This window comes from Hyperoodon ampullatus (genome assembly GCF_949752795.1).
Source record: "Hyperoodon ampullatus genome assembly, chromosome: 19".
In the NCBI taxonomy this organism is placed as follows: domain Eukaryota; kingdom Metazoa; phylum Chordata; class Mammalia; order Artiodactyla; family Ziphiidae; genus Hyperoodon; species Hyperoodon ampullatus.
In genome coordinates, this window is record NC_136932.1 from 8,500,043 (window position 1) to 8,785,183 (window position 285,141).

The window sequence follows — 285,141 nt, forward strand, 5'->3', positions numbered from 1 at the left end:
GGATTCTCTGGCTTTTCCCATTAGGGCTGTGAGTGCCTCTGGGTCTGCTGGCCACACCTCTACAGCTCAGCACCACATCCTTTCCTGTTTTCTGAAACTCTGCACAGTCTCCCTGAGGCCTCAAGAATCCAGCCCGAACTTTCCACCCTAGCCTTTGAGACCTTTGCCCCTTCTCATAGCGGTCCGAGGAGTTAGATTGGAGTTGGATGGGCAGCACAGAGACGTGGAGGAGAAATAGTTGCTGAATCTGAGAGCAATAGCTGCTCATTCAATCACTGGTTCAACCTGTGTTGTTGAGAACTGTTCTGTGCCAGGCACTGAGGATGCAGCAGTGAATAGAGCATTGGTCTCTGCTCTTGAGGAAAGTGGACATGTAAGCAGGTAATTGCAATGGAATGTGATACAAGAGGCAGACACTAGGGTTGTCAGGAAAAAGACAAGGGTACTCTATGCAGAGGGAACAACATGAGCAAAGCCATGGACGAACATGGCCTGATCAGGGAACAGGGAGGAAAGTGGGCCTGGGCCATAGGCTGAGTGTGGAGGAGAGTGGCAGGGCCGATCTAAATGAGGATTTGGGCTGATCCCCAGCAAAATTTAAATCTCATGGTGGCTTGGGCCTGTAGCACATGTCTGAGCCACCCCTGCTTGCTCTTAACACCAGATCTCATTTCTTTACTGACATAAGCCAATCAAAATCAGGAAACATTCTCTCTCTCTCTCTCTCTCTCTCTCTCACATACACACACACACACACACACAACATGTTTAACAAGACATGTTAAAGTGAAATGTTAGTGGGTTTGGGATCTATGGCCTCTCTCCAATCAAAGACTGGCTCCATCCCTGCCAATACCCCCTTTTCACACAAGTAGGAGCAAGAATGATCAGTGAATTAAGGAAAGAACTCTAGGGCAGGACTTTGGGTCTCATCTAGAGATGGGGGCAGGCTTGGCTACATGTATGTACCAGATCTGACTGTGTGACTGTGCCTGTATATGTGTGTGTGTGTGTGTGTGTGTGTATGCATGTATATGTGTGAGTGTACACATGCCACACCTCTGGGGAAGGGTAGGAGTTCATTCCCTTGAAATCTCAGGAGATATCATTCCAGTTCCTTGTCCGAGAAAGAGGGATAGACTGTTCCATTGATGCCCCTCTAAGATTTATATGGGAAATTTACTTGGGGCTTGAAAAGTGAGGTGACTTTAATACATAACTTCAAATTCTTTGATACTCCTCTTGAGAGGTGGAGTCTATGTTTCCTCATCTTGAATCTGGGCTCCTTTGACCAGTTGAGTGTGATGGAAGTGATGTTCTGTAACATCCAAGTCTGGGTCACAAAAGCCCAAGCAGTTTTAAGCATGTTCGTTGGAACCCTTGCCTCTTGAGTGGCCTGAGCTGCCATGTAAGAAGTCAAACTAACCTGAGGCCGCCATGATAGAGAGGCCAAATGTAGGTGCTCTGGTTAATAGTTCTAGCTGAGCCCAACTTTGCAGCCATCCCCCCTGAGACACCAGACATGTGGGTACAACCACCTTGAATCCTCCAGTCCAGCCTGTCCTCCAGCTGAATATCATCGTGTCCCCAACGATGCCATGTGGAACAGAAGAATTACCCAGCCAAGCCCTGCCCACATTCCTAACCCACAAAATGGTGAGATATAATAAAATGGTTGTGGTTGTAAGCTACTAAGTTTTGGGGTACTTTGTTATGCAATGGATAACTGAAACAAGTGGAAATAATAATAATTAAGTTTATTAAGTACTTACTTACTATGTGTCTGACACTAAGTATTTGACATGTATTAACTCTTTCATTCCTAAGAAGAGGATTCCTAACTCAAGGGAACAGCTTGTAAGTGAGATCACTTAGAATTGAACCCAGGCAGTCTAAAACCAGAGCCCATGCTCTGAACACTTACCTTAGACTGTAGAATAATAGAGATTAAAAGGATCTGAAAGATCACACGACTGAACTCCTTTATTTTACAGATAAAGAAGGGAATACCATTAAACTCACCCTTGTAATGTGTATAATTCAATGGTTTTAGTATCTTCATAGAGCTGTACAACAATCAGCACTATCTAGTTTTAGACCATGTTCATCACTCCCCCAAAAGAAACCCTGTATCTATTAGCAGTCACTCCCCAATACCACTCTCTCCTCCTCGAGCCCACTGACATACTTTCTGCCTCTAGAGCGAGCCTATTCTGGACATTTCGTATGAATGAAATCATACAACATGAGGCCTTTTGTGTCTGGCTTCTTTCACATAGTATCTTTCAAGATTCATCCGTGTTGTTTCATGTATCGGTACTTCATTTATTTTTATTGCTCAATAATATTCCATTGTATGGACATGCCACAGTTTATCTACTTAAAAGATGGAAAACCAGGAGAATTAAAAGAAGAACCTTAGGATCCCACAGTCTCTTTGTGCCAAGTCAGGACCAGATCCCAAGTTTGATGACTCAGTCTATGGAAAAAAACAGAATGGAACATTCTTCTATCTCAAAACCCCCTTCCTTCTGGACCATAGTAATTGCCTCCTATCCCAGGGTCACCTTACCAAAAATCTTGGTTTCAATCTCTGCCATTCACTGTAGATGTGCAAAAATGACTAGCTCCTTCTCAGGACTTCTGGGTGTGCACATGCATGCACACACACACACACACACACACACACACATTTTCACCAGAGCTAGGTAAAATTTCTGTTGATACCATCTCAGTGATCAGGATTTTTGCTTTCAAAGGTATTATCCTGGCTCAAGGTCCTGCACCAGGAATTTCTCTTGTCCTTCTCTTCTTTCTCGTTCGTTCTTTCCTCATGTCACTTAAAGTGGAAAAACTCTATGACTACACGTGGTTGTCAGCTTCTAAGTTGACCCCCACTGATCCCTGCTTCCTGGGGTTCATGTCCTTGTGTAATCTCTTTCCTGAGAGGGAATGAGGCATGTGAATGAGCTTGGAAGCAGATTCCCTTCCCCCAGCCCTGCCCTAATCAAGACTTTGAATGAGACCACAACCCCAGCCAGCAGCTTGACTGCAACCTCATGAGATACGCTGGGCCAAAGACACCCACCTAAGCTGTGCCCAACTTCGTGACCCACAGAAGCTGCAAGATAATAAATGTTTGTTGTTTAAAACTACTAAGTTTGGGGAATTCCCTGGCAGTACATTGGTTAGGACTCGGCACTTTCACTGCGGGGGCCAGGGTTCAATCCCTGGTTAGGGAACTAAAATCCCACCAGCCGCATGGTGAGGCCAAAAAAAGGAAAAAAACAACTAAGTTTGGGGATGATTATTTACATAGCAATTGCCAACTAATACACTGCATATTGAAGAAACTTGGGGGTACAAGTGATGTATACGCTAAGCAAGAAATAGATATAAGAGAATTCTTTCCTCAGTTCATCTATCCTTTCCTTCACTCATTCTTTCAACATGCTTTACTTGCTTTGCCTCTAGGGACACAAAGATGAATGATACCATTTCTGTCCCTGAGGAACTTCCAGTCTAGTGGAGGAGGCAAACTTGTAAATGAATTATTAAAATTTTAGTGAAAAATGCTAATAGAGGAAGGTTCAAGGTACCAGGGCAATACAAAAGAGGAAGAAAATAATTCTGCCTGGAGATATGAATAAAGCTTTGTAGGAACATTTGGTTGGTGTTTTGAAGAATGAGTAGGAGTTTGCCAGACAGGCAATGGGAGGAAGAGCATTCCAGAAGGCAAGAGCTATAAGCACATATACTGAGAGACCAAGAAAGTCCAGTATGTCTGGGGACTCACAGGTCATCCCATGTGGCTGGATCTTAGACCACTAGGTGACAGGGAAGTCTGGCAAGGGAGGTTGACCAGGCAGTCAAGGTGCTTGGTACCAGCCTCAGGTTTTTGGCTTTTATCCTGAAAAAGAAAACGAAGAACAGGTGGAAGTCTTTAAACCAATGCATGCTGTGGTCAGATTTGTGTCTTAGAAAGAGAACTCTGAAGGGTATGGAAGATGGCTGGAGAGAGGATGCTGAAGTCAGAGAGGTCAGGTAAGATGCTGATTCTAATCCAAGGGAAGGGTGATGTGGTGTAGATGAAGAACTGTCTGTGAAATCAAGAGGAAGGTGAAGGAGAAAGGAGGAAGGAGCTTAAGGTGGTTTCTAGCTGGGATGGCTGGGCTGGTGATAAACCACTTACCAAGAGAAGGAATAAAGATAACAATGGGGCAGTGGAGAATCTATTAGCCAGGATCATGTAGATTATGCCGCAGTAACAAATAACCTCAAAATCTCACTGGCTTAACAAAACAAAGGTCTCTTGTTTCCTGCCTCATATTACAGATCCCATGTGGTCAACAGGGGTCTCTACTCCATGTGATCATTCAGAGATCGAAGCTGACAGGGGCTCCCTCATCTTGTAGCTACATCACCTGGAACACGTGGCTTCTTCAGACACCTCTTCAATTACACGGCAAGAGAAGAGAGAGATACTAGAGAATTCTGTATGGGCTTTTTACTCCTCCAGTCTGACAGTGATGCACATCCACTTCCACTCACATTTCATTGGCCAGAACAAGTCTTGTGGCCTCTCCCAACCACAGAGGGTTGGGAAGTATAGGAGAGCACATGGGATACTTGGGGAGCATGATTATCTCTGCCACATGGAGGTAAGGAACTCAGTTTTGAACACATTTACTTTAAGGAGGAGATATCCAGTAGGCAGTTGGAAATGTGGTCCTGATGCTCAGACAAGAGTTGGGAACTTGAGCTGTAGGTCTGAGCACTAACATTGTCCCTGCCTTGTAGAGGGCTTACATTCTAGACAGGGATGAAAACATACAAAAATAGTTGTATCCATAAGAGGTCAAGTTACGTGCTATCTGGCTATGAGCAAATGACCATGAAAAGAAAGATGGAGGAGGAGTCAACCCCATGATGGTGAGTAGAAGTCTCCTAAGCAAAGAGCAATGATAGCTGACCTCTCAATGGACCGACAGACCTAGGCAGGTAAGGAGTTTATGGAAGCAGCATAGTATGGTGGATTTGGGGAGAAAGGGCACAAGGCAAAGGAGGTAAGCACAGAAGGGCAAGGGGTGGGCAGATAGTAGAATGTTTTAATGCCAGGTCAAGGAGCCCAGGCTCTATGCTGCAGTTACGGAACATCAGTGGAGGATTTGGGAAGGGACAGGTAGACGTGTGAAGAATGGATGGGCAAGGTTTTTGCATTACTTTTCTCCTTTCAGTATAAACCAGGTCCCTCTCTCACTTGCATGCACACAATTGTACACTCCCACTCCCCCCGCACACACACACATTTTCTGCCCAGATCCCAGTTCTATATCTTAGTCCTAGATTATAACTGCTTTGTCACTGTTACCAACTAGGCAGTTTACCTGAATTTCTGGCCAGATAATTCCTTTCTTCCTTCCTTCCTTCCTTCTTTCTTACTGACATATAACAGAGAAAAATGCATAAAGTGCATTTTAATTTTAAGTAGAGATTAATGAATTTTTACACGTCTACACTCATGTAAACACTACTTAAATCAAGATATAGGACATTTTCTTCCTGCCACCTTCCAGTGAGTCCTGTTCTAGAGGTAACCACTATTCTGGCTTCTATCGCTATCAGTTAATTTTGCCTGTTCTAGAACTTCTAGAAAGGGAGTCATATACTATGCCCTCTTTTGTATCTAATGTCTATGAGATCCATCCAGGTGCTGGGATCCTGGCCACATTCTGAGCTGTTCCAGCTTTTAAACCAATTTGCCTTTCTTCTCTTCCACTTTCCTTCTTTTCTTTCTACCTTCCTCCCTTTCTTTCTTCCACCGGTGTGTGGTTAGTATATACCTTGGCACAGGCGTTCAGGAAACAGCAGTGAGCAAGGCAGGCTTGGTTCTTGCCCTGTTGGAAGTGTGTGCCCTACTAGGAGGGACAAAGTGAAGCACCAGGTCATTACAATACAGCGTGATGAGCACAGTGCTTGTCAAGTCCAGGGTGCTATGGGAATTCATAGAAGAGGCATTAAACCCCAACTTTATGGACCACAGAAGACTTCCTGGAGGATACATCTAAGCTGAGGCTTGAAGGATGATTAGAGTATTGTGAGCAGTCACCTGTGTAAAAGCTACAAGGCAAGAGAAAGAATAGTGCTTTCAAGGAACTACAGGAAGTTCAAAGTACTAGTTCTGCTTGGCTGGAGCACAGAGTGCAAAGTGGCTGCAGGCCAGGCGGGGCAGATCATGAAGGGCTTTGTAAGCTCTGTTAAGGAGTCCAAACTTTATCTGGGAGCACTGGGCCATCACTGAGGTGCTTTCGTTAGAAGAGCAAATGAAGGCTTGGTTTATTTTATCTATTATTAAATTTGATTTTGATTGTGAATCATTTTTTTTTTTTGCGGTACACGGGCCTCTCACTGTTGTGGCCTCTCCTGTTGTGGAGCACAGGCTCTGGCCGCGCAGGCTCAGCGGCCATGGCTCACGGGCCCAGCCGCTCTGCGGCATGTGGGTTCTTCCCGGACCGGGGCATGAACCCACGTCCCCTGCATCAGCAGGCGGACTCTCAACCACTGCGCCACCAGGGAAGCCCCGTGAATCATTTTTTAAAAGGCATTTTAGTTTTGGGGTAGGTACACACATGGTACAAAAGGACATATAATGTATAGAAATGTATACCTATTATATTAATTTAGTTTTAGTTTTTGGGTTTTTTTTTGGGGGGGGCATGCCATGCAGCTTGCAGGATCTCAGTTCCCCAACCAGGGATTGAAGTCGAGCCATGGCAGTGAAAGCCTGGAATCCTAACCACTAAGCCACCAAGGAACTCACCTGTATATTAATTTTGTATCCTGCCACTTTACCCAATTCATTGATAAGCTCTAGTAGTTTTTTGGTGGCATCTTTAGGATTTTCTATGTATAGTACCATGCCATCTGCAAACAGTGACAGTTATACTTCTTCCTTTCCAATTTGGATTCCTTATTTCTTTTTCTTGTCAGATTGCTGTGGCTAGGACTTCCAATACTATGTTGAATAAAAGTGGCAAAAGTAGGCCCTTGTCTTGTTCCTGATCTTAGAGGAAATGCCAAAAGGGCATGTAATGAAGCATAGTTCTCCCTGGCTCTCCTGTTCCTGACTCCCCATAGGTGTGGCTTTTAGAGTGATTGCTTTGGCTGCAGTGTGCCAAGCAATACAGTAACGAAACAAGAGTGAAAACCAGAGAATTTTTAGGAAGGTATTGAGCATTCCAGGTAAGAGAGGATGGTAGAAACCACGGGAATGATCAGAGAGACACTGAGGAAGCAGAAACAATGGAACGTAAGCATTGATTAGACATGGCGTATGAGAGAGGAAGGGATTAAGGATGACACACCAGGAAGGAGGAAAGTTCCCTTCAGTGAACCAAGTGGGAACGAGACAGGGCACAGTTAGGGGAAATGTGGTGAATGGTCTGCAAAAATGGCCACCAGCAATGCCTTCCCCGTGCTTTCATCTATTTTTCTCTCTCCTTGAATCCAAGTGGCCTTGTGACTTTCTTTGACCAACAGGATGCAGCAAAATTGATGCCCTGACAGTTCAGGTCTAAGTCTTAAGGTGCTTGGCACAGCTTCCTCTTTTGCCCAGTCACCATGTCCAAATGGTGACTGGGCAAAAGAAGTCCAAATACCCTGCAGGAGAAAGAGAGGCTACATAGAAAGAGAGGGAGAGAGATACCCTCTGGAGGATGAGAGACGATGAAGAGAAAGAGAGAGGTCCAGCCAGCCCCCATCTCTTCCAGACACACCAGCCCAGGCTTCAGCCATGGAGCTGTGGTGAGCTGTACATACCAAATCCTGCCTGAACTGCAGAATTGTGGGCAAATAAAAGATTGCTCTTGTTTTAAGTCACTCAGTTTGGGGTGGATTGTTATTCAATAGACAGCTGAAAGAGGTAGGAAGGGGTGGGAGAGAGAGAATATGAGTTCAGTGTCTTGCCCGTCTCTACCTTAGAGTTCCATAACCACGGTCAGCTGTTTTCTTCTTTTCGTTTTTAAAATCCCCACTATCTCTGCTAAACACCTGCAGCTTTATAGTCTGGAGCCTTTGTCTAGGAGATTCAGGTGTCCTGGTCTGTTGTTTCTCTAGTGCTCACATCAACAGCTCTGACATCCATCGCAGGTTGATTACTGTTTCCTTAAGTCAGCCTAGGGTTGGTTCCAACTCCACCTTTGGTTTTGGGGAAGGAATTTTTTTTTCTGACATCATACCCTTGGAGAAAATATTATTTCTTTGTATTCCTCATTTTCTAATGCAGGACTGAATACAAAGTGGCTGTTCACTAAATGCTAGATGAATGACTAATGAGGCTCACTTGGAGACCGTCCTAAACGCGGTCCAATTCCTGAGTTTCTGTCCCCAACCCAAACTCTTCAGTTTCTCGGTTTATACGAGGAGAAGGTCTCACCTCTCCCTCTCTCTCCAACTCAGGAGCTGGTCCCATAGCTGGGGGTGGACAGTGGGGTAGGAGATGCACAGTAAGGATGAGTTAAAGAGCTCAGACACAATCAGAGAGCTGTCCCCTCTGTGCCTCTAAGGAGAAATAGCAGGGGCCACGAGGAAGCAGGTGATGTGACGTGGGCAGGTGATTGATGGGGACAAAGACCTGAGAGGTCTGTCTGCATTCCTCAGCAGGGGCCCGAGGAGGAGAGCATGTGTGTTTGCTGTGTGTACATGACTGACCCCAGGCTCTCTGTCTCAGTGACCCTCTTCTCCCCTAACACAGGACTGCCACCAAGAGCTCAGCCAGCTAGGAGACAGTCTGCCATTATCTGCCTCCCTGTCTAGTGGACTAGACACGTCTAGTGGTTCCCCAGGGCAGGAACCACCCCCCTTTCTCTGAATTGCCCCTCCAGGGGACCTTCCAGGCAGTCCCTGTTGACTGCTCTTTGTGGCCTGCCCAGATCCCACTTCTCCACAGCTCTGAAGGGATGGAGCATCTTCTTTGTGTCCCCAAATCCAGCTCTAGTCACAGTGGAATCTAAGCAGGGACTCAGGTGAGACTAGTGCAACCTTCTCCTATTCAAGATAAGGAAACCAAGGCCCAGGTCAGGGAAGTCACCTGTCCAAAGTCCCCAGCTGGCTCATGGCAGAGCTGAGGCCAGGACCCAATTGGTTCCCTTGGTGGCCTCCAGCCTCTAGTGGGGCTCTGCTCTCTCTGAGTTCCCTTTTCTCTTTACCATTCTTTCTTCTCTGCTTCTCTCTGGCCCATGGCCCAGGAGAGGGGCACTTCCCATGGGGGAGGGAAGGCCAGCAGGCAGCCTTTTCTAATCAGTGTGGAACTTACGAACCCCACTTCTGCACACTAAGAGGTGGATGTGTGCATGTGCGCACACACTCGTCCACCTGCAAACACCATCAAATAGTGCCATTTAACACAGCTGCTCGAGCTTGGGCACAGAGACACATGCACGCCCAGAGAATCATACACACGCCTCTACTGGAGTCACCTGTGCTCTCCACAGTCCCCCCCATGCCCATGGACCCTGGCACAAACACAAGTCACAGGACTCCTCGCCTGGCCTCGGCCCTTGATGTCCCTCCAACTGGCCCAACTGGTGGCCCCTGAGCAAGGACAGCTGAACGATGGGTCCTGGCCCCAGATCCAGAGGTGGGAATGAGAAGACAGGTGCAGAGAGGTCATCAATACAGGCACAGCTTTGTCCACCCAGGACTGCTGCCACTGGGTCCCTGAATGCCCCTCCCGGAGTGGATAATGAGAGGGTGACCCCACTTTCCTTCTTCTTCCTGCTCCCTGTGCCCCTCCTCCCCCTTCTTGATAAGAATCTGTTTGAATGAAGCTCCTGCCAGGACACAGCTGGATCTCTTAAAACACAAGGGGAGATGTTTCTCTTTCCTCTCAGCCTTGCCCTGTCACCTCCCCCTGGGCACTGCCAGCCAAGGGCACTGCCTGGTGAGATAAATTAGGTACGACGGAGCTGGGCCCCTGGAACCTAGGGCTCAGAGTGTGAGCCGTGTTGGCGGGGGAGGGAGGACAGGTAGGGCAGGAACTCCTGAGATGTCCCTTCAGAGTTTGTTCACCTCTTCCCATCTCCTCTCCTCCCCAGCCCAGCCCAGCCCCGGCCCCAGCCGTTCCAATGCCCCCCACCTCTGGAAAAGCCGAGTTGGGATTCGATCCCCAGCCAGTTGCCGGAGTTCCGGAGCAGCTGTCCCAGGCTTGTGGGGGAGGGGGCCAGGAATGCTGGGGCTGAGGCCTGGGCCACCCCAGACAGAGCCGGCTCTGAATTCTGGGAATGTTTGTGCAGCTGGAGCCCATTAGAGGAGGGAGCCGGGCCGCTTATTAATCCCAGCCTTGTTCCCCGGGAGGGGCCAGGGCCCTGCACACGAGTGGAGGGGGTCGGGACTCTGCTCCAGGCAGGGGTGGGGGGAGGAGGCCAGCCCCCAGCCCCCTGCTTGGTTGAGTCTCAGACAGGAGCTTGGAGATCTGGGGCCCTGCACCTCCCTGTGTGTGTGGATGGGGTGTGGGCACATGTAGGGGGCCCTGGGGCCATGGTGAGGTTTGACAGAAGTGCTCCTACCTGGGGAGCTGAGAAGCACACAGTGGTCCTGGGAGGGGGTGCTGTGTACTCCTCAGGGGTCCTCACCAGCGGGGGCAGGAACTCCTGCTGGCTGGTACCCTGACTAGTGAGAGAGGAGGAGGAGGAGGGGATGAATCCCTGATGCCCCAAGTGCTTGAATGTGTGCACAGAGGGGGCTGAGGCGTGAGCGTGGAGGCAGCCACGTGAGTCACATCCTGCCACAACTCCAGGGGGTGCCATTTACCAAGAAGCACCTCTGGAATCATGCAGCGTATGACCTGCTCAACCATGCATGGCGATCCTGTGTGTAGGGAGTCTGGGGGCCTGGTTTTGGTTCCAAGCTAGCACTGCTATGGGATACGGTACCCAAAAAGGCCTGGCGTGGTGTTCCATCTCCACTGACTAGCTGTGGGGCCTTGGATACAGTTTTTACGTCTCTTTATCCAAAAGCTGGGATAGGGTCTGTCATATGCACCTTGTAGGGTTATATATAGATTGTATTCCTTTGCCTGTCTGTGTATCCATCCACCCATCTACCCATCCATCCCACAGACTTGATGGCTACTATATGTCGTACACTCTGCTGGTTACCAAGGCCATGAAAGTGAATAAGGACCCTGACCATTAAGAACTCATCCTTAATAGTATGGGCTGGGGTGGGGTTAGTCATACACACACACACGCGCACGCGCATGCACATACGCACGCGTGCCCACACGCACAGTGTGAATGTGGACAGCGCTTTAACTCTGTGCCATAGAGAGTGGAGGAGGAAGCACTACTAGCCAGCCTGTCACCTATATGTTCTTAGGATGACATCTGTGAAGGTGCCCTGTATACTGCTGTAAGGCCCAGCACAGTGTGGGAAGAGGCTCTGGCAGGACCCTCTGGGACGGAACTGAGCTCCCCCGTATTGACTGCTCTCACTCAGACCCTGCCACATCCCTGGCCTGAGGCTGGGGCTGTTAGATGCGCAGGGTGATCATTCCAGAAAGGTTCCAGAATGAACTCTGTTAGAGCTTTGGTAGGTTGGGAGCTGTGACAAAAATCCTAGCACCCTCTTTAGGGAGCAGGGAGGAAGGCTCTATGACCGATTCCTTAGAGAGGGTTAGCTTTGATGTCTTTGCTGAACTATAGTTGCAACTCACCAGTCATGGGAGTTGGTGGGGAGGGTCTGGGGCAAACGAGAGAGGGAAGGTCACTGAGGGGCAGGGGCCTGGGGAGATTTGGGGAGGGGTCATCTGCCTCAGCCATCCCGACGCCTTGGCCAAGGGGAGAAAGGAAGACCTCTCCTCTCCCCATCGTTCCCCACTGGACTCCCCCAGTGTACAGGGTCTGCAGCTTAGGTAGGGTGAGCTCCCTTCAAAATGTAGAGAATTTCCCAGGAGGGCTGGTGGGACAGGAGCCACAGAACACCAGAGCTGGGAATTTGTGGGACAAAAATTTGGAATCTGGGGATGGGCAAGGAGTGAGGGCAGCTGTCTGAGAATTCCCGAGTCCCGAAGCGGTGGCCCCAGTGGCTCCAGATGCCACCAGCCATTTCAGGCAGAGATGGTCTGTGAACTGAGCGCTTCTTATCCAAGGGCCTCTCTGCTCTTCAGTCCCAGACCACATGGCTAAGGGACTAACAGCAGGCTGTGTGTGTTGAAGAGAATCATGGAGGTGAGAAGGAGGCCCACAGAATTCTGGAGGCTCAGTTCCTGCTTTGTGGAAACCCCATCCTAATAGGGGAGACGGCCCCTGCCCTCAGGGAACTCCCGATGGAAGGGAAACATCGTTTGTCCTCTAGGAATGCCTAGACTGATGGTAGAGACATAGGCTTTGTCCTTGGGAAACCCTCAGTCTGATGGTGGAGGCAGTACACACACACACACACACACACACACACACACACTCCTAAGCTACAAAAAGTTATAAACATGGAGCGAATACGAGATGACCTAACGAACTTAATATCAGTTGTGAGCAGGCAGGAGTAGTAGAATGAGTGACAGGGGAGAAGAAATACGCAGTTCACTCGAGGAAGACGCTGTATGATGAAGTGGACTAGGGTCGGTTGGGGGACGGCGCTCTCCGATGTACAGGTACCCTGACTCTCTCCCCCTTCTGGGGGAGGGGTGTAAAATGTCCACACTGAACTGGTTGATCCCTGAGATTCCTTCCAGCTCTAACAGCCTAGACTTCCTGACCTCAGCCCTCTCACCCCTGTTTCCTTTCCCTCAGAGCAACCCCACCCCTGCCCTTCCTCTCCGCCTTCCATTTGGTTTCTCCTGAGGCAGGTGGTCCAGCCAGCTGCCTGGCCTGTGTGGAGATGAGATCCCACCCACAGTGTGGGGTGGCGTTCAGTGGGGCTGGGCTGTGGCCTGAGGAGCTGACAGCTGGGGCTGGGGCTCAGGCTGGGGGCACTGGGGTGGGGACATGGCTTGTGACAGTTTTTCCCAATCCCTTCAAGAGGGGAGGTTTGCGGGGAAGGAGAGGAGGGTTTGGGAGATGTCATGGGTCCAGGCTGTGGTGGGTCTGGGAGGGTCATCAGGGAAGAACAGGTTGAACTCCACTTCCCCCGGAGCTGGGGGACATTGGGGTTAGAGTTGGGCCAGGCTGGGCGCTTCCTGCAGCTGCTGGGTGTGCTTGTTGTGAGGGAGCTGGGGATGGGGGGCGGGGGTGAGGTGTGGATTGGAAAGGACAGCTGGATCTGCCAGGAAGCCTCGCTGGCCACCCCTCCTGAGACACTTCCCCTCCCCCACCCCACACACATGGGCTAGGATGGGGGGTCCCAGAACAAGAGGCCAGACAGAGGCAGTGGAGAGGCTACGGTGGGGGGGCGGTGCTGGGCCTGAGGGAGCCACGTTATTTCCATCTCTGTGCCTTTCCCTCAGAAAGGCTTCCATGAACAGAGTATCCAGCAAGACGGGATGGCTGGATGGCTGACAGGCTGGACGAATGAGGATTCAACTCCTATTTCCACAGATTCAGCCTAGAGCACTTCGCACCCCTCTGTACTGCTGGTTTTTAGACTTCAGCAGTGCCTAAGTGACACCTGCTGGGGTTGTTAAAACATAATGCCACAGAGGCCACCTTGCTTCAAGATTTTGATTCAGTAGGTCAAGGGTGGGGCTGAGAATTTGAATTCCCAGCAGCTTTCCAGGCGAAGCTGATGCTCCTGGTCGCAGGCCCTGCTTTGAGCAGCGCTCTTACTCCTTTTTTCTCCCCTCCCTGCTCAGCTGTCTCATCCTTCTCCCAGCCCCGCCCCCAGCACAAGCCACTCCAGCTGTTAGGGGCTAAGCACATGGCTGGGGTGGCGGAGGGCCAGGGTCAGACGCTGCGGGAGGAGAGTGTGTGGAGCTCAGCTCAGCTTGGCTTTTTCTGTCTGACCCGGACGCTGGCAACACACTGAGGTGATTCTCTACCCCATCCTTTCCTCTCTTCCCCAGCACAGTGACCTACAACCTGTGGGTGCCCTGGGAATTCATAAGTGGACCCAACAGAATCTGTAGATTGCAGATTTCCCACTGTCTCCCAGATCTGTGTACTATTTTTTTTTAATAAATGTATTTATTTATGGCTGTGTTGGGTCTTCGTTGCTGCACGTGGGTTTCTCATTGCGGTGGCTTCTCTTGCTGCGGAGCACAGGCTCTAGGCGTGCGGGCTTCAGTAGCTGTGGCACTCGGGCTCAGTAGTTGTGGCTCGCGGGCTCTAGAGCGCAGGCTCGGTAGTTGTGGTGCACGGGCGTAGTTGCTCCGCGGCATGTGGGATCTTCCCGGGCCAGGGATCGAACCCGTGTCCCCTGCGTTGGCAGGCATATTCTTAACCACTGTGCCACCAGGAAAGTCCCCAGATCTGTGTACCATTCTTCTTCAAATATGTGTGGATGTTGTTGTGGTGAAAAAACATAAAATCATTTAAAAGTCTTAATGAATGTATGCTTTCTTTTTTTTTTTTTTTTTTTTTTTTTTTTTTTTTTTTTTTTTTTGCGTTATGTGGGCCTCTCACTGTCGTGGCCTCTCCCGTTGCGGAGCACAGGCTCCGGACGCACAGGCCCAGCGGCCATGGCTCACGGGCCCAGCCGCTCCGCGGCACGCGGGATCCTCCCAGACCGGGGCACGAACCCATGTCCCCTGCATCGGCAGGCGGACTCCCAACCACTGCGCCACCAGGGAAGCCCAATGTATGCTTTCTTAAAAAAATTATAAAAGATATCATACTTACAAAGCATATTGGCATTTTGTCTAGACAAATGATCCTTAACACAGCCTAGGAGAGCATGCACAGCTTGCTGCAGCCCCGTCTAAGTTCCCTCTCTCTCCTCACCACACAGCCTTTCTTCAGTTACACAAATGGACCTCACTCCCTCTGGCCTCAGGGCCTTTCCACATGCTGTTCCCTCTGCCTACAACAATCCAATAATCTGTCTCACTCCACACCCACTCCCCCCACTCCTTGGCCTGGTTAACTCTTACTTTTCCCTCCAACCTAGACTAATCACTTCCTTAGTGAATCTTGCTCATCCCCTGACCATGTTAATTCCCCCATTAGAGGCTCTCACAATACTTATATGTACTATGTATTCCTCTCTCTGAAGCCCTCAACATTTTTTTTTTTCAGCTGCGCCACACAGCTTATGGAATCTTAGTTCCCCTACCAAGGGTTGAACCCCAGGCCCTTGGCAGTGAAAACGCAGTGTCCTAACGACTGGACCACCAGGGAACTCCCTCAACATTGTTTTAATTTTATGTTATGGACGTGGCTTTGATTAATTTCCGACTCCCCTATCGGTCTGAAATTTCCACAAGGCAGAGCCCATTTATTGTAGTTCTAGAGCCAACCATAGTGCCTGGCACAAACCAGGTGTTTAATAAACATCGGATAAATGACGTAGTCAATTATCAAGAGAGAAAAATCCCCTCCATTGCTAGAGGCACCAGTCAGGGGCTTCTTAATAACAACTGGTACACCTGTACCTGCTTATCGGGATTTTCTGACCACCTGTTCTCATAGGTGGACCATGGCTTTGGCTTCTGCAGCGGAGGTGAGAGAGAAGCAGAGGTGATTGGCAGGCAGCCAGAGTAGTAGGAATGGGGAGGAAGAGAGGAAGTGGGAGGGAGAAGGGAGAGAAGAGTGATGGAAAGGAGAAAAAAGATCTGAAGAGAAGCAAGAGGACAAAGCCCTCTTAAGACAAAGTGAAAGGAAGAGAATTTCCAGAGATCAGGATGGGGTCATCGGGTGGGGTCAAAGGGGTGTCATTTGACTGCCTTGCTCCGTGACCTCCTCCACCATGCTCAGTCACCTTCTCTCTTTCCCCATGCCCCGCTCCCTCCCCCTTTGCCCCAGGAGCTGGGCTAGTTTATTTTCCTTGGGAAGGCTTCCTGAAAGGGGAGCCTGGTTTTCCTGACACATGAAAAGTGTCTCAGACTGCCATCTGACCCTTCCTGCAGAGCCCCAGCTCCAGGGAGTTTGTCTGACGTGCAGTCACACACGTGGACACATGCACATATCCTGGCACATGGCACCCACATACACCCAGGGACCCCAGGGTAAGTCTGGAAGTTGTGTGACCACAAATGTGTATGCACACAGGCACCCCCTCGCATATAAGCTGTAACGCACATAAACCCAAATCATATCCCCCGCATGGGTGCCTGGGACCTGTGTTTGTATGCTCAGCACATCATCTCGCTTGTTCACACCTAAAACGTTATTCCAGACACCCTGAGTGTGCCCATTTCCACTCTTTGCTGTACTACTGGGGCAGGAAGAGTCCGTGATGGACACGTGGTGTGGCTGGTGGTGTGAGTGGCTGGTGTGGCCTAAGGCCAGCTGCAGCTTCTCCCTGAATCAGAGGAGGAGCTGGTCCAGGAGACCACCCATGGTGTTGCAGTGGGTCCTCCCCCTGCCTGTGGGTGGGAAGTGAGATGTCTGTGTCCTCAGGGCTCCCTGACTTCAGGCTCTTTTAGAGTCCTCACGCCATCTGTACTTCCACAGAGGGTCCCTGGGAATTGGAAGGGAGTTCTCTCCGATACACACACACACACACACACACACACACACACACACACACACACACTGGCTTGCTGACTCCGCTTAGCCTCATTGTCCCCCCTAGCCCACTCCACTGGGCCAAGGGCTCCGGCCCACTTGAGAAGAGCTTTGTCGGGGAGTGGAAAGCTGAGGGGTTGCCCTGCCCCCTACCAGTTATGGGACTGTTCAAAAGTAATAATCTCAGCATCTACTACATACCTCTTCCCATGTAGTTCATGAACCATATCTTACTTAATACTTCCAACAAGCCTGTGAAGAGCCTTATACCCTTCCTTTAGGGATGGGGAAACTGAAGCTTTGGCGGATAAAAATCTTGCACCATTCATAGAGCTCATGAAGCCGAGAGCTGGGATTTGGTCCCAGGTCTGTCTGTTGCCTAAGTCCATCGTCTTGAACCCTGTGCCATACTACGTCCAACTTTGTTTGCCTCGCCTTGTCTTCGGCAGTAAAAATACCTATTTCAAAAACTTTCCAGGGGGACTTCCCTGGTGGCACAGTGGTTAAGAATCCGCCTGCCAATGCAGAGGACACAGGTTCGAGCCCTGGTCTGGGAAGATCCCACATGCTGTGGAGCAGCTAAGCCCATGTGCCACAACTACTGATGCCCACATGCCTAGAGCCCGTGCTCTGCAACAAAGAGAAGCCACTGCAATGAAAAGCCTGTGCACCGCAAGGAAGAGTGACCCCTGCTCGCCACAACTAGAGAAAGCCCGTGCGCAGCAACAAAGACCCAATGCAGCCAAAAATAAATAAATTAATTAATTTAAAAGAAAAACAAACAACTTTCCAGGAAGGAATTGAGATGACTTTTGTAAAATGGCCTAGCACCATGCCTGGCACATAGGGTGCATTTGAAAACTCAGTTTTCTTTCTCCTTTGGGTTCCTGTATGGAGAAAACACACCCCCAACCTGTGGGAGGGGGCTTTGGCAGCAAGGAGTGAGGTGGGAAGGGTAAGCAAAGAGGCAAATTAGAAGCAAAGCCCTCCCACCCACCCTCTGACCTCCAGAACCCGGGCCCTTGTGGGAAGCCAAAGAAACCAGTGGTCATCATTCCGTGCCCGACCACCCGCCATGGAAGGGACATGGCTGGAGAGGACAGGGAACCTCCCAACCCACAGCTTGTCCACCTTCTCTCTGACACCCCCAGGGAAAAGGAGGCATTCCCAGACTCCCAGACAGAAGGATGAAAGGGAGGGACTGCAGGGGAGGGGAGGAGGGGCCACCACACACTGGAGCCTTTGTGGGATTCCCAAGCATAGAGGTGGAAACACTTCATATATCAAGTGTGTTTGTCCCTCCCTGGGGAAGGTAGAGGTAAGAGGGAGGGAGGAGGGAGTGGAGGCCAGGCGATCGGACTAGGGCTTAGGGCCTGAAATAGGAATCACCAGCGTGTAACCCGAGTCGGGGGAGAGGGGTCCGCCCAGAACATTTCTTGAGGAAAGGACCTGTTCTTGGCTCCTGGGATCCCCATTCGAGGCTTTCACTCCCTTTCTCCAGGCCTCTAATCACTGTGCAGAAACACACACACCGGTCACTCCTTCCAGGTCCTGTGCTCTTCCTGCCAGCCCCCGTAGCTTCCTCCCCTGCGTCTTACTCTGGCTAACTCCCTGGGCTGCCCCTTGGTCCTCCCAGAACTAGCTCTTTCCTCCCCTCCCCATCCGCCACCCTAAGCCTGGGTCCCCTCCCTCTTCCTCCGTCTTCCAAACCCAGCTCTGGTTGAGCCTCTGAGACCCCTGGCCTCCATCTCACCTGTATCTCCTCCTGGGCCTCACACTCTCTTCAACCACAGCCTTGCCTCCTCCTGCCCCCCACCGGTCCAGGATCCTCTCTCAGTCTCTTCTCTAAGTCTAGACACATTCTCTGCCTCTGTCCTCTGACTCATGGCCTTGACCCAGGCGACAACAACGTGATGATAACAGGGGTGCTGGGGCTGCGCTGTGAGTCACTGTCCCAGGAACCTTGTAATGGATATGACTGTGATTGATTTTGGAAGTTAGTGCTATCCATTTGCTTATTCAAGAAATATTTATTGGGCTTCCCTGGTGGCGCAGTGGTTGAGAGTCCACCTGCCGATGCAGGGGACATGGGTTCGTGCCCCGGTCCGGAAGGATCCCACATGCCGCGGAGCGGCTGGGCCCCTGAGCCATGGCCACATGAGCCTGTGCGTCCGGAGCCTGTGCTCCGCAACGGGAGAGGCCACAACAGTGAGAGGCCGGCGTACGGCGAAAAAAAAAAAAAAAAGAAGTATTTATTGAGCGTCTACTACATGCCAGATCCTCTGCTAGATGCTGGATGCCTCATGGAGCTCAGTACGCATCACCCTTAGGCTCTAAAAAAGAGGGTCCTCTGTTCTGGGAGCCTCCCGTTGCTCTCTACCCCACAGAACAAAGAGTCCATGGGATGCGCCTACCCAGATGCGCCTACCCAGAGCCTACAGGGCCCCCTCTACGATCCCTTCTAGATCATGCTCTGGGTTCCTGGCCAAGCCCTGTGTGGAACTATATTAAAGTCTGAATCAAAAAAAAAAAATCAGTAATACCGATCCCATCTTTATTAAAAATTTTGATATTTTGTTTATTATGGGTCTTTTACATTAATTTTGATTTTTAAAATATCGCATTAGGGCTTCCCTGGTGGCGCAGTGGTTGAGAGTCCGCCTGCCGATGCAGGGGACACGGGTTCGTGCCCTGGTCCGGGAGGATCCCACATGCCGCGGAGCGGCTGGGCCCGTGAGCCGTGGCCGCTGAGCCTGCGCGTCCGGAGCTGGTGCTCCGCAACGGGAGAGGCCACAACAGTGAGAGGCCTGTGTACCGCAAAAAAAAAATAAATAAATAAAATATCGCATTAAAGTATTATTTATCGTTATTACTGAGTTTCTTGACAGCCTTAAATTTTGTACCTGAGCTGAGGGCCTCACTGATCCCCAGAATTTCCTATCTAAGTGACCCCCAGACTGTTTCCAAGGCCTGCAGAGCTCCTTCCCCATCCATCCTTCCCACCAAGGGCAGGCCAAATACAAGTGTGGATACCCTCAGGGTTGATGGTGGTCAAGGGCGGGTTGGTTACGGGGGTGGGTGGAGCTTGCACACGTGGGCTGGGGAGGTGTCCTCACCTGAGCAGAGCAGAAAGGAACTGCTGGTGGGAAGAGAAAGTAGGTAGGTGGGGCAGCGCCGCCACATTCCAGCACTAAACTCCAAAGTGATTTTGAAAGTAGATTTGTCAAGGTAAGAGATAGGTCTTATTTAACATTTGATTTATAACTTGTATTTTTTTTAATTTTTATTTTATATTGGATTATAGTGGATTAACAATGTTGTATTAGTTTCAGGTGTACAGCAAAGTGATTCAGTTATGCCTATACATGTATCTATTCTTTTTCAAATTCTTTTCCCATTTAGGTTATTACAGAATACTGAGCAGAGTTCCCTGTGCTATGCAGTAGGTCCTTGTTATAACTTTTATTTTGTTTTCTTTTTATTTATTTGTTTATTTTTTGGCTGCATTGGGTCTTCGTTGCTGCGTGCGGGCTTTCTCTCTAGTTGTGGCGAGCGGGGGCTACTCTTCGTTGCAGTGCGCAGGCTTCTCATTGCAGTGGCTTCTCTTGTTGCGGAGCATGGGCTCTAGGCGCGCAACTACTGAGCCCGCGTGCTGCACAATAGTTGCAGCACGCGGGCTCAGTAGTTGTGGCACACGGGCTTAGTTGCTCCGCGGCATGTGGGATCTTCCCAGACCAGGGATCGAACCCGTGTCCCCTGCATTGGCAGGAGAATTCTTAACCACTGCGCCACCAGGGAAGTCCCATAACTTTTAAATATTTAGAAATTTTGTTTGCAGCTTTTTATTGGTACTCTTGCCCCAAGATCCGCAGAAGTTAAGGGCAGGCCTGTTTACAGGGATGATGAGTGGGCGGACAGAAGTTATCAGGATGGAGTAGACCAGTCTGATCTCCTCACTGCCACTGAATCCCCACCTGTGTACCTTTGCTCCTGTCCTTCCCACCACAACTCTTACCCACCCATTAAATCCCTCTCCTCCCTCTGCAAAGTCTTCAGCCATCCCTGCTGTCCTTAGTGGCTTCTCTCTCCTCCAAACTGTGACATTTACTGCCAGTACCACACCCTGAGCTGTCCTTGCGTGTGGTGCCTGGCCTCAGCAGCCCTCCAAAAGCTATTTTGTGCTGTCACCTAACTTTTAGTGTGTGTGTGTGTGTGTGTGTGTGTGTGTGTGGTGTCCGGGGTTATCAGTGTTTTAATGGTGCTGACGCTATATTATTACTATTATTACTATTATTTTTTTTTTATTTTGACGCTATATTATTTTATTCTTTAAGTTCCCTACAGTGTCAGACTTTGGAAAGAATGGGTTTGAAATTAACCAGAGACCTAGGGTTGATGCTGGCCCTACCCCTTATTAGCTGTATGACCTTGAGCAAGTTAACCTCCCTGAGTCTCAGATTTCTCCATATAAAACAGGATAATAAGGCTTGCTTGGCAGGGTGTTATGATCACAAGAGGTAAAATCTATATAAAGGGCCTGACAAAGTAAGCAGTCAATAAAGTGTTAACCGTAATGATTATATTATTAATATATTACTATATAGTTTATATTTATTATGTGCCTGCTATTATACTGTTCATAGGACAATTATAATTGTGTATTATTAAAGGCATTACATAAACTAGATGATTGAATGGGACGATCAGCAGGCCCAAGAAACCTAAGGGAACGGAAATAGAGCCCTTTTGACTTGAGGCTTTCCTGACTGGGAGAGACTGAGGACATCTCCGGAACTGGGCTGCTTTGGTAAGGGGATCCTTGGAACCCATGGTTCCTCTCTGGGCATCAGGCATAAGAGTGAGCAATACAGGGCTCAGAATTAATCCTTCCACGTGGCTAAAGCCTCTTGACCCCGGGGCACTTCATTCAGCTACACCAGCCACACCCTTGGCACAATCCTGTCCCTGCCCTGTTAGCAGAGGCAGCTGTGTACCAGGCACCACCTCCATCTGCTGCAGAGTTGGCCAGTCTTACCAAGTGAGTCCCCTGCCCCAATACACCCCAGAGTGCCTGCCTAGGAGAAACCATGGGAAGCGAGGGCTGGGGGAGCAGGAGACATTGGATCCTAGCTCCCAGGACCACCCACCCTGACCTCTTCCCCTATGATTATTAAAAATATATTTCCAAAGGATTAGCCACTATGCCAGGGATGTTGATCGCTAACCCTCAGTCCAACCAACAGTTTTAATCACTAGCTGCAGCCACATTAACATTACTAACTAATGAGAGTCTGCAAGGCGGGGTGGGGAGGAGGCACCTGCTATACGATGGAGCCAAGGGGCCACCCTGGGACAGAGTGGCTCAAAACTGCATTCCCCGGGCTTCCCTGGTGGCGCAGTGGTTGAGAGTCTGCCTGCCGATTCAGGGGACACGGGTTCGTGCCCCGGTCCGGGAAGATCCCACATGCCGCGGAGCGGCTGGGCCCGTGAGCCACGGCCGCTGAGTCTGTGCGTCCGGAGCCTGTGCTCCGCAACGGGAGAGGCCACAACAGTGAGAGGCCCGCGTACCGCAAAAAAACAAAAAAACAAAAAACCCTGCATTCCCCCCAATCAGAAGACCAGCTCCTTAGAGCATTGAAGACACTGGTTTAGGGATGGGGAGCCTATGTCTAGGCTTTCTGAATTACCACATCTTGGGGGAACCACCAGTTAGGCTCCCTGTGGGAGAGTCCACAAAGCAAGGAGGTCACCTGTGCTCAGCCAAGTTCTTAGACTGGAGGCCCTGTAAAGACCTAGCTCTTGGCTCACGAGCATGTGCAAAATGCAGGAGATTCAGACTCAAAGACTTTGCCATTGTCCCATGGCAGGGATGATGGCTAAGTCCACTCCTAGTCTTACCTCCACTCGTCCCAGCTGGGATCCCATTTTTAGCATGTGATTGTGATGGTAAAGAATGTGTGCAGTGGGGGTGGGGGCACTAAAGATGGCCATTGGTGCACTCCAGTTAGTTCCCTTTGAGTGAGCAGATGGGAAGTTCAGAAGGCAGGGAGGGCATAGCCCGGGATGATGATAGGAGAAGGAAACAGAGGTAGATGAGGCGGTGGAGGGAGAGTAGGTAGGTTAAGCAGGGTCTGGAGACCCCTCTGGCTCTTAGGAACACCCTAGGAAGAAGGTACTTGACCCAGAGAGGACTTTGTCCTTGTAGCTCATGGTTGGAATTTTTTTTTTTAATAGTGATAGTTTCTTTTAATTACATTTTTGCCTATGAAAACATTTTACTTCTCTCTCTCTCTTTTTTTTCCACACTGCACGACTTGTGGGATGTGGGATATTAGTTCCCCGAACAGGGACTGAATCCGGGCCCATGGCAGTGAGAGCACTGAGCCCAAACCACTGGGCTGCCAGGGAATTCCCCTGGTTGGAAACTTTTCTGTTCCACAACTGGTTACCAAAGACCTGGCCCTGTTACTGTCCTCTTCTCTCTCTCTCTCCCTCTCCCTCTCTCTCTCTCACCTTTTGTTCATGCTCTGGCGAATGGCTAAGGCCTGGAGTTGGCTTCCTCTTCACTCAGTGCAGATTTTTTCCCAGGGCCAGTCCTAGGAGCTTACCTCCACCCAGGCCACCAGCCCTGCATCCTTTGCTATCAGCTTCCCTGAAAGCAGCGCCTCCGGGCTTCCCTGGTGGTGCAGTGGTTAAGAATCCGCCTGCCAGTGCAGGGGACGTGGGTTGGAGCCCTGGTCGGGGAAGATCCCACATGCCGCGGAGCAGCTATGCCTGTGCGCCACAGCTACCGAGCCTGTGCTCTAGAGCACACAAGCCACAACTGCTGAGCCCACGTGCCACAACTACTGAAGCCCACGTGCCTAGAGCCCATGCTGTGCAGCAAGAGAAGCCACTGCCATGAGAAGCCTGCGCACCGCAACTAGAGAAAGCCCACGCACAGCAACGAAGACACAACACAGCCAAAAATAAAAATGAACTAATTTAAAAAAAAGCAGCGCCTCCATCCGCTGTCTGGACAGAGCATCCCTCTTCTCTGTGTGCACACACCCTGCCAGGTGCTGGAGAATGGGCCATAGGAGGGAGGGGTCCTGCTCGAACCTGCAGGAACTCAGAAGTAAGAAAGGTGTGGATTCCAGAGCCTAACAGAGCCAAGCGTTTGTCAAATAGCTGAGTACACATTCAGCCAATCAGATTAAAAGAAAAGCAGTAAAGACTTAAAGAAGGGGAGGAGGTGTTGAAGAAGCTGGGGTCCAGGCCCAGGTGCGGAGGGGCTGAGATGGTGAGGTGTAGAGTGGAGCGCTGTTTGCTTGGAGGGAGCCTGTGGATTCTGAGGTGAGGGTTGGTATGGGGGTTGTGGGGAGGTGGTGTAGACTTGACCCCTGGAAGCCCAGACTGAAATGTCTGGCATAAATTTGAACGGAATGGAGGCTCCTCTGCGGGGCCCTGGGCAGGTGAGAAGGCAGCTACCCCTTGTGCTCTCCCCAGGCAGAGGCAGGCGTGGGGGACACAGTGTCCCGGGGACAGTTGCCCTAGACACTGTCTGGTAGCCCTCCACCCAGGCCAACCCGATGTCTCTGAAATCAAGGGCCCCAGCAGCCCCTCCTGTCCCATGCCGCACAGCCAGTGACAGCAGAACCATCTCTGAAATAAACACCATATAAGAACAACAACCCCCAGAAACTCCAAAGGGGCTTTGATGTTGGGGCCAAGGGTTTTGACTAAACAAACTGGAAGCGATTTAGGCCAGAGAATGCTGGCGGCGGCTCTGAAGCCACTGCACTAGAGAATTGAGTCAGGTCACCAGGAGCTAGTAGGGGCCTCTAGCCTCCCCACCCCCAATCAGCCACCCTGGGACCTCAGAGACCAGTCCCGAGGAGAGGCAAGGGTGTGTGCATTTCCCCTGCTTCCCTCCTTCCTCCTTCCAGAGGGGCTGGACCATCTAAGGACAACATATCCACCCAGCGAATGCTGGGCTGTGAAGCGGACCAGTTGGAAGTCTCCCCCTCCTCCCCCTCCAGCCCCAGCACACAGCCACTGCCCTCCACTTCCCCCACATCTTCTCTTCCCCAGCCAGTCCTTATCTCAAATGTCCTTATAAGGAACAACTAATTCTAGGAGCAAATCTTGCCCCAGTCCAAAAAATCCCTGACTCTGTAACAGCCACGTTGCTCTGGCGCTGAGTGGGATCAGTCCCAAATAGAGAGTGATGAGTTCAATCCTTGGAGCGTCACTGACTCCCTCCCTAGAGGGTGGCCTCCAGGAGGGCAGAAACTGCATCTGGTTCATCTGTGTCCCCTACCATGATACCTAGCGTCATGCCTAAGGAAGACAGGTGTTCGATACCTGTTTGTTGAATGAACAAATGGATTATCACTTGGGGGGAATCATGGAAGGTTAAAGAAGAAAAAAGTCCTGGTTCTATCATAAGCCTCAGTTTCCTCTGCCAAGAGGTATGACCCAGCTCATAAGTGGTTTTATGAAATCACACATGCATACACACACATACATATACATACATACATATATACATACTGTTGATACAGAAAGTATGTCCAGTGTGCAGCCCAGGGTCCAACATGCAGCAGGTACACAATGACTGGGTGTAAGTGTTATGATTTAGGCTACTTCCCAACTGGTCTGTATCTCATCTGTAGCCAAAAGAACTTACATTGGTGAATGTGCACAGAAGGGCTTAGAAGAAAGTGGCTGATAATCCTTCCAGGGCGGCGATTCGGGCAGGAAGGCACTAGCAGCTCCCTTCCCTGCCCAACCATGGAAGTGTGGAGAAAGCTGAACCTTTCTGGAAGTGCACGGTGCCTTTCTCTTTTAGAGAGGTTGGGGGAGGGGCTGGGGTTTTATCTGTAGCCCTTACAAGAGAACCTCTGCTCTCCCTTCTGACTCTACTCTGGCTGTTTCTATCCCTCATACCCTCTCCCTGAAGGCCATCTGCCTTCCTGCCTTTTATTTTTTTATCTTAATTATTGTTTTACATTTAATCACCAAGTCTTGAGTAATAGGATCCTGAAGAGCTAGTGAGATCTCCCCAGGCTGAACTGACTCTCACAAAGGAACAAAACAAAACAAGGGAGCCACTCACAGAGAGCCAGACACGTGCTTACACACTTTCTTACACACACACACACGCACAGACTCCTATACATGAACAAAGAAGTACAAGGAACATGGGCGTGCCACACAAACACTCAGACACATGCACTTAGATGCATACACATGCTGTCTCAAACACAGATGTCTACACACACACATACATTCACTACTAACAAAGAAACTCCAACAAAGCAGCGCACGCGCACGCACACGCGGACTTACAGGAGACCGGATGACTGTACTTCAAGCTTCACCTCCCCAACCCAAGCCCAAAAATCTGTCTCCAATTATCTGGCCCGTGCTGGGAGCAGCAGGAAATCCAGAGCTGCCTCTGTCTTCTGGGGCAGATGCCGGGATTTCAGCCATTTCTCCATCTTTGGAAAACAAAAGCCTTCTGGTCTTGCCTCCTTCTCCCTGCTTCCAAGGCAGCTGGGGCTAGGAGGGTGTGGGGTGGAGGGAAGTGTAAAACCGAGCCTAAGAACCTCTTGGGAAAGAACAGCCTGGGAAAGCGGCCAGGGGTCTCTGAGCCCTGAATATGAGCCATTCCAGCTTCCTCCCAAACACTGAACAGGGCAGTTGTTTGGGTCAAGGATAGGGGCCTATGGTGGGCACCTCAGAATCAGCAATGACCCTAGGCACCAGCCTTGTGGGGTGACAAGGCACAGTAGTGCCACAACCACCAGACTTCCAATCAGAAGGCCTCGGCTCGTGTCCCAGATCTGCAGTGAGTCAGCTGCCAGTGACTTCACTTCTCAGAGCCTCACTGGGAAAATGGGGGTAAGAACATGCCTTACGGGGTGGCTGTGAGCAGGCAGCGAGCTGGTCCAAGTGCCTGTGTGTAGCTCTTGCTATGAGACGGTGTCCCAAAACGTGTTAAGCGGCCGACCTCCTCCCCAGATAGGAAGCTCCTCTTTGTCTTCCCCAGATACACTTGGCTATTCCCATAGAAGAGAAAATACCATTTCAAGAACCCTGAATCGGCTTCTTCCTCCCTCTCCCCTTATTAGGTGGAGCAAGTCTTCCCATCTTGCGGCTTTCCTAGTTGACCGCACAGCCCATCTCCCCGCACAGCCCATCTCCCTCCACGTCCATTCCCAGGTTTCCGCACATGATCTGAAGGCAACGGAAGTGGCTTGGGGCAAGGAAAGACCACTGGATTCGGGGATCTTGTTCTTTATACATTTATTTATTGATTTATTTTTGGCTGCGTTGGGTCTTCGTTGCTGCGCACGGGCTTTCTCTAGTCGCGGCGAGTGGGGGCTGCTCTTCGTTGTGGTGTGCGGGCTTCTCATTGCGGTGACTCCTCTTGTGGAGCACAGGCTCTAGGTGCGCAGGCTCAGTAGTTTGGCTCACGGGCTCTAGAGCGCAGGCTCAGTAGTTGTAGCTCATGGGCTTAGTTGCTCCGCGACATGTAGGCTCATTCCTGGACCAGGCTCGAACCCATGTCCCCCGCGTTGGCAGGCGGATTCTTAACCACTGTGCCACCAGGGAAGTCCCCGGGGATCTTGTTCTTAAAGACACCTAACCCAGGGACAGCTTCCCCAGTGCAGCCCAGAGTTAATTTCCCTGGATAATGGACACTCTACCTGGCTTTGCTTAGGGAGGGTTAGAAATTGTGACCACATACATGTGATGGTTCCCACGAGGGCTTTAAGGAAGCCTTTTGAAGGACTCTTGCCACCATCCCAACCACTCTCTGGAGCTTCAGTGCTTTGTAGGCTTTGCAGCTGGGAACATACTGCTCTGGGAAATAGTATTTCACTGTTTTCATCTAAGTTCCTCCACCAGACAGGGACTTCTGGGTCACCCTTTCAACACTCCAGTCCACTCCTAGCCCAAGCACGCAGGGAGAGTGGACTTGTGGTGTGCTAGAATTGCAGAGGGAAATGATTCAGCAGCCCGTCCCCAGGCCCCTGAGGTGGGACCATCTTTTTGGAGATCCAGACGTCAATGGATGCTCAAAACAGAGGGAATCTTAAACCAAGAGTAATATAGACACGGAAGGCATTCCCCCCCTCCTTATTATTATTTTTTTGTCCATTAAATGCAACTGCAAACACATGCGAATTATGGTTTATTGTTTTCCACTTTTTTTATTGGGGTGTAGTTGTTTTCCCCCTCTCTTCTTTCTTTCTTTCTTTCTTTATTCCTGGCTGTGTTGGGTCCTCGCCTCCGTGCGAGGGCCCTCCCCAGCTGCGGCGAGTGGGGGTCACTCTTCATCGCAGTGCGCGGGCCTCCCACCGTCGTGGCCTCTCTTGTTGCAGAGCACAAGCTCCAGACGTGCAGGCTCAGCAGCCGTGGCTCACCGGCCCAGTTGCTCCGCGGCCCGTGGGATCCTCCCAGACCAGGGCTCGAACCCGTGCCCCCTTCATTGGCAGGCAGACTCTCAACCACTGCGCCACCAGGGAAACCCCACCCCCTCTCTTCTTTATATTGTGAAAGATCTGATGGGCTGATGTAGTGGGTGGGAAACAGTAGGATGATGGGGAAGAGGAGAGAGGAGAAGAAAGGCATGTGAATGCCACAGGGCGCGGGGAGGCGGTCTGCTTGATTCTCGCTAACTCCAGAGCTGGAGTTTGGGTCCTCACAGCCAGTCAGCAGAGCCCAAATCTTTTGGGGAGGAAGGCCAGGAGCTCAGACAGGTCCCCCTCCTCTGTTGAAAAGCACAAAGAGGACACCTTTCCTCGCGCCTTTCAGGCTCCCAGCACATGACCTTTGAACATGTGGGGTCAAGGGGCGTGAAATAGTCCAGCTCGGGAATAAAGAGATCCCAGCTCTGCCAGCCCAACCTGGCCCTCAAAGGCTGACTCAGGGGGTCCACCCACAGTCCGAGCGGCCCTCCTTTGAAGGCCAGGCTGAGAGGTTCCGCTTTCCAGACTGCGGTGCAGCGGCAGCAGCGGCGGGAGTGAGTCACGGTCTAACAATGTGATCTGTCAAGTGCTGCAGCTCTCTGGGCCACTCGTACCCACAGCCTCCCACCGCCTGGATCCTCACTGGGCGTTTCTCAGTCTCACGAAACTCCGAGATCATGCCCTGGCTTTTCTGTGCCCTCTGCACCACCCCCAGGTCCAGTTATTACTTTCGGGAGAGCCCATCTAACATGGACACCCAGCCAAAGAGACGGGTCAGAGGTGGAAAATCCTGGAAATACAGGGCCACTTTTCCGAATTTGAGTCCAGACTCTTATGACTGGCTCCTTCAGAAGTATTAGGGTGGGGGGAGAGCAAAGGAAAAGGAAGCGAGTTGGTCTGGGTGGCAAAGACGTTCTGATTAGTCTGTTGCTCATTACAAGAGGTTAAGAGGGTCTGTATACTAAAGCCCACTGAATGGTACACTTGAAAAGCGTGAACTTATGGTATGTACATTACTTACATATGTCAGTAGAGCTGGTTTGTTGCTGTTGTTGTTGTTGTTTTTGTGGTACGCAGGCCTCTCACTGTTGTGGCCTCTCCCGCTGCGGAGCATAGGCTCCAGACGCGCAGGCTCAGCGGCCATGGCTCACGGGCCCAGCCGCTCCGCGGCATGTGGGATCTTCCCGGACCCGGGCACGAACCCGTGCCCCCTGCATCGGCAAGTGGACTCTCAACCACTGCGCCACCAGGGAAGCCCTGTTGTTGTTGTTTTAAATGAGTGTCTAAGTGGGAGGCAGGTGGGTCTGTCCCCAGAGGGGGGTAATGCTAGTTGCGCAGGGTGGTGGGGGTGGATAGATGGTTAGAAGGACCTGGCTGCCTCCAGGTTCAGGTGGATCTGGGCTGGACTAAAGCAGTAGCATCTATGCAGAGGGTGAAGTTGGGACCAGTCCCTGTCCATGGAGATCCGGGGCCCATCCAGAATGTGTCAGCCCTGCTGTGAGCGTTCAGTCTCCATGCTGGACACCCTGAAACACCACCACCCAAGCAACCCCTTTCACAGATTCAGATAACACTTCCACAAGATTCAGCAACCTTGAGATCCACCTGTAGCAAACAAGGGATGCATTTAACCTCATTTTGGGTTCATTATGTTCTCACTCTTTTTTACCTCTGCTAATCACACTTTTAATTTATGCTAGTTTATGTCTTCTGTATCTTTCAAGCCTCTTGGAAATCCATTGCCCAAAATAAGGCAGGGCATAAATAACATTTTAAAAAATACAACTTGCAAAACACTCTTGGGCACATTTTCTCTTTTGGTGCTGAGAATAGCCTATGTGGAAGGTAGAGAAGGTGAAGCTTTTTCTATTTTTAGGCTAAGAGAGATGAAGGCACTTGGTCAAGGTTATCTGGCTATTGGATGTGGAGCAAGAATTAAAACTGGGGTCTTGGAACTCCAAGGTACCACTCTTTCCTCTGTGGAAGGCACCAGAAGAAAACCCTGGGGAAGGCCCAGGTTGTCTTCCTCCAGCCTGGCCAGGGCACACACCACCTCCCAAGGATGCATATGGGACTTTTTTTTTTTTTTTTTTTTTTTTTTTGAGGTATGTGGGCCTCTCACTGTTGTGGCCTCTCCCATTGCGGAGCACAGGCTCCGGACGCGCAGGCTCAACGGCCATGGCTCACGGGCCCAGCCGCTCCGCGGCATGTGGGATCTTCCCGGACCGGAGCACGAACCCGTGTCCCCTGCATCGGCAGGCGGACTCTCAACCACTGCGCCACCAGGGAAGCCCAGATGGGACTTTTTTAACAGACAAGTGCCCCAGCCCATCTGCTTAGTTGGGGAGACCAGGGACGCAGGGGAAGGGGAGATGACTTTCCATTTCCTTTTCTTGGCCTCGTCCCTTCCACAGACTGGAAGCGAAAAACGCTCCTCCTTCCAGTCAGTTAGACATGTAACCACGATAACTTCCCTCAGGAAAAGGGCAGACAGGACAGTTTTCTCCCAAGTCCCAGGCACAGGCGCCCACTGTTCTCTGTAGGGCTTGTGTCAGGAGATAATGGGGTGACATTATCTCCTGACACTAGTGGGGCAGCTCTGAGCCAAGAGGAAACCCCTCTTAGAGGAGGGTCTGAAGGGATGGTTGCGAAGGTCATGGTGACAGGTCCTAAACTCTTCCCATTTCTCATACTCAAAGTGGGAAAGAGGGAATTCCCTGGCGGTTCAGTGGTTAGGACTCTGTGGTTCCACTGTGGGGTGTGTGTGCGGGGGTTCGATCCCTGGTCAGGGAACTAAGATCCCACATGCCACACAGCTCTGCCAAAAAAAAAAAAAAGGAACAAATGTACACAGATGGGGCAAGATAGAGCCTCATGAGAGATGCATAGACAGCAGTCTGACTGCGGAGCTAAGGGCTGGGGGTAGATGATATCCTGCTGGTGGATCGATCTGAACAGGAGTCTTTGGGGGCAATTACATTTGAGAAAGACCTGGAGAACTCCCTGGAGGTCCAGTGGTTTGCACTCCATGAGTCCACTGCAGGGGGCAGGGGTTCGATCCCTGATTGGGGAAATAAGATCCTGCATGCCACACAGGGTGGCCAAAAAAAAAAAAAAGAAAAAGAGGACCTGGATGGTTATGTAAAATTTATTTTCTTTCATCTTTTTAAAAACTGATGACGCTTACTTTTTGTTTGTTTGTTCATTTACGTTTTAAAATATTCTTCCTTTTTCTTTGATTGAGGTAAAATTGATATACAACATTACATAAATTTCATATGTACCACATTATATTTTGACATCTATATACACTAGAAAGCAATCAACACTAACGGTCTCGTTACCCTCTATTGACATACAGTTGATCCCCTTCACCCATGTCACCCACCCCCAACTCCTTTACCCTCTGGAAACCACCAATCTATTTTCTGTATCTACGAGTTTGTTTTTTTGTTTTTTGTTCACTTGTGGGGTTTCTTTGGTTTTTGTTTTTTTTTGTTTTGACCGCACCGAAGCATGTGGGATCTTAGCTCCCCGACAAGTGGGATCTTAGTTCCCTGAACCTGTGCCCCCTGCAGTGGAATCTCGGAGTCCTAACCACTGGATCACCAGAGAACTCCCTGTTCATTTGTTCTGTTTTGTTTTTTCAGATTCCACATAGGAGTGAAATCATAGTGTTTGTCTTTCTTGGTCTGACTTACCTCACTTAACATAATACCCTCAAGGTCCATCCATGTTGTCACAAGTGGCAAGATTTCATTATTTTTTTATGGCTGAGTAGTATGAGTAGTATTCCATTGTGTGTATGTCACAACTTCTTTATCTATTCATCCATCCATGGACACTTAGGTTGTGTCCATACCTTGGCTGTTGCAAATAGTGCTGTAATGAACATAGGGGTGCACATGTCTTTTCAAATTGGTGTTTTTGTGTTCTTTGGATAAATACCCAGAAGTGGAATACTGGATCATTCAGTAGTTCTATTTTTTTATTTATTTATTTTGGCCGTGTTGGGTCTTTGTTGCTACGCACAGGCTTCCTCTAGTTGCAGCGAGCAGGGGCTACTCTTAGTTGTGGTGCGCAGGCTTCTCATTGCAGTGGCTTCTCTTGTTGTGGAGCATGGGCTCTAGGCGCACAGGGTTCAGTAGTTGTGGCTCATGGGCTCTAGAGCTCAGGCTCAGTAGTTGTGGCACACGGGCTTAGTTGCTCCATGGCATGTGGGATCTTCCCTGACCAGGGCTCGAACCTGTGTCCCCTGCATTGGCAGGTGGATTCGTAACCACTGCGCCACCAGGGAAGTCCCCACCTATGTTTTCTTCTAGCAGTTTTGTGGTTTCAGGTCTTACATTCAAGTCTTTAATCCATTTTGAGTTGATTTTTGTGTATGGTATAAGACAGTGGTCTAGTTTCATTCTTTTGCATATGTCTGTCCAGTTTTCCCAACAGCATTTATTGAAGAGGCTGTCCTTTCTCCATTGTATGTTCTTGGCTCCTTTGTTATAAATTCATTGATCACATATGCATAGGTTTCTTTTGGGGCTCTCTATTCTTTTCCATTGATCTGTGTGTCTGTTTTTAATGCCAGCACCATACCATTTTGATGACTGTGGCTTTGTAGTATAGTTTGAAATAAGGGAGTGTGATACCTCCAGTTTTGTTCTTCTTTCTCAAGATTGCTTTGGCTATTTTGGATCCTTCATGGTTCCATACAAATTTGAGAATTATTTGTCCTACTTCTGTGAAAAATGCCATTGGAATTTTGATAGTGATTACTCTTACTTTTTAAACAAAGGGTGGGATGGGGAGAGAGACAGAAGAGGGCATCAGTGATGGAAGGCAAACAAAGAGGAAAGCATTCCAGGCAGAGGAGGGCTGGCAAGGGCACAGGCAAGGGGGTGGAATGTGGGCACACTTAAGAAGCATTGAGTAATTCCTCTTGATTGGAGCATGAGGTAGTGGAAAAAAGTACTGGAAAGGTAGACTGGAGCCATATCACCACAGAGGCCCTTAAATTCCAGGCTAAGGAATATGTGTTTCATTTAGTAGGCCACAGGGAACCCCCACAAGTGACTGGCTTAGCATGTGTTTTGGGAAGAAAACTCTTAGGCAGCCAAACATGGGATGAATTGGAGGTCCCTCTAGTTAAGCTATTAACTAGAGAATGGTGCAGGCCTTCGCGAGGATGCTATCCTTCAGAACTGGAAGGCAGGAAGACATTCATTCAAAATTCCCATGTGTTGATTCTGCCTTTATTCTGAGGAGAGATACAAAGATGAACAAAGACACAGACACTAGTTGATTTCTAGCCTTGCGGAGAAGGCCGGCAAAGGAACAGTTACCCTACGATGAGGTCAAGTGTGCTGGGACCCCAACAAAAGGAGCATTTGAGAAACAGTTCAGAGGTTTCTCTCCAAGAAGAGAACAATGATCCTAACATCTTGTCTTCCTCGCTTTAATCTAAATAGTCCTGCTCTTAACCATATTTTACATTTAGGAGGTGCCTAATCTGAGGAATTTCAACCAGCCAGTCATGAAGCAAATAATATCCACTGAATACAGACAAGTGTCCAGGTACCTGCTCTTTGTTTTCCTTTCTAACACCCCAGAGTGTTAGGCACTGACTGGCCCATTGGACTGGGTGGGTCTGAGAAGCCCAAGGACTCAGGGCTAACTCTGACCTCAAGACACATGTCCCCCACCTCTCAGCTTTGCTTAATTGGGTTACAGGAATTAGTCTCGAGAAACAGAGAAACTACATTCTCCTCACTCCTAAGCCTCTAAAGAAGAGGTCAAGCGAGGTCGCCCCTGCTTGACCTGGTGAGGATAGCCAAGCAAGGAAAATAGCTTCTTGGAGGCTATGATAGGGCAGGCCAGTACAGGGCAGACAGGAAAAGACAACAGAAGTCAGATCTGGGACAGCTGGAGGAGGATGCCCCCAAACGGTGCCTAGCACATAGGAGGCACCTGCTAATTATTTACGGATTGCATGAATGAATCTCAGAGGTTGAGGGGGGGACCCATTTTCAGAGAAATGCAATTAAAACTGCAGTGATAAACCATCTTTCACCTACGGGATAGGCAAAGATCAGAAAGCTTGAGAAGATTTTATGTTAGTGAGGGTGTAGGAAATAGACCTTTGCATGCTCTGCTGAGGCAGCAATAAATGGGTAGCTTCTGTGCAAGGCGATCTAGCAATATCGATCAACATTATAAATGTGTGTAATTTGCAGGCAAGCAATTTCACTTCTGGGGATTTATCCTGCAGGTACACATGTGTGCAAAGTGGCCTGTGTACAGTTGCTTATGGTTGTAGAAGATAAAAAATAACAAGGAGCTGGCAAAATTGATGATGGTTTATCCCTCCAATTAAATATCATGAATTATAGTATGGACTGATCTGCAAGATAAATTACTTCAAAAGACTAGAGGAAGAATAGCTGGTGTAGTATGGTACCATTTGTGTGAACAATAAAAAACGGTGTGTGCATGTTTGTATGCTATCATTTGTGTGGGAAGAAAAATACATATTTGCTTACATAACAGAATATCTGGAGAAGGAAACAGGAGAAAACTTCCCCGGTTTGCCTCCAGGAGGGCGATCTGGGTAGTTGTGGAGCAGGTACATTGTATACATGCTCATTTGTACCTTTAAAATTTTACACTATGTACAAGTAGTACTTACGAAAACTTTTTTTTTTTTTTTTTTTTTGCGGTACGCGGGCCTCTCACTGTTGTGGCCTCTCCCGTTGCGGAGCGCAGGCTCAGCGGCCATGGCTCACGGGCCCAGCCGCTCCGCGGCATGTGGGATCTTCCCGGACCGGGGCACGAACCCGTCTGCCCCGCATCGGCAGGCGGACTCTCAACCACTGCGCCACCAGGGAAGCCCACGAAAACATTTTTAATATAAACAAATTAAAAAGAAGAGAGAGAGACTTATGGCTGTTTCCTCCAACAGGGTTCCCGGGGCAGCACGGTCCCTGCGAGCTGGTCTACAGCGCCCCCTGCTGCTGTTTGTGAGTAAGTACTGAAAAGTGGGCGTAGGGGGTGACCCGCAGGGGATTCGAGGGAACGTGAGGCCTCTTGGGGGAAAAACAAAGAAGAAAGAATAGTGTACGCTGTTGGAGCTGCGGGAGGTGAGAAAGGAAGCGCAGGGTGTGCCCTTTGGCATCTGAGGTATAGCAGGAGGGGCACCGGAAATGAGCAGTCCTGGGTTCAAGTCCTGATTCTGCCCTCGCTGGCTGTGTGCCCTCAGACACACGACCCTCTTAATAAGTCTCAGCTCTTGCCCCGTAAATAAGGCTAATAATTTCTACCCCTAGGGTTGTTGTGAAGATCAAATAGGGTACAGAATGTGAACAGTGGTTTAGAATTGGAAAAGTGCTATAAAAATGCTAAGGGGTTATTTTAAATTAGCCCCCCTCATTTTATGAGAAAATAAGAGGTAGTATAGGACAGTGGTTAAGACGAGGACTCTGGAGCCAGAACTGCCTGAGTTGTAAGCCCAGCTCCACCGTCCACTGGCTGGAACCATCTAGGGTAAATTACTTGCTTTGAAGACCTCCGTTTTTCCATCTGTGAAATCGGGTTAACAACATTTCCAAAGGATTGTTGTGAGGATTAAATGAATACGAATATGTTAAGTTAACACATTAAGTTCTAGGTAAGCATCTGCTATTACTGATTTCTTATAATGTATGCAGTGCTTATGTGCTTTCTGTAGGTGCTTGATAAATGTTAGCTAGTCTTACCATTTTATATGTGAAGAAATTGAGGCTTGGAGAGGGGATGTGACTTGCCCAAGCCACCCAACTAATGAACTATAATAATTCCAGAACCTTCTAGACATGAGTGCTCTAGTTTAGAGGGCATTTCCAGGTGGGGCTGTGCTTAATCCTGGCAACCTGAATTCGAGCTGGACTGGATGGGGGATGGAGAAAGGGGGGACCATGAGGAAGATGGTCTGGAAGGAAGATGTGGAGAGGAAGAGGGCTTGTGGGGAGACCCAGGGGCACGCTGTGGCAGGGTCTGTGAGAATTTAGCAAAGAGATGTAGCACTAATAGGAAGCTGAGTGGGAATTAGGAGTCCAGGACACTGGAAGGACTTTAGGGGAGAGGATCAAGGAAGGGGGATTTTCAGCCAATTTCCTGGTGGGGTGTGGTTAGGAACAGAGAACATGATGATAATTATCATCCTCACTACGAATAAATATTTCCTGAGAAAGGCAATACGGTGTAGTGGAAAAAACACAAACAAGTATTTTGTTCATCATCTACTCTGTGCCAGGCTGTCAACCAGAGAGTTAAGAGACTGCTATTTGCTAACTGGGTGCCCTCAGGCAGATTACTAAACCTTCTGAGCCTCTGTTTTCACAACAGGCATCGTGATACTTACCTGGCAGGATTCTCATGAAAAATGAAATTAGGCGGTAATGAACGTGAAAGCCACGCACAGTGCCTGGTAGCCTGTGGGGCTCACAGGTGTTAGCTGAATTTGAGTTGAGCATCTATATGTAGGGGACTGAGCCAGGTGCCATGAGGGATACAGGAAGGGCTTAGAGTCCAGTTGGAGAAACAGGACAGATGCATAAAATATTTAAACACAACACATTAAAAACGGTCACTGTCGTATATTTCAAGGACTGGAAATGAGCAGCATCTACCAAGGGCGGGGCCACTGAAGGGGGCTCCCCGAAGACGTGTAAGGGAAACCTTGAGGGACCTAGTCAGGTGGAGAAGGTGGTACAGCCCAGGTGGAGGAGAGCAGAGGGAAGGTGCGGGACGGTCGATCAGTGAGCAGGAACAAGTGTTTCCTGAGCATCTGCTCTGTGTCAGTCACCACACCAGGGGCTTTCCCAAATCTAATCTTGCTGGATCCTCACAGCAACATGTAAGGTACTCATCTCTCTCCTCATTTCATAAACGAGAAATGCTGAGAATCAACAGTAACATCACTTGCTAATGGTCACCTTTAGTAAATGGAAGAGCCAAAACTCAAAGCCAGAATTCTGAACACAAAATCCACATACAGGGATAAAAGTTAGAAATATCAGGCTAAGGGAATCTGTGTTGTACTCACACTCATTCGTTCATCAATTAATATTTACTGAGTGTTTACTATGCTCTAGGCATCGTGCTGCGTGCTGGCTGGGCTACCGTGAACAAAACAGATCCCCACCTTAATGGGGCTTTATGGCTTGGAAGATTGGGCAGATTTTAAATAAACCCACAGCCAAATAAATGCTAGTTTTCTGTGTCCTGGGCCTTGGAATGGTTTAAATGGAAATGGAATATCTTTCCTGAATGGCTCCTTTGAAATTTCGATGTAAGGGAATGATATGAAAGGTAGGCATTTACATTCTTTTAACAAGTGTATGTGGAATGTTCTCCTTATGTCCTACTAGTGCTGGGGCTATGGCCATGAATAACATAGATCAAGCCTTGACCTCATGAACTGTGAGTTGTAAAGGACACAGACAACAAACAAATGAATAAGTATATAAGATAATAACAGATTGTAATTTTTGTTATCTTCCATTCATGGCTAGTGACATAAGTTTTCCTCTTTGAAGAACTATGTTAACATTTAAAAAGTGAATTAATTTCAATAAAATATATTAAGTAAATAATTTTAAAAAAAGAGAGAGAGAGAGGGTGCTATGCAAGAGAATAACGCAGGACCTAAGGAAGAAACTAAAGGTCACGTGAGGGAGCCTTGGGACGGCAAGAGGGTGCCGAGGTGAGGCTGGAGAAGCGGCACAGCCCTGCCACGCACACCCTCGTACACCACACACGTTCAGAACTTTGCGCTTGATCCTAACTCAAGGAGAAACCAATGAAGGGTTTTAAGCAGGGGAGTGACGTGATCCAGCTGATGTCTGAGAAAGCTCATTCTGGGATGCTATAGGGAATAGGGTTGAAGTGGCTGAGGATGGAGGTGGCAGCAAATTGCAGTTGTCTTAGAAGGCTGGTGACTTGGACTGGGGTGGAAGAATAGCTTAGGAGTAGCAGTGTGAGGTAGGTCTTGATGACGAATTGGCTATGAGAAGGGTAAGGAGAGTGTGTTGTCAAGGTTGACAGGAAATGCCATTTCTGGGAAAGGAAAGACTGGAAGGAGAGCAGATTAGGGGCAACAAGGGGTAGATCAGGGGTTTACAGCAATGTGGACCAAGAGAACATTTACTTTGAGAATATTCAATCCTGTTACAAAAGATAAGTAAGTGTGTAGTTTGTAAAACATGAGTGAAATATTTTAAGATGTTTTAAGTAGAGATAAGTAGCTAGCAAGCAAAATGTTAGATGTTTGCAGAAGTCATTGTTAGCACATAGTTAAATAGCAAGTAGAGCGTGTGTATGTGTGTGTCATATGTAGATAGGAATCAGTTCATGTTCGTTTAATCTTTTTTTTATTTATTTATTTTTGTCTGCATTAGTTTTTTTTTTTTTTTTTTTTTTTGCGGTTCGCGGGCCTCTCACTGTTGTGGCCTCTCCCGTTGCGGAGCACAGGCTCCGGACGCACAGGCTCAGCGGCCATGGCTCACGGGCCCAGCCGCTCCGCGGCATGTGGGATCTTCCCGGACCGGGGCACGAACCCATGTCCCCTGCATCGGCAGGCGGACTCTCAACCACTGCACCACCAGGGAAGCCCTGCGTTGGGTCTTTGTTGTTGTGCACAGGCTTTCTGCAGTTGTGGTGAGTGGGGGCTCCTCTTCGTTGAAGTGCGCGGGCTTCTCATTGCAGTGGCTTCTCTCTTTTTTTTTAAAATTTATTTATTTTATTTATTTTTGGCTGCTTTTTGGCTCTTCATTGCTGTGCGTGGCTTTCTCTAGTTGCAGCGAGTGGGGACCACTCTTCGGTGCAGTGTGCGGGCTTCTCATTTCAGTGGCTTCTATAGTTGCGGAGCAGGGGCTCTAGGCACGTGGGCTTCAGTAGTTGTTGTACGTGGGCTCAGTAGTTGTGGCTCACAGGCTCAGTAGTTGTGGCACATGGGCTTAGCTGCTCCACGGCGTGTGGGATCTTCCCCGGCCACGGCTCAAACCTGTGTCCCCTGCATTGGCAGGCGTATTCTTAACCACTGCGCCACCAGAGAAGCCCTGCAGTGGCTTCTCTTGTTGCAGAGCACGGGCTCTAGGCGCATGGGCTTCAATAGTTGTAGCACGCAGGCTTAGCTGCTCCTTGGCATGTGGGATCTTCCTGGACCAGGGATCGAACCTGTGTCCCCTGCATTGGCAGGCGGATTCTTAACCACTGTGCCACCAAGGAAGTCCCCGTGTTCAGTTATTCTTTTACTGAATCACTAGACTATAAGAATGTGAGGGCAGAATCAATGTCCCTCTAGAGTAGCAGTTTTTAGACTTTTAAAAATCATAACCCATAGCAAGAAATACATTTTACATATGTCCCAGATCACATATACTTATAAAAATATATAAGTGAAACAAAAGTTTCTCAAGACAATACTTACGGGCTTCCCTGGTGGTGCAGCGGCTAAGAATCCGCCTGCCAATGCAGGGGACATGGGTTCGACCCTGGTCCAGGAAGATCCCACATGTTGTGGAGCAACTAAGCCCATGCGCCACAGCTACTGAGCCTGAGCTCTAGAGCCAGCGAGCCACAACTACTGAAACCTGCACGCCTACAGCCCATGCTCCACAACAAGAGAAGCCACCGCAATGAGAAGCCCGCACACTGCAACGAAGAGTAGCCCCCGCTGGCCACAACTAGAGAAAGCCCACACGCAGCAACGAAGACCCAATGCAGCCAAAAATAAATTAAAAAAAGAAGACAATATTTACTCTTCCTACCAGCCATGAACTCTGATCTTTCCTATTTGATTCTCTATTTTCTTTTTAAATGCCGGTTACATCTCACTAATTGATTTTACAACTCACTAATGTATTGTAACTTGCACTTTGAGGAACTGTTCACAAGCGTGTGAAAAGGTATAAGAACAAAAAGCTGGGTTTGAGCCCCACTTCAGCCATTAGCTGTGTGGCCTCAGGCAAATTACTTTGTCTCTCTGGGCTTCATTTTTCTTATCTGGAAAATGAGGAAATTAGACTTAATGATTCCTTAACTTCCTTCCAGCTTTAAGGTCTTTTAGCTCATCAGTATCCCCAGTGCTCCACACATGCCCTCACCCCCCAAATACACTCAAACATAGCCCCCAAGATTGGGCTCATGTTATCATCGATGGAATGAATATGTCACCTAGGAGGCCAGTCCGATAAAGTGTCATCTAATAAAAATAGTTATTGAAGTTAGTGCTCATCTAACATCCACTTGGAGGAAAAGTCTTATAGCCATTTCACAAATTGTCAGTGCATTTGCCCAAATTTGGTCCTTATCATTACTTATTACCTCTCCGAAGTCTTTATCATGCAGTTAAATGATGATAAGGGCTTGATAATTTACAGCAAACTGTAACCATGATGTTACAAAAAACTTACAAGCAGGTAAGAAAGATGCTATCATTATAGCCCTCCCCCCCATTTTTAACAGATGAGGAAACGTACTAGGACCAAGTGTCTTGTCTGGTCACAAAGGTCACATGAGATGCTAAGTGGTGTTGCTGCATTATGAACCCATGCCTTCTGCTTCCACATCTGAGGCCTCTGTCCCTGAGAACACAGATCCTGGACCACACCATCCCAGAGGTGGCCTGTCTTTCTGCACCTGTGAGGGAGAGGCGAGGCTGTGTGGTTAGGATTTGCTGATGTACCCCAACCCTGCCATGCCATACTCTGAAGCCCATCTGATCTGTGTCCCAGTTATTTTCCTTTCCACTTTAAAATGTGAGTCTCTTCTGAGGGAAAGCCAATCCACATGTTTCTGAATTGTTTACACTTAATTTCTTCAAATAGCATCCTCTGATGTCCCTGAGCTTCACACAGTTTCTAGAAGACAGGACATTGGGAGATGCTGTGTGAGCAGATCCAGAAGAGATGGCACTCCCAAACACCCCCTTAGGAGAATTATGTCTCCCTTTCTTACAGCTGAGACTGCACCTGTCTTCAACTCCAGATACCAGCTCCAGCTCTAGCCAAGGAGACAGTTAAAACAGCTGGGCCAGCCAGCATGGGACTCCATCCAGAATATAGATTATAATGGAGCAAGGAATGACGTTGGTCCTTGATAGCTTGGTCAGGACATGAAATAAGGTCCTGTGTGAGAGAAGAGGTGACTCTTTGGTGCTTTTTGGCTATCCTAATCATATACTTCAGCAGGAGGGCTTAGATGTTTCCTCTAAGCAAACCTGACTATAACAATAGAAGTGAACTGGGATAACATGACAGGTAGCCCTTGATGGAGGGAATATATGGAGACAACACAGCACTCTAGAAAGTGCTGTGTAGTCAGGCAAACTTGACTTCAAAGCTTGGATCTGACATTAAGCCCAGGCACTTTAGGTAAGTTGCTTTACCTCTGTGAATATATAGCATCAGTAAACCACCACTCCAGACTGTTGTAAGAATTAAATGGTATGACGAGACAGTTAATAGACACTTAATAAATGACAGCTAATGGTTTCATATTATCTGAAATTAAAAGACTGTGTGTTGAATTCCCTCTTAATTCTCATTTAAATCATGCTATAGGCAGTCTCTAAGACACCCTGCTGAGTCCAATACGGAAATTTTGATAACCATCCATCAGCAATAATTTAATGAGAACGTGACAGTGTAAATCCAGAGCCAGATGCTCTGAGGGTGGACTGGAGAAGAGAAAAAAAAGTAACAGGACTACAAGGCTGTTGAGGAGACATAGCACAAGTTGCAGATGCTTGAGAAAAATCACAAAGCAATTTAGCAGATTAACAGAATCCAAGTTGAGTTTGGGCTACTGGGGATACGGAAGCAAGCTTGGAGGATGCAGAGGCATGCTGGAGTAAGGCCTTAATCAGGAAAGTCTTCTCTGTGATTCTGAACTTGGGCTTGAATTTTAAGCTTCCTTAATACACGGTAGACATGAAACCTGAGGTTTTATAATAAAAGCTCAATTTTTTGTGTTAAAAATTTATGGATGGGGGAAGGAGAAAAAACTATTTAGTGGGATAGGGTTTCCTTTTAGGGTGATGAAAATGTTTGGGAACCAGATAGAAGTGGTGGTTACTCAACAACGTGAATATACTAAGTGCCACTGATTTTTCACTCTAAATTGGTTAACTTTAAGTTACATGAATTTCACTTCAATTTAAAAACTTGTGGAGTAATAACCTAAATGAGAAAATAATTTGAAATAGAACAGATATATGTATATGTATAACTGAATCACTCTGCTGTACACCTGAAACTAACACGAAATTGTTAATCAACTATACTCCAATATAAAATAAAAAATTTTTTTTAAACTTGTGAAAATAAAAACTAATATTTTTAAAGGAGTAGCCCTACCAGATATTAGAATTTTATTTATTTATTTATTGGCCACACCACGCGGCTTGCAGGATCTTAGTTCTCCTACCAGGGATCCAACCTAGGCCCCCGCAGTGGAAGCACAGAGTCCTAATCACTGGACCACCAGAGAGTTCCCTAGAAAATATTTTTAAGCTACAGAAGTTAAAACAATGTGTTATTGACACAGGAATAGACACTAGATAGATCAAGGGAACAGGGTAGAGTCCAAAAGTAGACTCAAATGTACTTGGGAAATTAGTATTCACTAAATTAAACAGTTAAAATTAGTGCAGAAGAGACTGTTCAACTGTTCAATAAATGCTGTTGAAACAAGTGCTAACTATTTGGGAAAAAATTAAAGCTAGACCCATACCTCACAGTTTATACCAAAATGAATTCCAGATGGATTAAAGGATTAAATGCAGGAGAATGGAAGCATGAGAGTTCTAGAAGGAAAATATGGTAGCACTTTGTATAATCCTGGGGTGAGGGTTTTTTTTTTTTTTTTTTTAATAGGCTTAACATGAAGCCCTGGAACCAAAAAAAAAAAAAAAATTGGTCAATTTGACCACACACACAAAACACAGAAATGAAAGCACATTCTGTATGGCAAAAATTAATATAAATAAGTTGGAAAGACAAATGACAAATTGGGAGAACATTTGCAACTCTTATGATAGATAACTAATTTCTCCAACATACAAAGACTTTTACAAGTTAATAAGAGAAAGCCAATCATTTCTATTGAAATGAGCAAAAGAATGGATAATTTTTAAAAGAAAACCTGAAAGGTCACTAGATATTGAGAATATGTTTAACCTTATTAGTAATCAAAGAATTATAAATAAAATCAAAAAGGAAAGTGTATTTATTCCTTACCAAATTGATGAAGAAAAAAAATTTATTCCCAGACAATAGATCCTTTCTGCACTTTTGGTAAAGGTATGTAATAGTACATAGAACTTTCCTGGAGGGCATTTTGGCTTGTGTATCAACATATTAAACGAACTTACTCTTCAACTCAGAAATTCCACTATTATGACTTTATCACTAAGAGTTAATAAGACAAGTGAACAAAAATAAAAGGTGAAAACTGGGGGGAAAAAACCTAAATGTTAAATCAGGGCTTCCCTGGTGGTGCAGTGGTTAAGAATCTGCCTGTCAATGCAGGGGACACTGGTTCGAGCCCTGGTCCGGGAAGATCCCACATGCTGCAGAGCAACTAAGCCCGTGCCCCACAACTACTGAGCCTGCGCTCTAGAGCCTGTGAGCCACAACTATTGAGCCCGTGTGCCACAGTTACGGAAGCCCACATGCCTAGAGCCCTGCTCCGCAGCAAGAGAAGCCACCGCAATGAGAAGCACTCGCACCACAAGGAAGAGTAACCCTGCTCATCACAACTAGAGAAAGCCCGCACCCAGCAATGAAGGCCCAACCCAGCCAAAAATAAATAAAACTTATTTTTAAAAATCAATCAGTCAGGGGCTTCCCTGGTGGCACAGTGGTTGAGAGTCCGCCTGCCGATGCTGGGGACATGGGTTCGTGCCCCGGTCTGGGAAGATCCCACATGCCGCGGAGCGGCTGAGCTCGTGAGCCATGACTGCTGAGCCTGCACGTCCGGAGCCTGTGCTCCACAGCGGGAGAGGCCACAGCAGTGAGAGGCCTGCGTACCGCAAAAAAAAAAAAAAAAAAAAAAAAAAAAAAAAAAAAAAAATCAATCAGTCAATCAGTCGAGGGCTGACCCGTATTACTGGGATACTATGCAGTCATTAAAAAAACTATATAATTTGATATAAGCACCATGATATTGGTTGAAAAAAGTAAGTTGCAGAATCATCTTACACCATGACCTTACACTGTGACCTCATTTTTGTAAAAATAAAATTAAAAACTGTATATTGGGGCTTCCCTGGTGGCGCAGTGGTTGAGAGTCCGCCTGCCGATGCAGGGGACACGGGTTCGTGTCCCGGTCTGGGAAGATCCCACATGCCGCAGAGCAGCTGGGCCTGTGAGCCATGGCCGCTGAGCCTGCGCGTCCGGAGTCTGTGCTCCGCAATGGGAGAGGCCACAACAGTGAGAGGCCCGCGTACCGCAAAAAAAAAAAACAAAAAAACCTGTATATTGCTTACTTCTGTTTGAATCAAAAGTAAAAATGTCTGGAAGGATACATACCAAATTATTAACAGTAAATTCTCTTAGAAGGGAGTGGGGAAGATGGGGGGAAGAAACTTATATTTTACCTTGTGTATTTCTGTAGTGTCTCAAAATGTTTTAAGGAAAGCATGTATTACTATTATAATCAAATAATACAACTGTGAGGATTAATTATAAATTATAGAACATTTGTATAAGGGAATACTTCAAAGGACTATAGATAGATAGATAGATAGATAGATAGACAGACAGATAGGTATCCTTCTAAGTCTATAGATAGAAAGATCTCCATAAAATATTGTCTGGTGAAAATGGGGTACACATCACAGTGTGTCCCCATCACTTTATAACATTTTCCAAAGAAACAATGTAGTAACTAAAAGCCCCAAAGGGAGAGGGAATTTTTTAAAATTCTAAATCTAATGAAACACACATGCACAAAGATGTACATGAGTGTGACAGCATATGAACTCACCTACATTAATTGTAAATTGTAATTTCACAATTGTCAGAACAGAAACTAAAAATAAAAGTAATCTTTGAGTACCATCTCATGGAGATATTTACCACTACCATGTTCAATTATGCCCAGTATTCCTGTTTGTGATATGTGGAGGAAAATTAGTATGACATGACATGTACTATTTATCTATTATGCGCGTGTGTGTGTATACACATATACATGGAAGAGAGGGATTGAAGGCTTTGACAGTATGGTGGGATTTCTGGGGATATTTTTCTTTTTTCTTTAACCTATTTGTCTAACCTCTCTACAACAAGCAGTGTTACCTTTGTAAACTGAAAATAAACATTTTTAAGAAAGAAGTGAAAAATTAAAGTAAAATGTATATATATCTTTCAGATTTTTAGTAACTGCTCCCAGCGTGGGCAATTCCTGAAAATGCTTTCTAATAGAGCACTGATCAAACAATATATCAAGGTCATGATCCATGCAACCCCCTCTTCCCCACCCAAGGTTTGACATTTTCCTAGAGCCAAAAAGAAAGCTCAAACAACAAAAATAAATAATCAAGATGGGGTGTGTGTGAGACTGGGAGTACTGGGTAAACAAAAGCAGTTGAACTCTCCAGGCGAGGTTTGATCTTAATACCCAGTGGGGTGACCTGCAAACAACATCACCACAATCCCCTTAACTCCCTTTGAAGATCATTTAGCAGCTCTCACTAGTACAGAAAATAGCTTCCCACCAGGGCTAATCACATGGAGTCCTTCTTTCTCCTAAATTAGAGCAAATAACCGTGTACTGCAAAAAAACCAAAAAAGCAAAACATTCTTAGCTCATGTGCCATACAAAAATAGACAACAGATTTGGCCCACAGGTTATAGTTGCAAACTCATCTAATGTGGTCCAATAGATGTGTGATGAGAGCCATGTATGTAACTTAAAATTTTCTAGTAACCCCATGCCAAAACTAGAAAGAAACAGGTGAAATTAATTTTAATAATATATTTTATTTAACCCAATATATCCAAAATGTTATCATTTCAATGTTATCAATATAAACATTACCAATGAGATATTTTACTTCCCCTTTTTTCATACTAAGTTTCCAAAATCTGGGGTGTATTCTACACTTATAGCACGTCTCTATTCATTCTAGCCATATTCTAAGAGCTCAATAGCTACATATGGCTGGAGGATACCATGTTGGACAGTGCATGCCTTGAACAGTGTTTTCAAACTTTAGCTTGCATCAGAATCACCTGGAGAGCTTTAAAATACAAATTTCTGGGCCCCATCCCCAGAGCTTCTCATTTAGTAGATTTGGGGAAGGCCCCAAAACTTGAATTTCTAACAAGTTGCTAGGTGGTGTTGATGTTGTTGGTCTGGGGACCACACTTTGAGAACAAATTGTCTAGAAGCTGAGCAGTAGGAGATAGTAGAGAAGCATTAGGAGCCAGGTATATGTAAAAGCAAGAGGTAAAAAATGAACACTAAACAACAATGAGGTACCACTACACACTAAAATGGCCAGAATTCAAAACACTGACATCACCAAATGCTGGCAAGGATGTGGAGCAACAGGAACTTACATTCATTGCTATTGGGAATGCAAAATGATACAGCCATTTTGGAAGACAGTTTGGCAGTTTCTTACAAAACTAAACATACTTTTACTATGCAATCCAGCAGTCATGCTCCTTGGTATTTAATTTTGTAGGTGTCCTAGGAAAGGGCAGGCTGGAGAACTCTGCCTAATTAGGGGTCAGATCAGAATCTGAGCAGGTTTTAAAGCTTTTGCAATGGAACAACTATTTCCAGGCTCTAACAGAAATTCGGCTGCTGAAAGATTGCAAAACGGAGGTGGGCTGTGTGTTTTCAGGAAGATTCTATAAATCCAGAATCTACTTCCCACCTTAAGGGTACAAAATCATTCAATTTGAAAACCACATCTTTTGAGGAATGTCCTTTAATTTTTTACCTTTTAGAAGGAAGCTTGCTTGCAGCAGTATATCAAAACACAAAGCTTTAATGGAACTTTAAACATGGACCTCTAGTAAGTTCTCAAACTCTGTGGTCCAAATTAAAACTCTGGATATTAATCAAAAAAAAAAAAAAAAAAGAAGAAGAAGCTGTTTTCCAATCCCTTGGTGTCAAAAGACACATTCGATAGCCAGGGGATCCCTCAAATTCAAGAGAATTTTAAAGACCTAAAGGAAATTTATAAAGACATCTTTTTAAAAATGTCTTTTTCTGGTGGCACTCATTTATGAATCTTTTCTAACCTCTGGTTCCAATCAAACACTGAGAAATAGCAACTCAGTTTTGGAGAGCCATGTAACAGAGGTATTCAGAACATTTCAATTTACAATGAAAACCCTAGTTCCATGCCTAATTCATAGCTTAAATATCAAATATACCCCCATTAGAATCCATCCAAGAAATAAATGCGATGCTTAGAAAAAGATCAGAATATTAAAAGATGAAAGAGAACGTTAATCCTGACCTTTGAAGGGATAAGAGAAGTATTTGCTATATGAAATGCACATTAATGTTATATTTCATAAATATCAACTCAAGTACCTCCCCCCACTCCTAGTAGAAACATTTACTCAGCAAAGGTAAATGCATGAATTTTTCAGGGTCTCATCTCAAACTAAGTAGAAACCTACAAGTTTCCTGGAGCACAGATTAAGAGAGAATGACCTAGAACCCCATCTAACCAGAAGGGGAAAAGCAGAAACAAGCTTACTACCTACCAAGGAAGAAGCTCTAAAACTAATGCTAGAGATCCAGAAAAACACTAATTTGAGTATACGAAAAAGGAAACGTAGTTTTAAATAGCTCTAATAAAGAGCATTTTGTAAGCCTCCCAACAAGCTATTAGAGGCTGAGAAACAGTATCTGGCAGCCCAGTTAATTTCAAAAGTTATAATTTAAGGAGTTTAGTCCTTCAAATCAGAGAAGCCTGTGAAGAATTGCATGGTTGAAATCACAGCAGGTTTGCAGCCCATTTGAATTGTTGGACAAATTGAGAAGCTGGAAAATTCATTTAATACAGATGTGAGCATATATAACAATTCTGCAGCGATTTAATTATATACTGACTTGAAATTATATGACGGCTTTCTATGGAGGATTAATTCAGAGTTCTCTCTTTGACACTGAGGTTGTGCCACTAATATTACACCTTGAATTTTCAAAAATAAGCACTTGGGGGCTTCCCTGGTGGTGCAGTGGTTGAGAGTCCGCCTGCCGATGCAGGGGACGCGGGTTCGTGCCCCGGTCCGGGAAGATCCCACATGCCGCGGAGCGGCTGGGCCCGTGAGCCATGGCCGCTGAGCCTGCGCGTCCGGAGCCTGTGCTCCGCAATGGGAGAGGCCACAACAGTGAGAGGCCCGCGTACCGCAAAAAAAAAAGAAAAGCACTTGGGGACTTCGCTGGTGGTCCAGTGGTTTAGAATCTGCCTTCCAATGCAGGGGATGAGGGTTTGAGCGGGGAACTAAGATCCCACATGCCGTAGGTTAACTAAGCCCACGCGTCCCAAGGAAAGATCCTGTACCAGCACAACTAAGACCTGGTGCAGCCAAAACTAACTAAATAAATAAATATTGTGAAAATAAGTGCTTGATTTGAACTGAAAGTTTTTCTCAGGAGAATAATGAAATACTATTTGTTACTCAAAACATTTCTACAGGGCAGGCTGATTTTTTTTTTAATGAAACCAACAATTTATTTTTGTTACAAAACAGAAGGTTTAAATATTTGTAAAAGTATAAAAAGGGCTTCACTAATGTAACTGAAGAGTACCACGTTGTACATTGTCTTCCAGTGTTGCAAGAAGAAGAAGAAGGAGAAGGAGAAGAAGAAATTAACCTTTAAATATATTTTGGAGGAGAAAGTCTGCATTCTGCAGTAAGTTTTCAGGATGGAATATGTTTAAATTGTTCTTAAAGAATGTTCTTAAATATCTTTTTTTAAAAAACCAATCATAAATTCAGATTCACTTACTTATCCCAAAAATAGCAAGAAAAAATGAATTTATTACTTGAGGGCACCATAATTCTGAGCTGGATCAAAGTTACTGAAATGTGGTCATCTTATGTAAAGATCTTCCCTGGTTGCTCCTATATAGGAACATTCAATAAATGGAGACAGGTCACCATTTCCCCCAAAACTTTAAATTCAGATGAAGGCAGAGAACACATAAAACAATTATTTGAGTATTTGTAACCCCTTCTCATTTTAGTCTAAGGTTTGTATATATCTTTAGGTAATATTGTGAAACCAATCCCATCTACCTCTCAACATACCCATTCAGAATGAGATCTTCCAAAAAACAAATACAAGAGCTGAAAGAAAGAACTAACTACACACTGAATACTTGTTCTGCTCCATAACCAAAATGTTCCCTTCACTAATGTATTCACTTGAGTTCAATGGAGTGTTACATTTTCCTGTAATATTCATTTCCAAAACAAACCATATCAATACTAAACAAGACAGTACAACCTCAAAAGTGAGCAAAGGACTTAAACAGATATTTTTCCAAAGAACGTACACAAATGGTCAAGAAGCACGTGAAAAGATGCTTAACATCATTAGTCATAAGGGAAATGCAAATCAAAACCACAATAAGATTCGTTACACCTTCTAGAATGGCTATTATTTAAAAAAAAAAAAGGAAAATAACAAGTGTTGGTGAGAATGTGGATAAATTGGGATCCTGGTGCATTGTTGTGGGAATGTAAAATGGTGCAGCTGGTGTGGGAAAGTTTCGTGTGGGAAAGTTTCCTGTGGAAAATGGTAAACAGAATTACCATAATGACCCAACAATTCCACTCTTAGGTATATGTATATCCAAAAGAATTGAAAAAGGGAATCAAATAGATATTTGTACACTAATGTTCATAACAATGAAAAGGTGAAAACAATCCAAGTGTCCATCAGCTGATGAATGGACAAAATGTGGTATACACATAAAATGGAATACTATTCAGCCATAAAATGGAGTGAAGTTCTGACACGTACAACAACATGGATGAACCTTTACATTATGTTAATAAGACAGTCACAAAGGGACAAATATTGTATGATTCCACTTATATGAGGTACCTAGAATAGGCAAGTTCATAATGATGGAAAGTAGAATAAAGGTTCCCAGAGAGTGGAGGGAAGGGGAAATAGGAGTTATTTTTTTAATTGGGTACAAAGTTTCTGTTTGGGATAATGAAAAATTTCTGGAAATGGATAGTGATGATGGTTGTACAACATTGTGAGTGTACTTAATGCCACTGAATTTTACACTCGAAGGTGGTTAAAATGCTAAATCTTATGTATATCTTACTACAATAAAAAAGATACATAAGAGGATTCACAGCTTTTCAAAATCATTCTGGGTGTTATGGGAGAGAGAGAAAAGACAGTACGCTCTGTGAATGGCAGGGTGGAATATGCTCCACGTCAGCAACTTTAAGGGTGAGGTAGGGAAAGAAATGTAATTGCTACAGCCATGTCATCTAAACAGCTTTCTTAACTCAAAGCTGAGTAGACAATCCGAAATAACTCTCAGAATAATATGGGCCAATAAAATGTGTCCCCCTATCCTATTTCCATTTATGCCGGAGTTAAAAAGAACACCTTCCGGGCTTCCCTGGTGGCGCAGTGGATGAGAGTCCGCCTGCCGATGCAGAGGACACAGGTTCGTGCCCCAGTCCGGGAAGATCCCACATGCCGCGGAGCGGCTGGGCCCGTGACCCATGGCCGCTGAGCCGGTGCGTCCGGAGCCTGTGCTCCGCAATGGGAGAGGCCACAACAGTGAGAGGCCCGCGTACAGGAAAAAAAAAAGAACATCTTCCACTTAATTGAGCACTTCTCAAATTTTTATTTTAAACATACGTGCCCCAAAAGTGGCTACTGTGTTTACTCTGATCGTCTTCAGTATTTCAACGCACACGAAATTGTTTAGCATTGTCTGGGGACAAAACCTTGAGATATCACATCCCCAAATGGGACCACCGATGTGAACGGCCTGTCTGGTACAAGTCAGAGTAAACTTTGTTCAGGAGTTCCATTAGCACCAAGATGCCTTCACCCCCACCGAAGTGTGGGGCCTAAGACAGAGAAAAGCTCTCTTCCCCCTCAAAAGGGGCTTTCCCAATAACACCCAACTCCATAACTGCTTCCTCACGCTCCGTTAAGCAGGCCCAAGTCTATCACTCTCCGGGTGGCTCCAAAGGATTCTGGGAGTTAGGGGCGGGACCAGGGGCAAAAAAGAAATGTTGGCCCAAGGTGAGCAGCCGATAGGTTTAGGATTATCGGCTGGTTGCTGAGCGATTTCTCAAATCTTCCGACCACCTCCATCACTTCTCCCACCGGGTAGGCCCGCGCTCCTTCTCCTCCTTCCACGCTCCGCCTCCTCGGCTGCCCTGTTAGCCAATCATCGGGCGGGTGCTTGACGGGCCGGGCCAATCCCGAACACGTTTACTTTGAGCGGGAAAGTCTCAGAAGCTCCGGGAGAGCGAGGTCGCCTAACTGCCGGTTCTTGGCCTTGTCTCTGGGTGGGAGAGTGGTAACAGGCCGGAGGCAGCCACCCATTGGCCGGGCAGCAGGCCAATGAGGGGTGCGAAGAGGGAGGCGGCCCTGCCATAGGGGGCAGGGCGAGGCGGGTCGCGTGCCGGTCGCGAGCCGGTGTAGACAATGTAACGACCTTTCCACCCCGCTCCTCCCTCCCTGCTCCGGTTCCCGCACCCACAGACCGGCTCCAGGCAGCGCTGGGGGCGGCGGCGGCGGTGGGGTGCGGGCTGAGGGAGCCGGGCCTCGACGCCCCCCCTCACCCCTGTACCCCAGGAGCTGTGCCTAGTCCAGGAGGGGCTGGGGGGCACCATGGAGGTGAGCGGCGGAGACGCCCGTCCGCCCTCTTACCCCCCAGGCCTGAGGAAGGGACCTGAGGTAACCGGCGGGGACGGTCCGGGTCCGGGTGTTGGCCGGGCTTGGAGGACGGCGACGGTGAGGAGAGACTGAGGAGCGGGCGCGTCCCTGGACGCGGGTCTCTGAGGCGGCCGGGCCGGGAGGGAGACACCCGGTCACCAGCTAGGAGCCCCGACGGGGCGCCCGGGCTGCGCCGCGGGGGTGAGCGGGGGGCGCGGCGGTCGGTCGGGCCGGGGCCTGGGGGCGCGGTGCGGGCTGACAGGACGGGCGGCCGGGCTGGGGCGGGAGGTGACGGCCCGCGACGCCTGGGCTGCCGCCACCTCCTCCACGTTGGGCCGCGGCGGCGCTGAGGCGGAGGCCGGAGGCGAGGGCCCGTCGGATGGGCGAGGGCCGCGCCTCGGGGTCGGGCCGGAAGGTGGAGAGGGAAGCCGGGGCCCCCAAATAAGTGTCCTGGGAACTGATTCCGGGTGGAGCTGGGCGCACAGCCGACGTGGAGCCGTCGTCCGGCTCTTTCGGTCCTGGCTCTAACCTGTGATGTCTCTCTCCCGTTTCCTATCCCCGTTTCGTGCAGCCGAAAGTCGCGTTACGTGGAGGTGCGAATCGCTGCAGCAACCTCAGTGCCGAGGCCAGCAGTCGCATGATGTTGACTGGCTCCCCTTCCTTCTATGATTGCTACAAGTCGGTCAGTTACTCGGCTTTGCCTGTATTAGAGGATTTTTTTCTCCATCAAATCCACCCCCACCCCCACCGGTTTGTAAATTGCTCCATATTTAGGACCAGACACCCGGTAACAATACTCTTTTTTAATGAATTTATTTATTTATTTATTTATTTATGGCTGCGTTGGGTCTTTGTTGTGGTGCGGGGGCTTCTCGTTGCGGTGGCTTCTCTCGTTGCCGAGCACGGGCTCTAGACCCGTGGGCTTCAGTAGTTGTGGCACACAGGCTCCGTAGTTGTGGTGCACGGGCTTAGTTGCCCCACGGCATGTGGGCTCTTCCCGGAAGGAGGGCTCGAACCGGTGTCCTCTGCATTGGCAGGTGGATTCTTAACCACTGCGCCACCAGGGAAGTCCCCGGTAACAGCATTTTAAATACAGAGTCTGCAGAATACACACTGGTTTCGAAAAAAAGTTAAGGAATAAGATTTTTCGTTGATTCTTATTTTTGACTTGTCCTGAGCATGACGTGATGCCAGAAATGTAAGAAAAATCTGTATTTACTAAGACCATAAAATATTTCTTCCTTCCGGCATTTATTGCAAGTCAGTGCAAACATACGTTTTATAATTTAAATTTTTCTTTACTCTTATATTCTCTGGCTCTAACAATGTCTTTGATGACGTGCTGCCTTTTACCTCACGTAAAACATTTAGTTTTGTTGTTAATCGTGTTAAATAAGGCTTAGGTTAATGTAAGTCAGTTTCATTTGAAATTATTTACCCAGGACATCACTGCTGATATTGTTATACTTTGAATTATAACAATATCCTGAAATAAATAATTTTATTTAATTCACACTACAACCTTGTATAGTATTATACCCACTGTACAGATAGAGAAACTGAGGCTCAGAGAGTTTGACTTGTGCCCTAAGTTACAAAGCCCAAGTGGAACTCTTTTTCACTGCCAAGACCAGCATTCCACTGCTCTCTGTAATGTTTACATGACTACTAAAATTTACTTGGATTTAATTTCAGTTGATTAATCATAGCAAGGGTAAAGTGATACATTTTGCAGTTATCTGGACTAATTAACATGCCAACCCTAAGCATTTGCATATTTAATTTCCAGAAATATTTTGACTGGGAAGGATCCAGATATTTAAAGTATAATTGTTTGAATCCACCACATTACTTTTTTTTTTCCTGCGGTACGCGGGCCTCTCACTGTTGTGGCCTCTCCTGTTGCGGAGCGCAGGCTCCGGACGCGCAGGCTCAGCGGCCATGGCTCACGGGCCCAGCCGCTCCGTGGCATGTGGGATCCTCCCGGACCGGGGCACGAACCCGCGTCCCCTGCATCAGCAAGCGGACTCTCAACCACTGCGCCACCAGGGAAGCCCCTCCACATTACTTTAGTTGTTTGTTTTATCCTAGCATATTACATTTAAATCAATCTTTTAAAAGACTTAATTTTTCTAATACTCAAATCTTACTTTAAAATATAAAATATACTTGAAATAATACTCCCAAAATACATTTAGTTTCAAATACTGTTTACTTCATTTGATATTATATAATCTGAAAATGCTTATTTTGTTTAAGTAACTCTTTCAAAAAATGAACAATTATTTATGTCACTTTGGATACTTCAAACCTAAAAGAGAGTTAAGGGGGTCTGTGATAAAAACTGCAGAACTAAAGGAATAAAATTATGAAAGGTTCTAACAATAAAATCCTTTAAAAAGTTACTGCTAACGAACAGAAATTTTGGAAAGGCAGTTTTTGGTGGCACTCTTAGCAAAATCCCTTCTGTGCCTCAGTTTCTCCAGCTTCAGAATAGTCAACAAAATATAAGCTATAAATGAGAAAATTATAATGTGTAGGTTTCAAATAGTAATCATAACTGGAATTTAAACAAATGGCTGTAAAATATTTGAGATTCTTGAAGGTGAGTGATTAGAAGGTATTAATTTTCATATATTATTGGTATAAACTCAGTGAATGTTTAAAGTGTTGTTTTTCAATTATCATGTCTATGAAGAACAAAAATTTAGGAATGTTTTGATCTAAACATGTTTTATCTCTTTTTACATAAATTTCAATTAAGAGAATGAAAGCAATTAGAAAATATTTTTAACCAGGATTATATACCTTCTGTATTTATAAGAAAATACTATTTCTACTGTTTATGCCTGGATATTTATAGTTATTACATCTCACGGTTTACTAGCTCCTTATTTGGAGAGTTAAAAATTGTGAATCTATACTTTCAGACTCTTTTAAGTATTTAAAATTTGAGGGGCAGTATTTTCACTGTACCTCAATCCCTTTGGGAAGGAGGCAGGACTTTAAATAATTCATTAAAATCTTAAAACTCAAACTTTTTATCTTATTTACTCAAAATTCCTTATAGAAGTGTTAAGAAAAAAGAAAATGAGCTTGTTTTCTCTTCTAATTATAATATCTTTAAAATTTCTTAAGATATAACATTTTATGTCTCGTCTCATTTTTACACTTTCTCTTGGAAATAGAAACTAGGCTGAAAGTTAAAGATACTGTTTTAAAAGGCCCTAGTGTAGGGCCATTTCCTCATTTTTAAAATATAGAGAATATACATGTCACAAGGTTGACTGAATACAATAATGTTTGTGGAATTTCTTTGAAAATTCTATGTAAATGTACATTCACTTTTTTTTTCACAGATTGGGGGCAGTAAGACTGAGTTTTGTAAATGATTTATTAAAAATAATACTGCTATAGTCCACATAATGCTCATCTGTTCAAAAAATTAAAACTGCAATAACTGTAGGTGTTTTATACCAGTGATAAGCAACAGGTACTGAACAGGGGCCAAAATTTTCTTGGAATAACCACGCCCACTTGTTTACATACTGTCTATAGTTGCTTTGGTGCTAGGACAGCAGAGTTGAGGAGTTTCAATAGAGACCTTAACATAGCAAACCCTAAAATATTAATTATCTGGCCCTTTACAGAAAAAAATCGCCAACCCCTACTGTAAAGTAAGCTTAAGTGGCTAAGTCTAGATTTGTCTCCCAACTCCTCAAATTTCCTATTCTTTGGCTAATATTCTGTAATAAATGCAGTTTTGATTGTGTCTGGTATACAAATATGTCTTTAAAATTTCAGAGTGAAGACAGTGTTGACCTAAGGCAGACCTATGCTCCACTTTCTTCATCAACAGAATATGCAAGTTCTGTAGATTCTTCACTTTTCTATGCACCATGGTCTGTGTATGGAGATGATATTAAACAGCCCTCTAATTCTCAGATCAATGTAAAGAACAGGTAAATTAATAAATTAGATTTCTCAGGCTAAATGAAGTGTTTTTAAGTTTGATTACATGGGAACCTAGTTGTATTAGCTCTTTGTTCCCTATATCAGCATTTTTATGTTATGGCATTATAATTTTGTTTATCAAACTTTTAGGAAATCTTAAACGGGATAGTTACGTGTGTATAATTTTTTCTTATTACTTTTTTTTCATTCATTAGAGGCAATCCTGAGTAAATCTTAAGTTCCTCTTTCTAAAGATAACTTATATAAATGAGTTACAGTTTTTCAATCTATTTTTTTAATACAATTCTAAATTTTCGGTAATTTTTCCTTCACAGGTGTACAACAAACAGGATTTTATCAAACATAAGATACTTTAATTATTTTTCTGTTCAATTCCAGTAATAATAAGGGCCTACTCTATGTCAGATTCTCTCCTACTGGGGATATTAGAATTAACATGGCAAAAATTATCCCTGCCTTTATTATAGATCTTACAGTAATGATGATGATGACGATGATAACTTGTCAGGCACTGCAAGTATAGTGAGGTTTAAAAGAAGTAGTATAGAATATTATGGGAGCTTACTGCCGAGAGAAACTTAAGGGAGTGACACTACCTTTATGTTAATTATAATAAGGGAGCAGTTAATAGAGGCCGATGCATCTTTAGTTTAACCAGGACATAATTATTTTTTAAATCTACTAATTAATTAAATAATTGTTAAAACATTTTTTTAATTTGGTAAGTTCTCTAAAATAGTGATTTTATTAGAAGGACTATATAACATAATTCCACAAAAAACAAAAATATTTTTTAAGTTGATACATGTTCATTGAAAAACTTCACACTTTACAGAAATATATAAAGGCAAGCATAATTTTACCATAACCTTGCCTCTCCACCTCCCGGTAACAACTATTAACAGTTTGGTATATATTACATAGAATATTTTTCTAGATATATACTAACACATTATTAAACAAAAAAACTTTATATTGAATCTTTTTGAAATAACAAGATGTAGTGGAAAAAGCATTAGACTTGTAGGCAGACCATTTATTCAGCAAGTGTATAGTAAAGCATGGCAAGTCACATGCCCTTGCAAAATTCAAGTTGCTTAATATCACACATGATCATTCAACAGCTTAACGATTACTAATATCTTCCCTTCCTATGTTATGAAGATCAATGAAATTTTGAATGTTATGCAAATATAAGGTATTTTTATTTATTTCTAAAATGTCCTAACACTATGAAATGATAGACATAAAATATAAAAAAACAAGAAGTTACCATTTAAAACAACATATTACTTCTAGGAACAAATTACCCAAAATCCATAAGCGGTAAAAAGGCACCAATTTTCCATCTCCTTGTGGTTTTTACATTTTGTATTATTTAGATAGTTTTAGTAACTAGGTAGGATTTCAGGTACATGGAGTACCAGTCACTTCTTCGGCAAAGATTTAGGGGTAGCCTCCAAATCTTTTACATTTAAGGGACAACTGCAATGTTGCTGTGATATCTAGGATGACCATATCACATTTCACTTTTTAATCCAACGTTTAGTATAAAGAGTCACAAAATAGAGCAACAGGTTCATATGGTTTTCAAATCACAAATGGAAAAACTGAGCAAGTGTTGTTGATGTAATGCTGTATACTAGGACTAGACATGATTTCAGGAGCAGCCATGGTACCAACCATGTCTGCAACATCATGGATCAGAGATTTGTATCTTGGTCACCTAAAACGAATAGCATGTGTTTTGGAGAAATAAGAGGTAAGCATACATTGTGAACTAGACATAGGATTTGGAATGAAGGAGAAATACTTATGTAACATAAACATTATGCTAAAGTGGAAAATATTCTGAGTTCCTGTTCCCTTTTTATTTGAAATGATGGTATAGAGTCAATCCAAATATTTTATCAAAAAATAATGGCAGAATAAGTCTGGAAATAGAAATCAATATATTGTATTTCAATATGAGCAAAAATATTTACATGTGATATTCATTTATCTTTAGGATTCAAACAGAAAGAAATGACTATGGCAGTGAAACAGACTTATATGGACTTGTGTCTAACATTTTGGAAGAGCAAGATAAATCACAGCCATGTTTCACTGAGGGGTTAGTATATTATATAAGCCATATAGTGTGTAGTAAACTTTTAAATTCCCAGGTACTAGATTACCCTATTTATTAACTTTTATTTTTAGTTAATAGAGGATCATCTGACAGTAGACATCTTAATTCAGATATTTGTTTTGAGAAGCCTTGATTTTACTTTGGTGCTTGCCATACAATTGAAAGTTTAATTTGCTATTAAAAACTTTCATTTGTTGGGGTGTGCTTAGAGCACGGGGTCTGACGAAATGGCTCATCTGTTTACAACAAACCCGACAGGAATCTGGGTTCATCGTGACAAGGGGCACAAAACTTGTGGCCTTCCTATGAACAAATACCCAACACGTATCCCCCTGCACCTCCATGTGGCTGCTGGGCAGGACCAGTGGGACAGAGCTCAGTACTGGAAGGAAAGCTACAGTATTTAGTGGGGGAGTTTGCCACCTGGAGCCTGTCCGGTCCACATGTGGGTGGGCCATGAGTGGTCTTATAGGCATAAAGTCTTTGAACCCCTCTCTTCAAGGAAAACAGAAAAATAGATTCCAACTATATGCCATTCTGGAAAAGGCAAAACAATGGAGATAATAAAACGATCAATGGTTGTCAGGAGTTTGGGGGGAGAGGGGAGATGAATACATAGAGTACAGAAGTTTTTATGAGGGTGAAAATACTTTGTATGACATTATAATGATTTTATGTCATCATACTTTTGTCCAAACCCATAGAACAAGAAACACTATTCACTTCGTAAAGTGAACCCTAAGATGAACTAGGGATGATGGTGATTATGATGTGTCAATGCAGTTCAGCCTTGGTTAAAAAAAAAAGTCTTAAAAAGAATTAACACTCGGGGTAGACGTTTTTGGCAAAACTTTTGTTTCACTTTTATATACGTATACACAATATATATGTGTGTGTTTGTTGGATTGTGATGTAAAATGTGCTTTTTAGATTAAAAAAGTTTGCAGGCTACTGTAGTTATACTGGCAAATAAAAGACAAATTAATCTTAAAAAAAAAGAACTTTCATTTGGAAACTTGCATAATTATTCTTGCGTAATTCAGAGCTATTTCCCTTGAGTTCATGAGCTAAACTTTGGCTTAAAGAATATAAATTCCAAGGACTTTTATACTTATACCTCCAAAAATAAAACTATCATTACTGCTGTGCGGAAATATGTATGGATTTTATTCATACGGTAAAAATTTTTAAAGTATGCTTGAATCGTTTTATTTGGGTGTGGAAGCCATGTTATGCGGCATGTGGGATCTTTAGTTGCAGCATGCGGGATCTTTGGTTGCAGCCTGTGAACTCTTAGTTGTGGCATGTGGGATCTAGTTCCCTGACCAGGGATCGAACCCGGGCCCTCTGCATTGGGAGCACAGAGTCTTAGCCGCTGGACCACCAGGGAAATCCCAGCACGTCTTTTTATTTAAAAAAAATTGAGGTCAACAACACTTTTGTATTATATAATAACTTAATTAAAAGAAAAACTTATTTTGGTTTTTACTTACTATATATAAACAATTCATGTGGGGACTTCCCTGGTGGTCCAGTGGTAAAGAATCTGCCTTCCAATGCAGGGGACACAGGTTCGATCCCTGGTTGGGAACTAAGATCCCACATGCTGCGGGCAGCTGAGCTTATGCACCTCAATGAGAGAGCCCGCGTGCTGCAAACTACAGAGCCCATGCGCTCTGGAGCCCGTGCACACCACAACTAGAGAGAGAAAACCCACACGCCACAACTAGAGAGAAGCCCGCGGGCCGCAACATAAAAGAGCCCGCATGCCTCCACAAAGATCCCATGTGCCGCAGCTAAGACCCGACACAGATAAAAAAGAAAGAAAGAAAACTAAATTAAAAAACAAAACAGGGCTTCCCTGGTGGCGCAGTGGTTGAGAGTCCGCCTGCCGATGCAGGGGACACGGGTTCACGCCCCGGTCTGGGAAGATCCCACATGCCGCAGAGCGGCTGGGCCCGTGAGCCATGGCCACTGAGCCTGCGCGTCCGGAGCCTGTGCTCCGCAACGGGAGAGGCCACAACAGTGAGAGGCCCGCGTAACGCAAAAAAAAAAAAAAAAAAAAAAAACAATTCATGTAAGACCATATTGTCACCAGCCTCAGGCCTTAGTATATGTCTCTTGGGAAAGTATAGTGAAGACATATTAAGATTAAAATCCATATTTCTGTAGCATATAGCACATTTCAAGTGATAGTTATTTGGATGTAATGGCAGCTTATAAGGCAAAGTTGGAAAGAATTAGAGAATGGTGAGGTGGGGCATTATAAATGTTTTTGAAAGCCTTTCCTACCTTCTCCACTAAGGAAATAAAGACTTTTAAAACCTAAATTGTAATTAAATATATTTACTTGTTCTAGGACCTGCTCCTCCAATTTAAAGTCAGTTTGGCCAGTGAACACAAGCAGATTTGCGGATCACCATGACCTCTTAACAGAAACCAAAAGGCCAATAGATACAGCCATCTCTCAGCAAGCTTTTTATACTAGTGAATCTGTGTCAACAGTGGAGAAGCAGTACCTGCATAATAGTAATCTGATACCACAACAAAAAATAGATGAACTTTCTCATGGATTTACTGGTTTAGACCTTGAAGAACAATGGATGTACCCCTCACGAAGTGATCATTCTAACTGTTACAGTATTCAGACAAATGATACAGCTAAGACGACATTTCAAGAACATCTGTCTATCAAAAACTGTTTTACACCACACATTGGTCTGTCTGACATGAAAGAATCAGGAGTTGATACCTACTCTTATGGAAGAGAAAAAATATGTGCTAAAGGTCTTGAAGCACCATTACAGCAAAAGAGGGCAGAGATGTTTCTTTCCCAATTTAATAGATACAATGAAAATGCAGATTATTGTAGATACCCAGAATATGCTTATCCTAATAAGGCTAAGCTGAATAAGTGTTCAAATTTTAGTGTCCAAGATAGTAAAAAATTAGCCAGTGGCACACCTGAAACACCAACTGTAGAAGCAGACACCTACACAAAGTTATTTCAGGTTAAACCAGCAAATCAGAAAAAAATGGAGGCGACAATACCTGACCAGCAGAATTTCTCATTTCCAAAAACTATACCATATCTGCCAGAAAAACAATTTGCAAAGGAAGCATTTACTGCTGATTTTGCCTTAAAATCAGAATATGGACTAAAACCTCACACAGCTTGTCCAGCTAATGATGATTTTGTTAATGTCACAGAAAAGCAACAGTTTACTAAACCTAACCCGCCAAATTCTGAGTATTTTAGGTCAGTGAATTTACTAGCAAACTCAGCAGCATCTTCAGGTGGTATCAACTTAAACAGACCAACTTGGATGAATATCCAAACAAAAAATAACACTCTTATTCCTTATCAAAATCAAGGTAACTTGATGAAATTAAATACTCATTTAAGTGCAGCTTCAAAAGGTTCTAACCATTCTTCAGATTTCCTACAACTATCATCTACAAATTTAACAGCAAATAGCAATTTATTTCAGAAGTATTGCCAAGAAAACCCTTCAGCATTTTCTAGTTGTGATTTTGGTTATAATGGTGCAGAAAGAATTCAATCTGTCAGTCACATGGAAGGACTGACAAAGACTGGAGAAGAAAATCTCTTTGAATCTGTTACTGATAAAAAAATAAAGCAGCCAAATGGATTTTGTGGTAACTATTCAGCTCAGCAGTATGGGACCATTGAAAATGTAAACAAACATAATTTTCAGGCTATGCCCCAGAGTGGCCGTTATGACCCTGAGGAAGGGCCAAAGCATTTAGATAGCTCATCTCAAAATACATATCAAGATCTGTTGGAGTCACAGGGTCATTTTAGTAGCCACAGACAGGGAAGTGGAGACAACAATAATAACAGGCGTGTGAATCGCACACAGGTGTCATGCTTTTCTAATAATTATATGATGGGAGATTTAAGGCATAATCAGAGTTTTCAACAACTTGGTTCAAATGGGTTTCCCCTAAGATCCACACACCCACTTGGCCATTCAGTTGTTCCACTGTTGGATTCCTATGATTTGTCTTATGATGACTTAAGCCATTTATACCTGTATTTTAATGATACGATGTATGGTGGTAATTCCTTTTCTGGTTTCGTGCCAACTTTTGGATTTCAAAGACCAGTTAAAACCCGTAGTGGACCAGCCAGTGAACTTCATATTCGTCTAGAAGAGTGCTATGAACAATGGAGAGCATTAGAAAAGGAGAGAAAAAAGGTAACACAAAACTATCCATATAGGTGTAACTTAGTATATCCCCTTTGCCTATCTTCATTTTATTTACCTTAGTGTAGTTTAAGGAGTACTTGCCTTATTTTTAAGTTGCATTTTTCTATAATGTGTAGTATTTGTTAAGTTCATGACTATAGAGAATTAATTAGGTAATTTAGAGACAAAATGCTTGGGGTTTAAAAAAATTTGTTATTTTAAAGTTTATTTTGCCTATTAGGTAGACTTTTTCCTTAATGGGTTAAAAGTTTATTTCTTTGAATTTTCTAAGTATTAAACTATTGGAGTGTTTAGGTGTTTTATGCATTAAGTGAGACAGAAAAGTACTGTGGTACTGTGGTTTGTATTTGTTGCCTTTTGATACCGAAACAATTTTTATCTAAAGGAGTAATTTTCAATATACTTCTTAGGCCTATGAGAAATATTATTCATGATTGAATCATATTTAGAAAATTCAGCATCTAAAAGTTATATAATTTTTTTACAGACTGAATTGGACCTTGCCAAAAATTATCCAGGGAAAAAGGTATCGAGTACTAATAATACTCCAATTCCAAGGCTGACCTCCAACCCATCTAGAGTTGATCGCTTAATTGTGGATGAACTTCGAGAACAAGCCAGAGTAAGCTGTGAAAATATCCAATAGCAGATTTTTTAAACTGATAAAATTTTAAAATGCTTCAGCAAGTTAGAATTCTGAAGGATTTAAAAATCACATTTATGTGTAACTCTCTGAAGTGTATTCTTTTCCATGTTTGGACCTAGAACTATTAGTTATTTAGGAAAGGGAAAATAGCCCCATTCAGTCATTGAAACAGTAGATTTAATAGTCTAAGTGGTTTCTCTTCAAGAAACCCAAATTAGCAATGGAACTAATCCTCAACAGAAAGAAAATTTTTTTAAGCAAAAATCATTTTGCATATTATTTACAGGGAAAGTCCCATTTCTTTAGTCACAAACATTTGTTTCCTAGCTTCATGAGCAAACTGTGCTTGCATTATACAAGATAGTAAATTCACAGGAAATTACCATATTTCATTTTCTTAACCCTGTACTCATATTTTATTTTTGGCTGCGTTGGGTCTTCATTGCTATGCATGGGCTTTCTCCAGTTGTGGCCAGTGGGGGGCTACTCTTTGTTGCAGTGCACGGGCTTCCCATTGCGGTGGCTTCTCTTGTTGTGGAGCACAGGCTCTAGAGCATGGGCTTCAGTAGTTGTGGCCTACAGACTCTAGAGTGCAGGCTCAGTAGCTGTGGCAGATGGGCTTAGTTGCGCCGCAGCATGTGGGATCTTCCCAGATCAGGGCTTGAACCCATGTCCCCTGAATTGGCAGGTGGATTCTTAACCACTGCACCACCAGGGAAGCCCACAGAGTCTTATTTTATTGAACATTAGTTTCTTACCTGTACCATGCTGTCTTTAAAATACAGATATGAACTACTTCAATGGAAAAAGATTGATTTTACCTAGCTTTCAGCCTCATTCAGTTGTAATTTTTAATCAAATTTGTAAATTTGTACAATGGAATTTATCAGTGGTATAGTCAGATACTGACATGGGTTATAGCCAAACGTTATAAAAACTTAGGTCTTCTGTTTTTTTCTTAAAACTGTTCCAAGTTAAAATTCCTTTTTCTCAGTAATACATTTCTAGGCAATAAATCAAAGGATTGCTAACTGTGGATATTAAGAAACATACTTTTTCCAGCCTTACTTAGGCTTCACCCTAATTTAGAAGGTTGTGTTTATAGCTGTTATAATAATTTTGTTTATTTATATTTAACAACATTAGATCAGTAATACACAAAGGGCAAAAATATTTTTATGTGTACTACTTTCTAGTTTGCTGGTTTTGTGGAATTCTGAAAAAAATCTTTTAAAAGTTTATTAAGGGCTTCCCTGGTGGGGCAGTGGTTGAGAGTCCGCCTGCCGATGCAGGGGACACGGGTTCATGCCCCGGTCCAGGAAGATCCCACATGCAGTGGAGCGGCTGGTCCCGTGAGCCATGGCCGCTGAGCCTGTGCGTCCGGAGTCTGTGCTCTGCAACGGGAGAGGCCACAGCAGTGAGAGGCCCGTGTACCGCAAAAAAAAAAAAAAAAAAGTTTATTAAAAACCACCTGTGTAAATTTCTTTCTTTACACTTATCATTTATTCAAAATGATTGTCTTATTTTAAAAATACATAACTTGTAGTTCACTGGAGTTTTTTCTATGGTATTTTCTTTTGTTGTCTTATTTTCCCCTCAAGAATCTGGCTGGTTGTACAGTTGGGAAGAAAATATTTTATACCTGTACACTTGTGTTTTCTCCATGGGCTTAAACTGGGATAGACTTATTCCAAAGAAACTTGATAGGAGTGTGAGGTTAAGGCAATTATTGTATTTATTTGATGTCCAAATCCTACTTACTCAAAAACTGCTCTTGGGCTTCCCTGGTGGCGCAGTGGTTGAGAGTCCGCCTGCCGATGCAGGGGACACGGGTTCGTGCCCCAGTCCGGGAGGATCCCACATGCCGCGGAGCGGCTGGGCCTGTGAGCCATGGCCGCTGAGCCTGTGCGTCCGGAGCCTGTGCTCTGCAACGGGAGAGGCCACAGCAGGGAGAGGCCCGCATACCGCAAAAAAAAAACCCAAAAAACTGCTCTTTCCGTACACCTTCCAAGTTTAAAATCTGAAACAAGTTAGGCATATACAACTATGAAACGTACTACGCTTACTGATATACAGTGCTCTTCTTTAAGCTTAATTAACCAGAAGATTGAGACTTCCTGATTATCCTTAGCAGTTTTGACAGTTATAGGATTTATTTTGTATTAGTTCAGCATACATTTAAATTGGTATTTTCTGGATTATGGATTCCTTAAAACTACTGCTAGACAGTATTATTTCTGATTTCCAAAAGGAGAACTTTGGAGGCCCAGAAAGGAATTGCTGAAGTCAAGATTAATCAATCTAAGGCTTCCCTGGTGGCGCAGTGGTTGAGAGTCCGCCTGCCGATGCAGGGGACGCGGGTTCGTGCCCCAGTCCGGGAGGATCCCATATGCCGCGGAGCGGCTGGGCCCGTGAGCCATGGACGCTGAGCCTGCGCATCCGGAGCCTGTGCTCCGCAACGGGAGAGGCCACAACAGTGAGAGGCCCACGTACCGCAAAAAAAAAAAAAAAAGATTACTCAATCTAGGATTTCTCCTTTTTAGCTCAATTTTTTTCCCTTTTAATTACAGTAACTCCTAATAATGCTCTATTTGCAGGCTATTCTCTTATTTGCCAAAAAGAATGTCATATCTTATATTTGCACTTACTGTTAATAAGATGGAAATATTTGAATGTTTGACTTTTTCATTGTTGCTTATTCCCAGTAACTGACTACCCTTAAACCTTTTAGAATTAACATACACAAATAGGTACAAAAGACTGACTTTCCATCTTTGTTTCCCCCAGCGTGGTGTCAGGACATAGTAAGCATTCACTTATTTATTGATTGAATATTACTGCTCTCATCTCTATTCTGCTTCATTGAAGATTTGTTTTAAGTTAATGGCAGGGCAATGTGGTTACATGCCTCATCAAAATTTAAAATGTTTCCCTCAGGTTGTGACTTTACTGGGCAAAATGGAAAGGCTTCGAAGCTCTCCCCTTCATGCCAGTATCTCTACAGCTCTTGATAGACACTTGGAGTCCGTTCACATTGTACAGTCACGTAGAAAGGACGAAATTGTTAATGCTTCAAATCGGCAAAAGCAAGGTGTTCCTAGATGCCAAGATGATAGAGGTACAAACATTAATGCATATTCTTTTGATAAGGCACTGAGATAATTTGAATGTTAATAAAATCAGACTCTGAAGTTAAAAGGTTGAATTTCTGGGCTTCCCTGGTGGCGCAGTGGTTGAGAGTCCGCCTGCCGATGCAGGGGAAACGGGTTCGTGCCCCGGTCTGGGAAGATCCCACATGCCGCGGAGCGGCTGGGCCCGTGAGCCATGGCCGCTGGGCCTGTGCGTCCGGAGCCTGTGCGTCCGGAGCCTGTGCTCCGCAACGGGAGAGGCCACAACAGTGAGAGGCCCACATACCACAAAAAAAAAAAAAAAAAAAAAAGGTTGAATTTCTAACATTTATACTTATGTAAAGAATAAATTGTTAAATGGTGCCCACATAATTTACTCCAGAAGTACTTTGATCTATTTTGCTAATATTACCCATTTAATTATAATAACTTTGTTAAAGTCTGTGTTCTACCTAAAGCATAGTCATGGTTACACAAGTCAGAAATAAATACAAGTATCAACACTTTTAAATATTAAGTCAAATACTTTGGTTAGCTCAGTCAATAGCCATCCTTCTTTTATAAAAATAATGTTTGATCATTTAGTAGCACAGCACGGGGTTTTATGAGTTAAGGGGTACTTAAATGGCATCTGATATGAACTGACCCCAAATATTTCTTTTACAGATGTTTTTGCCCTTGCTTCAGCAATTAAAGAGATGTGTGTGGCTACTCGGAAAGCACGCACTACCCTGTGGTGTGCACTGCAGATGACCTTGCCCAAAACAGCCAGTACAGCTGGCCAAAGAGATGTGGAAAAGGCTTTACAAGATATAGTAAACTGTGAAGATAAAGTCCATGAAAGCGTAAATAGTAGCAATCCAATGAACCAGAGAGGTGAAGCAAACAAACAGTAAGGAAATGCCAGCATAAAGAATAAAAAGCTGATAAGTAAATGTATCAAGACATGCTAAAAAATGTTAATGAACTTGTCAAACTTGAAAATTTCATTACATTAATTTTCTTTCAGATTTAAAGGTAATACCTTAATGAAGTCTAACGTCTATTTTAAAATCTTCTATTTGGAATGAATCAGATGTAGTTTAAAGTGAATTCAAAGGTAAAGTTGACTACTCTAGGGGTTCCTGGGTAGTCAAAGATAACAAGTTTAAGTAAATTAAATATTTCCTAACAGCTAAAATATTGCTGAAACCCATTCTGCAGTGCAGGTAAATGCAAATGTGAAATTCTTCTAAAAGATAAGTTTCATTTACGTCTGCCTTAGTAAGTATAATTCCAAATAATGAATCTAAGTGACTGTAATCCAATTATGGCTACAGTCTAGTAACCAAGACATAGTTTTGATTGTGATATAAAAGTGTTTTCCTTACAAAACTGGATAATACCTAGGGAACAAAGGAAAACAAGGATGAACCCAATGTTCATGTAAAAATTTAATATTTAAAATACTACCATATTTATAAATTTGAAATCTTAGTACCTAAGTATATGGAGGAAAATGCATCTGATTCTCCTAAAGTAGGGATAAAACATGCAAGTTACTGAATATAAAACCTGTCCTCATTTGTGTATATTCTTTAAAATTTAATTATACTATCAATTATTAAATATTTCCAGTTTTAAAGTATTTTAATTGAATCAAAAACAAGACATTTCCTTTATGTGGATCTTTTAGACTTGATGCACAGTAACTAAAATAATGATTATTGTTTTAATACCCTTAGTTTGCTGCCTTTTATGAGGGTATCATGAAGTTCTAAAATGTATTTTTTTAAGGTTAATCTTTAACTAGTTTAGTTTGCAATTGGTTAGTGTATATTTTGTGTAGCTCTGTTCATTAGTTTGCTTCTGTATTTTTTTAAAAGTGTTCTTGAAAGCCTGGCTTTTTCTGTTTCTCATCAATTAATATCTTTGTATGGAACCTGAGTAATTTATTCATTAATATGAAATGTTGGTATTATGTGATTCAGAAGATCTTGGGTTTTAACATTTCTAGCAGGAGTTAAACTATAATATAATGTACTGATGAAATTTAATTGAACTATCCTTGACTAGAAACACTAATGTTTCAAATATTGGTGTTTTTCCTAGTTTTAGAAATCCTGGTATTAAAAAAAAAAAAGAAGAGTATAATCACACCACATAAATTTTCTTTAGATGATATTCAGAAGAAACTGATTGAGAATGCAGGAGTAACTGTAGGGAGAAACACTTTGATCACTGAAATGCCTTAGAACTACCCAAATGAACTACATTGAGGGTAGTCAAATAAAATAGATCATCCCACCACAGTCACTGCATAGAAAGTGGTTAAGTTTGATGTAAGACATGTTGGGTGTTATGAAAACAAATATTGAACTGAATTTAGTTCCTCAGGAAAAATAAATAAATTACTTTGTTGAAAATATTTAGTTGCATTTTTTTTACGTTTGTATTAGTTTTTTTTAAAATATTTATTTATTTTCTTTTATTCTTTTTTGGCTGCATTGGGTCTTAGTTGCAGCATGCAGGATCTTTCCTTGTAGCTCACCGGCTCTTTGTTGCGGCATGTGGGCTTCTCTCTAGTTGTGGCTTGCGAGTTTTACTCTCTAGTTGTGGCACACAGGCTGTCCAGGGCACGTGGGCTCTGTAGTTTGCAGCACACGGGCTCTCTCGTTGAGGCGCGTGAGCTCAGTAGTTGTGGGAGCTGGCTTAGTTGCCCTGCAGCATGTGGGGTCTTAGTTCCCCGACCAGGGATCGAACCGGCATCCCCATCATTGCAAGTCGGATTCTTTACCACTTGACCACCAAGGAAGTCCCTGTATTAGTTTCTAACATTAAGAGTCACTCATGCCAGAAAACCAATTAAATTTCATTTAACTGATAAGAACTTGTGGTAAGTTTTTAATTTCATTATTAACACATAAAATAGAGTTGGTAGATAATAAACCAGTGCCATTCAGATATCCTTAGATCTAATCTGACCTCCTTCAAATAAATTTTTGTTCTGCCTTTGTGCTAATCCTGGCAAACCAGAATAAAAATTCTGGGGAAACTTTTACATGACAGTGGTCAGAAATTAAACACTAGTCCATTAACAAAAAACAAATACAAAAATTCTTTGAAATTCTGTTAATCAAGTCATGCTTTGGATAACTCAAGTTAGTAGGTTGTTCCTTTCTATTGTATACCCTCTGATGGTTCTTAAGCACTGTACTTCTGAATTACAACCTATGAATAATCTGGTACTATAACGTTTTATAGGGTTGGGAATTAATGTTATGACTGAAATTCCAAATTTGGCCTAAAATGTCAATCATACCACAGAAAATATGGTTGTTTCAAGTTTGCCTTTTGCGGTATTGAATATTTTAGACATAAAGGATTTATTGGCACCTGAGTTAAGTGGATAACCTTACTCAAAGCCTAATGAGCTGATCCTTTTTTTCTGTTTAAGCATTAGTTCAAGTGTACACTAATTATAACCTATGTAATAGAGTCCCAGAAGAAAGAATTGCCTACTGTTATAACAGATTGAAACTAGAACCCTTCAGGGGTCTATGGATATAAACTGACGCTGCTTCAGAGACCAAAATCAAGGTGAGAACCAACCAAAAATCCAAAATATGGGTTATTAAATTAAAATAGGCTCTCTCGGGCTTCCCTGGTGGCGCAGTGGTTGAGAGTCCGCCTGCCGATGCAGGGGACGCGGGTTGGTGCCCCGGTCTGGGAAGATCCCATAGGCCGCGGAGTGGCTGGGCCCGTGAGCCATGGCCGCTGAGCCTGCGCGTCCGGAGCCTGTGCTCCGCGACGGGAGAGGCCACAACAGTGAGAGGCCCGCATACAGCAAAAAATAAAATAAAATAAAAATAAAATAAAATAAAATAAAATAGGCTCTCTCATATGCTATCTGTAGCCACAGCCACATATGAAACTAAGACTCCAGCAGTACTTCAGAGACTTCAAAGCCAATCTACTGACTGTCCAAAAAAGAAGGTAATCTTTCTGATCTCCTAATATCCAACTCATAGAAAGGAAAACTGAGGCAGAGTTTATGGATTCCAGGAAGAGGTTCTACTAGCAGAAGAGATAACTGGGCTAATCAAAACATAAGTAAAATTCAAACCCATTCCTAAGTGACTATCCACACAGAACTCACTTCCAGGTGGAAGGAATCAGAATAAATCAGAAGACAGTGATTTAAATAGTTTATTTTTTTAAAAGGTGGTTATGTAAAAAAAATTTTGCAATGCCACAGTTATAGGAGTGTATAGAGGTGACACATCGTTTCCTTAACCATGCGTTTTACCTTCTGCAGAAAGGTAAAAAAATTTGTTAATCTCATAGTTAATGGTATAAAACAGAGGTCAGCAAACATTTTCTCCGAAGGGCCAGGTAGTAAATATTTTAGGCTTTAAAGGTCACATAAGGTCTCTGTCACATATTCTTTTACAACCCTTTAAAGATGTAAAATCCATTGTTAGCTTGCACCATACAAAAACAGACTGGGCAAAATTTGGTTGCTGGCAGTTGTTTGCCCACCCCTGGTATAAAATATCTACTTTCTGTCTTGACAGAGGAATTGCTGTCTTCAGGCTTGACAGTCTACTGCCTGAAGTAGGGAAAGGCCTATTTACAACCAAATGTGGCTTGTGACAAAAGTAGACATGGAGGAGAGTTCCTACCCACTTTTGACTCTCCCAAGCAGTTTTTCCATTCACTCATTCAATAAATTTGTTGCACCTACTATGTACACTCTTAAATATCTTTGTGTTAGCAGAGATTTCCAGTGTTTCTTCCTTAAAAGGGTTTCTTTAAACTTGTAATTATCAGGTCCTAATATGTTTTAGGACAGATCAGGATTAAAATCTCTACTAGCACTCAAGAGGATTCATGATTATAAAAAATGAATTTAGCTAACAATGATATCCTTGTACTCAATACTGACACATCCTTCTTAAAGTCAGAACTCAGGGCTTCCCTGGTGGCGCAGTGGTTTGAGAGTCCGCCTGCCGATGCAGGGGACATGGGTTCGTGCCCCGGTCTGGGAAGATCCCATGTGCTGCAGAGCAGCTGGGCCCGTGAGCCATGGTCGCTGAGCCTGCGCGTCTGGAGCCTGTGCTCCGCAACGGGACAGGCTACAACACTGAGAGGCCCGCATATCGCAAAAAAAAAAAAAAAAAAAGCACAGCCCAGATGAGGAAAAATATATAACTATCTCTTATTAAAAGACACTTTGTTTCCTACCATAGGCTGAAACTTTTTAAAAATCTCAAATGTAGAACATCCACCAAATAACTTCTCATTTTCCTAGTTTGTTGCCATGTAACATAAAGTCTGGATCCAGGTAGGGCTCTTCATCAGCTTCCTATTTCAGCCATAAAACAATACATTTAGGGGTGAATACTACTTCTGAAGCAATTGACACTCCTACATTTCATCTCAGGGAAGGAGTAATCATGATTCTGCTCCTTCAGGACAAAAACTGTCAGCTTTCTGAATATTCCTGCTCTTTATCCCAGGTGAGGGAAGACTTTTTAAAGTGGCCAAAAGGAGTACAGGACTTCAGTATTAAAATATAAAGGTTGCCCCCATTCCAGATCTTTGGTACAGACATCAACTACAATAATCTGCTTACCCACATCACAGAGACATGGCACATTTTGTAATTAGAAATGTTTGTGATTTTCCTTTTGACCATGTAAACAAAAGGGGAAATGCCTTGGGAAACCACTTTTGCAATGTTTTCTCATTTCTCTTAAATACACAAGTGCACAACCAGTTCTCCCTTTGACCAAGTTCATGAGGAGAAAGAATAGAGTGGACCAAGGTTATCGCTTTCGCTCTCCTCTTTGAGTCCTTTTCTTTTCCTTTTCCTTGCGCTCCTGCTTGGCTAGCTTGTCCCTCTCCCTCTGCAGCTTGTCCTGTTCCTTCTTCCTTTGGGACTCATCCCGAAGAGAGTCTCGCTCCAGTTTTCGGGCATTAAGGACATCTTCCAAGTTGGTGTTTCGAAACAGAGCTACAGGTGAGTTAAGGGATGAGGGTCCAGGTCACACAGGTCTCAGCTCCTGCTCTCTCCTCATTCTTGCTGTCGTCTCTCTACATGCCAAGTCTTCAATACTCTCTACCTATCCCTAGTCTTAAAAAAAAAAAACCTTACGTTTATCTTTGGTCTAATGGGAAATCCTAAAACTACCATTAGTAAAAAATTAGAATAAAAATCTCATTCAGACTTATCTTGAGTGTTAAATATTTCATGAAAATGAAATTTCATTCTACAATAAGTACTTATATCATTCACTGACACAATATTGTATAGTATCCAGGCTAGTTTTAGTAACTAGAGTATTAAAGTAACTGGCAAAATTTTTATGTACTTGGTATTAAAATGCTTGAAAAGAGTTAAGTTGTTTAACCTTACTAAACTTTATTAGGTTGCTTTTTTCCCTAGACCACTAAAGCTTATGTGAAAATCATGTTCTAAGGAAATAAGTTTAACCAGTTAGAAAATACCTAGCCAAAAACTTTACTCTTCATTTCTTACAACTTTAAACCATAACCTGTTACTACCAGACAAGCTCCTCTTTACTCTTAAAACATAATTTTTTTCTGTTTTAGTGCTTTAAAATGAGTAAGTCTCCCTGAAATAACCCCCGCTTCTCAGATAATCCACCATACTCCTCACCTTTAAGGTGGATTTCTAAATCCACATTCTCTAGGAAGCTGCTCATAAGTGATTCTGTTGGTAGGGATTTTCCTCAGCACGTATGTTTCAATCTGTCTGTATTTTAACTTAAAGTCTTCAGTGTTTGTAGTCTCTTTCCACTGAATTATAAGGTCTTTGAGGACAAAGACCAAAACTGCAATATTGTTCTATTTGCTTCCACATTGCTCGGAAACCCAGCACTTTACACAAGGAATATAGATTCTCATTTTCCCTTAGAAATCCTTTCTCTAAACTAACCCCTTCACAGTTCGTGTTAACATAATTTCTTTGGGGAAAATTCTTGCTAAATTGACTATTTAGTACTATCCTAGGACTGGGGCTTACAATGCTGGCCTGACCTGTGTCCTTGGAGGTAAATGGAGCCCCCAGCAAGGACAGTAAAATAAAAACTGACCCACAAGAATATTCTATGGAGAAACACATGGGGATGGACACAGAGAAGGATACATTTCTCAGAACCAATGCTCATCATGGTGGCACCTGAATCATCCTTCTCATCTGCTTCAGTGAGTGACGTTAAGGAAAGTCGGATGGAAGACAAAGGTTAGCACATCCCAACCCAACATCAGAAAATAGTGACTAAGGTGATGGGTAGGGAAAGCACGCTGAATGGAAGGACTCTGTCAGGGATATGACGGTAGACCCAGGAGAGTCATCTTTGGAAGTCTCAACTTGGGGAAGACTGCTCAGAGCTTCTGTAAAATCCTTATCTGTCAGAGGCTGAAAAGAAACTGAAGCTGGTCTAGGTGGACTGCCACATTATCTGGGAGCCAGGGGATGGCAAGATAACCTCAAAAACAGTGGTTCTCAAAGTGTGGTTCCCAGAACTCCCCGAGAACTTGTGAGAAATACACATTCTTGGGCCCCACTCTGGATCTACTAAATCCAAAACTGTGGGACATAAGGCCCAGCAATCTGTTTTAACAAGTCCTCCAGGAGAACCACTGCTTAAAACATTCTTTTCTAGCCCAAGAAATGAGATTTTGTAGTTGGAACCTCAGCTCTGCCAAACCTGGCAAGAAAAATCATGAGGGAAAACTAGAAGAGGAGTTGGCCCCAAAGAGCCTAAGAATTCTTTCCTAACCTAGTGACGTTTCTGGTATGATGTCCACTCCATTCAAGCAGGTTCAGTAAGCTAAGCATTCCCTAAACAAATTTCAAATTCACAGGGAACCAAGTCTGCCCCTACCAGAAACACTTTCTTTTTACACAGTCCCCACTCAAATTCCAGGTTTATTCTGGTGTTGCTTCGGGGGGTTCAGTCTCACTTTTATTAATTATGTGGTCACTGGAATATTAAAAAAAAAAAAGATTCAAATGAAACTGCTCCAAATTTGGGAATCCAAATTCAAATCCAGGTTCTAGTCCTGGTTTTGCTATTAATTCTTTGAATGTCTCTGATCACCCATTCATCTCTTAGTGCCTCAGTTTCCTTATCAACTGTGAAAAAATATAAAGATGGATTATACATGTAACACTGTACTTCATAGAAAGGTATTATACAAATATAAAGAATCATAAGTGTAAATCAACTATGAAGAATCACAGCTAGAGCATATTTTCTGAAAACACAGTAACAGTGTTCCATTCAGGCATTATTTGTTTCACACTGAAGTTTTCAGGAACATATAGATGTGTCTTAAAAAATGTAAGTCCAGTATCAACCATTCTAACATCATTCCTCACGCCCACCAAGGGCTATAGATCACTGCCATTTTAGAGGAGAAAATTAAGCTATAGAGGGGGATTGGCAGCTTCCCAGAACTCACTGTAAACCAGCAAAGGCTTTTGGCTCAAGCCTCAGAGAATGGCGCTGAGACTCCAGAAAGGATATTCCTCTTCGTCTGTCACGTCAGCATACTGCGCCAGGAGCGCAGCTTTCCTCTGCTTCTCCTCTTCTGACACCATCCTGGGCTTCACCACAATCTGCGCCTGCTTCTCAATGAGGGTGGCAATGGCCTGGACCTCATCTGGGAGGTGGTGAGAGGGAAGGGAGGGACAACAAGGTTGTATGTGAGAGGAAACACGCTCACCGAACCACTAGTCCACCCTGGCAGTGCTTGGAGTAAAGGCAAGGGCATCTGCTGACTCCTTAGAGCTCTGGGGTGCAAAGGAGGTACCTCGGGGGCCAATGAGAAAGGCAAGGAAAGGCCATGCAGGCCAGGCTTTAGGTCTCGTATCCGTCTTCAATCAGAGCAGCCCTGCTTTTACTTGTTTTATATATTGAAGTTCTGCTGCTTAAAAAAAAAAAAAAGGTTAAAAAGCACTGCATTAGAACCATAGATAATCAAGCCTCCAAACATGAAGCTTTCTCTCCTCTCAACTCAGAAACCAAAGAAGGAATCTAGCTCCAACTTAAGCTGGTCTATTTCATGTTGATAATTATGCTAGGTGAAATTCTTATATTATTTTAAAATAAAATCATGTTAACTTCTCCATTCTCAAAGAAAGGAGGCAATGGTGTCAAGCAGTGATTCTCATGCCTGGCTGCATATTAGAATCATCTGGGGGAGCTTTAAAAAAGATAGCAATGCCTGGGTCCCCACCCCAAAGATGTTTATATAATTGGTCCATGGTGCGGCCCAGGCCCAGGCACTTTTATTTTTATTTATTTATTTAAAAAATTAATTTATTTTATTTTTGGCTGTGTTGGGGCTTCATTGCTGCATGTGGGCTTTCTCTAGTTGCGGTGAGCGGGGGCTACTCTTCACTGTGGTGTGTGGGCTTCTCATTGCAGTGGCTCCTCTTGTTGCAGAGCACGGACTCTAGGCACATGGGCTCAGTAGCTGCGGCATGCAGGCTCAGTAGCTGTGGCTTGCGGGGTCTAGAGTGCAGGCTCAGTAGTTGTGGCACATGGGCTTAGTTGCTCCGCGGCATGTGGGATCTTCCCGGACCAGGGATTGAACCCGTGTCCCCTGCATTGGCAGGCAGATTCTTAACTACTGTGCCACCAGGGAAGTCTTGGCACTGGCACTTTTAAACGTACAGCAAGCAATTCTAGTGTACAGCCACGACTGAGAACCAACATGTAGATAGCTTAGAATAGATTTTATTCAAGTTTGGATTTATGATTTGAGCTTTCTGCAGTTAATTTGTCATCCTAATGGTAACATCTCTTTCATTTTAAAGGGTGGAGGGTTTAGCTGAATAAAGCAAAAGACCAATCATAATTTGTGTTATGAAATGAGAATATGAAAAAGATGGGAAAATATAGTTGACCCTATACCTGCAGAGCAAATCCACAAGGGGGAGCGGGAAGAGGAATGAAAACGAAAAAAGAAAAAACCACAATGAAGACAGCCATGGTCAGCTGAAGCGGAAAAATGTAAAAGGAAAAAAGAAAACCAATGCTCAGTTAAAAAGTTAAAGTAAGCTGCTCTGTGTTTGCCAGTTTAACTTATTTTAGGGCAAATGAGCATCCACTGGAGAAAACTAAAATCTCTTTCTCTAACAGCTGTAGAGTAAAGGCTGTTGGAGATGAGACGTAAAAACTCCAACTCTACCTTCTTTTTTCACTTTGGTGACAACATTCTGACTTTCCGACCATCGCTCCACAATCTCCTTGCAGATGTTAAGAAGGGAATCTTCTTCCTGGTTGGAAAAGTAGACCAATTAATTTCCTGAGAGCCCTCAACCTGAACAAAGTCTATGCAGAGGGCAGAGCTCCCCCTGCTGGTGATGAGAAGAAATCACAGGGAGGGTTTGGGAGCCACAGAAGAGAGATTATGTTTCTCTTCCGAGGCTCCAAACACAGAGGTAATCCTGTGTGTGAGTCCCAGAAGCCACATCTGCTAGGACAAGAGCACCCACCCCATCCTGCCAAGCTCCAAAGGAAAGGATTCTCACCAACTCAGGGCAGTCCTTCTCCTTTTGGGGCAAAAACCTGTTGCTTGAGTCAAAACTCTATGAAATCTTCCTTGGCCAATTTACTCAACTCAGAACACTCTCCAAAGTTTATCAACTTTCTTGCTGGAACATATCCACGAGCTTGCTGATCCACAATAAAGGGAAGTTAAGTGAGTAGATGGTCTCCTATACAACCATCCGTCTGTCCATTTTTCATAAGCAGACATATTCTGCACACCAACCAATCTTCCTCCTTAGCATGGTATGACAGAAAGGATGCTGGCTTTCGTGTCAGACTTACTTAAATTCAAATCCCAGATCTATGAGCAAGTTTCTTAACTTTTCCAAGCTTCACATCTTCCCAGGATTTGAGAGAGGATGAATGTGTATAAAGGGCCTACAGTCCTGACCGCTGGTGGTCCAGCGGTTAGGACTCCGTGCTTTCACTGCCGTGGGCCAGGGTTCAATCCCTGGTCAGGGAACTAAGATCCCACATGTTGTGCACCGCCAAAAAAAAGGCCTACACCACTGGGCAAAGAACAGGCATTTCAACAAATATGGGTATTTCCCTCCATCTTCCTTTTGGCTGCCTTCACCATCTTCATCTTCTACCCCTCATGATGAGCTGTCAGTGTTCACATTTCCTAATGTGTCGGGCACTGTTCAAATACATAAGAATTCTCAGAGTTCTTAAAACAATCTCAAGAAGCACTCTCAATTTAGAGATGAGGAAACCAAGGCACAGAGGTTAAGTAACTTGCCCAAGGTGATACAAGTAATAAGTGGATTAAACAGGATTTGAACCCAAGCAGTCTGGCTTTGAGCCCACGTTCTCAACCGTTATATTACACCATCTCTCAGAGAAAAGTAAGGAGAGGCAGAACACAGACTTACTGTGGATATCCTTATTTTGTACCCAACAAAGGATTCCATCCTCTACCCTGCATACTTTTAGCATGCATGCCAGACATATTGAACTTCTTTGGTCCAGAGTTCCAGTCTTGCAAGGATCCCCAGCAGGAAAAGCGAAGGGAGAGGAAAAGAAAGAAGGGTAGGAAAAGGAATGGAGAGGCAAAAGGGAAAGGGCCCTCATCCAAACCAAAGAAGTTCATTCCTCCGTTCATTTATTCATCCAGATGGTTCCTGCCATATTCAAGGCACCAAGATGAGTGCTAAGAGATGAATGAGAAACAGTCACTAGCCTCATAACGCTTACAACTTAGAAGGCTGGTATATAAACAGCTGCGACGAAATAAAATATCCTGTCTACTAAATCACTGTGATAATCATTTAATGATGTATGTAAGTCAAATTGTTATACTGTACACCTTAAACTTATGTAGTGCTGTATGTCAATTATATCTCAATACAACTGGAAGAAAAAAATGTAACGTCCTACTTAATGCTATGACCCTACTTAAAATTGCTCACCCCTCCATTCCACTCCTGATCCTCTTACAATGCTCCTTTTTTCCTAGCACTAATCATTTTCTAACATACTACATAATTTACTGATTATGTCTTTCCTTACCGGAATATAACCCTTTGAGGGCAGGGATTTCTGTCTATGTTGTTCCCTAAAGTACCCCAAGCACTTAGGGCAGTGCCTGGCAGAGAGTAATCCATCAATAAAAATTTGATTAATCAATCAGCGTGGGACTTCCCTGGCAGTCCAGTGGTTAAGACTTCATCTTCCAATGCAGGAGGTGTGGGTTAGATCCCTGGTGGGGCAGCTAAGATCCCACATGCCTCACGGCCAAGAAACCAAAACATAAAACAGAAGCAATATTGTAACAAATTCAGTAAAAGACTTAAAAAAAAATCAATCAGCGCAAGTGCAATCAGAAGGAATAAAGGGAAGGATGACAGAAGTTTTTGTTTACTGTCATTTGCTCCCAATTATATATACTATTCTTGAATCTTACCTCAAATTGTTGCTGACAAACTTCTAAATTCCTAATATTGAATTTAGCCCAATATGACGATTGATTTGGCTATGCCTTTTGTTTTTCCTAGAATGGGATTTGGTACAATAGTCGGGAGGTTTTTTTTTTGGCGGTAGGCGGGCCTCTCACTGCTGTGGCCTCTCCCGTTGTGGAGCACAGGCTCCGGACGCGCAGGCTCAGCGGCCATGGCTCACGGGCCAAGCCGCTCCACAGCATGTGGGATCCTCCCGGACCGGGGCATGAACCCGTGTCCCCTGCATCGGCAGGCGGACTCTCAACCACTGCGCCACCAGGGAAGCCCTAGTCGGGAGCTTTTATATGCAGCCCAACTGACTGACAGACAATAAGCAGTGCTATGAGTGATGTGTTTGGTCTATACCATATTCATTGGCCTTGCTGCCCTGTAAAGTTGCTCCTCAGTTTTCATGGACAGGACCCCTGCCTCCCCATATCATTCCTGGCCAATTCTTCCCAAAGTCATTTTCTACATAGAAGGGGTTGGGAAAACTGTGAGAAAATTAAGCATGGTGTGTGAATTGGGCAGAGGGAGGGAAGCCACCTTAAAAATGAGTTTGTCTTCTGCAGTTTATATGCAAACAAGAGGGAAATACAAAGAACCAAATCTGGTCTAGATAACCCTTCTACCAAGAGACTGTTAAGAGCCTAAGGCAAATTCATGCCTGCCTTTATCTGCAGACATACAGTTCTAAGTAATGATACAATGTAAAGAACAGGTCACGGAGCTGGTACCAATGAGTACCCAAATTACTTCAACTTCTTTTTCATGGAGTCTTTAGAAACTTCCCAGTGGGAGATTTTTTTAAAAGTAACTTAAATTGCTTGCCTCCTACTCTTTCCCTCTATGACCTGCAATGTAATGGTTCAAGAAAAGAAGTTACTCCACTGTGTTGTATTTCCACTGAACTTATGAGTTGCATCACAAGCTATGTTAAGGCTTTCCCATTTATAGGTCAGTCTCACCAGAGCAGGCTCTGGAACTAAAAGGGGGCCCTTGCCAGGAGGCCCTGGGACAGCTGCACTAGTGTTATGTTTTAACCACGTGACCAGTCAATGAACTGCACTTTCAGCAAGTAAGTGTAGGTAGAGATGAGGGCAGGAGAAATGATCAGGTTGGAAAAGTGGACATCTTGGTGACTTACTACTTAAATATAGTTTAAAGCACAATTTCTGAATTCTTGAATTTGCTTCTAAAAGGCTAAGTATCAAGTTTATCTCTCTTCTTTAAAACTCTGATCTCTCTTACTCCCCAACCTACTCCCCCCAATGATTACTTTATTTCTAAATACAGTAAAGGATCAAGCACAAAATTTGTTTCCGTTCTGCCTAGGCGTGAAAAGACCTCTACCGCCTAAACTGACCTTTTTTGGACTCCTACCTCCAAAATAGGAAACCGAGAGGGTACCTCCTGCAGGCTTTTGTCAGGGGCACTGCCTCTTAAAGGGCACAGACATCTCAGAGCACTTAATTCCCCCCTCTGAACACTGTCAGCGGGTGGGAATGAAATTGGTTGTTAGACGTTTATGATAAAACTCATTTAGACATTTCAACGCCTTTGGAAGAATACTCACCCAGCTCATCCACAGGCATCTGAGAGGGCCTTGTCCTCAAGAATAAGGTAAAGCCTTTCCTCTCTATGCACCTGCAACCTTCCAGCTCCCAAAACCCTGGGTGGGGAGCAACCCCCTTCCCACAAGGCCCAGGGCTCAGAAGAGTATTCCTCTCCCAGGTGAGACCACTAATCCTTTGGGACACCAAGTAGGGGAAAGGGGATACGAAGAACTGACAGGGGCCGGCAGAGAGGCTAAAGGAATGTGTCCGGGCTTCTCACCAGGAAAGCAGAGAGGATACCCTGCAGAGCGTCCAGCTTCTCCTCTTCCTCCTCCTCCTGAAGGACACCCAGGATGTAGGCACCGTAAACGGCTCGGTCCACTCCCAGCGCCTCCAACCGTCCGTCTAGCCACGATTCAAAGCCGCTGCCCCCTCCATCGCTCTCGCCGGAGGTAGCAACGGCCACTGCGCTGGGCGCCGCCATCTTGGGGCCAGGGTCCTGCCAGCCCCCAGGGCGCCTACCGCAGCGCCTGACGGGCCGCGCCACGGGCTCACTGCGCATGCTCAGAAGCTAAATCCACGCCCCGGCGCGCGGGGCGTAGAACCTAGTCGACCGGTCGGGACCTGCCGGGGCGGTTCGTACCTTCTAAGTAGAGCGCATCTTGGTTTACACACGGTCATGTGGTCTCTCAGGAATCCTGGCTGGTGAGTAGTCTTCACCGACTCTTTTTTTACAGTTGGGGAAGTTCGGAGGGGTTCAGTGACCTGACCAGAGTCACGCGGCTAATAACTAAACGGGACTGGAACTCACCTTCGATTCTAGCGCCTCGACCGGCCTCACCAAGCCGCCCTTTCACGCCACTCGTGGGAAGCTAAGCCACCCACTCCCATACAGCTTTCAAGGAGGAAACAGCTGGCTCTGTCCGGAATGCCCACTGTCTCTATCAGCTGCTACCACCTGCGCCTTTCCATGCTCCTCCCGTATGAAAACTCAAGCTCCAGAAAACCTTCCCTGATTCCCTGCAATCTGTGTTAAGACCACTCCAGTGTGCTGCGGTTGCTTCTCTGCATTTACCATGCTGTGCTTAACGCTCCACCGGACACATAGTGGGTGCTCAGTAAATGAACAGGCAACCTCGAGTCATTTCTTTCCTTCACTCACTCAACACTTACACAGAAATAACTCCGAGGAGCCTTCTTTACCCATTGTCAAGCATTATCTAAGAGCTTTTGATACATTATCTCTTTAATCCTCCCAACAACCGTGTGAGGAGATGCTTTTATTGTCCACATAGTAAAGATAAGGAAAATGAAACACAGAGTCACACAGTTACAGGGAGCCCAACCAGAGGCAAGTGCTCCTGCACAGCAGGCGGAGCCTCAGATGGCTCTCAAAACACCTGGCTCTGGGCTGAAATGAATTACCCAAGAACCCGGGTTGGCTTTCCCTGAACTGCAGAGGAGGCTGGCAGGTCACTGGCCTGACTTTTTTTTTTTTTTTTTTTTTTGCTGTACGCGGGTCTCTCACTGTTGTGGCCTCTGTCGCCGCGGAGCACAGGCTCCGGACGCGCAGGCCCAGCGGCCATGGCTCACGGGCCCAGCCGCTCCGCAGCATGTGGGATTCTCCCGGACCGGGGCACGAACACGTGTCCCCTGCACCGGCAGGCAGACTCTCAACCACTGCGCCACCAGGGAAGCCCTGGCCTGACTTTTTCATTCACTAAATATTTATTGGCATTGCTGCTAGGCACTGAAATATAAAGATAAATGTCACAAAAGCTCTCCCTTCAAAGGGTCTTCAGTGGAAACAGACATGTTTAATCATGACAATACAGTGAGATAAGTGTTTCAGTGTCTAATGGAGATTGCAGTAGGTTGCCTGGAAGAAGATTAGTAGGTTAACATTGCCTGTTGGATTGGAGTTGGAAACTGGAGATGGGAGATCAAGGAAGGCTTCTGGTGGAGGTGATACTTTCATGTTTTTTTTGAAGAACAAGTGAGAGTTCTTTAGGCAGAAGGACTAGAAGATGGGCTTCCCTGGTGGCGCAGTGGATGAGAGTCCGCCTGCCGATGCAGGGGACTCGGGATCATGCCCCGGTCCGGGAAGATCCCACATGCCGCGGAGCGGCTGGGCCCGTGAACCATGGCCGCTGAGCCTGCGCGTCCGGAGCCTGTGCTCCGCAACGGGAGAGGCCACAGCAGTGAGAGGCCCGTGTACCGCAAAAAAAAGAAGACTAGAAGAGAAAGGGAGCAGATCCAGATGCATGGCACTGTGTGGGCCCTCCAGAGAATCATGGATGGCTTGAGCAGCAGAGTTCAGATAGAAGATTTTCAAGGGATGACAACAAAATACCTGGCAGAGCGCCTCCTGAGAGAATCCTCTACCCTTATTATCGTTGGGATAATGTAAATGAATGAACATGGAACATTGTAAAGCTCAGTAGAAATACAGGATACTGTGACCATGGCTTCTGTGTGCTCCCTGAGTTAGAATGTGACAATAATGGAGTCAGAGGCCAGAGTCAGCCCCCAAAGACTTGCCCCTATTTCAGAGCCTCAGATGTACTTTCTAACCCAGTGGCTGTCTTGCAGGTGGGGTTTGTTGGTTAACAGACTTGAAGCCATCATGATTCAAGGATCATAGTTTGAGGTCAGAGCCCCAACGATCAGAAAAGGAGCACAGGGGACTTCCCTGGTGGCACGGTGGATAAGACTCTAAGCTCCCAATGCAGGGGGCCAGGGTTCGATCCCTGGTCAGGGAACTAGATCCCACATGCATGCCGCAACTAAGGAGCCCACGTGCTGCAACTAAGACCAGGTGCAACCAAATAAATAAATAAATAAATACTAAAAAAAGAAAAAGGAGCACAACATTTTGTTCCTTTTTAAGTTTTTACTTTGCAATAATTACAGACTCACAGGGAGTTGCAAAAGTAGTACATAGAGACCTGTGCACCTTCACTCAGTTTCCCCCAACGGTAACATCTTACATAGCTATAGTATAATATCAAAATCAGGAAATCGATATTGGTACAGTGCACAAAGGCTTTTTGAAGACATCCTAGAAACTTCTTACAAAACTGAGTGAAGGCTCTACAGACCCTGCATTTTAAAAAATCCTCATTGGCCATTTTATTACAAAAGTTATAGCTCATAGTTCAAAAAACCAATTCATACCACTGGACAAATGACAGAAAGCTTACAGAAAAAATCAAGATGGCTTTTTACACTGTAAAAAAAATAGTGTCATTTATAACTTTTAAAATATGCAAATTAAACTTGCAATCAGATAACATGTTTTCTTCTCAAATTTAAAAGTCTGATAATACTGTTGATCTGACATTGGGTAACAGGCACTGGAAAATGTTTCTGCAGAAAGTAAATCGGTACAATCTTGTTGGAGGGCAATTTGAAAAGACCAGCATTTATCCTTCTGGGAATTTATTATAATACATGCATGTGTGCAGAATGACATATTTATAAGGATATTCGTTGCAGTGACGCTAATTGTAGTGAAAAGACAGGAATAGTCTACATTCTATCTGTAGGAGACTGACTCAAAAAAGCCACAGAAGGAAGTATTGTGCAGCCATAAAAGTGGAAGAAGCTCTTTATGTAGTGACGTGTTAGAAAATTCAAGATACATTGTTAAAGAAAAAAGTGAGGCTCAGAACAGTATATAATGTTTGCTACCATTTGTGTTTAAAAAGTTGGAGGGATGGGGAGAAATACACCACATATCTGACCTGGCATGTGCATAAAATATCTCTGGAAAGATACACAAGGGAATGTGAAGATGGTCGTCGCTGAGGGGGAGAACTCAGGGAGACTAATTTTAAAACATCTTGTTTTAAAAGTATGAGCTATTTGTTATATTAATTTACCTTGCATCTTTCTAAAACATTTTTGGCTCCATTGGGTCTTTGTTGCTGCGTGTGGGCTTTCTCTAGTTGTGGCGAGTGAGGACTACTCTTCATTGTGGTGCGTGGGCTTCGCATTGTGGTGGCCCCTCTTGTTGCGGAGCACGGGCTCCAGGCGTGAGGGCTTCAGTAGTCGTGGCTCGCGGGTTCTAGAAGGCAAGCTTAGTAGTTGTGGCGCACGGGCTTACCTGCTCTGCGGCATGTGGGATCTTTCCGGACCAGAGATTGAACCTGTGTCCCCCGCATTGGCAGGCGGATTCTTAACCACTGCGCCACCAGGGAAGCCCCATCTTTTTGTTTTAAAGAAATAATGCCTCCAATCTCCTTTGCTTCCTACCCTACCAAGAGGTAACCTCTATTCCTAAATTTGGTATTTGTCCTCCTCTTGAATGTTTTTAAACATAGTACATATTACTACATATGTAATACATATTATAACATATGTGTGTATGTATCCATAAACAATATATCACATTGTTTTGCATGTTAGACTTTTCATTCTGCAGTATGCTTTTTTCACTTAAGATCTTGAAAATATTTACCCATGTTGATACATGTAGCTCTTATTGTGGAAAGGTTTCTCTAGGCCAACGAGCATCAAACATATTTTTGCCATATCCTCTTAGCAGGAAAAATATTTTTGCTATGCACCCCTAAAATATGAATATGTATTTATTTATGAATTACATATGTGAACCACTATTCCAAATTAGTGTGTCCATCATAAGATATACAAAAAGATTACTGTAAAAAGGGCAATTGAAAAGAGAAGGAAATAATATACTACAAATATTTATTTATTTGTAGTACAAAAATCATTAGTGAGGGACTTCCCTGGTGGTCCAGTGGCTAAGGCTCCACGCTCCCAATACAGGGGGCCCAGGTTTGATCCCTGGTCAGGGAACTAGATCCCACATGCCACAACTAAGACCCGGTGCAGCCAAATAAATAAGTAAATATTCTTTTTTTTTTTTTTTTTTTTGCAGTACGCAGGCCTCTCACTGTTGTGGCCTCTCCTGTTGCAGAGCACAGGCTCCAGATACGCAGGCTCAGCAGCCATGGCTCCTGGGCCCAGCTGCTCCGCGGCATGTGGGATCTTCCCGGACCGGGGCACGAACCCGTGTCCCCTGCATCGGCAGGCGGACTCTCAACCACTGCGCCACCAGGGAAGCCGAGTAAATATTCTTTTTAAAAAATCTTTAGTGAAAATAATGTGACTGAATATGCTTCATTACTTTCCCACCTTATTATTTATTATTTTTTAAAATTTTTAATTGTGGCAAAATGCCCATAATATAAAATTTACCATCTGAACCACTTTTAAATGTACAGTTCAGTAGTGTTAAGGATTCATTACTGGCAAGAGTTTCTCTTGAACTTCAGTGATATTCTCACCCATTGACCAGCTGACTCTCTCATTGAACCTGAGAGTTTGTATTCACACTTGTGTGTGAGTCATTAGGATTTTTTGTAATCTTAATCTTGCTTCTTTGGAGGAATCTTGTTAAGCCTCTTGTTCACTTTTGGGGGCTAGGAAAATCCAAATAGCATAATCTGTAATTCCATTTATCTGAGGATATGTAAACTGTGGAGAACAGTGAAAAACACGCCACCAAACCCTGAAAAGAGAACACAGACAGCTCCTCCAAATATAAAGCTCCCTTACCCTTTACCCAGATAACTCACTTGCTTTACTTCATGACCCAGGATCTCTGACGAGCACAGGGAGGGCACCAGCATCAGTCTGTTTCCTAAAGATTAGTAGAACTTACTTGTTTTTCTTTTGGATAAAAAAATATATTTAAATACTAATGCTTCCTTTTGGCACCTCTGTAATTATCTTGTGTCTGAGGGGTGCCCACCTCTCTTTGGAGACCAGGACATACCTAGAAACAGAATTGCTGAGTTCAAGGGCATAAACCTTGTGGATGTCACCATATTGCTCTCCCAAGGGCTTGTCCCAGTTTGCATTCCCACCCTTGCCTTCACATTTTTACTAAAACTTGCTTTTAATATACTTTAATTTTTGCCAGTCAAAGGGGTGTGAAAGAGCATCTAATTTAATTTGCATTACTCGTTTAATTTGCATTTAACTACTAGAGAGTCTGAGCACTTTTTTTTTTTTTTTTTTTTTTTTTTTTCGGTACGCGGGCCTCTCACTGCTGTGGCCTCTCCCGTTGCGGAGCACAGGCTCCGGACGCGCAGGCTCAGCGGCCATGGCTCACGGGCCCAGCCGCTCCGCGGCATGTGGGATCTTCCCAGACCGGGGCACGAACCCGTGTCCCCTGCATCGGCAGGCGGACTCGCAACCACTGCGCCACCAGGGAAGCCCTCTGAGCACTTTTAATACATCTATCTGCCATTAAAATTTCCTCATCTTTGGGCTTCCCTGGTGGCGCAGTGGTTGAGAGTCCGCCTGCCGATGCAGGGGACACAGGTTCGTGCCCCCGTCCGGGAAGATCCCACATGCCGCGGAGCGGCTTGGCCCGTGAGCAATGGCCGCTGAGCCTGCGCGTCCGGAGCCTGTGCTCCTCAACGGGAGAGGCCACAACAGTGAGAAGCCTGCGTACCGCAAAAAAAAAAAAAAAATTCCTCATCTTTGATCAGCTTGATGCTTTGTGACAATCTAGAGGGGTGGGATAGGGAAGGTGGGAGGGAGGCTCAAGAGAGAGGGGATATAGGGATGTATATATACATATAGCTGATTTACTTTTTTTGTTTATTTCTTAATTTTTATTTATTTATTTATGCCTGTGTTGGGTCTTCATTGCTGCGCACAGGTTTTCTCTAGTTGCAGCGGTCGGGGGGCTACTCTTCCTTGCGGTGCACGGGCTTCTCACTGCGGTGGCTTCTCTTGTTGTGGAGCACGGGCTTTAGGCACACGGGCTTCAGTAGTTGTGGCCCACAGGCTCAGTAGTTTTGGCACACGGGCTTAGTTGCTCCACGGCATGTGGGGTCTTCCCGGACCAGGGATCAAACTCGTGTCCCCGGCATTGGCAGGCGTATTCTTAACCACTGCACCACCAGGGAAGTCGCAGCTGATTTACATTGTTGTACAGCAGAAACTAACACAACATTTTAAAGCAGTCATACTCCAATAAAGATACAAAAAAAAAAAAGAAAATGAGCAAAAGACATGAAGATACTATACCAAATAAGATATACAAGTGGCAAATAAGCACATAATAAGGTGTTCAACATCATTAGCCATAAAAGAAATGCAAATAAAAACCACTCTGAGTGAAAAAAGTCAAAAAAAAATTTCCTCATCTTTGAATTGCCTGTTTATATCCCTTGTGGGTTTTTCTATTGGATCATTTGTTTGTCTTTGCCATGCTAATTTGTAGGAGTCTACTTTTTCTTTTTTCTTAATTTTTTCATTAATTTCATTAATTTTTCTTAATTTCATTAATTTCTATCCTTTATTATTTCTGACCATCTGTAATCTTTGGGTGTACTCTTCATTTTCTGACCTCTCAAGGTGAACACTTAGCTGATTCATTTTCAGTCTGTCTTATTTTCTAATATAGCATATACATTTAAGGTCATACATTTCTCTCTGGTTACTTAGCTGAATTTTACAACTTTTTAAAAGGAATCTCACAGCTTTTGATATATCGTTTTTCATTGTTGCAGTTCTAGATATATTACAATTTCCATTGTAATTGTTTTATTCTCCTATCATGAATTATTTAGAAATGTGGTTTTTTAAATTCCAGAGTAGTGCATTTTGTTTTATCTTTAACAACAAAAAAAAAAACCTTACCTTTTTGTTTTTGATTTCTAACTTCATCATATTGTGGTCATAGGATGTGTTCTGTATGATGTCGATTTTTTGGTATTGGTTGATACTTTAGTGGCATAGTATGCCGATTTTTATAATGTTCCATGTGTACTTGAACATATTTTCTAATATTTATATATTAATGTTTGTTAGTTATATCATTGAACCTTTTATATGTTGCTAATGTCATTTTATTTTTGTTTCATCTGTCATCTGTTTTTTGGAGAAAAGTATATTAAAATGTCCAGTATATTTGTAGATTTTACAGTCTTCCCTTGTATTTCTGACTTAAATATTTTGATGTTGTTAGAGTCATATAACTATTAGGTTACTTCGTCCCTGGCAAATTGTTTATCGTCAAGGAATGACACCTGTATTCCTAATAATCCTTTATCTCTTGAAATCTATCCTGTCAGATTTTAATATCACCGTATCAGTTTTCCATTTTGCCCTACACTGAGAGGCAGCAGAGAGCAACGTGAAGAGCATGGACTCTGAAGTCAGGCTGCTGGGGTTCAAATCCCGGCACTGACACCTTCTAGCTGTGTGACCTCAAGCAGGTTTTTAACCTCAGTGTTCCCATGTATAAAATGGGTGCAGTTACTACCTACCTCAAAGGATTATTATGAGGATTAAACTAATTACTATTTTTAAAGCACTTTGAACATCATAGTAAGCACTCCATATGTATTTGTAAAATTAAATAATTAAATATATATCTGTGCAGCCCTTTTCTGTGTCACTATTTTATAGGTATTTGTCTGACAAACACCATATAGCTGCTAGATACTGTAATGCTGCAGTAGATACCTTTATTACATAAGTCATATCCCATATGTCTGAGTGTATCTGTAGAATAACTCCTAGAAATGGGATTGCTGGGTGGAAAGATATGTGCATTTGTAATTTTCCTAGATAGTGCCAAATTGCCTTACATAGGAGTCTGGTGCAACCCCAATGTAAGGCAATTTGGCACTATCTAGCAAAATTGATCTTTGCCAGGCTGTTAAGTGAAAAATGGTATTTAGTATAGATATAATTTGCATTTCTCTTATTTTAAGTGAGGTTGAGCATATTTGAATGCTCTTTGTATTTCCTTTTCTGTGAATGTTCCTTTACCCATTTTCAATTCGGTGGTTGATCTTTTCTGGATCTATTTGTTAAAGTTTTTTACATATTGGGAAATCAGTCCTTGTTCTATGATATAAGCTGATTTTTTTTTCTAAGCACTTCCTCTCAGGAATCAAGAAAAACAATGAGAGAGAACAACTTGAATTATTATCTCAAAATATTTTTGCCGAGTGGTAAATGCTACCTTTTTCTGTTCACAGACTTTGTGCTAAACACATCTTTAATCTTTAAAACCTCACTTCCTGGTAGATAATATTATCTTCACTTTACAAATGAAAAAACTGAAGATCAGAGAGATTCATTTTTTTTTCACTCATTCAACAAATATTCATTAAGAACCTACTAAATTCTTGGGGCTTCCCTGGTGGCGCAGTGGTTAAGAATCTGCCTGCCAATGCAGGGGATACAGGTTTGAGCCCTGGTCTGGGAAGATCCCACATGCCGTGGAGCAACTAAGCCCATGCACCACGACTACTGAACCTGTGCTATAGAGCCCGTGAGCCACAACTACTGAGTCCGTGTGCCACAACTACTGAAGCCCACGCATCTAGAGCCTGTGCTCCGTAACAAGAGAAGCCACTGCAATGAGAAGCCTGTGCACTGCAGCAAAGAGTAGACCCTGCTCGCTGCAGCTAGAGATATCCCGCACGCAGCAAAGAAGACCCAATGCAGCCAAAAAGAAAATAAATAAATTTTTTTAAAAATTAAAAAAAAAAGGACATACTAAATTCTTTACTTAGGGGATATAGCAGTGAGTAAAACAGAAAAGGTCCTTGTTCTATGGACTTACATTCTAGGGCGGAAATATAGACCACAAACAAGAAAACAAATTATATACTTTCTGATAGTGGTAAGTGCTATGAAGAAAATAAACCGAAATGGTGTAACTGGCAAGGAATGGGGGCGCTACTGTTAGGTTGGGTGGTCTCAGAAGTCCTAGCTGGAAAAAAATGAGATTTGATCTGATGCCTAAAAGGAAAGAGAAGATCTGGGAAATGGAACTGTTAGTGCAAAGGCCCTAAGGCAGGAACGAGCTAGGCTTGTTCAAGACTCAGAGAGGTTTGGTCTGAGGAGCAAACTGGGAAAGCCGCTCAGAGTTTTTGAAAAGGAGGGTAATATGATGTGATTTTGTCAGTGAGGATAAGGTAGGTTCTGGTTTTAGGCCCTTTTCCATTTTTTAAAATGGAGAATGCCAAACAGCTTTTTTGCTTATGTGTGTATTTGTTATCTATTGCTGTGTAACAAATCACCCCAAAATTTAATGACTTAAAACAACACTAATCATTTATTTTCTCTGGGTTTCTGTGGGCCTGCAATTTGGGAGCAGCTTGGCTGGGATTTTATGACTTGGGATCTCTTGTGAGGTTGCAGTCATCTGAAAGCTAGACTAAGGATGAAGGATCTGCTTGCCAGATGGCTCAGTCACAGGATGGGTAAGTTGGGGCCGGCTATTAGCGGGAAGCCTCCATTCCTCTCCACGCGAGCCTCTCCACAGGCATACTTGAGTGTCCTCATGTCATGGCTGCTGGCTTCCCCCATATCAGGTGATCTAAGAAACAGCACTACAGATATTGAAATATCTTTTATGACCTAGCCTCAGAAGCCACACATTATTATTTCCTCAATACTCTATTGGTACCTAGCCCTGTTGGATGTGGGCATGCTATCAGGAGTCGAGGATAGTCAACGCAGGCCATCTTGGAGACCAGCTACCACAATGTGGGTATCTTTAAATTTATACTAATAAATACATTTTATGTATTTGTGTGTATATATATTCTTATAAAATCATATTTCATATTTACCATCTTAGGAATTAAACCAAAATACTAGTTTGTTCATTTAAAAATAACCCTCTTGGTCTTCCCTGGTGGCGCAGTGGTTGAGAGTCCACCTGCTGATGCAGGGGATGCGGGTTTGTGCCCCGGTTCGGGAGGATCCCACATGCCGCGTAGCGGCTGGGCCTGTGAGCCATGGCCGCTGGGCCTGCGTGTCCGGAGCCTGTGCTCTGCAACGGGAGAGGCCACAACAGTGAGAGGCCCGCGTACCGCAAAAAAATAAATAAATAAATAAATATAACTATAAATAAGTGCTCTGAGATGGGATAGGGAGGGTGGGAGGGAGGCTCAAGAGGGAGGGGATATACATATAGCTGATTCACTTTGTTGTACAGCAGAAACTAACACAACATTGTAAAGTAATTATACTCCAATAAAGATGTGAAAAAAAATAAAAAATAAGGGGGGCTTCCCTGGCGGCACAGTGGTTGAGAGTCTGCCTGCCGATGCAGGGGACATGGGTTTGTGCCCTGGTTCAGGAAGATCCCACAGGCCGCAGAGCGGCTGGGCCCGTGAGCCATGGCCGCTGAACCTGCGCCTCCAGAGCCTGTGCTCCGCAACGGGAGTGGCCACAACAGTGAGAGGCCCGTGTACCAAAAAAAATAATAATAATAGGTACTTACCTGGTGGCGCAGTGGTTAAGAATCTGCCTGCCAATGCAGGGGACACGGGTTGGAGCCCTGGTCCAGGAAGATCCCACATGCCACGAAGCTACTAAGCCCATGTGCCACAACTACTGAGCCTGCGCTCCAGAGCCCTCGAGCCACAACTACTGAGCCTGTGTGCCACAGCTACTGAAGCCCGCATGCCTGGAGCCCATGCTCCACAACAAGAGAAGCCACTGCAATGAGAAGCCCGCGCACCACAACGAAGAGTAGCCCCCGTTCGCTGCAACTAGGGAAAACCCACGCACAGCAACCAAGACCCAATGCAGCCAAAAATATAAATAAATAAATAAATTAAAAAAAAATAAAAATAAGCCCTCTGAGGGACTTCCCTGGTAGCACAGTGGTTAAAAATCTGCCTGCCAGTGCAGGGGACACGGGTTCAATCCCTGGTCTGGGAAGATCCCACATGCCGCAGAGCAGCTAAGCCCATGTGCCACAACTACTGATGCTGTGTGCCACAGCTACTGAAGCCCTTGCGCCTAGAGCCCGTGCTTCACAACCAGAGAAGCCACCGCAATGAGAAGCCAATGCACAGCAACGAAGACCCAACTCAGCCATAAATAAATAAATAAATAATTTTTAAGATAAATAAATAAAAATAAGCCCTCTGTGTGTTAACATAAATGATGCATTTTTAATGGAAATAGAAGAATGGCATTATTGTACATTTCTGCAAATCTCTTTCATACCTGACTTAACAGAAGAGTGTTGGATTCTCATTTTTGCCTCTGCATACTCCACTGAACATTCATGAGAGAAAGAGAGCAAAAATGGATAATGAGCATTTGGTGCCCTAAGAGTGAAGCTGCAGGAGTGGACCTTTCTTGGGATAACCAAACCTACACCAAGAGAACAGGCTGGAGACAGGTTCTGTGGTGTTCTTGGTCACCCATTTATGGAATTTCAGAAGGGCAGTGGAGATTACTGCCAGGCACAGCATGACCTCTGTGCAGACAAGTGAACTGTAGAAATTCATTACTACTCCACCAAGAAGCCCCCATAAAAGTGGTGAACCTGGACACACAAGTGTGGAACTGAAATCCTCAGAGCATTGTACTTCCTTTCTACTGCCTCAGTATTACTGGATTGAAGAATTGCTGCTTTTTGTTAGGAGGTTCATTTCATTTCCCATTACTCCGAATTTCATACTCAAAAGCACTGAGAGGGCTTCCCTGGTGGCGCAGTGGTTGCGAGTCCGCCTGCCGATGCAGGGGACACAGGTTCGTGCCCCGGTCCGGGAAGATCCCACATGCCGCGGAGTGGCTGGGCCCATGAGCCATGGCCACTGAGCCTGCGCGTCCAGAGCCTGTGCTCTGCAACGGGAGAGGCCACAGCAATGAGAGGCCACCGTACCGCAAAAAAAAAAAAAAAAAAAAAAAGCACTGAGAATTTCAAGTGGAGTATATTGAAGTAGACTCAGTTTCTTTGCATCCTTTCTGTACTCAATTTTTAAAATTCTTTCATAACCCTATTAAGTGTTTTTTAACTAAATTAACATGGCTCAAATGATCCACGCAGCTCCTGTGGAAGTCACTTACAAGAACATGAGATTTCTTATTACACACAATCCAACAAATGTGACCTTAAACAAATTTATAGAGGACCTTAAGAAGTATGGAGTTACCACAATAGTAAGACTATGTGAAGCAACTTATGACACCACTCTCGTGGAGAAAGAAGGCCTCCATGTTCTCGACTGGCCTTTTGATGATGGCACACCACCATCTAACCAGATTGTTGATGATTGGTTAAGTCTTGTGAAAATTAAGTTCCGTGAAGACCCTGGTTGTTGTATTGCCGTTCATTGTGTTGCAGGCCTTGGGAGAGCTCCAGTGCTTGTCGCCCTAGCATTAATTGAAGGTGGAATGAAATATGAAGATGCAGTACAGTTCATAAGACAAAAGCGGCTTGGAGCTTTTAACAGCAAGCAACTTTTGTATTTGGAGAAGTAAACGTGGCTAAAATGTGGCTGTGCTTCAAAGACTCCAATGGTCATAGAAACAACTGTTGCCTTCAGTAAAACTGGGGTGCCTGATGCCATTGCTTGGAAGTGGAAACTAGATGGGATGGAATTTGTCATACGTGTTAGCCAGCACGTTGTCTTGGTGAAGTCTGATGAAGCTTCCATAGGAGTGTTGAAAAGCAGTTTTACCAGGCCAGAAACCTGGCAGAATTGCAACCTCTGTGTTTGGGTTATGATCAACCTACTTGGACACTTAGCAAAGGATTCTTGCTGTTCAGCATTTAAAATGTGCTTATCATTTGTACCAATTGACCTTTCCTGAAATCATGCAGTATTGAGTCATGTCTTTAAATCTGTTTCCATGCCAGAATCTTATCAATATATAAGAAATTTAGAAAGACTAGGTGCCAAAATACCCAGGACAATACTTGTATATTTTTCATATCATATAGGACTAAAATCCCAGGAACTATGAACACTCTGGACCTTGTGTGGTTTATTCCTTCCATCATTTCAAACATAGAAAAGTAGGGCCTGTAAGGCTCCTTGCTCACAATTCCCACATTCATACCAGTATACATCAGATTTGCTCCTTTTGTTCTTTTTTTAATTAACCAAGTCTTACAGTGATTATCTAATGTCTTTCTGTAAATCTCATTTTGTGCTGTTATAGGAGACCTCCATTTTGAAAATCTACATTGTACAGAAGCACATGTTTTTAATGTCTCCAGACAAAAAAGCCTTACAGTTAGTTTTAATGTTTGCACTTTGGGGTGCAACTTACGGGGGGGGCTGATGAAAGAATGGGAGGGGGCTATTAAGTACTTTTAGTAAAATGTTGCCTTTGTCTTGTGAAGGACATATAGAACATGCCCTTTAACTTAGTAAATATTTTTTAAAAGGTAGAAATACTTTGTTATTGTAGCTAAAACAATTCTTAATCATAAAATTTCTGAAATTCTTGTAATTATTCTTCAAACTTATCTGAAGTTGTTTACCAACTTAATTTTGTTTGAAGTGTGATTCCCAACCTCTCTTGCAAAAAAAAAAAAAAAAGGTTTACATTTAATATTTTATATGCCTTTTGAGCTGTGTAGCTTAATATTTGGATACTTGACAATTTGTTTTATTATGTAATTGATAAAATGGTGATGTGTATTAACATTAGCTCAACCATATATTTATACTGTCCGGGAACATGTGGTTATAGTTCTGTGGGAGAAATAATTTGTCAGTGTTCACCAGCTTGTAAAAATGTAGTGCGAGGGCTTAAACCTTAAATAAATGATGAAATGCATTTATCGTCATTGAAAAAAAATGGGTAATGATGTTAATATCACTGTAAAAAGTTTCGACCTCATGGAACCTTCTGAAAGGGCTGAACCACACTTTGACAATCTTGAGCTAGATTCTGATATGGTAACAAATGATGCCCAAATCTCAGTAGGTTACAACAACAAAGGTTTATTTCTTTTTTTCTTCTTTTTTTTTTTTAAGGTGAATGGCTTTTTTTTTTTAATTTATTTTATTTCTGGCTGCGTTGAGTCTTCGTTGCTGCGTGCAGGCTTTTCTCTAGCTGCGGCGAGCAGGGGCTACTCTTACTTGTGATGCGCAGGCTTCTCATTGCGGTGGCTTCTCTTGTTGTGGAGCACAGGCTCTATGAGCAAGAGCTTCAGTAGTTTTGGTTCATAGGCTCAGTAGTTGTGGCTTGCGGCTCTAGAGCGCAGGCTCAGTAGTTGTGGTGCACGGGCTTAATTGCTCCGCGGCATGTGGGGTCTTCCCGGACTAGGGCTGGAACTCGTGTCCCCTGCGTTGGCAGGTGGATTCTTAACCACTGTGCCGCCAGGGAAGCCCTATTTCTTGCTCATGCTACACATCCATTATGGCTTGCCCATGGTTCTGTTCCAGGTACTCTTCACTAAAGAACCCATGTTGACAGGGCACCCTTTGGCTGGACATCGCTAGATAGGGGAAGAGAGAACTTGGTAAACCAGCCTGCCTTTTAAAACTTATTCTTGGAAATGATGTGTCACTTTTTTCCTTTTTTCATAGCCAAAGCAAGTCACATGGCCAAGCTGGATTCTTCAGAGCTGAGATGTATACTCTTCTGCAGGGAGAGGCCCCATGGGAAGGGATACCAAGTATATGTGGTATATAGACTTCTACCATGGTGCTTAAAGAATATCACTGGTTGCTCATGGAGAATGGATTATACTGGGAAGAGGTAGGAAGCTATTCAAGAGTAGAAGTATCTTAGGAATTGACTGCACTACTTCAGGCAAGAAATAACAGTGGGTTGGACTACAGTGGTGGCAGTGGTCTGATTCAAGATGTACTTTGGAATTGGTAGAATTTGTTCTGGGAGTGGGGTGGGGATAAGGGAAAGTACTGAAATATAACTTCTAGGTTTGAACAACTGAGTGGATGGTGTGACATTTACTGAGATGGGATAGGCTGAGAAAAGGATAGGTGAGTTTTTTTGGGGGGTGGAACAAGTGTTAAACATGTTAAGCCTGAAATGCCTATTTTACACCTAAATGGAAATGTCTAGTAGGTACTTGAATATATGTCTGGAGATCTGGGGAGATGTCAGAACTTGGGTGTTAGCATAGAGCTGAATTGTAAGGCCATGGAGTTGGAAGAGATCTCCTTGGGAGAAAGTGTTAATAGGGAAGAGAAGAGGGCTGAGGGTTAAGGGCTAAAGCCTTGGCCTACGCCCACATTTTTAAATGGAAGTGGCTTTGGATCCAGCAAAGGAGGTTGAGGAGGAGCCATTGAGGTAAGATGAAAATGGGTAGAAATGGAAGCAAAAGGAAGAAAGTGTTTCAAGCAGGAGGGAGTAGTCTGTTTCAATGTTCTATAAGTCAGATAGGATTGGGGAAAATGCAAGTCACAGTTGGTAAGTGGAGGGGTGAGGATCAAACTCTAATTGGGTGAGTTGAAGAAAAGATGGGAAGTGAGGAATGGAGACACCACTTTTGAGAATTTTTTTTTTGGGTGGGGGTGGATAAGTGGAAAAAGGGAGACAAAAGATGTGAAGATGAAATTGTGTGTACGTGAAATCCTTATGTAAACTATAAGCGTTAGGCTTATTTTGTTATTTATTATTGAACTCCTAGGAATTTCAAACTAGCTTAGTGTGAAGAATCACTAAGATGCTACTGCTAGTCTCCAGCTTGCTGGCTATTAAGACTCAAAATATCTCCAGCCTATGAAAAGCCGAGGCATGAAGAGACAGAAATAGAGAACAGAGCGGAAAACGAAGGGGAAGCGGCGGGGGGTGGGGTGGGGGGAGGTTTGCTGAGTTAATATTGTCCTCCCAGGGCCCCCGTAGGGCAGTCTCGCAGCTCTTACGTAATTTTAGAGGCGGAGACGACAGGAAATTTAAACCGAAGCCGCGGCCCAGGGCGCGTAGAGAATGATGTTATAGTTGCAGGGGAACAGCCGGTGCACGGGAAGCTGAAAGAGCTCATGGAACCCGCGAATGTGATACGGCGGCGGAGTACGGAGGCCGAGAAAGAGCCGAGAATTTGAAGAGGGAGCCGGGAAAGGGTACGGATGCCGGGAAGGGGAAGCAGGGGTGAGAAGCAAGCGGAAAGGGTCCTAAGAGTTAAAGAAGGGTACGGGGTTGGGAAGTGGGCACAGGAATTGGGGAGCAGATAGGTCCGGGAGCTGGGGAGAGTAGAGGGACCGGGAAGGGGTCACAGGAATAGAGGGGATAGAGGTCTAGAGGGGGCAGAGGGACTGGGGGGACAAGAGCCTGGAGGGAGGCACGGGAATTGAAATGTAAGGCAAGGGGTGGCCAAGAGGCCACGGGAGTTGAGGGAGCAGAGTGTGAAAGGGGGCGGAGGGACTGAGGGATAAGAGCCTAGAAGGAGGCGCGGGAGTGGAGAGGGGACATGGGTTGGGATGGAGTTGAGTCTTGGGGTTCCCGGGACCCTCGGTGGGAATTGTGCGGGGTTTGGGAGGCGGGAGGAGGGGATGATGGAAGGTCGAAGGCTAGTGAAGGTGGTTCAGCTGCTGTTTTGTCCTTCTTTTTCAGGCAACGATTGCCTTGAACTGGAGAGTTCAATGGCTGAGAGTAGGCTCCGGGCTCCGGACGTAGGTAGGTAACAAACAGGTCAAACCTAGGGATGCGAGGTCACAGTTGCAACTCCTGCCCCAGAGTCTCTTGGGAAGAAAAGGCCGAGAAATGTTAGCTCTCTTAGGGTTTTCTAACTACTTTATGTGGTGGAGGGGGAGTGGGGGAGTGGAGTATGTGTTGAGAGATGTCATGGATCATTTAGGAATTCATGATAAAGGTCAAACGAGCTTTCAGTCAGATATTATGAATAAGATTAGAAGACTTGCTAATTATTAACTTATAAAACCCGTATTCATGGTTATTTTTACCATAAAATTCTTAAAGTTATAGATAAACGTAAACGGCCCCACCCAATTAGATATATTTTAGCATGTAGTCACTTCCCTCAATACTGCCTTCTCCCCTCTTAGCATCACCTAGTTTGAGTTCTGGATTGTTACAGATATGCCATTTGTTTGTTGCCTTTTAAACAGTGATACACCTCACTAAATTATTTACTCTCCCTTCCCATGTTTTGTTGCTTTCTTCTGGATCCATTTCTCTTTTTGCTGATGAACTTTCTCCAAGAGTGTTTTCAAAAGGGGGCTTTATGTGATAAACTTTCTGAGGCTTGTATGCCTGAGAACATGTTTATTTCACCCTTGTATTAAAATTCTTGAGTCAAAGTTTTTTTTCCTTCAACACATTGAAAAATGACAGTGGTTTCTTCTTGCAAGAAGTAGGTGCTGTTGAAAATTGATGTCAATCCGATTCTTGTTCCTTAGTTTGTGACCTGCTTTTTTCTGTAGAAGATTTTAGATTATTCTCTTTATATTTGTTCTTAAAATTCACTATACCATAACCATGTGTGAATTTTGGAGGGTTTTAGTTTTCATAAAAATAAAATGATGAGAAATGAAAGCAAAAATTACAGTTTTATGCTTACACAGTTTATTTTTTATTTTTATTTTTTTAAATTTATTTAGTTATTATTTATATTTGGCTGCGTTGGGTCTTTGTTGCTGCACGCAGGCTTTCTCTAGTTGGGACGAGCAGGGGCTACTCTTCATTGCGGTGCGAGGGCTTCTCACTGCAGTGGCTTCTCTTGTTGTGGATCACAGGCACTAGGTGCACAGGCTCAATAGTTGTGGCATGCAGGCTTAGTTGCTCCGCGGCATGTGGGATCTTCCCGGACCAGGGCTTGAACCCATGTCCCCTGCATTGGCAGGTGGACTCTTAAGCACCGCACCACCAGGGAAGTCCCTATGCTTGCACAGTTTAAAAGGCCAAGGTATATCTCACACACACACACACACACACACACACACACACACACACGAATGGGAGTTGCTCCTCCTTTCATAACTCCTGATTCCCACTCCCTAGGGTACAACCATTTATGCTCTTTTAGCTATTTCTTCTAGTATTTACCTTCTTATTTCTAAACAGCATGCTCATACTGCTTTTGTTGTTTTCAATGTTAAATTGTATCTATTGGCTTTCTGATGTAGAGGATAAAGGGGTTTTCCTGTCCCCCTCTCCGCTACACCACACATAAACACATACACATGTCCCTCCTCCCATTCCCCCAATATATATGCAGTAATTTTTGTTGTCATTTTTGTATTTACATTATGATGATATTAGCTGAGCCATATAGCAAACTGAAATAAGCTTTGCTTTCTGTGTATGGATCACTAATTCATGTCTAAACTCTTTGCCAAAAATATAAACCTTCTCTCAATACTTTCAAGCTCATCAGAGAATCAGTTTCTTCTTTGTCTGGGGGACATACCTCCTGAGACCATTTGTCTTAGTACTACAGTCTGGTCCAGCTGTGCACTAGGCCTGTTGCACTGATTCCATCCTAGGATCTCCCTTCATCATTCTGTGGAATTCCCTTTGCCGCTTTCCTCTGTAGGGTTCCCTGTGTTCTAAATTCCGTGTTTTCCTCTCTGTTTACATCCTCATTTTGGTCGAGTACATCTTCTAGTATAGCTTCCTGAGAAAGGGTATGTGACAAATTTTTTGAGACCTTGTAGGTATGACAATTCTTTATGCCACATAAAGTTCTAGGCTGGAAATAGTTTTCTCTCAGAGTTTTGAAGACATTTCATCTTTTAGCTTCCACTGTGCTGTGGCAAAGTCTGATGTTGTCAGTATTTCCACCCTCCTCTGAACACTGACTGCAAGGGCCTAGACCCCATGTGCTCTGAACCACCCCTACCCCATCCAGCATGATTGCTGTCTAGCAACAATACTGTTGTTATTATTGTCTCTCCTTTTTACCTCCGAATTAGTCGTCATTATGATTGTTTTACACAGTCAGTGATTGTTTAGATTTATACATATTTTTACCAGTTTGGGGACATTTCAGTCCTTCCTTCTGGGTTCAGTTTCCTTCTTTCCAAAGTATACCTTTTAGAAGTCCTTTAGTAATAATTGGTTGATGATAAACTGTTTGGGCTTTTGTTTAAAAAATGTGTTTAGTTTACCCTCATTCTTTATTTAAATCAGATGTAAAATTCAAAGTTGATGTTTATTTTCCCCCAGCATTGTAAATACTTATTTTAATAAAATTAAAGTATTTAATAATTTAAATACTTATTTTATAGTCTATGTCTGATCATTCTGTTTGAAGCTCTTGGGGATCCCATCTTGCTGTCTTTAATTTCTGCTGATTCTTATCCATGATGGTTTGTTTTCTTTGTGTGGTTTTTTTTTTTTTTTTTTTTTTGTGGTACGCGGGCCTCTCACTGTTGTGACCTCTCCCGTTGCGGAGCACAGGCTCCGGACGCGCAGGCTCAGCGGCCATGGCTCACGGGCCCAGGCGCTCCGTGGCATGTGGGATCTTCCCGGACCGGGGCACGAACCCGTGTCCCCTGCATCAGCAGGCGGACTCTCAACCACTGCGCCACCAGGGAAGCCCTTTGTGTGTTTTTAATGTTGGAGTGTGAGCTAATGTTTGATGATGCTTTTTTTTTTTTTTTTTTTGCGGTACGCGGGCCTCTCACTGTTGTGGCCTCTCCCGTTGCGGAGCACAGGCTCCGGACGCGCAGGCTCAGCGGCCATGGCTCACGGGCCCAGCCACTCCACGGCATGTGGGATCTTCCCGGACCGGGGCAGGAACCCATGTCCCCTGTATCAGCAGGCAGACTCTCAACCACTGCGCGCCACCAGGGAAGCCCACCATTGACATTTTATTTGTTGTGTGTGTGTGTGTATGTGTTTTGGGTTTTTGTTTGTTTGTTTTGTTTTGTTGTTTTTTTTGGCCGCACCACGCGGGTTTTGGGATCTTAGTTCCCTGACCAGGGAATGAACCTGGGCCCTGGCAGTGAAAGCACCGAGTCCTAACCACTGGGAATTCCCTATGACTGACATTTTAATACATTTGTTTTATCACATATCTATCCATCTTATTTTGATACACTTCAAATAATTTGTAGACATTATAATAACTCAGCATGCATTTCATTGACCAGAATTCCATATTTGTTTGTATTTTTTTTCCTTTTAGTGTAAAATGTGTATACAATGAAATGCACAATTCTCAAAGGTATGTTCATTGAGGTGGGGTTTTTTTAGCTTTATTGAGTTATAATTTACATACTGTAAAATTCATTTGTTGTAAATGTACACTTGCAATGCTTTTTAGGTAATTTACAGAGTTGTGCAATTAACACAACAATCTAATTGCAGAACATTTCCGTCACCCCAGAAAGAACCTCATGCCAGTTTGCAAACACTCCTCATCCCCACCCCCAGCCCTAAGCAGCCACTAATCTAACTTCTGTCTCTATATATTTTCCTTTTCTGAACATTTCATAAACATGTAATTTACAGTATGTGGTCTTTTGTGTCAGGCTTTTCTCACTCAGCATATTTCAGAGGTTCAGAACTGTAGCCTGTTGCTGTAGCCTGTGTCCATAGTTCATTCATTTTTATTGCCAAATAATATTCCATCGTATGGATAGACCACATTTTGCTTACCATTTTATTTACATTTGAATTGTTTCCACTTTGGGGCCAAAATGAATAATGTTGCTGTGAACATTCTTGTGCAAGTTTTATTTGGAAGTATGTTTTCATTTCTCCTGGGGGTATGCCTAGGAGTGGAATTGCTGGGTTTCGTGTTAACTCTATACTTAACCTTTTGAGAAACTGCCACACTGTTTTCTAAAGTGGCTGCACCATTTTACATTCCCACTATCTATGTATGAGGGTTGGGTTTCTCCGCATCTGGGCTTCCCGAGGACAGGAACACAAGTCTCGCGTCCACCTTGGTGGACGGGTGCCCGAGGCCTGGCCAGGTGCCATGCAGGGGCTGTTTGTGAGGGCTGATTGACCTGCAGGACTCTCTCTTACCTCAGGCTTCTCACTTTGCTCCCCTTTGTTGTTGTTTTCTAGGGGCTCAGCTAGGAGTTTCCAGTTGTCTGGGAAAATGCCAGAAGAGCTCACCGGATGCTGGGAGGCAGCCCTTTTCTGGAAAGTCCTTTTACTTGGATCTGCCCGCTGGCAAGAACCTCCAGTTTTTGACGGGGGCCATCCAGCAGCTGGGTGGGGTATGTAACCTGCTTCTCTCCTGTGGTACCATATGCCTTTGCACATTGTAGGGCAGGAGCTGGAGAGGGATTATATCTGTGACCTCCAGGTATTTTCAGGGGTATCACTACATTTTCCAAAGCAATTTAAGTGTAAACTATTTTTTAAAAATAAAATTAAATTTGTTCCCTAATTGGAAAAGTAATATCTGTTCATTCTAGAGACTTTGGAGAACATGGAACTGTTCAAGTAACAACCATCATTGTGATAGATTTATTTTCTTGTGGATTCTTTTCTTCTTTCCCTTCCCTTCCCTTCCCTTCCCTTCCTCTTTCTTTCTCTCTCCCTCGTGGCTTTATTGAGATATAATTCACATACCATACAACTCACCCATTTAAAATATACAGTTCAATGGTTCTTATTATACTCACAGAGATGTGCAAATTGTGTGATTACACAGTCAATTCTAGAACATTTTTATCGGCCCCCCCCAAAAAAAACCCATACCTATCATAGTCACTCCCCATTTCCCTCAACACTCCCAGCCCTGTATAACCACTCATCTACTTTATTTTATTTAATGCTTATTTTCTGTGTAGCTATGATCATGAATACATTTTTGATTGCCAACTTTTTGCCCATAACCTTAAAGCATTAGCACTTTCCTATCATTCTTACCCCTCATGGACATTCTTTGTAATGAGTATATAATATCCTTTTGAGTGGATTATTAATTTATTTAACAGTTAACCTATGGACGTTTAGATTATTTCTAAATTTTAGCTCTTATAAATAGTACTGTGATGAACAACTTTGGGAAAAAAGCATTTGCTGTATCTGAGTCCATTACAATATTTTCTAGAGCACATCATACAGTACTTTTTGTAAGGGGTTGACAGGGCTATTTCTGTTTAGAAAATAGGATGGTAACACTTGGCCCAAAAGAGGCAGGTAACTGGGGAAATTGCATGAATAGGAACAGAATGCAGAGGCTCTTTGCTATCAAACGAATGGAAACTCAGGGATGTAGAAACTCAGCAATGGGGATGGACAGGATGAGGATTATACACCCAAACCGGCCCAAAATTACATGCTGAACTTTCAGTCTGTTCTTTCATTTAGGCTTTGCTGTGTAAGAAACCACCCCAGAACTTGGGCTTAAAACAATTTATTGTTTCTCACTGTTTTGTGTACTGGCTGAGTGGTTTCTCTGCTGCTTTCATAAGGGCTCACACCTGCAGCTGCATTCGGCTGCAGGGTCAGCTGGGCTGGAAGGACCAAAGATGACCTCACTCACACAGCTGGCAGTTGGTGCTGGCTGCCTCTATGTGACTTCTCATATATTGTATGAGGAGTGTCTTACATACATCATATGTATATACACCATCATATGTACATACAGTGAGCTAGACCAGCTAATTTACAAGGTGGTCTTAGGGCAGCTTTCCCAGAAGATGAAGGGAGAAGCTATAAGGTCTCTTGAGGCCTAGGCTGTAGAACTCACACGTATTACTTTCATCACATTCTGTTGGTCAAAAGGAGTCCAATTCAAGGGAGTGGACAAATAGGCTCCATCTCCTGATGGGAGGAACAGCAAAGTCAAAGGAGTGGGTTTGTTGGGATGGGAGGAACGTGTGGCCCTGAAATCATCTATCTTTTTGCCATATTACAGAAGATAGACACACTCCTTCAAGCCATAGCTTTAAAGATGTTTTAAAATTGTGATAAAATGTACATGACATAAAATATGCCTTTTTAACCATTTATAAATTCATTCTTTTAGGTTCATTGGCATTAATTACATTCATCCTGTTGTATAACCATCACTATCTGTTTCCAAAACTTTTTTCACCCCAAACAGAAACTCTGTAACCTTTAAGCAGTAACTTCCCATTGCACCTCCCCCTAGCCCCCGTAATGCAAATCTACATTATGTTTCTGCATTTGCCCATTCTAGATACCTCATATCAGTGGAATGACTGATGTTTGTCCTTTTGTGTCTGGCTTATTACACTTTAGCATAAAGTTTTCAAGGTTCACCCATGTTGTAGAATAGATCAGAGCTTCATTTCTTTCTCATGGCTGAATAATGCTCATTGTATGGATAGACCACATTTTGCTTATCCATTCATCCATTGATGGACACTCGGGTTGTTTCTGCTTTTTAGCTATTATGAATAATGCTGCAGTGAACACTGGTGAACAAGCATCCATTCGAGTCCTTGTTTTCAATTCTGTTGGGTGTATACCTCGGAGCGGAATTGCCGGGTCATGTGGTAATCCATGTTTAGCTTTTTGAGGAACCTAAACTTTTTTTTTTAAACCTAAGTGTCAGGCTTCTCATCCAGTCACACTTCAGAGAGATCATCCATCCTTACTTTCACAGGTGTGCTGGAGCTGGCAGCTACTGGTTCACGAGAACCAATTGTTAGCATCTCTTTCCAGTTCCACATTCATTGATGTCATCTGGCTAGCTTGAAATCAGCCACAATTGTATTTTACCCCACAGAAATCGGCAAATGCTACAAAGCGGGTTTTTTCACCCGGAGAGTTGGTCATTAAGCATTTGCCAGCTCACTGCTGCTCATTTCCATCTTTTCTTCTTCCCACAGACATGAGTTTTGTCAGTGTGTTTCCGGCACTGTGTTGGGTTCTTGGGATGCAAGATGCATCAGACCCTCTCAGTGCCGTGACGGGCTCACAGGTAAGATGAGCAGATATTTAGGCAGCTGAGTCATAGCCAAAACCCATTTTTGTTTCAGGCTCCTTTTGGTAGGGTGGTCAAGATTACCGATGCAGCGTCTGGATGTCCCAGTGTACCTTCACAGCAAAATCATGGCTTAGCCAAGCTCTGATCTTCTCCGATCACTTCAGTGTGCTCTCACTCCAGGCAAACTCAAACTAGTCAAATACTCAGAGCCTCCGGGCTTCTGCTGCTGGGTCAGGAGGAGCTGCAGTTCTGGAGACAAGAACCTGTGTTATATATATATATATATAAACCCTGTTATATTTCAGGATGATGTCTTCTTGGGGGCCTGGCACTGAACTGCATTTGGTCTATTTAAAGACATTGATTCTAGAACTTCTGGCAGCCAAGATTTCCTTCCCCTACCTCTCGATACTGATGATTCTACTTCTGCCTTTTGGGTTTTAGCCACCTCTGTGATCTGGTTTCAGGTAATTGAGGGGTTTCTGAGCAAAGAAGTAAGTTACATCGTGTCCAGCCACAGGGAGGCGAAGGCCGAGAGCAGCGGGACAAGTCACAGAGGCTGCCCCAGCCCCGGCGAGGTCACAGTGGAAACACTGTCCGTAGCCAACCCAAAAGGCAGCCGTGCCAGCCCCGCACAGAAAGCTGTGGACTCGGTAAGAACCTCATGGGGCAGGAAGTGTGTGTCCGATAAACGAAGGAAGTAGGCCTCGGCGAGCCCGCTTCGGCAGTTTCTGGTTTTAGTTTCATCTGGTTTATTTTAATCTCATATTTGAATTCAGGGGCTGAAACTATCTTATCATAGCTCTGGATCCACACACCTCAGCGACATGCTATCCCCACGCCTTCCATTCTGTGATAAACGTTCACTTTTTCTGGGACTTCAGAGTCTGAGGTTCAGAAACAGAGAGTCCTCTGTAAACCAGAGAGGGCTTGTTGGGTTGGCCGAAGCTTGTCTGCTGGGGAGCGCGGGCTCTTCAAGAGAGGTCTCAGGACATTTGTAACGCTTGATCTTGGGTGAATTCAGAATGCCCTTCACCAGGCTCCAAGCTGCCTGGGCTGCAGCTCCCTGTGGGTGACCTGAACTTGAGTGTGGCTTTACCTTTACCTCTGAAAGGTTCTCCGGGCTCTCACTTCTGCCACTCCTCAGCTGTCACTGCTCCCAGCTCTCCGAGGGATGTGACTCCCAGACGTCCTTGCCAGCCCCCGTGGAAACATCTGTTTGTGCACAGGTGGTCTCCACAGCTGCCCCCATTGCTCTTCTCTTCCGCCAGGTGCCTCTGAGCAGAGGGAAGGAGCTCCTGCAGAAGGCCATCAGAAACCAGGTGAGCTGAGGGGGACGGGCTGGAGGCCGGTGTCTCTGGCACAGGGACAGAGTTAGCCTTGCCTCCGGAGGCTCTTCTGAAGCACTAACACAAAAGGCACACCCGGGCAGACGTGTAGAATTGTCGAGATTTTCTCCTTACAAACGAGGAAGTGGGGCTCAGAGAAGTTCAGTAATCTGCCCAGAGTCACCCAGGGTGGAGGTGGTGGAGCCAGGATTTGACTCCATGGTCTTTCCAACTCCAGGGCCTCCCAAGAGAACTTGGGAGAAACGCTGTGGCACGTGTCAGACTTTGTACGGCTTTCACAAGTAGCTGTTTATCCTTTTTGTGAGAATCCAGGGCCATTACAGTGAAGTGGCAGGAGGAGGAGTTAAGGTGACCTTGCAAAGGAGTAGTTCAGGTGCCATCAATGGGCGCCTTGGCTGTGGCTGCGACGCGGGAGGGTGGTGTCGCCGGACTCGGGCAACCAGCGTAGTTTCCTGCTCGATGATGGTGACTGTCACTAGTGTTTATTGTGTCCTTCTGGTCCCAAGGTGGCCGGAGCAGAGTCTATAGGCAAATCAGCAGTCCATGCCCTCCCGATGTGGCCAGCCCGTGCGGAGGACAGGGTCTTCCCGGGGGTTGGGGTCAATTGTCTAGGCTCTGTGCTCTCGCCCCTGTCCAGCCCCCCCACAACAACCCCGCACATGGATGACCCGTAGCTTCCAGAAGCCAGGCCAGCCTGTCCCCTGATGGTCAGGCCTTGGGGGGTTGCATGCTCCTGCCTGACTTGGCTTGTCTTTCCAGGGCAGCAGCGGCGGAGGCGGTGGCAGGCGCGGCAGTAGCCTCCTGAGCAACGCCCGCTCCTGGGGGGTGCGGATTCTCCACGTGGATGGTACCCTTCCTACCCGGGGCCTGCGGAGGGGAGGGTTGCCGACTTTGTCTGGGAACCTCGGCTGTGATAGGGACCAGAGTCGTGTACTAGTTGAAGCCAAATGTACTCAGTTACTTACTGTGTTGCTCTGCTAAGGTGGGGGGCGTGGAGAGCAGCACTAGCAATAGCAGAGCGCAGGTGCTGGGAGATGCTGCTTTGTTTAACCCACGTGACAGCTCTCCTCAGCTGGTGGGACAATCCTGTTTTACAAATAAACAAATTCTAATATCCATGACCCCTTATCAGGTATTTACTCTGTGCTAGGAATCGCCTTATTTAATCCTCACCGAAGTCTTCTGCCCATTGTACAGATGAAGAAATTGAGCCTCAGAGAATGGATTAAGTAAATTATCCATAGTCTCACCAGGAGTGAATAGTGTGGCTCACATTCTCACCTATTTTGGCTCAACTAAATTTCATGTTCTTTCTTTCCTCTAGGGTTGCCTCACACTATAACCCCCTGTTTGCAGGTTATAATAAATTTACATGAGAATAGCTGTCTTGAATCAGCAGCTGCACTTTGAGTCTGGGGTTTTTTCTCTGACCCCTTGAAGGGGGATGGTCCAGATCCAGCCCTAGATCTGTGGTCAGTGGGGGGATGCGGGTGGTAGGGAACTGTGCTGGGGAAGATCCTGGTCTGGGATGCTGGGGGGTTCCATCGCCACTGGAAAACCAGTCATTTCTGACCTGATCTAATTTCCTGCCTTCCGTGTATTAGAGAAGCTGCAGCATGTGTAGCCCGTGCTGGGTCTGCCACCTAAGGGTGCATCTGAGTAACTGCCATGGCTTGGTCTCCCCCACAGAAGCCGCTCTTCAGTAGTACCTTAAAGCTCTTTATGGGTCATAAGGCACCTCCTGTTCAAGACTTGTATTCAGTGCTCCAAAGAAGCGTGAAGCCAGCTTAGGTACTTTTCCAGGGATAGAGGACCCAGTCCTCTCTTTTATTATCAGCAGGTGCAGAGATGATACGTAGCCAGAAGGTGGCAGGCAAGGCTGGTGTGATCCAGTGAGCCAGGCCGGGTGAGAGGTTTAGTCTCCCAGCCCCAAGATGGGGCTGTGCTGGGGAAACGAGGAGAGGAAGCCTTTGGCCGCAGCCCTCTGTTTCCTCCACAGAAATGATGATGCATGTGCAGCAGCTGTCTCTTGATGTGCCATGTGTGAAGAAACAAGGGCCAAAGAAGCCAGAGGTAGGTCATTCCCCTGAACTGAAGGGCAACAGTAAAGTCTGTGACAACGCTGGTAAACCCATGACCCACTCCAGCCACCTCCTTCTGGCCTTGACCGAGAGGAGCTCGGCCTCGGTCAGCTCGTCCCTGGTGCTCACAGCCCTGCGTTGCCCTGTCTTCTCTCCTCCCTGTGCTACCTGCGCATACCCCATGCTACACTGAGGCATTCATTGCGGCCTGGGCTGTGGACTGCCTGCGGGTAGTCCTGGCCTGGATAAAACAAACACTCATGGCCTGCTGGCCAGGCTGCCCTTCTGGGGATGGCTCTTGGCCGGGGGATGAGCCTACAGATTGCACGGGTGGCGGCAGCGGGGTGATGGTGTTGGAAATAGCTGCCATATTCCAAATTCTTGTTTGGCTTTTCCTTCCTTTGCTGGAGTTAGAAATTGATGTGTACCACATCAAGAGAGCCGGGCTGATTTAAAGCCACGGTGTATTCACCCAGCCTGAATCCGAGGAAAAATTAAGCCCTACAGGTCCATCCAGGGCCTGATACCCAGGAGCAGAACCACATCCAAACCAGATGGCGCGCTCAGCCTTGACACCCCTCGCCCCACCCCCTCTGGTTTGGGCATCTTTAGGGTCTTGCTGCCGCTGCTAAATAGATTTACATTGCTCGCATTTGGGAAAAGTATACAATGAAAGTCTCGTTCCCCTCCAACCCCTCTCCCCAGCCACCGAGCTCCCTGCCTGAGGTCCACAATGTGCACAGTTTCTCAAGTGTCCTTCCAGGACTCCAAGCATCTACAAGCAGATACGTCAAAATTCCCCCCTTTTACGCGAATACACAGTATTTTTACTTTGCTTTGTTCGCTTAATAATCTCTTTTGTAGTTACTTGGGATCCTTTCGGAGCAAGTTCTGGGTGCAATCTGCTAATAGGTGAGGGCAGGTGGCAGGCTTCTTCGGGCTGTGTTTGCCCCGGCAGTGTGGCCTGGAGGAGAATCTGGAACCTCCTCAGGCCCAGAGGCACAGACAGTCATGGAGCCGTTGGATCTCTCATCCTATCTGCACCCTCCCAACTCTAACTGATTTTTAAAAATTTGTTCCATTTGGTTTTTAATATTAGCTTTGTTTGACCTTGGCCTAAAAGTTGGTTTTTTTTCTTTTTTTTTTAGTTTATTTATTTATTTTTGGCTGCGTGGGCCTTCGTTGCTGCATGCAGGTTTTCTCTAGTTGCAGCAAGCGGGGGCTATTCTTCATAGTGGTGCACAGACTTCTCATCACAGTGGCTTCTCTTGTTGTGGAGCACGGGCTCTAGGCTCACGGGCTTCAGTAGTTGTGGCACATGGGCTCAGTAGTTGTGACTTGAGGGCTCTAGAGCACAGGCTCAGTAGTTGTGGCGCACGGCCTTAGTTGCTCCTCAGCATGTGGGATCTTCCCGGACCAGGGCTCAAACCTGTGTCCCCTGCATCGGCAGGCGGATTCTTAACCACTGCGCCACCACGGAAGTCCCCTAAAAGTTGGTTTTGACAAACACAGTCAGGGTATGCAAGATAGGGCACCGTAAGCAAGAGGCGCTGTCTTCACCCTTTTCCTATCAGCTTCCCTGAAATGGCAGCCATGCCTAGAAAATACAGGCTGCCGTTAGCAAGCACCTACTCTGCATCAGGACTGTTACCTGCTGGAATTTCATCTGTGCCACATCCAGAGAGTTAAGTGGGAACTCCGCACGTCGGGCCCCTAGCCCTTGCTCTTTGCTCTGCCTTGCATTCCCTGTACAAAGTCAGCTGCTGTTGAGATTCAACGCACAGTGTTCACCACACTTGAAGTCCCCGGGGAGGTGGAGGGAGCCGTGGTACTCAGGTCTGCTCCAGCTCACAGTCCAGCCGTGGGCAGGAAGCTAAGTGGGGCAGACTGGTGGCAACTCGGCTCACTGGGCCCAGTTCCTCAACCCCCCCCCCCCACCGGCTGCCTCACATCCTTAACCTATTTTCCCTTTCCATTTAGGGAACGTGTCCAGCAGAGTCAAGAACGCGGAAAGGTCAGTGTGATAGTTCTTCCTCGTTTAATTGCCATCCCTCCCTCCCTAAATGCTTCCCCACGACTCCCTCTGTGGCAGCATCTGCTCACTTTTCTGCGGCAGGAAGCAAGTCCAGATTGTATTGCCCCATCATGTTTCCGGGGCCTGAGCTTTGGAGAGGAGAGTGGTGGGAGAGAGGCCTCCACGAGCAAGTCCCGGGCTGCTGGGCCGGGCCTTCTCTTTAGAGCCAAGACCTCAGGCGGTCGCTCTGGCTCCTGCATCCTCTGCCTGTTCCTGGTCATTGATCGAAGTTCAGCATCCTTTTCCTTCTGATTCAGGAGCGGTTTGGGGTGGGCACTTTGACAGCTGCCTACCACTTTCAGAAATGCCAGACTTCCTGAAATTGACAAACAGGCAGATTGATAGGCCCGGCTCCCAGCTCCTCTTGGACAGCAGGAGAGTTTCTCCCCCTGGATGTTTCTCCCAAAGATGCTCTTTAAGTGGCATTTATTCGTGCACAAACAGGAGCTAAGAAAAGTCACTTGGCACCTCTCACGTTTGAAATTCAAGGAAATCTGTAGGGGAATTGATTTTAATTACTGTCTCAGTTAATTAGAAAGACGAGAAGTTGCCCCAAAAAGTAATTAATGGGAGCTGCTGCTGCACAAGGAGAAAGGCTGCATCTGTTTGGGCACTGGCGGCCTGGAGCGGGTCTGGGAGCTGAGAGGGGCCAGCCTCTTTGGGGATTTGGTGGCTGCTAGTTCTTCCCAGGCTTCCAGTGCCTTGGCTGCCCCTTTGACAGGACTTCTGGTCATTGTGGGAGCGTGGAAGTGGTTTATAATGCCTAAGAGAGTCTGTAAACTGTGCAGATAGGCAGCTAGTAGGGGATGAACCTCTTGATTAATTGACTCCAAATTTGTCTTCTCAGCACCCCTTTGCCCTGTTTTTTCAGGAACCAGATTTCACTTTTGATATTTTTTTACTGTCCTTCTGCCAAGACCTCGAAACACTCTTCAGCTCCCTTCCTCACTGCTCCTCCCCTTAAAAAAAAACCAGGATCCTCATGGAGAATTCTGTCTAGGAGCTGTTCTCAGGCCCCCTGGGATTCTGAGACACCAGGAGTAAAGGAGCTGAAGGAGCTGAGGCTTTTAGCAGAAACCAACAGGGGCTAGGTTTCTCCCACGCAGCCAAGTTTCTGATGGTCGAGGTTGACAGCCTCCAGCCCCCACACGCAGGAGGCTGAGGGCGGGCACACCTAGGACCCCGGGCACCCTGCAGCCTCTCCCCCCAAGAGTTGCTGCCTCTCTCCCAGGTAGAGGCTGGAGGAATTAGGAGTGGGTGCCTCGCTCTGCAAATGGAAAGGTGCACCTCGGGGCGGCGAGTGTTCCAGCTCCAAGAGCCTTTTAGGCTTTGGCAGAGCCTCACCTCCCTGAACATTTCCTGCATGTAGAGCTCAGGCCCCGCACCGGAGCAGACAGATGGCTAACGGGCGCACTCTTCCTTCCAGTGGCCAGACTGAAGGCACCGTTCCTCAAAGTCGAAGATGAGAGCAGGTGAGTGGGCCACCAGACGCACATGGAGGAGAGGTACTCGGGGGCCCCAAGCTGCCATGGGGACATGGAGCCCCTCAGCCCTGAACTTTTGTCTTCCCTGGAAGCCCCTTTGTCCCCTCTGTCATGGAAAAGTCTCACACCGTGCCTCTCAGGAGGCACTGTGCCTCTCAGGCACTCCTCTTGGTCATGAGTCAGAGGTTAATGATCCTGTGTGTGAATTCCCTCCTTTTAATGCTCTGCTTTTATGAGTCCCTGGTGTCCCATCCAGGCTCAGTTTTGCTCCTCGTTTCCCCCCACATGTACACTGACACTTAACACCGAATCGTTGCTGGTATTAGTGCTCGTACAGTCTTGGATGAAGTGAAGATCTCTGGGGTGATATTGGGGTTCCCTTGTCAGACCACCTTGTACTTGATGAAGCCTTTCTGTTTGGCTGTGTAAAACCCTTTCCTGGTACATGTTATCTTGTGACAGCCCTGGGTAAAACTGGCATGAGGAGAGTCCATCCTCTTCCCAGTGGGGAAACTGAGGTCAGAGAAATTAAGGGACATGAACACGGCCACTTTCCTGAGGAATCTTAGCCCAAAGCTAGAATCCACATCCAGCCTGGCGCCCTCTCCACTCTGCTTTGTTTGTCCCCGATGAGGGCCCCTTCTTACCTAGAGCAGGAAGGTCACATCGATGATAACCTGATGAGCTGTTAGCCACCTGGGTCACCACTGACTCTTCCGTAGAAACTAGATCAGAGTCTGTGAGAATCTAGAATTAACCCAAGAAGTTTTTTAAAAGAGAAAAAGCCCACATGTACCCAGCAGCGACTCCTGCACCAGAATTCTCTGTGTCCCTCAGCTCAGGTGGGCCAGCTAAAGACCCAGCCCCAGGGCTTCCCCGTTGGCGCAGTGGTTGAGAATCTACCTGACAGTGCAGGGGACACGGGTTCGAGCCCTGGTCTGGGAGGATCCCACATGCCGCGGAGCAACTAGGCCCATGAGCCACAACTACTGAGACTGCGCGTCTGGAGCCTGTGCTCTGCAACAAGAGAGGCCGCGACAGTGAGAGGCCTGCGCACTGCGATGAAGAGTGGCCCCCGCTTGCCACAACTAGAGATAGCCCTCGCACAGAGACGAAGACCCAACACAGCAAAAATAAATAAATTAATAAACTCCTACCCCCAACATCTTCTTTAAAAAATAATAATAATAATAATTACCTTTAAAAAAAAAAAAGAACCAGCCCCAGGAGCCTGGCCTGCCTGCCCATCCTCCAGATGGCACTGGCACACAGTACAGAGTTGGCTCTGGCAGCTCGAAAGCCAGTAGAAAGAACACAGGGATGGAAGGAGGCCCTCTCGTCTGCTGTTCCAGTGGGCCGGGAGGCACGTCCTTCACACTCGGCCCCTTCAGAACCAGCTAAGTCAAGTAGTCGTGACTCCAACGCAGTGGCTGAGACAGCGCCAGGGCCTCAGTATCTCTGCACGTGGCATGCACAGGCCATGTCACTGTTAACCGGAGCAGGGTACATGGGTTTGTGTGCCCCTGGCATCGTAGGCAAGATCCAAGTGGAGCTGAGCTTTCTTACGATCCTTTTTTACGTGTGGTTCTAAAGCAGGCGGTCTTCAAAGCCCAACGTAGCCACAGCAAACTCAACTTTCCAGGCTCCTAAGCAGGAACAAAGAAACATGGAGGAGGCGAAAGGCGGGTACCAGGGCTGTGAAGGGCGCCTCCTTCTCCTTCAGGGTCCAAGAAGACTTTTTTTTTTTGGCTGTGCCGCATAGCTTGTGGGATCTTAGTTCCCCGACCAGGGCTCGAACCCGAGCCCCCTGCAGTGGAAGCGCCGGGTCTTAACCACTGGACCACCAGGGAAGTCCCCAAGAAGACTCATTTGTTAATTCACTCCTGAGGCCATGGGGTTCTTACTGTGCCACCCAGCAACCCAGGGCCTGCTCTCCTCTGGAGCACTGGCCACTGCAACCCAACACGGTGTGCCCAGGGTTTGCTGAGTATCCACAGATCGCCACATCTGGCTCTGAAAGTCTCCTGAATCTGAGCAACTTGAAGCAAACCTCCCAAACCACTCAGTATAGGTCTGACTATCCAGAACCTTCACTGTGCCTCTCTTTTCCTTTCAGCGCCACCCCTCAGATAGTACAAAGGACCAGCCCAGAGCAAAGATGTTGCTCTTCGTGGAACAGGAAGATCACTGTTCTGGTTTAAACATCCTTGCATTTAGATTCTGCCAGGCTAGAGTCCTCAGAGGTCACTTGAAGATCGAGAAACAAAATGGAAAGATGGGAGGAACTAGATCAGGAGTTGGGAGACGTGGCTTCCCGTCTGGACTTGGCCACTTACAGGTCGTGAGCCCTTGGGCAAGTCACAAAACCTTTTGGGCTTCGTTTCCTCTTGTGTAAAACAGGGTAACACCATTGTCCCGCTCAGCTCAGAGGTTACAGGATTCAGGGGAGGCAGTAAGTGTAAACAGTCTTGGAAAGTAGACAGGAAGAGTGTTACTTTAAAATATGAATCTAACCTAGTAAGGCAGATGAGAGCGTTGTTCTAGAATTTAAAAGTTGGGCAGGTGAGAGTGGAATTCTTGGGAGCTGGGCCAGCCCCACTTCCCCACCCTTTCCACTTGCCCACTGTAGTCAAAGTGGAAGTTTTCTGTGTTTCAGGAAGTTTCGTCCTTTCCACCATCAGTTTAAATCCTTTCCTGAAATTTCTTTTCTGGGACCCAAAGACGCAAGTCCCTTTGAGGCCCCGACGACTCCGGGCAGCTCGCACCATACCAGGTGGGTCTTTCTGGTTCCTGAGTACCAAGAGCTGGTTCCAGGCCAAAGTCCTCCCCGTCAGGGGCCTGCTGGTCAGGTTTGGGAATGGCCATGTGTTAGCTCCTTAGGCGAGGTCTATTCCGGGAACTTAGCCCAGAGAAGAGAGACACCAGGAGTGTTCATCCGTTTTATTTGGTGCTCTCCATCCATACTGAAGCATTTGACTTGTGTCCAGAGGGCAAGAGGCTGGTTTCTGAAACTCGGATTATAGACCACCTTCATCAGAGTCCCCTGGGATCCCTTTAAAAATGCAGGGTCCTGGACTCCACACTCATAGAATCACAGTCTCTGGTGATGGAGCCTCCAAACCTGCATGTTCATGGGCTCCCCATGTGATTTCAGTGCACATCAAAGTTTGAGGCCTTTTGGGCTAAGCATGGGGGCAGGGGATTTGGGGGACCTGCCTCACCATGTGGTCCAGAGTGGCTTGTAGGCTGGTCGGTATTCCTACTCTGCAGATGGGTGAGAGTTTGAACCTTCACTGACCAAATCACAGAAGGAAGGCGGTTCGGGTGATGGCCTGGACACCTTCTCAGCCCCTTTCTAACCTGTGGGCCACAGGGTTAGTTTACAGACCAGGAGAATAGAAGGCAAATGTTCAGCCCGAGGGTCCCCAGGGCCAAGGAGGACCCGTGGCTTCCACCAGCAGACAAGGGCCACGTGGTCAGGAAACAGTGCTAATGGTAAGAAAAACAGAAAGGGAACGTGGCAGTAGGTGGAAAGCAGAGGAAGGCAGGAACAGGCTGGGGTGAAGTCCAGGTGCCTTTCATCCCTTTCCCAGAAGGTGCAGGGGACAGCAGAGAGGAAGTCATGAGGCCGCCCGGGCTAGGCCTGGGCGGGGTGCTCGGCCTGGGATGGCCTGGGGATGGCAGAGGAGCCGACAGGTTGTAAAGGGAAGACAGTGAAGCAGTGAAGCTTTGGTGACCAGATGTGAGGAACGGAGAGGGGATAGCCCAGCGTTCTGGGGGTGAGCATAGAAAATTTGTGGGAGGAAATGTGAAATTTTAAAAAAATTTTTAAATTGTAATATTTTGGTTCAAAATTCAAGAGTTACAAAGGGTTTAAAGTGAAAAACCTATATTCTACACCAATCTCCAGACTGTGAGTCACTCTCCAGAGAGAGTTTATGGGAAGAAGCACATTGTGACCCTTTGTTCCCTCTTCTCACAGTATTCTTCCCTGTGCTGGATCTTGCTTCTCCACTTAATATATCTTAGATTAATTTCTATTAGTACCTAAAAAGCATCTTCATTCCCTTTAATGGCTGCAGGGTATCCCATGGTATGGATTTACCGTATTTTATTTAACAGACACGTAGATGATTTCCAGTCTTTGGCTGTCATAAACAGTGCTGCGGTGAGTAGTCTTGTTCAGAGTAAATTTATGACTGTTCAAGTATATTTGCAGGATAAATTCCTAAAAGTGGAAATGCCAGGTCAAAGGGTGCTTACATTTGTAATTTTGAGAAATGCGGCCAAATTGCTTTTCGTGGAGGTGATGCCAGGGTACGCTGTCACCCGCACTGGACCAGAGCCCGTTTCCCCATCCCCTTGGCTAATACTGTGAGCTGTCAGACCTGTTGACTTCGGCCAATCTTATAGATTAAAAACCGTATCTCAGTGTAATTGTAATTGTAATTTTTTTTCTTTTTATGAATGAGCTTAAGTATGTTTTCCTATGTTTGATCATTTGAATTTCTTTTTGTGTAAACCTTTTTCATATCCTTTGCCCATTTTTCTATTCAGTTATTGATCACTTACTGATTTGTAAGGAGCCCTTTGTGTTTCAGGGAAATGAGCCCCTTGCTATGTTATTAGTTATAAATATCCTCCCCAGTTTATGGTTTGTGTTTTAACATTTCTTATGTTTTCTGCCATGCGTATCTTTTTTTAAATTGCATGTAGTTTTTCAGCTTTTTTTCTGTTTCCTGGGTTTTGTGTCATACTTAGAAAGTCCTTAGGGGAATATTTTGGACCCGTTGAGTTTGCTGAGACAGCCAAATACCAATACCCTACAGGCTGTTAAAAATGCAGGACTGACTACAAATAGTAAATGCTGGAGAGGGTGTGGAGGGAAGGGAACCCTCCTACACTGTTGGTGGGAATGTAAGTTGGTGCAGCCACTATGGAAAACAGTATGGAGGTTCCTTAAAAACTAAAAATAGAGTTTTAGTTTTGATGCCTTATGATCCATCAGTCCCAAGACATGGAAGCAACCTAAATGGCCATCGATAGATGAATGGCTAAAGATGTTGTGTGTGTAGAGAGAGAGAGAGAGAGAGAGAGAGAGAGAGAGACACACACACACACACACACACACACACGTACTGCTCAGCCATAAAAGACACTGAAATAATGCCATTTGCAGCAACATAGGCGGACCTAGAGATTATCATACAAGTGAAGTAAATCAGGTAGAGAAAGACGAATACCACACTGGAGTACTGCTCAGCCATAAAAGACACTGAAATAATGCCATTTGCAGCAACATAGGCGGACCTAGAGATTATCATACAAGTGAAGTAAATCAGGTAGAGAAAGACGAATACCATGTGATAACATTTATATACTGAGTCTAAAAGATAATACAAATGAATTTATTTACAAAATAGAAACAGACTCACAGACATAGAAAACAAACTTATGGTTACCGAAGGGGGAAGGGGGTGGAGGAGGGATAATTTAGGAGTTTGGGATTAACAGATACTAACTACTGTATATAAAATAGATAAACAAGAAGGTCCTACTGTATAGCACAGGCAACTATATTCACTATCCTATAATAAACCATAATGGAAAAGAGTATGAAAAAGAAAAAATACACACACATATATATATAAACTGAATCACTTTGCTATATAGCAGAAACTAACACAACATTGCAAATGAACTATACTTCAATTAAAAAAAAAACTCAAAAAAAAATAGAGGACTGAAATTCAGAGGAGAGGTCAGGTTCGAGAAAGATGTGAAAGTCCTCAGCGATGGTGCAGCTGTGCGGGTCAAACGAGCATGGGTTTGGCTGTGCGCGCAGAGCTGGAACGTCCTCGGGTCCTTGCTGCCACTCGTCAGCCGTCCTCACGTGTGGTTTGAGATGTGTGGGCAGGGACAGGACAGAGCTCAGAACGGGTACTCACAGGGGGGCCTCGCCTTCCTTGCTGCCTCTCCTGATGCCAAGTGTAGGCTAGGCCAGCCCGTGCCTGCCCGGCTCTGGCCATTTTGGTCCATCCCCGCCCTGGTCTGGGCTCCAGGCCCCGGAGTAGCAGTTCCCCCTCTGAGGGCCCCAGCAGTGACCGCTTTCCCCCACCCTGTCCCCTCCCCAGAGAAGCCAGGGACCAGGAGCCAAGCCAGCGATCGGCCGCCTGCACGGTGCCCAGGAGGAGGAAGGGGTACTGCGAGTGCTGCCAAGAGGCCTTCGAGGAGCTGCGCGGGGTGAGCTCCTTCCCCACCACACGCAGCAGCTCCCAGCCTGTCCTGAGGCCGCCCGCCCCACCCGGTCTCTCCCGCCTGGTCCGCTTGTCTTCTGCCCTGGTCTGGTCTAATGCCCCTGCCTCCTCTCACCCTGGGCAGCATCTTCAGAGCCCCCAGCACCGGGGCTTTGCCCTGGAAGCCCACCCGTACGCCGAAGTGGATCAGATCATCGCCCAGCTGAGCCACAGCTTTGCGGACATCCCCTTCCAGGCCAGCCTCCCCGGGTGAGCGCCACCGTGCCGCCCTGCCACGGGTGGCGGGCACGACCGCCCTGAGGTGGGAAGGACCCTCAGGTTGGCGGCAGCAGGGACCAGGCTATGGCGTCCCTTCCCTTTCTTACTCCTTCCTTCCCTCTCTTTCCCGCCATCTTCTGTCCTGTTTGTTCGGGGGGGTTGGGATGGGGGAAGACCTCCATTTGCGACCTCCAGCTGATCAGGTCAGGATGGGCCCTGATCAGAGTGTGGCTCCCTTTTTAACGCCCGGGCATCGCCACAGTTGGGGGCACAGGAGGAGCAGTTCAGCTGCTGTTTCCTGGCACGTGCCTGGTCCTGTGCCTTTCTGGCCATCGAGGAGTGGGGGGGGCATTCCTGGGTCCTTCCCAGGTGGGTGAAGCAGAGGACCTTTCTGCTTGTCTAGACGTTTCCCCCCAGGAAGGACTGCAGGGGCTTCAGCAGGATCCCAGGGCCCTCTGAGCCCCAGCTTCCCCCTGCTGCCCACCAAGGAGCTGTGGCTTCACCTCCCACCCCAAGTCTCCACTCCCTGTGCTCAGGTTGGACAGCCAGGACCTGTGCTGCTTTCTCCCAACCACCAAAGGGCACAGCCTCCTGTGTGAAGTTAATAAATGGAACAGCCTCTAACCTGTTCCTCTGGCCAGCCCCGAGCACAGGCCACAGAGCCAAGAACAGGCCTCTCACAGGGACCCAGAATGGCCAGCTGTCTTGAGCACAAGCAAAACACAGAAGGCCCCCACTCTGCCCTCAGCCCCAGCCTCAGCCAGGGAGGACCCCAGCTTGCCACTTGCTCTGGAGTTGAACGCTATGGCCCGCTGGGTTCTTTTATCCCCACAGGCAGCCAGGCTCCTTGGCTTCCGATTGTGACCCTCTGTGTCCTGAGATTCCGCCTCCCAGCCAGCCCTCCTGTCTCAGGGCAGCATCTCCCAGGAGGAGGAAAGAAGACGATCACCAGGCCCCAGGTGCCTCAGAGCACGACGGGACAGTGGGCGGCATGAAAGCACCAACTGAACCTGTGGAGGCTGGCAAGATGCCTGGACCAATAGCAAGCCACCAGGAGCCGGGAGGGTCGGCTGATGTCTTTGTGGACCCCCGAGAGACACCAGTGTCCAGGAGCCCTGCCTACCAGTGCCTGCTGACCAGCTCTGGCTTTGCTGAACTCTCCTCTGGCCCAGACCTGGCACTTGTTGGCCACAAGCGGAAGGTTCAGTTCCCCAGTGGCAATGCCGAGAAGAGGCCAGGGGTGTCCTGGCCACAGGCCTCATTCTTCGTCCCGAGAGCCCCTAGCCCCTGTGGCACCAGGGCAACCAGTGGCAAGCATCTTCTCTCCCTTCCCCTTCCAGGCCATGAGCCCAGGCCTCTGGCCTCCCTCCAGCCCGTGTGCCACCAGGAGACCTGCCTCTCCCTCCCGGGCCCCCTTCCCGGGCAGCCCACAGACAGGCCAGCAGAGTTCTGGGCCACACAGGCCCCCTGGCCTGGGGGAGGATGGCCCCCAGGATCTAAGGATTCTGAGTGCACAGCCTCTGGCCCTGTCTCCCAGCAGGCTGAGCAGCTCCCCAGCAGCCCCGCAGCTCCAGGCCAGCTGCCAGCTCACCTGCACTCAGCTGCGGGCACACAGACCCCAGGAGGACCTGCAGAGAGCCAGGCTACCTCTCTGCCCCCGCCCCGTCCAGCCAGCGGGGGGGCCAGCCATTCCCGATGGTTCTGGACCCCCCAGCCTCTCCCTGTCTCCCAGTCCCAACCCCGGCCCAGTGCCAACAGAGAACTACTCCTGTGAGGCCCCCCGGGCACGCAGCTCTGGGGCCAGACAGCTCCCGACTCAGGGCAAGTTCCACGTCTGCTGAGTGCTGCACACCCAGCCCGGGCTGACCAAGCACACGAGGAGGAGCTGCGCCTGGGGCCTGGCCCTTGAAGTCCACGTGAACCGCTGTGGTCATGGCCAAGCTCTCTGGGGTTGACGGGGCCAGTCCTCCCACCCGCCAGGTCTTCAGGTGGGACCAAGAGGGTCTGGGCTGGGGGCTGCCCTCTCCCCTTCCTCCAGCCATGGCTTGTGCAGCCATGGCCAGCTGCCCAGGCCAGGAGGCAGAGGCAAGGTTGGCGTAGGGAGGGCCCACAGAGAAGCTAGAGCAGCAGGCGCCCTGGCCTGGCTCACCGTCCCTCTGCAGGCACTTGCTCTGCAGAGCTGAGAGGGTTAGTTGTCGGTGTTCACACCCCCCAGCCTCCTTTCCCACAAGCATGTGGTTCTCCTGCTCTCTGAGATGCCTGCGTGTTGTCCCCTCCCCCAGCCCCCCACGCTGGTGCACACAGATCCTCAGGAGCATATGAAGCAGAGGAGGGGCTGGGCTGCGCCACTTCCAGAGCCCCCTCCCTGCTGCGCTTCGTGGGGGCCCGGCACGGACCTCTCCCCTGATGTAGCCAGAGCCCCCTCTGGGGACCCCTCTCAGCTCTTCCCTGCCGCTCAGCTCTGGCTGCCCACCCAGAGTTCGGTTCCAGTGTCAGTGGCTCACCTGCCAACTTCTGCAATCACCCTCCTCCCTCTCTCCTTCCCCAAGGAGCCCCCCTCCATTTCTTTCAGTCAAGCCATTAATCTGGAGACAGAGATGAGTTTGCTATCGATTCTTTGGCCACTTTTTTTTTTTTTTACATTTTGTACTGTGGTTCTTCTCACCCTTCTCTGCCTCTGTGTGTTTGTCTCTTTAAATGTGGAAGCTACCAGAAGGCTGGTGCTATTCTGTATCTCATTTTGGAGGAAGAAAGGGGTGCCTACCTGCGGGTGAGGACCTGAGTTGTTAGTTTGGAAATAGAGCAACTATGTGTACAACCCTCATAGAGGTCATGTTTGTCCTTTTTATGCCATCCTGTTAAATTTCACAATTAATCTTGGTTCAGGAGATGTAAAATAAATTTGTTAATAACAAATAGCAAAGAGAGGGGGCCTGGAGAATGTGTGTTGGGCCTTGATCTCTCCTCCAGGGACCTGAGCAGGCTGACACCCAGCAGATACAGACAGAACAACTGGTAAAAAGGACGGGTGCCTCCTGCAAGTGGGAGAGCATGTGTGGGTGCCACCACCCTCCTGAGGGCTGCGGGGAGGTGGGGCCGTGCCTGTCCAGTCTCCTCGGGTCACTCACTGGCCCTGCTGCCCACTGAGTGGTCGCCTGCCGAGGGCATGCTCGCCGCCCACTCCCAAAGAAACTCCTTTGCCCCTAATGAGCGTTCTGCTCCAGGCCCTCTCCCCTTCCCTGGGGCCCAGACAGTAGCTTCCTTCTGAGCTCCCTGATGGGTGTGTCCCTTTCCTTTTGTGACACATGGGCATGCCTCGTCCCCCACTGCCACTCTGGGTGGGGAGCTCCCCCGCCCCTTTTTGAGACCTCTGATAGCCTCACATGCTACTCACTCGAAGACCAATGCACCAGGTCCTAATGCCCTCATCACCATCTGCCCAGGACCTCACATCCAACTGTATGGAATTCCCCTCCCATTTCAACAACTTCACGTGACCTTGGACATCACATCTCTGCCAGGTCAAGCCCCAAGGTAACATCTCTCCACAGCCATGTCTCTGTTCTGGCCTCCAGGATATAAGTTGAGAGGAACCCAGGACGTCTGAGATCCGAGCCAAGACAGGTAGGTGCTGCTTGACATAAATTAGGCCCCTTGGTGGCTCCTCCACACGGGGACTGTTCAAACCTCCTTCCACTCCCTCCCTCTCAGCAGGTGACCTTGGCCCAGACTCAGCAGCCACTGCCTCGTCCTGCTCGGCCTCCCCCTTCAACATCTGACTCTCGAAGGATGCAGTGTCCTTCCTCCCCGCGCTCTCCAGCCCACCTCGCCAGCCTTGGCAGTTTCCTCCTCCAGCTCGCCACCTCTCCTCTCTGCCCAAACATTCCAGCCTGGAAAACACTTGCATTGGTTCAGCAGCTGAAAGAAAGCTCCCTCCTGTTCTCTGGCTACTTCCTGCGGTCTACAGCCACGGCCCGGCCGCCACGCCTGAACCTCCTTCCCTAGCCAACCTCTGTGTTGGCTCTGCCTGATGCACTCCACTGGGATCTTCCGTTCCAAGGTCACCGGATAACCTGATAATGACCAAAGTCAGGTTCCTTCTCTCTTTTTCCACCTTGTTGAAACCGGGCTCCCCCGCCTCTGCTGACTGCGCTTTAGCCTGGATCCCCTCCCTCCCCAGCCTCTGCCCTCTCTACCATGTGCACTGGTTCCCTGAGCGGCACAAGCCTCCAGCCCTCACTGCCTCCCCAGATGTGAGCCTGGGACCTTGTCCTCGCCTCCGAGCTCTGGTTCTTTCGGGCGAATTGGTAGCTCCACCCCTGACTCGCTTCTGAGTTCCAGTCTTCACCTGTGCCGGGTGGGAAGGCAGGAGATTGAGCCGCATTCAACACAAGTCCCTTTACTACTCTGGGCCTCGGTTTCCTCATCTTTAAGTGAGGGGGCTTGTTTGAGATGATTTCAAGGGTCCTTCCTCCGATAATAAAATACCATAACCTCCTAGGAATCCCTGCGTCCCTCCTGTCCTGCTGCCACCACAGAGGGACTCTGGTCCGAGCCTGGATCCCCTGCCCACTTCGTCATACGTCTCTCCTCTTTCCTCTGCCAGCCCCAAGGCCCTCCTGTGCGCTCTCCCTGCTGACAGTGCTCCCCTTAACCCACCCTGCCTCCCTGTCCTCTCCGCCGCCTCCTGCTCGGACCCCGTCCAGCCAGACCATCGCGGGCAATCCAGCCCCGCGTCCTCACTCTTGGGCCCTGACCTAGAATGACCCTTCAAAACAGCCGGAATGCCCACTCTTCAAGGCACAGCTTCCATATTTTCCACGAACCCTGCAGCCTTCAGGCCACGCAGGCCTGAGTTTAAATCCAGGTCCTGCCACTTTGTGACCTTGGGCAAACTCCTGAAAGTCAGTTTTCTTAATCTGAAAAATGGAAGTCATTGTCATTGCCACGTCACCAGGAAGTAAGAATTAAATCTTATGTCAGCAAGGTGCTTGGCACGTTGTAAACACTCAGCAAACTAACTTATTATTACATCCCCCCACCAACACACACACCTGCGAGGCCTCCCTTCTAGACATTTCACCAGAGATGAATTTCACTCCTCTCCCACCTCATGATGGCTCTCTGACCCACAGCCCCACCTCCAGTGTAAATTTGTGGATGAAGCTGCTAAGGGGCTCTGTGAGACACCCCATCCCTGGGCACCCCACTTTCCAACAGCCGGTTCCCCAGAACTCCAGGAGGATCCCTTGCATGGGACAGGAGGGGCAGTGGGGTGGGTGTACTGTTGGCCCCCTGGGGGCACGACTGCATTTGTGCACTGTGAACCTCTCAAAGGATGGGTGTCCCCAGGATTCTGGCACCCCAGGCACCTCCAACTCCTCCCTGAGGCGAGGCCTCAGAGCTTCAGAGATTAAAGGAGGGGGCCACCCAGACAACCAAGAGGGAGGAGCATGAGGCTTCCCTCGGAGGGATATTCAGGTGACAAGAACCGTCCTCTCCTGGTGGAAAGGACAGGGCACTGGGTGGGACCTGGGAGGAAGCAGAACGAACTTCTTATTCCACCCCCCAAGCCATAAAGGAGTCCCTTGGGTCCTGGACAACGGCCAGGAGCTGGTTTCCTCCTTGGCACTGCAAGGGCAACATGAACAGTGTGAGCCCAGGGTGAGTGAGCCCTTCTGTCACCAGGCACTGCTCTGAGCACCTGAGGCTCATCCACTCATTCATCTCCCCCGCAACACCGCGGGGAAGACTTTTTACCCCCCATTTCACAGATGAGGAAACCGAGGCTCAGAGAGGTTGCGGGACTTGCTCAAGGTCACACAGCGGTTAACCAGGATTGGGACCCCAGTGGGTTGCCTGGAGCCCTGAGTCCTACTCTTACCCACCTCACCACCCTGCCCCCTTGCCTGGCGTGGTCTCTGCTGCAGGCCTCGCAGACTAGGCAGGGGGCCTAGACTGCCTCTGTTGGCAGGAATCCCTGCCCACCATGCCGCCCCTGGGCGCGGGCAGCAGACACCCCTCCCTTACCTGCACCTGCTGCTGGGACTAGGTCTTGGTCCCACATAAGCCCAGCTTCGCCCCTGTGCAGGAAAATTTGAGGGGAAAATTGGCTGAAGGGCAGGAAGAATGTACAGGGAAGGCGGCCCCAGCCTCCTGATGGTAGGGGGGCTCCTGAGAGAGGCCTGGGGGTGGGGACCAGAGTCTAGCAGCTCCCCAGAGGGTGGCCCGAGGATGGCATCAAGACAGCAGTGGCCACCAACCTCTGATTTCTTCCACGTGGGGAAACAAGTGATGGGCAGAGGGTCCAAAGGAGCCCACCATAGCCGTGGGGTTAGGGTGGGCATTCCCCCAGGGAAACCAACCCCTGTTTGAGGGGGAGACACAGGCCCTGCCCTCAGGGGTCCCCATCTAAGGAGAAAACCATCCTTGCTATCAGGGGCCAAGTAGGATGGGGCGGCAATCCCTACTCTTGTGAAGTCCCGGTCTGAGGAGAGGCTGTCTACAGCCGCCCCCCGACGTCAGGCGGGAGGTTGTGTGAGGGAATTGAAGCAAGCCTCCTGCTTGGGAGTGATGTGCCGCTTGTAGCAGAGCTGCCACTGAGGACAAGATGGGGAGGAGGGGCCTTGGGCGGGGAGTGGAGTATGGTTGAGGGAAGGTCAAGCTGTCCAGCTGGGTCCGCTCAAAGCTGGGAACCCAGGGAGATAAGGGGCTGTTGGAGGCCAGTGGGCCCTACAATTGAGCTCCAGGGGAGCCGGCCCAGAAAGCCACGGGAGTCATGTCACTCAGGGCCAGCAAGATCTCCCCACCAGGAAGACCAAGGAACCAGGGCCACAGAAGTTGAAGGAATGTGCTTCAGCCTAGGAGGTCCGGGCCACCGATTGGGGTCTCTGTGTGGTCTTGGGCATGTTGCAGGTGGGGATCCAGACTCCCACAGGCCCAAAGCCCTCCATGGTGAAATGAAACCCCACCTATCCTGGGAGGCCCTGTAACATGGTGAGGGTAAGGTAGGACAGACTCACCCTGGTGGTGTCTGGGGTGCCAACCAAAGGGGTGGAGGACCAGATGGGCCCGTCCCTTCTAGGACCCAGATAGAAGGCAAAGGTGGGGATAGGGGTGGCCAGGGAGGAGGGGGACCCTGGAATATGGGAGGTACCTCTCACCGACCAGCTGTTTGACTTTGCGAGGCTCACGTAGCCTCTCGGAGCCTTAGTTTCCCCACCTGTAAAATGAGAAACACAGTCTCCCCCTCCTGGATAATTGTGGGCTTCCAGGGAATATCACACAGTAGGTCCTAATTCCTCAGAGCCCCTACACCCTGGAGGAGGTTTCCAAGATGTCTCCAGGATGAAGGAACCATTGACTCAGACTTGCTGAGCATCTGGGTCTGGAATGGCAGGTGGTTGGATGGGGGGGAGGGGGAGTCACCCTGTTCCCAGCATTGATGTCAGGGCCTCCTGGGAAATCGCCTTCTCACCTCTCCTGGGCCTAAAGTAGAGCTGGGGGGGCGCCTGTCACGAGCCAGAGGCAGCTCCCTCCCTGGCAGAGGCCCTGGGTCCCTGGGGAAGCAGAGGGCCCAGCAAGGGGATCCCTGCCTCCACTCCTGCTCCTCAGGGATCTGTGGTCTCCCAGTGTGGGTGCGAGGATGCTCTGGCTTGGGGCACAAAGTCAGGGTGAGGCCTCACCAGCGGTGCTCACGTCTTACCACACCTTAACCCATCACTGACTCTTAGGATCCCTAGCAGGGATCAGAGATCCCAAGTCCCCAGTGTGGGCACCCACCTTGCCCAGGAACCTGGGAGCTGAGCTGAGGGCACAGCTGGGGAGGTAGGTTGGGAGGCCAGATGGTCTATAGACAGGGCAACCCAGTTTGGCGAGAGAGGGGAGGCTGGGGCTGCAGAGGTATCTTCTGCTCAAAGATGTGGGCTGGCAAGGGAGGGACAGAAACTGGACGTGCTAACCTCGTGTAAATTACCTGGCGAGTTTGTATATTTAGGGGAAGGGGAAAGAATTGGGGTGTCCTGTGTGAGGGACTCAGCCCAGTGAGGGAAGCTCTCCCCCCCCCCCCGTGACAGCAATGCCTGAAGCCCTCCTGGAGGCAAGGGCATCATTCGCCCAGAGAAGGAGGCTGCTGGATGGGAAGGGGTCTGGCCCAAGCGTTTGAGAGGACCCAGCAGTGCCCTGCTCCACCGGGAGAGATCCCAGAGGCACTGAGTCGGGTTGGCCGCAAGAGCCCCTGCCCCTCGCGTCCATCCCTGGGGCCTCAGCCTTCCCAGCTCCAATAGCCTTCAGTGGAGCAGGGCTCTGGGGGCTGGGTCCAGGGAAGCCCTCTCCCGGGTACGAAGCCAGAGGGGTGACCCCAGGCGGGGCAGCCACGCCCCCGCACCTCGATCGCGCGGGTCCCCAGAAGAGCCGTCACCAGATCAGAGCCCGGGGATCCCTCAGTACCCTGCCTCCCTCCCCCTATGAATCGACGGGTCCTCGGAGCTCCCCAAGCAAGTGCAGCCGAGGAGGGGATCTCGAGGTGGACACCGCGGGCGCCCAGCCCTGCACCTGCCGAGGGGGCCGAGGAGGGCCGGGAAGGCTGGTCCCGGGCGGCGGCTCTTTTGTCCTCCCGTCGCGGCGGCCCCGGCCCAGCCTGGCTGGGGGTGGGGGTGGGAGGCCGCGGGGGGCGGGGGCGGGGGCGGGCCCTCGGCTCACGTGCTCGCCGCTCGGCTCTTAACCCGGCCCGCAGCCCCGCCGGGATGGCCGCGGCCGGAGCGCGCTGAGCCGGGCGTCCTCCCTGCTGCCGCCGCCGCCGCCGCCGCCGCCGCCGCCGCCGCCGCCGCCGCCGCCGCCGCCGCCGGCCCGCGCCCCGCTCCCGCCCCCCTCCCGACTGCCCGGCGCCCCCGCCCGCGGCTCCCGCATCCCGCGCCTCCCCGCCCTCCCTTCCTCCCGCCCGCGCCGCGCAGCTCGCCGCCGCAGCCCCCGGACCCGGAGGATTATGAGCGAGCCATGAGGCGTCTGCGGCGCTGGGCGTTCGTGGCGCTGCTGCTGCTGCTGCCGCTGCTCCCCTCGCCCGGTGAGTGACCCCCGCCCGGCCCGGCCTCGGCGCCCCCTCCCTGCCCCCGCCCCGGTTTTTGCGGCGGTTTCTGCTGCAGCCACATTTTCCTGCAGCGCTCGGGGTGACAGCAGGTCCAGAGCGCGGGAGGGCGTGTGGGGGGGAGGGAGGGTGCGTGCACCCACCTGTCCATATCTGCCCCCCACCGCGGCCAGCCCCCTGCCGCCGGCCGGCGGACTCTGCAGGTCTCTGAGGCTTTGGTGGGGGGGCAGTCGTGACGGTCGGGCTCTAGTGCAGCTCCTGGCCCCCTCCCCATCGGGTTCTTCCCTCTGCAGGGCAGCAGATCCTCCCACCCAGATCCCCCCAGGGTTCCAGGGGCCACATCAGAGTGGGGGATGGGCGTGCCGTACCCGCCCCATTCCCGTCTCTTGCCCCACGGTGGGCAACTGTCTTCAGCTATGGCCTTTTCTCCCCAGGTGTGGGGACTCGGGATCCCGCCAGAGCTCTGCGCTGGAGGGTCTCTCCCCCGTTGCGGGGCCCGGAAGCCCCGCAGGTCACAGAGCCCAGCCGTCTGGTGGGGGAGAGCTCCGGGGGAGAGGTCCGAAAGCAGCAGTTGGACACCAGGGTCCGCCAGGAGCCTCCTGGTGGCCCGGTGAGTGGGGCCGGCAGTGAAGCCAGGGGGCTGGAGCAGGCCTTAGAGCCCAGGGGAGACCACGGGACAGCCAGGGCTTGGGCGCCTGCCTCCCCAGCAGCCGCCTCCTGCAGCTTCCCCTTCTGTACAATGGGCTACCAAGGGGGTGCTGGAGCCCACTAGTGGGAGCACCCACCTGCCCCTCTCCAGGCCCCCTCCCATCAGAGTGGGGATCCTCTGTCCTCAGCGGACCCAGAAGGCCCAGGGCTCAGTCCAGCCTTGGTCAGCTTTCCGCCAGCCCCCTCTCCTGCCAAAGCCAGCCGTCCTACACCAGATGGGGCTTGGGGAGGGCAGTGAGAGGCAGGAAGAAGCAGCTAAGAGGCCAGTCAGGGGTTAGGGCTGCTGGGTGCCCGCCACAGCCACCCTCAGTGGGCTTTTTTGGGGACCAGCTTAGTGCTTGCTTCTGCCTCAGTTTCCCCCTGTGCCCTGATCGAATTGTTGTTCTCCTTTCCGGTCTTGCTGTGGGTGGGGCCTTGGGAAAATGTTTGAGGCCCCAGGCTCACTCACAAATGCCCACTCCACTCACCTGCTGCCCCTTTCAGCTGCCAGGCCCCTCCTGCCTCCCTGAGGAAGGTTGGGAATGAAGGAGATTAATTGCAATTAATAATTAATTAATATCATGTGAATAATAATCACCCAGATGGAATATTCATTCAGCATGCCTAGGCTCTCCAGGAGCTCGAAGCTGAAAGTTAGCCAGGCCAAGGGGTCGGCGAGGGCGGGACGGCAAAGGCCTGGCGGAAATAGGAGGAGGAGAGAGACTCAGAGGAGGGGTACGAGCAAGGTCTGGGAAGTTCTGGCAGCTGGGGGTGGTGGGAGGTAAATCGGGCCGGGCAGAGGGAGGAAGCAGGGAAACGGAGGCTAACGTTGCGGACATCTGTCAGACTGGCATCTGGCCCTGCCTAATGTACTTGGTTAAAAGCCCTTAGGGGGGGTGGAGGGGGCTCTGGCGTTGTGGGGGGGCGGGGGGGCGGGGGTACTCGGGGAAATGGAATGGAGCAGGAAGGCGGCATGCATAATAGATGGACCATCACTCAGGCAGTGCGGAGCGGGGGAGGGGGAGGTTAATGGTCCTGAGCGGGCAGGCCTGGTGAAGATGGGGAGGGGCTGGGGGAGGTGGGCTGGGAGGAGGGCAAGGCGGTGGAGGCTGCCTCTGGGGCCTGCCCAGGCTCCCTGGCAGGTGGTAGATGGGCAGTAGGGATGGTCCCAGGGCCAGGGATAGGGTGTCCCGGCTGGGTTTGGCCCTTAGTCTGACTTTCTTCCTTGGTGGCCCCCTACCTGTGAACTGTGCACCCCAAGCCTGTGTTGGCTGGGAGTTGACTGCCGTTCCTGGCTGCTGGGACTCTGACTGGTGTTTTAGGGGATGTGCAGATTGGAGGATGGGGTGGTGCCACAGTGGGGTCAGAGGACAGGGATGAGGGAAAGCCGGGGGGCCAGGGAAGGACGAAGAGTGGGTGCTCCTTCAGCTTAGTCCTTCCTGAAGAGGGAGAGTGGGGGCAGGAGTCTGAGGTATGGTGGTGCCTGTGACGGTGGGGAGATGGGGATGGGTGCGCTTGGACTGGATGGGTTGAGTATGCAGAGGATGGGGGAGTCTCTCTGGGTGTCGCTCTGCTGGGTGAGTGGGTGGCATGTGTGCATGTGTTACATGTGTGAGTGACCAAGTCTGAATAAGCCCAACCGGGTGTCTGGAGGGTGGGAGTGGAGCTTCTGTGGAGCCGTGGGGCAGTGGTCACGGTCGCTTCCAGTGGGGATCTCTCTGGGACTGAGCCTTCCCTGGGACCTCCCTGCAGCCTCCCAGTGAGGCTCACTCATTGTCCTGACTTGTCTGTACCCCAGTTTCCCCTGGGGTGGAATTCTTACAACTCCGTAAGGCAGGTGACTTTTGTCTGCCCATTTTGCAGATGAGCAAACTGCGGCTCAGAGAGGTTAAGTAACTTGCCCAAAGTCAATGAGATCTTAATCAGTGGGGTGATTTTCTCCAAGAGCAGGGCTGTTCCCACAGTGCTGTTCTGCCTCCAGGTAGTCTCTGGGTTTTGGCACGGGGTTGGGGGGGGCATTTCCCAACCCCCCTCCCCCACCCCAGCACAAGGTGGAGGAAGACCAAGGGAGACAGAAAGACATGTCCAGAATATTCCCACCTGACCGGAAGGAGGTCCCTCTAGCTCCCACTTGGCATTTCTCCCTGGAGCACTTCTGGCCTCAGAACCTCAGGGGCCGATGGTGGAGCCCGTGTGGCGTTGAGCCCAGTGTCCCAACAGGAAGTGTCCCACCCTGCCGCTGTGTGGTTTTGTCTGAAGTTCTTGCACGCATTTGGGATCTCAAGCCAAACAAGGTCTTGGGTCAGCAGCAAGATCTCCATCTGCTGTGGGTCATGTGACAAGTTTGGGGGCACATGCTGGCCGGCAGGGCTGGGATGGTGGGAACCAGGGTGCTCACCTGCTCTGGCCTTGGGCCGGCACCTTTCTGAGCCCGGATCCCTCAAATCAGGATGATGAGAACCTTGATCTCAGACCCACCCACTGCCAGGAGGTAGTGATGGGGAAAGACTCCTGGCTTTTGTGAGGGGGAGCCAGGGAGAGCGAAGCTGTCCAGGAAGGAGTTCGAAGTTAGAGAAATTACAATTTGCTGGGCCCTCAATGGGACAGGCACTGTTCTACCTTTCTATGTTATTAATTTATTTCATCCGCATCACAATTCCAGGAGGTGGGGCTATTATTATTCCCATTTCACAGATGGGGAAACAGGCACAGAGAGGTGAAGTAACTACCCCAGGTCACTCAGCACTTAAGCAGCATGGTCAAGATTGATTTTCAGGGCAGCCCTCTTAGCCAGTGCATACCGGCCCCTCGCTCAAGGGTACAGCAAAGAGAGGCCCAGGGGACTCTGCCCTCTTTGCCACGGCTCTCAACATCTCACTTCTGTCCAGTTTGGAAACAGGCTAGGCCTGAGGCCGAGAGGTCGGGGAGCTTCTCGAAGTGTAGAAACCCGGGATCACAGGGAGCCTGCAGCTGGGTGTGAGGCGGAGGAACAAGCAGGCCCACAGTGTACAGTTGGGCTGGTTGTTCACTGCACAAGGGTGCCCGGGCCAGTGGGCTGAATGAATCGGAGGACTCAGGCTGCATGTGTTCTGAAGGGACCCTTTTTCTAATCCACACAAAGCGGCTGTGCAGGTTGTGCCTCCCCCTGAAAAACCCAGCCTCCTTCGGAACCAAGGAGAGGGCAGGATGTGAGTTAGTGAACGGGGGCGTGGAGGGTCCCAGGCCCAGGAGTCAGCTGGCAGAGGGGGCCTCAGTCACTGGGTTGAGCTCCCGTGAGAGCTGCCCAGACCAGCATGTGCCACCTGAAAGCCCTTAACCGAGGGCGTGTGCTGTGGTGTTTGCGTTTTCTTGCTGAGGAGGAGTCGGGGGCAGTTAGGTAAGGCTCAGTCCCCAGCCCCTTGCAAGATGGCAGTCACGGGCAGGAAGCCACAGGGTCTGTGCCTGGAGCCCTAGTACCCGACCTGAGCCAAGGTCACAGCTCTGCCCTGGGATCAGAGGCAGGAGGGGGTTCCTGGGAGGGGGCCGGTGGCTGGAAGGATTTGTGCTGGGCCCAGCTTGCTCCAGGGTGGGCCCTGAACCAGCCCTGCCATGAGGTTGGGCAGAGGGAGAGTTCATGCAGGAAGCTCAGCTTCCATTTGAAAGACTGTACCTGTGGCTTTGGCGCGGGACAGCCTCCGTGGGTCCTGGGTCCCCTGCTTCCGACCGAGTGACCCGGGCAAGCCTTCTGAACCCCACCTTCCCCATCCGTGAGATGGGGGTAACAGTAGTCTCCACTTCGCCCAGGCTGCTGCGAGGATTAGAGGAGATGATGGGTGTCAGGTGTCCTGCCTGGGATCCAGCAAGAGCAGATGTTCAGCATCCAGCCTCCTGAGTGTCCCGGGCCGGGTGTGGCATGAGGGCTGGGTGTCAGGAACAGGAGCCAGGGCATTTGGGGTTACCTGTCAGACTCCGTGCAGGGCTGGGGGAGGGGCAACGCGGCAGGAGTCTTGAGTCCTGGGGAGTCTTGAGTCCTCCCCAGCCAGACTCCAGCCTGTGGGCTTGGCCTCACCCAAGCACCCCTCCTGGCTGCCTGGAGGGACCCAGCTGCCCAGAGTCTGTCCCCAGAGAGACTAATGACCCTGTAAGGAGTCACTCTGTCCTCAAGCATTTAGGTCAAATCCCATCATCATCGGAAGCTGGTCCAACTGTTCTCACTATCTGGGACTCCCGCTGTCCTGCCGAAAAGTGGAGGCTCAGAAGTGGAGGCTCTGCGCACCTTGGGGGACCAGGGCTGGGAAGGCGGAGATTTCTCCCAGGTGGGGCTCCTGCCTCTCTGGCTCCTCCCCCTCTGCCACCACCAGCCCAGGCGGTTTCTCCAGTGCCTCAGAGCCCTGTTCAGCTGGAACATTTACACTTCCTTTTTCATATATTATTATTATTACTAATCCTTGTGAGAATAACACATTAAAAAGGGCTTTCATGTAGTCCTCATGACAACATCGTTTTACCAGTGGGGAAACTGAGGCTCAGCGAGGGTAAGCAGCTCACTCGTGCCTTCTGATGCCTTTCCTTCAACAGAAGTGTTGAGCCCCTGGGCAAGGAAAAAGGTGGGGGTAGCCCGAACCCCAGGGGACTATAGGCCACCCCTGTGAAAAATTGAATCAGTGACCAAAGAAATCGATGTGCCCGAGGTCCCAGGGATAGAGAGGGACCAAAGCCCTGCCAGGTGGGGTGGGTGGGTGGGTGCATGCCCTGTGGTCGCAGACGAGGGTGAGGAGAAGGTCCTGGGAGGAGATGGAGGCTTGGGAGGAGGGATTCAGGGTAACTGTTTGAGGGGTAGCGCCTGCATGTTCGAACTTTCTGGGGTGTTTGGGAACCCGGAAGATCTTTAGGCTTCCCCTTCCCGAGACCGGGATTCTGTAGGTCTGAGGTGGAGGCCTGGCATCTGTATTTGTGATTCTGGGACTTCACTCGTATCTGGTGGGGGGCAAGCAGGTGCCTGGAGAGTGGACCAGCTGGCGACAGGGGAGGGTGAGGTCACCGCAGCCAGGTGGTCACAGCGGCCATGAGAGACAGGAACTCCGGCCCGAGGGTGAGCCTTGACCCAGCTCCTCCCCAGCGTGGCCCTGGGCCAGTCACCTCCAAGTGTCCCTCCCTGGCATTTATAAAATGAGCACCAGGCTGCCCGGGCAGGTTGAGATCGAGTGAGCCTGAGCACCTGAGAGCCAGTGGCCGGGGAGCAAGAGGCGAGCACGGGGCACAGGGTGGAGGCCCGGTCGGCCGGTCCCCAGCAGCGCTGAGCTGGGCGCAAAGGAGGGCAGCAGTCGGGGACGGAAGGGGCTCCCGAGGGAGGGACCGAGGGATAACGAGAGAGGTCAGGGACGGGTCCGGCAGGAAGCAGGCCAGGAGCAGTTTGGCTTTGATAGAACATGGGCTGAAAGCTTGGCTGGGAGTGTGTGGGTTAGTGGGGGGAGGTTAAGACTCTGGTGCCAGCAGGAACCCCCCTACCCAGGCGCCTGGGGTACAGAGGTCCTGGGGACTGAGGTGGCTTTGCCTGATCTTTCTCTTCCTGCAGACAGGGGGTGTCCCCCCCAGCCCCCCTGCATCGGGCCAGGTTAGGCAAACGTGCCCCATTGTCTACTTTCCCTCCTCCTCTTCCCATAATGGCCTTTGGTGGCTCCCCCAACCCCTCCTGGGCTTGCCTCCCAGTCCCAGCAGCTGCCCTTGCACTGCCCCAGGATCCTACCTGGCCTGAACCCTGTGTCCTGCTGGGGAAGAGGGCCTCCCAGCCCCACAGTTAGGCCTTGCCAGGTAAGGAGAGGGATGAGGCCTCGGCAGGCTGCAGGAAGTGGTGGGGACAAAGGCCACCTGGTGTCTGCTCCCGCATCGGCCCGGTCTTTACCCTGAGTTGGGGTCAGCTTGGTCTGCAGAGAATGGGGAGGCCAGATGGGTTAGCTCGCTGACCTTCTGAGTGGGGGAGATTCTGCAAGCACCAGGGTCGGCTCTTCCAGAATCCTCCAGGCCCAGGACAACCTCTACCACACGAGGCAACCTTGCAGCCTTGCATCTGGGCTCATCTTACCATTTTCAGTGGGAAAATCTGAGGCTCAGAGAAGTTGCTGGATTATCCCTGAGGCTACCAACTTTAGAGAGTGGAATCAAGGCAAGGGGCCTGGACAGGCTGCTCTCCTGGGTGGCCAGCATAGGGGCCGGGATAGAGGCTTGTCAGTGGGGGCCAGAAAGAACAAGCAGGAACAGACCTGAGGGCAAGAGAGGGCAGAGGTGGTCCAGGCAGGGATGGGCGGGGAAGGCAGAGATAGTCCAAGTCCAGGAGGGGAGAGGGAGGGCAGGGATGGTCCAGACCAAGGTGGGGAGAGGGAAGCAGTGACTCCTTGTCCTTGACTTTCTATTTCAAATCTGGTCGACGCTCTAGGGGCTCAGGATGGAGCTTGGAGCCTCGGTCAGCCTGGGGTGGGGTGAGTCAGTGTCCTTGGGGCTCAGAGGGCTGCCTACCTCACCCTGACTCCCAGGGCCTCTCATGGACACTGGGCCGTTTCCATCTTACCTCACCTTTGCGGGGAGAAGGCCCTAGAAGCTGATTCCCTAGGCTTGAATCCCAGCTCTACCACTTCTTAGCCTTACGACCATGGGCATGTTAGTTAGCCTCTCTGTGCCTCAGTTTCCCCATATGTTAGATGAGGGTAACATTAGTATCTATCCCATTGGGCTGTAGTGAAGATCAAATACGACGATACTTGTAAAGTATTTAGAACAGTGCCTGGCACATACAAGCGCTCATGAAGATTAGAAATCTAGGTGGCTGATCAGGAAGCCGACTAGCACCAGGCTATGGAATTCTGTGACATCGGGGCTCCCCTCCGTCTTGTAACCTGCCCCCCCCGAAAGAACGGCAGCCAACAAACTTCCTCACATCTGTACAGCCCAGTGGTGGGCCCCTCATCTGGGGATCTGGAGTTCAGTCTTCTTAAACGGACGGGGGTGAGCAGAAGGCTCCAGCCCCTCTCGGGCCCTTCCCGTGCTTTGAGATCTTCTGTGAGACCTGAGGCTGGGGCTGGGGACGTGGGAGCCGAGAAGGCTGACGTCTCCTCAGCCCAGACTCTCCTGCCCCTTCTTCTCTTGGGGTCGCTTTCCCTCCAGGCACACTAGCACCAGGTCTGGAATCCGCACCGGCTACAGTAGCTGGGCACCCAGGCCTGGGAGGGCAGCCATCTTGCTCAGGCCTGGTACGTTGCCATGACAACCTGGAGCCTCCCAGCCCCACTGCAAAGGCCCCTCTGAAAAATTTATCAGGAAAACTTCCGTGTTTAAAAATTAACCGTGGGATTGAAATATCAAAGATGAGCTGCTTTGGGCGAGGCAGAGGGCAGTGGACTTGCGGGTAGAGGAGCCACGTGCTTTCCCCCTGACAGGATGGCATTTGCCCATCATCCCACCTTCCAGGGGCCCTGCGATCAGTTCTAACCCATTCCACCCCTGTCTGCAGCGTACGAGGCCTCCTCCATAAGTTGAGGCTAGGGCCAAGGTAGGGGGACAGGAAGGGAGGGGCCTGCTTCAGCAGGGCCCTGGGGTCACACTGCACCCCATCTCCTGTTTGCCTCTTTCCCGTAATACTTCTCGGGGCCTCCCTTTAGTTCGCCTGGGGGTGAGCGTGGCCCTGCCAGCAGCAGGGAGGGCCTGGCGTGAGGCAGTGGGCAGGCTGAGCTGCCCCTACCCATCCCTACCGTAGCCTGGCCCCAGGGAGGCACCTACACCAGAGAGGGTGGGCTGGCACCCAGAGAGCCGGGAGGCCTGTGCCCCGGGATGCATGCTCCTGCCCCTTCCCCCAGGAAAGGAACAGGGTCTTGGAGGAAGACGAGCTTGGAGGAAAGCATCTTCCCCCAGATCAATGGTACCCACAGCTGCTGGGCCTGGGCCCTCCCCTCCCCAGGGCCACTCCCCTTACTGGGGTTTCGCCAGTCCCCCCAGTTCCCACCTGCAGGCCTCCCCAGGTGGACTCCCCTTCTGCCTTCCCCCCTTTCTCCCAGCCTGTCCACCTGGCCCAGGTGAGTTTCGTCATCCCAGCCTTCAACTCAAACTTCACTCTGGACCTGGAGCTGAACCAGTGAGTGTGGCCTTGAGTCTGGGGGGAGGGCCGCAGGCGGGCGGGCAAGGCACGGCCCGGGCTTGGCTGGCTGGGGCAGGGCACCTGGATCTGAGCTGTGGTGGGGCCCAAACAGGACCCAGCCCCACTGTGACCCGCTCCTTCCTCCCGCCCACTCTGTCTGTTCCAGCCACCTTCTCTCTTCGCAATATGTGGAGCGCCACTTCAGCCGGGAGGGGCCGACCCAGCACAGCACCGTGAGTGCCTTTGGAAGGGGATGGGGAGGCGGGATGAGGGCACAGGTGGCCGGTGGAGATGGGGTTGGGCCTGGCCCCTCCAGGATTGGAGTCGGGGTGGCCTGTCGAGTGGCATGGAGCCCTCAGCTCCCCTCGTCCAGCTCCAGAGGGCTGACCCCCAGCCAGCCTGTCTGCCAGCATGGAGACGTTCCAGGACCCCCACTGCTCCATGCCCAGAATCTTCTGGCAGGGGGCGGTTGGGGGAATGCCCCTCTTGCTCAGCACCAAGGCCCTGGGAATTCCGGGCTGCCTGGGACCCCAGGGTCCCAGCCCTGAAGGCCCAGGGGTGCAAGCAAAGATGAATGGGTGTCTGTAAATAGCCTCGGCCCTCCCCCTCCAGACTGTTCAGTAACTGGAGCACAAGTAATTCTGCAGGAAGCCGAGGGGAGGGGGTGCTTGTCCCCTCTGACCTGTGAGCCTGGCCAGGAGGACACACGCGGCTCACATTTCCTCCGCCACAGACCACGCGTCCAGGGGTGGTCCACAGAGGCTGTGGCGTCTGTGAACACACGTTGTGTGAAATGGTGTGTGTGTGTTGGGGGTGAGTCCATAGCTTTCATCTGATTAAGTGAGCTGATCCATGGTAAGTGCTTAGAATGGTGCCTGGCACCCAGTAGGTGCTATATGAACGTCAGCTATTCTTCTCAAATGAGTCTGTGATCCCTGTACCAGCCCCAACTCATGGTTAAGAGCCACTGATGTGCCCCAAAGTCCTCACGTTGTAGGTGAGGTAAAGCAGGCCCAGAGAGGGCTAGGAACTTGACCAAGGTGAAACAGCAAATTAGGAGCATAGCCAGAGCAGAGCCTGGCTCCAGATCCCCAGGTGTATCCAGGGACCGCAGCCCTGCACACGGGGCAGCTTCAGGGGCCCTCACCCGTCCTCCTGCCTTCATGCGGGGAAGGGAGCATGTCCACTCACGCTCTCTGCTCCCCCAGGGGGCTGGAGACCACTGCTACTACCAGGGGAGGCTCCGAGGGAACCCGCACTCCTTTGCTGCCCTCTCCACCTGCCAGGGGCTGCAGTGAGTATGGGGAGGGGCTGGGAGGCCGGGATGAGCCTCCAGCCCTGGGGACAGTGGGGAGCTGCGTCTCTCTCGCTGCAGCGGGGTCTTCTCTGACGGGAACTTCACCTACATCATGGAGCCCCACGAGGTGGCCAGGCCTCGGGAAACTCTCCAGGTGAGCCCCTCCCTGGCCCCTCTGACAGCCCTGCCACGCTTGTCCCGATGGCTGTCACTGCAGTGGCTGTTGCTGCCTCTTCCTCCTCCTGCCTTGGTAACCTCAGCCTCACTGCCCTCCCCTGTGCCCCCAGCTCCAATGTCCCCTCTGTCCCCCAAGTAACCTCCCATCGGGCTCCAGTGTCCTTTGCCCCTGTCTCTCAGGGTGCCCCCAGGTCTTGACCCCGGAATCTGAGCATCTGGGAGATCAGATCCGACATGGGAGCTCTGGCCAGTTCTGGGTCACCCTGGGGTGGGGTGGGGGGAAGGGCTGGAGATGTTCCCCCGCAATCGGGCTCAGCGCAGATCTGGTCGGCCTCCCCAAGAACGAATTTCCCCTCATTGCAGGGACCCCTTCCCCACCACATTTACCGGACCCCCCTCCTCCCAGCCCCCCTCGGATGCAGGGAACCAGGTAAGGGAGGGAAAGTGGGGCTGGGGAGGGGGCCGACTGTGCCCCCCTCACGGGCACCCTCCCCCCAGGCTGCCTGTTTGCTGACCCTGCCCATTCTGCTTCTCCGAACCGACCAAGGCTGAGAAAGAAAAGGCAGGTACGGGGGCCCGCACAGACCCCCTGCTGCAGAGACCTCGGGCTGTGGCCCGGAGCAGGAGGACACCCCCATCCATAGCCGGGGCAAAGGAGGGCTCAGACTGATGTGGCTGGAAGCCAGGGAACCACCTCTGGCAGGAAGCGCCCACCCTAGGCCCTACCACTAGTGTCTAGGCAAACCGAGGCTGCCTGCCCTGGTACCAAGGCTGGATGGGACCCACACCAGTGGGGAGCTGCCACTGTCTCTGGCTGGAGTCCAGCCCCCCCCTTGAGTCTGTCTGTGGCTTGGCTACGATGCCAGGCATGGAGGGGACTGATTCCAAGTGCCCACCTCCCCGCCAGGTCCGCCGGGGCCACCCTACAGTGCACAGTGAGACCAAGTATGTGGAGCTGATTGTGATCAACGACCACCAGCTGGTACAGTCCCAGGCTGGGAGTGACGTTGGGAGGAGGGGCTGGAAGCAGACTGGCCCTCCGCCCACTGTCTTCTCTCCCAGTTTGAGCAGATGCGACAGTCGGTGGTGCTCACCAGCAACTTCGCCAAGTCCGTGGTGAACCTGGCAGATGTGGTGAGCAGCCCTCCCTTCCCTTCCCTCTCCTCCCACCCCCCACGCCACCGCACGCATCCTCAGGGTGAGCTCTCAAGGGCACCGTCAGCCTCTGACCCCCACTTCCTGGAGGGACACATTGAGACCCTCCTCCAGCCCTGTTCCCCCACACCCACTCCCACCCTCCAGCCCCCTCCTCATCTTCCCCCCTCCTGGCCCAGATGTACAAGGAACAGCTCAATACCCGCATCGTGCTGGTTGCCATGGAAACGTGGGCAGATGGGGACAAGATCCAGGTGCAGGATGACCTCCTGGAGACCCTGGCCCGGCTCATGGTCTACCGGCGGGAGGGCCTGCCTGAGCCCAGTGATGCCACCCACCTTTTCTCGTGAGTCCCCCACCCCATGAACCCTGCCAGCCTCTGCTGGTGGCTGCGGTGCACAGGGTTACTGAACATGGCTCTGGGCCAGGCACGCTTGCAGGGTGTGAGGACTGGGCTCCCCTTGTACCTACTCCCAGCCATTTGCAACAGTGGCTGGGCGTCTTCCCCTGCATCTTAGGCTCAGGCCCCTTTTCCCCACCACCGGTGGTCTTCCTCTGCCCATAACCTCCCCTTCGTCCCCTCTTCCCCTTTCAAATGGTCCCAGCATCCCTTCCTCAGGGCATCCCTTCCAATGCCCTGGTAGGGAAAAAAAATCTGATAAAAAGTCCTTGCAGTTAGAGATGATCTATTAGGAATCCCTCATTTGGCTTAAGGGCAAATGAATCCAAAGAAGGGAAGGGGATTGCCTCAGGTCACACAGACTGACACGGAGGGGGGGCTCACCTGTCTCCCCATCGGAGCCCAGGGGAGCCACCACGGGGAAGGCAGTGGGTTCTCCTGACAAGCCTCTCCCTTCCAGGGGCAGAACTTTCCAGAGCACCAGCAGTGGCGCTGCCTACGTGGGGGGCATCTGCTCGCTGTCCAGGGGTGGGGGTGTGAACGAGGTGAGCAGTGTGGGGGGCGTGGCTGGGGTGCGGGGTGGGAAGGAGAGGGGCTGCGAAGGGCATGAGCCCCGGGCCTTTGGGAGGGATGAAGACATCTTTGTGCTCCATCTTCCTCACCCCAAGTATGACAACATGGGGGCCATGGCGGTGACCTTGGCCCAGACGCTGGGGCAGAACCTGGGCATGATGTGGAATAAACACCGGAGCTCGGCAGGTATCAGTGAAGACCCTCGCACCCCGCCCAGACCCACACTCGAGAGATGAAGAGGGTGTCCACGGGAGGGGGGCGGTTCTTCACCCTCCCTTATATTCACCTGGCTCACCTCTCAGGGGACTGCAAATGTCCGGACAGCTGGCTGGGTTGCATCATGGAGGACACTGGGTGAGTTCTTGGGGACAAAACGGGGGAGGATCTTGGGCAAAGGGAGTCCTAGAGCGAGCACTGGGTGACATGCTGGACCCGGTGGCTTCAAGAGACCCAGCTCTCTCTCGGGACCACTCAGAATTCCAGGAAGCGCAGCTGTCTGTGGAGGCTATAGGGAGACGCACATTCCCCAGCCGGACGCCCAAATTGTTCAGGCTTGTAGTGCGCACTGTTGCCACTGGGCGCCGCCAAAGCCTCACTTGGAGGCACCTTCCCTCCTTGGCGCACAAACCTCCGACTCCCGGAGTCCTGAGGTTTCGGGGAGAAGCCAGGAGCGGCGTCCCCTGCCCACTCCCCCTTGATGGGCAGGCGGGAGGATTCTCATGCAGTGTCCAGGCACATAGATCTTCATCCTTCTCGAGATGGTGACCGAGTCCGCCGGTGCACCCCATACCTGTCTTGAGAAGGGGCGAGACAGTGGGCTGCCGGGGACTTAGCGGCACGGTCCCCTCATCCCTACCTAGGTTCTACCTACCCCGCAAGTTCTCGCGCTGCAGCATCGACGAGTATAACCAGTTTCTGCAGGAGGGCGGCGGGAGCTGCCTCTTCAACAAGCCCCTCAAGGTACCAGCCCCAGGGCTGGGAACGTGGGAGCGGGGCTTGGGCAGGGTCCCGGCCAGACTCCCGACACCCCTTCCCCGTCCAGCTCCTGGACCCGCCTGAGTGCGGGAACGGCTTCGTGGAGGCCGGGGAGGAGTGCGACTGCGGCTCGGTGCAGGTGCGAGACTGGTGCTGGTGCCAGGTGGAGGGCGGGGAACGCAGGGGTGAGTGCGAGGGAGGGTCCGGGTGGGGTGGGTCAGGGCTCGCCCTCTCCCTGCGTCCCTCAGGAGTGCAGCCGCGCGGGCGGGAACTGTTGCAAGAAATGCACCCTGACTCACGACGCCATGTGCAGCGACGGGCTGTGCTGTCGCCGCTGCAAGGTGAGGGGGACCCGCCGCTGGGACGGGAAGGAGCGGGGACCGGGAGGGACTGGGCTGCGGACGTCCAGATAGGGGGCGGGACTTAAGGAGGAGGAGCCGCTGGAGGCAAACCTGTAGGGGCGGGGCTTGACGCGAAGAAAGCGCCAATGGGGAGGGAGGAGCTGGGCGTGCTGCCCTCTCCGTTCTGTTGAAGGCGGAGCTACGGGGAGTGGGGCGAAGCACCTGCTGAGAAGTAGCGGGGTGGGCGGAGCCGTGAACGGACCTGGGGGCGGTGCTGAGTGGGCAGGGAGCGGGCGGGGGCCGGGCCGAGGAGGAGGGAAGACGAGGGGTCGGTGGTTCTTGTTTGAGCCCCGCAATGCATCCCTTCCCTAGTACGAGCCGCGGGGTGTGTCCTGTCGAGAGGCCGTGAACGAATGCGACATCGCGGAGACCTGCACCGGGGACTCGAGCCAGGTCCGTCCGTCCCGGCCGCCCTGCGGAGTCCCGAGCGAGGCAACCACTATCCCTATCCGTTTGGCTCTGCTGGGTGACTGTTCTGCGCGCCCCTCCTCTCCGCTGCTGTAGTCGCCGCCGCTGATCAGCCTCAGTTTCTCATCTGAGAAAGGAGTTCTTCATGCCTTCTGGCTTTGCTCCTCCAATCGTTAAACCAGTATTTCTAGTCTAGCTGGTGTTCCCAGGGCCTGGCGCAGTGCCTGGTGTCTACTAGGGATCACAGGGGATAATAATATTATTTAACCTCTAAGTCCTTATTACATACCAGGCATTCAGTCCTCCCAGCCCTGTGAAGGAGGTGCAGGAAACTGAGGGAGACTGGAGAAGCTATGGCACCTGCCAGTCCACGTGGTCTGAGTTCCCTCCTCTTGTCCTTGACCTGGAGGAGCCCTGTGACCTGAGCCCCCACCTGGTGGGCCTTTGGCACCCCTTTATTCTTCCCTGGGGCTGACCTCAGCTCCCAGTCCTGGGTCAGCTCTACTCAGTCCAGCCCCTTTCTCCGCAGTGTCCCCCCAACCTGCACAAGCTGGATGGTTACTACTGTGATCACGAACAGGTATGATGGGGTGGAGGTTCCACCCCCTCTGGGTCTCTGGCTCAGTGCAGTCTCTTGTCCTCAGTGTCTGTGTCCCTTGTCTCCTGTCTGTCCCTCAGGGCCGCTGCTACGGAGGTCGCTGCAAAACCCGGGACCGGCAGTGCCAGGCCCTTTGGGGCCATGGTGAGTCTTTGGCTGGAGATGGGAGCGGGGACTGTGGAGTACCTGGAATTGAGAGGCTGGAGCGGGGGCAGGCTCTGGCTGAGATGCCTTCCACCAGATGTGCGGCTCCCCAGGATCTCAGGGGCCCAGCTGGACTTGGGGTCAGGCCAGTGTTGGAGGTGCAGGCCTGAGGTCCCAGGTGGGCTCTGGAGTGGGTGGGGTGATGCCTGGCGTCATCTCCCTACAGCGGCTGCTGATCGCTTCTGTTACGAGAAGCTGAACGTGGAGGGAACAGAACGTGGGAACTGTGGGCGCAAGGGGTCAGGCTGGGTCCAGTGCAATAAACAGTGAGTAGTCAGAGCTCCTGGTTGGGCTTCCCCAGTTTTGGGGCTGGGGCTCTGGGGCTGGGCAGGGTTTTTTCAGAGATGGGGCGGGCTATGAGTCCCAGTGGGAGACGATGTGAAAAATCAGGGGATGGGGAGAGGGCAGATACGAAGTCAGTTGTTGGGTCTGAGGTCAGACTTGGGGTCCACTGTCTCCACACTACCCCAACAGGGACGTGCTCTGTGGCTTCCTCCTCTGTGTCAACATTTCTGGAGCTCCTCGGCTGGGGGACTTAGGGGGAGACATCAGCAGCGTCACTTTCTACCACCAGGGCAAGGAGCTGGACTGCAGGTGTGGGCTGGGGCCATGGCTGGGGAAGGGGAGGTTGCAGCCGTGATGGGGTCGGGGGCAAGGGCAGAGGTCGGCTGTGCTGTTTCCCCAGGGGTGGCCATGTGCAGCTGTCCGATGGTTCAGACCTGAGCTACGTAGAGGACGGCACAGCCTGCGGGCCCAACATGCTGTGCCTGGACCATCGCTGCCTGCCAGCCTCTGCCTTCAACTTCAGCACCTGCCCTGGCAGCGGGGAGCACCGGATCTGCTCCCACCACGGGGTGGGTGCCTGGAGGTCAGGGGTCAGGGGAAGGGCTTACAAGCGGGGACAGGGCCCTGCTCACCTCTACTGGCCCCACCCCACCTCTAGGTCTGTAGCAATGAAGGGAAATGCATCTGTCAGCCAGACTGGACGGGCAAGGACTGCAGTATCCACAACCCCCTGCCCACGTCTCTGCCCACAGGGGAGACGGAGAGATACAAGGGTGAGGCTGGAGCTGGCCAGGGTGGGGCTCCATCTGTCCTGGCCTCCGTGACTGTCCCTGCCAACTGAGCCCTGCCCTCCTCCCTAGGTCCCAGCGGCACCAACATCATCATCGGCTCCATCGCCGGGGCTGTCCTGGTTGCAGCCATCGTCCTGGGCGGCACGGGCTGGGGATTTAAGTAAGACACACACACGGCCCCTGCACCCCCTGGCATCCTCTGGGGTTATCAGAACCCCAGGCTGTTGGAGTTGAGGGGGCCTCCCTGAGAGGTTAGCCAAACCGGAGCTCGCCTATCACAATCCAAGCCAGCCCACAGCGTCTTGTCTGAACATTTAAAAAAATTGGTTGCTCACATTTAAAAAACCAGGAGATTTTACATTAAGAATCCTGATTTCCAGCTTCTCTTGAAACGTGAGAAGATGGGGGCCCCCTGTGTTTCAGTGCATCCCAGCCTGGCCACAGAGTGGAGCTGAGCAGGGGGCTGCCCGAGTCCTCAGGCCCCAGGCCCCACCCAGCCTATGGTACTCTGTGGGCACCCGTGTCTGAGGCCCTCGAGCTGGTCTGACCCCTGAGTGTACAGAGGAGGACCTGAGGCCCAGGGTCATGCGGTGAGTTAGTTGCAGTCAGGACTCAAACCCAGGACCCAAGTTCAGTAGGTATTCCTGGTAGCTCTCCCTGGGCCTGTCATTAGCATCTAGGTCCGGGAACCCCTGGCCCATCTCTGAGGCAAAGGGTCTCCCGGGAGCCAGAAGGCCCCTCCCTGGGAGAAGAAGGTCACAGATGGCTCCTTTTCCTTTCTCTGCCTGTCCTCTCCTTGGATCCTGAAGAAACATCCGCCGAGGAAGGTATGACCCGACCCAGCAGGGGGCAGTGTGACGCCGGCCACGCCATCCCTCCCGCTGTCCCTGTCTCCTCCATCTCATTCGTCACCTCGCATTCTGTGGATGGGGAGCTGGGGCTGGTTCCTCCACCCTTGCTGTCACTGCTGTCACTACAGGGGTGGGAGAACCCCACTCCAGGAAGAGTCCTCAACCTGCCCCTTCCTCCAGTCCACCCACCCCCTCAGGCCTTGGTCGTTCAACTCCTGCCCCTCCTATGGCCAGACCACCTCTGGCCCCGTGGACCCTGGAGCTGTGCCCCCGCCCACACAGGCCCCAACCCCTGGGAAGGGAGCCTACCTCTGCGTCCCATCTGTTTTGTCTTTCATGTCACCACTGTCTGACCTCCCGCCAGATCCCCTCCCTGGCCAGCCTGTGACTTGCCGTCTCCAGGGCCCAGCACTGACCTCCCGGGGCCCGGCTCGCGGGCTCTCCTTCTGGGCCCTGCCTTATATCCTCTCCTGATGCCCCCTCTCCATTCCAGGTCTGGAGGAGCCTAAGTGCCCTCCCCCTCCCTCCGAGCCTGGCGTCCACCATCTCGGCCCTGAACCAGGAGTCTGCCCCGCCCAGCCACGGAGGGAGGCATCATGCAAATGTCTTCCGGGCTCAGCCCTTCAACCCCTGGCCCTACAGGGGCTTGGGGCCGGGTTGTGGCCCTGCCCTCACACCGCCAGGGTGGACCAGGCCTGGAGGGCATTTCCCCCATGGTCCCCCACCCCACCTCATGCAGCTTTGGCCTTGCACACCAACTCTCCCTGTGTGAATGTACCTTCCATCATCACAGATTGCCACAGCTCAAGTTGGGCGGGGGGAGGGCTAGAGGGGTGCCCCAGTGGGGCAGGCAGCCACCAGTGGGCATGGCCTGGGATGGCCCCTCCTCAAAACCAGGCAGCTGGGACCAGGCAGGGTTTAAGCTCTCTGGGACCTAGGGGGAGAGGGCTGACATCTACATTTTTTCTTTTTTTTTTTAACTGAATCTCAACTGATGAATGTAACTTTGGGGGTGCTGGGGCCAGGGCAGCTGTGGGGGTGTTTTGACATTTGCAGGAAGGACTGGAGGAGCTGAGGTCTGACCATCCCCCCCGTCCCTCCCCCGGGATGGTCACACCTGGAATCTTCTCACTGAACACAGACGTCCCCAAGCCAGGCAGGGGCCTGGCATCGCTGCTTGCCCCCTCCGCCCAGCCCTGCTGAGCTTAGAGAGAAGTATGAGTGCTGATTCAAACCAAAGCTGCCTGTTCCGTGCCCAAGGCCTAGGTTATGGGTACGGCAACCACATGTCCCAGGTTGTCTTCAATTCCAAAACAACCGTCCTGCTGTCCCTGCCAGGACACACGTATTGGGGGGACGGTCCTAGAAAATACAGTCCCTAAAATAACATGGCACCTTCCCCCTTTCAAGAAGGGTGATTCTGACTCAGGGTTTAGGTGCCCCCTGGCGTGGCCTGGAGGTTCCAGGCTGGGCCATCTTCCCAGGGAGCGCTCTCCCAAGGAGGGAAGGCCAGGGGTGGCCCAGTGCCTGGAGGGTTAGGGGCTCTGCCTGTGATGTGCAAGAGGAAGTAGGAAGAGGCAAGTCTCATGTTTGATCCTCAGCTTCTAGAAAAGTCCTCAAGTCCCTGTCAAACCCATTCTGCTCCTTAACCCCACTCCAGGGCAGAGTAGTAAGTTTACAGTCGTTTTCCCCATTAGTCCTCTGATCCCCGCTGCAGCTGAGCCCAAGACCGAGGCTGGCAGAATTCCTCAGTCCCCCCACAAACACAGTCCTGCCCAGGGCCTTTCCTCATGACCCTCGCTCGGGACAGAGGAGCTGGCTCCGTAACTGCTGAAAACCAGCCAGCAGGGGCAAGCTGGGGGTCAAGCTCCCTTCTGGATGAAAGCCACAAAGGAACGGAGCCCCTCTTCCCAGGGATACCCCCACCCAGACCAGCAGGGGTTTCTGAAGACCCCAGGGCCTTTGAGCTGCCTCCCCCTGGGGCATCTTTGAGGAGGAATCATGGAAGAAATGGCTCCCTGTATATTTGCACCACCCCTCAGGGCAAACTGGGGACTGAGGCCCACTGACACCCTTTAAGGTGGCCGGACGCAGCTGCAGTGGGGTCCTTGATACTGAGCTCCAGCTGGTACTGCCCAAGTGAGGGGGGTGGATGGGGTACCCCTCTGGCCAGTACTGCCCCACCAGCCATACAAACTGAGGCAGGGGCAGGAGGCTAAGGGCCGGGCTTTGCACTATCGCTGCGGTACCTTAAGGCATCCTCTGGTGGTACACACGTGCACAGCTGGCGACGCATCTGGCACAAGCATTTGGATCCACATCTCCGCACAAGTCTGAATACCTCTGCACGCACAGGCATGCCTGTGTGTGCGTGCACATGGGGGTGGGGGTGGGCACGTGGAGAACACAAGACTTCCTGTGACCAGTCCACCTGGCTGCCAGCTGTCTGCATCCTCCTGCCCCACCCTGGCAGCGCCCACCCTGGCAGCGCCCAGGGAGGAGTGGAGGCTGCACTGACCTGGGCCTGGAACTGGCTCCGTACAGCATCCTGTAAATATGTCATCTGGGGCTCGGGGTGGGGAGGCAGGGACAGGAACATCAATTAAAGATCATGTCTGGGGGCTTCCATGGAGCTCACACCGACTTGTGTCTCTCCTTTCTGTAAATGACCGCACGGTGGCCCAGGACCCTTCCCTGTCCTCTCTGGCCCAGGAGGGAGTGTGATGACTGGGCACTGAAGGTGGGAAGGGAGCACCCAGGACTGGGCTCTGGGAGGCTGGGAGGAATGGGCGTAGTTTTCCAGTCCCAGACGGGAAATAGGCATCGACTGGGTGGAGGGCCTGGCGCTTCCGCTTCCTTGCTCTCCTGACAAAGATAACTGCCCTCTCTGGCTTCAGCAAAGCAGATGGGCGTTGAGTTAGGAAAGCATCTTACCAACAGGCAGAAGACCCAACTTCCCTTTTATGGTTGAAGCCAGAGCAGCCTGTCCTCACCTCCCAAGAGAGTCCAGAAAGCTGGATAAAACCCGCTATCTGGTCCCAAGGGAACTGTGCTCTTGAGCCCACAGAGAATTTTCTTTCCTCACTGTGCCTGGGGCAGGAAGGGGCTCAGCAAGGCCAAGGCTGAGAGCCCCTCCCCCACTGGGGGCCCAATGTGAGCCAAGAACCTCTTCCTCCCATCCTCCCCTCCAGAGCATTGTGGGCCTGCAGATATCTTGCTCTGAAAGTCCTGCCTGTTCAGGGGAAAGATAAGATGAGAGAGGTTGGGGCAGGGATGAGGGAAGGGAAGGGTAGACAAGAGATAAGGGGAGCAAGAAATAGCTGCAGTGGGCAACACTGGGGAGAGCGCGCAGCTAGAAGCTGCCGCCGGAAGGGCAGGATTCCTAGGACCACCTCCACGTGCAGAGAGAGTGGGACTCGGGGGCAGTGCTGGCCTAAGTTCCTGGTCCCCACCCTGTTCCGGCATCTCAGTCCCCCAGCACAGACTCCCCCACTGCAGAAGGTCAGCTTTTTCCCCTTGGGTTCACGGGTGAGGCAGCCCGGCAAGAATCGCTCTCGAACCCGCCCTGACCGCAAGTCTAGGTCTGCCCTCTCTTCTCTGTTCCGGGCTGGAAACCCTGCTTTTAACTTCATGGCTTGCCTCTCAACTCGGCCGATCCCCGTGCATATACCGCTTCTCAGTTCTGGGTCCGTGGTGACCTTCCAACTCGGTCTGATGTGCAGGTACAGCTGATGCTTCACGTAGTGAGAAGTGTGGCTGCCGACAGGCACTGGCGGAGGACTTGGGAGGCTCAGCACTCGGCTCCTGGACGTCAGCGCTCAGCCTCAGGCCCAACCCGGAGCCCCACATGTTACCTGCGTGGGTGCACAGAGGTGCAGGGGGCCACGGAGCAGGCGCAGGGCAGGGGGGTGGGCAGCGGGAATGCCGGGGAGGTAGCGCCTCTGATGCCAGCGTACTTCCCATCTGCCCGGGTGCCAGGCTCTGTAGGCTGGAATGGAACAATTAGATCTGGTCCAAACAGATAATCTGAAAAGTACAGACATCCCCCGTTTTCTGAAAGTTCACTTTATGCCCCTTTGCTTCTACAAGAGACCTACATTAGTACCTGTTTTCTTAACTGAAAGAAATTCCAAAAGGGTTTTTACTTCTATTAAAAAAGATGAAAGAGCTTCCCTGGTGGCGCAGTGGATAGCAGTCTGCCTGCCAGTGCAGGGGACACAGGTTTGATCTCTGGTCTGGGAAGATCCCACATGCCACGGAGCAACTAAGCCCATGCACCACAACCACTGAGCCTGCGCTCTAGAGCCCACGAGCCACAACTACTGAGCCCGCACACCACAACTACTGAAGCCCGCGCGCTCTGGAGCCCGTGCTCTGCTGCAAGAGAAGCCACCATAATGAGAAGCCCGCGCACCGCAAGTAAGAGTAGCCCCCAATGGCCGCAACTAGAGAAAGCCCGCGCGCAGCAACGAAGACCCAACACAGCCAAAAATAAATTAAAAAAAAAAAAAAGATGAAAGGCGAAAATAGCATTCAGCATGTTTGTAACAGCCCATACAGAGGCCTCGAACACCCCAAGCAGAGAGAGTGGCACCGCCAAGCTCCTTCCCCAGGAACCACACTCAGCACCAAGCTGCCGATGCACTGTGAGCATTGGTGCTTTATCTTGATTTATTTTGTGCATTCGTTAGCAAGGTGTGTCCTAAGGTAATTGCTTCTTTGCTGTACTCCATTTTGGCTTATGAAAGTTCTCCTAGGAACGCTCTACTTTCAGATAGTGGGGGAAAACTTGTACTTACTTGGGTTTCAGAACATGTCAGGCAGTTCTGGCAGAGTGGTGCCTAAAAAATGTGACGTGGAACCAGAAAGTAAACTTACTGTGAAGACCACCTATCGCAGAACTTCCCTGGTGATCCAGTGGTTAAGACTCCGCGCTTTCACTGCTGGGGGTGCAGATTCCATCCCTGGTCAGGGAACTAAGATCCTGCATGCCTAACGGTGCAGCCAAAATTAAAAAAAAAAAAGACCACCTATTGCAAGGAATTCCCAGGTATCTGATTTTTCAAAAGTAGAAACTAAAAAGCAGATAAAATCACTGTCCCAGACTGTGTCTGAGTCTCACTCCCTAAACCAGCACCCACCTGTTGAGGATTTCTGGGTGAATCATGGGTGTGGATTTCTAGGTGAATCATGCGTGCAGATTTCAATTCCCAGTTCTATTTATTCAGGCTAATGTGTGGGTCCCCTTGGTGCCCTCATGAGTTGGAAGTGGCCGGGATGGAGAGCTGGGGACGTTAGCACCTTGAATTTGCTCAGAGCTTACTTGTGGAGTTGAAGAAATGATTACAAATCCATTCTGGCTCATCCCAGTGTCCAACAGAATTGAATGCAGCCCACAGAGACAAGCTATGTATGTATTTTAAAATTTCCTAGTAGCCCCATTAAAAAAAGAAACAGGCAAAGTTAATATTAATACATTTTCCTAAATCCAGTATATCCCAAATAATCTCAATTCAACATGTAATCAATGAAATCATTGAGATGTTATATTGGGTTTGGGGTTTTTTGGGGGGGTTCATTTGTTTTTTGCCCTCTGCCTTTGAAATCAGGAATGTATTTTCACTTAAAGCACATCTTAGTTTGGACCAGCGGTGTTTCAAGTGCTCAACTGCCACCTGTGTCCAGTGGCTCCCAGAGTGGACAGCGTAGGTTCAGAAAATAACTCACGTTACTAAGTTGCAATATCTAAACCCAGGCAACTCGGAAATCAGGCAAGGACAGAAGAGAGGAAACAAATCACAGCAAGAAAGACTTGGATCAGCTGCAGTGGACAAGATCTCGTGAAGAGGTCAGAGGATCCTGTGTGTACCTTTCTAGAAGGCGAGAGAGAGGCTAGGATGACTTTGGAAGGATTGGGGAATTTTTTCTTTTTCTTATAAATTTATTTATTTTGTCTTCGTTGCGGTGCGGGGGCTTCTCATTGTGGTGGCTTCTCTTGTTGCGGAGCATGGGCTCTAGGTGCACGGGCTTCAGTAGTTGTGGCTCATGGGCTGTAGAGTGCAGGCTCAGTAGTTGTGGCGCACGGGCTTAGTTGCTCCGCGGCATGTGGGATCTTCCCAGACCAGGGATCGAACCTGTGTCCCCTGCACTGGCAGGCAGATTCTTAACCACTGCAGCGCCAGGGAAGTCCCAGGATAGGGGAATTTTAACTCAACCTAGATTGAGAGATCTAAATGTGTCCTGCCCTCAGAGCGGCTCTGGCTCCCGGGCACTTGCTGTAGGTACAGTCAGACTTTATCAACCTGTTCAGAAGGTCAGCGGGAGACAGGCAGCCCCGGCCCCGAGGCTTTGTGCTGAGGACGACTCTTCTTGCCGAAAGGACTTCAAGGGTTGTCAGTAATGGCTTCAGCTTCAGCATTTGGCCTTTGAAGATGGAGATTAATTCTCATTTCTTGAGATGCTACAGATACATTTAAGGGAGTGAGATCTCTGCACCCCAGGCTCACAAAGACCACCAGGAGCTCCCACCAAGCCCAGGAACCCTCCGCACCCCAACCTGAGCTCCACATTCACAGTGGCTCTTCAGGCCTCCTGGTGTTGAAAGCAAGGTGGGAAATAAACATCGATCAGTGCTGTGGCTCAGACTATCACTGTTGACCTTATGACCTGGACGCCATCCCTGGTGACAGTTCCTGAAAGGTGTGGCGACAGCCCTTGGGGCAGGAGTCCTCAGGAGGACTTGCTGTCGCCTGAACTTGGGAGACGTATCTCCCTACTTCCTAAGCTTGATGAGGCTGTGAAGCCCTGGATCCCATCCCCCACGCAGTGCTGCATTCCAGCTCAGCTGTAAGGGGATGAGGCACACTTGGTCCCCCAGAATGCCAACAGAGCATCCCTGATGCTGGACTGCCCTTTGCTCTTGCAAAGAGCTCTTCACGTGGTCCGTCTGACCACGAATTGAGACCCAGCCTGACCCACCCCCCGGGAAGTGATGCCGGCTGTGTTCAGTACACTCACGGCCCGAGGGCAGCCCGGACCACTGGGCTCAGGCCTCGCGCCCCCACTGCCATCTTGGGCTCCGAAGTGTTCCCTGCTGTTCCCTGCAGTTCCCCACCCCGGCCCCTCAGGCACAGTCCTGGCCTTCAGCCACTTGAACCCCTGCCCACTTGGCAGCCTACATGCTTCCTGACAAGTGTCTGACCAACTGCCAACCTCTATTCTCCCCAAGAGCTATCTGCTCCTCCCTGGCAGCTGGAGTGCCCACTTGGGTTTAAAAATAAACTCACGCTCTGCCTTTCTTCAGCCTGACCCCTGTAACTTCCTCCAGGTTAAGCCTGATCCTGGCAGCTGCTGAAAGTAAGGGGCCGCCATCACCCCAGAGGCCACCGCAGGAATGTGTTCCAGCGTCTCCACTGACGACAGACCATATGAAGTTTGTCCCAGAAAACTCTGTTTTGTCATGAGATGATTGTCACTTCTCTGGGGGTCATTCCCAGGTTGAGGTGTGGTTGAGGGCACAGGGGTAGGGTGGTGGGAAGCAGGGCTGACCTTAGGGGGAGAGAGACTCCCAGGCTTGCCCAGGTTGACACCATTACAAAACCGTAGTTTCGAAACAACCTAAATGTCCATCGACAGATGAATGGATAAAGAAGATGTGGTACATATATACAATGGAATACTACTCAGCCATGAAAAAGAATAAAATAATGCCATTTGCAGCAACATGGATGCAACTAGAGATCATCATACTAAGTGAAGTAAGTCAGAAAGAAAGACAAATACCATATGACATCACTTATATGTGAAATCTAAAATATGACACAAATGAACCTATGTATGAAACAGAAACAGACTCACGGACATAGAGAACAGACTTGTGGTTGCCAAGGGGGAGGGGGTTGGGGAAGCAATGGAGTGGGAGATTGGGGTTAGCAGACGTAAGCTATTATGTATGGAATGGATAAGCAATAAGGTTCTCCTGTATAGCACACAGAACTGTATTCAGTATCCTATGATAAACCATAATGGAAAAGAATTAAAAGAGAATATATATATGTATAATTGAATCACTTTGCTGTACAACAGAAATTAACACAACACTGTAAATCAACTATACTTCAATTAAAGAAATAAGTAAGTAAAATTAAAAAAAACAAAACCGAAAAAAACACAGTAGTCTCCCACCTCAGCTGGGTGCTCACAGCAGCGGCACAGGTACACCTGCATTTGCCTGGTTGATGCTGTTTCCTCTCCCCGTCATTTAATCCCACCTCCTTTGCTCCCGACAAACTCACCCCATCCCATCCCTTCTCACCCAGATAACCACTCGCCTCCTACTTCACACTCAAACTGAAACCCCACTCTTAAGCCCTGCCAGGGACCCACTTGCATTCTTACCAGTGCTCTTGAGTCCTTCCCCCCAAAGGTCAATCCCTCTTTACCTTGAACCGCAACCCCTCCTACCTTCTCAGGACATCATTCTGCCATTAATTTTTTAATTTTTTTAAAGTTTTACTTATTTATTTATTTAGGCTGCACCGGATCTTAGTTGTGGCACGTGAACTCTTAGTTGCGGCGTGCATGTGGGATCTAGTTCTCCGACCAGGGATCGAACCTGGGCCCCCTGCATTGGGAGCGCAGAGCCCTACCCACTGGACCACCAGGGAAGTCCCCATTCTGTCATTTACTAAACCTCTCCCGATATCTTCTACTTCTTTCCAAACTCAAGACCTTTCCATCTTTTTTTTTTTTTTTTTTTTGTGGTACGCAGGCCTCTCACTGTTGTGGCCTCTCCCGTTGCAGAGCACAGGCCCTGGATGCACAGGCTCAGCGGCCATGGCTCACGGGCCTAGCCACTCCGCGGCATGTGGGATCTTCCTGGACGGGGGCACGAACCCGTGTCCCCTGCATCAGCAGGTGGACTCTCAACCACCGCGCCACCAGGGAAGCCCAAGACCTTCCCATCTTTAAAAACAAAACCACCACCACCAGAACACCCCTGGCTACCAGCCCTGAATCTTCACAGCCACATTTTTTAAAAATAATAAATTTATGTACTTATTTTTGGCTGTGTTGGGTCTTCATTGCTGCACGTGGGCTTGTTGCGGTGCGCAGGCTTCTCATTGTGGTGACTTCTCTTGTTGTGGAGCATGGGCTCTAGGCGCACGGGCTTCAGTAGTTGTGGCACCACAGCCACACTTCTTGATAGAATTGGCTGCTCCTACCTTCACATTTCCTTATCAATCATCCAGTCCTTGGAGCAAACACTGGAGGCTGTCAACTCCAGATCCATCTCCTTCTCTATCCCATCATCCGGATCCTGGCAATGGCCAGCTCCACTCCTCCAGCCATGCCCTCTCCAGTCGCTCCTCAACGCGGAGCTCTGGCTCACCTGCCTGTTCCCTACCTGCCTTGCCAGCTCACTTCAGGTCCACCTTCCCCCTAGACTCCAACATTGGGAATCTCTTTCAGTTTCTTGAAGTTTTTCAGGAACTTCTCCCCATTTATGATGTGACCCTCATTTTATCCAGCTAACTCCTATTCATCATTTAGGTCTCAATGGATGTGGCTTGCTCCAGAGAGACACCTGGGTTGGGTGTCTCCCCCACATGTTCTTGGAACACTTATTCTCCTTCCTAGATCAGAGCACTCAGCACACTCCATCACACTAGCCTGTCCACGCATGCTTCCCACCCCTCCAGACAGCATCAGCTCCATGACGGGTGGGCAGAGCCTGCCTTTCACAGTATCATATTCCCAGCATGTAATCTGGTGCCTGCAATATTCATGGTGCTTAATGTTTGTCAAGTTAAAAAAAAGCAGTGCCTCCAAAGACTAAACTGGACTGGATTGGATGGTTGTGGACTGGGCTAGGGAAAAAAATAGGAAACATACAACTGGACCTGAAAATCCAGACTGGCTCACAACTGTCCTGTTTTTTGTTTTTTTGTTTTCCTCGGCCACACAGTGGAGTGTTAACCACTGGCCCGCCAGGGAAGCCCCTGTCGTGTTGAACTGGGGTTTAATCCGGAACGTGAATGATCTTTGGGGTGTGGAAGCAAAAGTTTCATTTGAGACATACCCCACAGCAGGTGTTCACTCTGGAAATTTCTTTCCCAATGCACAACAGAAAGAATAACTGACTTGTTACTGTAAAAAAGAATTGGGATTATATTCCCAATCCCACACCCTCTCCCTCAACCATATTTCCTCTGAGCCTTTCCAGGTTTATTGGTGGAAACACCATTCGTCCCACCAAGTACCCTCATGTATGAAGCCTTAGAACTCACATCCCCTAGTTAGTAAGGGCTTACTGTGGGCCGGGCACTGGCGCAGCATCTCAGGTGATGCTCACACTCGCCAGCCTTAGCCCTACTTGACAGATAAGGAAACCTAGCCTTAGAGGACACGCCCCCTTGAACCCACTATGTTGCTTGTAACGTTCATCTGACCCTGTTAACTTTGATGTAAAGGTCCTATTTTCTACAACTCTGTAAAGGCACTCAGGGAGTCTCGTTTTCCATCTTTTTGCAACTTCTGCAGAGTTTTTTCTTATGTGGGGCTACCTAACATCCTTGTTGGGGAGGACGCTAATACATGACACCCTGTGCAGTTGCCGTGGCCCAGAGCGGAGACGGTGGAGCTATGAGGTAGAACAGGCCTGCTGCTCCAACACAAGAGCCGGCCACTAGCTTCAAAGGACCTCCATGGGTTCTTCCGTTTTCTGAGTAATTCATAAACTTCAAAGATTTGCAGTGTTTACTTACTAAAATACTTGCCCAGCCTCGCCAGGAGCTTCAGGGGAAAGAATAAAAGAAAAAAAATTCTAATAATCAGTGTTGTTGAAAGGGGGATGGAGACTAAAATCTTGTTTATTCAGACAGAACTGCAGAATCGGGAAATGAGAGGGACTTGAGAAAGTATCTGTCCAACTTCCCGCTTGATTCCTGCTGCAAAACCCCCAGTTTAGCCTTTGTGTGAATTACAATGATGGGAAACACACCACCTCAAAACCCTAGAGATTCTTTATCAGAAAACAAATTGTAACCACGTTCTGCCTCCCTCCCATTCCTCCTTACTAGTGTCCTCTTATCTTCCTAGGACTGTCTTTTTTTTTTTTTTTTTTTTGTCCCGCTGCATGCGGGATCTTAGTTCCCTGACCAGGGATCGATCTGGTGTCCCCTGCAGTGGAATCCTGGAGTCCTAACCACTGGACCACCACGGAATTCCTAGGCGAGTCCTTTAACTGCGAGGACTGCTCCTACTTCCCCAGTGCAAGTCTTCTCTCCCTCAAGCTAAAGACCCTTTCGGATTCCTTAAGTGCCCTTCACGGGCCAGGGACCCAGGTCTTGCCCTGTCCGTGTTATTCTCCTCTGGACATGCCCCAACCTACCCATGTTCCTCCTAAAGCACGTTGCCCAGAAATAGAGAATACTCCAGTGTGTCGCGACCAATAGAGCCATAGCAGCGGGCCCATTACCATCCTTGATGAGGAAACCTCACTTCTACAGAAGCAGTAACTGTGCTCTGATCAGACCACATCAGAAATGCGTATTTACTGGCCTTCATCCTATCATGATTTGGCCTAAATCTGTAGATGCTAAAGCTGAGAAAGTTATGGGGGCTAAATTTAATAATAGCTTTTAGTTTTTAGGAAAGAGCCAAAACTACATGTCAATCATTGTTCAGAGGATGTATTATACGAAGACACTAGAAATTACGAAATTACGCTTGGAGAGACAGCTGAAGACGCCCCATCAAGCGCCTGCATGGTCTTCGCTTTTGGTAAGCGTTTGCAAATTCACTTCTGGGAAGCTCTCTCTCCTGTTCTCTTGAGAACACGGTGTTGAGGGTTGCTAGGAGCATAAAGTATAAAACTGAAGGCATCCAGCAAAGTAGGTCTACAAATGCTGGTGTGAAAAGTGCTCCAAGATGTAAGAAGTGAAAAAATAAGACATGGAGGTGTCTATAGGATGACACCTCATACGTAGACTGATATATGCACAGGAGAAACCTGTGTAGAACTCACAAAAACAGACCAGCATTTACACTTGGGGAGAAAAACTATTGGGAAAGGGATATTTACTCTTCAGCCACTTAACACATTTTGGTACTTTGAATTTTTAAGACATGTGCACGTACATTACTTTTTTAAAAAATATATAAATGTATTTATTTTTGGCTGCATCGGGTCTTTGTTGCTATGCGCGGGCTTTCTCCAGTTGCGGCGAGCGGGGGCTACTCTTCATTGTGGTGCGTGGGCTTCTCATCGTGGTGGCTTCTCTTGTTGCGGAGCACGGGCTCTAGGAACGTGGGCTTCAGTAGTTGTGGCACGTGGGCTCAGTAGTTGTGGCACACGGGCTTAGTTGCCCTGCAGCATGTGGGATCTCAGTTCCCTGATCAAATGCATGTCCCCTGCACTGGAAGGCGGATTCTTAACCACTGGACCCAGGGAAGTCCCTACCCTTCCTTCTTCTAGCTATTTCCCGGGATCATATCCGACAACTCAAAGAGCTGGCTTGAGCGGCTGCTCACTGCCTAGGGTCAATTAAGATAAAGGAAAAGCAGTTCCTACCCCACACTATGTGTCTTCTGGGTCAACAAGCCCCCCAAAGCAGACCACTGGAACTAAACACCATAATCACAAGCTGGCCTATAATCACAACTGGTTCAAAAGCTGTAGCTCAGGCTTTCCTGGTGGCGCAGTGGTTAAGAATCCGCCTGCCAATGCAGGGGACACGGATTTGAGCCCTGGTCCGGGAAGATCCCACATGCCGCAGAGCAACTAAGCCCGTGCGCCACAACTACTGAGCCCGCGCTCCACAAGAGAAGTCACCGCAATGAGAAGCCCGCGCACCACAACGAAGAGTAGCCCCTGCTCACCGCAACTAGAGAAAGCCCGTGTGCAGCAACAAAGACCCAATGCAGCCAACAATAAATAAATTTATATATATATTAAAAAAGCTGTAGCTCCTTTGTCTGTGATCACTTCCCCATCTGAATGTGAAGTAAACAATCCACTGACAATTCGCACTCACTGTTTCCAGGGCTTTTGGCATTCAAAGTGTCTTAAGGAGCCCAAATCCTTGTGCAGACCACTCTGCAGTCAGAAGTTGAGGCCTGTCATTGCTCTCAACAGCACCTGGGTACCGGATCGAACATCAGTCTCTGCCTGCTGGGCAGAAGCCACAGCTGCAACACGCTTTCAGGAAAATGGGCCAGGCTGAAGGAGCTCCCTGTCAGTGTTTTTCAATGTTTCCAGAGCAAAGATAAAATTTCACTTTCACGAGACTGACTATACAAACTAAAAATAAAATTGAAAAAAGCTATCTAGTTCTGTATCATTTTTCCCCATGGTCAGGTCCCATTCAGGTCACTGGCTATGCACCGAAATCGGTTATGAACAGTTGCTTGGTTCTGCCTTGCCTGGAGTTTAAGGCTGTCAGCCAGCCCATACCCTGTGACGGCCCCGCAGAGCACAGCAGACAAGGATACTTGTGGGAGGTTCGGCCGAGGATAAAGAGGGAATCCGGTCAGCTTTTCCTTGAGGCACTAGCAGTGGGCTTCCATAGGTTTTCTTTCACAATCCCTGAATCTCGTTTAAAGTAGGCATAGCATGTCAAGGGCAGGACAAGGAAATGCTGTGCCATTTCCTCAGGATTGAGAGGGCAGGAGAGAAAACCAACTGACAGCGGATGCTTGTTACCATGTCATCATCTATTTCCTTTTGTTTTCCAACCCTGAGTCACTTCCTATTTCTAACTTCCACAAAGATGTTATAAAATGTAGGGTGGAGAAACTCTGAAGTAAAGACACCAACTCGTTCATATACAAGGTGGGATGGTTCTTGGTCTAGTCATAGTCATAAGCCGGATGTCCTGAGTGCATATTGGAGGGTGTTTTGAAAATTTATGCTTGGGGGGGGGGAGGGATAAATTGGGAGATTGGAATTGACATACACACACTACTATATATAAAATAGATAACTAATAAGAACCTAGTGTATAGCACAAGGAACTCTTCTCAATACTCTGTAATGACCTATATGGGAAAAGAGTCTAAAAAAGAGTGGATGTATGTGAATGTATCACTGATTCGCTTTGCTGTACAGCAGAAACACAACATTTTAAGTCAACTATACTCCAATAAAAAAACCCTATGTTTAAACATCTAGTTGGAGACAGCATTTTTCCCAGCGGCCCCGGCCCCTCCCCTAAATCACTTATGGACTGTCCCACTGATTCCAGATGAGTGGCTGGATCATCTGCAGTCCTCCTCCACTCCAGACAGCCATCAATCTGAGCCGGCACATGAGATGACATTCATGTGCTATGTCAGGCTTAAACCTCCTTGAACAGAGATCATTCAAAACAATCCCCCTCTCACTTTTATTCTGGCCCACATTTCACGTTTTTATTTTTTTCCTAAGTGGTTCTCAAACCTTCATATACATAAGAATTACCTAGAGAGAATTTTTGGGTGAAGTCACTATTCTGTATCTTCCGGTGGTAGTTGCTCAATGCATGCCATTTGTAACTATACACTAAAAAGGGTGAATTTTACATCATGTAAATTACACCTTAATAAAAGATTTTTTAAAAAATCACCTGGAGAACTTATTAGTTCTTATTATAGGCCTCAGAGGGGTCCAAGGAACCAACATCTTAATAGGAATTGCCTGTTACTTCTTCATAGGTGGTCCAAGGGTCACATTTGGAAAAAATGCTGTAAACACAGCAAGGTCCACCCAGCTGGATCCACCCCCTGCCACAGTGAGAGCCCCACTAATATCCGCTTCTGCACTTCGCTAGAAGAACATAGGATGCTGGATTAAGCCACTGGGCAATCAATGTGCAGACCTGGATTCTGTTCTCAGCTCCGCCTCAACCCCCCTATCCCATGCCCCTGTGTAACATGCTTCCAACTCGAAATAACTGAAGGAGGCAAACCCTAAAAGTATTACATGTTAAGATTGGTATAGGCCCTTAAAACCTTAGAAATATTGTTTTAATCTCTATGTAGCAAAGAAAAAAGACTTTAACTTTGATGCAACACCTTTTCCAGGTACTAATATCTGTTCTGATGGCAAATCTGCCAAAGAATCCACTTTCCAAACTAGCAGTGACTTAACAGCTCCAGCAGCTTTCAAACGGCTCACAAGTTTATTACCAAATATGGTTGGCTGACCAGTTTACAATCTGTGCCGCTGAGGGTGGGCTTGACGCATGACCTATTCTGTCACTCAGTCAGCTATTCTGTGTCTGGGGTAACAGAGGGCATTGTTGGAATAAATGCTACCCTCTCCTCAGCCCTCTCCCACATCCTCTATTCTCACAAAGTGGATTAGTCACACCAAGACTGGTCTAGTCTGTGAGGAGCATCTTTCTCAGAAGGCACTTCTCTTCTCCAGGCCTCGAGAACCAAAGGGAGCCAGAGAGCGGGTATGTTCCCGGTTTCTGTGTTTAGACCTTAGCCTCCACCCTTAAGGCCACCTACGCCTCCCAGATTGTGATGCCACAAACACGCCAAATCCTTTTAGCCACAGCCATCCCAGAGGAGTTCTAACCCAGCTATGAAAAAGGGCATCTTTTGAGCCCAAACCTCTACTTGGAAAATTTCCTGCTCATGTATTTCCACTGAGATCAACTTACAGGTGAACGTATGGGAAGAGATTTTCATATCAGGTTTTCTGTGTAAACCATTAAGCTCTTGGGCACTATTTGACACAAAGAATGAGGTAAAAATTCTCAATATGACATTTCCTGGCAGTTGAGTTTTCACGTTTGGAAAAAGATGCACAGACCACAAATGAATCTTCTAAACTGTATTTGGAACTGACAAAAACATCTGGAACTGACAAAAAAAATCTTCCTAGAGACAAGGCCCTCAGCAGAGTGCATCCCCACCATAAAATTTTACATCAACTGTACAGAACAAAATTAGCAACGAGTGATCTTTGGCACTAGAATGGGTCACTCCTTAGCTGTTCGTACAATATCCAAACTGCACATCACACGACATTAAACTGCTGGTTAACAGGTGAATGTTACATTTAAAGTATCTTAAAAAGTTGGAAGTCGTAGCTAAGCTTTTTGGTATCAATATGCTGATCATATCTAACACTTAGTGCCTGAGGTAGAGACTTCTGTAAGAGATTTATCGAAGAGAACACAATTGAGAGTACAAAAAAGAAAAACACTTCCAATCTTGGAATCATACAGCCAAATGTCTTTGCTGGTCCAGCAAGCCAACCCTGAAATGCAGAACTCTTACTTCTTTTATTTCTGTAGAGATTTTGCACGGGAGTAGGGTTTTCTTTTGTTTGGGCTCCTGAACTTTGGAATACATGGATTGCTTCTTTCAAAAGTATGATTATTGGGCTTCCCTGGTGGCGCAGTGGTTGAGAGTCCACCTGCCGATGCAGGGGACGCGGGTTCGCGCCCCGGTCCGGGAAGATCCCGCATGCCGCGGAGCGGCTGGGCCCGTGAGCCATGGCTGCTGAGCCTGTGCGTCCAGAGCCTGTGCTCCGCAACGGGAGAGGCCACGGCAGTGAGAGGCCCGTGTACCACAAAAAAAAAAAAAAAAGTATGATTATTAACATGGAATGTGCATGAACCAAACTCATTTAGCATCATTATTAAAAACAACAAAAACAACACAATTGCACATTAGGGACAACAAATAAAATCTTTTAAACTCTCCATGATATGTGACCAGAATGAGTGACAAGTATGGAAGTCAACCTAATGATTCTAACCCTTGATGGTAACTGTGGGTTACTACAGGTTTACCATATATAAATAGGTGAGTTGAAATTTTATTTCCAAACTCTGCACTGTATAGGTGCAGGGGCTTTATTTTCAGGTGGTAAGACTCTTCGTGAAATTACTTGATTTTATAAAGATAAAATTAATCTAACAACTGGAACCTTCCAATCAAAATGGCCCGCAGCTGTGTATCTCTGACTTCAGGTACTTTTCTTCACAGTTGGGAAAGACCTTTCCTTTATGAAAAGGCATCTGTGAAGTAGGTTCAAGTATAACACACTTGCCTTTTATAAAAAACTGGCTGGCCAAAAATTTATCCTAAACTATGGGTATTATTTTTAGCAGTGTACTGTCTCTTAAATGAGACAGAAAACGTAAAGCCTAGACGTTTACAAGCGTAACGGGTAAAGCCTAGGTATGACTAATAGGAATAACATTTAAGTCCATTCTTGGTATAAACTGCTTAGAGCAAGTTAAGTGTTTTAAACAATCACTGATTCCTGTGACAAAGAGCACAGAAGGACTTCTTACTACATCACATAGTTCTTTCACCTATTTTTTTTTTGAAGCTCCAAGGTCAGACAAATGACCAATAACAATAGTTGGTTTTTTAATACTTTTTACCAGATGCTTTTTCTAACTACTTCATAACACTTCTGAGAGGCAAGTGGCTCCTGGAACTTGGAAAAGTAAAGTGAACTGCCTAGTCTCAGACCATGAAGAAATGACAGTTAAGGTACCTAATGATGACATTTTTCTTTTTAAAGATATAGGTGTCCTTCTAAAAGACAGATATGTGGGAGCCCTAACCTGTGAGAACCATCTTAGATGGCAAAGTCCCTTTTTATCAAAAGTCTACAGACGTCAGTCAAGGAAAATCCCCAAACTGACTTCAATGAAGTAACACGCTTGTGGTTTTAAATGAACAAATATAGAAACAGGCGAAACTAAGGCTGAAAGCAAAGAGGAAGCCACAAAATGAACAGTGACATTTCCTTAGGGGAAAATGTTATACCATTCTTCCCTCAAATTTGAACTAAGAGGAAAAGCCTATTTGTCTTACAAATCTCTTCTGAATAACAGACTGTAACAAAGATGAACAAAGGACACACCACACCTGAATAAATCCAACTGTATGTTAAGGAATATAACATGTTGTTGACCATATCCTGATTGTAGTCTGTGAAGGACTAAGCACTCAACTTCTATTTAGGGAAGCAAATGTCATACGACAGAGCATGTCTTATACAGCAATTCAAAGGAATGATATAGGGGGAAAAAAAAAAAAAAAACCCTGCTGACAGGTGTTTTATACAAATACCTGCAAGTTCCAGAAGAGTAACTGGAACAATATTTTCATAGACTCAATGTAGACCCAATTAATGGGTTAATAAGCTAGACAGCGATAGGGCCGTCTTCTTAATGTAGGTCCATGACAGGTTGTTAGGGGAGAATGGCCTTGGCAAACTCGTATGTTCAGAGGCTGAAAGAAATGGACTAAGAAAGCAGTGAGAGTGGGGAAATCTATGTCATAATTAGAACCTTAGTGAGAGAATAAAAATAGACTTTAACACATGTGAAGTGACCCAGAATATCTTTCTATGTACTTGAGGAAGTTGAAGAATTATCCAGACACAAAAGATAACATTCTCATCAGAACAAGCCCAGATGAAACACCAGGGGCCCTGTTTGTAGAAACTAAGTGGATGTTTCTGGCACCGAATGTCTGCCTGGCATTTCTGCTTGACTCCTTCCCTCTCTCTCACTCAGATCCCCAACCCTTCCACTGGCAAAGCCACTCTGTTCTCCTTCAGGCTCTGAATAGATGGATGTGAATGTATGTGTATTTTTTCTGTCCTTCAATTAACAAACATACATGAAGTTCTACTGACATAAGAATTATTGGTAGTTCTTTATATTAGCTGGCCTGAAGTATTTAAAATCTTCCCTTGTTTTAGAATAATTATTTGAAATTCCTTATTAAACACTTGGTTTCAAGGAAACCGTGCAGGTCTATTAATTATCAAGGATACATACATGTATAAATCATTTTCTGAAATTTCCCCTTCAGTCTCACTGGAGTTTACCTTTTGCTTAAGTGTTTAGAGATCCTGAAGAACTTCTCTAGGCTAAAATTTACAGACTAAAAAAAGCAAAATAAAGGTAAATGCATGGTTAGAAGATAAGCTTAAATTTTCAACTGAGTGCCTTTTGTGGGAGGTAGAGGTGGGGGAGAAATGCAATGGAGAACAACAAAGAAAAAAAGAACTGCATACAGGACGCTGTTCTAAGAATAGAGAACTGACATTTAAAAATTAAGTCAAAAAAATAGCACTCTTGGAATTTCAAAGTTGGAGGTGGCTTGCAATAACTTTCTGTTAGAAGAGAGTGAGATGCCCAAAATGAAATGCTCCCTGGTGAAGCAAACACCGCTTCCTTTAAATCTTTACCAAAGCTCTTACTCAGAAGGCTCATAAACCGTAAGACAAATGATGTGAACATGACAGGAAAGCAAAGTTCTCCAACATAAGAGAAGGTTGAAAATGGCAATAAAATACTACTGCAAATTACGAGTGTTATGTGAACATTAATGCTTGTCATTAACAAATAGACATGCCTATAGCAAATAAATACTGAAATTCTCTTTCAGTCTATTTACAGATAGAATCCCAGGTCTGACTGGCCTTCCAGGCAGAAACCTACATTGGCAGAAATATGTAAATTATAAAAGTTCCATGGTGAATTATAAAAAATAAGGAATTTGAATTTAGGCCTTCTGCCATATGCAGTTTAAGGTAGCTTTGATTAATTTTTAGCCTAGAAGGGAATTTTTGTATTTTTACTGTTACCATATAAAAAAAATATCCATCACTGGCTTAAGAAACCAGAGAGGCAGGTTTTTGGATACAGATTTAAGGCAAATCAAACAGGTCCACAACTAAACATCTTATCAGGGCTTCCTTTACAGGTATGCCTTTGTTTTGTGACAGAGGAATCTCAGAACAGTTCTAGCCAGGGTCTCCACACTGCTACTGGATGAGGACACCTTTGTGCATCAGCCTTTTGAAAGAACTGACATTATATACACACCATCAAAGCATATACTGGCAAGGCTTGATATTTAAAGGACTTCTGCAGTGAATCACTTTATCTTCTTTGAAAACACAAATAGGTTTTCAAAGACTGGATACAACTCTGGACACATGAATGAGATTCAAAGACTTCTCAAGTCAAAGAGAGATCTCAACCTCCCTCTACTTTGGACTCTTTCCAAGACTGAGAACTGATTCACCCTCCTCCTGCTGCTTACATATCTGAAATCTTCCCTGCAACACGAGAGGCACTTTTATTAGGTATGTAGCATCTATTAAAACTTTAAATCCAGGGTAGAATTTGCTGAACAAGGTAATAACACTAGCCTAATAGGCATTACCTTAAGGATTATTTCCCCTTTAATATAAAAGTATAACTACAGTGGTCCAATATACAAATACAAAAAAAAGTTCTCATACTAAAAAAAAAAAAAAAAGTACCATAATACTGTACATACAAAAACTGTTCAACAAGAATGATTTAAATATATCTGTTCTCTTCCGGATCTGGAAGACACAAATGTAAAGTTCTGCAACTGTATTATTGCTGGAACATGTGTCCAGGAACACTGTGTTTCCCGTTCTTTCCTCTTTGTCCCAGCCCCACCTTCAGAGTCCCCTGAGCTTGGATCATGAGCCAACAGCATCCCTGAAAATAACCAGAGCCAAATGTTTACTCAATGGAAGTCATTATTCAGTGAGCCGCTGCTTACCATGAACTATGAAAAGCACAAGTTTTAAGCCCAGCCAAGATTAAATCCAGACGGAGGTCTTCCCGTCCCCCGATTTGCTACTAGCACTGCTTTTGTTGGACCCAGCCTTGGACCCCACTTTGGCTTTTTTTCCCCGGGGACCATGGGGGTTGTTTTGGTGATTGTAGGCCTGGATTGCCAGATCCAGGCGTTCCTGAGCCATTCTGATTTCCCTCTGCAGAGTCTCCAGGTCAGCTGGGAGGTTGTCCTCATGGCTGCCATACTGTTGTTCCTGGGCGATGTTGGCCTTGTTTTGCTTGTAGGCAATCTTAGCGTTGGACAGTTCGGTGTACTGGATTTGATCTGGTTTGACGGCAATGTTATAGCCAGGGGGAGCAGATGGTGTGTTCCAAGTGAAAGGATAATTATAAGCACCCGGATCTTCCAGTTCCCTCCTTTTACTGTTTAGTGAGTCTCGAATTGTCCCAAATCCTAAATGAAGCATCTCCCAAATGTTAAGCAACAGGCAGAGGCCTGTAACACCATACATTATCAGAAGAAAGATGGTCTTTTCAGTGGGTCTAGAAATAAAGCAGTCTATCTTATGAGGGCAAGGAAGTCTGCTGCACACATAAAATGGGTGGACTTGGAAGCCATACAGAAAGTACTGCCCTATCAGAAAACCCACCTCAAACACGGTCCTTGCCAGCAACTGCAGCACATAGATTTTCATGAGCCCATCCTCCCGAATCCGGTGTCGGCCATCATGCTTAGGTTTAGATTGGTTCTGATCTTTATTTTCTTTTTCACTTTCTAATTCCATTTCTGGATACATCATGGGATCCTCTTCATGGTCCTCTTCTGTTTCTTCCAGAGCCCGGTGTTGTTTCCAACGCATTGCATAGGGTTTGCTCCGAGCGGCCTTCTTGTCTGCTTCACCGTGCTCCATTTTGGCAATCTTATGAATGGCATAGCCCAGGTACATCACTGAGGGGGTGGCCACCAGGATGATCTGGAACACCCAGAAGCGCACGTGGGAGAGGGGTGCAAAGGCATCATAGCACACGTTCTCGCAGCCTGGCTGCTCTGTGTTGCACACAAATTTGCTTTGCTCGTCGTAATAGATGGACTCTCCTCCTACAGCTGTAAGGACAATCCGGAAGACGATCAATACAGTAAGCCAGATCTTCCCCACAAACGTGGAGTGGTTGTGGATCTCCTCTAGCAGGCGAGTGAGGAAGCTCCAACTCATGGTGACTGAACTGGTTCGCCCTGATAAAAATGAAAAATACTAAAGGAAAATCAGCAAATATTAAAATCTTAATTTTTTAATTGATGTTGAAATTTATCTTCAAGGCTCATACTAGAATGACTGTTAGAATAAATAGCATCTCACTCTACATTACCATCAGGTAGGACCATTCACCTCAGTCTAAGAGCACTGGTTTGGGCCTACAGGGTCCTAGGAAGTCTGATTAGTTTTTGTGTCTTCCTTAGCTTAAAAGGTAAAATTATAGCTATCATTTGAGATATATTTCTCAAAGTATACTGGATTTTTTACATACAGTATTATTTCATAAGACCTTCGAACTTTGTGGAATATAGATAAGAAAATAGCACAGATGTATAGCTATTCGGTCACAGTAAGACTGCCACTGAGAACATAATGGGGACACCTGGGCTGGATGGACTCCATTATGAAGAGGTACCTTATCAGGAAAGTTAAATTTTGGACCTGGTGATAAAGTATTAAAAAAGAATTAAGGAGATAGTACAGCTGCAAATAACTGGCAAAGATCAAGAACTAAAATAAAAGACAGAAAGAAACAAGGAAGACACTCCTGAGCTAGGCTGCCTCACAGAGATTCTAGCATTCTGTATTATATTTCTGTATTTTGTTTATCATAGAAGTTTAAAAATGCCTGTAGATTGAATTGTGAGGACATTAAAAATCCAATCAATAGACAAATCCACTTAAAACAGCATTCTGAAGGATAGTTTTATTCTGAGATTCTTAGATCTACGTCCAGAATCCAGGTAAAAACCATCAAATGGGATAATGCATGAAAAATCCCTAATACAACCCCTGACACATAGTACACCTAGCTTTTCTCTTCTATCTTCCCTCTCTTGGTTTACTTCTGCAGATAATAGTTGATTATCAGCATCACCAAAGAAATTTAAATATACTTTTTACCTGTTATCCAGAATTTCTGTTATCCAAAATTTTCTTAGAGAAATGATGTTTTGCTTACAAGTTTTCCAGATTCCCTCTGGAAGGGAAAAAGAAAAGAGAAGGTCCTAAGTTTCCTCCCACAGAAAACAATAAATCACTAGAATGCCATTTTCAGGGAGAAACAGTTTTCTATGTACCATAGGAATCAATCAGCATGAGATGGAAACAGGCTTGAGTTTGAATATCACTGTTCTCTCCTCCTACACGTGGTAGGAGAAACTATGTAACAGTGACTCGAAGAGTCTTAGGTCACTGTAGTCTAAGAAAATATGACAGGAAGATGAGTCATTGGTGAAAATCTGAAGCAGATGAACTCTGGCACCTATAGGAAAAAGCCAAAGTAGAAAATCTCACCAAATTTAAACTGGGTCACTAAAGGCCTTGAAAAAATCTTCACCCTGTGTGCTCTATTCCTGTTCTATTCTCTGGAGCAGCCAATAACTCTCTCAATGGGATTTGAGCAGCCAACTAGGAGCAAGCTGTTTAGTTAAAACACCCAACAGCTGGCTCTCACTCACTGGGACACCCATATCCACAGAAGTTGATTTACAGACTCAACTGCTCACAGAAGGAAAACACCTGCATCTGTATTGTGATTTAAAAAAAAAATATATATATATATATATGTATAGGACAAATTATTGCTCATTATCAATTTCTGCAAACTATGGAATAGCTATGGCCAAGAATCATCCACACTTACTATCATTTAATTTAATAAATGAATGTAAAACAATCCCTGAGTGTTCCAAGTTATTATGTGTTCAAAATAACTTAATAAAAAAGATACATGAGGGCTTCCCTGGTGGCGCAGTGGTTGAGAGTCCGCCTGCCGATGCAGGGGACACGGGTTCGTGCCCCGGTCCGGGAAGATCCCACATGCCACGGAGCGGCTGGGCCCGTGAGCTATGGCCGCTGAGCCTGTGCGTCCGGAGCCTGTGCTCCAAAACGGGAGAGGCCACAACAGAGAGGGGCCCACGTACCGCAAAAAAAAAAAATATATATATACATGAAAAAAACCCAGAACAATTCCCAAAAGGTCAGTGAAGAAGAAAAAAAGTTCAGGCATCTGCATAACATGCAAGTACGAAGATTCACATACAGAATCCAACCACACAAAGATCTCACCATAGGACTTCAAGTACAACTCATTTCCAGCCCTGATGTCCAACTGAGCTCACCACTTCTCTCACTGCATACACAAGTTATAAAGCCACAACACAAGAAGTAATATGCAGTCTTTAAATGGTGATGTAAGCCAGATTTCCAACACAGAACTCCATAATGATTCACATCCACAAGTCCAGATTCACATTTTCCCCAAACGCCATATCTAAAGCATTTCCCTTAAAGCCTGAAATTCTATTTGTTCCAATAAGCCAAAAATCATGAAAGTGAAATTGTTAATTAGTTAGGAAGCTCATCCTCTACACTGCCATCCATACCAAAAACAAATGGGTACCTTTTTTTTTTTTTTTTTTTTTTTTTTTTTTTTGTGGTACGCGGGCCTCTCACTGTTGTGGCCTCTCCCGTTGCGGAGCACAGGCTCCGGATGCGCAGGCTCAGCAGCCATGGCTCACGGGCCCAGCCGCTCCGCGGCATATGGGATCCTCCCAGACCGGGGCACGAACCCGTATCCCCTGCATCGGCAGGCGGACTCTCAACCACTGCGCCACCAGGGAGGGGTGGGTACCTTTTTAATAATTTTTTTTTAGAAGATGTTGTGGGTAGGAGTTTATTAATTAATTTATTATTTATTTTTGCTGTGTTGCGTCTTTGTTTCTGTGCAAGGGCTTTCTCTAGTTGTGGCAAGCAGGCGCCACTCTTCATCGCGGTGCGCGGGCCTCTCACTATGGCGGCCTCTCTTGTTGCGGAGCACAGGCTCCAGACGCGCAGGCTCAGTAGTTGTGGCTCACGGGCCCAGTCGCTCCGCGGCACGTGGGATCCTCCCAGACCAGGGCTCGAACCCGTGTCCCCTGCATTAGCAGGCAGATTCTCAACCACTGCGCCACCACGGAAGCCCGCTTTTTAATAATTATTGCTATGAAATAATTTCTCAACAGTTCAGCATCTCATACAATAATCTTTTTTTTGGCGGCGGCGGGGGGGCGGAATTAGTGACAAACCCTTCAAAGCTTATAAGTTATAAAGCAGCCACTTAAACACATCCAGAAATACACATTGCATACTGGTTAAGCTGTAGGCCTAGACAATGATGAACCCTTAGAGCCTGGTTTTCTGTGGGCACTTGTAAGTGCCATAGCACCCTATACCCAAACCTTGAGTATAAATGATGTGTAAAGTAATGTAGCTTCAGCATCTCATAAAATGGGTGATGGGTGATTTTCTTTCTAAAATAACCATGGGCTTCCTAATCAAATGGCAGCATCACCACTGTGGATCTACTGAGCTGTCAGTAGGTTTTTCTTTGATACTCTTCCCTTTCCAAATCCCTTTCTTCTCCTTGTAAGCATTAAGAGAAAGGCTTAAGTATCAGAGTAGACTCCTCCAATTTGGGGGGTGGGGTGGAAAGGGGAAGAGGGAGGGAGGGTGTGAGAGAGGAGAAAAAACTCAATGAGTAGAATGGTGGGTTCTGGAATTGACATTTCTAAGCAAAAACGTGTCACTGCCAAGTGTGGTCTTGCTGTGTTCTTGCTCCACTAAAATTCCCTTTTCTCAGAAACATTTTTTCGCTCTCCTACCAGAAGCCTAAGAATCAGAACACAGTCTTCTCTGACTTCCCTGTTTCAGCAGACTTGGTTAGAGTAGGGAATAAGAGCATGCAATTAACCTGTGAACAGCTCTCGTTAAAAAGTAAAAATCGGGCTTCCCTGGTGGCGCAGTGGTTGAGAGTCCGCCTGCCGATGCAGGGGACACGGGTTCATGCCCCGGTCTGGGAAGATCCCACATGCCGCGGAGCGGCTGGGCCCGTGAGCCATGGCCGCTGAGCTTGCGTGTCCGGAGCCTGTGCTCCGTAACGGGAGAGGCCACAACAGTGAGAGGCCCACATACCGCAAAAAAAAAAAAAAAAAAAAAAAAAAAAGTAAAAATCATTTCCATACTCTATTTATGAATGGAAAATATGGGAGCATGTGATGAGTGGTGTTGAGAGGTGGGGGGATGCCAAACACCTAAATATTTTTTGCCAATGAGGAAAGCCAACTGATTTAAATGTATTTTGACACTTAACGTCTTCTTGAATATTTATCTATAGACAAATTCTAGGAAGTGCTATTATCAGGACACAAGAAATGTAAGTCTGCGTGGTTTTTGCTCTGTACCGTCATTTGACTTTCTAAAAAGGTCTTAGCAGTTTACAATGCCTGGCAATGAATGAGTACAATTGTACTTCAACCTCATCAGCACTGTCTGTTATGCTACTTTGCTAGGTGTAAAATGGTATTTCAAAATTATGTCAATTTGTATGTTTTTAATACAGCAGGATACCCTTCCCCTATATTCCTCCTTCTTTGTGAACTATTTCTATCCTTTTGCCCATTTATCTGCAGAATGTATTCTTAATACAGTACAGACATCAATCATTTGACATAATATAAATACCTCAGTTTATTGTTTTCCTTAAAATTTTAGTATTTTATATAGTCACACCAATTTCTTGAATAAATTAAAAGGTGGAAAAGTTATTCTTCCTAGGATGGCTTTTTACATAAAGAATTTGCAAAATTCATGGTAGCTCATAACTCAAAAGGATTCTCAATTCTCTCTCCACCCCCCAACACATACTGAAGAAAATCATGTTTGCTTTTATAACATTTACTGGCCAGAAATCAAATGTGCTATTTTTAGTCTGTTTTCCAAATAACTTTCAAATCTACCTTGTCTTACACTAGAAAATAGAATTTAAAAAATTACTTGGTATCAACACGGTAATAAATTAAGTAATCCCCTCCCAAATTATTTATATTTGAAGAGTTTTCTATCAGCTACATCCTAACAGGATCAAGTCAAAGTTTACTGCATGTCTAAAACTCAGGATGTTTGAAGATTAAATATAAAAGCTCATTATTTGGATTATCTCTGGAGGTGGATTATATGATTAGATCTATTTTAAAGATGAAGAAATGAGGTCCAGAACGTTTATAAAATTTGCCCGAGATCATCCAGTTATTAAGAGGTGAAGCTAGAACCTAAAGTCAGCCAGTCTTGCTCCAGTCTCAGCTTTTAACTACTAGTAAAGAATTACACTCCAGATGAGGTGGAACTATGTACAGGCCCCATGTGAATACAGAGGAGGGCACCTCACCCCAATCTTTGGAATCGGAATTAAACTAAACAATAAACTCACAAAGATCAAAGGTGGGGGGATAGTTCTGCTGCCAAAAGAAATTGGAAAAAAAAATCAAAGGGGGAAATTTCAGGGTTTAAGATCTTACACATAGAATGAATTGAAAGTTAAAACAAAACAAAACCCCCCAAAACAAACAACAACAAAACATAAAACCCAAGAAGAACTCCAAGGTTGTTTCTTGGCAGTTAGAAGGGAAGAATAAACTAGAAAAATGGTATCTTCAACAAAAATGTTTTTTTTTCACTAAGAAGGATAACTTCTTTGGGCATTGAGAACAGTGACAGGAGAAGGTGGTAAATTTAGTTCAGGGTGAAAATGCTTGTTAAAGGGTAGATACAAAGATGGTATACATATGAAGTGCTCAGAGCTGTGCCTGGTCTCAAGGCAAGCACCATTATTACCATTACTACCAGTGTTGCTGCAACTTTTTGTGTTATCACCTCAACTGTACTGGGAGCCCCTAGATGTTAGACACATCTTTTATCTCTGCTTCCCTAGCATCTAGCCCGATGATTGGCCATTTTTTAAAAAAATAATTACCTTATTTATTTATTTTTGGCTGCGTTGGGTCTTCATTGCCGCACGCAGGCTTTCTCTAGTTGCCGTGAGCCGGGGCTACTCTTCATTGTGGTGCATGGGCTTCTCATTGCGGTGGCTTCTCTTGTTGCGGAGCACGGGCTCTAGGCGCACGGGCTTCAGTAGTTGTGGCACGTGGGCTCAGTAGTTGTGGCTCACGGGCTTAGTTGCTCCACAGCAGGTGGGATCTTCTCGGACCAGGGCTTGAACCCGAGTCCCCTGCATTGGCAGAGGGATTCTTAAACCACTGTGCCACCAGAGAAGTCCCTGATTGGCCATTTTAAGTGCTAAATAAACATTTGACAAACAAATGAATAAATGCATTCCTATCGGACTTGCCTTACATTTTTCACTGCAATCTCTTCTCTCTATATATATTTTTCCTCCTAGATTCCCACTGCATCAGCCTGTCCAAAAATGGAATAAGCAGCCTCATGAAGCAGTGAACCCTGGTATAAATGCAGCAGGGAGGGTAAAGGGATATAAAGGGAGGTGTCTGTACTTCACTGAAATCTATAAAATGTGACACCAATGATGGCAATACATTATGTATGTACAGTGTAATACCTAAAAGAACCACTAAAAAAGCACACAGAGGGACTTCCCTGGTGGCGCAGTGGTTAAGAATCTGCCTGCCAATGCAGGGGATATGGGGTCGAGCCCTGGTTGGGGAAGACCCCACATGCCACAGAGCAACTAAGCCCGTGTGCCACAACTACTGAGCCTGCGCTCTAGAGCCCACGAGCCACAACTACTGAAGTCCGCGCGCCTAGAGCCCACGAGCCACAACTACTGAAGCCCGCGCGCCTAGAGCCCGTGCCCTGCAACAAGAGAAGCCACCGCACCACAACGAAGAGTAGCCCCTGCTCGCCACAACTAGAGAAAGCCCGTGCGCAGCAACAAGGACCCAACGCAGCCAAAATTAATTAATTAATTTAAAAAAAGAAAAGAAAAGAAAAAAGAATGACCATACCTAGTGTTGGTGAGGATGCGAAGAAACTGGTACTCTCATACAAGTAGGAATGTAAAATAGTATAATCACTTTGGAAAATAGTCTGGCAGTTTCTTAGAAGTTAAACATATACCAACTATATGATCCAGCCATTCTGCTCCTAGGCAAGAAGTAAAACCGTATGTCTATAAAATGACTTGCACATAAATGTTCACAACAATTTTATCTGTAATAGCCAAAACCTGGAAACAACACAAATGCCCATCAGCAGGTTGATGAGTAAGTAAACAAATTGTGGTACACTCATACAGTGGTATACTACTCAGCAATAAACTATTGATATGCACAGCATGGATGAGTCTCAAAATAATTAGACCAAATGAAAGAAGTCAGGCAAAAAAAAAAAAAAGGCACACACTGTATGATTCCATTTATATAAAATTCTAAAAAATGCCAACTAATCTATAATGACATAAAGCACGTCAGTGGTTGCCTATGGATGAGTTGGGGGTGGCAGGCAATGAGGGACTGGCCAGCCTGATATCAAACTCTCATGGCTATTATTTTTCAGTTTCTACTTCTGTCTTACTTTTCCTTTTCCGAACTTCTAAATACATATCCTGATTTTTGTCCAATCTTATCAGCCCATCCTTTTCAGTGCTCTTTGCTGGTTCTTCCACCAGAATCCAAGCTGGAAATGACGTCCCACTTTGCTCCAACATCTCCCTAAAACTTCAGACTTGACATTCAACTGCTTCTCTACATCTTCTCTTGGATGTCTAATAGGCACCTGAAATTTAACATAACCCAAACCAGTCCTCCCATCCTCCAAAGAGCTACTCTTACTCTGTCTGCAGTTTTCCCAAACTCAGTAAGTAGTTTCGCCATTCATGCAGTTTTTTAGGCCAAAACCTTCAAGGCAACCTCACTCCTTTTTCTCACTCCATAGGCAAACTATACCAGCAAATCCTGTCAGTTCTATCTTCAAAATATATCCACAGGGCTTCCCCGGTGGCGCAGTGGTTGAGAGTCCGCCTGCCGATGCAGGGGACACAGGTTCGTGCCCCGGTCCGGGAAGATCCCACATGCCACGGAGCGGCTGGGCCCGTGAGCCATGGCCGCTGAGCCTGCGCTCTGGAGCCTGTGCTCCGCAATGGGAGGCCACAACGGTGAGAGGCCCGCCTACCGCAAAAAAAAAAAAAAAAAAGATCCACAATCCAACCACTTCTTCCCACCTCCACTGCCATCACTCTGATCCAAGCCCCCTTCAACTCCAGGCAAGATTATTGTAAAAGCAAGAGTCTTCTAATTGGTCCCCTAGCTTATGCTCTTATGCCTCTCAAATCTCTTCTCCAAAAAGCAACCAGAGTAAAGTTTTTAGAAAGTAAGTCAGATCATGTCCCTCTTCTGCTCAAAACTCTCTTAGAACAAAACCCAAAATCTTTCCTATAGTCTACAACGCCCGTTATCATAGAGCTACTAGTACACTTGTGGTCTCATCACCTTCCATTCTCCCTCCTGCTCGCTCTGGTTTAGGAATATCTACATCCTCACTATTCCTCTGATCATACCAATCATGCCATACTTTTGCCTCAAGATTTCTGTACTTGCTATTTTCACTGCTTTGAACTTTTTTATTTCGTAGATATTAGCCGAACACTCTCTCATTGCATTCAAGTCTGCTCAAAAGTCATCTCCTAAACGACTTTCCTCAGGCCACTTTCCTAAAATAACATCTGTCATTCTCTAGTCCCTTTAATTTTCTTTATAGCACTTAACCCTCACATAATTTTTATTTTACAATTTTATTGTTTATAGAATATAAGCTCCCTGAAGGCAGGATTTTGTTCTTTTATCCCCAATATCTAAAACCCCACAGCCTGACAAATGGTAGTAGGTTCTCAATAAATATCTGTTCAATAAATTAATTCAAACATTTAGAAAAATGCTCCTGATGTATTAACTGAAAAATATAGGATACGGAATAGAATTATCCCAATTTTGGAAAATGAATAAAATTTATGCATTAAAAAATCCTAGAAGAAAAACAAAAATGTAAAAAAACCCCCACCAAAACCCTGTAAGGTTATAAACAAATACCCACTACTTTCTCCCTTCTTCCGCCTGTTTCCTGCATCTCTACTAGAATTCTCTCTCTAAAATGGATCTGTGTTACTCCTTTGTTAAAAAACTACTAATGGAGGTGGCTCCTCAAACCAGTGGGACAAAGATGGACTTTTTTTTTTTTTTTTTTTTTTTTTTTTTTTTTTTTTTTTTTTTTTTTTGTGGTATGCGGGCCTCTCACTGCTGTGGCCTCCCCCGTTGCGGAGCACAGGCTCCGGACGCGCAGGCTCAGCAGCCATGGCTCACGGGCCCAGCCGCTCCGCGGCATATGGGATCCTCCCAGACCGGGGCACGAACCCGCATCCCCTGCATCGGCAGGCGGACTCTCAACCACTGCGCCACCAGGGAGGCCCAAAGATGGACTTTTTAAAGTATTAGAATAAAACATAGTTGATATCTGTTATAACTCTGGACATGAGAAGAAAAGATGAATCTGAGTACAAAAAAATAAAAAGTGTTTCCATGGTTAAAAGAAAAAACAACCTAAGCAATACTGAAAAACAATGGGAACTTCCCTGGTGGCACAGTGGTTAAGAATCTGCCTGCCAATGCAGGGGACACAGGTTCAATCCCTGGTCCAGGAAGATCCCACATGCCACAGAGCAACTAAGCCTGCGAGCCAGAACTACTGAGCCCGCAAGCCACAACTACTGAAGCCTGTGTGCCTATAGACTGTGCTCCGCAACGAAGAGTAGCCCCTGCTCGCTGCAACTAGAGACAGCCCATGCACAGCAATGAAGACCCAACACAGCAAAAAATAAAAATTTTTAAAAAAGAAAAAGAAAAGCAATGAACTGGGGAAAAAGGTTTCAGTAACTCTTTTATAAGCAAAGAGCTAATTTCTAATATATAAAGAGTTCAAAACATACATTCTACAGAAAGAAAAACACAAATTCCCCTTTAAAAAAATGCACAACGTGGATGAACCTTGAAAACATAATGCTAAGTGAAAGAAGTCAGACACAAAAGCCACCTATTGTATGATTCCATTTATATGAAATGTCCAGAATAGGCAAATCAGTAGAGACAGATTAGTGGTTGTCAGGGGCTATGGGAAATGGACTGTGACTGTTAATGGATACTGGGTATCTTTTGGGGATAATGAAAATGTTTGGAATTAGACAGTGGTGGTGGTTACACAACCTTGTGAGTATACTAAAACCACTGAACTGTACACTTTAAAAGGACAAATTTTAGCACATGTAAATTATATCTCAATAATAAACTACTCTAAAAAAATAATAAACTACTCTAAGATACAATTCTTCTCCTATGACGTTGGCAAAAATCCAAAAGTTGGAGAGGCTATGGAAAAACAGACATTCTCACATATCACTGATGGGAGTGGTACAACCTCTGGTGGCAATTTGATAATATCTAACAAAATTACAAATGTATCTATATCCTCTGACCCAGTAATCTCACTTTTGGGAATGATCAAACTATAACACTATTTTTATATAACTCAAATGTCCACTGTCAAGGCAATGGTTAAATGCACTATGGTCTATTTACACAACAGAATACCACGTGGCTGTAAAAAATAATGAGGAATGCTCTCCTTGTATAGAAAGATATTCAAGGGCTTCCCTGGTGGCGCAGTGATTAAGAATCTGCCTGCCAACACAGAGGACACGGGTTTGAGCCCTGGTCTGGGAAGATCCCACATGCCGCAGAGCAACTAAGCTTGTGCGCCACAACTGCTGAGCCTGCGCGCCACAACTACTGAAACCCGCGCACCTAGAGCCCGTGCTCCGCAACCAGAGAAGCCACTGCAATGAGAAGCCCATGCACCGCAACCAAGAGTAGCCCCCCCTCGCCACAACTAGAGAAAGCCCGCGCACAGCAACGAAGACCCAACGCAGCCAAAAATTAATTTAAAAAGATATTCAAAACATTTAATTAGTGAAAACAGCAAGGAAGTGTATATATGTATATGCCTTTTACATAAGGAGAAAAAATACCAATCTGTGTTTTTGCTCATATTTCTATAAAGAAACACAAGGATACATTTTTTAAAAAAAACTAATAGAAGTGGGGGAGGAGACTAAGGAGGATGGGGTAGGGTCAAGACTTTGATTATGTATCTACTTAATTAATTTATCTGGCTGTGCCAGGTCTTAGTTGTGGCACTCGGGATCTAGTTCCCTGACCAGGCACCGAACCTGGGCCCCCTGCACTGGGAGCACAAGACTTAACCAATGGACCACCAGGGAAGTCCCTGATTACATTAATATCTTTTTACATTGTCTTAATTTTTTTTAACCAAATGAATAAGTTGCCTTTTTAAAGAAAACACCGCTAAAAGCATTCCATGCCCTACAGAATAAAGTCTGCTTGAGATTTTAAAGAAATCCTTTTGCAAACTTTTTAAAGTTAAAAAAAACTTACATATTTTTCAGAAATTAAATGTTTTATAAAAAGATCATCTTGGTAATGAATTCCTTGGAGGTCCAGTGGTTAGGACTCAGCGCTTTCACTGCCAAGGGTGCAGGTTCAGTCCCCGGTCGGGGACCTAAGAGCCTGCAAGCTGCGCTGCACGGCCAAATTTAAAAAAAAAAAAAAAAAGTTCAGCTTAATTTGTTTAACCCCAAATTTAAATACCACCTGTACATTTTTCATCAGCTTACACTATACATTTTCACACATGCATTTGTTGTTTTCCTCCATTAAACCCACTTCCCTTGGACATCCTCACAGTTTACTCCCTCACTTCAATTTATGCTTCTCTTCAGATGTCACCTCCTGTGGTGAGGACCTCCCTGACCACTTTCCTACCAGAACATTCTTCCATCACTCTCTACACCCTTACCACCCTGCCTTTTTCCTTCAGAGCACTCGACACTACCTAAAACACTTTTCATTTGTTAATTTGTTCATTATCTGTCACCCCAAGAGAATTTAAACAAGGACTTTGTTCTTGTATCCCTAGCACTTAGAACAACTATTAACTGAGTGATTTAACAAATTTGAATCTCTGCTCATTGATATTCCTCTGCTTTATATGGTCTTTCCACAATTTCCTACTTGGAAAAATTTTTATCCTTTAGGTTCTAGCTCAAAGGTCACTTCAAGTTTTCTTGACCTCCTCACTTAATCTCCTCAGAAGTCCATAATAATTTTTCATTCCACAAATATCAGGACTTAATCTAGTAGTATCTAGATTAATCTAGCAGTAGTATCTTAATCTAGTAGTAGTAGGTTAGTAGTATCAGTTTCTTCTGCTGGAGTATGAGTTCCTTGAGGGGAAAGTCCATATTTTTAAAAATTCTCTGAGCCCTCAGGATACAAAAATAACTCAATAAATGTGTGTTATATTTAACAGAATATCTAAATGAATTTATAGGAGGTAGAAAATATAAAATATGTTCACTAATACAATCATTTCAGGGCAGAATACAAGGAATGGTATAGAAGTACAAAATGTGAAAATACTCAGAGAAGGAAAAGAGACAATTCCTACAAACTAAGTATAAGCTGTCAATTATACCTCAATGAAGCCAGAAAAAAAAAAAGTATAAGCTTACTGCAGAAGACAAGTGGGTCTCTGAAGAATGGGTATGGTTTCACCAGGCAGAGCTGGGGTGGGAAGTAGAGGCAAGGCAGATGGAGAAAATGGTGTGAGTGAAAAGTTGCACAAGAAGGCTCTTAGACTGGAACATGATAGAGGATGTTTGGGAAGTGGCTGTAGAGAAGGCTGAACGGGGAAGTCAAAGACCAGTTTGCAGAGGGCCTTAGCACACCACGGAACCTGAAATTAAAGCATGTAAGTAATGATGAGTAAATGTGCCTCAAATGTGGTCCACAGACCACCTTCATAAGAACTATCCAGAGTACATGTCCAAAATGCTGATTCCTAGGTCCTACTTACCCAATTCCCACTCTCAGGCCTACTGAATCAGAATTTAACATATCTTCCACGATTAGACATTTAGGTTGTTTACAATGATTTATTACAATACTTATAACTTTGTACACATCCCCAGTTATAGATTTAGGATAAATTTTTCTAAAAGAATTGCTGGGTCAATAGTTGTACAAACTGTGAAAAAATTGTGTGTGTGTTATTAAGAAAAGATCAGCTTCTTTATGCACTATCTCTCCAAAAGTTCTAAGGCTTTTAATATGTATTACCAAATCACCCCTGCAAAAAGCCGGTACCTATTTATATTTCCACTACTGAGAGTATGAGAATACTGGTTGCCTCACTCCCTCACCAATGATTTTAATGCATTTTTCAAGAAACAAGGCTTGGGTCAATCTGTGTTTAAACTATAAGAAGTTTTAGATGATCATTAATCATTAGGGAAATGCAAATGAGACAAATAATGCACAGTGGGATACCATTTCATATTCAAAAGGATGACTACTATTAAAAGAAAAGAAACAAAAAAGAAAAGAAACAAGTGCTAAAAAAGTTATGGAGAAACTGGAATCACTGTTGTGCATTGCTGGTGGGAATGTAAAATGATGCAGCTGCTGTAAAAAAAATGGTATGCTTATGATTTTCTCAAAATATTAACTATAGGGCTTCCCTGGTGGCGCAGTGGTTGAGAGTCCGCCTGCCAATGCAGGGGACACGGGTTCGTGCCCCGGTCTGGGAAGATCCCACATGCCGCGGAGCGGCTGGGCCCGTGAGCCATGGCCGCTGAGCCTGCGCGTCCGGAGCCTGTGCTCCGCAACGGGAGAGGCCACAACAGTGAGACGCCCGCGTACCGCAAAAAAAAAAAATTAACTATAGAATTATTGTATGATCCAGCAATTCTACTTCAGGATGTATACCTGAAAGAAATGAAAGCAGGGACACAAACAGATATTTGTACACCCATGTTCAGAGCACATTATTTACAATAGCCAAAAGGTGGAAGCAACCCAAGTGTCCACTGACAGATAAATAAACAAAATATGGTATATATCCACAATGTTACTCAGCCTTAAAAGGAACGAAATTCTGACACATTCTACAATGCTGATGAAATTTGGAGACAGTATGCTAAGTGAAAGAAGTCAGTCACAAAAGGACAAATATTATGTTTCCACTTATATGAGGGCCCTAGAATAAAATTCATAGAGAAAGAAAGAAGAATGGTGATTGCCAGGGGCTGGGAGGAATGGGGAGTTAGCGTTTCATGGGTAAAGAGTTTCAGTTGGGAAGATAAAGTTCTGGAGATAGATGGTGATGTTTGCACAACAATGTAAATGTACTTAATGCCACAGACCTATACACTTAAAAAATGGTTAAAATGGTAAATTTTATGTTATGTATATTTTACCACAATGAAAAAGTAAAAAAAAGTTTTAGACTAACTTCATTCACGCAATTAGTATTCACCTACCATCAAGAAGCTTGCAATACAGTAGTTTATAGGAAATTACAAACACTTAAAAAAAAACCTACAGTTGTATTCAAGAAGTATTTAATGTTATGTATGCTATGCAACAGAAGACAAGGAAATAACTGGAATCATCTGTTAAAGTTTAAGCATATTTTATAGCATAGTGACTCTACAGGAAAATGCTTTTCCAGTTTATCTGATTCATTTTTTCCATTACAATCTCTTTCCTATAATGTTGGCCACAAAAAAAACCGTTAATCCAAAAATATCTTTCATATGTATCTTTGGAAAAGTTTCTCATAGACTCATGTTTAAAAAAAAGCTCCCAAGGGTTTCAGATCAACAACTAAAAAAGCGTATAACTTGTCCCTTGTCAATTTTTTAAAAAATAAAATTTATTTATTTATTTTTGGCTGTGTTGGGTCTTCGTTTCTGTGCGAGGGCTTTCTCTAGTTGTGGCAAGTGGGGGCCACTCTTCATCGCGGTGCACGGGCCTCTCACTGTCGTGGCCTCTTGCTGTGGAGCACAGGCTCCAGACACGCAGGCTCAGTAGTTGTGGCTCACGGGCCCAGTTGCTCCGCGGCATGTGGGATCTTCCCAGACCACGGCTCGAACCTGTGTTCCCTGCATTGGCAGGCAGATTCTCAACCACTGCGCCACCAGGGAAGCCCCCTTGTCAATTTTTTAATGCTCACTAAACTAAAATAACCAGGAAATTTAAAAATTTTAAGTAAGTAGTGCTATTCTAAATGTTTTACAAATTCAACAACCGAGTCCAAATGGGTCAGAGCCAAGTTTTAATCTGCTTCTAATTTAAAAAAATTTTTTAAACCCCAAAATCTATAATAGGTAGACCATGTTTAAAAACCTTAATTTCTTTTCTAAACAAAAAATCCAGGATGAACTAATATTCTAGAAAAGCGATTCTAACTTTGAATTTTGTGAAACTGAGAGCAAGCACTTAACTAGGAGCCAAGAGACTCTAACAGGCACTTCAGGAATAAATATTTCTTTCCACTTTTTCATTTGTGAGATAAGTGAAGAATATCAGATTAGATTATTATTAAGGTCCCTTCTACTAACAGTTAATGAAAATCAACTCAGGCAGAGTACTAGTCATAAAACAACCAACAAATTATGTGTAATTCAGAACTCTAGGGACAGGAAAGAAGCAAAGTAAGAGCAGTGAAATTAAACAATAATAAGATGTCAAATTTTCAAAAAGGCACTTCCCAACAGTCATCCCAGAAAATCTGTGGTTGGACTAAAATTAAAAATTTCAATATTGACTCACCATGATTCTACAGTATTAACTATCTGGGCATCCCAGATTATGAGCTGAGCGATTAAGAGTCGTGCTAGTGACTCACATTCCTGAGTGAGACTGCTTTATGTGTAGAGACAAAGAATCAATTAAAGGGTTTACAATGAAGTTTTGTTTAACTGGAACGTTTTAAGTGGAAGTTAATTCTGCATGAGTGATAATAGATGTTTAATAACTAGCTAGTGACAATTTCTAAGCAAAAGCACTATGGCAGCCTTAATCTACGTATTACAAACAGTAATCTATGTATTATAAACATGAAAACTTGTTTTTCAAAAGAGCTCTTGGCTATGGACAATATTTGAGAAACAAAATTTGTTGTAAATCAGATTATAAAATAAAGGAGAAAAAGTAGTTTGAAATCTTGGCTCCATTAACTAACAAGGAAACAAAATACACCATTGTGGGTTGAAGTGTCAATCTATGCTGGCAAAAAGCCATTCTATTTGAATGTAAGAACCTTCAGGAACCAGCTGGAGAAGTATGGGGAACCTGGGATAATGTGTTCATTCACAGTGCATCGCAAGTGGTACTGTCTTCATGTAAAAAAGGACAGTATTGGTACACTTGTCCAAAACAGCGTAAGTCAAATCAAAAGGATGACATCAGTCTAGGAAAATGACATGTCTAAGAAAAAAGTTAAAAATTAAACATATAACATTACCAATATGACTAGGGTCACAACACAAAATTTGCAAAAAACATTATCATACACTGATGGTGAGGATGGTCTGATACAATCTTTCTGGAAGGCATTATGGTAATATTTATCAGAAATTTTAAAATGTTTTATGTCCTTTGATCAGTAACACCACATCTAATAATTTATCTTAAGTGAATGCCCAATAAAATATAAACATATTTATTTATAAAATAAATATCTTAAATGAATGTCCAATAAAAGAAAAATTTTACATAATTTATGATATAATCTCTATGAGGAAATACTGTACAACCACTGTAAATCTTGTTTTAGAACAGAGATCACAAAATCCAAATGTCTACAACTATATAGAGACAAAAAGTAGATCAGTGGTTGCCTAGGACTGAGAAGAATGGGGAAGAATAGGGAATGACTGATAATAGGTATGGGGTTTCTTCTGGGGGGAATGAAAAAATTCTAAAATTAAACTGAGGTGATGGCTACACAACCTGGTGGATATACTAAAAACATTGAATCGTACATTTTAAACAGGTGAACTGTACAGTGTGTGAATCATACATCAAAAAAGCCATTTAAGACATTTTCTAAATGTCTAGGCACCAGTAAGTGACACAAGGAACTGAAACAGAAAAATGGGGCCTGGACAACACAGGCACCAACTAAAGAGGGGCTACTGATTATTAGCTACAGCTGTTGTTGTTACCAGACTGTCATATCTTTCAATATGCGTCTTCAACCCGGATTTTTATGTGAAGCCTGATCTAGGGGTAATTCTGTGTTGGGTCTTCGTTGCTGCACACGGACTTTCTCTTGTTGCAGTGCATGGGCTTCTCATTGCAGTGGCTTCTCTTGTTGCGGAGCACGGGCTCTAGGCGTGCGGGCTTCTGTAGTTGTGGCTCGTGGGCTCTAGGCGCGCAGGCTTCAGTAGTTGTGGCGCATGGGCTTAGCTGCTCTGCGGCACGTGGGATCTTCCCGGACCAGGGCTCGAACCCATGTCTCCTGCATTGGCAGGCGGATTCTTAACCACTGCACCACCAGGGAAGTCCCTGGAGGTAACTTTTTGATTGAAGTATAAAATACCTACAGAAAGGTGCACAAATATAAGTGTGCAGCTCAATGAAGTTTCCCATATCCGTGAAACTAGCACTGAAATCAAGATCAAAGCATTTCCAGCCACCCAGAGCCACAGTTATGCCCCTTCCTACCCAAGGGAAACGGTCACTATTGACATCTTGGATAATTCTTTGTTGTGGGAGACTGTCCTATGCATTGTAGAATGTTTTGCAGCATCCCTGGCCTCTTCCAGTTGTGACAACCAAAGATGTCTCCAGACACTGCCAAATACCCCCCCGGAACAATATTATACCACACTGAGATCCACTAGTTTAAACCGCCCTTGAACTTTACATAAATGGAATCACAGAATGGACTCTCTCTTGTATCAGATTCATAAAGAATACACTTTAAAAAAATTTTTTTAAAATAAAAGAATACACTCTTGTGTCTGATTTTTGTTCAACATCTGCTGAGTCACCAATCTTATTGCATTTAGCTCTAGTCTGTTCATTATCTTTGCTTTATTATATTGCCAGTGTGTATATATCACAATTTATCCATTCTACTGCTGATGGGCATTTGAGCAGTTTCCAGTTTGGAGCTATTATGAATAATGCTACTGTGAACACACCAAATGTGCCTTCTGGTGAATATATGTACATTTCTGTTCAATACCTAGACCCAGAATTGCTAGTTGTAGGGTATGCGTATGTCAGCTTTAGTAGATCAGTACTTTTCCTAAGGGGGTTGTATCCATTTACACTTCTACCTGTCTCCTTTTTTTTTTCATGTTGGCAACTAATAGAAAAAAATTTTTTTAATAATATCGAGCCAGATATTTTATTGGCTGAGTAAAGCCTGCCAGTTTGTGATCTGTTTTAAAAAAAAATGTTTCACTATGTGAGAAAATGCTCATATAAAGAGACAAAAAACAAACAAAATAACTCCCAATAACATAAAATGCCTGAATGGAAATACACCAACATTAACAATTGCCTATGAATGTTTCCTCTTCTATTTGCTTTTCAGTATCTTCTACAATAAACATGTAATAATGAAGTTGGCAAAGCCTTCCTATGCAACAAAAGCCCCAAGAGAAATTTAAAAAGTAGGTCGGGGTACAAGTTTCATAATATTTGCATACATACATATTTTACATTCATGAAGACCTAATTAAGTAATGAATATATCACAGAAAAGTTAAGTATCTCATAAAATCTTTGGTACAATTACTACACGGCCCCTCCATAAGGGGGTCCGCGACAGAACTTATATAAAATTTCACCCTAGAGTAAAATACAGGATGGTGAGAGTACAGGGTAATCCTTAATTTGTAAGGATATATCAAAAGATAGTAGTCCTCTGACATATCTTATATAGCAGTTAGTATAATAATGCTCTTCCCATTTCTTTAGAGACTCACTCTAAAATGCTCCAGAAGCAATACAGAAAATTAACATACTCAATACTCCCTTGAAATGCATAGTTGTTGCCATTGCTACCTGCTGGTTATTGAGTGTCTGACATTGAATATTTGGAAAGAGTTACCTCTATTTGAGAAAATGATTATTAAAACAGCCACCAAGGGCTTCCCTGGTGGCGCAGTGGTTGAGAATCCACCTGCCGATGCAGGGGACACGGGTTCGTGCCCCGGTCCGGGAAGATCCCACGTGCCACGGAGCGGCTGGGCCCGTGAGCCATGGCCGCTGAGCCTGCGCGTCCGGAGCCTGTGCTCCTCAACGGGAGAGGCCACAGCAGTGAGAGGCCCGGGTACCGCAAAAAAAAAAAAAAAAAAAACAGCCACCAAAAGCTTTCCAGTGTCCCTTATGAGTTCTATTAAATGTTTACTTGAGGTGCAAAAATGTTACAAAACTCATACTTCCTACCCTAATCACCCCACTTCATATCAAGGATTTTGCTGTTGGGATAAGACTGTGCCCATGAGATTCACTACAAACCCAAAAGATATATCTCCTGAGTCAAGATACTAAATGCTAATATACCGCCTTAAATGGAGTTTTTAAAACCAAAATAACCTGTTACTTTAAGGCTTTGCCAAAGGGAACTATTCTGAGCACTGCTCCCATCTGCATTTTCCTATCAAGGAACTACACTGACATGTATGTAATTATAAAACCAAAAGGCAAAAAACAGTTTTCTGAGGCAAGATAAATAAAAAGCAGTAGAAAATAAAGCTTTTAACTACTAAGAGCATTCTAGCTGGGGTTCAAAATGCTAAGGTTGCTTTAAATTTCTCATTGAACTAGTAACCATAATTAACTGGTAACCAAAATAAAACTATTCAAGCTATGCATACATAATATTCCTCCCAGGATATATGACAGATCATAAACACATTTTCCCATCCTCTTTCCTTTTCAGAGTTCAAGTATGATAGGAGACAATGGCTTCAGATACACAATTCAGTAAGAACTGAGATACTCCCCCAACTCCCAGTAATTTTTCCAAGCTCAAAAAAGAAAGCTTTCCTTTCCAAGTGAATCTGAGAAGTGCACATCTGCTTGAACTGCTCAACCTTTAATAAATGTAAAGCTTTCACTCTGAATAACATGAACATCTAGTACTGAACTGGAACATGAGATCAAAGCAAGCTATTTGAGTTAGACAAGCAAACAAATTCCCTTTCAGAAAGTACTATATGGCTTCTCTCACTAAATCATGTTCTGTACAAATCCAGATAGGCTAGTCAATCAGGTCTTTTAAAAATAGAATAATGAACATTTCTGACATTATAAGCTTAAAAATCATTATCTTAAGAAACAAACAAACAAAGCAAGCACCTTTATCACCCAAATCTTCCACAAACACACTTAACGGTTTCATAGGTTCACACACTATATCAATGGTAAAAGAAATGTTAAGAGATTGGCTACACTAGTAGTAGTCTCCAATTTCTAGAGTCTGAGGACCTTTGTGTAACTGCAAAAGATTTTCCACTACATAACAGTGGTTATACATTTATTATCTATCTTTGGAGAAAGCACATACACTGGTAAAGTTTAAAAATAAATCTGTAGTTTACGTATCATAACATCACTCACATATACATTTGAAAAGGTTACACGTATCTGTAAGACATTACTTATACACTTCACAGATAATACTTGCATGGATTCTGAGGTCATCTTTCAACTATTCTGCAGTGGCCCATGGTCTGACACCATAGTATGAGATTAATATCCTTATTTTACTGAAGAGAATACTAAAGATCATGATGACTTGCTTAAGATCACACAACTAATTAGTAAAACCTAGAATACAACTCAAGACCTACTGATCGTTTTCCTATACCATGTAGATTTAGTATTTAATTTTATTTTAAGACCAAACAGAAGGTCACTGAAAAAACTGACAGTGATATACAATTAATATAACTAAAAAAATGATTCCATTTAAAACAGCAACAAATAGATGAAAAAAAACTTAGGAATAAGCCCCACAAGAAACATAATACCCAGGAAAATACTACCAAGGAACACAAAAGACTTAAATGCATAAAATACGTTAGAGTTAAAGCATTCTATGTTCTTGGATATAGTAGCCATCATAAAAATATTAATTCTTCCTAAATTAATCTAAATTTAATGCAATCTTGATTTCTAAAAATGCCAATAGGATTTCTTTGGAACCAGACAAACTAATTCTAAATTTAATGTGTAAAATTAAATAGTAAGAATGGCTGGGAAATTTCAGAAAGAGAAATGAGGGCATACAAGCTTCTCTCGATATATATTATAAAGTTGTAATAATTTTAAAATGTGGAAGTGGCAAAATGATTAACAAATTGGAACAGAACAGAAAGTCCAGAAGATCCAAATACATCTGAGAATTTAATGTATGATAAAGGTGGCATTTCAAACTAATGGAAAAAAGATGGAATATTCAATAAATGATATTGAACTACCATGGGTAGCTATCTAGAAAAAAATTAAAGTTGGATCTTTAAATTCCAGATGGATCAAAGATTTTAAATTAAAAACAATACAATAAAAGTTAGATGAAAACCTGAACATTTTTTCTTAATAATCTGAGTAGTGAAAACTTTTCCAAAATGACACAAAACCTAGAGGTCAAATGAAAGAAATGACAAATTCAATTATACAAAATATAATTTCTAGAAAGCAAAAAAATACTATAAACTCAAAAGATACACTAAATGCTTAAAATTATTTGCAATTCTTAGAATAAAAGGATAAGTTCTCTTAACACATAAAGCACTCCAACAGATCATTAAAAAAAACAAAAACAAAAAACACTCAATAGAAATGTTCAGTGCAGACACAGAAAACAAACTTATGGTTACCAAAGGGGAAGGGGGGAGGGATAAACTAAGAGCTTCAGATTAGCAGATACAAACTATTATATATAAAACAGATAAACAACAAGGTCCTCAACTACACCTCAATTAAAAAAAACGTGCAATGGGGGCTTCCCCGGTGGCGCAGTGGCTGAGAGTCCGCCTGCCGATGCAGGGGACACAGGTTCGTGCCCCGGTCCGGGAAGATCCCTCATGCCGCGGAGCGGCTGGGCCCATGAGCCGTGGCTGCTGAGCCTGCGCGTCCGGAGCCTGTGCTCTGCAACGGGAGAGGCCACAACAGTGAGAGGCCCGCATACCGCAAAACAAACAAACAAACAAAAACGTGCAAGAGAGAGAGTTCTCAGAAAAATATAAATGGCTTTTAATAATATAGTATGAAAAGATATTCAATATCACTTGTAATTAAAGATTTACAAATTAAAACTATACCAATATACTACTTTTTCATTTATCCAATTGGAAAAAATTTTCCAGTGCTCAACATTTATCTAACGAAATGTTCAGACGTACAAAATTATGTACAAGAGTATTCACTGCAGTACTGCTGATAATGGGCTGTGAACAATTTAAAGTATATCAGTAAGGGACTGGGTAAACAAATTACAGCACATCTAGTAGTCAAAAAAAAAAAGAGCTCTATCTGCAATGATATGAAACAAAGATATATTAATGAAAAATGGAGGATACAGAAGAGTGTGTAGAGTATGCTACCATTTATGTACGTCGGGGGGTGGGGGATACTGAATATATGGATATCTCTAGAAGAATTCACAAAAAAAGCAAACAGTAATTGCTTCAGCAGAGAAAAGAAAACTGAGTGAGAAGAGAATAAAGGAAGACTTACTTTCTTAAAAAAACATATTATTTGTTTGTTTGTTTGTTTTTGGCTGCATTGGGTCTTCATTGTTGCCCATGGGCTTTCTCTAGTTGTGGTGAGCGGGGGCTACTCTTCGTTGCGGTGTGTGGGCTTCTCATTGCGGTGGCTTCTCTTGCTGCAGAGCATGGGCTCTAGGAGCATGGGCTTCAGTAGCTGTGGCATGCGGGCTCAGTAGCTGTGGCTCACGGACCTAGCTGCTCGCGGCACGTGGGATCTTCCCGGACCAGGGCTCGAACCTGTGTCCCCTGCATTGGCAGGCGGATTCCCACCCACTGCGCCACCAGGGAAGCCCCAGAAGACTTATTTTTCACTGTACATCCTTTCATACCTTTTGATTTTGTATTATGTATACCTATTTCAAAAAAAATTTTTTGTCAGTGAAGTGAAATACTCAAACTGTCAATGTCAGCCTTAATGTTTAACTGCATAATATAGCCAGGTTTCTTGGGACATTAATTATACTGACTCTTGGCCCACCAAATGAGGAGAAATTAAAATCAGAACTAGGTACAGTATGTCAAAGAAAAAAACTAATCTTCAATTTCTTTATCCCATTTGATAGCAATTTCTTTATTCCATCTGATAGCCTGCCTAAGCCTAGCTGTGAATATCTTCCTGGGAGACAAGAGTCTCCACTGTGTATACCACACCATAAATGATCATTGTATTTTTGGTCTATTAAAACTGCTGAAGCAAATTCCCTGGTGGTCCAGTGGTTAGGACTCTGCACTCTCACTGCCGAGGGCCCGGGTTCAATCCCCTGTCAGGGAACTAAGATCCCATAAGCCTTGCAGTGCGGCAACATGGATGGACCTAGAGATTGTCATATGAGTGAAGTAAGTCAGACAGAGAAAGAGAAATATCATATCCCTTATATGTAGAATCTAAAAAGAAATGATACAAATGAACTTATTTACAAAACAGAAACAGACTCACAGACTAAGAGAACGAACTTATGGTTACCAGAGGGGAAGGATGGGGGGGAAGGGATAGTTAGGGAGTTTGGGATCTACATGTACACACTGCTATATTTAAAATGGATAACCAACAAGGTCCTACTGTGTAGCACAGGGAACTCTGCTCAATGTTATGTGGCAGCCTGGATGGGAGAGGAGTTTGGGGGAGAATGGATACATGTATATGTATGGCTGAGCCCCTTTGCTGTGCACTTGAAACTATCACAACATTGTTAATCAGCTATACTCCAGTATAAAATATAAAGTTAAAAAAATAAAAATAAAAAACTGCTGAAGACTGATCAGGCCATGGCTACCAGCAAGTTCATATCAGTAAGTATTTACTGAAGACCTAGCACTGTATTGGCATGTGCAAAAAACAGATACAAAAAACAAAATACAATAATAAGGCTTCTAGTTAGAACAAAAGCTTTGTCAGAAGTTACTTCATTACCATCAATAACTACAAATAAAAAAGAAATTAGTAAACATCCAAATAATTGCTGAATACCTAAATGAACTATGAGCTAGGTGCTAGGGATACTGGCCATCCTTATGGAATATAAAGTATAGTCTGGGAATTCCCTGGTGGTCCAGTGGTTAGGACTCGGCACTTTCACTGCCGGGCCCGGGGTTCAATCCCTGGTCAGGGAACTAAAATCCCTCAAGCCACGGCATGGGGGGGCGCGCGGGGGGGGCGGCGGAGTATAGTCTAATGGTGACACAGGTATTATACAAATAATTAAATTAATTAAAACTGTGATCTGTCCTACAGAAGGGAACTGCAGGGTGCTATAAGAGTGTATTATAGGGGTCCCTCATCTAATATAGGAGAATCAGAGAAGGTTTTTCTTCAGAAGTGATATTTAAGCAAATTCTGAAGAATGAAGGCTGCCTTCCAGGCAGAGGGATTAGCTACAGCATGTACAAAGACTGTTGGGTGAGCTTTGAACCTTCAGGGAATAGGGGAAAAAAAAAAAGATCAGTATGGCTAGACCATATATAGCAAGAAAGCAAGTAAAAAGAAACGATGCTCGAGAAGCAGGCAAGGCCAGGTCACATCATGTTAAATGAAGAGTGAAGGGAAAACAACAGAAGTTTTCAGGTAAGTGACTCGATTAAATTTTTTTTAAAGATAATTTTAGCTGCTGTGAGAAGAGTACAATAGGGTATATTGCTTAGGCGTATATAATACATAGTAAAAGTATAAAGAAATGCAAGGGAATAATAAATTCAAGTTGGTGATTACCTCTGGGAAGGACGCCTACAACGGTGGTGCAATCAGGTAGGGAAACAGAGAAGACTTCAACCGTACTGATAATATTGTATTTCTTCTTATTTTTTTTTTTTTTTTGAAACAAGAGTGAACGAGGAAGGACCATTTAAAACTGACCTATAATGGGGACTTCCCTGGTGGTCCAGTGGTTGAGAGCCCGCCTTGCAGTGCAGGGGACGCGGTTCGATCCCTGGTCGGGGAACTAAGATCCCGCGTGCCGTGGGGCAACTAAGCCCACGCACTCTGGAACCCGCACAACACAACTAGAGAGCCCTCATGCTAGAGAGAAGCCCGCGTGCTGCAATGAAGGATCCCGCATGCCACAACTCAGACCCGATGCAGCCAAATAAATAAATAGATATTTAAATAAATTAATTAAATTAAATTGACTATAATAATTGTCGGGACTTCCCTGGTGGCGCAGTGGTTAAGAATCCACCTGCCCACGCAGGGGACATGGGTTCCAGCCCTGGTCCGGGAAGATCCCACATGCCACAGAGCAACTCTGCCCGTGTGCCACAACTACTGAGCCTGAGCTTTAGAGCCTGCGAGCCACAACAACTGAAGCCCGCGCGCCTAGAGCTCGTGCTCCACAACAAGGGAAGCCACCACAGTGAGAAACCCATGCACTGCAACGAAGAGTAGCCCCCGCTCGCCACATCTAGAGAAAGCCTGCGCACAGCAACAAAGACCCAATGCAGCCAAAAATAAATAAACAAATAAATTTGTTAAAAAAAAAAAATCGTCTTGGGAAAAGGTGGCCTAGACTAGGATGGGGAGACTAGAGTGGAGAGAAACTGCAAGAATCTGGCCTCAGTAAGTTGTTGATGGAGCCACTTAATGAAAGTGAGTACAGTGAAGAAGGTCTAGGTTTGGAGCCAAGATCAAGAGCTCAGTCTGGGCAACTCAATTAAAAATACCTCTGAGGGCTTCCCTGGTGGCGCAGTGGTTGAGAGTCCGCCTGCCGATGCAGGGGACACGGGTTCGTGCCCCGGTCCGGGAAGATCCCACATGCCGCAGAGCGGCTGGGCCCGTGAGCCATGGCCGCTGGGCCTGCGCGTCCAGAGACCGTGCTCCGCAACGGGAGAGGCCACGACAGTGAGAGGCCCGCGTACCGCAAAAAAAAAAAAAACCTCTGAGTATCTAAGTGGAGTTGTTGATTGAGCAGGCAGCTTGGATCAGAAAAGGGGTCTGAACTACAGATTTTAAAATGGTTGTATTCAAAATATACATGGGAACTGAAACCACAGAATGGATAAGATTAGAGTGAGAAGGGAGGAAGACTAAGGACCAAGACCTGAGAAAGACCATCAATTAAAGATCTGGTCGGGGGTGGAGGGGACCTGAAGGAATAGCCAGAGATTGAGGAGGGAAGATTCGAACCCAAATAAACACCTACTCTAGATAGGCACTTAGGAATCCGAGGTCCAAGAATGAGTCAAAGGGAATTCCCTATAAATAGACAAGAGTCTAGATCCACTTCACTCTGAATGTTCCCAAAAGGAATGCTGTAACTCAGTTAAGTAACAATAAATTCCATCAAAACTGATAAATCCTTCCAAGATGTAGATGAAAACTTTTCTAACTATTTGAGACTTAAATACAATTAAGAGATTAGTAGAAAATAGGGATGGGGAGTTTATTCCATTTCTGTAGAGAAAAAATGAAAACCCCGAAATCCTATACATTTCTTTTCTTTCAAAGATTTTAGATAATTTCCAGATTGTTAAACCTTTTTAGCATGTTAAACCAGGGGTCCCCAATTGAAATCTGGACTTCCTTGGTGGTGCAGTGGTTAAGAATCTGCCTGCCAATGCAGGAGACAGGGGTTCAAGCCCTGGTCCGGGAAGATCCCACATGCTGTGGAGCAACTAAGCCTGTATGCCACAACTACTGAGCCTGCGCTCTAGAGCCCGCGAGCCACAACTACTGAGCCCGTGTGCCACAACTACTGGAGCCTGCACGCCTAGAGCCCGTGCTCCGCAACAAGAGAAGCCACCATAATGAGAAGCCCGTGCACCGCAACGAAGGGTAGCCCCCACTCGCCACAACTAGAGAAACCCCTCGTGCAGCAACTAAGACCCAACACAGCAAAAAAAAAAAAAAAAAAAAAAAAAAAAAAAAGGGGTCCCCAACACTTGGGCCACGGACCGATACCTGTCCCTGGCCTGTTAGTAACTGGGCTGCAGAGCAGGAGATGAGCAGCAGGCAAGGGAGGGAAGTTTCATCTGTATTTACAGCCACTCCCCATCGCTCACATTACCGCCTGAGCTCTGCCTCCTGTCAGCGTTATGGTGAGTTGTATATTTCATTACATATTACGATGTAATAATAATAGAAATAAAGTGCACAATAAATGTAATGCGCTTCAATCATCCCGAAACCATCACCACCCCCACCCCCGTCCGTCCGTGGAAAACTGTCTTCCACGAAACCAGTCCCTGGTGCCAAAAAGGTTGGGACTGCCATGTTAAACTGTAAGCATTTTGAGAACAAAGCCTACATAAAATTCATCTTTGAACTGAATCTTCAGCCCAGTTCAGCGTTTAACGTAAGTACCTGACGGAAAAAACAGTTCACTGAATGAATGGCCACCAGAACACTTTTGTCCAAACTGTGCTAGTGCTACAGCATATATAGCCTCATAGAAGAGGCTTTAACTGAGAGTTCTACTCATTCCACAGAAATAAAGATCTCTCATCCTTGTCTTATGGAAAAAAAACCCATGGGGCAACACATTCCACTGGTCTGAATGATAAATCCAAGTGCTGTCAGCCACTGCAGTGCTTGCAAAACTCAAGAATGTACTACCCTATGCCAACCAGTACTGACTGATCATTCGTTCTTTTTTTTCTTTTAAATAAGTTTGAATAATTAATTAATTAGGCTTCTCCGGGTCTTAGTTGCGACACGTGGGCTCTTTTTCAGTTGCGGCATTCGGGATCTAGCTCCCCGATCAGGGATGGAACCCGGGCCCACTGCATTGGCAGCGCGGAGTCTTAACCACTGGACCACCAAGGAAGTCCCTGATCATTCATTCTTGAGAGCTGTAGAAAACAGCAATGCTCAGACTTAACCAAATAGGTCCTTACTTCCACACAAACTAAATTCATCAGTTGCGGTAGTGCGCTTGAAAAACAATTGTTGACGCTTTGCTGATATTAACAGTTCATAACTACTTTCTATGTGTAAGCTTCAGGTTAATGATAATAGCCAAAATCTATCTTATATGTATTCTCAAAGAAATGGTCTACAAAAGCAAAAGAACCCCACAAAAAACCCATCCTTTCTCTGCCTAAATTTTCCCTAGATATTTTGGATAGGAGCCACACATGTTCTATGGCCACAAGAAAAGCACAAGTTCAGAAATAAGTAATTATACCTCCAGGTGCACTTAACTATCAAGATTAATATTAAAAACAAAACAAATAAAGGAAAACCTCATTTATTTTGAAATGTGAACTGAAAAAAAAACCCAGCTTTTTTGGAACTCATCACTTTGCACTGAATAAGTCATGGAACAAACTATGTATTTATTAAGAAAGTCATGCTCTGAGTTTTAATTATATGTTTTGTATTCTAGGATCCCAATTATAATTGATAGGTAAGCCTGAAGCTAGAGGTGAGGGAGGGTGTAGCTAATCAGAGACCCACCCTGAATCCTTTCACTTTGGCTAATTTATACAAATACGAAATAAGAGTAAAAATGATTAAGAGACAGCGGCATTTATAAGTAAGATTATTATGTTGAAGATATGTTAACTTATTAAATCCTTTCTTTTTTTTTAATGGTTAAGATGGTAAATTTTATGTTACATATATTTTCCCACAATTAAAAAAACCAAACACATCTATCTTCCCTCCCACTCCCCCGCCCCCCGCAGGTGAACTCCTTATCTTGATCCGTATTTAGTTGATGTAACCTGGAGAAAGCTGGGAGGAATTATTAAATCCTTTCAATTAAAGACTGAAACTCAGTTCAACCTTCATGAACTGAAGAGAAAGCTACTGAGTCCTTTGCTCCTTTTTAAGAGCACTGTGGCTACTAGCACAAGTAGAAAACCAATTCAAAAGTCACACAACCTAAAAGGAAGCTAAAAAGCGTTGACTTTTGGAAAGGATGTTTGAAATGCTCCGGAAAAGTGCACAACAGTTTAAGATTATTAGTAAATAGTATCAAACCATTACAAATCAGGACAAATAATAAAAGGAGGATTTTCACATAACTACCATGTACTCTCTTCAAAATGTCCTTTGCCTGTAACACCCTGCTCACAAAGATCTGGTGAAAACTAAGACACAGATTTGTTTACCAGAGCTTTTTACCTTTTACCCAGAACAGTTCATGTTTCTTTAATTCTGCCATTACATAGCACTTAAGAAATCCAAAGCAACTGCAATATACAAAACTCTGCTAAAACCCAAAAAATAAAACAAAAAAAAACCACACAAAAACCCATCAAATGTAATCACAATTCACATACTTTTAATCAGGAGCTCTGCAGTTAAGTTTATTTTTCTGCATTCTTATTCTGAAAAATACCTAAGCCCTCTTCCAGGGGTAAAGGATTTGATCCCTAAATTACATTATGAAGCCTTTTTTCTACAGATATTAATGTACTCCGTTTATCAGGGAATTAAAATCCCTTTCATTTATAGTTTGATTTTTACAGCACTTTCACTGGAACGTATACACAACACGAACGTATAATAATTTTAGACTAATCAGGCCTACAAGATAACGCTTATCCAGAACTTATTCTAACGATTTATTCGATCCCACAAAGTAACCTCGATGCTAACAAAATAAAGCTCGAGCACAATGAAATCTGTACCACTGCTGGTTCTCAACGAACAAAAATTCCTTCAAATGGTAAAAAACCAAACTCGCCCATTTCCCCAAGAAACAGTAATCCCAATCTTGGAAACAGTCGCAAAAAAAAAAAAAGAACAAACAATTCTAAACCACACAATCACGTAAATCTTTCCAACTCAAAGCTCCAAAAGCAGCCGCCAACCACACAACTGGCCACAATCACAGCGTTAGCGCCTTCTCGTAATTTTGAATCTGGAGACAGGAGGAAAAAAAACCACAACACACCAGTCATCCAAAGTTTCACGAAGAGGAAAAAAAATCATTTTAAGTAAAGAAAACGTGTTAACCGAGAGGCGACTACTGCATTCCCCGTCCCCCACTACCAACCCGCGAACTAAATCTCTCAAACATTCAAGGAGTTAGAAGTCTCGGCAGGGATGTTAGAGGAAAGAGTCAGACGAACCGCACGCCGCCCGGAGAGATGTCAGGAGCCGAGCATCGGGAGACAAAGACCAGCCCGCGAAGAGCCCCGGCGCGGCCCTGCGCCCCTAACCGCTCGAAGAGTTGCGAGCACCAGTGCGAGCCCAGGTTCTTCGGGCTCCCCGCCCACCCGGCGCCGCCGCCACGGCCCCAGCCCACCCTCGAGCCGTTTTCCCTCCCAATTTGGGAACCGCGCGCCTGGGGACAAAGGGGGAGGGCGCGCCGGGGGCAGCGGGTCGCGACGCCCCTCCGGGCTCGAAGGGAAGCCCTCGGTGGCGTCCTCTTCCTCCCCCCTGCCCCCGCCGCACTCTCCGCCGGCCCACCTGCCCCTCTCGGGCCTCCCCACAAGTTCTCCCCCCCAACTCGGGCCCCGCCCCTGGTCCGCCGCCTCTCAGCCGGCCCTGTGGCCGCCCCTCACCTGCCGGCGGGGTCCCCCGGAACCGCCTCCTCCGCCGGGCCTCGGCCCGTCCCGCCGGCCGTCGCCTCATGTGCCCCGCGTCGCCATCGCCTTCGCCGCCACCGTCATCTCTCCTCCTCCTCCTCCTCCTCCTCCTCCACCGCCGCCTACGCTTCAGTCTCCGGCCGCGGCCAAAGCCGCTCCCGCCGCCCAGAGCCACAGGGAGGCGCCTGCGCACTGCGCGTCGCGGTGGGGGCGGGGGCGTCCCGCCGAAGTCTGGGAGCCCGGGATGAGCTGCACGTGGAGCTCAGGTAGGAGGGGGCGTCCGGAGCGCGGGGGCGGAGGCGCGGGCGTCCAACTTTCCGCGGTGGGGTCCGCGCGCTCCCGGACGGGGCAGAGGCGCGGCGCTTGTAAGAACTACCGAGGCGCGTGGAGTCTGGGCCCTGGGTGGGCGCAGCCTTCGCCTCCCGGACAGTTCATTCCTCCAGCTTGATCCTCAGGACAGGAACTCCGCCGTGGGCAGTGCCTCACTTCAAGCGGGCAACTAACGGCGCAGTGAGGACACGCCTTACCTGGGTATCCTGGGGTGTTGGTCCAACGAGCCCCGGAGTTGTATTCTGTGCGCTCCGCCAAGGCCTGGGTCCAGTGTAACGCAGGATGCTGATTCCCTGTTCTAGGTTCTGCTCTACAATTACTCGAGGATCCTAGTGGCCTTCGTCGGGTAAGTCGTCCTCTGGGCTTTTAGCGTTGTTCTAGATACTTTTGAAGTCCTGGACTTCTCCGATTAGCCAGACCCTAATAGGCCATTTCCTTTTAACCCCTTGCATCCCAGCAGGATCCCATTTTCAAAGGACTTAGTATGCATAGGAATCTCCAGCCTTGAATGCCTCGTAGGAATATGAAAACTCCTCAAATGGTTTAAGTAGAGGGAGTCCGTGCATAACAACAGAAGTCGTACTAAGGAGATGGGAGAATACTTTACTTTGTAAAGTGCTCCTGAATTATCTTATTGACCATCATTATGCGGAAGGATAGGTTTTCATTTTACCCTTTTGACCACAGAGGAAATTAAACTCTAATGAGGTGACTTGCTACAGTTCAACCCCACCCCCTCTACGGAAAGCCAGGCCCTTTTCAACCCCACCCCCTCTACGGAAAGCCAGGCCCTTATGGCCAGTCAAGTGGCTGAAAACTTGAAGGCTGAGCATCTGGCCCACTGACAGATGTTTTGTTTGGCTAGTATGATGCTTTCCAAAATTATGAATTAGTTGCCAAATTTTAAAAATCGTCTTTTTGACTTCTCTCTAAAAAGTCAAAAGTTTTGCTCATTTTGAGCCTCTCTTTTCACATGACAGTTACTTCTGAGTAACAGCTGTCCATCCAGGACAGGCACTGTCTCCACTTAGCTGCCTGACTGATTTTCATTAGCTGCTTGGCCTCTGTATTTAGATTATCTTCCCCCTATACTTGCCATGCCCCAGTCTCCGTCCCCTCCCCATTATCACGTTACCTCTCTACAAATGTATTTAAAATGACAAGTGTGAAGACCCTGTAAATATGTGAAAATGGGAATAAAGAACATGTTAGCTAAGATGACACAGGAGACAACATCCATACTGACTACAATATTAAAACCCTCATCTATTGCTAGTACAAGTGTAAATCACTACAGATCACTTTGGAAGACTGGCGATGTCTACTAAAGCTGAAACTAGGAATGCACTTTGAATCTGAAATGTCACAGAAATGTGTACAAAATGCTTGTTCTAGAATATTCATGGCAGCACTATTTGTAATAGCCAAAAAACTGGGAACTACCCAAAATGCCCATCCACCATAGCAAGGATAGATAAAATGTTATATTCTGACAATGGTACATTATGCAGCAATGAGAATGAATAATCTACAATTACCCGCAGCGATAGATGAATCTCACAAGACTTTCCATTTATATAAAGTTCAAAAACAGGCAGAACTAATCTGTGCTGTTAGAAGTAAGGATAGTGGTTATCCTAGGGTAAGGATAGTTATCGGAAGGGAGCCTGAGGGGGCTTCTAGGGGGCTGTTCCTGTTCTGTTCTTGAGCTGGATGCTGAATACACGATATACAGGTATCTTTAGTTGCCACATTTGAGCTGTTCTCTTGATAGTGATAGTACACTTTTCTGTGGCATGTTGACTTCCATCAGAACCTTTAAAATATTTGGTTATATATGTATATATAATATTTATAAACAAATATGTATTGTGTATTATATATAAATTATATATATATACTCAAATGTTTATTAGGTATTATTTTCCTATAAATTCATGGATGAACCTGCCAGGGAGTGTGGAGTCCTAATCACTGGACCGCTAGAGAATTCCCAAGAGCAACCTTTTAAAGATGGAAATGATGTGTTTCCCTGGTAGCTTCCCTGGTTAAACATCCGCCTGCCAATGCAGGAGACACGGGTTCGATCCCTGGTCTGGGAAGATCCCACATGCTGTGGAGCAAATAAGCCCGTGCGCCACAGCTACTGAGCCTGTGCTCTAGAGCCCGTGCTCCGCAACAAGAGAGACCACCACAATGAGAAGCCTGCGCGCAGCAACGAAGACCCAATGCAGCCAATAAATTTAAAAAGTAAATTTTTAAAAATAAAATAAAAAAATAAAGATGGAAATGAGACCCAGGGAAGCTAAGTTGTTTTAACTGCAGATAGTTAAAAAAACAGAAATGTAGCCAAAGACTCCGTCTCCTAGTCAGGACTCTTCGTCCGCTCCTCTGTCACCTTGCCAGCTACTGACATCCTTTAATCCAGTTACAGGTGGGGAAGCTGAGGCCAGAAACCTAAGCCAGAGGTCCAGGCATTCACCATGGTCCGGAGCAAACCAGGGCATCTGCTAGAATGTGAGCTCCCTGAAGGCAGGGCCACTGTGTCGCAGCCCCTTGAGCTCAGCCCAGCACACAGTAGGTGCCCGGCAAGTGTATGCAGAGTGCATGAGTGAAGGAAGGCTTGCCATTGCTAACATAAGAAAGGAGGGAAGAAAAAAAAAGCCTCAAGTTTCAAACAGGGAAATGGGTCTGGTTTCCAGCCTCTGGCAGGGAGTGGTAGAGCCGGGTGCTGTGAGAACCATGTCACTTTTTATTCACATGGGGCCCAGGCAGGAAAGGATCAAAACCCAGTTTGAGAACTTGAGAGTCGCCCTGGGGCTCTGTGGTTTGGAAATTGTAGGGTCAACTTGAAGGCTGCAGTGTGTCACTATTTCCATTACACATTTTCCTGGGTCCCCACTTGGCTGGTAAACTCGGAGCAGATTCTTCTGTCCAGGGGGATGGGAGCGGAGGCCCAGAGAGGTAGGATTTGGGGCTTCCGCTTGGCAGCAGGAAGCCCTGCTTGCCCCAGACTGGCCGGATAAGAAGCTCTTGATTACTTGTGCTATTGGGAGGGGGGTGTTGTTAGCACAACCCCCTGCCCCCATAATCCCCAGCAGTTTCAGTTAACCTGTGAGACACATTATACTGCTCCTCCCTGCCACAGGGATGTTGTTTGAAGCAGGTTTTTTTGTCAAAAATTTTTTGGAATCGGTAATGCAAGTAGTAGAGACGGAACAGTCAGATGACTCCCCCCAGTGTTTCCCAGAGCCCAGCTAGCTGTTTCTTGTGTATTTAATGCTGGATTTCAAGTTAAGGTCAATTTACTTGCAAATGAAGGGTAGGTGAAGTATGCTCAGGAATTAGGGGTGGGGAGAAGGGTATGGGAGATGAAGAGACCTCCTCTGGTACCACCCACAAACAAGGACATTTGGACACGCTCAGAACACAGTGGGGGGGGGAGGGATGAATTGGAAGATTGAGATTGACATATATACACTATTGATACTATGTACAAAATAGATAACTAATGAGAACCTACTGTATAGCACAGGGAACTCTACTCAGTGCCCTCTGGTGACCTGAATGGGAAAGAAATCCAAAAAAGGGGATATATGTATACGTATAGCTGATTCACTTTGCTGTACAGTAGAAACTAACACAACATTGTAAAGCAACCATACACCAATAAAAATTAAAAAAAAAAAAAAAAAGAACACAGTGCACTGGCTCAGGACCTACCCTGCCTTGGTGAGAGGCGGTGCGGTGGGTGTGCAGTCCTTGAGTGTCTGGAAGCCCTGGGTTCAGAGGTCTGCTCTGCCCAGCTGTGTGCATTCATTTATGTGTATTTCTAAGATGGTGTGAGAATGTGATGAAATGTACAGGAAATCACATTGTCATATGTTAATTTTTCATTGTAAAGTGGTCTATAGTGGTTAGCATTTTTTTCTTTTTCTTTTTTTTGGCCACACCATGCAGCATGCAGGATCTTAGTTCCCCGACCAGGGATCGACCCCAGGACCTTGGCAGTGAGAGCACGGAGTCCTAACCACTGGACCACCAGGGAATTCCCTGTAGTGGTTATCATTATTGGCTGGATAGTGCAGCCATTTACCTGCTGTGTGATATGGCTGTTACTTAACTTCTCAGCCTTGGTTTCCTCATCTATAAAATGGGGATAATGATATCTACCAGTTGGGGCTGTTGCGAAGGTTAAATATGTGAAGTACCCTAAATCTTGTAGGCTCTCAAGACATTAGTTCCCTCTCATAGTGCGCTTTGGGTAATTTGGGTATTCAAAAGCACCCAACACAAGAACTTCAGCAAAACATTTCAGCTCCTCTGGAGCAACCATTTGTTAGTACAGGGGTCTGTACTGGTGTCTTCTGCAGCTCAAAATTATTCCTTCACAAGACATGATTCTGTGTCAGCATCGCTACAGTCTGATTCAGCCTTCCAATGGCTATTATTATCCACACCCTCTTAGAATCTTTAAAAATATGTGAGCAGACCCTCCAGAATGATTAGGGGGTACCAAAGGCCCCCAAGCCTGTGGCTCTTGAGGTGTCCTTGGACAAATGCTGCGAGGTCCTTGGAACCCAGTGCCTGTTTTTAGAAGGAGAGGGGGTGTCCCACCCTCCCCACCCCACCCCAGGCACCCTCTAGAGGCTGCCTCAGCCTAGCCACATCATCTGGAAACTTCCACTGCCTCTGCCTGTTCCTGCTACCCCTCTTTGCCCCTCAAGTCCCCCAGATACTACTGTATGGCCCAATGTTTTCTCCCCTGTGATTACCCCAGCCCTTCAGCCTGGGTCCTTCCCATTCCAACCCCAACTCAGAGCATCCTCTGTTCCTTGTCCAGTTCATTCATCATCATCCCCTCACTCACAGCACTCCTTAGCTCAAGGCAAAAGCTGCACGTCCCTCACCTCCCCCCTCTTGTCACTCAGCTCCCTCAGGCTATATATAGCACAGCTGTGTCTTAGATTGTGTACAGCCTCAAGTCCAAGTCCCCCTCCCCTACCCATTCCCTTCCCCCCACACAATAAGGAGAACAAGCCTGAAGCTTCCAGTTAGGGCAGGGAAGCCCCTCCAACAAGGAGGAGGTGGGGTTGGAGAGGGATGAGAGTGTGCTGAATTCAGGACCACCCAGAACATGGGAACCTTCCCATCTGTTGTCAGGGGCTTTCCACTTCTCCCCCAGCCTGTTACCCATCCCTGCCACTTGCTCATTCTGAAGGAAGAGAAGCAGGCAGTGTGCAGGGGAATTCTAACAATCATCTTATTTAACCCTTACAACGATCCTATAGGTAGGTGCTACCTCCATTTTACAGATGATGACACACGCTCAAAAGAGGTTGAGTGGCATAAGACCAAGTATTCAGAGAGTGGTTGGTCAAGCAGCTGACCCCACGTCTGACTCTGGCCTGCACTCCGGATCCATTAAGTCTGTCTGCATCATTCAATTAGACCCCTCTAATAGAATTTCTATTAGTGTGACCTGATCTGGGAGAGGTTTATTAAGCAAATTACTAATGTAGAAAGGCTTAAATCAAAGTAATTATTAAAGACTTGGCATATTAAACAAAAATGTTATCATAATTTTATCTTATCTGTTTACTAAAACAGGACTCTACAGAAATCTGGTCCTTGAAGTTTTAATTACTGTGTGTTCTCAGAGGTTCTTTTTTTTTTTTGTGGTACGCGGGCCTCTCACTGTTGTGGCCTCTCCCGTTGCGGAGCACAGGCTCCGGATGTGCAGGCTCAGCAGCCATGGCTCACGGGCCCAGCCACTCCGCGGCATGTGGGATCCTCCCGGACCGGGGCACGAACCCGCGTCCCCTGCATCGGCGGGCGGACTCTCAGCCACTGCGCCACCAGGGAAGCCCAAGCCTCAGTTTTTCATCTTTGAAATAGGAATAAAAATAATAGTACCTACCACATACCTAATAGAATAATAGTTGTGAGGATTAAATAAAATAACCTACTTAAAGCAATTAGCACATTTCTAGGCTCACAGGTGCTCAGAAGGTCATAGCAACTATTATTTTCTTGGTTCTGGGCTGAGATGCTGTGGGAGCATCGACATCATCTCAACGGGGAGAAGTTGAACTTCGCTCTCCATAGCTTGGCCTCCATTTTCTAAAGGGCTTGGAGTTGATCCTGATTCTTGCACTGTCTCATCCAGACATTTCCATCCTCCCACTTGTGGCCTAGAGCATTGATCTCTGGGGAATTCAGGCCACTGCTGGGACCGGGAGAGGCAGCACAGGAGTGTGTGTGAATGACTGGGAGGAGAGTTCCCATGGACGCTGGGGATATGCGGAGGCCCTGGGGAGATGCTGTGACCCTGGGTCTCTCCCTGAAGCAGTGAGGGCTAGGGAGAGAAAAGAGAGACGTCAGCTGCTGGACACATTTCCAGCGCTGAAAAGCCCCTTTAGGACAGACACACGGGCTAGGAGAGGAACAAAGGCATGGGATGGAGTGGGACTCTCCACAGTGCATCTGATCTTTCTCCATTTCTTAGCAAGAAGCTACTTTGGAGCCAGCCAGACCTAGGTTCAGATCGTGACACTGCCATTTACTAGCTGTGTACTTGTGGATAATTCATTTAGCCTCTCCGAAGCTCAGTTCCTGGTCTATGAACAAGCTGCTACTTACTGTGTAGAATAGTGGAAAGGTCTGAAATATAAATACTTGAAATAGAATAGGTGCTAATGCTGGTCGTTGTCATCTCTGTATCCTGAGTGAGCATCACCCCACAGGCAGTATGAAGGGGTCTGGAGGTGTGAGGGAAGTCCCAGTTGTTTCAAACTCCTGGACAAATCTCTTTGGCCCAGAAAACATCCTTGGAAGGATCAAGACCAAGACCAGACAGCCCATCTCTCACAATTAAGGCACAATTAAGGCAGTACAACTTGCGGGAGAGCCCAGGATCTCTACCCATCCTTGCCTCTATATTCCCATCTTAGTTCTCCAAATCAAGTCTGTCTCTGATCCAGCCACTTACGTCCAGAGGAATGAAAAGACTGGATTGAGGTAAGGGCTCCCCTCCATCTGATCTTTCATTACTTTCCAGTGCTTGGAGCTCCAGCCTGGAACTCAGCAGATGGGGGGTTAAGACTGATGCCCTGTCCTATCTCCTCCCCTCTCCATTCCTGACTTCAGAGTCTCCATAAAGCCGGACACTGCTTCCCTGACCCCATAGTGGCAGCTCCGTCATCAGCTCTTGGCTGATTCAAAACAGCAGACGCTGAGCCCTGGCTGGGCTGCTCGCACTCCACTTTCTAGACGTCTCCTAGGGTAAGCACCGGCGTGCTGAGGACCTGTGGGGCCAGCAGTCTTTGCTCCTCCAGGAGAGGAGAGGCAACTAGGAATAGAAGTCACCTCAAGCAGGGACTTTGTCTCGTGGTTAGACTTAGAAGGCACCCGGCAGGCAGAACCCCTGGTCTAAGGACCAGGACTCTGGGACTCCATCTAGTTTTTGATCAGAGCAGACATTTACAGGGTTAGCAAGTAGAGCCATAGGGGTTTCAGTGCAGGGATAAGGCAGGGGGTTGGTACCTGCAAAGAACCTGTCAAGAGATGGACTTAGAGACAGGGGAACAGCTCAGGGACCAGAATTTGTTCCATTAGCCTTAACATCCAAAATCTACACAAAATTATACACAGATCCATGCCTAATCGTTTCAATCTCTGGCTCTGGTGATTCGGTGACCAGTACTGTAACACTGTCTGGGATGGCTCTGGCTGCCTGGGGCCAGATCTTCCTCTGCAGCTCCATCAGGGACAGCCATCACAGACTCAAGGCCAGTGGGGGACCCAAGGTTAAAGGCCTGTTCCTCCCACCCTCATCTGTGGATTTTTCCAGCTGCTTTTCTTGGCCCAAGGATCACACCCATAGGGACACAGATGATAGAGGGGGAGGCAGAGAAAACAGTGAAGCTGGAATGATCTGGGCAAGAGGCAGATGTTGGGAGGAAGAGACGGAGAAATGGCTCCAGCCATCTGAGACAGGACACCCAGGACATCTTTTTTTGTGTGTGTGTGGTATGCGGGCCTCTCACTGTAGTGGCCTCTCCCGTTGCGGAGCACAGGCTCCGGACGCGCAGGCTCAGCGGCCATGGCTCACGGGCCCAGCTGCTCCGCGGCATGTGGGATCCTCCCGGACCGGGGCACGAACCAGTGTCCCCTGCGTCGGCAGGCGGACTCTGAACCGCTGCGCCACCAGGGAAGCCCCCAGGACATCTTTTTAAGTAGTGTCTATGTTGGGCATGGTAAGAGAGGTCTCAGCAGTCCACTTCTTCCTTCCCACCCTTGACTGGGAATTGGAGTTCTTCCTGCCTCCTTATAGGACTGGTTTGAAGCCTAGGAGCCCCAGCTCCTAGCATCTGGGGGCAGGATCACGTCTGCTAACAAAGGCTGGTGGGCACCACCTCAGGGTGAGGACAGCGTGTCTGAGAAGTTCCTGAGGAAGACGAGGGAGTCTCTGCTGGTGCCTATAGGTGAGTGGGAGACGAAGGAATGGGGGGCGAGGAGGGGGCCTTCTCTCAGAGGACATGTCTCCTAGTCCTTTCAAAGAATGAAGCGCAGAACTCAAGTGGTCCTACCCATCGAATAATCAACAGCTAGAAGAGAAGTGAACCAACAACAAAGGTGCTGAGGAACTAAGGGACACATCCTGACAATGAAACGAAGGAGTCTGGATGGCTGGATGGCTGGAGGTGGCAGCCAACCAAGCGCATGGGATACCGACACCAGCGTCAGGATGGGCAGGAGCAGTTTGGGGTCCCCCAGGGCTCCCTTCCCCTGGCCCTGGGAGGTTAGAACGGCTTTGGGGGCTGGCAGCAGTTGGAGAAGAGCTAAGCGGGGTGGAAGAGTCATGATGATGGGCTACTTGTCCAGGGAGGAGGGGAGTCACTGGAGGGAAGCACTTCATAAGTATCTTTGAGAAGAAGCAACTCAACGTTCTAATGATAGCCTCTCCTCACCCCACTGCCAGCCCCAAAGCAGCAGCAGGAAGGCAGCTGATTATCCAGATGCCCAGCCTGCCTAGTGAGGTGTCTCTCACCAGGAGAGCGATGTACTTGGTGACTGAGGTCCAAGGGGTCATGTTCTCTGCCTACATAGGCTTAGGAGGCTGCGTGGTGGTGGCAGCATACAGGATTTACCGGCTGAAGCGTCGTGGTTCCACCAAGATGTCCACACACCTGATTCACACCCGAGTGGCAGCACAGGCCTGTGCTGTGGGTGTGATCGTGCTGGGTAAGTAGCTGGTGGGGTCATGGGAGAATGAGGGCAAAACTGATTAGGCAAAATCTGGCTGTGAGTCCTGACAGTTAAGGGACCATGAGTTCAGTCCCTGTTCCCTATACCAGGCTCCACAGCAAGTCCTTGGTGAGGCCCTCATACCGAGAGTTTCAGGGTTCCCTGTTTAATTTCCTTTGTTCCAGGGGAAGATGCACAGTCTGTTTCGTGAGTTTGTCCTAGAAATGAGAAAAACCACGCAGCAGAACCCATGCTGAATTTCTTTTCCTCTCTGGATCAAAAGGCAGACAGCTACTTACTAGCTGTGCGACAGTGGACAAATCTGTTTCCCCACGTGCGACATGATGACAACCACCCCAGCTTGCCTCCCTCATGTACTGCCGTGAGTTTTCTCAGATAATATACATTAAAGTACTTTGTCAAGTGTTAAATGGGATGTTTCCCCAGGCTGTGTGGCCAGGTGTTTGCAGCAGCTGTTGTGACCTAGGGTGGAAAGATAAGCAACAAAGCTGGACTCTCAAGGGGATATAGCTAGTGTTGGACCCCCAGGACTCTGGGACACCTGAGGGAGCCAGAGGATGGGTGGAGGATGCGATGTCATGGGGCCTTTTCCCTTCTCCCTCACACAGGTGCTGTGTACACGATGTACAGAGACTAAATCGAGAACCGCACGGGATGCTGGGGAGAAGTGGGACTCCTGCAGGCCTGGGGCAGTCAGACCTCTTCGACCAACCCCTGGTGTGCACCTAATAAAGGAGTTTGAGGCAAATCAACATTCTCTTCTTCACGAAGACGAGAGCAGAGTAAGGGACTGGTAGTGGCTGGTAGGAGGACTTAAGAGCCAAGGGCTGGAAAGCAAAGAGTTCTGGCCCCCAGCTCCAGGGCAAGGAGAATCCTCAGGGGCAGAGGAGGAGCTGTAGCCCTCTGATCCCAGAGATCCAACAACTCCCAAGCCCCCTCAGGTGCCATCCACCAGGAATGGGAGCTGGGGACAGTAAAGAGGCCTCAGTGCTCATGGGAACACTGAGTGAAGAGGCAGGCGTTCCTCCCCCCACAGGCCGCCTCCCTGGGGACCAGGCAGGAAGAAGGCTGCAGCTGGGAGCAGTCAGTGCAGCCTCATGGGAGACAACACAGATCCAGAACCCAAGTGCCAGGATGAGCCTGTGCTGGAGGGAAGGGGGCGGAGCGGTGGGGATGAAAAGAACGGAGCAAGGCAGAGGTCAGAATGTTCTGTTCATTTATAAACCATGTCTAAGGTCAAACTTTTATACCAAAAAAAAATAAAATAAAATAAAAATCCACCTAAATCCTGAGGACAGGGCCCCGTGGGCTTCAACACTTCCGTCCCCTTCTCCTTCCCTGAGCCCAAGCTCCTCTCTGTTCTCTGGGAATGGAGCCAGGCAGAGGCCACAGGAGGAACCAGGAAGCCAAATGCTCCTCCGTCTGGGTTGGAGGCTTGGAGGCTCTGGGCTTGTTAAGGGCGGCCACAGCAGTCCCAGACACGCTCTGACAGCACGGAGTCCTAGTCCCACCAGGTCCTAGCTTCGAAGTCCAGGATGCAGCCCCGCGCAGGCAGCAGGAGCCGCCAGGTGTCCGGGCGCTCACATGGGGTAATTGAGCACAACATCCTGCTTGGCGAGCTCCAGCAACATAGGATCATCGAAGAACTTGCTGATGCTGACGTCTTCACTCAGGCCCTGCAGAGTGGGGCAAATGCAAGGATGAGCCCTGCGTGACCGAGCTGTGCCTGAGTGCGGGGAGCGGGTGGGGGCCAAGTGTCGGCTGAGCTGCTTCGAGAGCCCTGCCTTCAGGGTACTGTCCCAGGGCAGGGGAAGGCGCTCCCTTCCCAGGCACGCGGCCCCGGGTCTGGTTGCCTGAAGCCTATACAGATCGTGACTCTCCACGCTGTGCTGTGAAATGCTTTCAGTTTTTGGGAGAAGGGTCCAAAAGCAAGAAATGAAGGGAGATCCAACTCCTGGCAAGACCCTTGGGGGTGGAGGGATGGCTGTGGGTCTGAGGGACACGTACCTTCCTACGACGGGTTTTGATCATGAATTCTCGGGCCAGGTGGGGCGCTGGCTGCGGCTCCAAGGGACGGATGACAATGCTCTTGTCCAGAGGATCACCGGGTACAATCTGAAAGGCAAAGTGGTTTCATCAGATGGTCCAGGCCGACCTCCCAGAGCATCCAGCCTAGAAGCAGGGCCCTTCTCTAGGATGCTGGTGATCCCCCTTGGGGCCTGGAGAGGAACAGGTCAGAGGGGATGGCCTTGCAGAGGTGGGGACCACAGCGGCCAGCCTGCGTTGTTTTCTTACCTGCCAATGGTGGAAGACAGACAAGGAAAAGGCCTGCCCCTGCGTGTGAGTCCGCAGATCGGTCTCAAAGCCAAAAGAGTCGATGGCGGGGATGAAAGCTTTGATGGTGTAGAGAGGGGAGCCTGGGATGGGTGCATCCTGAGTCACATGCCCCCTGAGACAGAAAAACAAAGGCTGAGTCCCTAGTCCTGAAGAGGCCAAAAGCAGAGAAGTAGTGTACCCCCAAATATTGACCATCAAAGAAAGGATAACCACAAGTGCGCTACAGAGGGCAGAAACGGCTCTTGGCATAGTTCCCTGTGGAAGTCAAAGGGGCAGCAACCTCTGGGCAACAGTGCAACACTGATGAGACAAGGACCTGTAGACATTCCCACCACTGACACACCCCAGGAATACCTGCCCCAGGAGCTCTCTGAGGGGGGAGCCCAAGGAGAAATCTCAAATTACAATCTGTGGTAAGGCTGGGGATTGCCTCATTCCTTTCCTACTTCCTTCTAAAAACCTTGGTTTCAGGAGTGGGGAGTGTGAGGTCCAGTCCCTCCTCCTCCACAGCGAGGTTCCCTCTTGCTGGGCTTGTGCTCGCTGCCCCCTCCCTTACGTGCCTGGGCGGCTCACCTGCGCCTGGCCAGGACAGTATAAACAGCAGAAACACAATCTGCGGGGGCCTGGACCTCTACGAAGTAGTAGGGCTCCATCAGACGAGGGGTGGCCTGCAAGAGAGCCAGGAGGAAGGGTTCCTCAGCTTGGGGAAGGCTGAGGACCGAGAACCCAGGTAAAGGGAAGGCTGGGGGACAGCGGCCTCGAGGCCCCACTTGATGCCCTGCGGCAGGACAGCCCTGCTCGCTCACCATGAGGAAGGCCGAGTAGACGACTCTTCTGGCCGTGGGGATGATTTGGCCCCCGCCCCGGTGCAGGGGCTCCTGGGCAACCACCGCATCCAGGATCTTAAACTTGACATTTCGAATCACTGGAAAGGAGAAGGGGGAGCTGACTGCTGAGTGGTTCTGGTGCTAGTCAAGGGCGCACGGGCAGAGCAGCCAGGAGCCTCCTGCAGCACTGCAGCTGTCTTGTAGCCGTGAAAGACATGGTACAGAATCAGCCTGCAGATGCGCGTTCTAATAGCATATGCGGAGGTGTGAAGGTAAGCGTATGTTCTCAGTGTTGGTTTCAGGCCACGTTCAGACAGCATAAAGTGTCCCTAGAAGTTTATGTGTTTCTTTTCCAGATATTTAATTATTTGGGGGATGTAGAATACGTTCCAGGAATTGCACATTTGTCCCTACTAAGTCCAGTCCTGGTCTATAAACCACTCCAATCCCATCCCCCGGATACCCTTCCTGAAACACATTCCAGAAATGAGGAGCAAATGTCAATCTAGACGTGACTTCCATTTCTAAGATGTACCAAGCAGTAGCACCAGGACTGGGAAGGAGAAGGGAGGAAGCTGGCCCAGGACATGGGGAGGCCCTGTGGGCCCCAAGCTGCTACTTCTGCCGGGTCCCAAAGATGAGCCCACCCCACCTCATACACCCAGATGCAAGGACCCTAGAGGCCTGGGGCGGCAAAGGCAGAGGCGCTGGTGGACTTACACTCATCACACAGGGGCCCCTCCCTGGTTCCCCACTGGAAACCTTGAACGATGCTGTCCTTCACCGAGCCGAGAAGAGCCTTGTCCACCTGCACAAAACATGAGGGCCCCTTAGCAGTGACCCTGGCAACAGCCGAAGAGTTTAGAGGGAGAAGGAGGTAGGTACACCAGTAAAAGGGTACTCTTCTTCACCAGAGGATACAAAATACTTTCGGGAAAAATGAGAACACTCTAGTTTCTTCCACTCAAGAACTAAGAGAAGGCCACAGGGCTTCCACTAGTTCTTCTGTACCTCAGAGGGCAGGGTATCATCCACCAGGATGTTGGGGCCGGTGGCATCAGGGCCAAAAGCCCAGATGGAACGGGCAGCTAGCAGATCCCAATCGTACTTGGTCTGGAAGAACTCTCCCAGCTTCTTTCTGGGGGAGGAGGAGAAAATGGTCATGTCAGACAGTTCTGTGATTGCCCGTCCCTGAGGCCACAGATCCTGCTTTTCTGGATGACAGTCGCCTCAGCCTACCTACACTGTGCCAGGACCATAGCGAGAAGGGGGAGACAAAATCAATTCCTAGAGGGAGGGATGTGTCGTGCTAGAGACTCATCAGGTAAGCTGTTCGGCCCTGGAATCAGAGCCACGTTCTCACCTGTTCCACGTGATCTGGACCACCTCGTTCTCTATGTCCTCAGCGAGGCCCTTCTCAAGAGGCTCAGCAATCATGGTGATCTTGTTCCTAGTCGGAAAGGAAATGGGTAATGAGGAGGGTCAGCAGGTTGACCCTCTCATCAGAAAGGAAGTGAGTTCTGAGCAGGGTCAGAAGGGTTGTTCCTAAGAACGGGTGACAAAGGAAAGAGCTAAGGCAGTGACGTCAGTGAAGGCCACAGGAGCAGAGTAGAGTGAAAAGGGCTCATCGTCTTAGGTGTGAATCCATCTCTCTTGAAAAAAGGAAGATTTGGGGCATTTTTTAAAAAAGCTTTAAACAGTATTAGTTATTAAACAGTGAAACAGTAGAGGTGCTGCTAGGGAAAATTTTAAGATGGTCATATTATACAGAGGGAAAAAGTGGCAATTACAAAACCACTGGGAGTAACTAAGGCAAAGAATTCCACAGCATCGTGTCCAGAGGCATAATGAGAGGGCTGGGGTAAAACTCAAGTATCCTAAGCACCCTCATCCCAACACTTAGGGGCCTCTATTTGTGATTGGGGTAGAGTTGGGGGCAGGGGAAAGCCACCCCTGTGAGTCCTAGGGTCACTATGACCCCCAGCTTACTTCTTATTGGGAGTTTCAGCAAAGCATTTGAGGGAGGATGTTTCCACGACTGTCTCACAAAACGTGACAACGGGGTCAGCCACCTGAGACACAAAATAAACTGTGAGGCAAGGTCTAACTGTTGGGAGGACAACCTTCTACCAAAGGGGATTCCAAGGTTCCCAACGCTACCTCTGCGAGAACCCGTCTTAATCAGCATTAGCGACAAGTACCATAGCAGGCTGAGGCTAAAAGTCTGCACCTACACTAAGCAGCCTGGAAAACTTAGTGTAGCGCACAATTTATGTTCCTGAGCCAAGAGTAAGTGGAGATCAGTTTAGGGCCTAAATTATAGTCTCCCAAGGTATCTTTCAACATCCATAGAGCCATCCCACCAGCATTCACTGAACACCGTGGGTCTGTCAGAGCTCTGCCTCGACAGACTGACTGGCGAGCGCCTGTTCCATCCTCAACCCACGACCTCGGGGCAGCACAGCTCCTCCCGGAAGCCCCCACACGGCCTACTCCCGGAAAAACGCAGCGTCTTCTACAGCACCAGCCCTGGGCTAAGAGGGGCACTTGAGGGCACTCACTCCCACGACCACCACCCATGGCCCTGGAGAAAACGTGTGTGTCCACTGAGACCAAGGCTGTGCGACGGGCAGTTTAACTGAGGGGCTACATTAAGACCTCACCACGAGTCCAGAAGAGCCACTCCCCACGCTCTCCTCGAAACCATCCACTCTGAGCCCTAATAACCACAGATAGCTTAGCTGTGCAACCATTTTCTTAACAAAAGATCAAGAATAACTTTGGCTTGGGAGCCTTGACTCTGAACGTTTGACACTGAGAATAACCCCCACCGAAGGAGGCAAACTGGATTTCCAATCCTTCCCACACAGGGAGCAACAGGTCATGATTTTCCCACACAGATCTCCTCCCCTGGACCACCCTTCTCCCCTTGGGTCTTCCTGGGGACTCAAGGGTTTGGCTGCTTGTAAAATCAGCCTGGAGCTGTGAGCCAAGCTCCTGGCCAAGCAGGCGCCAAAGAAAGGAGAGGCTGCTTTACCTTGATGTCTATCTCCGAGTACATCTTCCGCAAATCGTGCATCACACAGTCCAGGTAGAGCTCCCCAGTACCCAGGATCACGTGCTCACCAGATTCTTCCACCTGAAACACAGCGACCCTGGTGGTCACAGCCTGGACTCTCTTGTGACACCAACAGCAGACAGAGACAGCATCAAGGCTAGAACCCAGGAGGAGGTGCCCAAGCCCACTATGAGAAAAGCCACTGGTCAGCGTTGGTTCCAGCCTCTTCAGGAAGGATCAGTGGGGAGCAGTGACCTATGAGTCAGTCATTAAGACACCTGGACCACTGAGCACAGTGCTACTGGGTGTGAGGTCACGGACTGAATTAACATCTTAGCCATTTAGGGAAAACCCTGCTCTGTCTGTGGATATAAGGTGACCCTGTAGCCCTGGCCAACTCCTCAGAAAGCTACGCTGGCAGGCTCAGAGTGACTCACCTTTCCCTGTGTGTTTTCTGGAAAATCAATTCAAAGTGTACTTTCCAGGAATCACCTATCTAAAGACGCTTGTGTAAGATGCACACACACGTGCATACAGGCCCATACACACAAACAGGGGTCTTGTGCTGCCTTCAAATGACAATTAACAGACAGGGACCAGTCCCTGATGTAGGCTGCCGGAAGCAGCAGATCAGAGCCACCCGATGGACACGAAGCAGAGTGCGGCACAAGCAAAGACCCCTCAGCCTGGGCACACAGGGCTCGGCAGCGACTGCAGTCTCGGGCCTACCTTGGTGGTGAGGGACGGATAGCTCTTGTTGACCTTGCGGAGGCCGTCCAGCATCTTGGGCAGCTCAGAGGGGTTGACTGGCTCCACAGCAATCTTGATAACAGATGTGGTGTTGAACTTCAAGGGCCGGAAAATCTGAGCCTGAGACCCAAAACGCAGAGCAGTGAGGACACCTGGCCTGAGCGGGCACAGGCAGTGCAGAGGTCAGGGAGAAGCTGACGACCTGCTGGGGAGCGGACTATCCCCCCGACCTGGAGCCAGGGCGCTGCTTGGAGGCAACCTGAAGGGCCATTTATTCCCACATATGTTGGCAGAACAAAAAGAGGAGGGAAAGAATAAAAGGATCCCTTCTAGTTCCTAGCATTCAGTACAAGGAGAGTCCAGCAGGGTCAGATCTGGAAGGCTGGGCCCATGCTGAGGCCCGGCAGCAGGAAGCAGCAGTGACGCCGGGTTCAACCCCCGCGTGTTCTGCTGCTTGGTGCTCACGTGTGCTGCGGCTCCTTGTGACCCTCTAGCTTAAGCCAATCTAGTTGCCTCTTCCAAAACTCTTACCTCCTCATTGCCTCGGGGTTCAGTTATGGTCGCGGTCTTCACAATTGGTTGGTCGACACCTTCAATCAGAACCCAGTTGCCAGCAGGAACACGGTTCACTTCAATGTGGTACCTGGAGCAGCATCCAACAAACAGCAATGGAACTTGGGCAGAGTATTCCAGAGTAGTTATTCATTCCATAAAAATTTACTGAGCACCTGCTCTGTGCCAGGCACTGAGCCAGGAGCAGGGTGAGCAAAACAGATATTCTAGCAGGGGAGGGATGCGATAAATCAATAATATAGCCACACATATATGTGGTTACAAACTGATGCATGCCATGAAAGAAAAATGCAAGGTATAACATGAGGACAAAACAGGCAAATCTAATTCCAGTTAGATGTTGGTAGTAAGCAAACCACTGCCCAAGGGGTAGAATGTAAGGAGATGCCAAAAGCACCACAGAAGATACTGCAACTCTCCTAGCTCTTTAATTTTCTTCTGGCTTCTAGAGAATGGGATGAATTTGGAGGGAAAAGGGGCTGTTGGCAAGGTGCAGCAGCCACCCTAGGAACAGGACAGCCTTGGTTCGGCTTTCTACCTAAAACGCCAAAGTGATGAACTGACAAGCAGCCCAGACACGCAAGTGAAGTTTAATTCTGCAGACTGGGATGCTACAAGGGATCCAGCAAAGTCTTTATCTTAGTCAAAAAATAGTCAGTGGAGTTTGGGAAATAATTTCTTTGGGAAGAAACATAAAGGTTATGATTTAAAGAACACAGAAGAGGAAGACAAGATTAAGATGAATGAACATGGAAATCCTGCTACAAGAGTTTATACAAACCATCCAAAAGGCAAAGGCAGGGCTCTTGGCATTATCCCAACAGTAGCTGCCTTGTGACCCTAGCAACCTTGGATAGTAAGAACCAGAAGTCAACAGATCTGCTGAAGGAGTGTCCATCTTACCCCCATCACAGGGGGCCAGGCAGCTACTGTGTTTCCAAGGAGGACCACCCCTTTCAGCTCACTGGGACAGTTCCACTGCAGAGGCCCAGGCATGCCCCTAGGGGCCCTGGTTGGCAGTACCTGGCCACGGAGATCCAAAGGCGGCCCACGGTGCATATCTGGGAGTCTTCCTCATCCTCCAGGGTGTAGTTCTCCCCCAGTACCTTCACAGGCTGCCCAGCATGGATGGTGCCACTTAGCACTCGGCCAAAGGCATGAAACTGAACTCCATCATCTGTGCTGTACATCTTGGTAGTATGGCACATCAGGGGACCCTGGAGGTGGCGACAGAGTGCAGCCTCAACCACACAGACTCTGTGGGTAAGCACCACTGTCTCCACCTTCCTTGTTAGCAATGATGTGAGCTCCACGAGAAGGCAGCCCAGACCGAGAAGAAGATATGGCAATCTCCTGGGAAAATTCCAACCAAGGCCCACCCCCTGCTTAGTTAATAGATGTCACAGGCATAGCAAAAAAAACCTTCCTGGGCTTCCCTGGTGGCGCAGTTGTTGAGAGTCCGCCTGCCGATGCAGGGGACACGGGTTCGTGCCCCGGTCCGGGAAGATCCCACATGCTGCGGAGCAGCTGGGCCCATGAGCCATGGCCGCTGAGCCTGCGTGTCCGGAGCCTGTGCTCCGCAACGGGAGAGGCCACAACAGCGAGAGGCCCGCGTACTGCAAAAAAAAAAAAAAAAAAAAAAAAAACCTTCCTTTTTCTTGGGGGGGATGAGGGCACTGGGAAAGAGAAGCAGGTTTAGGATGGTAGAATGGCACTTTTAATTTGCAAGATTATAAGACTAACTTGCCCCAAATTTCCTCCAAAGAAACAACTCACAATTCTCGACTGGCTGTAACATTTATGCCAAGAAACTAGATTGCCTAAGGAATGACTGGGAAAGATTTTTTTAAAAGCCAGGACTGGGACTTCCCTGGCGGTCCAGTGGTTAAGACTCCGCACTTGCACTTCAGGGGGCATGGGTTCGATCCCTGGTCAGGGAACTAAGATCCCGCGTGCTGTGTGGCAATCAATCAATCAATCAAAAATTAAAAGCCACGGGCTTCCCTGGTGGCACAGTGGTTCAGAGTCCGCCTGCCGATGCAGGGGACACGGGTTCGTGCCCCAGTCCGGGAGGATCCCACATGCCGCGGAGTGGCTGGGCCCGTGAGCCATTGCCGCTGAGCCTGCGCGTCCGGAGCCTGTGCTCCGCGACGGGAGAGGCCACAGCAGCGAGAGGCCCGCGTACCGCAAAAAAAAAAAAAAAAAAAATTAAAAGCCAGGACTGACAAGATTAGTTATCATTCATTCAATCTTTACTACCTGTTAGGCACCATGCTAAACACAACCGTGACACTTGCTTAATCTTACTTACTTCTCATAACTACCACATACAAATTATTATCATCACTTTAGAGACCAAGACCCTTAGACTCATAAAGCCTAAACAATGTTCTCAAGATCACACCAGCAGTAGTGGTAACATCGGGCTTTGAATTCACGTCATTCTGACTACGCCCATTGGGAGGGCCATGTAAGGATGGAAAAGAAGGCATTGCTCCTGTGACTGGAAAACAGTATTCCCCATACAGTAGGGGACGGAAATCAGAGAACTGGGGAGCCACGTTCCCTTACATCAGGGTCACAGTCGCTCATGGCCTCGCCAAGGTCGGAATCCACACCTCCGGTGTAGGTGTGCTCTATCTTGGGCTTGGCGCCCACCTTTGGAGAGGGGATATGCTGTACACACATGTCCACAAAGCCTGTAGAGGGAGAAGAGAAAGCCATTACTCTACACTCTCATGGGGGAAGGGAGTGGGGAGTTCTGATCCACTCATGATGGTAAGAAAACTAACAGTGAGGGGACTGCTTTTCAGCTCTAAAAGCTATGGTCCTATGATTCTAGGCAGAAGTGATACCCTGTTTCCTGGGCATATGCTGCTAAAAGATTTGGAATCACACTGATGCCAGGGAAGAGCAAGAAGCAGGTCTAAGCGGTTCCTTGGAACTCAGCTGACAAAAACTTTAATGTATCTATATCGGTCCATGACCTTTTACTGAATATAAGGACTTACTGAACACTTACACAAAACTAAGTAAGTACCCCATCTCTTCTTTCTAGATCTACTTAGAACAATCTCCGAACTCACTCTTCCCTTTGGGAAACACTGCATACGTTTCTGTTTAATAAGTTATTCTGTTTTTCTAACAGCCAATAAGCCATACAAGAGAGAACCTCCATTGGCCCCTTGGGGTGCCTAGCATGTCTGCTTTTAGTTGGGATTTCCTATGTCAGATTGATGACCAGCCCAGAATGAACCATTAAAATTATGTGCTTTAGGGATTCAGATACCTAATTCCTACCAGACTCGGAATCAAGAGATTGCTGAGAGGGCCCTTAGCCATCACCTTTTCCACCTCCCTTTTTTTTTTTACAGATGAGAAATTAGAGTGATAGAAGGATTGAGTGGCTGGCCCGGGATCACCCCGTGGGACAGGGCCAGAGGAGGATTAAGACTCAAGTCTTTTCCCAACCAGTCTGGGGCTTGTTTTACTACAGTACCTGCCTTCTGCGTGACTGAAATACGAGAAAGGGAGCTTGGGGGAAAGAGAGATCGGAGTCTATAATCCATCTCCCAAGTCCCAGCCTGGGGCTTTTCCCACTATTTTACCACACCCACGAGTCCACCTTCCCGACTGCCCTCTGGCAAAAATACCAGAACCTCAGAATCTGCTTCCCCATCCCCTTTACTTGCATGCTCCTCCTGGTAGGGAAATTTAATTGCTTTTGTCTTCACAACATAGAATTCTTGGTACCATCCTCTAAGCAAAGCAGCTAGGCAAAAACCCAGGTGCCCTGAATCCTGACCTGCAGTTTACTTAAAAGAGACTCAGATCTCCAAACACCACTGTGGGGTAAGGAGAAGGTCCCCATGATACATGTGGAGGAAATGGTGATGACGACGAGCTCCTTACCTGTGAACTCGCCAAAGAATTTTTTGCAGACCAGCCTGAGCAGGGGGCGGATGTTCAGCTTCAGCTCCTCCTTGGTCAGGTGGATGCCAAGCTCATCCAGGGTCCTCGGGAGGCTGGTGTCCACATCACCCACGACCTGTGACAGAAACAGACACCATGTCAGCTCGAATGATAGCCCCGTGTGGTGGTACAGAGGACAAGGGGGGCCAAAGGGCAAGAGGAAGGGTCACTGCACTGGGTTCTCTTCTATGGGGAGAGCTCTTGGCAAGGATATCAATTTGGTTTCAGGGAAATCTTTGGTACTTACACTTCAAACCAACAGTGGGTGTAGCAAGCTCAGTTAAATGCCCACACCAGCCAATAAACCGGGCCCTCTCAGACGGACTGCTATCAGTGCTGCCCCCTGGTGTCCAAAAAAGCAGCATCTCATCTCACTCAGGAAATCCCTTACCCTTCCTTCCCTATTTAGAGACTTCTCAGATTTAGAGGATCACTGCCCTGGAAGGAACCAAAAAAGGTCACCCAGCAGTCCATCAGCTGTCAGGATGGAGCCAAGCTAAATCATCCTCAGCAGACTCAAGGTCTCTACGGAGACGGACTCTATAAATTTCTTCTTTAATTCATCCCAATCTCACACAAGATACAAAGTATTTTCCAGCACTAATAAATTTTAATCGTGGTACTTTGTCTTGTTGCTATGTTTTACTATTTTGTCAGTTGGAATGTCCACACACATTTTGTGTATGTGTGTGTGTTCACTGTGCACAGTGTTTATTAAACACTTGCATAAACACATAACAGTCATAAAGTGTAACTGTCTTGGGAGAAAGGTATGTATGAAAATTCCTGTATAACATTATTACCCTTTTAGGTAGCGCAAATTCATACAAATGCAATGTTATATTCTTTTCTTTGGAGCATCCCACATGTTTGTTTGTTTATTTGTTATTAATTTTCATCAGCGTATAGCTGCTGGGAGCATCCCACATGCTTAACTACATCACTACCACTGTCTGATGCATCCTTTTCAATCTGACAAACATCACATACATACGTGCCCAGAATAGTCATTAGAATCAAGCTCATATAGCCATTCATTTAATGGCTACAAAATACTTCATTTTATGGGGTGTATCGTAATTCATTTCATCAGATTCTCACCGATGAACACGTATTTCCAGTTTTTCCCCTTTTCCTGCTGGTATAAATAACGCTATAACATATATATTTTTTTAAATATATTTTTATATGTGTATAAAAATAAAAACTAGAGGACGTTCATGTGAAACAATTATATCTAAGTTAAATCCCCATAACTGAAACTATTATTTCTCAAGTGTCACATTCTTTCGAATAGTCAAAATCTTTGTACATTTCTCCAGGCTGTGCCTTTTCTTTTCTATCTTCCCCCTTTACTCTGATCTCAACAGCACTTAGAGGACTGTAGTGTTCTAGATCCAGAAGATTGGTGACCAACCTTCCTCGTACTGAGTAATACAAAACTGATCAGGTTCAGGGGCAGGGGGAAGACCAAGTTCACCAGCTCTTCCACCTTGTGCTTAGAAGGGCAGACCTGAGCCAGGGGGCCTGACACACTCACCTGAGCGAGGATCTTATAGAGGGGCTCCAAGATAAACTCCACGAAGCTCCTCTGGGAGCTGCTGGTTGGGGCCTTTTTGGTGAACTTTCGCCTGAAGAGATCAAGAGTTATGGGAGACCCAGGAGGGAGAAGGCAGTGTCACCAACCCCAAGGGTGTATTTCCTAACTTCTGAATCTGGGCAAGGCCAAGGCTTGAGGGGAAGGAATGTGTGTGATCATACAATCTCCAAACAGAGACTCCTGAGAGGGCATAGGTTATGACGCTCATGAATGCCTGGGCTGAGCTGTGGAGACTTCAAGGGAAATGGCCTCTCACCGTGTTAGAGCTCATGAAGCCAGCTCACTTAGAGGAGAAAAGATGGTAGTTCACGTCTAATAAAAAAGTAGATTTTAATCTTAGGAACTCTTTCTCTGTCTGTCCGCACTTACTGGGAAAATGGATCACGCCTCTAGAGAGTCGCTTCCTGCACTCTACTTACGTCTTGGGGTTGAAGTAGATGTCACCCCAGAGTCTTTTAGCAAATTCCTGGTAGTTAATGTCACCTATAAGAGAAGCCATACAATTATAGTCTACCTAGCAAAGTACTGTTTAAAATTGTTTCATGTGCCACAAGTGGTTTCTAGCTGAGGAATTCTTGCACCTTCCTCTCCAAGGTCCAGACATTTGCTTCTACCCAGGCAGGCAGACAAGGATACTGAGGCACAAGGGACACGACTGGTCCAAAGTCAACAAGGCGATGCTGGAGCCAAAATGAGCACTCAGGTAGCTCCGTCTCCAGCAAGCCTACGACTGAGCTATGGACAAGGGTACAGTTTATATCCTTTCCTTTGATGCAACAGGCTCAACCGCCCACGTGCTATCCTCTGTGTGCACCCGGTACCGCCCCTTCCTGCAGTGGATCTCAGTGGTTCCTTCATTCCTTCTTGACCCACAGAAGCTCTGCTCTGCTGCCAGTGTGGGCAACCTCCCAGCTGCAGCACCACGCTGAGGCTCCGACTAGCCCTCAACCTCTAGAAGGCACACACCCAGCCCTCTGGAGAGAAAACACCAAAGCTAACTGTTGTGTCGTCTTTTACCAATTGATATTTTTAGTTTGACTGCAACTGCTGATCCTCATCAGACTGAAGCAAGCAATTGTGGCTTTTAAAGATCTTCTGAGTCCAGAGCTCCTCTAACATTCAGTTAGATCCCTGATATCACCAGCTATCTCGTGATGTTTCTAACCCAGATGTCAGACTGCAATCTCTTTCTCGAGAAGGCATAGAGGAAATTCATCACCTTTTCCCTAAAGCCACGTTCCCTCAGACTTTTCGCTCCCTTTCAGCGAGGCCATCATCGGCACTACAACCAAGCTCAAAATCTCTTCGTTGGTTAATTACCACATTTCCCCTTCTTTCCCACGTTATGTTACTTTAACCCTCTCTCCTCTGTGAACCGCTGTTTCTTTTACACACCTCTATTACTGCACTTAACGTACACTGTATCATAATTACTGGAGCGAGCTGCCCGAGCACTCACAAGAACCAGGCCTAGTCCGTAACAGACGTTTAATACATGCTCACTCAAAGAACGAGTGAACACCTCTCCAATCCCCCTGCCCCCGTTCAATCTCAAAGATAACATCCAGCCAATAATCACAATCCTGTATCTGCATATTGACGAAAATGTCTAAATAAGTGTCCCTTCCCTCATCCTTTCCTCTCTCTGGCCTATCTTCCATCAGCTTTGCACATATCACCCTGCCCCAATCTTTACTAGCTCCTAACTGCCTACAGGATAAAGTCTAAATTCATTAACCTCGCATTCCAACCCTCCCCAATGTGGTCCCAACCCAGCCTCCCAGTAGTTTTACTTGAACTCTTCTCCTTGATGCAACAGTCCACTATTCCTGAACAGCCACCCGTGGGCCAACACCACCTGCCTCCGTGCCTCCTCTCCCAGCCCAGCGAGTCTGGACATCCTGGCTCCCTACTCTCCACCGTCAAAGCCCCATCTCCTTCACGCAGCCTCCCCTGGGCCTTTGGAGCTCTACCTGCCTACGGCAGCCACCAGGCACTAACTAAGCCTACACCACCTTACACTGTCATTCATCACTGTGGGATTCTGTCTACCCACTGGATGAAGTTCCCAGGAGTCAGAGATTATTCATCATGCCCTGTGTTCCTAGTAAGAAGACATGGTATCAACTTTGGCAGGATGATGTGATAAAAAAAGCACCAAAGTGGATTCTAGTCCCAACCCCATCAATAAGTTCTGTGTCCCTGGGCACAGTTTTCCCACATGTAAAACAATGGGGAAGGACTCAGTGATCTCTGATTCCTTCCAGTGCTGACTTTCCAGAAGTCCATACATGGCTTTTCATAATGATGCTGGGGCTCACAGCTGGCTTCTTCGGAAACTAACAGTGGGTTTGAAGGGTGAGTAATAATCTCTCCTGAGGCTCAGAGCCATTTTCAGTCAGAAACTGAACCGTCAATACATTATAATTACAGAAACAATCTTGGATTTTGCTTCATATGTTGATACAAAGAACATTCAGAAACATAACCTGGAACCTTGTTCAGGTGAATTTCATTTACTGTCTGTCCATCTATACATTTTTTAAAAAAGAGCCATTTGGAAACAACCAAAATATATGTCTAATGATGAGAAGGTGAATAAGTTATAGTACATCTATACAGCGGACCAATAGGCAGTTACATAAAATCATTTTTATCAATAAATTTTAATAGGCAAATTATTGTGATCTAATGCTAAGTGAATATTTCTTATGCTATTATACTATATGTATATATACAAAATATGATCTCTTTTATGTAAAAAACTGAACTCAGAAAGAAGGAACTATATCAGAATGTTTGCAGTGGTTATGGTAATGAGGTTATGGGTGAATTTTGTTTCCTTCACATTTTACTGTATTTTCCAATTTTCTCAATAAGGATGCAGTAAATATGTATATATTTTTAAAAAGACCAAGTTTCAATTGGTCCATTATGTTCACCAGAGCAAACGTTTCCACGTTTGAGAGCGATGCAGGACCAGTGACTGGAGAGAACACTGGTGCCCCAGCGCCAGCACCGACCGGCTGTGAGGCCTCTCACTGAGCCTGTCTCCTCAGCTCCAAAAATGGGGCTGACAAAGACCTCTGTGAGGAAGTACAGTATTTTACACACAGGCTTAACACTGACACCCAGGACATGGTTCCTACTAGATCTGAGGGAACTGGGGAGGCACCGAGGTGGAGCGCACGGGAACCTCTTGAGAGCTAGGGAGCTGGTCCCAGGGTTCTGGTGTTGCAGCTCCAGGGGCCTATAAAATCATTCCGCTGGACGTCCCAGTGGGCTGCGAATCCAACTCGAGTTCTCAAGTGGGCCTACAGAACTTCTGTGTGCCTGGATATAGTTGGAAAGACAGCTAGAAGCACGACCGGTGAGAGAGATTCCATCTCTGAGAAAGAGGCCTGAATGGCTTTGGGGCCATGGATAATTCCTTCTTGACAAAATCTGTTTCACTCTAGGAGAGATTCTTATTCCTAACTTGAGCTCCCTCTTCACCCATTTCTTCCCAGGCACCTTTATCCTTCTATCTATTGTTTGGAAAGCAGTTAGCCTGAGGAAAGAGCCTAGGTGCCAAAAAGAGCCCCAGATGTGAAGACAACACTTGATAAAATGCCTCCCTCCGACAGTGGACTCTGGCATGAAGCCCATTTCTAAACCATTCAGCAGGAAAGGCACACATGACCTTGGGGAAGCTGGAGAGACAGACTGCCAGCCAGAGCTTACCAAAGGTGTCAGCGTAGATCTTGGCAAAGGAGCCCAGTGTGAAGCAGATGCTGTACTGGGAGCTGGAGAAGCAGACGTTGCCCAGGAGTGGGGAAAGGATTAGGTTCTCGTCAGTGGAATACATGCTGAAAGAGAGACAGCCGTGAGTGCAGGGCCAGGCTGGGCAGCAATGCCGGCACGATGCCAAGGGTGAAGGGTGCAGGGACTCAATATCACAGCTTCTTTCCAGCCCTCACCCTCAGAAGGGGCTTGTGTAATACACTCAGCTTTGCCAATAGCCTGGTCCAAGAGAGTGACATGATGAAGCTGTACCCTAACCCCCAGTAACAAAGTGATTTCCCAGAGCTGGAAACATTCTGCGTGATCTTTAAGAAGTTATCTGCGCCGGACAAGGGGAAACTTGGAGGACAGAGACAAAGACCTTGGAACACAGGAAACTAATCTAATGTGATAAGATTAGAGAAATCCAACATTTTAGAGAAATCTCAATTTCACAAACAGAAACACCAGTGTAAGTGAATGAATGAATGAATGAATGAATGAAGAAAAAGCAACTTCGCCCCCTGCTCTCACTGCCCTACTTTTTTTTTTTTTTTTAAATTTATTTTATTTATTTACTTTTGGCTGTGTTGGGTCTTCATTGCTGCACACGGGCTTTCTCTAGTTGCAGTGAGTGGGGACTGCTCTTTGTTGCGGTGTGTGGGCTTCTCATTGTGGTGGCTTCTCTTATTGCGGAGCACGGGCTCTAGGTGCTTGGGCTTTAGTAGGCGTGGCACGTGGGCTCAGTAGTCATGGCTCACAAGCTCTAGAGCATGGGCTCAGTAGTTGTGGCACACGGGCTTAGTTGCTCCACGGCATGTGGGATCTTCCTGGAACAGGGCTCGAACCCATGTCCTCTGCATTGGCAGGTGGATTCTTAACCACTGCGCCACCAGGGAAGTCCCTGCCCTACTCTTTATTGCCTTGTTTGGCTTTGCTTTACAAATTCACGTTAAAACGTTCAGTCTTAAAAGCCATGCAGAAGCCACAGCACCCCAAGTTCACTAGCATTTATAACAAAACCAGCTGTACACAGGGATCAAATCCACAACCCTAGCCTGACACACTGCTTTACGGAATTTCTTTTCTTTTTAAAAAAATATTTATTTGGCTGCGTCAGGTCTTAGTTGCAGCGTGCAGAATCTTTTTGCCTGTGGCATGCGAACTCTTAGTTACGGCGTGTGGGATCTAGTTCCCTAGATCGAACCCGGGCCCCCTGTGTTGGAAGCGCAGAGTCTCAGCCACTGGACCACCAGGGAAGTCCCTGGAGTTTCTTAATTTAGAAATAGAAGTATTGGCTTATAAAGAGTACTCCCCTACCATACTCCCAAGTTACGGTCCCCAGAGGCAATTGCTTTCAACTCTTTTAAAGGTGCTTCTAGAGCATTCACCTCTATATTTCTAAATAATATGTTCATGTTACTATTTCTTTTTATTTCTTTTCTTTTTTTTTTTATGGCTGCATTGGGTCTTCATTGCTGTGCGTGGGCTTTCTCTAGTTGCGGCGAGCGGGGGCTGCTCTTCGTTGCGGAGCACAGGCTCTATCTAGGTGGCGGGCTTCAGTAATTGTGGCACGTGGGCTTAGTAGTTGTGGCTTGCAGGCTCTAGAGCGCAAGCTCAGTAGTTGTGGCGCACGGGCTTAGTTGCTCCACGGCATGTGGGATCTTCCCGGACCAGGGCTTGAACCCGTGTGCCCTGCATTGGCAGGCGGATTCTTAACCACTGCGCCACCAGGGAAGACCCATGTTGCTATTTCTTGTTTGGTGGTTGAGATGTGACTTCTTGACTTCCTATTCTGGTAGATCAGGATTTAGCCCTGTCCAAGCCGTCCCCCCTTTAGAGACGTTTATCATTTCATCTTTTGGACTCCAGCCATTATATGGGCTCCAGTCATTCTCAGCCCTTCCAGTGACAGGGAGAAGATACCCTTGTTGAGAACCAGTGTTACAAACTGGGGGGTGGCGGGGGTGGGGTGTCTGAAGGGGAACCTGTCCCTGGCCACGAGAGTACTGTCCCTGATCCTCAGCTGGAGAGGAGTTCTCTCAGGAGGACAGCCTCCTCCCAGGTCCTTCAACGGGCCTCAAAAAGTCATCCAGTACATCCTTCAGCCTACAGATAAAACTGTCTTTAAGAATATATTTAGGGAGTTCCCTGGCGGTTCAGTGGTTAGGACTCCACACTTCCACTGCTGGGGGCCCGGATTGGATCCCTGGTCGGGGAATTAAGATCCCACAAGCTGCACGGTGTGGCCAAAAAAAACTATATTTAAGCTATTCTTCAAAGCCACCTTGGTACTGTATTCTAAGGTCTCCCAACCATCACTCATAAACCCCAAATCCATCTCGTTGAAAAGCAGCTTCAACAAGAAATAAAAGCCAACAGTCCCTTCGCTTACTGAGTCTGTGCTAGTAAGATAATAGCAGCTAACATTACTCACCAATCAGCTACTGTCTGCTGAGCACTGTGCTATGTGTGTTACATTGGCTGTCTTTAATTTCTTGTAACATCTCATTGGGCAAATATTACTATTCCCTTCTTACAGAAGCAGAAACTGAGGCTCTATGAGCTTAAGGACTCTGCCCAACTTTACATGGTTGGTTCGGTGAAGACGAGACTGATTCTAGAGCTCAGGATACTGACTGCAGTACTAAGTTGAGGATGTGTGGCGAGCTGCATATCTGGTTAAGGAGCAGAGTTAACGAGGCCAAGGCGGCGGAGTCAATCCCTGCAGAGCCACAGAATGCGCCTCTAGCTGTGTCCAACAAGCTCGTCAACGCATGCCAAGGAATCAGAGTTGCCCCCAGAGGTGTTCAAGGTTAAGATTTATAAAAACCAGAGTGCCGAGGACAGGAGGTCCACTCCCAGGGTTCCTCTACCTTATTAATCCGTTGACCTCATCTACAATGTGACGCAGCTTGTAATAAGCATCAGTGGGGGGCAGCTTCAGCTCCAAGATCAGCCGGTCAATCTTGTTGATGCACACGGTGACTGCCAGCCTCTCCTGCACGGCGTGCTTGATCAGCCGCTCTGTGTTCAGCATCACCTGCGAGACACAAGGCTCAGAAGGTGGTGATGAGAGCAAAGAGGGCAGAACAGTCCAGAGCAGAGCCAAAAAAGGTACTACTTAAAAATATGAAGAATGTGGAAAAGAGGAAATAGATTGTTGGGGGGAAGCAGAGGGTATCTTGCCCAATGGCAGATTCAGGAATTTTAAGAGGTGACCTTGCAGGATTGAGAAATGAATAAATACACTGATGTTGGGAGCCAGGTTTCTCAGTGCCAGAGGAGGAACCAAGGAAGGCTTGGGAAGAAGCTGTGGTGCTGAAATAGAATTGTGGGTATTAGGATAAATTGATTTTTTTCTTCTCTTCTACTGTGTTAATAGTTTTTAATATGTATGTGTAGAAACAGTTACAGATACGTATGGGTGTATATTATCTGTGTTCAGTGGAAATTCCTAGAAGCAATGTGTCCCAGTAGCAATGAACATACTCTGATCTTTGTTTCTAAGTATCTGTCCTCACTATAAGGACAAAGCTCTATGGAGAAATGGCTAATTCCAGGATTGGGGCAGGGAAAGTACAAGATAAGTCTAGGATATCTTTTCGTGCCTAAAAAAAGATGGGGCATGTCAAAAGGATAAAGGAGCCAGCGTGAAGGAGTTCTCACTAGCCAAATCTGGGATAACTAGAGTATCAAAAGATATAAAGATACTAGTGGCTTATAACCCACTAAGTAAAATAAAAATCTGGGTATCCATATGGATAATAAATAAGCAAATGGAGAAGGGAAATCTCTTCCTTACAACAGAATTCCCACCAATAAATATAGAAGAAATAGTAAGAGTTAGAAAACCACCATTTGCAACTATTATATCAATAAGCTAGGAATGACCAATGGATGATGAAACTGGTAAAGTTTGATAAGGAATAACATGTATACATAGACTCAAGGTATCGCCCCACAAATCAGTTATTACAAAGGGGGAAAACAGTAACTTTACATTGGAGAAGCCTGGCACAACCACCTTAACCAAGTGATCAAAGTTAACATCACCAATAATGGGATAAGGTTACATCATGGGCCTTCTGATGTGATGGACTAATAAGAACACAACTGTGCTGATATAGTATTCCTGCCCCAAACAACCCTGAACCTAATCATAAGGAAACATTAGACAAACCCTGACTGAGAGACAGTCTACAAAATAAATGGCCTATACACTTCAAAAATGCCAATGTCATAAAAGACCAAGAAAGGTAAAAGAAGAATTCCAATTAAAAGAGACATGAAAACTAAATGTTATGCATCATCCTGGATCAGGAAAAAAAATTCTATAAAGGACATTATTGGGACAATTAGTGAGACTGACTAAGGTCTACAGAAAAAGATCTGTACAACAATATTGTATCAACGTTGAATTCCCAGATTCTGGTAAGTGTATTACGATTATGTAAGTGAATGTCCTTGTTCTTAGGAAATACATTCTGAAATATTTTATTTTAAAATGGTTCAAGGGGAAAACACATACGTGTGAGTGCATATGTACATGTACAGACACAGAATTACAAATGAGGGTGTTCTCTGTACTACTGCAACTTTTCAGTAAGTTTGAGATTACTCCAAGATGGAGTCAATTTTTAAAAAGGTAACCCTGGCTCCCTCTGCTGGCTATCTCACCGATGACAGCATGAAGGAGGTTAGCCAAATTACCTAATCTTTGGGCCTTTTAACTCCAATCTCTCTTTACCTTAGACAAATTCATTAACATTTAAAACTCTCCTCCCTCCTTTTTATTTACCTTTGTCATTTTTGTGTTTCCGAATGACGATGGGTCCTATCATTTTGAGCTTCACTGTGCAGGCAGTGAGGGACTCACTGAGAACTAATTTTGACTTTCATTTGCTGCCCTAATTTTAGAGCAAAGGTGAGCCTTAATCCCACAGGCTCTCACGTTCTCTAATTCCCAGCTCACTCAGAGCTCTGGGCATTGTGTGCGGCAAACAGGACAGGGAGGAGGGGTCCTAAGAGAACTGACGCAGACTCACGCCCTCAGCAGCATCGATGAAAAGGACCACCCCATCTGAGATGCGCAAGCCAGCTGTGACCTCGTCAGAAAAATTCACGTGTCCTGAAAAGCAAATACCAAGTAAGTCGCCACTGGTGTGGTGGCAGGATGAGGCACGATTAACTTGTACGTGGTCTGTGGGGCACTGCAAAGCATGTGAACCCACAAATACCACCTTCCCTTCTCCCCACAGCTCCCTGCAGTGTGCCAAGTTCCACGTTAGAGTCACATCCTTGGATTACGCTTTTATACAGGAGGCCCCCAAACATAAAGAAAGCATTTTATCAAGGAGGGCACAACACATTCAACTTGTACACTAAACCAGTCTGATCAGCAGTGAACAGAGTTCTGCCGGACAGAAGACAATTTGGAAGCAGGAAAGAGGGCAAAGGAGGGCCTGGAGCACGGGAGCTGGTTCCTGGCAAGGTGGTGCTGGTGGGTGTGGGTAGGGGTCAGGGGCTGAGAGGCACGAGGGCATCGGGCATCTGATGGGGCAAAGAAGGCCAATCTGTCAAAACCCAAATTTTCCTATTTAAAAAAAGGGAACCCTGAGCTGGCCCTTCCCAAAGAGAAAGTCAGCCACAGGGTGAGGTATGCTGCTTCTATGGTAACCTGCATGTCCCCCAGCCATCGGTGTGTGCTCCCATAGTCTCCTTCAAAAGACTGAGACTGCCTGAGGCTGGGACCATGTCTAACTCAGCTTTGTTGCCCCAATGTCTAGCATGGGCTGATACAGGCTGATAGGAATAAGTGAATAAGATTCCCCCAAATTTAAATCTTCTATAGCAGAGTCAAGAGAGGAACAAAATAGAAGGCCTGGAGCACACCGCTGGCTAATTAACTAGTTAGAAGCAAAGGAGACAGATAAAAAAAGAAAAGTATCTCAATGAAGGCAAGGGAATGTAAAAACAAAGACATAATGCTCTGCCCTGTTCTGGAAGCAAAAGAAACACACAGGACAGAGTTCTAATGGTAAAAAGTCAAGGAATGTCCCACCTGGAGTGTCCATGATATTGAAGAGGTAGGATTTCCCTTTGGTATCTGGCAAGACTACTGTCACAGGAGTACTCTTGATGCCGACACCCCTCTGAAAGTCGCAGAGAGAAAGAGGGCGAGAGTGATCAAGGTTTCTTCCTATGCAGGAGGGATTCATTCTGCTCTTGGATCTTTCCAGTTGCTAGTAAATTACACTGATGTCTCTCCTTGTAATGGGTATGATTTTTATCTAGGTCTCTAACCAGAATGACCTTAAAGATGAACAATCTTTAAAAAGCACCGGGGCGGCGGGGGCAGGGGGAGTTGGTTCAAATACAAAAAAGTAAAAATAAAAAAATGAACAAGCTAGCAAAGCAGTATTAAACCTTAATAGAGAATCCAGAGTCCTAAAATCTTATCCTCCTCATACACTGTAAACAAAAATAATTAAGCACACTACAAGTAAAAAGAAACAATCTGCAGCATTTTAGGTTTTCTTAAAAATATATTATAAAAGCTGTAACAGAAAATAAGTATTAAAACAACTCCAGTCAAACAGATATATAAATTAAAAAACAATAGCTAGTGTCTGCTGAGTGCTTAACATATGCCAGCACCACTCAGAGTTCCTTTGGTTAATCACAGTACTTACACTCTTGTGCTTTCCATGTGGTCATTTGAGACAGAAATAAAGAAGAGGGGGAAACAAGGGATTAGAGGGGAGGGACAAAGCTCCAGATGGAAAGGAAGACCAACCAGTAGGAACGGGAAAGACAGAGATGCATGCTCACTCCTTTATACAGAAAGAGAAGCACAAAGACAGACGAACCCCTTCTCCAGGAGAAGCTACTCCCAGAAAGATCAACACATGGATGGAGTCATGTTACAGATTTTAAGGATGATGTCATTTAAAAAATCATGTTTAGCTTCTGCAGAACTTACAGCATAAATGTACACATCACCTCTTAGCATTTGCCCTACTAGGCTAAATTAAATCCAGCCAAGGATAGGAGGGTCCCCCCTTTTACCCTACAGTTTGCCTACCCAGCTCTCTTTCAAGTTATAGATCATAGGATGACCAAGAGAAGCAGGGAGATAAAGAGATGAGGGGTGGGAGTGAGGGTGGGGAGGCGTGTGGTATGGACCAAAATGTTACCGTAAAGCTCTTCTACGTTCCCTACAAAACTACTACTGCTGGGCCTGCTGTGGACAACAATCAGACTTCCAAAGGCACACTTACCTCTTGCTCTGTGAAGAGGATGTCAGTGTAGCACAGCTTAAAAAAAAAAAAAAAAAAAAAAGAACTGTAATTACCTCCTGAATTCAGACTCCTCTCCCACACAAACCATCAATCACTTTTCCTCACCACCTCCCAGCTCAAGGGTCTCTAACTCAGGAGGAGAATAGATGGAAGAAAACAGGGTACCCCTACAGAAATTTCAGACAATGAGACCAGCACCCTCCCGGATGGAAAATGCTCTTGGGTGTGTGGTTTTTTGGGGAGTGGGGGAAGTCACTAAAGACCAGGTATGACTGAAGAGCTAAATTATATCAAACGCACTGAATTTTTCACAGTGGTACAGGGAGACACATCCGGCCTTCATGGGACCCTGAACGTCAGAACAGTCAATCTGGCCAAGATTGAACATTTATTGCACTGAGACTTGCAGCCCCACTTGGCCTCATTCACAGGCGCTTAAATTTATCACGAAAACAACAAGGTCCAATTGTATTATATTTATAAAGAGGCTACTAATACTATGACAGGAAAGAATAGGCTATCGAAGTCAGGATATATCAGAACAGAGGAGGGATCCCAAGCACAGAACAGATCATCCAAAAATACTGCACACTAATATTTCTATGTTTCTGAGAAAGTTGAAATTATTTTCTTAAGGCCTATTAATAGAAATTACAATTATAAATCAGCACATTATATGCATCATTATTTACAGTGAGAGTGGGAAGGTGGAAGAAAGGGGAAGGACAGAGACACCCACCCCTGTATATTCCGAATGGTTCATCCTAAACCTTCAACAGCATTTCTACTCACATCTTGGTCGTAGCGCTTTCTGATTTCCGGGTGAGTCTGCTCTATTAAACAATCTACAAAACAGGTCTGAAAGGGAAGAGAAAGTTAAGTTCTGCCAACCACAGAGAAAAATCTACTCTACCCTTCTCCCAGCTCCCACTACACCACATAATGTAGGGATAAAGAGAGGAAGAAGAGAGCAGGGAGGATTATGGGACAGCTAAGAATTAACAAGGAAGCCACAGGATTATTTTCAAATGAAAGATGAAATCTTTCTTAGACAAGCATCCCCCAGGAAATGAAAACTTATAAAATCAGAGTAAGGCTCAATTTCCCCTCTTCTGTCCAGATGTAGACACAAGGCTCAGGCATGCAAGTGGCTTAGCTTTCCATCTGCTGCTCAGGACAAGCTAGAATTTCACAGCTCAGTTTCACAATAGGCATGGAGGCCCCCCCGAGTGAGGAGGTCCAGCCTTATGGCCTCAGACCCCAACGTGTGGCTCTGAGGGCTGAAAAAATGAGCAGAAATGAAGAGCGACCCTGTTCCAAGTAGCCGAAAGCTCTCTCACCTTGCCATGGTGGAGATGACCACAAAGGGTCACATTTCTGATGAGCTCCGAGTTATCCATCAGATCTGCCAAGAAACTGAAAGGAGAAAGGAAAAGAGCAAAAGGGACTTTGCCACAAGTTTTCAAATGGGGGAGTGGTACAAAGGTGTTTTAGGTATTTTCGGCCAGGAACAACTTTCAGACCAACTGGAGAATGCTCAGAGGCAGAAGTGAGTTTCTACCTCTACACAGTTCTGTCTTTGGTTACGGAACAGACTTATTCATGAGGAGACACGACCTGTGAAATGTCATGGAGATTTCAACAGTAAAATAATGAAATTTGAAAAGCAAGCAAGAAGAAAAAACCAAATACCAGCACACACATACATGAGTACTGTTCGGTTCAAAACATTCAGGCTAGATGTTATACATTTATACCACTGATACCAAGGGGACTTCAGATCACTTTGGGAGCTTTGCTTCTGAAACTGCCGTTACCGCTGGATAACTAGGCTTTCAAGAAAACCTCATCTCATTAATGATGAGCAGAGGAGTTCCATCCTGATCAAAACCAACCCTGCCTTTCTTGCTTATCATCCGCATTACTTATGGTAAATAGCCTTCAGATGACTTTTGGCTCTTTGAAAAATCACGCCTGATTTCAAAGACTGGAGATTTTTTTAAAAATCACCACTGAGAATACCAAAGAATGTGACGCAAGTTCTGAAGAAAACTGAGAGGTTGTTTCAAAAATGTGTGAATGTGGGCCTCCCTGGTGGCGCAGTGGTTGAGAGTCCGCCTGCCGATGCAGGGGATACGGGTTCGTGCCCCGGTCTGGGAGGATCCCATATACCGCGGAGCGGCTGGGCCCGTGAGCCATGGCTGCTGAGCCTGTGCATCCGGAGCCTGTGCTCCGCAACGGGAGAGGCCACAACAGTGAGAGGCCCGCGTACCACAAAAAAAAAAAAAAAAAAAAAAAAAAAAAAAAAAAAAAAATGTGTGAATGGAGGACTTCCTGGTGGCGCAGTGGTTAAGACTCCGCACTCCCAATGCAAGGGGCCCAGGTTCGATCCCTGCTCAGGGAACTAGATCCCACATGAGATTCACTTGCCACAACTAAGAAGCCCACCTGCCGCAACTAAGGAGCCCGTGAGCTGCAACTAAGACCCAGTCCGACAAAATAAATAAATATTAAAAAAAAAAAAAAGTGTGAATGATGGAAGGGGAGCTGACCACGTCAGAAGGGACCTCACTCCTTCGGACATACAAGATGTCAACATTTTTTTTAAAAGAAGTTTCATTATCTAATAATGGGCCACAAGCTCCTCAATATATGAGCCTTATAAGTGCACTTCATCAATGAAAATATTTTCAAAAACAGTTTGCAGTTTGAAGAGTCTAAATTATTCTACACATATCTACCTACCTGTGCCTCCTTTTCAAAATAAAGAGTTGCTATGTTCCCAAAACACTTAGCAACCATACCGTGTCAAAACAGGCTCTGGTGGCCCCAACACTGACAATTATAATACCCAGTTCTGTCTCAAAGGCTGGCTTCTAATACCCAACTAAAGGTTTGGAAGAAGAGAAAAATGGCTGAGATCTGGATGAGAGCAAGAAGAAAGTTAAGACTGAGCCTAAATATCTCAGCAACGATATAAGCTGAAGGAAAATTTTGGCAAATTGTAGGAAGAGATTTTTGCTTTCACAATAATTCACTGGTGCAGCACCATGGATGGACCTAGAGATTATTATCCTAAGTGAAGGAAGCCAGACAGAGAAAAACAAATATCATACGATATCACTTATATGTGGAATCTAAAAGAAAAAAAAAAGATACAAATGAGCTTATTTACAAAACAGAAATAGGCCCACAGACATAGATAACAAACTGACGGTTACCAAAGAGGAAAAGGGAGGGGAGGGGAGGGATAAATTAGGAGTCGGGGATTAAAATATACACACGACTATATATAAAACAGATAACCAACAAGGACCTACTGCATAGCACAGGGAACTATACTCAATATTTTGTAATAACATAAGGGAAAAGAATCTGAATCACTGTGTTGTACAGCGGAAACTAACACAACATTGCAAATCAACGATACCTCAATTTTTAAAAAATAAATAAATAGATAAATAATAAAGAGCTCAGGGATATGCCCTTTTACCTACCAAAATAAATAAATACATAAATAAAGTTGAAATCTGTCAGACTAGATGTGGCAGCGGGCAGCGACAGAGCTGAACCTGGTCATAGAGAGAAGTCAGCAAAATGACTCAGGCACAAACGGATGCCACTGCTCTCACCACCACCACCCCAAAAATTCACTGGTTACGTCAACCACAAACCACCTCCTACCTCCATGAAAAAACTGAACCTACAATATTCATGCAGAGAGGCTGCAAGACCTTATAACTTACTCCATTTCATATACCGTGACAGGTAATGTCTGCTCCATCAGAGTGAATTTCTTGGTTTTCACCGGTTTAATAATGGGTTCTAGGAGGAAAAAGAAAAGTAGTGATGTGCAGGTAGACATAAAGCATAAAAATACAGAGCCCAACTCCATTAGACTGAGCTTTCAGAATGGATGATATATGACATCAATTTATGTGGTTCTCGAGGACCACTCAGGTTGAGGAAGTTCTGGGAACACTGTTTGGCATGAGACACTGAAAGATCTTGAATTGTGGACTGAGGTGTTTGGACTTCATTTTGTGGGAGGACGGGAGAGGGACTGGATATAGGATGAGGTCAATGTCAGTTCAAAATCTCTCCTTGCATTTATAAAATGCGACTACTTCCCAGAAGATCAATGAAAATTATTAAGGAAGTGGAAAATAAGCATTGTGGGGACTAGTTAAAGAAACTGGTATTATTTGGATGGAAAAACGTATCAGGGGCTTCCCTGGTGGCGCAGTGGTTGAGAATCTGCCTGCCAATGCATGGGACACGGGTTCGAGCCCTGGTCTGGGAAGATCCCACATGCTGCGGAGCAACTAGGCCCCGTGAGCCACAATAACTGAGCCTGCGCGTCTGGAGCCTGTGCTCCACAACAAGAGAGGCCCACGCACCACGATGAAAAGTGGCCCCCACTTGCCACAACTAGAGAAAGCCCTCGCACAGAAACAAAGACCCAACACAGCCATAAATAAATAAATAAATAAATTTTTTTAAAAATCAGACCAGAGGGAGAACTTAAAAACAGTCTTCAAGAACCCAAACAAATATTAGATAAAGAAAGAAGTAACACTTATTTGCTTGGTAACAAGCTGTTTTGTTGAATATCAAAACAGGGTTAACTGAATCTCAATCCAGAAATACCACCTGAAAGAAAAACTAGTCAGTTCATTCACTGAACTTTCAAGACTGCTGATGGCTATCAAATGAAGTTTTCTAGTTTCGATTTCACCTCTCACAGCCCAGTGCCTCCAGACTCACCTGTGAGAGGCTGGGTGTCCTCCTCCTGAACTATGGTCTCCACTTCAGGACCATACACCTCCTCAGCTGTGGGGTAGTACTTCTTGTCCTCATGCAGCACCACCTCCATCCCAGGGTGGTCTTCATCATGATCTCCCAGCTCGTCGTCGTCGTCATCATCATCAACCTAAGAGCAAAAGACAGAAGGAGGTTGGACGAGGCATGCACTTTTCCTGCTCAATGACTCACTACACTACACGAGTTAAGAGCAATGACTTCACATGCCTGACAGCTTCTTATTTTGAATTCTGTGCTACAGTCAGTGGCGCAGGTTCTACTCTTGCGTGATCCTTCACAAAGAGAAGACTGTAAGCCGTGGGTGTGGACGGCTCTCCTGATTCAAATGGACCCTTTCTTAAATGCAGGCCATTGGTCACAAATGGATCAAGCTTGGAGGCACTTTTCTGGATATTGCCCTATGCCTCACATATTAGGAATCCCATAGGACGGGAGTTCTCTGAGCACTATTCATCTCTGCGTCCTCGGAACACAGCACAGTGCCTGGCACATAGCAGACCATGTTAAATGAATGAACTCTCTCTACGTATTCCTGTCCCTGTTGAATACTTCCAATAACAACAGTTCTCACTCACAAGACAGCCCAGTTCCCTGTTAGAAAGTGAGTCTTCGTAAATCACATCGAACTCACCTCCTTATAAATTAAAACCCACAGTCACAAGCAACACTGAACAAAGCTATGCCCTCTTCTCCTAAAAAGTCTTTCAAATGATTAAAAGTGGCTACTACCTAACCCTTTATGTTCCAAAACACCCTGGTTAATTCATTCGCTCAACAAATATCTACTGAGCACTTACTATGTGCCAGGCACTGTTCTAGGTATTGGTAATATAGCAATGCAAAAAAGAGAGGTGATGGATGACATTTGAGCAAAAATCTGAGGGAAGAGAGAGTAAGTTCTACAAGTAAGTGGGGAAGAGCATTCTAGTTGGCTGAAACGGCAAATGCAAAGGCTCTGAGTCAAGGGTATGCTGGCAACTTTGAGGATTAGCAAGGAAGCCAGTTCAGTAAATAATGGGGAGAACAGTATAAGCTGAAATCACATAGGAGGTGATCATGTAGGATCTTCTGGATCATTCTAAGTAATCTAACTTTACTCTATGACAGAGCTTCTCAGCCAAAGACAATTCTGTCTCCCAGGGAACATTTGGCAATGTCTGAAGACGTTTCTGGTTGTCACAGCTGGGTGTGTGTGGGGGGGACCTAGTGACTAGAAGCCAGGGATGCTGCTAAACATCCTATAAAGCGCAGGACAGCCCCTGCAACGAAGAATTATCTGGCCCCAAACGTCAATGGTACTGAGGCTAAGAAGTCCTGTTCTAGCAGTTCTGAGCAGAGGAGTAATATGATCAGGCTTTTGTTTTAAAAGACTCACTCTGGTTCCCATACTGAGATAAACTAAAAGGAGAGAGATTAGTTGGAAGGCTACTGCAGTGATACAGGAGAGAGGTGGCAGTGATTGTGGCTTATGCCCAGAGGAGTAGCTGTGAAGGTGGACGGAGAGGTTGGATTCTGCATATATTTTATAAATAGAGTAAAAAATGTATTCTAGTGAATTCAGAGTAGGAGTGAAAAAAAAGAGACAAGGTTTTTGACCTGAGCAACCGGGGAATGGCCCTGTCTTTACTAGATGAGGAAGACTGTAAGAGGAGGTTGGAGGCAGAGGCAGGGGACAGGGGATGGGGAAGCTCTGTGTTTAGGCCTTAGATATGCTAAGTTTGAGATGCCACATTAGACATCAAGTAGAGATGCCAAGTAGAAAGCTAGACATACAAACCTGAGGTTCAAGAGAAAGGTCCAGGTTGGAGATATAAATTTGAGAGTCCTCAGGGAATAGAAGGGATTTGATATACTGGATAAGATGACCAGGGGAGTGAGTGCAGATAGAGAACAGGTATTAGGAATGGAGCCTTGGGGCCCATTGACAGTTAAGAGGTCAGGGAGATGAGGAGGAACCAGCGGCAAAGACTGAGAAGGACCGGCCAGAGAAGAGAAGGAAAACCAGGGGATTCCCTGGAAGCCAAGGGAAGAGAGTTTTTTTAAGGAGGGAGAGATCAGCTGGGCCAGATGCTGCAGACAGGTCAAGCAGGATGAGCACTGGCTCTGGGGCAGAGGTCACTGATGACCCTGACAAGAGCAGTCTGTGTGGAATGGGGGAGGCAAAACAACAAAACTTGGATTCAGAGAAAATGGGAGGAGAGGATTTGGAGACAGCAAGTAACAACTCTTTTGTGATGTGCCGCATTGGGAAACAGGGAAATGGGAGGTAACGGAAGGGGGCTATAAGGTCGTGAAAGGATTTTATGATGAAACAACAGCGTATCTGTATGCTGATAGAGATGATCTAGCAGAGAGGGAAAACTAATGACATGGGAGGGGAGAATTGCTGGGGTGAACATCTTGAGTAAATGAGAAGGGATGATGGAAAAATCAAAAACACTAGTTCAAAAAGACACATGCACCCCCAGGTTCACAGCAGCACTATTTACAACAGCCCAAGACATGGAAACAACCCAAGTGCCCATCAACAGATGACTGATTTAAGAAGACGTGGTACATGTATACAGTGGAATATTACTCAGCCATAAAAAAGAATGAAATATTGCCATTTGCAGCAACGTTGATGGACCTAGAGAATATCATACTAAGTGAAGCCAGACAAAGACAAATATTATATGATATTACTTATATGTGGAATCTAAAACACAACACAAATGAATCTATATACAAAACAGAAACAGACTCACAGACACAGAAAACAAATTTATGGTTACTACTTTATTGCTTTCTTAAAAAAGAGAGATGAAAAAAGTATATATTTGTTTTACCTCATCAAGATCTTTGGTCTCTCTGCCCAATTCATCATCATCTTCATCAGAATCAAGCTCTGGTCCAATATAATTCCCAAACTCATCATACAAGTCAGTATCCATGATGCTAAAATTCAAGGAGAAGAGTTAGATAGTGGCAAGGTAATCAAGGCCTCTGCCCTAGCCTGTGGTTGACCACATCCCTCACACAGTCTCCTCTCCAGTTACATCAACCCACTGACTGCTCCTCCAAAGCCCTGTACCTTCCCCTCCTGTCTGTTCCACTCCTGTTTCTGTTTACATATACTTTACCCACTTCTTTTTTCTAATACTAAACAAATTTTAATTTTAAAATAATTAAATACCAGAAAGTTGCAAAAATAGTACACATAACTTTCTTTCTCCTAAATTATTTGCAAATAAGTTGCTGACACAGTGTCTCATCGCCTCCTCATACTTTTGTGCAGCAGTTGGTAAACGATAGCCTGTGGCCAAATCTGGCCTGCCAACTGTTTTCATACAGCCCTGAAGGTAAGATGTTTCTTATTATTTTTAAATAGTTGAAAAAAATCAAAAGAATAATATTTCATGACACATGAAAATTAATTATACGAAATTCAAATTTCAGCATCTATAATAACAGCTTTATTGGAACACAGCCATGCTCATTCTTTTATATTGTCTGTGGCTGCTTTCACACTGTAACAGTGGAGCAGAATAGCTGCCACTGAGACCATATGGCCCACAAAGTCTAAAATATTTACTATCTAGCCCTTGACAGACAAAGTTTGCCAACCCCTGCTTTTAGTGCATGTGATTCCTACAAACGAGGACATTCTCCTACATAACCACAATACAACCATCAAAATCAGAAAACATTGACATATTACTACCACCCAGCCCACAGGCCCCCATTCAAGTTTACAGACTGTTCCAATAATCTCCTGCACAGCAAAGGAGCCAATCCAGGATTCCATGTTTGCGTTTAGCTGTCATGTCTTTAGTCTCTTTCAATCTGGAACAGTTCCTTGGTCTTTCCTTTGACATCTATGACTTGACACTTTTGAAGATTATAGGCTAGTGAGTTTGTAGAATGTCCCTTAATTTAAGTTTGCCAATGTTTCCTCATGATTAGATTCAGGTTATGCATTTTTTGGCAAGAATATCACAGAAGTGATGCTGTGCTCTTTTCAGTGCATCTTCTAACAAGTGGCATATGATTTTAATTTGTCCCATCAGTGGTGATGTTAACTTCACCACTGATTATGGTGGTGCCTACCAGGCCTTTTCACTGTAAAGTTACATGCTTTCTCTTTGTAATTAATAAGTATTTTGTGGGTTGTCTCCACTTCAATTACAGAAATTCTACTCAAAGTAACAGGTCAAATACTCCCTTCTTCAAGCCTTCCTATAGCCTCAATTTCTCACTCTCCTATACTGCTGTAGCCTTTCGTGTCTTTATCAGCATTTAATTCCGTCAAGAATGGTAGTTAACTGTACTAATTACCCTCACCAACACCTCTACAGCTTACAGTAATAGGCAACAGACCAGAGTGTGGGTTAATGGTCAGGGCTCTGGAATTGGAAGACCTAGATTTGAATCCCAACTTTGTCACTTAATAACTATGTCATTTCAGGTTATTTCACCTCTCCAAGCTTGTTTCTTTAATTGGAAAATAAAGTGATTAACCCCCATTGCATAAAGGGTTATGAGAATTAAGCAAAATAGGCTGTGTAAACAAGTTATTACAGTTCCAGGCTCAATAAGTGTTAGCTAGCATTATTTTTTGGCCATTCTTGAATACAGGAACCCTGCGTTCCTTGTGCCCACCTGCCAATGACCAAGACAGCGCTTCACCTAAGTAGAAACTGGATAAATGTTAACTGAACAGAATGTTTAATTTTGAAATACTGATACTTCTTTCATGAAGCTAATCCCACCACCTCCCTCAATGCCCCTGTTGAGTGCTGACTGTGGATAAAATAGAGAATTAAGAGCTCCAAGCACTAATAATTAAATGTAAATTATTATGGAAACTTTCATATGCATAGAGATTCTTTTTACTTCCAAAGAGCTACCACATCTGTGCACATTTCATTCTCCCAAGACACCCATGAAATGACTGCAGAAATTTTTACAGAAGGCTGTCCATGGAACAACCTACTTCATTTCTGCTTCAGGGCCACTGCACTTACTATTCTCTTCCAAAATGCTCTCCCCTTGGGCATGTACACCTTGTTCCTTCATCTCATCCAGGTCTCTACTATATAAAATGTTACCTTCTCTGAGAAGCCTTCCCTTGTCACTCTAAAAAAAACCTCCACCTATACACACATTCTCCAACCCCCACTTTCATTGTTTTATTATTTTTATTAACATTTATCATTAGCTGACGCGTATCTATTCGTGTATTTACTATCATCTCTCCAACTACAGTTGAAGCAAGGACTGTTTTTTTTCACTTAGAACGGTGCCTGGCACAAAATAGAACCTCAGTCAGTATTTGCTGAATGACTAAATGAGTGACTCCAACAAGGCACACAGAAGATAGCTGACTTGCTCACAGTTGCAAAAATTAGTGAATTTCGGTACCAAACTTCACCGCAGCTTCCCGCTACAACGCAGGCTCTCCAAGGAATACAGAGTAAGGACGGAGAGAGCTTGGTAGAGAAAGGGTGAAGGCCGCACAGCTGGAAGAGGGAGTGAGACAGTGCAAGAACGACCCCTGCCCCGGGAAAGGGTTTTAAAGATGGACGACATGGGGGAACCCCGGAATCTGGGGGTGGGGGGTGGGGAGGGCTTTCATTCCCTTTCCCGCCTCAATTAACCCATGTGTAAAGTGAAAGTAGAAGATAGCATATAACGTCTCCTCCACATCTGCCACTATTTAATTTCCCATCCCACAGTAGCAACCTTCCCATGCCGTGGACCCGTGTCAACTCACCTCCCGCTGCTCAGCCAAACACTCCGAGTAGGCCGCCAGAGACCGCGCTTGCGTCCAACGCCGCCGCGCCGCCTGCGCCTGCTGTTCGGAAGGACCCCGCAGACGCCGGAGGACAGCCCTTTGCCTGTGGACCAGCTCGGAAGAATGCCGGCCGCGGACACAGGAACCTGCGAGGCGGAGTTGGGGGTCCCCAAACCAAGGCGTGGGTTGCTCCAAAGAAAGCAAGGCCCGAGGAGGCGAGAATCTGATCAGGCGCCTCGGGGCAACCCTGAAGGGGTCCTTCGGGGCGGTCACGTGGGCAGGCTGGTGGAGCAGTTGCTGGGCAACCATAGCTGCTCGGCGTGGTCTACGCTGAGCAGGCTTGGTCTGGCGGTAACTGGGGGTCCCCAAAGAAAGGAAACCAGGGCCCTGGCCGCTGGGGTGAAGGTCAGGGGGCAGGAGGATTAGGTGTTCTATTTATTCAGTGGCTGGCAAGGGCTCAGAACTAGACAGGAGCCAGGACACCTGAGTTCAGTTCCTGGCTAACCCAGCCTTCTTCTTGGTCTTCAAGCTTACCCATGTTGGGGTGGAGGGGGAGGGCACGGGGTTGCTTGTAGACCTCAAGCTTCCCTGCCCTAGGGCTGTTGATGATGACTTCACCACGTAATCTAGCTTAGTGCATTAGGAGCCTGATGTTCAAAGGGGTCTCACAGTAAGGAAATGCTAGAGCCAAGACTAGAACCCATATAGGTGATCTCCGTGTAGAACAGGTCAATCAGCCTCAGATATGTGGAGGCTGCAGAAGTACAGTGGCAGCGCTGAAGAGGTTGCCCAAGAACCTAGGAATCTGTGCTCCAGCCCTGGCTGGAAACGGGGATCATTGAGCCCCTTCCTCTGCCACCTCTACTTGATTTCCTGCTCAGTCACTGCATCTGGTTTGGGTGGAAAGTATCATTCCTCGTTAAAGACATTTAACAATGAGTGGAATTTTATCCCAGGGCTCAAGAGTAGGTTACAATAGTTCTGCTTTTGTGTGAGGGCCTCTATCACAACTCGCTATAGAGTGAGTCCATGTGGAAATGTGAAGGGACTGAATTCTGAAATCCATATGCTTCCTCAGCCAAAGCACAATACTAAAATATTTTTAGAAGCAGAATAAAAAGGAATGAAAAATTGCCATTTAAAACAACATGGATGGACCTAGAGGGTGTTATGCTAAGGTATTATACAGCATTACAGGATATTATAAGTCAGACAGAGAAAGACAAATGCTGTATGATTTCACTTATATGTGGAATCTAAAACACAAATGAGCAAACAAAACAGAACAAACTGGTGGTTGCCAGAGGGGAAGGGGGTGGTGGGGTGGATGAACTAGGTTAAGAAGCACAAACTTCCAGATATAATATATATGTTATGAGAACATAATATACAGAATAGGGAATAGAGTCAATAGTATTGTAATAACCTTAAATGATGACAGATGGTAACAAGACTTATTGTGGTGATCATCTTGTAATGTATATAAATGTCGAATCACTATGTTGTACACCTGAAACTAATATAACATTGTATGTCAATTATACTTCAATTAAAAAAATATTTTCAGAGGCAGAGAGCAAAATTAAGACAAGGCACTAAACTGAAAGTCAAGACTATTTTCAGTGGCAACAAATCTTAAGCAAGACCTCACTGTGCAGCTCAGCTTCCCTCTGTAAAATAGAGAACTAGATTTTTATAACACCCCCCTCAAGATAAGTGACTAGATATCCAGAGTGCTTTGGAGTCATTTTGTGGGCTGGCAAAGAATCCAGATGCAACCCCCCATCCCTGATGTTCACCCTCTGCTGACATTCATTCCCTTTGCCTTCCCAGGCACAGGCCATGAAAAGGAATGACATCATTGACTTCAAGGCTCTGGAGAAAGAGCTGCAGGCTGCTCTCACCGCTGATGAGAAGTACAAACGGGAAAATGCTGCCAAGTTACGGGCCGTGGAACAGAGGGTGGCTTCCTATGAGGAGTTCAGGTCGGCTTACTGCCATTTTTCTCAGGCTCTCCTGTTATGGTTTACTATAGTGGATAAGAGCGTGCACTTGGAGTCAGACAATTCTGGGCTCAATCTTGGCCGTACCTTCTGCTACCTGTGTGAGCTTGTGCACGTTATTTAACCTATCTGAGCCTCTGTTCCTCATCTGTAAGAGACAGTAACCACTGTCGTGATTAAATGTTATTGCACATAAGATTCTGAGCACAATATCTGGCACATGGAAAGTGCTCAAAAGTTGTCAGCTATTGTTGCTGCTGTTGTTATTATCATTGTCATATTGGCCTGCCAACAGGTTCAGCCGGTATCACGCAAAGTCCAGCCACCTCACACCTACAGGTGGCATTAGGTACATCCCCTAATCTCTGTCCTTTGCCTGTAGGGGTATTGTCCTTGCATCACATCTGAAGCCACTGGAGCAGAAGGACAAGATAGGAGGAAAGAGGACTGTGCCCTGGAACTGTCACACTATTCAGGGAAGGCCCTCCCAGGATGAAACCACTGAAATCTCCCCGGTAAGTGAGGCCCAGCGGGATTCTCTGCCTTAAACCTCCAACCCTGTTTTCTTATAACATATATGTTTTCCTTATTTCTCATGTAAAGCCAACAGAGGCAGATTTCTGCCTCCAATCCCAGAAAGAAAAGCAACCAACGGGTGGTGAGGCCTAAACCACCAGAATAAGTCAGAAAGGTGGGCTCAGCAGGCCCCTGTCAGTCAGTCCTCGGTTCCCATTCCCAGATCGGATTTGGGTTGCTCTGCCTCGAGTTATAGGGTATAGAGCCTATGATCCTCTGGCAGTGTTGGGAAGGAGATTCAGCCTGTCATGTCCTTTTTTTTTTTTTTTTTTTTGCGGTACGCGGGCCTCTCACTGTTGTGGCCTCTCCCGTTGCGGAGCACAGGCTCCGGACGTGCAGGCTCAGCGGCCATGGCTCATGGGCCCAGCCACTCCGCGGCATGTGGGATCTTCCCGGACCGGGGCACGAACCCGTGTCCCCTGCATCAGCAGGCGGACTCTCAACCACTGCGCCACCAGGGAAGCCCCAGCCTGTCATATCCTTAATACTCATCTTGAGTTCCTTTCTCTCCTCTAGAGGTTTCCAATTACCCCCTCTCCTGCCCCGCCCAGAGTAAACTCTGACTTAGTCTTGCAGAGAAGGGCTATGTCCACATTCATCAGTAGGAAAAGCCTGGTACAACTGAGAGTCTCAGATCACAGCCTGGGTTCCTTGGGACCCTCCCTCCCCATCCCATCCCTTGTTCTCTCATCTGAAAATGAGGCCCACAGGGACCGCAGCCTTGCCAGTGCTCAGAGTGTGATACTAGAGCTCAGATGAAAATCCACAGGCTCCCCTCACTCTGTCACAGAGCAGCTGGAGGAGCTCTGTACTCTCTTTCCTTCCTTTGCAATCCAGGAGAAAACGCTCCTCCAGCCCGAGACCTCGGCTGAGTTCTACCGTGATTGGCGGCGATACTTGCGGAGTGGGCCAGAGCGCTACGAGGCCCTGCTGCAGCTCGGGGCCCCAAAGCTGGGCCGCCTCTTCCAGATGGATGTGGGGTTTGGACTTCTAGGGGAGATGCTGATGGCACTGGCTGATCACGTGAGGCCAGCTGACTGGTGGGTGGTGCTGGGGATCCTGCGCAGCCTGGCCAGCACCGGCCGCTTCACCCTGAACCTGAGCCTGATGAGCCATGCGGAGAGAGAGAGCTGCAGATCCTTGTTTCAGAAGCTGCAGGCCATGGGCACCCCCAGCCTGGAGGGGCGGGGTCTGGGGGAGCAGCCTAGTGGGCTTCAGGAGGAGGAGAGTCTGCAAGAGCTGCTAAGGCTGTACCATGTGGACTGATGGGACCAGTTACCTTCAGAGGCCCCCAGGGGTCACTGGAGGCATTTTTTCATTGTCTCGAGGGCTCTGCAAGACTGTAGTGAGAAGCCCACACCTAAGTTCCTTCTGGTCTTGGAATTTTCACAACAAAAGCAGTAACTGAATTTTCCCTTTTCCTCCAGCCTCTTGGGGGCTCCATATTCTGAACTGTGTAGATCCACCAGATGGTCAAGGGCCCAAGAAGTTGAAAGACTTTTGCTTCCCACCCTTAGAGTCTGCCTGTCTGCTAGCCCATGGCCCTGAGAGATGGGTGAGCACCCAACCAAATACTGGTACCACCAGTGATAGCCTCCACTCAAAAAAAAGAAAAAGCAAAATTGTTAATCTTCCATGATAAATTAATACTGATCTCCATAGCTCTTAACAAGAGTATTTGTAACTGGAAATCAACAGAATGGACATTTAATCAATAAATGATCAAATGCTACCTCATTTGAGGTTCATTACTTTTCTCCAGGGGCTGAGTTCCCTTGCAGGTTGGGCCTGGGAAAGCCCCAAGCCATCAGCTCAGGCCTGGCCAGCCTCCCAGGCATCTTTAGATGGCCAGATGTGCAGGTAGGAGGGTTGCCTTCAGCTCCTGGATTAACCAAAGGGAGGACCTTTCCACCAGGCAGGCAGGGCAGGGCCTGGAACAGAGAGGCAGAGATTTCCCTGTCCTGGTACCTGGGCCCTTGCTTCTCATTCTGGCTTCCCCGACCCATTCTTGAGTGAGTGCCAGTGTTCTAGAAGGGGAGAAAGGGCCAGGTTCTAGAATGGTTTTCCCTCAAGTTCACGTCCAGAACGTTAGAAGGGCATCTTGTACATCCACTGGGAATAAGTTGCCTTGTCTGTGGCAGCTTCCTCGGCAGATTGTTGCTTCTTTTCCTGGCTGCTGGATCCTTTCCTCATATAGATGACTTCTCCCAGCAGTGATTTCTAGAAGCCCCATAGGCCTTTAGTGCCTAGGTTTTGCCCCGGCCCCTCTGACTCTTCCCTTGCACAGGCATGAACCTGGCCCAGGCCACTGTGCTCCTATGGGTGTTGGGGAGCCTCCAGGCCTTTGAAATCGTGGAGAAGGAGAACATTTTTCAGAGGACCCCCTGCCCAGCGTTCCTGATGTTTGACAATGCAGCCTACCTGGCTGACATGAGCATCGAGCTCCCCTGCCACTGCAAGCCCGAGGAGGTGTCCGCTGTCGTCTGGTACTATCAGAAACACCTCGGCAGCAGCCACACCAAAGTGCTGACGGACTTTGATGGGCGGGTCCTGACGGAGGCAGCCCAGGTGCGTGTGGGCAGCGACATGCTGGTCCGCTTCAGCATCCGCATGTTCAGCCTGTTGGTCTTCCGCGTGCAGCCCGAGGACTCAGGCTTGTATTTCTGCGGCACCCGCAAGGGGGACTACTTTTATGCCTACGACGTGGACATCCAGAGCAGTGAGGGGATGAAGGCCACCTTCAAGGACCAGGGCCAGGAGCCCTTCGCAGATGAGTACCACGGGAGCCTCCACGTCTTCACCACCTTCTGGGAGTGGACCCCCTGCGACCGCTGCGGGGTGCGCGGGGAGCAGTGGCGCATTGGCCTGTGTTACCTGCAGAGCCCAGGCCTCTCCCCCCGCTACCGCAAGACAATGCCTGACGTGGTGTCCTGTGGTTCGCGGGCTGTACCCAGGCAGCTCCGGGCCAAGGCCAGCAGCCACGCCCCCGAGCTGCTGCTTCGGAGCTGCCTGGTGCCCTGCGAGAAGAAGAAGATCCAGGAGGGTGTGATGGCCCTCTTCAGCTACGTGTCCAAAGTGGGCAGCCGGCCCTGGTTGCCCCAGGTGCCCATTCAGTTCCACCAGCAGAGGCTGGGCCACGGACTAATCATCTCCTGTCCCGGGGCCCGGCCGGAGCATGCCGTGGCCTGGGACAAGGACCAGAAGCACCTCTACCGCACACAGTACCTAGAGGGCGTCAACAGGTCCATGAGGGTGTTCATCGACCACGGCAACCATCTCCACATCCGCTTCACCCGGCTGGAAGACCGGGGCATCTACTATTGCTGGCGGCAGGGCGTGCGCATCGCTGGGTTGCGACTGGGCGTGACATCTCGAGGCCGCTACCCAGTCTCGTTCTCCAACCCCGAGATTCGGGCCACCCTGGTGCACACCCTGATAGGCTACCTGCTCATCACGGCAGTCTTCATCACTATTCACCTCTGTCGTTGCTGCTGTTACTTATTCCGCTGTTGTCCCAACTTCTCCCCCTAGGCTCTCTCTTCCCCAGCTCTGAAGACCAATTGTGCACAAATGTGCTTGTTAAATGGAACCAGATGCCTCTGGATAGGCATCCTGAGCTGGGATGTGTGGCAGGGCATGTGGACAAAGTTGTTAGCTATAACCTGTTCCCTGCTATCATGAGCGAGTCTGGGACCCAATCTGGGAAGCGGGGAGGCCCGAGGCTGGTGGGATATGGGGGACTGAAGCGAGATGGAAGTAGCCAGGGTGCCTGTGTCTTCTGACTTCACGCTCAGAGAAGGAAGAAGTGAACCTAACATTTATCACCTGTCTGGTGTTGAACAGCGTCTGACGTGCTTTATTTTCTTGCCTTCGAGGATTGCTAAGTGGGCGCTGTTTGAACTGGGGGTAGCAGAGGGAGGAAGAAAAGGGTCGGGGTACCTAGTGTATATCCTCTTTGCCTTCTTTCCCAGCCTCATCCCGGCACTGGCAGGTAGAAATGGTGAGTTCGGGAACACAGGTAGAGACTAGAACAGGGGAAATGGATGAGGAAATTGGAGACTGAATTCAGGACTTTCCTGAGAGATTGCACCCAGGCTGGGGGCTGGGGGTGAGAAGAGGGGCAGGAAGCAAAGGCTGTGGGGGGAAGGCACCAGGGCTGCAGGGCAGAGCAGGGCTGGACATGGGATTTGTCATGTGGCCACTGCTGGGGGTGGCTGGGGGTCCCAAGATGATCAGTGATAAGAAGCAAGTTGTGTCTTGTCCAAGGCTACTTCCTGCCCCCTTCCCCCAGCCCCAGCCTCTGCCGAACAGATCAGAGTCCACTCTGGGGAAAGCCACAGCAGTTGTCTTTATTTATGTCAGTGACTAAAGGCAGCAGTGGTGCCCCGAAGGTTAGCAGCAGTGGGTGGCAGCAGGGAGTAGGGGAACGGCACCAGCCTTGGAAGGAGGGAGGGACTCCGACTTCTCCCTCCCTCTGCCTTAGAGGGAGATGGGGACCCTGGAGTGGGCCTCTGAGCCCCACTCGTGGCCACTGATCCTCTCGTGCCCGCCAGTCTTCCCGTGGACCCCAGAACAGGTGCTCGGGGTGAAAGTGTCTGCCCCAAGCTGTCCTGCCTCTAGGCTGCAGGAACACAAACCAGTGTCTTCACTCTGCGTGGGTCTCGGGTTCCCAAATTATAAAATAGGGTGCTACCTAAAACACGGGGGTACGTTTTGTATTTGACTACAAGGGGACAACAGGGGCCTTGGCTTAGGGAAGAGCAGCGGTCACTGTGGGGAGGAGGGGCTCGGGCGTGCAGCAGAGGCTTTGCCTAGCAGTATTTGCTGGGGTCAGGCGGCAGCTGCAGCGGCTCCCAGGCCTGGGTGGACAGGGATTACGCAGCCAGGAAAGGGCCTTTAGTGCTGGGACAAAGTGGGCCCCGCCCCCAGGAACAGCAGCCTCTTTCTTTCCTGTTTCAGCATCTTCAAGAGGATGAGTCACTTTCTTGATTCCCACGACCCAGAGGCCAAGTGTAACTGCTCACGCACAGCCCCCCACTCTGATGTCTGGCCTCATCCCAACCGCCTCCTCTACCGTCTCTACCTGCGCCCCCTCCAGCCTGTATGGGGTGGGGGGAGTCCTCCCGGGCTTGACCTCTCTGTGCCCACAGCTCGGGGCCAGGCCCCCTTCTACTCCCCGCCAGCACCCCTTCCCTCACCACTTACACTGTAGTTCCCCCAAGTGCTGAGAATCAAGCTCCCACGGGCCCACGGCATGCCCACGTGGCAGCTCAGTGGGGCTGAGACACTTGAACCATCACTCAGGAAGCCCCTCTGCAATCTGGGCAGGCCAGGAATTCTGTCCTGCGACTACTCCAGGTGGCAGGATAGCCCCACCCATCCTCAGACTGGTCAGAGTCAGTCTAGAAGAATAAGCCTCTGGCCAAAGCCTCCTTGCCTGTGGGGATTCCCCTGCCTGTCTCAGAGTCTCGGTTTTCCTCCACCAGCCTGAGGAAATTCAAAGGCCCCATTCCCAGATACCCCCAGACACCTCTGGCTCTGGCAACAGTTGCCATGACAACAGAGATTCGGGATACGGAGGGTGATTTATTAGGTCTCCCTGCCCTCCCCAACTTCTCTCCTCCCTCCCAATTCTAACCCAAGCTGTTGGCCATGCCCCTTCAGGCTGCCCCTTTGGGGTGAGTGCCCTGTTAGAGTTGCTGGGTGCTGGGTGGGTGCTGTCTGACAGGCTTAATGCTGATGGAGCCTAGGGCAGCAAGCTGACATAGAGACTGAGGGGGAAAAGGAGCAGCTGGGGTGCGTGGGAACTCAAGTCTGGGGAAATTAACTAGCAGAGGAGGGGCAACTACCCCGACTCCTGCTGCAGGCCCCTCATACTGTGGGGCAGGGACCACCAGGTGGGTCCTGCCTCACATCACATCCTTGTGCTCCTGCTTGGACTCCTTAATGACCTGCAGGGGACAGAGAAGGTGCCACAGTTAGGTTAAGAACTCACAGAGACTCCAGTTCCACCACAGCTAGGCTATGGACCTAGACAAGTCCCCCGCCTTCCTGGGTCATCTCTTCTATGATAGTAGCCAGAACACCCCCAATGCAGCAGTCAGAGGGGGAGATGAGGTAACACGGGCAAACAACTATCACGGTGCCTGGCACATGGTGAGCTCATCTTGTGAGATTAGCTGGTACTGTTGCTGGTGTGATGGGGAGGGGGTATGACCAATCCCCCCATCCCATTCTTCTGCCAGGTTCCTTTCACCAAGCTGCAAGTTGAAAGTTGGGAGTGAAAGCTACTAACTTTAATTTTCTTTCTCTCTCCCCCAGGCCTGGCATGGGGGCACCTGAGTCTGAGGGTGAGATAGGGAGAAAGCTGGAGTCAGGACCCCATCCAGTGGTCTAGGCACCCAGGCTCCCCTTAGAACTGCCAGTGGAGGGGCTGGGGAAATGAATTACATCCGGGTTCCTTCCCCTCTTGCAGAGCCTCCCAGAGGAGCTCTTTGTGAATTATCAAAAACCTTCTATGTGCCAGTCAAGCTTTCTTCCAGAGTCTGTCGGGGCCAGAATCTGGGATCCACCCTCCTCACCTCTCCATCCCGCATCTCCACAGTCTTCACCACGATGTTCCTCTTGAGGTGGCCTTCTGTCACGGAATTGGTGTCCAGGCTGGTTTCTGCAGGCATGAGGAGAGGAGGCCTCCATGGGCTCTCGGGGCACTAGACAACCTCTCCCACCCTCGGTTTCACCATGAAACCCCCAATCATGAGTACAAAAGCCTATCCAATCAGGCAGAGAGGGCATAGGCTCTTCCAAAGGGGCTGGCAACCTCCTAAGTCCCCACGGTGCTGGGCAAGTCCTTGCTGCACTGCTCGCTCTCCTGGCCTGGCTGCATTTCAGCCCCTCTGCAAGCCCTCACCTGGCTCCTGGCTTCCTGTCAACGCAGCGCCATGCCAAGGAAGGAGCACGTGGGTTTTGAAGTCAGGCAGGCCAGAACTTGAGTCCCAGCTCAGCCACATGACTGTGGGCAAATTAATTTACCTCTTCCAGCCTCAGTGTCCTCATCTGCAAAATGGGGATGCTGTTGTCTACTTTTCTACGTGGGAGTGAGGAGTCAGTTAACTGAAATCATGTTTGTTAAATGACGGGCACATATTAGTGCTCAATACACGTGGGTCCCTTTCCTGTCCCCCTTCCTCTTTCCTACTTCTCTCTGCCTCTTCTCTGGGCCCTAGTGACCCTTTTCTGTCTGGCATTTGGCAGTATTGCCTCTACCTGGTCTGCCTGGTTAACCCTTCTGATGCTGAACTAAGCCCTGGGACATGCATAGCTAGTGTTCCTAAATTTCTAGCCCAAAAGAAAGAAGAATTTTTTTTCCTTAGCTAAGAATCATTTGAGGGCCACATACAAGTAAGAAGTAATTTACTTCTTTTCACCCCCCTCAGAGAGAAAAATATAGCATGTCACACTCACTAATATTTAAAATTAAGAGCAGGGGACATAAAACGTTATTCACTCCAAGAGCAGCCGTCCAGGGGGAAATAATCCTCTGGGTTGAATCATCACTGAGCTGAACAATGGAGCCTCAGGGACAGACGAATCAGGCAGAGAGCCTGGCCTCCGGGCATAGTGAGACCCTAGGGGCCCTCCCAGTGATGGGAAAGAGGTGAGGCAGAGGCTGGCGTTTGCTCAGAGGCCCCAGAGCATCTCATCTGTGCACCCGAGGACTTATCACCTTGAACACCGGCCAACTCTGCTACTTTAACCTACATTTACCCTGTGCCAGGTCCTGGGCTGGGTGCTGGGAAAATGACACAGGCTTGGCCCTTTAAGGAAACCTGGGAGGAGGGAGCCCAAGAGGATGGGGAAAGTGGGCTTGGTGAGGCTCGCTCCCTATCAAGCTGAGAAGAGCACCGTGTCCATAAGGCAGGCAGCTAACCGAGAGCAGAGCCGGCGGGGGCTCCATTTACAATCTGGTGAGCCTGTATTGGTATAACTTGTATTGTGAGGCTTTTGAGATGTCTTGTGACCTTGTGACTTTCCCCTTCTTTGGTGCTTTTGCCCCCTGTAGTGACAAGCAGTTAAAAAAAAAAAACAAACATCAAACACTTGGATGCGCAGAGCTTAATCAGGGATCTGCAGACAGGACAGAGGTTGAGACAATCACCCAGTTCTGCAATGGAATGGGATGTGGGGATGGGGGGGCGGGTGGGACAAAGGGCAGAGCAGGACAGGAGTGGCTGCAAGCCCCACCTTGAATGCTCTGGGATGGTGTGTTCTGGCTAGAAGTTCTGCGGTGAATCATGAAGGTCCCCATGGAGAGCCCCAGGCCCGTTTGCCCTGGTCCTTGGCCCCAGGCCAGAACAGCAACTCACAGGCCTGGGGGAGGGGGCAGGAATCCAACACTCTGCCCACAAGACCCTGTTCTACTGACCTCGGATCTGCAGGTTGGAGAAGGTCTGCACAGGAATGGTGATGCTGAAAGACAGCAGAGAGAGAGAGAGAGAGAGGGGTGACCAGGCTGCCTGAGTATATCCCCAGGCCAGGTCCTGGTCTGGAGATTTTCATGACAGCTTTGAAGCTTTCTTCCTTGCCAGGAAAGGCCGACCCCATCTTTTAGCTTCCCCAGCAGCAAACACACTCCTTGGAGCTACCAAAGCTGGCAAGGAGCCTGGATGTTGTGAGGGGCACATCTCTATTCAAAAGAGAGCGGACGCTTGGAGGATGGCAGAGGGGAGGGAAGAGTGGCGAAGAGAATTCCCAGGAGGCAGAAGACACTGGTCAGGGGAAAAGAAGTCCGATTTTTGTGGGGAGGGTGGGGAGTGAGCCTCAGTTTGGGAGGTGACCCGAGTCCTTACTCTGGGACCTAATCAACATGGGCTGAATTGAATCCGTTCACTCATTCATCAGACATTTATTGAATACCAACTGTGTGCTAGGCAAGCACTGTGCTGGGCACTGGGATAGGAAGGGGCTGGACGCAAGACTGAATAAGACGGTCCCTGAAGGGAGCAAAGCAACTCCAGGGAGGGCTGCTGGGCAGGGCTCACCGGTTCTCCTCGCCCTCCAGCAGCTTCCTGTAGGTGGCGATCTCGATATCCAGGGCCAGTTTAACGCTGAGCAGGTCCTGGTACTCCTGCAGGTGGCGGGCCATCTCGTCCTTGAGGCTCTGCCCCTCCTCTTCCAGCCGGGCCAGCGCCTCCAGGTAACTCGCCGCCTCCCGCGCGTGGCGCTCCTCCTGCTCTCGCATCTGCCTCTCCAGGGACTCGTTCTGTGGGTGGAGTCGGCTGGTTTCTCGAGGCCCCGCCCCCGTCCCCGCCCCGCCCCGAGTAACTTTTCAGAGCTCCGCCCCCAGCCCTGGTCCCAGCCCCTGGCCCTTTTCCAGCACCTCCTAGGGCGGCAGGTTCCCTCCTCCGGTTCGCCAGCCTCCGCTCGCGGACCCCGTCCCCCCGCCTCGGGCCCTGCCCGCGCTCACCGTGCCGCGCAAGGACTCCAGGTCGCAGGTTAAGGCCTGCAGCTGGCGCCGGTAGTCGTTGGCCTCGTGCTTGGCCTGGCGGAGCAGCTCCGCGTTGCGGGCAGCGGCGTCCGTCAAGTCCGCAAACTAAATGGGGAGAGGGCTTTATGCTGAGGGGAGGGCTGGGGACGCTTACGGCGGGAGCTGTGCTGGCCCGTGGGGAGGGACGATGTCTGGAGGATCAGGGAGATGGGCGGGACCCCAGGGTTGTTGTCCAGCTCACCCCAGCCAATGGCCTGGGTGGGATTATTCGCAGCGACTGCGGCCCGTGGACCGGGGACACAGAAGACACTGCTACGTCTCTAGCACCTAGCACAATGCCTGGTCAGGGAATGCAGGAATGAACAGTGTTTGCCACGGAATCCGGAATCTCCAGCACTGGCAGCTCCATCCACGTGACTGAACCCTGACCTCCTCCACCTTACACAGGGGATTCTGGTGAGCAGAGTTCTGTACTCTAATAGCCCTGTTGCAGTGAAGCCCTCAGGGCTCCATCACGTCTTGCTCTGCTCAGAACCATCACTGGCTTCTGCCACTTACACGCCTCAGCTCCACGCCCTGGCCCAGGATCTCTGGGCCCCTACCTCTTTGTGCTTTTCGGCCTCTACCCAGGCTCTGTCCTGCACTCTGAATGCCCCTTTCCTCTTTTCTTTATGTTCACAGGCTTCCAGTCCTGCCTGGCCCCAGTGCCCTCCCTTCTATGATATCCTTCCTGTCCCCACATTGTATGTAAACTCTGCCCTGCTGTGTTCTCCATAGACATCATTATTGAGTGACATAACATGTCCCTGGTCAGACATGTCTCTGTATCCTGGGCAGAGCTGGAGATGTAGTAGATGCTCAATAACCCAGGATACAGACGCATCAAGAATGCAGGCTCCCAAGTGAGGTAGCTAGGGTTAGAAATCCAGCTCTACTGCTTAGGAGCTGTGTGACATTGGGCAAGTTAGTTAACCTCTCTGGACTTCAGTTTTCTCATCTTTCAAAGAACAGTACCTACTTCGTGGTGAAATAATCCATGCAAAGCACAGGGCCTAATACACAACAGTGTTGGCTAATAGTAATAGCAATAAGTACTAATAAGTACTTATTGGAAATAATAGTGCCTGTGTAGCCCCGGGCAAGGCACCTCACTTCTCTGGTGAAGGTCAGTCACTCAGAGAGGATCCTCCCCCAGCTTCCTCCACCCTCCTTCCCCAGTTCTTTTGTACAGAGCCAGGAGGGCTGCCTGGAGGAGGCAGGCTGGCCCAAAGTCAGGGCTACCTTGGAGCGGTACCACTCCTCCGCCTCATGCATGTTGCTGGATGCCACTGCCTCGTACTGTGTACGGATCTCTCTCAGGGCTGCTGTGAGGTCGGGCTTGGCCACATCCATCTCCACGTGGACCTGCTGCTGAGCCAGCTGCTCCTGGAGCTCCCGCACCTCCTGGCCAGGGTGAGAGAAGGGATGCCAGGGCTCAAGGACCAGGCTGCAACTGGGGTTGGTTTCCCCACAGCATCATGCCCTCTTCTGTCTGCCCCTCGGACACAGAAGTTGGCTAAGGGAGGTGGGCATTCCTAGTTGGAGGAAATGGCATGGCCCAGGCTAAGGGAGGCGGGGGTAGTTTGGGGGTCTCATGGTGTCCTCCTCCCAGGCCTGGAAGGCAGGAGCACTGAAAGTGTCCCTGTGTTCTCGTGGGTGAGTGACCGAGTCCCTGTGGTGTGGGTGTGCCTGTGGGTTCCCAGGTTCCCTGAGGCCGTGGATTCTGCATCCATTATCTGAAGTCAGAGCTCAGCGGGGGTAGGGGGGTTTGTTCGTTTGTTTGTGTGTGTGTTTTCATGTATGGCTCTCATTTAAATGAAGACAGATGGCAGAGGGAATGGAGTCAGAGAGACTAACTGTGTGACCTTAGCAAGTTCTTTAACATCTCTGGGCTTCAGTGTCCTCCTCTGTGAAAAGGAGAGAACACTGGAATGGTCCCTATCTCACAGGGCTGTAGTGAAGAAAAACAGGAGGTGATGAGGCCCGTTGTAATTCTCAGTAAGTGGAGTGTGTGTCTGTGTGCATTTTACCAGGGGCTGGAGATGCTCTCTTGTCTATCATTTTGTACCCTGGCCGCACCGCGAGGCATGTGAGTTCCCCAGCCAGGGATGGACCCCGTGCTCCCTGCAGTGGAAGCGCAGAGTCCTAACCACTGGACTACCAGGGAAGGCCCTGTCTTTGTCTCCCTTAGTCTCTCTCTGTATCTCTCTCTGTCTTTTCTCTATCATTTTCTTTCTCTCTCTGTCAGTCTGTCTCCTTCTCTCTCTGTCTGAATATCTCTGTCTCAGTCTCCGTCTCTCTGTCTCTTTTCCTCAGTTCCAATCTGTGTTGGCCTTTCCTCCCTCTGCCCTGGCCTTACCTCCTCATGGATCTTCCTCCAGAACCGGATTTCCTCCTCCAGAGACTCAGTCTTCCTCTCCAGATCCAGGCGGCCCAGGGTGGCTTCATCTGCCTCCTGGAGTACGGAGGAAGCGAAGGGCCCCTCTGACCCCAGACTCCTCCTCCCCACTCCCTAGTCTTATCTGATCCCTCCTTTTGTGGCTGGGGGGAGCAGCACATTGCTCTGGAGGGCTGGGCTTGGGGGCTGTGTTTGGGTGGGCTGCCATCAACACGCTCCCCCTCCCCGGCCCCTCCCCTCCACCACCCTGACCTGTCGATAGGCAGCCAGGTTGTTCTCAGCCTCCAGCCTCAGGTTGGTTTCATCCTGGAGCCTGGGGTAGGGGGACACATTCCTGGGTCCGGGCTCTTCTGAGGACTATTGGACCCCTGCCCGAACCTCCCTGGAGGTGGCTGCCAGAGAACCCCCCCTCCCTCCCAGGACCACTGTGAGCGGCAAGAGGAGTGAGGGGCCGCAGGACTTGGCCAGGCGGGTGAGCAGACAAGGGCCTTTGCTTTAACTCATTACCAAGGGGCCTTATCAGGGTTGCTGCACCTGCTCCTGCTCACACGGGCGCTTCCACCAATGTACACTCACTGCTGCACACACACCACACACACACACACCATATACACACCACACACACCACACACACACACCACACACACACACCACACACACACACCACCCCCACACACCACACACACCACACACACACCACACACACACACCACACACACACACACCTCCCCCATACCACACACACACACACCCCACACCCCCCACACACCACACACACACCACACACACCACACACCACACACACACACACACCACACACACAACACACACACGCCACACACACACACACACACCACACACACACGTCCTCCCACACTTGAAGTCACACACGCATGCCCTGCCAGCTCAGCAAGGACCATGCCCCTGGGGTTTCCTCTGACCTTTGGAAATGGGTTTTATTAAGATCTCCGCTTTACAGCTGTGCAAGTTGAAGTGTCTTGACTAGGGTCATAAGCTGGTGACAGGCAGCGTCTCCTGTATTCTGAAGCCAGTATTCTGCCTGCTCTTTCCCTGTCTTCCTGTAACCCCAGCCCAGTCCTCCTGGTGCACACCGATCTTCCTTCCAATTCCCCCTCTAGACAGACCCAGGCTCAGAATAGGTGCGCTCCCCGACAACAGTAATAAGGCCCTGCAGTGAGTGAAGCACAGAGACCCTGCCCGCTGGGGGTCCCTGACTGTCCCACACAGCTTTCCCCAGCGGGGAGGCGCTGAGAGTACCCGAAGGTCTTTGGGAATCAGATCCCTGAGATCCTGGGCCTCCTCCCGGGCCCACCCTCATCTTGGGGAGCAAGGGCCACCCTCTCCTCCCAGAGGTGGGAAACTGGGGAGCAGGGAGGCAGAGCCCCTGCCCGAGACCCTGCAGGCCTGCAGGTGCTCCCTCTCCGGGGGTGGGGGGCAGCTCGTGAGACCCCTCCTCACTTCTGCCTCAGGGTGCCCAGGTCCTGCGCCAGGTTGTCCCTCTCCACCTCGAGCCGGGCGCTGTTGGCGGTAAGTTGATCAAGCCGCAGCCGCAGCTCGCGCAGCTCCGCCTGGTAGACGTCGGCAAGCTTGGTGGGCTCCTTGGCCCGCAGCTGGTTCAGCTCGGCAGCCAGCGCCTTGTTCTGCTGTTCCAGGAAGCGCACCTTCTCGATGTAGCTGGCGAAGCGGTCATTGAGCTCCATCATCTCCGCCCGCTCACTGGCCCGGGTCTCCTTGAAGCTGGAGTTGAGCGCCCCGGCCAAGGAGAAGTCCACCCGGGCCGGGCGTGGAGATGGCATTCGAGCCAGGGACAGGCGGGTGCCAGGACCCAGGCGGCGGCCCCCCACCCCCATCTCTGAGGAGGAGACATAGGAGCGGCGAGCCGCTGAGGTGACCCGCCTCCTCTCCATCCTGTCCTGGCTCTGCCTGCCGCTGGGATGTGCTGGCTTTATGGAGGAGGGCCTGGCCTGGCCCGGCCCAGGCTGCCCCTGGCAACGCCCTCTGGCATAGCCTGAGTGGGTGGGGCTGGGCCGCAGCCCAGCCATGGGGAGAGTGCCTCTCATGCCCACCGAGGCCACTGTGCCCAGAGACAGGGCCTCCTGGGCATGCCAGCCCCAGCCTGGCTCCAGACAGAGGTGCTAGTGGGCAGTTCCCGGGGCCGATGCTGCATGTGGGGCCCTGACCACTGGACAAGGAGACCCTTTCACTGGGACGGTGGGTCAAGGAAGGGCTGGACCAGATGACCTCTGACCTGTCTTCTAACTTTTAGATCCTATGACCCAGGCCTTTCCTCACTCAGCATTCTCATGCACACTCAGTGCCTGTTAGATGCTGGGAATCTGGTGGAAAACAAACCTGTTCCATATCTTCAAGGAACAGCCTGTTACAGTTTCTTGCCAACCTCATTCCCAGCAGGTTCCTGGAGTCCTCCCCTCTGAATACAGGCGTTCTGCATTCCTGCTTTCTCCCCATCTGCAGGTGCGGGGCTGTGGGCTGGAATTAGAACCAGCTCTTTGTCTGGAGGGTCAATTGAGGCCTCTGTCTAGCAGTGGGGGAACGATGGGAGGAACGTGGAGCCCCTGATAGGGTAAGTGGGGGCAGGCGCTGTACTCTCTGGCCCTCCCCCTGGGTCACCCTTAAGCCCCAGCCTCAGCCTCATCAGGCTCACCCCTTCCTTGCCCAGCCTCCCCGCACCCGCTCCCAGAGCGCAGCTTGACAGCTCCACAAAGCACTTATGAATGAGCTGGCTGTCCCAACTCCCAACTTTGTTCCTGTAACACGCCGTTTCCTTGGCCACCCCTCACCTCACTCTCACACTGGAGATTTATCTCCTTCAAGTTCCCACACATCAAGCTGAGAAGCTGGGAAAGGCTTCTGGGGAATCGGTGGGTATGGGAACCTAGGAGCCAGTGGGTTTGAACTGGGAGCCTGGGGCCTGGGCCCTGTTGGCCCTTGAGATTTCAGATCCAATCACACCTTCTATCTGGTCCCCCGGGGTCAGTACCCTGCCCAGGCCCTTCACCCATCTGTGTCCCTGGACTTCTGGGAAGTAGGCAGCCTTCCTCTCCTGCCCCCCGCCCCCACCGCCCCACTGCCCACTGCCCATGCCTGGGCCTCTGATCCCTTTTCCCGAGCACTTGCTGAATGGAGCCTTGTTCTCCACTGCCGGTGAGGGTGTCGCGTGGCAAGGGCAGCCCTTGCAGGGGGCTGTGCTGTTTTTATCCCAAGATGCCAGCCTGTTGGGTGGGGTGCAGCCCAAGCCCCTTGCTCAAAGAACTTCTCGGAAGGCATCTGATGGGGGCTGGGGTGCAGCAGGGAGCAGGCTCTGTGCCCACCCCTGACCATTGTGTTTGTGCCAAGGTGAGTCATTCAGTGGGCCCCTCACAGTGGTAAGTCATTCAGTGGGCACCAAGGGGAGGCCCTGGGGGTAGCCCAGCACTGCCAGGTCTCCAGCTCTGCAGACAGAATCTGGCTACTCGCCTCCTCCCCAGCTGTCAGAGCCAGCACAGCCCCTGAGCTCCTGTCTGGGCAATGCCCCCTCGTCCACGCCAGGGGAGATGCTTTTCATTTGGGCAGGTTACAGGCTGCTTGCCGAGATTTCCCCGTGAGTCCCAAGCAGAGAGAGGAGGTGAGAATCCCTAATTCTTTAGCAGAGTCTGACCCTGGGCCTGAGGAGTCTCATGGGGAGGGGAATCTTGAATCTTGAGGAGGGGGCACCCAGTCACTTGATCCTGCTGTAGGTTGAGGGGCCGGGGAAGGATGGGGGCGGGGAGTGACATTAAAGGAAGAACAAGACTGGGGACAAAGCCTTGCCCCAACTCCTCTGTGTGGCTTGGAGAGGCTGCCCCTCCAGCTTGCCGGGCAAGTCACAGCGTGTGGCCTTCTCTCTCTGTACAAGTGAAATCTAGTTGAAATGAGCGCAAAGCGGTCCTGGAGGGAAAAGATGTAATAGAGCAGAAAGGGCTTGTCAGGGGCTCTCAGTAATTGTGTCTGGGAGACAGAGGCTCAGCTCGTTTTAGCAGCGGCAGATGAGACCCCCTCTTTAACCCCTTCAGCCACTCGCTGGGCCCCTGTCACCCGCCCAGGCCGTCTCCCTCCGTCTTCAACTCCCATCCGACCTTCAGACCCAGCTCCACACTCAGCCCTTAACTATCTGAAGTTGTCCACACAGAGAAGCAAAGAAATAGACAGACTCGGTCATGGTTGTTTGTCAAAGCTTCATTATTTTTTATTATACCTTCATTGTAGAAAAATCAGCAGATACAGATAAGCAAAACAAAATTTAATTAGCTATAATTTTGCCACCTGGAGATATAAACATTACCGGATTTTTTTTTCTACACATATAAATCCATTTTTTAAAAGTAGGCTCATGCTGTACAAATTATTTTGTAACTTGCTTTTTTTTACTAGACAATATGTTGTGGACATCTTTCCATATCAGTAAATATTTATCTACATCATCATTTTAACAGTTGCATGGTTTTCCACTATGTGCATTAATGTAACCAAGCCCTGTTGTTGGACAGTTATGTCCCCTCTCTCTCTGTTCTAGGTCACACCGTGATGCACATCTGCCTCAGGCAGACACAGCTCCCGGCCTCCACCTCTACCCCCCTCCTCCCAGCCTGACTCAGGCCCCATTCTCTGTGGCGCCTCCTCTCCTGCTTCCCCAGTCTGAGGGCCTCATCATCCAAAGCCTCAGGCCAGTTCCTAGACTGACTTCTGGACTAGACGGCAGAACGCTGCGGGTCCCAAGAAGAGGATGCCTGGACACCCTTCCACACGGCCTTCAGCCAAGCTGCGCCCCACTTCAAGCCGAGTTGGGGACAAGATGACCTCCCACTCCCTGTGCCCATCTTCTACGTCAGAATTTGCCAGGATGCCCTCCTGCCTACGAGGCCCAAGTTGGTCCCAGGATAGATCAACACTTCACCCGGCCTCAACCTGCACACGAGGTACCCAGTGTTTTCCAAACCTGCCAGCCTCTAATTCAAGGGGCCCTTTTGTCCCTTGACTGCTGCCCACTGACTCCGCTTGTGCTCCTGCCACTCTCCCAGTGCCTGGCACAGCATGGTGGTCAGCAAGAGTGAGTGGGATGGAGAGAACATGGATCTCTGACCAGCCCATCCACTCGGTGACCCATCTCTGAGGAAGGAAACTGGCCACTAGATGGCAGTGCTGAGCTGACCAGGTCCGAGTGGCCTGGTGGACATAGCCCTTTGGAGGCAGGAAGAAAGTTGGTCTCACAGTTCTAGGCAGGCTTTCTAAAACCCAAATGTGCATCACTTAGAGGGCTCACTAGAATTGCCTCTGACTGCTATGGCAGTGCCGTCTAGGGGAGAGAGCAAGGCCATGACCACTCAACAGCTGTATGATCTTGGACGACTCAGGAACCTTCTCTGAGTCTCCATTTCCCCATCTGTAAAATGAGGTCTAGACATACTTACTTCCAAGGTAGTTGTGAGATAAAAATCAGTGAAAGCCGGACACGGCAGGTGCTCGACAAATCCTAGCTTCCATTTAATAACACCTACCAGGTGCTTTACCTGTTTCCATGTTAGCGCATCTGTGATGGGTTGGAACCCGGGGGCCTGGGAGCTGGGTCTTCCAGGGGAGTGACCATGTCCTGTTGACTCCATTGGGGTTGGGGCAGGGACAGCATGTGGGCAGGCCCCCCCTGCAAAGGGCAGTTACCTGGCAGTGTGGACAGGATGTGGGGAGGGGGCAGCACCCTTTGCCCCCAGATCACTAGTTGTTTGTGGCTTTGGGTGTCCCAGGGGACATGTGAGAGTTATGTCCCACTGTTCTGGAGGAGACTCAGAGTACAGGCTGTTTCCCACCCTGCTTTCTCTCCTCCCTGACTCCCCCAGTGGGCTCTGTGCCTCCATCCTTGCCCTTCCCCAACCCTTGTGGGCTTGAGACCCACAGCTCCATTGGCTTGAGAACCTCTTGGTGTGTCAGCATCCCCCATGGGTGCGAGCCTCTTCTGCACTTTAGCCTGAGGCTTCCCAAGACAAGGCCCCCTGAAGATGGGGTCCTCCCGATGCTAGACCTATGTTTTCCCATCAGACTGGGATGCACCTAAGGGTAGGGTCTGTCTCCCCCTTCAGACTCAGGCACCCACAGGACAGGAGCCGCCCTTTCCCCTTGGATGGGAGCCACCTAATGGGAGAACCCATGGTTCACTGTCAGCTGGGAGCTCCCTGAGGGCAGGGGTCTCCCCTTTCTGTTGGAGGATGGTTGGAGGATGGCTGCCTCAAGCCAGGGATAGTTCCTTCTCCGATCCTGAGCCTGTGCCCAGCCCAGCTCTGTCGGTTAGAAGCGCCCGACTCCTGTGGCTGCAGAAGGGCTCCTGGCTGAACCCCTGGACTCCTTCTCCTTCTCTTTCCCAGCCCCTCAGCCGTTGGAGGCATCAGCTCATTCACCCTCACAGACCCAGGGGCCAGGCTCCTGTGTTGGGATTAATAAGCTCGGGCGCTTGCTCTACTCTTGCCTCCCCACCCAGCCAGGGGCCGCTCAAGCCTGCCCCCGGCCTCTAACCCCGAGACCAGCTCTTTAATTGCTTTCCCTGGCCTGCTCCCTGCTCCCTTCCGTCTCCCTGCCTGACTGTGTCCCTTTGGGAGGGTGAGAGGCGGGGACCAGATGTGTCCCTGGAGGGAGGAGAGGGCTGACCGGCGACCTGTTATTTCCAATCCAGTGGCCCTTCAAATGGGCAGGATGAGCCGGGGGTAGGGCTGCGGGTGAGCCCAGGGGAGCTCTGGGGTGAGCTAGAAAACACAGCCATGGTCTCCAGGCTCTTGGGTATGACTCTGGTCCCTTCCTCCACCCACAAACTCCATCCCAAGACTTTCTAGGTCCCTATTCACAAAAGGACTGTGGAGACGGGGAAGACAGCCAGAAACTAGATTCTGTCTGGGAAGCAGGATCCCCCAAACCTAGCCAAGAGCCAAAGAGACATTCTGGGGGAAACTGGAGGCAGATGAGCAAGGGTCTGGGAGGCAGGATGCCTGAGTTAACAGCTGCCAAGGAGGAAGGATCCCCATGGGGTGATGATGTCCCCTGTGGGCGCCAAGCCGATGGCTGGCAGTGGGAGGACCCAGTGGAAAAAGCCCAGTCCCTTCCTCTTGACACATCCTAACACTGAGGAGGTTTGGCTTTACGCTCAGGTGACAAGGACTCCATCCTGACTCTTTGTGTGAAGGGACCATATCTGCAGCTCCTGGCACTGAGCCTGATTCTCTGAACTGGGCAGGAATTTGTGCCCCCGGGGTGGGGCCCAGACCTGAGCTGTGGGGCCTGGAGTGGGTGCAAAGAGCCTGGGAAGAGAGAACGTCTAAACTCCCTGAAGTGGAGGGAGGGGCTCTGCGTAGGCCCTCAAGGCGGAGGAGGCAGGCTGAAGCCGCGAGGGGGAACCTAGGGCAGTGGACGGGGGAGCCATCTATTGCCGCCTCTGGCGGATGACTATGTGAGAACAATCCAATCTCAGAGCCTCATCGCTGCCCACGGAGGTCAGCTGGGAGCTGGCCGTCAGCTCGCTGCCCCCCTCAGCCCCTGCCAGCTCCCTCGACCAGCCAGGCTGCCTCCTCATGAGCGGCCCAACTCAGCCCAACCTCCCGTGACTGAGGGCAGGAGCCACATGTGCTTAACTCCATTGGCAGAGTCTTTGTACATTTAATGGGTCACCCGAGAGCACATTTTGCACCATGGAGCCACAAATGTTTGCTGAGCAAATGGTCAGGTGCAGAACATCCTTGTCAAGAGTGACCTCTTCCCCTTGCAAGCTGCCCCCAGCCCTCGTGCAACGGAGCCTGTTGGGCGAAGCTCGCCCTCTTGGCCGTGGTTACCAGCCACCTTGCCCTGTGCCTGTTGCCTCTGCACTTGCAGGGGTGATGGTGACGATCAAATGAGAGAATAGATGTGAGGGCCCCAAGAAATGAGGAAGTTATTCAATTTGGATCCAACCAGCAGGCAGCGAGGTCTCCTGAGGCCAAGGCACCACACCAAGCCGCTGGGGGCTACAGATGTGAGGCGGTGACTGCTTCTGTGGGGATCATGGTACACAGGGGAAAAAAAACTCATGAAGACTAATTGGAGAGGACGAAATTCCCGGCACGCGGAAAGAAACGATGTCTGTTCACTTCTAAATGGAAGCAGCTTGGTGTCATGTGTACGACCAGATCCTGATCTGAAACCTGGCGCTGCCACTTGCAGTCTAACTCCGGGCACATTTTGTTAACCTTTTTGTCTGTTTCCTCATTATACCTCATAAGGTCGTGAAGTCGTGTGAGATGCCTGCAGCCGGTAGGAATGCGGTGCTCCCCTCTGTGCTCTCCACTCCTCCAAAAAGGCATGGAAACTGAGCGGGGAGGGGTGCCCCAGGTAGAGGGGGAGGCTGCTCGCCCAGAGCAGCGAGGCCTCATTTGAAATTAGTGGCATTGTTTACACACTGCTCACAAAGTGCTAAATGCCTTTTACTGTGTTTGTTTTCAGAAGCAATTTAAACACAGACTCCTGGAATTTTGGTTATGCCATTCGCTCATGCAGCCAGCCACGTCTTCCTGGGGAAACAGAGGTAGGCTTGGGTTGAACTGTCACAATCCGAATGAGTGGAGGGGAAAGCCACGAACGGGGGTGGCGGGGAGCTTTCGGAGCTGTGGGAGGAAGATTTCAATGGGTTCCAGCAGGTGGAGCCTCAGCCTGGAGCCTTGTAAGACCAGGGGACCACTAAGACGCTCTCTCTGACGACAGGACTCCTGGCACCCCACCACATGCAGGCTGTAGGAGGATGGACCAGGCCTCCAGGGGTGATAGCTTCTTCACCTGCTAAGGAGCAGGGGCCCTTAGCAGAAGGTGGGGCTGCGGAGTAAGGGACAGGGCCCACCTGTAAGGCTGAAGGAGGAGGCAGCGGGGGGATGTTTTTTATACTCAGAAGTTTCTTGAAGAGGAGGAAGGGGTTGCTATCCTACCTAGGTGTACAGAGAGAAACACACACCAAGGATGGAGATGGTTTATTAATCATTATAATAAAATAACTATATCTATACATATATATATATGCAGAACTGAAGGATCAGCAGATATAAACCTAAGTATTAACAGCTCTTATGTCTACGTGGTAGCATTAAGGTTTACACTTCTTACACTGAGTGTGTATCCTGTTTACAATAGGGTTAAAACGATAAACTCTCTTCATTTGGAAATCAAGTCACCACCATCATCTGCATCATCGCCAGGACTGTGGCATGGGGTTGGGGCTCTTACTCCAGGCTGGGGGGATGGGGCTGAAGATGCCTTCCTCTCAAAGCCAGGAAGGGCCAAGCTGGGACTCCCTCATGCCCCCATCCCATGCTCAGCCCTCCTCAACTGCACAGCGGGCATCACTGTGCAGAGCCCTGTGTTAGATGGGGGGTGGGCAACAAAGCCCCCAAAAGCCACCTTCCTGCATGGAGGGTGTTATAAACTAGGGAGGGATGATGGCAGCACCCTTTAAAATAGCAACACGTTAACTCACAAATGAATAAATACACGCTGAGAAGCTGAGTGTAACAAGAGATTAATAAAGAGGGTGAGTAGCAGAATGAACGTCTGGGGGAGGACTGTTAATAAAGGAAGAGGGTGTTGGCATTAATTGCTCCGAGCCGAGGAAAGCAGGTCAGGGCTCCCGGTTTAGGCGGCGCCAGGGACCAAGAGGGGCCGGGCGGTCAGGACACCTTGGCGGAGCAGCTCCCAGCTGACAGCGCTCCCCCAACCCCCAACAGTTCCTTCTGGCTCCTCTGGTTGCCAGGGGAGTGGGGACTGGAGGGGGGCTCTGCAGGCCAGTTAGATGAGGGGAGGCAGGGAGGAAGGAGAAAAGTGAGGCTGTATCCCACCATTCCCTTCCCCCACCCCATCCCCCATCTCTCTCACCAGCATCCCTGAGATGCTCGGAAGTACCCCATGCCCTCCTCTCGCCTGTCCCCGCCTACATTTTTTTTTTTTTTTTGGGCGGCTTGCGGGATCTTTGTTCCCTGACCAGGGATTGAACCTGGGCCACCGCAGTGAACGCGCCGAGTCTTAACCACTGCACCGCCAGGGAATTCCCTCCCCTCCTACTTCTTGTCCCCATCTGCCACTGTGACCCAGAGCATCCCTGCCCCCAAATGCCGGTCACCTGGGATTGCCAGGGGCCCAGCTGGCCTCTTCAAGGTGCTGCTGGGGAGGCGGGCGATGCGACTGTGGCCGCGGGAGACTGAGGAACTGTGGGAGGGAAGGAAGGAAGAAGGGGGGAAGGTCACGGCCAAGCCTCTGGACTTGCGGGGGGCGGTGGGGGTGGGAGGGTAAGAGCTAGACACGGAGCCTTGGGAGCAGGGGGAGGCTGAGCACCAGTAGGAAGCACCCAAGGCCAGACCTGAGGGTGGGAGAGGCAGCAGAGGGAAGAGGAGCTGAGTGGGGTTCGGGAGGGAAGTAGAGGTGAGGGGGTGGGTAGTCCACTCCCTGGATTACCCGGTGAACACTGAATGTCCCCCTCATGGAGAGACGGTCTGTGGCCTTTACCAAAGGAGGGAGACATCTCTAATATAATCCTGTAGTAGCAAGAGCCCAGGGAACCTCAAACAACCAGACGCTGGTCCTGCTCACAAGACCCCCTGCTACTGGCTCCAAGGGGTCTAGAGACACGCGCAGCGCCTGTAGTTGGCCCGGGCGCCCGCCGCCCTGGTGACAGCTCCTGCTTTTCCTCCTCCCACACCTCCCCGGCCTCACCTCACAACGCGCCTCTTCTTGCGAGCTGAGGTCCTAGGGAAGGAAGTTGCCGGCTTGGGGCCCTTCACGGTGAACAGGGGCCTGGGTCCGCTGGGGAGGGAGGAGGAGGAAGGTGGCACATCAGGAGGGAACCAGAAAAGGGTGCCAGCACCTCCCGCTCCAGCGCCCGGCTTGCGGGGCAGGGAGGTTAGACAAGATGACCTCTGAGGTTTCTTCCTCCTAAGAGGCGGACTCCTCTCCCTGCCTCACTCGGCCTGGGCTGACAGCTGAGTGACAGGCCTGCTCTGGGAGAGCATCAGGTGGCAGTTTCTGGCGCGTCTGGGGAACTGGAGTTCAGACAGTTTCACCCTTCCACCTGCCTGGCTCTGAGCTTGTTACTGAGAGGGGGTTCGGGCTGTGGGAGAGGTGGGGGGAGCAGTGGGCAGCCTGCCATCCTCGGCCTCCCAAGTCCAGGTCAGTCCGCTGCTTGTTCACGGCCTTGGACTGTCCTGAGCTGGTTGCTGCTCCCCCCTCCCCGCCACGCGGGCAGAAGCCGAGGGTGAGAGCATCTTCCCACTGAAAAATGCTGAATAAAGTTTTCTCAGGATCCCCTTCCCAGTTCCAGATGCTGGGCTGGAGGGTAAAGTCTGGGGTGGAAGTGGTAGAAACAGGTATTTCTCAGTGGGATACAGAACTCAGACCTGGCCCAAGTGACGGCAAGGAACAGAGTGGGCTGGGCACCCCATGTTAGTTCCTCCTCCCTGCTGACCCTCCCCATAGGGGGCGCCTGTGAGCTACTCATGGGCATGTCACAAACCAGCACAGAGCAGGCGGCTTTGAAGTATAGATGGACAAGGCAGGGCCTGGAGAGAAGCAACGCCTCCAAAGAAACGGCGCGTTCTGCTCTCCTGGGCCTGGATGCTGGTCAGACCAAAGGGAGAGATGCAGTGTCCCAACTCCAAGAGTGTGCTGTCTTCCGTTCCCCTGGGCAGCACCTCTGTCCCTTGCTGACCCCTGACCCCCTGCTGAGGCCAGAAGGGAGACCTACCTGGGGATGAAGGGCTGATCCAGCCTATCCAACTCCCGGGGGACACCGTCCCAGCCAATGCATTCGTGGAAGCCCAGCTTTGAGGGGGCCTCCTCGGAGAGATCAAAGGTGGCGTTGAGGTCCCGTGCGGGCAGGGCCAGAGGGGTGGAGCAGTTCTGCAGAGCGGAAGGGCCCAGGGGCACCCGGCTTTTGATGACTGTGGCTGGGCAGAAGTGAGGGGAATGGCAGGGGGAGGAGGCCCGTCCCCCCATGGGGGTGATGGGCCCATCCGGAAGCCGAGCCTCAGGAGGGGTCCCCCTCCTCAGGCAGGGCAAGAGGGACTGGCGCTGGCGCTTGGTCCCGGGCTTCGGGGCTGGTGGGCTGTCTGGCTCCAAGGGGCTCGGTCTCCTCCTTTTCTTCTCTGTGGGCCGTTGGGATGCCTGAGCTGAGGTGCGGTCAGGCCTGGGTGGGACCCCGAGAGTGTGTATGAGGCCACTCAGTTGCCTTGCCATGGTCCGGGTCACAGGGCCGGAGTATCCTGGAGACTCTGGGCAGAGAGGAGGGTGCTGAGGGGAGATCAGGGATTGGCCAGAAGGAAGGAGAATTTGTAGAATTTGGGAAGAGAGACACGGGACAGGCAGGAGCCCCTGACTCCTCGGGTCTGCGTGACCCCTGGGGCCTCTCTGTGCAGAAGTCCATCATCCTAGAGGTCCAGTCTCTGACCGAACTATAACCCTGCACCTGGGGCCCCAGCCACCCCTTGGCACCAGAAGACAGAGGCCGAGCAGGGCTGAGACTCACTTGACTCTGAACGTAGCTCCTGAGCCAGAGGTGACCCCCTGGCCGGGTCAGGCTCCCCGGTGGCCTCTGCTCCAGGCTCAGTGTTTTCCTCTTGTACCAGCTGCTGCAGCATCTCGAATTCTGCGATCATGTCAGGGGTCAGGAGGTTGGCTGCTTGGAGCAGGGAATACTGGCGCTGGGCCAGGCACAACACCCTCAGAGCCAACCTGGAACAGAGGGAAGGGGATCCCCACTCCGCCTCAGACCTGCCCGGAGGACCCGGCCCCAGGGCTCCAGGTGTGGTGAGCAGCACACGTGCACTGGCCCTCCCGGACTGCCTGGCCGGCCTCATCACCCTTCCAGCCGTGCTGAAGACCAAGGCCGGCGGAGGTGACCCCGGTAATGGTGGGCGGCTTCACCCACTAAACATGCCCCTGACAAAGACAGTACTTGGGAAGTAGGGAAAGGGCACTAAGTGGCCTTGGACGCGGAAGGTCTGAGTTTCCTCTGAGCTCTGCCACCTACAAGTGCTGTGATCTTAAGTCCATTTCCCAGAGGGGCAATGGGAGGTAGCAGAGAAGAGCCAGGCTCAAGTCAGACTAACAGCTCAAAACCCGGCTCCAACACGTCCCAGCTGCATGACCTCGGATCACCTCTTACCCTCGGTGTCCACATCTCTAAAATGAGGTCAACACACGCAGCCACCTCACAGGGTTGCTGGGGAGATGAAATAGGTTATATTATTTTAAGAAATTTTGGCATCGCCCAGCAGATTGCGGGATCCTAGCTCCCTGACCAGGGATTGAACCCGGGCCCTCAGTAATGAAAGCACACAGTCCCAACCACTGGATTGCCAGGGAATTCCCCAAATGGGTTATCTTAGATATAAAGTGTTTAAAGAGTACTTGGCACATACCCAGCACTATAAGGTTAGTTAATTGTTGTTTTCTATAATAGTAATAATAATAATGCCATCTACCTTGTTAGGATAATAAGAGATTAAATAAGATAGGCCATGTTGACCTTGGTTCCGAGGAGACCCTCAAAAATGCATTCAGTCTGCTCTTCCTATTTAGTGATTGGGATGCTGAGAGAGTATGTGTGTATTAACACATACTTCACATGCACTGAGGGGCTATTTAAAGGAAATTACGAAGGACTCCCCTAGTGGTGCAGTGGTTAAGAATCTGCCTGCCAATGCAGGAGACACGGGTTTGATCCCTGGTCTGGGAAGATCCCACATGCCACAGAGCAACTAAGCCTGTGCGCCACAACTACTGAGCCTGTGCTCTAGAGCCCGCGAGCCACAACTATTGAGCCTGCGTGCCACAGCTACTGAAGCCTGCACGCCTAGAGCCTGTGCTCCGCAACAAGAGAAGCCACCGCAATGAGAAGCCCGCGAACTGCAATGAAGAGTAGCCCCCACTCGCCGCAACTAGAGAAAGCCCGCGCACAGCAACGAAGACCCAATGCAGCCAAAAATAAACAAATAAATAAATATATTTTAAAAAATATATATGTAAAAAATAAAGGAAATTACGAGGGTAATGTGATTATTGATGTTGTAAATTTAGATTCTAAGAAAGCAGATTTTCTTTCTGTGAGGCACACCCATGATGAAAGGATAAACAGTTATCTCGGTGGGGATTATTCATGGCCAGTCATTTATCCCTGGGTAGCATTTACCTGCCTGGACATCTCTGAGCCCCCTCCTCTGTCCTCAGTGTGTGCTCAGGGAACCCAAACTCATTTTATAAAGCAGCCTCAAGGCCTTTTTGAAAGAAGGCAGGATATAAATTAAAAAGGACACAGCAGAAACTCATTCTATATCTGCCTGAGCCACACATTATATGAAAATTAGACCACTGAGAAAAGTGGGAGTCTGGGGAGAAAGCCACTGGCCTGGATGTCAGATGACACAGGTCTGGCCCCGTCCCTCTTGCCGCGTAGCCCCCGCAGATGGGGAGTCGGTCTATATCATGGGTTTTCAATTCAGGTTTCAAGAAACCCATCAGAGGACATTTTTAATGGAACAGCTCTGCTTTATCTGTTCTATATATTAGACCTCAGCATAAGATTTCATTTGAAGACAGGGCTTTGCCGCTAAAAAAAAATTCTGAAAAACCACTGAACTGGAAAATCTAAGATCTACTCAGTGCCCTGGTGGTCTAAGATTCTAAACTCTAAGGCCAAAGCAAAATTATTTTCGATTATCTGGTGGTTAGGTTGTTTTCAAGCATGGAGAAGATCTAGAATGTTCTGCAGCCCCTGACACTTGGGGTCTTCCATCACAGTTTATTAGTATCTATTATTAACTCTAAGAAGTAAGGAAAACAAGGACCATGATGCCCAAACTGCAGCCAAGGTTGAAGCAACTTGTCAGAAACCACAAAATCAGAGGCAAAGCAGAAATGAGAACCCTGGTGTCCTAGCAACGTGGGACTCCAGGCAGAGAGACCCTGAGTCATCAGTGGGAGTCCACGGTTGTTCCCTGCACATCCCGCCAGTGCATCCCTGCCACCCCAGGGCCCCGGGGAGTCGGCAGCAGGAGACAGATAATGAGCCGCTGATTATTCAGGCTGCAGCCTTTTTTGCTGAGTCGGGAACAGGCACTCCCCAACAAGAAATAAAATTAAACAGGCCCTTCTGTCCGGAAGCTTTAAATACACTGCTTAGCGTGAAGCGTGCTGGGGGGGGAGGTGTAGGGTTGGCAGCAGCAAAGCTAAGTGGCAGAGGATTTATGTTCTGGGGGCCAAGGAAGAAAACACTAGCTGCACCTCTCTATTAAGCACGGAAAGAATGGTCCAAAAGCCATTTCTCTTTGGGTTTGTATTTACTTCAGAGAAGAGCAGCCGTCAATCTGTTGATGAAGACACATGACGAACACCTGACTCAGGAAAGCTGTCCCTTGCTCAGCTGCTGCCCAGCTTCTCCTGGCAGCTGTCTCCTTGCTGAGCACAGCTTGGCCTTCAGACTGGAGAGCAAAGCACTAGCCCAGGCAGCCCTGCCCTAGCTCGGCGTTTGCCAGCTGTCTGGATGGAATTCGGTGTTTTGCTTCCCTCCTGTTGGGCTGCCAGCTACACGGAGTAATAAATAGAGAGGATGCTACATAAACAGAGTAGGTGATAATATCAAATTGTTGACAGCAGGTAAGGGACAATATTGATGAGAAAAGACTTGCCTCTTTAACGAGAGCAGAAACAGAGCTTTTGTGATGTACTTAGCGCCAACTCCCACCCCAGGAGGCCTGGAACCCATCACCTCCCGCCTTGAAGCAAGAAGATACCTACTGCTTAGAACGGCCCCTGCCCAGGTCCGGTGGTGGGAGGTGGTCCACGACTGGCTTGGGCTGCAGGGTCAGGTCAGGGGAGCCGGGCAATGGGTGTCCGAGGTTCTGTGCTGGCACCTGGATTGGAACCTAGAGAGGAAGGGAGTCACAGGTCGAGGGCCCAGGACGGCCTCCCTCGCTTTACGTGAGCAGCTCCTACAACCCGTCCCTCCTCCAGGAGTGGGAATGACAGCTCCTGGAACGACCAGTCCCCGTGCTCCCTCCCTGCTCCCCTTCTGTTAACACTCAGCCTCCCCACTTCCAGACACACAGAATCTGACAGACTAGCTCTTCCTGCACAGGATCTGAAAGCCTCCTAATGACCGAGGTGTAAGACATCCAGGTAGAGAAGCTGGGACTGAAGGGACCCTGTGAGTTGGGGGTGGGACATTTCTTTCAATATTCCACCAGCTCCAAGTCTTACCTCCTCAGCCGGACCTTCGTCCTTGTCCTCTGGGGGCTGCTCCCTGTCTGAAGAGTTCCCTTCCACGACCTTCTCCACATGGGCCTCTGTCCCCAGGCTCTCCTCTTGAAGGACTGCCGACCCTGGGCGTAGCTCTGGGGTGCAGGGCTGGCTGGGGAGGCGGGATGGCGAGGGGCAGCTGGGAAGGCTAAGGGGGAAAGGAGAGGTTTGAAAGGCGGGAAGCGGGGGCAGGTGGGAAAATCAGGGAGGCGGCGGGATCTCTGTGGCTCCAGGTCCATAAGGGGTGGATGCTTGGGTAACAAGAGGGCAGTAGCTGAGCGTGGGAGAAGGAGTCAGGGATTTTCTGGTTTAGGAAACTATGACACCCGCCCCTTAAATGCACCTTCTTTTGAAGAGTAGGTGCTGCTTATATAGGCTGGGGTGTGATTTACTCCTTTGACATAGACCATTCTAGGTGACAGTCAGTGTGCCGGGCAGTGAGGAGGAACCCCTAACCCCAGATGCCAGAACAGAAGCGAGGAGTCCTAGCCCTGCAGAAGCTGGAGAAAGGATGGGGGCAGGTAGGGGGCGGCAGAACTCACGGTTGATGTGGAGGGCCCGCGTTGGGGGGCTGCGAGGAGTCCTGCTGCGGGACCTGGGCCCCTGCCTCGTACACTCGGAGCTTCTCCCTCAGGGCGGCCACCTGGAACGAAGCAGCCCAGCCCCTCAGAGCGCCGGGTGAGCACAGGAGGCAGGGGGCAGGCAGAGCGCCCTGGCCGTGCGCTGGCGGTCCTGTCCTGCCCCCTGAGCCGGGCGCCCTGCCTCCCGGCCAAGCTCCCGGGGCGGCTCCTCACCTCAGCCTGGAGCTGCTGGCAGATGCTGGCGTATTGGCTGATGTGACAGTCCAGGCTGATCACGTTGCTCTTCAGCTGAGATGGGGGCACAGGGGAGGGATCTGTTCGTTCATTCAAAGCAGCTTTCGGCAACCACTTCCAGTGGCCAGATGCCGCGCTAGGCACACCTCACTCACATTCCCGAGACTCACCCTCATGACTGAGGGAACAGGGAGGCCAGTGGCTCTCCTAGCACAGCAAGAGAGCTTGCCTTTGAACCCGAGACCCCAGCTCCCTGACCGATATGCTCTCCGCAGGCCAGGGGCTTTGCCGCAGCGGCTCCTGGAGCACCAGGGCTCCCTGGAGGAGGCGGGGAAAACCGGGCAACTCTGCTTTTATCTGTGTTATATGTTGTTTTGCCAAAAATATGGGCCTGCTGCTAAAAACAAGTCTGACAAAGATCACTGGCTGATACTTGGCCACTCCCTTCCGTTGCCTCCCTCTTGAGAAGATTCTGCCTCAATCATCCCAGTGCTGTGATTTTTTTTTTTTTTTTTTTTGCGGTACACGGGCCTCTCACTGCTGTGGCCTCTCGCGTTGAGGAGCACAGGCTCCAGACACGCAGGCTCAGTGGCCATGGCTCACGGGCCCAGCCGCTCCACGGCACGTGGGATCTTCCCGGACCGGGGCACGAACCCGTGTCCCCCGCATCGGCAGGTGGACTCTCAACCACTGCGCCACCAGGGAAGCCCAGTGCTGTGATATTTTAAGGACGAGGACTATGTCACTCCTTCCCTCGGCCTTGCGGGAACGCTTGCTCCAGGTACCAGAGAAAGCCAGTGGGTCCTGTCCCCTCGTCCTCCAAGCCTGGGGGCTCCCCCAACACCCCTACACCCCCACTCCAGGGTGGTGGCCATCCCAGCTGGCACGCACCGAGAGTTTGATCTCCTTGGCCCGGTCGGCATACTTGAGGGTGTTGTAAGTGTCCTCGTAGGCCAGGCTGGAGGGGCTGATGGCAGCGATCATCACCGTGCGGCAGTTGCCCCCGATGGAGTCCTTGAGTAGGCGGGTCAGCTTGCTGTCCCGGTAGGGCACGTGAGACTTGCGGCCCTGGGGGCAGTGGGTGGGCGTGGAGTGAGTGTCTGGACTACACAGACCCAGGCTAGACTCGGTAGCCTTTGCTTTTTTTCGTTTGTTTGTTTTGTTTTTGTTTTTTTGACCCCGCTGCTGGGCTTACAGGACCTTAGTTCTCTGACCAGGGATTGAACCCGGGCCACTGGAGTGAAAGCACTAAGTCCTAACCACTGGACCACCAGGAAATTTCGACTTGATAGCTTTTGGCCCAGGGCTGGAGGGAGGGACCCTTGGCTCGGGCACTGGGTCGCTGTCCCGGGGAGGAGCCTGGCTCCGTGAAGCTTTACCTTTGCGTCGGCCAGGGCGTTGAGGACGTTGATGAGGGCCAGCAGCGAGCGGTTGATGCTGGCTCCCTCCCGCAGCCGCTCCCCCTTGGCGTGGGTGCTGGACGCCCGCTCCGAGCCAGCCAGGTCAATCAGGCTCATCTTGGCCACCCGAAGGGCCTGAGTCAGACCTGGGATCCGGTCCTGCTGCTTCACGAAGATCTGGGGGCAGATGGCAGGGGTGAGGGGACACTGGGCACCAGGAGCTCCAGCATCAGGCCCTGGCCTGTGACCCCTCCTCACCTGGAAGATGGCATGGGAGCGGGAGGACGTAGCGTTGACGTCAGTGGGGTGCTGCGTGCGGTTACGGTTCCCCCTGGTCAGCATCCCCAGCAGCTGCTCAGCTGAGGTCGGCTACAGAGGAGATGTGCAGGAAGGGGGCTGTGGTCTCCCCAGTGGGGACTTTTCCCCCAGCAGAAGGGCTGCTCTTCAGGACCAATGTTACCCCCTTGCTATCACCACCACTGCCCCAACAGCATCCAGGACATCCCCAAACTACCCGGTGAGGGGATCCCGGAGGACAAGGCTGCTCATCCCACCTGAGCCCAGCCCCTTACCTGGTGGAAGGAAAGCCCTTGCACCACCACCCCCTTGTCGGGGTCCTCACGGATGGTAAGGGGCCCCTTGGGCTCCAGGAGGTCGTGGATCTGCTCATTGTACACCTGAGGAGAAAGGAAGCCAGGGAGAGACCCGAGGGAGAGGCTGGTCAGGAAGCCTCTCCCCGAGGCGCTGGGGAGAGCCGAGTTGCTGGGTCAGGGAAGCATGATGAGACACGCCGTGGTGAGTGGCACTTTGCTGGATGATGTCACATGATGAGTAGGACAGGCGGGGTCAGTTCACACGCAGGCTCTCTTGGAGCTGTGTCCACCCTCTGGGCCCCCGTCTGCCCACCCCCTACCACCCTCTCCCCGCTCCTGCTTGCTCCACCCCACTCCCTCTTTAGGTGGTTGTGAGAATGAGGGATGGGGCCGCCCAGTCCTGGGGTGCAAACAGCCCTACCTCCTGGTAGCTGATGAGCACCTCGAGTTTCTTCTCCTCCCGGCAGGCCTCGAGCCTTCTGTACAGTTCCATGGTGGTCAGGTACATGATGCCGGGGTCCCCCTCTCTTCCCAGCATGGTGTGTGTCTTCCCGGCCCCGGTGGCCCCATAGGCAAACACTACAGAAGACAGAGTAGGGAGTAGGGTGGCGGCAGGGCCAGATCCACCTTCTCCGGGGGCTCTCCCAGTGCACTTCCATCCGGTCAGCTCTTCCCTTCTCCCCGAGCCTCTTTCCTTCCTTCCACGTGCGCGGTTCCACTGCTCCCTCCCACCCACCCACATCCCCTACGTTCACAGCTGTTGAGTTCTCCGTGTCCATTCCTGGTGCCCCTGTAGGCTTGTGGACTTGAGGGCAAAGGGGTCTCCACTATGGGTGGGAGCTTATCCCTTCCTCAGGGAAGACTTCTCCAGCCTGGGTAGCTTCCTCTGTGGAAGGCCCACAATTCTTTCCGTCATATCACTTACCTTGGTTTTTAACCACACACTTGTGGGTGTGATTTTTTTTTTTTTTTTTTTTTTTGCAGTACGCGGGCCTCTCACTGCTGTGGTCTCTCCCGTTGTGGAGCACAGGCTCAGCGGCCATGGCTCACGGGCCCAGCCGCTCCGCGGCATGTGGGATCCTCCTGGGCCGGGGCACGAGCCCGTGTCCCCCGCATCGGCAGGCGGACTCTCAACCACTGCACCACCAGGGAAGCCCCGGGGGTGTGATTTTGTGATGTGTTTTCTCCCAGTTCTAAACTCTAAGCCTCACGAATACAGGAACTCTGTCTGCCTGATCTGCTATTGTATCCCATGGCCCAGTGGAGTGGTCCCCACCCAGGAGAAGAATGAATGGGGGGCCCACAGAGAACGCACGGCCAGAGCGCTCCTCAACCAGTGCCCAGCAGAGGGGGAGACGGGCTCACCTGAGCAGTTGTAGCCCTGGAGGAAGCTGTCCAGGATGCTGTGGGTGGTGTGATGGAACACGTCCTGTTGGGTGGCCGCCTCACCAAAGACCCGGTCAAAGACAAACGTCAGGTCTTTACCCTTCTTCTTGGGGCCATCAGGAACGCTGCCCCATTTCAGGCCAAGGAAGCCCCCATCGGGCTCCTCAGGGTCAAACACCAGCACCCGCTCATCCACCACCTGAACCACAGGCCGCCGCTGACTCTCCAACTCCCTCGGGGTGGGGGGCCGCACCCGCACCACGACCCGCACCACGCTGTTTTCCACCGCCATCACCATGGCAACACCTGAGCAGAGACATGATGGAGATGAGGACCAATCTGACCCAGGCCTGACCAGGTGCCCTCAGTCTAGCACTCAGGGGCCTTCTCCCACCTCCTCCTCAACAGCTCAGCTCCATTTTATACCTCAAGAGAATATTGATGCCAGGATCAATTACTGACAAATATCTTTCCCATCTGAAAGACCATCTTTGTCATATCCAATGACTGTATTTTTTTCAGAGGCCTATTCTGGGCTTTCTATTATGTTCCACGAATCTGTCTATTCCTGTGCCAGCACCACACTGTTTCCACTCCATTCCTTTACAGTTGCTTCTTATCTAGCAAGGCAAGACACCCGTCCCAACCCCAGCTTTCTTTTTCATGATTCTCTTGGCTATTTTCAGTCATTTATTCTATTCGACTTTAAGAACATTTTATCGATTCCATCCCCATCCCAGAACCGCCCCCCCCAAAAATACCCTATTGGGATTACAATCGGAATTATATTAAATTTACATATTTATTTTATATTAAATGTTTTCACACAAGAATATGGCTATTACCTTTCTATTTGTTCATGTATTTTTTATATCTTCAGGTAGTTTCTATAATTGTCCTTTTAATACAATTCTTAAGTACTTTATTGCTCTTATGAATGGAACACCTTCCCTATTTCCAGGTGCTAATATGGAGAAACATGATTGATTAAAAAAAAATTACTTATTTATTTGGTTGCGTTGGGTCTTAGTTGTGGCAGGTGGGCTCCTTACTTGGCTCCTTAGTTGTGGTATGCAAACTCTTAGTTGCGGCACCCACGTGGGACCTAGTTCCCGGACCAGGGATCGAATCCGGGCCCCCTGCATTGGGAGCACAGAGTCTTAACCACTGCGCAACCAGGGAAGTCCTGAAACATGATTGATTTTTATATATTTGCCTTATACCCACTACCCTCAAACTCTCTTCTTATTACGATTATAATTATTTGGCCATGCCACGAGGCTTGTGGGATCTTAGTTCCCTGACCAGGGATTGAACATGGGCCCTCAGCAGTGAAGGTGCATAGTCCTAACCACTGGACCACCAAGGAATTCCCTCAAACTCTCTTATTGACTCTAAGTGCTTTTTATTAGAGCTTATTGAGTTTTCTGAGTATACAATTATGTATCAGAAAATATTTTTTTTTACTTTTTCTTCTCCATACTTATACCAAATATTTCATATGTTGTCTACTGTATTCCCTAGAACTTCCAAAACAATGTTGAATGATAATAGGCATCCCTGTATTGTTTTTTATTTAAATAAATTTATTTATTTATTTATTTTTGGCTGTGTTGGGTCTTTGTTGTTGCGCGTGGGCTTCCTCTAGTCATAGCAAGCGAGGGGCTACTCTTTGTTGTGGTGCGTGGGCTTCTCACTGTCGTGGCTTCTCTTGTTGTGAAGCACGGGCTCTAGGCACGTGGGCTCAGTTGTTGTGGCTCGCGGGCTCTAGAGCACAGGCTCAGTAGTTGTGGCACACGGGCTTAGTCGCTCCGTGGCATGTGGGATCTTCCCGGACCAGGGCTCGAACCCGTGTCCCCTGCATTGGCAGGCGGATTCTTAACCACTGCGCCACCAGGGAAGTCCCCCTGTAGTGTTTTTGATCTTAAAGGAAATGGCTTTAGTGCTTCACTATTTAGATATTGATTTTGGACAAATAGTCATTATCATATTAGTAATTTCATCTGTTCTTATTTTACTCAGAGTTGTTATCAGGAATGTCTTGAACTTTATCTAATGCTCTTGCAGCATCTTCTGATATGTTTACATGTTTTTTCTCCTTTATTTTGTTGATGTGGTAAATTATTTGATATTATTCTTGGCATCAAAGCAACCATGCATTTTTGAAAAAAAAATCCTACTCTGGCCATACTGAAGTTTCCAATTTTCAAACTGTCAAATGTGTCAACCTTCTTTTTTATTGTTTTTATGTCATATTTAAGAAGACGTTCCTTCCCTAAAATAATAAACACTTTTTTTATATTTCTAATACTTTTCCTTTCTTATATTAGATCTTTATCCAGATGGAATTTATTTTTGTGTGTGAATGATATGAGGATATTCCTAAATATCTTTTCTTTCCAAATGGCAGGCAACTATCTCAAGATCATTTATTAAATAGTGCATTCATTCTCCACTGATTTATTTATTTTAAAAATTTTATTTATTTATTTATATTTATTTTTGGCTGCGTTGGGTCTTCGTTGCTGTGTGCGGGCTTTCTCTAGTTGTGGCGAGCAGGGGCTACTCTTCGTTGCGGTGCACAGGCTTCTCATTGCAGTGGCTTCTCTTGTTGCGGAGCATGGGCTCTAGGCGAGCAGGCTTCAGTAGTTGTGGCACGTGGGCTCGTTAGTTGTGGCGCATGGGCTTAGTTTCTCCGTGGCGTGTGGGACCTTCCTGGACCAGGGCTCGAGCCCGTGTCCCCTGCATTGGCAGGCGGATTCTTAACCACTGGGCCACCAGGGAAGTCCCCCCAACTAATTTAAATGCCACATTTAACATAACTAAATTCTCATATAAACATGAATTTGTTTTGTGACTCTCCATTCTGATCTACTGAAATGTCTATTCCTTTTTCCGTAACTCGTTGTAATTATTGTGGTTCTATAATATATCACCTTATTGTTCTTTTTCTTGGCAATTCTTGGGCATCTTGTCTTGTGCATGATTTTAGAATCAGCTTATGAAGCTGATTCTATGAAAAATCCTGCTAGGATTTTAATTGGGATTATTTTGAATTTATAGATTAATATGAGAATTGGCATCTTTACAGTATGAAGTCTTCCCATCTAGGAATATCATATCTCTTTTCATTATTCACAACTTTATAATCTTCAGTAAAATTTTATTGTTTTCCTCACATGAGTTTTGTACATTTCTTCATAGGTTTATTACTAGTTACTGTATAGTCTTTGTTATATTGTAAATAAGCTCTTTTTAAAATTACATTTTCTAATTCATTTTGACAGAACATAGGAAAGCTACTGATTTCTGTATGCAGATCTTGTACCTGGCCACATTGTTGAACACCCTTATTAGTTCTAATAGATTGTCATTGATTCTCTTAGATTTTTCAATTAAATGATGATATAGTTTGCAAATAATAACAGTTACTTTCTATTTTTAGCTCTTCTATATTTAGTTCCCCACCCTCCACTACCCATTAGGAATGGGTGCTAAATTTTATCAAATGCTCTTTTGGCACTCGCTGAGATGATCACACAGTGTTCCTCCTTTAGTCTGTTAATGTAGAGGGTGACATGGATAGATTTCCTAATATTGCCCTGGTAGTAATCCCAAAAGCTTATTTACCTATTCTCTCTTGAATTCCCCTCAGACCTCTCTCCCCTTTCATTTCACCTTCAAGCCAGCCTACCAAAGGTAGAGATGGAATTTTTGGAATGCAGGAGCTACAGATATCCTGGAAAAGTTCAGCCCAAAGAGATGGAATTTCTGGAATGCAGGAGTCACGGATATACTGGAAAAGTTCAGCCCAAGTCTAGGGATATGTTAACAGGGGTAAGAAACAGAGGGCTGTTCCTGGGGGATAGGAATAGATGAATGCTTTCCTAGGAAAGATGAGGTCCTACTGATGGGTCACAATTACCAGGGTCATTCAGCAAAGAAACATGGGATTTCTACCTAAAACTCCAGCAAACAACTCATTTTCTCCTTGGGGAATGAGGCAGAATTGAGTTGATTTCAAACTCCTGTCCTTCACCCCCAAACTTCTTAATTTCTTCCCCACACAAAACAAAGGAGAGATGTCAACCAATAATCATCTTTTTACTTGTGTGTAATTAATTCTATTCCTGTCCCAGCAATCAGCTCATCATAATAATAAACACAACAGGTAAGTGCCCACTCTGTCAGGGACTGTTCTAGGTGCCCTACACGTTTCACCTCCTTTCAACCCCATCACGACCCCACGTGGTAGATACTATTATTATACTCATGTTTCAGTGAGAAAATTGAGACAGAGAGGGTTAAGCAACTTGCCCAAGATCCCAGTGATAGTAAGTGATGAATCCTGGTTCCAACCCAGGCAGTCTGACCATAGAGCCTGCTATACTGCCTTGTAATGACGTTATGTATTACACCCTCATGATCACATTGTTGTAATAGTCCCTTATGTTTGTATAATAATTATAATCTCTTTTATGTAACTAGCATTATGTATGCTGCAAACGCTTTCAGATAAATGGACTAGACCTAATTTTCAACACTCAGAATTCCTGTCTCCCATCCTTGCACTCCCACCCCCAGGGAACCCCACTCTTTTTTTTTTGGCTGCACCTCACAGCTTGCAGGATCCTAGTTCCCTGACCAGGGATCGAACCCCTCGGCCCTCGGCAGTGAAAGCATGGAGTCCTAACCACCGGACCGCCAGGGAACTCCCAGGAACCCCACTCTTGTGACCAGGAAAGTGAAGGCAGAGGGTGCCTGGGCCCACCATCTGAGTCTACATTCTATTAGCTGAGTTGGAGCTACAGAGCAGCCTAACATTCAAAGCAGGAAATTAAAAAGGGCACTGGCAGCGGAATGCGCCTAACCTTTACAGTTCTCTCCTCTCCGCCTCCTGAGGGCCAGTGAGGCCGACTGTTTGCCTAATGAGATGTTTTCCTTCTTCCTGAGACAGCGCTGAGGGTGTGGGGTGGGAGGTGGGGAGCGGGTAGGGTGACACTTGGCATGGCTGCAGTTAGGACACCTGGGTTCTGGTCTCTGCTTTGCCTCTGACTGGTGGGGAGGTCTTACCACCAGCCACACCACATTGATGTCACATCATCTCCCTTCGAGAGCCAGAGAGAACAGCTACCAATCTGCTCCTGCCCCAGGGGGATGGGAGATTAATGAGAGAACGTTTGTCAAGTTTGCTTTGATCCTCGGCTGGAAAGAGCTTTTCAGCCCAAAGTACAAGGGAGATGATTCTTTAATAAGATCTTCAGGGTTCTGAGCCAGCCACAGTCACGTCCTGTTTCTAACCTGGGGCAGCTCATTAAAACCCGGAGGCTAGTTCGCTGCGGAGCTGAGGCTGGGAAGCCAAGATTCAGTTGTTTTCAGTGTAGCCTCCTCTGCCCATCCTCATAGGGACAGAGAGAACAAGCCCAAGATCCTCAGAAGCCCCTGGAGAAGAATTTCTGAGGACTTGAGGGGGGTCTGCCTGCAGACATTGGGAGCTGGGAAGGCAGGGAAAGTGCTTAGCCCTTGGGTGTTGTACTTTTATATATAGCGGTTGCTGTGGTCCCCTTCACTGATCCTTCACAACAATCATACACTGTGTTTCTTGTCCTTAAGCTCCAAGAGAGCAGGACCCTCTTCTGATATAGTCTGTGCACCCCAGATGCCTAGGAGCCAGATCCAGCATGCAGTAGATGCTGTATAATATTTGTCCTATGAATGAATAGAGGCCAGAGAAAAGCAGTCTGAAGCCAAAAGCCTAAAAATAACTACAGTTATAGCTAACATTTATTGAGCACTTACTATGTGTCAGGCACTATGCTCAGTGCTTTACAAGTGTTTCGTTTATCTTTCACAGCAATCTCATTCTGCAGTTATTGATACATTTGTTACATCCCTACTCTGCAAAGGAAACTGAGGCTCAGGAAGGAAACTGTCTCATGGATGGTAAGTGGCAAGGCCAGACCTTGACTTTATTCTGTCATCAGAGGTGCTACTCTTCATCCTAGCCTGCTCTGCCTTCTACCTGGGCTTTTGCAGCTCTTAATCCCCCTCACCTTAGTACCCACAGAAAAACGTCCAAAGATGGCTGTTTCCTTCTATGGGTGGTAGCAAAGAGGAAGGAGCTGTGTTCTTTTGTTTTATAAATAGACCATCATAAGGCTGTAACTAATGATAGTTTTGTTTATTCTTTTCTAATCAATTTTATTTTGTTTTCTTGTCTTACAGCTCTGGCTAGGACCTCAGGTACAATATTGAAAGCAGCAATAGTGAGCAATCTTGTCTCTTTCCTGCTTTCATTTTGCTCTTTGTTGGTTTAAGGAAATTTACTGCTATTTCTAGTTTACCATTGAAAAAATCATAAATGGTTATTGAATGCTATTTCTGTACCTAATGGGATGTTTTCTCCTTTAATCTGTAAATATGTAAATTGTATTAATAGATCTTCTATTGTTAAACTATTCTCACATTCCTGGGATAAACCCAATTTAGTCATAATGCATTTTTAAAAACTACATCACTGGCTTCTGATTGCTAGTATTTTATCTAAGATTTTTACAACTACATTTATAAAAGAGATTGGCTTGAAATTTTCTTTGCCTCATTTTTGGTATCACAAAATAGACTGGGGACTTCCCTGGCGGTCCAGTGGTTAAGACTCTGAGCTTCCACTGCAGGAGACACAGGTTTGATCCGTGGTCAGGGAACTAAGATCCTGCATGCTGCGCGGCACCCCGCCTCCCCCCCAAAAATAGACTGGAAATGTTTTCTGCCTTTCTTTCTTTTTTTTGGAAGAGTTTCTATAAGATTAGAATTATTTCAATTGCCTGTATATTTTTGGTGGGGTTTTTTGATGTGTGTGAAGGTAGATTTTAAACTAATTAAATTTCTTCAGTAGTCCTAGGTTTGTTCAAAATTTCCATAGCTTCTTTTTTTTAATTAATTAATTTTGTTTTATTTATTTTTGGCTGTCTTGGTTCTTCATTGCTGCTTGTGGGCTTTCTCTAGTTGCGGTGAGTGGGGGCTGCTCTTTGTTGCGGTGAGCGGGCTTCTCATTGCGGTGGCTTCTCCTGTTGCGGAGCACGGGCTCTAGACACACGGGCTTCAGTAGTTGTGGCACACGGGCTTAGTTGCTCCGTGGCATGTGGGACCTTCCCGGCCCAGGGATCGAACCCGTGTCCCCTGCATTGGCAGGCGGATTATTAACCACTGCACCACCAGGAAAGTCCCTTCCATAGCTTCTTGAATCAGTTTAGGTAAGTTGTTTTTCCTAGAAAATTGCCCAAAAGCATCATCAAAAAGAGTTCCCATTGAAGTCTTTCTGTCTCTTTTAATCTTTCAGTAACCAAAGTTATGTCCCTATTTTCATTCCTAAGGTCATTTTTCCATGTTTCTTTTCTTTTTTTCTTAATCAATATTACCAGAGGTCTGGCTTTTTTATTAGTCTTTTCAAAGATACAGCTTTTGGCTAAGTTAATCATCTCTATTATATAGGAAAATTCTATTTCATTAATTTTTGCTCTTAACTCTTTTATTTTCTACACTTTAATTCTGTTGCTCTGTTCTATCTTATTAAAATTGAATATCTGCCTCACTTTCAGCTTGAAAAAATACATGTTCTAATGTAAGCCTTTAAGACTATAAATTTCCCTCTAAGTATTCTCTAACTGCATTCCCCACATTTTATAAATAGCATTATCACTGTTTCATGCTAATTACATTTTAATTAGAATAATGATATCCTATTTGACTGAGTTATTTAAATGTTTTTTTTTTAAATCCAAATGTGGGTTTGTTTCTTTCTCTTTTGTGTTTTAAACTTAATTGCTTGTGGAAATAGAATATGGTTTGTACAATACTCTGATAACTGTTTAGATTTGCTCTGTGGCCAGATAGAGATAATTTTTATTAAGACCTCTAAAAATATGCTACTGGCATACTTTTTTTTAAAAAAAAGGTATAAAATGGAGCTGGGTTTGTTAATATAAAACCAACAAATTGAGACACTTTAAAATCTCTCTCTGATGGTGGGGGAATTCAATCATGAAATAGGCAGAGAAGGACTGGATACTTTGGTAGTTGTTTGAAGCATGGACTGTGTGACTGGAGAGGAAAAAGAATAGTGATAAGACTGGTGAAAGCAGTGTAACATCCACAAGAAGCTCATACAGAAAAATTTTGTGGATGTTCTCCTCTTAGCTAGGCTTAACTTCTCTGTTTCTTAACCTGTAAAATGTAAATATTAGTATCTATTCCATTGGGTTGTTGTGAGGATTAAATGAGATAACTCAAACCTGGTAAGTGCTCAGTAAATGTTAGCCATCATTATTAGAATTGATATGACATACTAGCATTTCGCCCCCTACCAGAAGAACCAACATCTGCAGTAAAATCCCCTATTTTCCTTGACACAGACCAGGCTTATCTTTCCTGTGTCACTTCAGTAACTTAAAGGGTCAAAGCTAAGAGGAAAGGCATCCTAGGAACAGTAGCAGAAGGCCTGGTTTTCCGTCATGCAGATCTTCTTTCATATTTTCCTTTATTCAATCAAATATTTACTGGGTGCCCCAGTAACTAAGTTACGGCCCCTGGCACAGCTCTGCAATCAGTTCTGCACAGATGTGCAGCGAGGGTCTTAGCTACTCCTTACAGTTGTGCAGAGAGTCCCACGTCTCCAGTTCTAGTGCGCGGGAGGACCCAATTCTTCCTTACGTATGAGCAGGGGTACCTTTCCCAGAGCGGATGTACAGAGGGCTGGGCCCGGGTGCAGACTTGAGGGCCCAGTCTAGGTCCTGTACAAATAAGCAGAGGGTCTCGATCTCCCGTGCAGGTATGGAAGGAAGGGCCTTCTCCCCGCACCTTCCCCCCACCCTGTTCGGAAGGGGCCGCCCGGGACCTGATCGGTCTTCACGCTGTACCTCCATGTCCTGCACAAAAGAGGCCGGGCTCCGGCTTCCGCCGCCGTCAGCAGCTGGGTCTGCCGGTCCAGACTTGAGCGCAGGAGTCCGCTGGGCCGCCTCCGTCGTGGACCAGCGCTTATCCTTCGTCGGTTCCCCGCCGCTGGTGTCGCCCCTCGCTGCCGGGTCCCGCCGCCCACCGGAGAGAGCCGCCCCTCCAACAC

The 285,141-nt window shown here is 47.8% G+C and overlaps 12 protein-coding genes and 1 long non-coding RNA gene across 16 annotated transcripts; 8 read left to right on the plus strand and 5 right to left on the minus strand.

Annotated features, from left to right (window-relative positions):
- The first annotated feature begins 21,296 nt into the window (after positions 1–21,296).
- LOC307067612 lies at positions 21,297–48,915 on the plus strand. The gene is made up of 4 exons (XR_013811416.1): positions 21,297–21,405; positions 33,555–33,631; positions 35,016–35,077; positions 48,903–48,915. It is a non-coding gene; the product is annotated as an uncharacterized lncRNA (long non-coding RNA).
- Positions 48,916–51,955: 3,040 nt separating this feature from the next.
- On the plus strand, positions 51,956–67,011 carry MEIOC (meiosis specific with coiled-coil domain; the record flags this gene model as incomplete). Its single annotated transcript, XM_079725491.1, has 8 exons — positions 51,956–52,021; positions 52,572–52,703; positions 55,805–55,962; positions 57,984–58,088; positions 60,466–62,329; positions 62,829–62,963; positions 65,925–66,105; positions 66,782–67,011. The coding sequence occupies 8 exons, from the start codon at positions 51,956–51,958 to the stop codon at positions 67,009–67,011; spliced, it is 2,871 nt and encodes a 956-aa protein (XP_079581617.1).
- Positions 67,012–71,824: 4,813 nt separating this feature from the next.
- Positions 71,825–80,681, minus strand: CCDC43 (coiled-coil domain containing 43). Its single transcript, XM_079726137.1, has 5 exons — positions 80,463–80,681; positions 76,325–76,412; positions 74,656–74,791; positions 73,269–73,327; positions 71,825–72,113 (listed from the first exon to the last, which is right to left on the minus strand). The coding sequence occupies exons 1-5, from the start codon at positions 80,664–80,666 to the stop codon at positions 71,926–71,928; spliced, it is 675 nt and encodes a 224-aa protein (XP_079582263.1). The 5' UTR covers positions 80,667–80,681; the 3' UTR covers positions 71,825–71,925.
- Positions 80,682–92,314: 11,633 nt separating this feature from the next.
- LOC307067571 (protein tyrosine phosphatase type IVA 1-like) lies at positions 92,315–93,475 on the plus strand (the record flags this gene model as incomplete). Its single annotated transcript, XM_079725035.1, has 1 exon — positions 92,315–93,475. The coding sequence occupies exon 1, from the start codon at positions 93,020–93,022 to the stop codon at positions 93,473–93,475; it is 456 nt and encodes a 151-aa protein (XP_079581161.1). The 5' UTR covers positions 92,315–93,019.
- Positions 93,476–95,651: 2,176 nt separating this feature from the next.
- Positions 95,652–120,078, plus strand: DBF4B (DBF4B-CDC7 kinase regulatory subunit; the record flags this gene model as incomplete). Its single annotated transcript, XM_079725492.1, has 14 exons — positions 95,652–95,710; positions 96,917–97,038; positions 97,529–97,591; positions 101,957–102,111; positions 105,269–105,454; positions 106,073–106,123; positions 106,910–106,997; positions 108,150–108,223; positions 110,212–110,245; positions 111,732–111,777; positions 114,431–114,562; positions 117,924–118,032; positions 118,171–118,295; positions 119,139–120,078. Exons 1-14 carry the CDS (start codon positions 95,691–95,693, stop codon positions 120,076–120,078), a joined length of 2,145 nt encoding a protein of 714 aa, XP_079581618.1. The 5' UTR covers positions 95,652–95,690.
- Positions 120,079–126,899: 6,821 nt separating this feature from the next.
- On the plus strand, positions 126,900–144,299 carry ADAM11 (ADAM metallopeptidase domain 11; the record flags this gene model as incomplete). The annotated part of the gene is made up of 26 exons (XM_079724478.1): positions 126,900–127,365; positions 127,821–127,996; positions 136,098–136,174; positions 136,344–136,410; positions 137,386–137,471; positions 137,553–137,628; positions 138,015–138,081; positions 138,150–138,217; positions 138,559–138,633; positions 138,714–138,785; positions 138,986–139,152; positions 139,667–139,751; positions 139,875–139,965; positions 140,082–140,133; positions 140,640–140,739; positions 140,822–140,893; positions 141,003–141,095; positions 141,468–141,548; positions 142,093–142,143; positions 142,242–142,305; positions 142,532–142,631; positions 142,840–142,959; positions 143,051–143,219; positions 143,309–143,423; positions 143,511–143,601; positions 144,251–144,299. The coding sequence occupies exons 1-26, from the start codon at positions 127,299–127,301 to the stop codon at positions 144,297–144,299; spliced, it is 2,331 nt and encodes a 776-aa protein (XP_079580604.1). The 5' UTR covers positions 126,900–127,298.
- A 20,604-nt stretch (positions 144,300–164,903) lies between these two features.
- GJC1 (gap junction protein gamma 1) lies at positions 164,904–196,651 on the minus strand (the record flags this gene model as incomplete). The annotated part of the gene is made up of 2 exons (XM_079724481.1): positions 164,904–166,114; positions 196,582–196,651. The coding sequence occupies 2 exons, from the start codon at positions 196,649–196,651 to the stop codon at positions 164,904–164,906; spliced, it is 1,281 nt and encodes a 426-aa protein (XP_079580607.1).
- An 8,530-nt stretch (positions 196,652–205,181) lies between these two features.
- HIGD1B (HIG1 hypoxia inducible domain family member 1B) lies at positions 205,182–207,307 on the plus strand (the record flags this gene model as incomplete). Its single annotated transcript, XM_079725495.1, has 5 exons — positions 205,182–205,193; positions 205,289–205,421; positions 206,047–206,181; positions 206,468–206,566; positions 206,814–207,307. The coding sequence occupies 4 exons, from the start codon at positions 205,182–205,184 to the stop codon at positions 206,527–206,529; spliced, it is 342 nt and encodes a 113-aa protein (XP_079581621.1). The 3' UTR covers positions 206,530–206,566; positions 206,814–207,307.
- A 97-nt stretch (positions 207,308–207,404) lies between these two features.
- On the minus strand, positions 207,405–238,145 carry EFTUD2 (elongation factor Tu GTP binding domain containing 2; the record flags this gene model as incomplete). Of its 3 annotated transcripts, none has more annotated exons than XM_079724476.1 (27): positions 207,405–207,881; positions 208,213–208,320; positions 208,501–208,654; positions 209,116–209,210; positions 209,349–209,467; positions 210,090–210,177; positions 210,381–210,507; positions 210,733–210,819; positions 211,359–211,441; positions 212,407–212,508; positions 213,157–213,297; positions 213,709–213,820; positions 214,774–214,967; positions 216,322–216,449; positions 217,663–217,798; positions 219,263–219,353; positions 219,742–219,805; positions 223,046–223,170; positions 225,961–226,127; positions 228,133–228,215; positions 229,149–229,239; positions 230,368–230,403; positions 231,181–231,246; positions 231,729–231,804; positions 234,135–234,213; positions 235,156–235,318; positions 238,041–238,145. In XM_079724476.1, the coding sequence occupies 27 exons, from the start codon at positions 238,143–238,145 to the stop codon at positions 207,786–207,788; spliced, it is 2,916 nt and encodes a 971-aa protein (XP_079580602.1). In that variant the 3' UTR covers positions 207,405–207,785. The 3 variants fall into 3 exon arrangements, with proteins under 3 accessions (XP_079580602.1, XP_079580603.1, XP_079580601.1); XM_079724477.1 differs by having other exon boundaries at positions 231,181–231,216; positions 235,156–235,321; XM_079724475.1 differs by having other exon boundaries at positions 235,156–235,321.
- A 3,991-nt stretch (positions 238,146–242,136) lies between these two features.
- On the plus strand, positions 242,137–244,833 carry DNAAF19 (dynein axonemal assembly factor 19; the record flags this gene model as incomplete). The annotated part of the gene is made up of 4 exons (XM_079724485.1): positions 242,137–242,166; positions 242,822–242,973; positions 243,374–243,506; positions 244,405–244,833. The coding sequence occupies 4 exons, from the start codon at positions 242,137–242,139 to the stop codon at positions 244,831–244,833; spliced, it is 744 nt and encodes a 247-aa protein (XP_079580611.1).
- A 1,023-nt stretch (positions 244,834–245,856) lies between these two features.
- Positions 245,857–247,098, plus strand: FAM187A (family with sequence similarity 187 member A; the record flags this gene model as incomplete). Its single annotated transcript, XM_079724482.1, has 1 exon — positions 245,857–247,098. The coding sequence occupies one exon, from the start codon at positions 245,857–245,859 to the stop codon at positions 247,096–247,098; it is 1,242 nt and encodes a 413-aa protein (XP_079580608.1).
- A 2,378-nt stretch (positions 247,099–249,476) lies between these two features.
- GFAP (glial fibrillary acidic protein) lies at positions 249,477–257,419 on the minus strand (the record flags this gene model as incomplete). Of its 2 annotated transcripts, XM_079724483.1 has the most annotated exons (10): positions 249,477–249,518; positions 250,149–250,234; positions 251,498–251,623; positions 251,993–252,036; positions 252,609–252,829; positions 253,034–253,159; positions 254,336–254,497; positions 255,453–255,548; positions 255,744–255,804; positions 256,971–257,419. In XM_079724483.1, 10 exons carry the CDS (start codon positions 257,417–257,419, stop codon positions 249,477–249,479), a joined length of 1,413 nt encoding a protein of 470 aa, XP_079580609.1. The 2 variants fall into 2 exon arrangements, with proteins under 2 accessions (XP_079580609.1, XP_079580610.1); XM_079724484.1 differs by lacking the exon at positions 251,498–251,623.
- A 7,794-nt stretch (positions 257,420–265,213) lies between these two features.
- KIF18B (kinesin family member 18B) lies at positions 265,214–276,321 on the minus strand (the record flags this gene model as incomplete). The annotated part of the gene is made up of 15 exons (XM_079726139.1): positions 265,214–265,320; positions 265,663–265,748; positions 266,253–266,342; positions 267,280–267,832; positions 268,060–268,265; positions 271,329–271,456; positions 271,791–271,941; positions 272,372–272,472; positions 272,624–272,698; positions 273,536–273,712; positions 274,024–274,221; positions 274,303–274,413; positions 274,617–274,721; positions 275,059–275,216; positions 276,003–276,321. 15 exons carry the CDS (start codon positions 276,319–276,321, stop codon positions 265,214–265,216), a joined length of 2,565 nt encoding a protein of 854 aa, XP_079582265.1.
- Positions 276,322–285,141: the final 8,820 nt, after the last annotated feature.

Excerpts from the sequence above, each read along its gene's own strand:
- CCDC43 (XM_079726137.1), bottom strand. The coding sequence starts at position 80,666 with ATGGCGGCGCCCAGCGCAGTGGCCGTTGCTACCTCCGGCGAGAGCGAT. Across the intron at positions 76,413-80,462 it reads GTATCCTCTCTGCTTTCCTG|GAAGAAGATTCCCTTCTTAA; the intron begins GTGAGAAGCCCG and ends TTTTCCAACCAG. Across the intron at positions 74,792-76,324 it reads CACCAAAGTGAAAAAAGAAG|ATGAGGTCCAGGCCATTGCC; the intron begins GTAGAGTTGGAG and ends ACCACCTCCCAG.